Consider the following 288,358-nt stretch of genomic DNA (forward strand, 5'->3'; position numbering starts at 1 on the left):
ATACAATATTGAATAATAATGGTGATAGTGGGCAACCTTGTTTCACTCCTGATCTTACTGGGAAAGATTCCAGTTTTTCCCCATTGCATATGATGCTTACTGACAGTTTTAAATATATGCTCCTGACTATTTTAAGGAAAAGTCCGTTTATTCCTATCCTCTCAAGTGTTTTTATTGGGAATGGATGTTGGATTTTATCAAATGCTTTTCTGCATCTATTGAGATAATCATATGGTTTTTGTTAATTTGGTTATTAATATGGCCAATTATACTGGTAGTTTTCCTAATATTGAACCACCCCTGCTTTCCTAATATAAATCCTACTTGATCATGTTGTATTATCCTGAGGATGATTTTCTGTAGTCTTTTTGTATTAACATTATCTTATTTAAAATTTTAGCATCAATATTCATTAAGGAGATTGGTCTATAATTTTCTTTCTCTGTTTTCAACCTACCTGGTTTAGGTATCAATACCATGTCTGTGTCATAAAAGGAATTTGGTAGGACTCCTTCAATCCATATTTTCACAAATAGTTTATATAGCATTGGAGTTAATTGTTCTTTAAATGTTTGGTAGAATTCACATGTAAATCCATCTGGTCCTGGGGATTTTTTTCTTAGGGAGTTGATTAACAGCTTGTTCTATTTCTTTTTCTAAAATGGGACTGTTTAGTCTATTTACTTCTTCCTCTATTAATCTGGGCAAGCTATATTTTTGAAGGTATTCTTCCATTTCATTTAAGTTATCGAATTTATTGGCATAAAGTTGGGCAAAGTAACTCCTAATTATTGCTCTAATTCCCTCTTCATTAGTGGCGAGTTCTCCCTTTTCATTTTTGAGACTAAATTTGATTTTCCTCTTTTCTTTTTTTAATCAGATTTACTAAGGGTTTGTCTATTTTGTTGGTTTTTTTTCATAGAACCAACTCTTAGTTTTATTAATTAATTCAATTTTTTTAAACTTTCAATTTTATTGATCTCTCCTTTTATTTTTAGAACTTCAAGTTTAGTGTTTGACTTGGGGGGGAGGGTTTAATTGGTTCCTTTTCTAGCATTTTTAGTTGCAAGTCCAATTTATTGACCTTCTCTTTCTCTATTTTATGCAAGTAGGCCTCTAGAGATATGAAATTTCCCCTTATTACTGCTTTGGCTGCATCCCACACATTTTGGTATGACATCTCATTATTGTCATTTTCTTGGTTGAAGTTATTATGTCTATGATTTGCTGTTTCACCCAATCATTCTTTAGTATGAGATTATTTAGTTTCCAATTATTTTTTGGTCTATTTTCCCCTGGCTTTTTATTGAATGTAATTTTCATTGCATCATGGTCTGAAAAGGATGCATTTACTATTTTTGCTTTACTGCATTTGAGTTTGAGGTTTTTATGTCCTAATATATGGTCAATTTTTGTAATGGTTTCATGAACTGCTGAGAAGAAAGTGTATTCCTTTCTGTCTCCATTCAGTTTTCTCCAAAAATCTATCATATTTAACTTTTCTAATAGTCTATTTACCTCTTTGACTTCTTTCTTATTTATTTTGTGGTTTGATTTATCTAATTTTGAGAGTGCAAGGTTGAGATTTCCCACTATTATAGTTTTGCTATTTCTTCTTGCAACTCTCTTAATTTCTCTTTTAAGAATTTAGACGCTACATCACTTGGTGCAAATATGTTTAATATTGACATTGCTTCATTATCTGTGGTACCCTTTAGCAAGATATAGTTTTCTTCCATATCTCTTTTAATTAGATCACTTTTTGCTTTTGCTTGATCTGAGATCAGGATGGCGACCCCTGCTTTTTTGATTTCACTTGAAGCACTTAAAGATTCTGCTCCAACCTTTTACCTTTACTCTGTATGTATCTCCTTGCTTCAGGTGTGTTTCCTGTATGCAACATAGTGTAGGATTCTGGCTTTTAATCCATTCTGCTAACCACTTCCTCTTTTGGGGGGAGTTTACCCCATTCACATTTATGGTTAAAATTACCAATTCTGTATTACTTGCCATCTTGTTAACCCTTGTTTATGCTTTTCTCCCTTCCTTCCCCCTTATCCCCGCTCCCCAGTATTAAACTTGTGAGTACCTCTTACTTCTCACAGCCCTCCCTTTTCAGTATCCCTCCCCCGCACTTTAGAGTTCCTCCCCCATCTTACTCCTTTTCCTCACAATTTCTGTATTACCTTCTGATTTGCTTATTCCTTCCACTGTGAAAAAAATGAAAACACTTTTCCCCTCCCACTTTTCAATGAGGTGGGAGAAGTTTCACCATAAATCAAATATGTCTAATATTTTTTCTCTTTAAGCCAATTCTGATGGCAGTAAGATACACCTGCTGGTCATTTCTTATAGAGCAATAATATTCCATAATATTCATATATTACAGTTTATTCAGCCATTCTCTAATTGATGGGCATCCACTAAGTTTCCAGTTTCTGGCCAATACAAAGAGGGCTGCCACAAACATTCTTGCACATGCAGGTCCCTTTCCCTTCTTTTAAATCTCTTTGGGATATAAGACCAGTAGTAACACTGCTGGATCAAAGGGTATGCACGGTTTGATAACTTTTTGAGTATAGTTCCAAATCGCTCTCCAGAATGGTTGAATGTATTCACAACTCCACCAACAATGTATCAGTGTCCCAGTTTTCCCACATCCCCGCCATCATTCTGCATTATCTTTCCTATCGTTCTAGCCAATCTGACAGGTGTGTAGTGGTATCTCAGAGTTGTCTTAATTTGGATTTCTCTGATTAATAATGACTTGGAGCATTTTTTCATATGGCTAGAAATAGTTTCAATTTCTTCATCTGAGAACTGTCTCCTCATATCCTTTGACCATTTATCAATTGGAGAATGGCTTGATTTCTCATAAATTAGAGCCAATTCTCTATATATTTTGGAAATAAGGCCTTTATCAGAACCTTTGATTGTGAAAATGTTTTCCCAGTTTATTGCATCCCTACTAAACTTGTCTGCATTAGTTTGTACAAAAAACTTTTCAATTTGATATAATCAAAATTTTCTATTTTGTGATCAATAATGATCTCTAGTTCTTCTTTAGTTATAAATTCCTTCCTCTTCCACAGATCTGAGAGGTTAACTATCTTATGTTCTTCTAATTTATTTATAATCTCATTCTTTATGGCTAGGTTATGAACCCATTTTGACCTTATCTTGGTGTACAGTGTTAAGTCTGGGTCAATGCCTAGTTTCTGCCATACTAATTTCCAATTTTCCCAGCAATTTTTGTCAAACAGTGAGTTCTTATCCCAAATCTGGGGTCTTTGGATTTGTCAAACACTAGATTATTAAAGTTATTGACTGTTTTGTCCTTTGAACCTAACCTATTCCATTGATCAACTAGTCTCTTTCTTAAACAATACCAAATGGTTTTGGTAACCACTGCTTTATAATATAATTTTAGATCTGCTATAGCTAGACCACTTTCATTTGATTTTTTTCATTAATTCCCAGGGTTTTTTTTAAGATTCATGTCTAATTCATTGATCTGCTCTCTCTCTTTTATTGGTGTACACATTTAGAGAGAAATATAAAATTTCCCCTAAGTAGTGTTTTGACTGCATATAATAAATTTTGATATATTGTCTGATTTTGTTATGATTGTTCTTTGACTCTTTTTTCTTTAGTATTACATTATTAAATTCCCAACTAATTTTTAATTTAGGTTTTGAAAGACATTTATTAAAAGTAATTTTTTCATTGTAAGTCAGCAAGAGAAAAAGGAAAACAAGGTTAGAATCAAACTGGGATTGATTGTATAATTTAAGATCTCAGACAGGGATAAATAATAGCCCCAGTACAAATAGTAAAAGAAGATTCTAAAAGCTATGAACAAATATTAGTCAACAACTGATGAAAAGGAAGCCCCAGAAGAAAGTAATTTCACAATTAGAAGCAAAATCCAGGTGGGATGAAGGTAGAGGAGATACAAGGCTACAAGAGTACCAGATAGAATTGAAGCAGGAGATAAAAATAACTGAATAAGTAAGAGTCCTGAAAATTTTTTTTGGGGGGGTAATGAATAAAGAATGAATAGTTTAGAACAGAAAGTGAAAAACTATACCATTTCACAGACTCCTGAAAAATCAGAATGGGTCAATTTGAACTCAATTACTCTAAAAGACAAGAAATATTAAAGCAAAATCAAAAGATTGAAAATATAGGAAAAAAAGCTGACTTGACAAATAGATTGAGGAGAAATCATTTAAGAATCATCTAACTCCCTGAAAACTATGATTTTAAAAACTTAAGTAGGTACTATATTTCAAGAAATCAGAAATAAAAAACTGACCCGATTTTTAGAACCAGAGGGCAAAGTAAAAATAGAATAAATCTACCTTATAAAAGAAATCCCACTGTGAAAACTTCTAGAAATGCTTTAGCCAAAATACATAGCTTTTAGGTAAAAGAGAGAAAAAGAATTATAAGTAAACAGAATGTAATAGTTTAAGTTCCAAGGAAACATGATCAGGATCATACAGGATCTGGCAGAAATTAAAACATCCTTTTTAGGACTACTATCTCTCCTTGTACACACATCTGATATTGGGTTCCTAGAGAGTAAGTGATACTGGAATACCAGAGGTAATATATAGGGGCTCTATTTCTAATACTATTGTTCACAAGTCCCCACCAGTGGACCTTCTATTGACAATTATCAAATAGACTTAATTAGCTTCTAGCAAAAGCATTTAGTAACATAACAAGAATATTTGGTACAAAACATTCCACTTCAAAGCCTAGAAAAGTCTCACAATTTCAGTTAGATCCACGGAAAGAATTGGTTAAGAATTAGTGAATCACATGTGTAGCAAATTATAACTCACAAGTTCTGGTAAATTAAAGCCTGGAAATCATCTCTTGCCTTTTTCTTTCTTTCTTTCTTTTTAAAATCTGAAATCAACAAATACTAAATTTAATAAAAGCACTTCTGTATATATAGAACAGAAAAAGAAGATCAGTGAAACTAGATCTCTATTATGTACAGATTGATTTTATTTTAAAATATAGTTACAAATCTATTACTTATATTATCTGTATTATGTGTCATGTTATGTTTACAACTATAGAACATTCACCATATAACTTTCAAAGATGTTTTGCTTGTCCATGACTTACTCTGGCTTTCTTTCTTTTACACATTTTTAAAAGAGATACTTCAGTGTCTTAGTTTTCTTTCTTTGGCTTTCTCTATTTTGTCTTTTGCTATTCTATCCTTGCTACATTTCATCCCACCCCTACATTTAAAAAAGGTGGGGGGGGACTGTAAGAAATCTGGAAGTTTTTTATTGAGTCTAAATCCATTCTTCACTGATGCAAAAACTTCAATTCTCCTCAAAATCTGGATTTTTCCTCAGGTAACCAACAAGTTTATCTATTCTCAGGATTTTTCTCTACTCCCAGCAGAATGAGTTTTTTCCTTATTCATTCTTTCTGATACTATGGTTATTGAGGGAAAAGGGGGGAAACAAATGAAGGAGAAAAAGCCTAAAAATTCTCTCCTCTTCAACAACAGCATATCTCTAAGAGGTTTTTTCTCCCTTTTTGGTTGATTCTGTGACTTTCTCAATTCTGGCCTTCCATGATAACATTGATTTGGGGGGGGGGGGGAGAATGGAACATCCCTTACCCTCTCATATTATAAAAGACATAATATCATATGATATGATATTACAAAAGGAAAAATTAAAGTCTTACAACCAAGAATAATTCCCCCTGCAAGACTGAATATACTCCTACAAAGAAAAAAAAGACTTCTAATGAAAGAGTATTGTCAAGAATTTCTGTGTAAATACTAGAACTGAGTATACACTTTGAAATATAAATATAGGAGTCCAGAGAAACCTAGAAAAATAAACACATTTGAGCAACCGGAAGGCGTTAAATAGTGATGAAGTGCTTATAAGAGATTTTGTTCTGTTTTGATGGTCTTAAGAAAAAAAGAAAATACTGAAGGAATGTTTTGGGCCTTGAAACCCATACTGTACTTGAAACAAAGATTCTATCATTGTTCTGTAAGAAATGACCAGCAGGATGAACATAGAGAGGCTTGGAGAGACTTACATGAACTGATGCTAAGTGAAATGAGCAGAACCAGGAGATCATTATATACTTCAACAACGATACTGTATGAGGATGTATTCTGATGGAAGTGGATTTCTTTGACAAAGAGACCTAACTCAGTTTCAATTGATCAATGATGGACAGAAGCAGCTACACCCAAAGAAAGAACACTGGGAAATGAATGTAAACTATTTGCATTTTTGTAATGGTTCATGAACTGCTGAGAAGAAAGTGTATTCCTTTCTGTCTCCATTCAGTTTTCTCCAAAAATCTATCATATTTAACTTTTCTAATAGTCTATTTACCTCTTTGACTTCTTTCTTATTTATTTTGTGGTTTGATTTATCTAATTTTGAGAGTGCAAGGTTGAGATTTCCCACTATTATAGTTTTGCTATTTCTTCTTGCAACTCTCTTAATTTCTCTTTTAAGAATTTAGACGCTACATCACTTGGTGCAAATATGTTTAATATTGACATTGCTTCATTATCTGTGGTACCCTTTAGCAAGATATAGTTTTCTTCCATATCTCTTTTAATTAGATCACTTTTTGCTTTTGCTTGATCTGAGATCAGGATGGCGACCCCTGCTTTTTTGATTTCACTTGAAGCACTTAAAGATTCTGCTCCAACCTTTTACCTTTACTCTGTATGTATCTCCTTGCTTCAGGTGTGTTTCCTGTATGCAACATAGTGTAGGATTCTGGCTTTTAATCCATTCTGCTAACCACTTCCTCTTTTGGGGGGAGTTTACCCCATTCACATTTATGGTTAAAATTACCAATTCTGTATTACTTGCCATCTTGTTAACCCTTGTTTATGCTTTTCTCCCTTCCTTCCCCCTTATCCCCGCTCCCCAGTATTAAACTTGTGAGCACCTCTTGCTTCTCACAGCCCTCCCTTTTCAGTATCCCTCCCCCGCACTTTAGAGTTCCTCCCCCATCTTACTCCTTTTCCTCACAATTTCTGTATTACCTTCTGATTTGCTTATTCCTTCCACTGTGAAAAAAATGAAAACACTTTTCCCCTCCCACTTTTCAATGAGGTGGGAGAAGTTTCACCATAAATCAAATATGTCTAATATTTTTTCTCTTTAAGCCAATTCTGATGGCAGTAAGATACACCTGCTGGTCATTTCTTATAGAGCAATAATATTCCATAATATTCATATATTACAGTTTATTCAGCCATTCTCTAATTGATGGGCATCCACTAAGTTTCCAGTTTCTGGCCAATACAAAGAGGGCTGCCACAAACATTCTTTCACATGCAGGTCCCTTTCCCTTCTTTTAAATCTCTTTGGGATATAAGACCAGTAGTAACACTGCTGGATCAAAGGGTATGCACGGTTTGATAACTTTTTGAGTATAGTTCCAAATCGCTCTCCAGAATGGTTGAATGTATTCACAACTCCACCAACAATGTATCAGTGTCCCAGTTTTCCCACATCCCCGCCATCATTCTGCATTATCTTTCCCTATCGTTCTAGCCAATCTGACAGGTGTGTAGTGGTATCTCAGAGTTGTCTTAATTTGGATTTCTCTGATTAATAATGACTTGGAGCATTTTTTCATATGGCTAGAAATAGTTTCAATTTCTTCATCTGAGAACTGTCTCCTCATATCCTTTGACCATTTATCAATTGGAGAATGGCTTGATTTCTCATAAATTAGAGCCAATTCTCTATATATTTTGGAAATAAGGCCTTTATCAGAACCTTTGATTGTGAAAATGTTTTCCCAGTTTATTGCATCCCTACTAAACTTGTCTGCATTAGTTTGTACAAAAAACTTTTCAATTTGATATAATCAAAATTTTCTATTTTGTGATCAATAATGATCTCTAGTTCTTCTTTAGTTATAAATTCCTTCCTCTTCCACAGATCTGAGAGGTTAACTATCTTATGTTCTTCTAATTTATTTATAATCTCATTCTTTATGGCTAGGTTATGAACCCATTTTGACCTTATCTTGGTGTACAGTGTTAAGTCTGGGTCAATGCCTAGTTTCTGCCATACTAATTTCCAATTTTCCCAGCAATTTTTGTCAAACAGTGAGTTCTTATCCCAAATCTGGGGTCTTTGGATTTGTCAAACACTAGATTATTAAAGTTATTGACTGTTTTGTCCTTTGAACCTAACCTATTCCATTGATCAACTAGTCTCTTTCTTAAACAATACCAAATGGTTTTGGTAACCACTGCTTTATAATATAATTTTAGATCTGCTATAGCTAGACCACTTTCATTTGATTTTTTTCATTAATTCCCAGGGTTTTTTTTAAGATTCATGTCTAATTCATTGATCTGCTCTCTCTCTTTTATTGGTGTACACATTTAGAGAGAAATATAAAATTTCCCCTAAGTAGTGTTTTGACTGCATATAATAAATTTTGATATATTGTCTGATTTTGTTATGATTGTTCTTTGACTCTTTTTTCTTTAGTATTACATTATTAAATTCCCAACTAATTTTTAATTTAGGTTTTGAAGGACATTTATTAAAAGTAATTTTTTCATTGTAAGTCAGCAAGAGAAAAAGGAAAACAAGGTTAGAATCAAACTGGGATTGATTGTATAATTTAAGATCTCAGGCAGGGATAAATAATAGCCCCAGTACAAATAGTAAAAGAAGATTCTAAAAGCTATGAACAAATATTAGTCAACAACTGATGAAAAGGAAGCCCCAGAAGAAAGTAATTTCACAATTAGAAGCAAAATCCAGGTGGGATGAAGGTAGAGGAGATACAAGGCTACAAGAGTACCAGATAGAATTGAAGCAGGAGATAAAAATAACTGAATAAGTAAGAGTCCTAAAAATTTTTTTGGGGGGGGTAATGAATAAAGAATGAATAGTTTAGAACAGAAAGTGAAAAACTATACCATTTCACAGACTCCTGAAAAATCAGAATGGGTCAATTTGAACTCAATTACTCTAAAAGACAAGAAATATTAAAGCAAAATCAAAAGATTGAAAATATAGGAAAAAAAGCTGACTTGACAAATAGATTGAGGAGAAATCATTTAAGAATCATCTAACTCCCTGAAAACTATGATTTTAAAAACTTAAGTAGGTACTATATTTCAAGAAATCAGAAATAAAAAACTGACCCGATTTTTAGAACCAGAGGGCAAAGTAAAAATAGAATAAATCTACCTTATAAAAGAAATCCCACTGTGAAAACTTCTAGAAATGCTTTAGCCAAAATACATAGCTTTTAGGTAAAAGAGAGAAAAAGAATTATAAGTAAACAGAATGTAATAGTTTAAGTTCCAAGGAAACATGATCAGGATCATACAGGATCTGGCAGAAATTAAAACATCCTTTTTAGGACTACTATCTCTCCTTGTACACACATCTGATATTGGGTTCCTAGAGAGTAAGTGATACTGGAATACCAGAGGTAATATATAGGGGCTCTATTTCTAATACTATTGTTCACAAGTCCCCACCAGTGTACCTTCTATTGACAATTATCAAATAGACTTAATTAGCTTCTAGCAAAAGCATTTAGTAACATAACAAGAATATTTGGTACAAAACATTCCACTTCAAAGCCTAGAAAAGTCTCACAATTTCAGTTAGATCCACGGAAAGAATTGGTTAAGAATTAGTGAATCACATGTGTAGCAAATTATAACTCACAAGTTCTGGTAAATTAAAGCCTGGAAATCATCTCTTGCCTTTTTCTTTCTTTCTTTCTTTTTAAAATCTGAAATCAACAAATACTAAATTTAATAAAAGCACTTCTGTATATATAGAACAGAAAAAGAAGATCAGTGAAACTAGATCTCTATTATGTACAGATTGATTTTATTTTAAAATATAGTTACAAATCTATTACTTATATTATCTGTATTATGTGTCATGTTATGTTTACAACTATAGAACATTCACCATATAACTTTCAAAGATGTTTTGCTTGTCCATGACTTACTCTGGCTTTCTTTCTTTTACACATTTTTAAAAGAGATACTTCAGTGACTTAGTTTTCTTTCTTTGGCTTTCTCTATTTTGTCTTTTGCTATTCTATCCTTGCTACATTTCATCCCACCCCTACATTTAAAAAAGGTGGGGGGGGACTGTAAGAAATCTGGAAGTTTTTTATTGAGTCTAAATCCATTCTTCACTGATGCAAAAACTTCAATTCTCCTCAAAATCTGGATTTTTCCTCAGGTAACCAACAAGTTTATCTATTCTCAGGATTTTTCTCTACTCCCAGCAGAATGAGTTTTTTCCTTATTCATTCTTTCTGATACTATGGTTATTGAGGGAAAAGGGGGGAAACAAATGAAGGAGAAAAAGCCTAAAAATTCTCTCCTCCTCAACAACAGCATATCTCTAAGAGGTTTTTTCTCCCTTTTTGGTTGATTCTGTGACTTTCTCAATTCTGGCCTTCCATGATAACGTTGATTTGGGGGGGGGGGGGAGAATGGAACATCCCTTACCCTCTCATATTATAAAAGACATAATATCATATGATATGATATTACAAAAGGAAAAATTAAAGTCTTACAACCAAGAATAATTCCCCCTGCAAGACTGAATATACTCCTACAAAGAAAAAAAAGACTTCTAATGAAAGAGTATTGTCAAGAATTTCTGTGTAAATACTAGAACTGAGTATACACTTTGAAATATAAATATAGGAGTCCAGAGAAACCTAGAAAAATAAACACATTTGAGCAACCGGAAGGCGTTAAATAGTGATGAAGTGCTTATAAGAGATTTTGTTCTGTTTTGATGGTCTTAAGAAAAAAAAGAAAATACTGAAGGAATGTTTTGGGCCTTGAAACCCATACTGTACTTGAAACAAAGATTCTATCATTGTTCTGTAAGAAATGACCAGCAGGATGAACATAGAGAGGCTTGGAGAGACTTACATGAACTGATGCTAAGTGAAATGAGCAGAACCAGGAGATCATTATATACTTCAACAACGATACTGTATGAGGATGTATTCTGATGGAAGTGGATTTCTTTGACAAAGAGACCTAACTCAGTTTCAATTGATCAATGATGGACAGAAGCAGCTACACCCAAAGAAAGAACACTGGGAAATGAATGTAAACTATTTGCATTTTTGTTTTTCTTCCCGGGTTATTTTTACCTTCTGAATCCAATTCTCCCTGTGCAACAAGAGAACTGTTTGGTTCTGCATACATATATTGTATCTAGAATATACTGCAACCTATTTAACATGTATAGGACTTCTTGCCATCTAGGGGAGGGTATGGAGGAAGGGAGGGGGAAAATTGGAACAGAAGTTCTGTCAATAAAAAGTTATTATTAAAAAAACAAACAAACAAAAAAAAAAAAACAAGGATTCGTACAAGGTATTAAGTCAGTGGAATTGATAAGACAATGATTATCAAGTTTAGCATAGTGATTAATAGTTCTTTAGTTCAGTATGATTGATTTACTCTTACAACAAATAATAGTATCCTAGTGATATATTGATTGCTTTATACTCAGTATACTGCATATAAGCTGGGACAAACTCAGCCAGACAGATTCATTTCATCTCCCACCTTTGTGGTGGCTGGAGGCTGGAAAACAAGCTCTCAGACTGAGACAGACTTCAAGACAGAGACCTTCATGGTAGTCCTCCTGTCTCGCCCATAAGACACATTCCAGAGGACCTCAAGAAAGCTAGCCTGGGCCCCAGGTAAGGAAACTAGACTTTGATGGAGATAATAAAGAATTTGGACTTTAACACCTGGCTTTTCTCATAATGATTACTCTGCTGAAATGAAGGCTGATCAGAGACCTCTAGAAAACCAACCAGAACACTATAAAGGAATTCACTTGTTAAAAACAAGAAAGGAAAGGACTTTCCCAATTAGAGCATGGAAGAAGAAGAATATTAAAAATATTTAAATATTTAAATTATTAAAATTATTTAAAAATATTAAAATATTTTTTTAAAACCTGAATAATGAGATTACTAGAATAGGCATTATAAGAACCTCTACACACACATAGAGTTTGGTGTAGTAATACATTAAACTCTACAATGAAACAGGCAAATACTCAAGGGAACTATGTGGTAGGGTTTCAGAGAGAGGGTAAAATTAAAGAGGAAATAAACACAAGTGAAATAAATCTCAGATTTTGATAGTATATTATAGAAGATTAAAAAGAAAGAAAAAAAAAAAAGAAAAGAAAACCAGTGACCTAAGTCTAGGCAAGGAAAGAGGTTAGGGATAATACAGTAAAACCAAATAACTTGGATAACTCATGAGTATTGATAATATTTCTTCTCTTCCATTAACTTCTTCTCTGTAAAAGGGGAAAGGGCAATAACAGTATATGATAGAGGAAATACATAATAAACAATCATAAAAATTATCAGGATTTTTTAGAATACTTGTGATTTCTCAGAACTCCCCAAATAAAAATGATGCAAAAGAGATAAAGTAATTGCAAATAAAGTAATTGCCCTCAGGTTAAGACATCAACAATCCTAACAAACTGTAACAAGGGAACAAAAAAATCTGATGAATTAACCGTAGAGAAGTCTTATGCATAATACCTAATGTACTAATGTACCTCTTCTACCAGTCTTCACATTCTAGTAGGGCAACAAAATAGGATTCATGAGCTTCTACTCTAGGATCTTTAGTAATTTCCTTGCTACTGCTGCAGTTTTAACCACCACATTCTGCTTCGGCTTTTACTCCACTATTCTGCGGTAATAAACAATAGAACTCAATTCTCTTCCTCTGACCCCAAATACTCTTAGTGGAGGGGGTAGAGGTATAAGAAATCAGATATGTGCTTTTGCTTATTATAGCAGGATTCAAGAAAGTAAAGAACAAAAGGAGATAAGGAAGTGTATCATGGAATAGAGAAAGAGAAGAGAGACTAAAGGAAAAGGCACTGTCAGCCATATCCCTAGAAGTCAAATGGAGCAAGGACTGAGACTGGTGAAAAGTGAATTACCCAGTAGGAAAAGAGACTGAGATTGTTTTCAAGTCTAATCATTTGGGGGAAGCTCCTTTCATTACTTTATAAGCCCCTTGAAAACAAAGACTGTCTTTTACCTCTTTTTGAGTTGCTATTGCTTAGCACATTTCCTGGCACTGTGCTAAATAAATGTATATTATTTGTTTGATCTTCCATCAAAGGAGAAGGAGCAATAAAATGATCAATAGGGAAAGATGAGGGAGAAAAGATGGAAATTACTAAATTTTTCAGGAGGAAGAAAGCTCAGTTAAAAACTTTGAACACAAACACATAAACAAATAACTTATTAATAAAAGAAAGCAATATAGCCTCCATGATATCTAAATGAAACTAAGCGTCTCTAAATCAATATTATAAGACATTTCATTTAAAATAGAAAAAAGAACAACATAAAAGAAATTTTATTCTATGAAATCATAACCAAGTTTTATCTCAACAAAGCAATATGAAAAGGTACCTAAAAGATACATTCTTTGCAGAAATAAGGAGGTATGTATGTAGAATACTGCACTTAATATTGGAATTGGTTTTAATGGTATGTTTTAATAATTTGCTTTTTTTTCCTTCTCTTTCTAAAAATAAGGAGTAGTGATTTGGGAAGAAAAGGCAGTATATTAGGAAATGCAGATTATATTGAAATAATATAGCTTAATAAAAAAATGTTTAAATTTTCTTTAGATAAACAAGATTAAGCCAAGTATAAGTTTACCAGATCTTATTAATTCTGCTGTAATCCTAGGCTAGGAGCTTCTCATTTCAGTCCTTTAAGTCATTGTACATAAACTCAAACACTATTCTTAGACACTGTCTTTACCAGTTATTCAATTTCTAAATCTTCCTTTTTCTTCTTTCATTCTATACCAGTGGTTAAAACACTACCTGAGCCATTATGCTCTTTAGTTTGTTGTTCAAACCTTCAAAAATCTTAGCAATACTTTCCAGATTCCTTCTGACAGTATCATTTTTCCCATATGAAAGCCTGCTAGTGAGTAGCAGTAATCTGATTTGACAAGATTTAGTTGTTTCTCTGTCTTATATCTCATCTATCTATCTTGAGAAGATAGCAGACTACTCAAGACAGAATCAGCAAGTACCACTATTTGCCTCTTCTGCCTATGCCTTTTGCCAGATGATCTCTAGCTTGAGATAATGATTCTCAAATCTTGCCTAGATCTGAGTCAAAAATAAAAATAAAATGTGTGGTATGTGGGAAGTTAGGATATTCAGCTGCTTTTCCAGGCTAATAGCAGCTCCTCTGTGTATTCCCAAAGCTGTAGAGTGTGCCCTTATCTGACTCAGCACAATTCAGTATTTAATAATGCTCACTGCCTGAAATGAAATAACTAGGCTGTGAGAGCTGAGTTCTGTAGGCAATCTTTGAATGATCACGAGAAAGGAAGAGGTGTTGCAGAATTAGATAAGTAAAAAGTTCCAGTCTTCTAAAGCAGAGAATGGGATCTGCAAACTATAAGTCAATGCAACTGATTATCATTCTTGGCAAAAATTAAGTATTCCAAAAGAGTTAACCTGTGAACATCTAGAAAAAGAGGTGATCATAAAGAGCTAGCATATTATCACTGCAAGTCATAGTTGATTTATCTCATGTCGTTTTGAGATATGTTTTTGGACAATTTTACTCTCCTGAAAACTCAGAGAAATCTGTTAAAAATACTTTCTTTGTATTTTATCTATGTATTTGGTTTAAAAAAACTAATGTTATTCATGTAGAAAAGATAGAGATATATGACTAGAAGAAAATGCAATTAGGAAGATATGAAAACTGGCTAACTGGGTGGAGCAAAAAAAAAAAATTAGCAACTTGGCAGGAGTTCTCCATGAAGGTGATACATCATCTTGCATTTGGCCCTATGTTGTCTAAATTTTTTAAAGAAAAAAATAATAATCTGGCTAACAATTTTAGCCACTTTTGAGACAGCAGAGGCTAGAATGCTGCTTCCTTTCTTTCCTCACCATGGGATCCCTTTTCATTGGATCTACTTATGTAGAGTTTTCTGCAGGAGCAGGAACACCTAGAAGTGGATTCTGAATTAATTTTTTTCATGCTCTTAGTTTATTATATTTGACACTGATATTTTTGTGGAAGATTTACTTATAACCTAGATTTAACTCATATCCAGGATCTCCCCAACAAGGGAAATCAGATGATACTTAATGTGCAACACCAACAAGGTATAGCACAGACATTAGCTTCCAAAATACAAAAGAAATGCTAACATAAACATTGATATGAATGTTTAAGAAATTAATGACTTTTAACTGATAAGTACTGTTAAGCTTTGCCAGAAGACTGAAGGTCAAAATATTTTGTGAAACTGATAAGCTTCATTTTATAGTTTTTCTAAGTTCTTCACTCTCTAAATAATACTCTCCAAGGCAGTTGTGAAAAGATGTATAGAGTGCTGTTCTTGGAGTCAGAAAGACTTGAGTTGAAATACAACCTCAGACATTAATTTATGACTCTAAGTCATTTAACTGCTGCCTCAGTTCCCCTAACAGCAAAATGGGGATAATAACAGCATCTATTTTTCAGGGTTGTTGTCAGAATCAAATGAGATAATAATCACCAAATTTTTCACACAGCACTTGGCACTTAGTAACCTCTAAATAAATGCTTACTCCTTTCTTCTCCTCCATCTTTTCCCTCCCGCCATGTCCAAGTCCATGTCTCTTAGTGAGCTAAGCCAGGTCCTGAGACCTCCTTCTGCTGGTCATATTCTCTATAATAAGAAATTTCTCTTGCTGCCAGTCAACTGTGATGAAAGGACTGAAGATCTTCACTGTATAAAACTCACAAAGGTTTCTCCAGAACTTTATGCCTCCATTATAGGATTGTGGTTTAGTCATCTGTAGTCAAGAAAAGACACAAATCAGAAAAAATAGTGAAAGTTCCAGGCTCAATAAGTTAAACAATGTTATAGTTGCTACATGGGAACATCAGTTAGACTTCTCTTGCCCTTCATTAGAAGATAATTCAAATAGTACTGACATCATCTAAAGCCAGGAATAAAAGATAGTGGTATAGGATAGGTTTTTCTCTCTTAAAGGTAAACTGAGTCATTGATGCTTCTCTGCTCAGTGTCTAGTAAAGAAATTACCTCATCATCACTGAAGAATCTGAATCCATCACATTTCTATCTGAAAGCATGAGTTTCATTATTTCTAAAGTGCTTAAACTAGTATATAAGACAGCTTGGAGAAAGTAAGGCAGGTCTAGGTAGCATATTGGATAGAACAACAAACCTGGAGTTGGGAAGATCCGAGTTCAAATACAACCTCAGACACTTAATAGCTGTGTGATTCTAGACCATTAATTTAATCTCTATTTGCTTCAGTTTCTCATCTGTAAAATGGGAATCATAACAGTCCCTACCTTTCTGAGTTGTTGTGAAGACCAAATAATGTAATAAATTGTAAAGCACTTAGCATAATATTGGGCACAAAAAAGCACTATATAAATATTATTAATTAATTATTATTAGTAGTATGCTCTGTTAGTAGTATGCAAGGTATATGTGACATGCTTCTCAATTTTTCAAATAACAAAGCTGGCTGCTGTATGACACATTGAAAATACAAAAAAGATCTTGATGGGCTACAGTGCTGGAGTGAATTTAATAATTTGAAATTTAATAAGGAAGAGTGTAAATGCTTACAATGTAGAACAAAAAATAGATTTCACACATAGAAGTGGAGGCATGAAGAAAGACATTCATCAGGAAATAAACAATCTGAAGTGTGTAGTACCATTAAACTAATACAAGTTGATAGTGGGGTATTAATCAAAAAAGTCTAGTATAATCTCAGGTCTTGATCAGTTCTAGGTATCACTTTTGGGGAATGACAGTACTTAACTGTAGAGGATATAAAAAGGAAAGCAGGAAGGTGAAAAGACTCAAGATTGTGCCATACAAGAATTGATTAAAGAGAGTAGAGATATATTGCTTGATGGAGAGAAAATTTGGAGGGTCAAGTATTTTAGCTATTTCCAAGAATACCAGAGGCTGTCAAATGGAAGGATTAAATTTGTTCTTTGCCCAAAGCATAAACTGGGAGTAATGGGTACGAGTTAAAGAGTGGGGATTTAGATTTCTTGTAAAGGAAAACTTCTGCCCTATTAAAGCTATGGAATGTGGAATTTCATTACAGCTAATGAATGTGGAATGTGCTGCTTTGATGGTAGTGGGTTAGACCCTGATTGGAGGCCCCTAGCAAAGACTAGAGGAACACATGCAGCATCTGATAGACAAGAGTTCTGTTCAAGGATGGGTTCTACTGGATGTTTCTGATCAATCTAATGATGAGATTCTATGATTTCTTTTTCAGAAAATATTTAGGAAAGCAATAGATAGCTAATTTTTTGAGATGAGATGAGGATAGTTATACACTTTTGTGTTGTTTGGTATATCTCTGTGAGCTAATTAATTGAGTGGGACAAGACTGCCATTGGCATGGAGATGTCTTATGCAATTCCTCTTTTTAACCAAGTTCCCAACATTTTTTGAATCAATAAAACAATGAAAACAACCTGTGAGCGGCATGTGTCCTTTCAAAGCATTACTGTGCAACTCTAAATGACCATTAGAAATTGTATCTATATTATAGTAATGCAAATTTCTGAACACATCCTTTAAAGTTGAGGTGAAATAATGATGACTATATGAAAAGATGCTCTAAATCACTACTGACCAGAGAAATGCAAATTATGACAACTCTTAGATACTGGATGTCCAGTAGACTCACCAATCTTGGAAGCATTTTGAACACCTTGTTGGGCTTACAAGGATTTATTCTAATTATTCTTTTTAAAATACACGCCTGAGAAATGAAAAATTTTGTGGATTGAAGTGGAATGATCATTTTCTGTCTTCTGGGTCTCAGATTGATCAAGATGACAGAAAAAGATAATGACCAATGTTGAAGGGGATGTGGGAAAACTGAGACACTGATATATTGTTGGTGGAATTGTGAACAGATCCAACCATTCTGGAGAGCAATTTGGAACTATGCCCAAAGGACTGTTAAGTTGTGTATACCCTTTGATCCAGCAATGTTTCTACTGGGCTTATATCCCAAAGAGATGTTAGAGGAGGGAAAGAGGCCCGCATGTGCAAAAATATTTGTGGGCAATCATTTTTGTGGTGACAAGAAACTGGAAACTGAGTGGATACTCATCAGTTGGAAAATGGCCTAATAAGTTATGGGGTATGAATGTTATTGAATATTATTATTCTATAAGAAACGATGAGTAGGATGATTTCAGAAAGACCTAGATAGACTTACATGAACTGATGCTAAGTGAAGTGAGTAGAAGCAGGAAAATAATATATACAGCAATAGCAAGACTATATGATGATCAATTCTGATGGACGTGGCTCTTCTCAAAAATGAGATGATCAGGCCAGTTCCAATGATCTTATAATGAAGAAAGCCATCTACATCCAGAGAGAGGACTGTGGGAATTGAGCGTGAATCACAAAATAGTGTTTTTACTCTTTTTGTTGTTGTTTGCTTGCTCTTTTTTCTTTCTCATTTTTTTTTCCTTTTTGATCTGATTTTTCTTGTGCAGCATAATAATTATAGAAATATGTATAGAAAATGTACATGTTTGTATATTGGATTACTTGCCATCTAGGGGAATGGTGAAGGAAAGATGGGGAGGGATTTGGAACACAAGGTTTTGTGAGGTTCAATACTGAAAAATTATTCATGCATATGTTTTGAAAAGAAAAAGCTTTAATAAAGAAAGAAATGATGATGAGTAACATTTCACAGTACATCAACTTTCTATGCGTTAAAACATATTCGTTTCCTGACTTTGTACCACCTTTATCATGAAAAAGAAAATCATGGGGTAGCTTATAATTACACTTGGCAAATAAAGATTTATTAGTGGCAAAAATCACGTAGAATTATAGAACACTGGAATTTTTACAAACAACTTTAGAATCTAGAAGTAGTTAATTGATGCATTATGAACAGCATTGTACTGAGAGTCAGGAAAACCTGAATTCAAATCCAGTCTCAGATGCTTGCTAGCTGTATGATTTTTGTCAAGTAACCTAACCACTATCTACTTCTATTTCTTCATCTATAAAATGGGGATAATAATAGTACCTCCCTCCTAAGACTATTGTAAGAATCAAATGAAATAACTTATATGAGACATTTTGAAAAGTACTTTACAAATCTTAAAGCACTCTATAAATGATAGCTGTTGATTTTTAAAAACCATTATTTTTCTTTTTAATATCTTTTCAATTATTTGCAAAAAAATTAACATTTAGTTTTTAAATTTTTGAGTTCTGAATTCTTTCCTTCCCCCCATCCTTGAAGAAGGAAAGCAATCTGATATGAGTTATATATATTCAATCATGCAAACATATTTCCACGTGAGCCATGTTGCAAAAGAAAATGCAGACCAAAACTAGAAAAATAAAGTATTTGTTTTAAAAGCATACTTTAATCTCAGTCAGACTCCACCAGTTCTTTCTCTAGAAGTAGATAGCATTTTTATTATATGTATGTAAGTATATACTGCTGAATTACTCTATTATGTGAAAATCAGTGAGAAATTCTCAATGGAAACTGAAAGAAAGATATTACAATATTTGGTCAACTGAGTAAGTAATCTTTGTTAGTGAAAATATAGATTAAAATATTATTGCAATTTGGTCTTTTCTATGATGTGATGTATGAGAGATAAGTACTGATTTTGTTTGTCTTCTTTTGCCTACATTAGAAAAAGAGCCGCTTTTTAAAGAAACAAAACAAAACAAAAAATTTTAGTGTCCTTTTGTTTTTAAAACAGTTCATTTCTCAAAAAAAATTCAAATTCCCTTCTCCTCATGAAGGACATTCCTCAAAATTAGTTCAGCAAAACATAACCAATAGCATAATGATATTTGATAGCATATCACTTTCCACTTCTGAACTTTATTGATTATTAACAGAACGTTTCTTTTAACTACAATAATAATATGGTGTCATTGTTATTGAGCCATTTTAATTGTGTTTTGACACAATCCAGGAAGACCAGACACAGATCTAATCTTTTCATCACAAATGCTTGAAAATTCTCTATTCTAGTAAAGATTCATTCTTCTCCATCTGTAGGATTATAAGGTTTTCAGGATAATATCCTTAATTGTAAGGCTATTTTTTTGTCTTTGGGAATATTGCATTCTAAGATCTTCTTTTATTTGAGGTCATTACCAGGAAGTCTACAATGATTCTGATTATGGTTTCTTGGTCTGTGAACCTTTTCTTTCTGGATGCTTACAGTGTTTTTTCTTTGACCTGGAAATTCTAAATTTGGACTTTGACAATTCCTAATGAATTCTTTCTATTTTTACTTTTTCCTCTTATTGTATTGAATTTGAATAGTTTTCATTTAGGATTTCTTTTGATACAGAATTCAGACTTTTCTTTACTCATAATTTTTGGGTACTTTGAAGATTCTTGGATTATCTCTCGTTTACATGTTTTTCAGGTCAGTTCTTTTTTCACAATATTCCTTTTATTTTTTTAATCTTTTAATTTTGTTCTGATATTTTTTTTGTTTCCTAAAGTCATTAATTGCCATTTTGTCCATTCTAATTTTTAGGAAGTTCATTTCTTGGGTATGATTTATCACCTTCTCTTCTAAGCTATTGATTTCCATATTTCTGTTAATTAAACTATTAGTTCCATATTTCCATAACTCTCATTTAATTTATAAATCTTGTTTTATTGCTTCCAAATTCTCTTGTAGTAGTTCTTGTGGTCAAACTATTACCTGCTCTGAGATTTTATTTGTAATTATTGTGGTATTATTTTTTCTAGGTTTTCATTTAGGTTGACTCTTGACTAATTATATTTCTTTATAATGTTTAATGTTTTCTGTTACTTATACCTCAAGCCTCAGTTTTTGATTTGGGATTTAGAACCAGAACTAGGGTCTTCCCTCTCTCATTTTCTTTAATGGAATAGTCTGCCATAATATGGTCAGTCCTTTGGGTGATTTTTGCTTTAGCTAATGAATCTTTATTCAGAGGTCCATTGTTTCTGGTTAGAGTTTTGCTGAACTACTAATGAAGGTGGGGGAATCAAAGTAAAATCTTTTCTCCAACCCCTAGGAACACCACACTCTTCTTCCCAAGTTGTTGCCATATTCAATTGCTTCTCTGGAGGTTTTCCTAATCAAAGCACTGCTGTGACCTACTCATTTCCACTGCCCCTCTCCTAGTTTCCATCTAGAAATTTCCCAGTCAAGGTGCTTGCTTCTCTTCTGCTTTCTGGAACTGTCTTTAGCATAGTCTTGCCTCTCTGCCATAGTCTTGCATCTCTGGGTTTTACCTACAAGGAAACTGCTACTTTTGACCTACTATGATTTTCCTTGTTAGGGCTTCTTACCTGTTGTTTTACCTGACATTTATGTCAGATTGTTTGACATGACTTCCCTTTCAATGTCTATAGCTTCTAGTTACCTGTTTTGCATAAAATAACTCATGGAAGTTCCTCTGTTTTTTTGAGGCCATTGTTTGATCTGGTGCTTTTAAAAGATTACTGGAAAAGTAGTCTACCAGATGGCTACCTTTCATTCTTTAAGATGATACTCCTATAGATTTTGGATATCAGACTTTTATCAGAGAGTGAATGCAAAATTTTTCCCAGCCCCCATTTTTCTTCTGATTCTTTTGTACACAAAGCTTGCAAATTTTATAAATTGTGGATATTTTGTCTTTTAAATTTTTTCTATCTCACATCTGATTACATTTTCTTTTCTGTAATTTCCCTTTATTTTTAAAAAAATGGTGTTACTATATTTAGACCATCTGTCCACTTGAAAATTATGTGAACTATGCTGCAAGATGCTAGTCTACACCTAAGTTTTGCCTGAAAAGTTTCTAGATTGTTGCTTTTTTGTTGTTATGTATGTATGTTTTACTTTCTTGTTAAAGAATCTCTTCTCTAATAGTAAATGTTCCTGATTATGTGAACATGAGACTGCTGGGTGCATTTATATCTGAGTATTGCTTATTTTGCCTAAAGAGGTTAAACCTAGGGTTCCTCTCTGTTTGTATTTGGAAAATTTTATTGACTTCTACTTTGACACTTCTAATACTAATGGATAATTTTCTTTTATGATTTTCTGAAATATCATGTTCAGTCTTCACTTTTCATTATGTATTTTTCCAGAAAGCAGATAATCATTAGGCTGTCTCATTCAATTTTGCCTTAAAGAATAGTTGCCTTACAAGGAACTAGAAATTGAATGAATGCCCGTCAGTCAGAAAGTAACTGAATAAGTTATGGTATATAAATATTATGGAATATTATTTTTCTAAAGAAACAATCAGCAGGATGATTTCAGAGAAGGCTGGAGAGACTTACATTAACTAATGCTGAGTGAAGTGAGTAGAACCAGGAAAACATTGTAAACAGCAATAGCAAGATTATATAATGATCAATTCTGATGGACATAGCTCTTCTCAAAAATGAGATGATCAGGCCAGTTTCAATGATCTTATAATGAAGAGAGCCAGAAAGAGGACTGTGGGAACTGAGTATGGACTACAGCATAGTATTTTCACTCTTATATTGTACTTTGCTTGCATTTTGTTTTTTTTCTCATTTTTTTCTTTTTGATCTGATTTTTCTTGTGCAGCATGATAATTGTGGAAATGTTTAGAAGAATTGCACATGTTTAACATATATCAGATTACTTGCCATCTAGGGAAAGGGGTAGGAAGGGAGAAAAATTGGGGGACATAAGGTTTTGCAAGAGTAAATGATGAAAATTATAAATGCATATATTTTGAAAATAAAAAGCTTTAATAAAAAATGCAAAAAAAAAAAAAAGAATAGTTTCCTTGGCTTGCAGAAACTTCACATGATTTTTCAAGTATATTCTCTTTGATAAAATGTTTTGAGTTATATTCTCCATTCTCTTTTTCATCATGTTCACTTCTTTAACAACAACAAAAAAATGTTCTGGTCACTTTTCCAAACCATCAAGCCTCTTTTTGAATTTTTCTTGAAGAACTTTAATTTTGTTCTTTACCATCTTCTTCAATTTTTTATTATTTTAACCACCAGTTCTCTCTATGGTAGTCCATTACCTTATGATGATCAGTTAGGTACAGTTCATTTCTACCTCTTCTCAAGAAAGGAAAGGAGTTGAAATCTTTCCAGACCATTGGGCTGGCTAAAGTGAGACTTTCCCTTCTAGGAGCTATCCACTTTTTCTTTCTCTCCCTGTACTTTTATCTCAGTTCAAGCAGACTAGGAGCCTTAAGGCCCAAGATTAGCAATCCACACTTGGAAATCATATCCCAACAGAAGAAGATAGATTCTATGAATTTAAAGAGAAGTGAATGGCCATAGACTTCCATTTATAGATTCTTTGCTTATAAGGAGACATCATATTATTAGTAAAATGAAATAACACCTTTGGCTTAATTTTTTTCCCTTTTTTGCTTTCTGAGACACCAAACTGAAATGAAAGAATTCTAATTTATGCACTCTGGAAATATAAAACAGAGTCATGCCCTTTGCACACTGATATTCTAGATAAAAACTTTTTTTCTAAAGACAATGTCAGACAATCTCTTTCATTTAAAAAGCTCTAATGTTTTTCCTTACCATTTATTCATTCAATCATTCATTTACTTATTCATTTTGGACTAGGTGAAAGAGAGGAGATTCTTTTCCTCAATTGCTACTCAGCCTTAATCATTGAATGGGTGCAGCCTTAGTCAAATTGAAACCTTTTGAAGACCTTAGCTTTAAAAAGCCAAGGTCTCCTATTCCATCCAGGGGCATCTCCAGTCGTCTTGATTTATTATCTTACCATTGGATCCAGATGGCTCTGGAGGGGAAAGTGAGGCAGGTGATTTTGCACAGGCCTCCTTCACTCAAATCACTTGCATTTCATAGCATCACCTCACTTCTTCACAATCCTTTTCGAGAATGGTCCTTTTTGGGAATAAGAATAGCTTAAAAAAAAAAAAGTACAGGATGTGGTAAACTCTTTGGTTAAATCTTCATTTGTAACAATGGAATGGTAAGAGAAAGTACAAAAGCTTTGTTGTTTGTCAGCTTCTGAGACACAATTCTTTTCATCTAACAGAGAGTTTTTAAATGTTATCTTTGGAGAGTGGGAGTGCTACTGTCTTCCCTTTGTCTCTTTTTTTCTGCTATTTCTGCCTAACCACCTATATTGTCCCTCATTGGCTTCCTTCTCTAGTTGTTAAAAAGTGTTGCTGCTGCTTTTTTTTTTAAATCATGCTATTAGTTAAAGTCAAAAAAAAACTCAAGATACTTGACTATCATTCAAATTATTTACCCTTTGAGATCCTCAGTACTAGTTCTGGAAGGGAGGTAGGAAAGAAGAAGAGAGAGGAAAATATACCTGATTTTCATTTAATTTGTGATTTTTTTTTGTATTGTTCCATTCTCTTTTCTGAAGTTCTATTGTACTTAATACAAAATTAATCTCTTCTACCAAGATTTCTCTTTATATCCTTTTACCCTCTAAGGATTTTTTCCCCTCATGTTAGACAGTTGGCAATGAATATTTTTGGCTTATTAATTTCTTTGGCTTCCTTCTCCTTAGAAGATTCTCTCCCCACACACTTTATTTGATGCATATTTTGAAGTGTAGGAAAACTGGATTTAGATATAACTTTCCAATGAGCCATCTTATTGTCCCTGCATTTGCTTTTTTTTTTTTTTTTACAAATTGTAGACACTCTCAAATAGTTTGAAAACCAAGTTATAATTTCCCTATTAAAATGTTATCTGGAAAAGTATTCTTTAGCTTTCTGTTAAGTTAAATTGAACCTTAATGAAAATTTCAGAGAAGATTAATAAGAAAGAAAGAAAATGGTGGCCAGCAGAATATTGAATGATTATTTTACAGTTTAATGTAAATAATTTAGAGAATCATAGATTTTGTCCTAGTATGGATTGTGGCGGTCAACAAGTTTAACTCCCTCATTTTAAGATGAGGAAATTGAGGTAGAGTGATTTGTGCAAAGTAAAAAAAAAATAATAATAATAATAATGAAAGAAGTAGTATTTGAATCTAAATCCTCCTGAGTCCAAATTTACCTTTCTTGCCATTGTCCCATGCTCCTTCTAAGTTATCTCAAGAATCATATTTAATAGCAAAGAAAGCATTCTTCTGAGAAATCAACAGTTGTTCCTTCTCTGTTATAATTATTTTACTTATTGTTTTGAGAAATTGTTTAATTGAGTAGGCACCTTCCTAGCTCTGGCCGCGCAACTAATTCAAAAACGCAACTAATTAGACAATATTTTAAAGTCTATCAAGTCTACATAAAAGTAAGTCAAAAGTTAATTTGTACTAACTATAATAATGAATATATATATATATCTTGAGAGACAAGATGGGGAATCTGTTATTAAATATCCTTTCTTATTTTAATTTCATCTATGTTTAAATACAATCAAAATCTAAAAATTCAATTCACTTGGGGACATTTACTTAGAATAAAAATAATATTTTAAATGATAATTTTATTACATGACTTGTACATAGTTGATATTCAATATATGATCAAGGAATGAAAATAAGCAATATGAACAAAACACTGCATTTGAGCATTATTTTTGTACCTGACTATAGTCAAAAGAAGAAAAAAGTAAGCATATCTATGAAAGCAAAACTTACTTAGCCTTTGACCAATAGTTGAAGAGAGACACTGAGCATTGTTTCCTTAATTATTAATACTGAACACCATTTTCTAGTGAATGTTTACTTTTAAATTTCCTTATTAAGAATCAGTTTGTATTTTCTTTTGCCTGAAAAATATTTGTGCACATTTCATAAATTATTTCCATTAGAATTTAATGAATTATTCAGAATTTAATTAATATTTGTTAAGTACTTATGTGCAAAACAGTGGAGTTACTAAGAGAAGGATTTAATTTGATGAAGTTTTTTTTTTTTTAAAGCCTTAGTTTGCAAGTGTCAAGTTAAACATGTATCAGTGGTAACACTAAGTAAAGAAGTTGTTAAACACTAGTTATTCTAAAAATTTCCATTTTGAGAATGGGCTACCATTAATTTTTGTACTTCATTTTACAATAGGAATGACTTTTTAGATGGGGCTTTAAATCTTATTTTAAAAAATTATAAACATAAATTTTAAAAATTACAAAATCTTATTTTTTTAAAAAATTACAAAAATAGTTAAGTAGAAAAATAATGAAGAAAATATTAAACAAATGGATAGAAATATAAATTTTTCCAGGGTGTTAAAAAACACCACTTCTATGTCAAATCTAAAAATCAAATATGATCCTAAAGGGGGGGAGGGGCATGAGTAGAGCTAATTTTTTTTTCAAAATGGCCACATCAGTTAATGATTTCAACTAAAATGAAATGTTAAAACTATGGCAAGTATGGCAAGTAGCACGCATGAAGGCTTTAGAATTTCAAACACTGAGTTCCAAAGTCAATATTCTTTTTAAAATCATTAAAATACATTTAACCCTTAAAACCCTAATTAAAATAATTATAATGCATTTAAGTAACATATCTGTAAGATTTGTTTCTGCAAAACACAGCTATTCCGTTATTTATATTTTGTTTGTTAAAAACATTAAATCATGGTTATATAAATGTATATTTTAAAGAAAACTTTTTTTAAAAACCGCAATCTCCCATAGGGGTTGATTTTAAAATCTCCGAAACATTCAGTTGCAACATTAAAAAAACAAACAAACAAAAAAAAAACATACAAATGCACCTCAAAATTGCTCCTGGCGCATTTAAAAATGCAACAGATCATTAATTTATCAATGTAACAGAAGAAAGGCACAGGCAGAAACTTGTACAGGAACAGTTTACAAGGTAATTTCTTCATCATCATCACCATCACCACCAACAGTAGCATAACCTCCCCCCTCCTCTTTTCTTCTCCGCTAAGTAACACACTCTTTCCACCTCAATCAAAAGGACGCAGGGCCAACCTTCAATTTGTGACTACGGAAGACTCCGATTTGAGAGAGGAAGAGGGCAATAGGGAGAAAGAGAGCTGAGAGCCAAAGCTGGGTGGGGTGCCTCCGCCCTTCTCCTGGGTGCACAGCTGAGTGGGCGGGCGGGCGGGCTCACGGGCTGGCTGCGGAGTGGTTGGTGGGCTCTGAATATTCTCCTACAAAGAAGAAGGGAGGGGAAGCGGTGGGTGGAGCAGGGCGGAAGCCCTGACAGGTGGGCCAGACAGCGTGTGCACACTGTGCATATTGCCAGTGGGGGATGCTGCTGCGAGAGGAAAAGGGGGTGGGGAGTGGCGCGGCCAGAGCTAGGAAGGTGCCACCGGAGAGGCAGAGCCACGGAGCGCGGAGCTATCAGGTTATGTTGCAAGAAACCGGGGTACGTTCGCTGTGTATGCATCCTCTCTACCAGTCTGGCAGAAGTGCTGCACGCTTGAGCGCGCTGGAAGCTACGTTCTGTACCTTGGCTCCTCCGCCAGGAAGAGAGGGTAGGTGCCAAGCGAGGAAAGGGTGGGAAGGGGCTCGCGCTAGAGCTAGGATTACTGTGGGCTGGACCCGCCCGCTAGGTAGCTCACTTGGGCGGAGGAGTAGGGGAAGGAGGAGGAGAAGGAGTAGGCAGAGAGAGGCTGCAGAAGCGCTCCCTGGGTTGCACAACGTGCAACTCCGGGCGCGGCGGAGGCTGTAGTGTGGGGAGAGGGGCGCTTGCCCGGGAATCCTTTGGCGGTGGTTGCTGGGGCCCTGAAGCGAAGCTGCTTTCTCTGCTTTAGAGTGGAGAGGCGGCGGAAGATACCCCGAAGAAGGGGCATGCTGCCCGGGGCTGCGGCAGAAGGAAGCGGGCAGCCGGGTATTGAGGAGCCAGCCGGAGTGCTCAGGTGGGCTGCGCTCCAGCGCATTGACAGCGGCTCCTTCTTGGACTGAGGCACACACTCTTTAGCTTAGCTCCTTCCTTCCTTTCCTCCATCTATCGTTCCTTCCTTCCTTCTTTACCTTTCTTCCTTCCTTTCCTTCTTTACCTTTCTTCCTTCTTTTCCTTCTTTCCTTCCTTCCTTCTCTTCCTTCTTTCCCTTCATTTTCCTCCTTCCTTCCTTCCCTTCCTTCTTTCCTTCCTTCTTCCTTCTCTTCTTCCCTTCCTTCCCTTCCTTTCCTTTCTTCTCTTCCTTCCTTCCCTTCCTCCTTTCCTTCCTTTTTTCCTTCCTTCCTTCCTTCTTTCCTTCCCTTCCTTCTTTCCTTCCTCCCCTTCCTTCCTTCTCTTTCTTTCCTTTCTCCGTTCCTTCCTTTCTCTCTTCCTCTGTGTGTTCAGGCAGGTGTTACAGCAGAGGTGGGAGGTGTGTGTAGGTAGGAGGTGTTGAGAAGGGTTCCTCCCACTCTTTTTAAGGCAAATGGGGTAACCCACCCTTAGTTGCCTTTTACCATCTCTCTGGCCGTTCTCAGATTTTAAAGTGCCTCGGGGGGCAGCAATTTCAAAATGTTAAGTTTGGGGTGGTGCCCCCTCCCATCTGCCTGCACCTCTGCTGTAATTCTAGTTCCACATGGTATGATCAGGCTAAGAAGTGCTCAGATCTTGGGGAGAGTGCCACGGCCACTTTGTAGCTTTTTCGGACTAGAGCTTCCTGCACTCACTTTTCCTGGCAGGCTTTTTTTTTTTTTTTTTTTTTTTTTTGGAAGGTGATGCCTTTTGTACTTTTGGGCAGTATTGAACAATTGGGAACTAATTCTGAGTTTGGAAAGGAGAGTGTGAGACGGAGAGAATTTAATGTAAAAAATTTCTCTGTTGTGTCTTGAAATCTGACATTTCAAAAGAGTAAGTTGTTGCTAAAAGGGGGACATCTTCAGTAGTTATGATGAAAAAGCCATTTTCTAACTTGAGATATTTAGTTTTTATGTATTAAGTGCAGTTTACATTTGTACCTGTGTTACCTGCAACTTCTTATGTGATTTCTTATGAAGTAGCAGTTGCGGACCTACCTCACAGAGTTTGGATACAGTTGCATCTCGGTGGCCTTCCTGCATAATTTCTTGATAGGAGCAATTTAGACATGTGCTCTAAGACTTGCCATAAACAGACTAAAATAATGTGGAACATTTCTTTGCTTACCTATCAATTGCTTCTGATTATTATAAAATTTGTCTATTCCCATTTCTCAAATAGAGTGGAACATATCTGTGCTAAAATAGAATAAAGCCATAGAAATTTTTCATTTACAGGATTTAGTGAATTTTTTGAGAGTTTGGGAAAATTTCATGATATTGATTGAAACTAATTTACTAACAGCCATTTTAAAATATGACAATAATGGATGAATGTTTTAATTTTTGTGAGAAAACATTTTAAACCCTAAATTAGATGATGTGATAGAATTATTTTAATTTTGAGTTGTGAAATTTTCCTTAAAATGTAAGTGCAGCCATATTCTGTAAACACAATTCTGTTACATTGTTATTTTAAAGTATCCAATTACTAATATATGGCATATTAGATTATATCTTTTTCAGTTATGTCAAATTGAGCATTTTAATAAACCAGGTTTCCTTTTGTGGATATAACATCATTTAATCTCTGTCTGCCTCAGCTGCCCCAACTGTAAACTGGGGATCATAAATAGCACTTACTTTACAATATTTGTTATTAGGGTCAAATGAGTTATTTATAAAGAAGTAAGATGATACAATGCAGAGTGGTGGACCTGGACTCCAGAATACTTATCTTAGATTCAAATCTGGCCTCGGACACATGCTATCTGTGTGACCCTACACAAGTCACTTAACTCTGCTTCAGTTACTTATCTATGAAATGAACTAAATATACTTATCTATAAAATGGCAAAGTACTCCAAGTAGCTTTGCCAAGTAAACCCCAAATACAGTCACAAAGAAACAGAAGTGATTGAATCATAATCAAACAAAAACAAGTTCAGTGGTTGGCACATAAGAGGCACTTAATAAATTCTCATTCCCATGCCTCCTTACTCTAAAGTTCATATATATAGGAGGTTTCATATCAGATTAGTTATTTTGCTATTTGTTCTGTAATTATCCAAAAGGATAATAATTTTTTCTTCTCCTATATGACTACAGGTGGCACTGTTGAAACCAAGAGTTAAGAGTTGTCAGAAGTTAATAGAAAATAAATGATAACAGTGAAGAAAAGTGATTAAGCACAGAAACCTGAAAACCCATAGGTATGTAAAATAATTAAATTAACCATCTATAAATTTATAATTGTATTTCTACTATTACAAATATGTCTGCAGTTTTATCAAAATTTTAAAATCTCACTGTCTGACATTATGATTTAAAGGCATATTATTCATATGCCTAATTTGAGGTATTTTCAGATGATTGAAAAAAGCTCTTTGCCATCATAGACTAGGGATTATTTAAACTAAACAATGACAACAACACACATACACACAAAAAAACACAATAGCATTAAATTTCTTGCATAATTGTATAACTGCAACATGTTATTTCTTTGGTATAACTGGATATTCTCTCTAATTGTTATTATTTTTGTTTAATGGAAAGAAGTTTCCAGTTATAATGGCTATATTAAATGTTAGAAATCATTCATTTTTAGTAAACATTTATTGTTATTGTTTGTCAATTACTATACTAAGTATTAGGGATACAAAGAAGCAAAAAACAAAACAAAACAAAACAAAACAAAACAAAACAAAACAATCCCTGTCTTTAAGGAGCTTACTATCTACTTACAATCTAATGGGGCAACAATATGCAAACAAATATATACAAAGCAGTTACATGCTAAGTAGAAGATAATTAATAGAGGGAGGGTACTGAAATTAAAAGGATTTGGAGATGGCTTACTGTAGTACCTAGGACTTATAATTGGGATATGTAAGATTGAGTAGTACTTGGAAAACAATTGGAAATTGTGTGGTGTGTTAGAAATTTTCTCACTGTGCAAATCTGTCATCATAAATATTTGAAAATATTATTTAAAATTTTTGAATAATTGTCAATATAACAATGGAAGAAAATGGATAAAGCTGTACTCTTCATGCAGTACTAATATCTATTTTTAATAAAAATGCAAACTCCATTTTTGTTTGTATAACAACTGATTTAAACAAACAGAAACTCTATAAAGACAATTTCCCTTAAGCAAGTTTTTATCTTCTCTGTTATATTGCATGTTTTTCCTCACCATATATCTTCCCTACAAGTTTAAAAACAGATATTCATTCATCTCCATTCTATTTTCATCTTCCTAATTAGGCAAGAAGAGATTAAGGAAATCAGAAGTAAACATATAGTACCTATATAAATTTATGTGGCTCGTATGTAACATGTTCTAGACACTGTGCTGAAGGATAAAAATAAAAATATAATTCATCATTTTCTAAAACTTGAATAAAATTCAAATTTGAGATTTTTTGGTAGATGTGACATAAAAGTACAATTTTCATATGTAACTATTTTATCACAGTTCAAGTGAATGGCATTGGTCGTAATCGAAATTCATATATTCCTATTATAACATCTTCTATAGCCACAGTGGGAAGAATCCTGGGATAAGATTCAGAAAAGCTGGCTTCTATTTTTGACTTTTGCTAATTTTCCAAGTGACTTTTTGGTGGAGTCAATTCATTTCTATGAACTGTAAGTCTCCTCTCTTAAAATGAGATAGCTGGATATGTACAGGAAGTAGTTTCCAAAATATGAATTAGATTCATAATGAAAACCTACACTGGGTATTCTCAGAGGAGGAAAAGAAAAGTTCTTCCATCCTGTCCTAATGCTAATAAGAGATAATTTATTTTTCTAGGAAGAAAAACAGAAATAGTCTATCTTTTAAATCAAAAAGGGAAATAGAGCAGATTGAGAATTTATCTGAATACTGAATTATATATAGTAAATTCATGATGGGAAACAGGTGCTTTAGGATATATTTTAAAGAAATCTATTGTTTCTTTCTGTTTTTTATAAAAATATAAGCTATTTGGAAGTACCAAAATATGTGAAAGTCTATTTCAAATAAATTACTTGAATCCCAGATTTGTTTTTTTTTTTCCTCAGTAGTATTTTATTTTTCCAAATACATGTAAAGATAGTTTTGTTATTCATTTTTGTAAGACTTTGTGTTCCAAATTTTTCTCCCTTCTTCTCTTACCCCCTACTCAAGACAATAAGCAATCTGATATAGATTAAATATGTGTGATCCTTTTAAACATATTTCCATATTTTGTCATATTGTGCAAGAAAAATCAGACCAAAAGGGAAATAAAACAACATGAGAAATAAAAAACAAAGTATCAAAAAAAAAAAAAAGTGATAAAACTATACTTCAATCCACATTCAGTCTCCATAGTTCTCTCTCTGGATACAGATGGCATTTTATATCCCAAGTCTGTTGGAATTGTCTTGAATCACTGCATTGCTGAGAAGAGCCAAGTCCGACACAATTGATCATCACATAATCTTGCTGTTACTGTGTATAATGTTCTGCGACCCCCAGATTTGTAACATTACTTATCAGTGAGATTGGAGTTTAGGTGAGGGTAGATTGTACAAGGAAGACCTCCCAGAACTTGAGTCGAATTTCAGCTGTTTTCATTAAATTACATAGTAGCTATTTTCCAAATACCCACTGTGCCTGTCTTCCCAAATCACAAAATGCTTGACTGGGCCCCACCCCCCCTAGAGATGAAAGAAACTCAGAGAAGAGCCAGAAATGTAATCATGGTACAAGTGAAAATTGATTGGGATTAATAACCAGACATCTAATCATTTTCCTGTTATAATAGATATGGAACCCGGGATCTTTGAGTGACTTACTTTTCCTTGAGATTTTCCATTTTAGCCCTGCCCCTGTAGTATGATTTTGGAAAAGATTAGGCCCAAGTTTTGTTAATAATCTAGAGAAAACCATTATAGTCCAACTTAGTTAAAAGGATTCCAAGGGGACAATTGAATCCTTGATTCAGAGATATTTTTATATATTCTGGATCAGATAACAAAACGTCTTTAGAGATCTCAGAATGAATATGATATCTATTTTTCTGTCATCACCCAAGCAAATTAGGGCCCTGAAGATAGGAATTGGAATTAGGACCCCTCCAAGCTCCAACAATATCATTCCCTTAAGTTAGATTCATTATTGGAACAAAAATGAAGGACTCATGAGTCATTGAACATTTAACAAAAGGAAGTTTAACACATCAAGGGTATGTACAAGGGAACAGTGGCCCTTAGCTTTTCTGGGGAGGTCTCTTGTCTCCACAAGGACATGTCTTGTTTTAGGGGAGATTATGGTGAAGGACATAGTAACTTATGCAGTTTTCAGAAATCCACTGAGTCCAAGTTCCTCAACTCTATATGGCTAGCACTTTTTAATGACCTTAGATGACCAGGAAGCAAAATCAGAGAAGCTAGGGTCAATCAGTCCCAGGGCAACTTTTTTTTTCTAAAGTAAAACTTATGGAGGGGAAATTGGCTATTTCCCTTGGACTAGAGAGTAGAGAAATGATCCCTTGATTAAGGTGTGCCAAGAATGTCAGGGAGAGAATAGAGAAAGGAATATGATCAGTACCTGGTATCCCCCCCCCTCTTTTTTTTCCTCCCCAAAACTGCCACTTGGAAATCCCTGTGGTTACTCATTAGCAGGGACTTTCCTACTGTGGGAAATCCCAAATCTGTTCTTCAGGGCAAGAAGGAAACTTCTGATATGAATTCTTTTAACAAATATTTATTGAGCATTTACCATGGGTACTGTTTTAGGGAAAGATGGGGGAAATTGGGAAATGTGGAAGAAAATAGATAAAAGCTTTAAATCAGACGGCTACTAACTAAACTCACAACTTAGAGGTTAGCATTTACTTCTCACTATCTCTTGCCTTTCGTTTCCAATGTTTTCAAGGCCCGCTGAATTTGTCTTTGTCATCTCTCCAATGTACCCTCTCTGTTCTTCCATACTGTCACCACTGTGCTACAAGCTTTTATCACCTAACACATGGACTGTTGGGATAGCCTGCTGATGGTTCTACCTGCATCAAGTCTCTCCCCTCCCCAGTTTATTCTCTATTCAGACATCAAAGTAATTTTCCTAAAGTGCAAATCTGACAATGTCACCCTGTTTGCTCAGCACTGTCTCCGCTCCCCCTTCAATTAATACCAGTGTCTCTCTGTTGCCTCCAGGATCACATAAGAATCTTTTTGTTTAGCATTCAAAGTCCTTTATAAAACTAGCGCTCTCCTTGTTTTCTTATAACTAACTCTCCAACACATAATCTTAGATCTAGTGACACTGACCTCCTGGTTTCTCTACAAACAAGCCAGTATACCTCTTATCTACAGACTTTGGCTGTTCTCCAAGTCTGGGATGTTTTTACTCCTCTGTTCTGACTGCTAACTTCCATGGCTTCCTTTAAGTCCCAACAAAAATCCCATCTTCTAAAGTAAAACTTTCCTAATTCTTGTTAATTCCAGTGTCTTTTTTCTCTTACTTATTTCCTTTTTATCCTGTATATTTATCCTGCTTAATGTTTTCCCTAATAGATTATAAATTTCTGGAGGACAGGGATTAAATTTCGCCTCTTTTTATATCCTCAGTGCACAATGCCTTGCACATTGTAGGCCTTTGATGTTTATTGACTGAATGACTATTCCTCTTAGAACTATCTTAAGCGTATTGTGAAAGGTTTTGACTTTCCCCAGCACCATTAAGATTCAAACCCAAGAATCAAAACTTGAACTTAAGTCTTTCTGGCTAAGTCTGGGTTGTAGAGGACCCGCAGATATTGGGAAACTTTGAGAAAAGTATACTTGAAGGAAAGATACTTACAGCAGGGTGTTAACTCAGTGTAATTGATGAGATAATGGTTCTCCAGTTTACATATACTTAGTACTTAGTATGGTGATGTAATGGTTCTCTAGTTCACATATACATAGTGTGCTGTAATGATGTAATTGTTACATATACTAAGGCATATAAGGACAGAGAGGAGTGGAAATGAGACATTCCATCTTTGACCATCCTCCTGGTGGCTCTCCTGCCTCCTGCACTCCTCCACTAAGATCAAGATTGGGTCAGACTGTGACAGACACAGACTATGAAGGAGACAGACTGTGAAGGAGACAATAGAGGTTTTAGACTCTATTCCTGTCCATCCTCATGGAGACTATCCTGCTGAGACCAAGCCTTTCCAGAGGACATCCAGATAGCTAGCTCAAACATTACACTGGGTTTCTATAACTACATTACTCTGGCTCTCATTTTTAAAGAACTCATTTTAAAATGCATATTTTTATAATATATAACGTGCATGTTGTTTCTTCTTTGAGGAAACGAAAGTTCTCTGGTTCTGATAAAATAGGACACATCAATTATCAGTTCTTAATAGAATTAATAGTTGAATAAAATAAAATATTGCTCACTTTAAGGAGAGAAGGGGGAAGAAGAGAGAGAGAAAGTAACATATGGAAGAGAGAGATGAGGGAAGAAAAGAAAAAGAAGAGAGTGAAAGAGGGAGAAGAAAGGAAGAGAAAAAGGAAAAAAGAGAGAGATGAAGTCAAAAAGGAAGAAAGAGGGGGGAAGAGAAAAGAGGAAGACAAATGGAGGGAGAGAAAAAGGAAGAGAGGAAAGAGAAGAAAGAACAAAAGAGAGGAGAGAAAAAAGAAAGGAAGAGAGAAAAGAAAGAGGGGGAGAGGAAGAAAAGAAAAAAGAGAGAAAAGAGGAAGGAAGACAATGAGAGGAAGAAAGAAAGGAAGAGAGAAATAAAGGGAGAAAAGAGGAAGAGAAAAATGAAAAGGAGATGAAGACAGAAAAGGGAAAGAAAGAGGAAAAGAGATGAAGAAAAATTGAGGAAGAGAAAAAGGAAGAAAGAACAAGAGAGGAAAAGAGAATTGAGAGAGGGGGAGCAAGAGAGAAAAAAAGAATGAGGGGGAGAGAGGAAGAGAAAGAATTAAGAGAGCAAAAGAAAGGGAAAGAGAGAAAATGAGAGGGGAGAGAGGAAAAAAGAAAAAAAAGGGGAGAGAGAGAGAGAGAGAGAGAAAGAAAGAGAGAGAGAGACACTCAGAAACTTGTGTAACCTGCCTTTTCTTGGTAGCTGGCCCACACACTTAACAGGAACGTCCTTGAAATTGTTGCTTTGATAAAAATGGAGATGCAGTGTGGCATAGAAAGATTACAGTCTGTGCCAATACCTACTAGTTATGTGACTAAGTCACTACTCCTTTGAACATACTTCTTCATTTATAAGGTTGGCATAATATTTGCAGATTTGCTTGGGGGAATATTCTTTGTAAACCATAAAGCATAGTATAAATGTAAGCTGTTATTAATAATAAAATGAAAGCTGGGGGTTTCCTTAAGCAAGAAAGGAGATGAAAGAAGGGACTGCAAACTTGTGAACAAGTTGTAAAGTTGTTACTTTGGCACTGTGTCACAACAGATCTAAATAGGACACCAAAGATATAAGTATATTGTTCTTCAGAAAAGTAGTAAAAGATCACATGAAGGCATTTTTCTTGTTTTAGAAAGTTAAAATTGTATAAGGACCAAGAGCACATATGCTAAATGAAGAAATTCAAAATGAAAATCAAGAGGAGGCTAACTTGTGATCCTTTACTTTCAAAGTTGGTTCTGTATGATGATTTTTCTTTCAGTTCCCATTCTGTCAGCAGGACGTAATCTTTAAATTCATCATTATGGTGCGTTCATTCCATCATGGACATGCTTATCAATGTGATATGGTTCAAAGGGCTTAAAGTATAGTTTTTGACACAGATTTTTTTCTCTGCACCTTGAAGAAACACTAAAAAACTACTTTGTGATAGGATGTTGTGGAATACCATGTCTGCTATGATGAGACATGGATCTTTTGGTGGATTTGGTCATAATTTAATAAGAACAATAATAACAGCTAGCATTTATGTAGGTTTGCAAAGCAATTTACAGATGTCTCATTTGATCTTTATAGCAGCCTTGGTTAGGTGCTATTCTGAATGACAGGTTGGGTGACTTTTCCTCAGAGTCACATAGCTAATAAGTATCTAAGTCATGATTTGAACAGTTCTTCCGGATTCCAGGTCTAGCCACCTAAGTACCTCTAAAAGACAGTCTTTGAGTAATCATCAGATGATTTAGAAGTTTGTCAAATAACAAGGACTAGCCAATAATTTTGATTCTTGTGACCTGAGATTACAAAGGCAGAGCCCTAACTCATCAGGGGTTTTGAAAGATTTTGCATCAGGGTATCGATATCAGAGTTGGAGGAAGGTCCTGAGCCAACCTTCTCCCTGCTCCTTACCATTTTGACCTTTATAATTTAAGGCAGTATGGTGTAGTAGGAAAAGCACTGGAAAAGGAAAGAAGCATTTATGAAACACCCACTATATTTCAGGTATTGTGTGAACCACTTTACAAATATCTTTGTAAATCCTTGACAATAACTCTGGGAGATAGATGCTATTATTATCCCCATTTCATAGTTGAGGAAACTGAGATAGACAAGATTAAGTGACTTGTCTAGGATCATAAAACTAACCATTTGTCAGAGACTGGATTTGAACTCAGGACTTTTTGGACTTCAGGCCCAATGCTCTATCCATTGTGTCATCAGTTATCTCTTATAATACTATGGGAACCAAAGCTATTCTTTATTCTTCTTTTTGAAACCTAGATCCACATATATTGTAAATAGGTTGGAAGAAGGACAGTCCTTGAAAGTTAATGAGATGTTTTAAGAGGGTAACATAGTTGGAAACAACAAAAATAATTGCAATGTAGAGAAGGACATTCCATTTTCTTTTCTCCTATGAGATACCTTGATAGCTTTTAAATCTGAAAATATAAATTAATATTAAAATAACAACTTTAACAGTATGTCAGTTTTCCATTTTTAAAGTGTTATTTTAAAATTTTTTTTCTATGAAATTCCCTGATTCTTTTTAAATACATACCCCATAAGAATTGAAATAGAGCAGGGATTGAGGGAAGATAGAATAAGAGGAAAGTAGAGAATCTTAATATCCTAGGATAAAACCCTAGGCAAAAATAGGAAGATGGGCATACTGAGGGCATTTATCTGAATATTGTTTAAAATGAGTTCTCTCCTAGATAAAGTGCCATGTGAGATCATACAGAGAATTCAACTCCAAAGAACATGTATTTTTTGAGATCTCAGCCTATGGGTAATTCATTAAACAACAGTCACTTAAGAACTTCCGTGGGATTACTTTATAAGCAAAAGAAAGCTGGTGGTTGGATTTTTAAAATCAGAATTTGGAAGAAACACTAACACATATGAACAAAGAATCACATAAAGAAAGTCTTTTTATATGTTTTGATTTTATCATTTCCATTGACTGATAACCATATTTAAATTAAAGAATAAATGGAGCATTAAAGTAATAGACCACTTGGAATTGTTGTTCTATTTATATTATTAAATCTTTGATATTTGCAATGTAAACAACTTTTTTTTTTGTTTGCCAAATTAAAGGTTAGAACTTTCTCTGGAAGGCGTATTATTGCTTTTTTTAGACTTTTTTTTCCTACACTGATGCTATTCAAGGAATTCTCAATGGTGGACAATTATATAATAATTATAGGGATAAACTAGGTCTTTAATTTCATTGGTACGAGGCGCACCCTCTTGAAGAAACCTCTATCACCAGTGAAGGTCAGTGCCTTTTCTACAACTTTTAATTGCTTGGGGGACACTGAAAGGTTAAGAGACATCCCCAGTTTACAAAACTAATAAATGATTGAAGTGAGAGAACTCTTTTAGTAGACTACATTGCCTTTTTATGTCATGAACTACATGATAGAGAATATATTTCCATTCAAGATGAAATAAAGAACTTTGTTCAGTTTCACCAAATGAATGTCATCTATTTTAAGGTATCCTATTGTGCATTTTTATATTTACTTCTGCACACAAAAAAAATTTGCTCTTTATTATTAATGTATAACATAAAGTTGGCCTTCTCTCTAGGAAAGCAGATTCCTGCAAAGTAATTTTTTTTTTTTGTTTTCCTGTTTTATGTTCACTATAAATTCAATTTTTTACTGGCAAAGAAACAGAAGACCCAATATATAGAGATAGGAATTTCTCCATAAGTTTAATATTAATTCATTTAGTCAGGAAACATTTATTAAGTACTTCCTATATGCCAAGCACTGTGCTAAAAAGGGAATTAAAAAAAAAGTCAAAAGATAGTTCCTACTCTCAAAGAAGGTCACAATCTGTCAGGGGACACAACAAGCAAACAAATATATACAATCTATATACAGGAGAAAAAAGAAATAAGAAAAAAAAAAAAGGGAAGGTACTGGAATTAAAAGGGTTTGGGAGCCTTCCTGTAAAAGGTGGAATTTTAATTGATTCTTAAAGGAAGCCAGAACACTCTGGAGGCAGAGCATTACAGGCATAGAGAATAGCCAGAGAAAATGCCTAAAGCTGAGAGATGGAATGTGGTGGTTGTATAGGAAAACTTACCAAGTGCGGTATATAGTTAATTTTTTTGAGTTTTAACAAAGATGTTTCATAACTTTTTTTAGCAAAAGATATAAAAACTGATTTTACTTTAGCAGCATGAAATATTTTTCATTGCATAATCTGCTATTCTTGGGATTCTTCTCTTTAAGCATTAACATTATTCAACTTCATGAAAAAGTAAATTTTCATAGCATGCTCTTGCTGATTCATTGTGATATGTCCAATAGGGGGAGAATGAGAACAACCTGATAATATGATCTTCTTTATAACACTATTCTTTACTCCTCTCTGTGCTCAATATGATAGCTTATTTCCCACAGTTTTCAATTGAATAGTTATTCTGTATGTAGACCTTGGTAACACATTGACCTTTAAGTTCATTTTCTATTTCTTCTATAATATAACAAGCTATGGTTCATTTCTAAATATTTTCTTCCTATTTAGTGTGAATAATTTGCTCAAGAGAATCCAAGTCATACAGCAGATGTTTCCTATGCCAATTATATATTTAGGAAGGAGAGAATGAAAAGCTTAATATTTTAAAATGTGGAACACTTGTAAGCAGTTATTCTTTTTATTTGAATTTCTAGTTAAAATTCTATTAAAAAAATTCATAGATTTGAAAAATAAGCACCAACAATATTAAAACATTATATTAGTTGTAAGAACTCTGAGCCTCCGTCCCTCAAATGTAAAATGAAGAGACTGGAATGAGATCACATGATCACAAATTCAGAGTTAGAAGGGATCTGAGAGATCATGTAGTCTACACCCTCATTCTGCAGATGAGGAAATTGAGGCACAGTATCCCAAGTCAGATGAGGAGTGATTAAGGTGGGATTTGAATCCAAATCCTTTGATTCCAAACCCAAAGTTCTTTTTACTAAACCACATTGATTAAAGTTCCTTCCAGAGCTAAGATTTTGCTTCTTCTCATCTTTAAAAGATTCATAATTAGAAATGTATGCTAATAGATGAAACAAATGATATTGTCATTAACTAAAATAATAAAATTCATTTTTAATTTGCATTAAGCTTTATTTGGATAGTAATACTAAGTGCAAAATATATCATTGACTTAAGAAACGAGACAGCCACTATGTAGTATTTTTTCCCACCAACTATAATCATCTATTTAAACTGAGATCTCCCTAGTTTAATAAAGTCATTCCTGAGAAATCAATCAAGAAGCATATATTAAACATCTACTCTTTGCTGGGCACTGTTCTGAATGCTGGGGAACACAGATGGAGTGTGAAACAATACTTGTTCTCAAGGAGCTTATATTCTAACAAAGAAGGCCAGTACATATACATGTAGTTCTTGCTTTACATAAATGCACAAATTAACTTTTCATAAATCTAAGTGTGGATTCTGAAGTGTGGATCTGATTGAGCTGCTAGCTGCAAAAATTGCAGAAGATGAAAGGGAAACTTCAGAAACCAAAGTTCACATTAAAATAGATGACAGAAACAGCTCATCATTTGGATGAATTTTTTCTCTTGTATTGAAAAAAATAGATCCAAATAATTCAGAACTTTTAAAAGTTTAAAGACTAGTTGGGCATGATATTTCTTGCTATCTTACGAGAAAGAAGGAAAAAAGAGAGCTTTTGTCCAACATCTGTCAATAGTTTCATTTAAAAAGTTGCATAGCCAACTAGCAGTTATAAAGGCTAAATTTTGTAGGTGGGGAAAGAGGAACATATTATATACCTATATTTAACTTTACTGTACAGTAATGTGCAAACTTTATCATTAACTTTACCTTTCATTTAATAATTCTCTTATCATGGCACAATGTATTTTTTATTATAGCTTTTTATTTACAAGATATATGCATGGTGATTTTTCAGCATTGACAGTTGCAAAATCCTTTTTTCCAATTTTTCCCTTCCTTTTCTCCACCCCCCTCCCCAAGATGGCAGGTTGACCAATACATGTTAAACATATTAAAGCATAAGTTAAATATAATATATGCATACATGTCCATACAGTCATTTTGCTGTACAAAAATATTCGGACTTTGAAATAGTATACAATTAATCTGTAAAGGAAATAAAAAATGCAGGCGGACAAAAATAGAGGGATTGGGAATTCTATGTAATGGTTCATAGTCATCTCCCAGAGTTCTTTTGCTGGGTATAGCTGGTTCAATTCATTACTGTTCTATTGGAACTGATTTGGTTCATTTCATTGTTGAAGAGAGCCATGTCCAATCAGAATTGATCATCATATAGTTTTGCTGTTAAAATATACAATGATCTTTTGGTCCTGTTCATTTCACTCAGCATCAGTTCATGTAAGTCCCTCCAGGCCTTTTTGAAATCACCCTGCTGGTCATTTCTTACAGAACAATAATATTCCATAATATTCATATACCACAATTTACTCAGCCATTCTCCAATTGATGGATATCCACTGTTTCCAGTTTCTGGCCACTACAAAGAGGGCTGCCAGAAATATTCTTGCACATACAAGTCCCTTTCCCTTCTTTAAAATCTCTTTGGGATATAAGCCCAATAGTAACACTGCTGGATCAAAGGGTATGAACAGTTTGATAACTTTTTGAGCATAGCTCCAAATTACTCTCCAGAATGGCTGGATGTGTTCACAATTCCACCACAATGTATTAGTATCCCTATTTTCTCCCATCCCCTCCAACATTCCGCATTATCTTTCCCTATCATTCTAGCCAATCTGTCAGATGTGTAGTGGTATCTCAGAGTTCTCTCTGAGATTTTGCATTTCTCTGATTAATTTAAAAAAAAAAAAGGATTTAAAAAAAAAGATTTTTAAGGAAGGAGATCCTATTCCTTCCTGAGATAGTCATATAGTTCTTTTTTTTCAATGTCAAAGTATAACTTAAATACAATAGATGTATACATGTCCAAACAGTTATTTTGCTGTACAAAGAGAATCAGACTTTGAAGTAGTGTACAATTAGCCTGTGAAGGAAATCAAAAACGTAGGTGGACAAAAATAGAAGGATTGGGAATTCTATGTAGTGGTTCATAGTAATCTCCCAGAGTTCTTTCGCTGGGTGTAGTTGGTTCAGTTCATTACTGCTCTATTGGAAATGATTTGGTTCATCTCATTGCTGAAGATGGCCAGGTCCATCAAAATTGATCATCATATAGTATTGTTGTTGAAGTATATAATTATCTTCTGGTCCTGCTCATGTCACAGTTCATGTGAAGTCTCACCAGGCCTTTCTGAAATCATTCTACTGGTCATTTCTTACAGAACAATAATATTCCATAATATTCATATGCCACAATTTATTCAGCCGTTCTCCAATTGAAGGGCATCCACTTGGTTTCCAGTTTCTAGCCATTACAAAGAGGGCTGCATGGCACAATATTTAATATATCTTTAATTTAATATTTTTTATGACTTGTTTAAAAGCATTATTTTGTGTAGATAGTTAGATGGCATAGTGGCTAAAGCACTGGCCCTGGAGTAGGGAAGACTTCTTTCTGAGTCCAAATCTAGCCTCAGGCACTTACTAGCTGTATGACCTTGAGCAAGTCATTTAATACTGTGTGCCTCAGTTTTCTCGTCTGTAAATGAGTTGGAAAAGGAAATGGCAAAATACTCCAGCATCTTTGCTAAGAAAAAGGTCATGAAGAGTTGTATACTACTGGAAAAGGACTGAACAATAACAAGATTATTTTGTGCATTCCTTTGTTGCATAGGCTATTTGAAGTGTGTGAATAGGGCAAATTCGTATCACATAAAAATCACTTTACATCCAACCATCCTGGAGAGCAATTTGGAACTGTGCCCAAGAACAATAAAACTGCATACCCTTTGATCCAGCAGTACAACTACTGGGTCTGTATCTCAAGAAAATCATAAAGGACAGAAAAGGACCCACATGTACAAAAATGTTTGTTGCAGCTCTTTTTTTGTAGTGACAAAGAATTGGAAAATTAATTAAGGAATGGCTGAATAAGTTGGTATATGAAAGTAATGGAATATTATTGTTCTACAAAAAATGATGAACAAGCTGATTTTAGAAAGGCTTGGAAAGATTTACATGAACTGATGCTTAGCAAAACAAGTAGAACCAAGAATATGTGGTATACAGTAACAACAGAATTATGCGATGATCAGCCATGAAAGCCTTGGTTCTTCTCAACAGTTCTCAACAGCTCAAGGCAATTCAAATAAACTTTGGATAAAAAATCCCATCTGCAATCAGAGAGAGAGCTATGGAGATTGAATGTAAATCAACACATGCTATTTTTACTTTTTCTTCTGTCTTTTTTCTCCCATGGTTTTTCCCTTTTGCTGTGATTTTTCTCTCCTAACATGATTCATAAAGAATTAAAGTATTAAAAAATTAACTTGCATGTGTAACAAGAGAAAAAGAAAACAATAAAATATCTAGAGGTCTGTGGAGTGGTTCATTTATATAAAGTGAGAATTGTCTATAAATATTTACAAAAATCAGTGAATAGAACAAAATACCAATAGATACAAGGTAATTAAATGCAAGATATTTAAGATTAGCAATCGGAAGATCTGGAAAAGTTTTATGTAAAATGTGGTGCTGGATCTATGACCTTAAAGAAATGAAGTTGGGTGAAGGGATAATGCCACTTTGTTTGGAATCTCAGAATGTAGGAAGAGAGTAACCTCTATCACCCCCTCTCTCTAAGAGAGCCACTAACCCAATATAGATTAAATATGTACAATCTTTCTAAACATATTTCCATATTTATCATGTTGTGCAGGAAAAATCAGACCAAAAGGGTAAATTAGTATGCTTCCTCCTGTATTCAGACTCTTCTTTTTTTCTCTGGATATGGCTAGCATTTTCATCATAGTCTTTTGGAACCGTCTCAGATTATTGCGTTGCTGAGAAGAGCCAAATCCATCATAGTTAATCATCACACAATCTCTGTGTCACTGTGCACAATGAGGAGTAACATATAGCAAAGTAAGGTTGGGCCTAGATTGTTAAAAGGCTTCAAAAGTTAAAGAGAGTAGTTATTATTTTATCCTAAATGCAGTTGAGATCCAATAGAGTTGATTGACCTGGTGACGCTTTGCTTAAGGAAAATGATGTTGACAACAGTGTGGAGGATGTGGTGAGAGATTTGAGGTAAAGAAACAGTTTAAGAGGCTACTGCAAAAATCTAGGCAGAATTTGATGAACCTGAATTAAATTGTGAGTTCAGGGGAAGGATTGTTGGATACTAGAGAAGAATAGAAAGGAAGAAGGGAAGGAAAGAAGCGAAATGAAGGAAAGAGGAAAGGAAGAAAGGAAAGAAAGGAGGGAGGAAGAGAGAAAAAGAAGGGAAGAAAGAAGGAAAATGGATTTGGAGTCAAAGATCTAAAATCAGTATTTTTAAGGTACTAAGGGGCCTTTTAAAGCTAATTATTCATTATCTTTCCTAGTTACTTTTTTTTAAGAAAGTGCAAGTTTTAATCTCCACAAAATGTCATTATATATGCCTTTGTGGTAGTGGGCAGAAATGTCAGAAGAGATTTGGAATTTTATTTGTTTTCTCCTACCCCTCAAAAGAATGGTAACATCTCTCAAATGCCCAGTTGATAGAACATTGGACCAACAGTCAGAAAGATTAATGAAATAAGGATCAAATCCCAGCCTCAGCCACTCACCAGTTTTCTGACCCTGAGCAAGTCATAATTTTCATTTACCTCAATATCCTCCTTAGTAAAACGAGAATAATAATAGCACCTACCTCACAGGGTTCTTATGATGATAACATTAGATAATATTTATAAAGTTCACAAACCTTAAAACACTATATAAATTTTAGCTTGTATTTTTGTATCAATTTAGAAACTAATGTTAAGCTCTGGGAATGGTCTTGGTAACATAATAGTGTTTTCAAAACATTTTCAGATTTTAAGATGTGACAACTAGGTGGAGCTTGAAATCAGAAAGATCTGAGTTCAGATCCTGATTCATAAAGTTTACTGTGTGACCTCAAGCAAATCACTTAAGTTCTTTGCTTCAGTTTTTTCAGTTATACAAAGCAGATAATAATAGTACCTACCTCCCAAGATTCTTGTGAGGGATCAAATGAGATAGGATTTGAAAATATTTCAGCATAGTGTCTGACAAGTAATAGATGCTATGCAAATGGTAGCTATCATCTTCATCATTATCATCATTATTCTACAATTCTGGTCTTGCATCCTAAGCATTGTAAAATCATAGTTGAAAACCTGGCTGTGGTTTCAAAACTCAGGGTAGTAGAATTTCTTAGATTTTAAACTTTGAGATTTTAGGAGGAATGAGAAACTTAACAGATTTAAGATGATTGTCTTAAAGTTATAATATTATTTTATCCTACAGTGTCCTTTATTATTTTACTTCAAAGTACCACTTAACCCTATAATCCTCATATGTTATGTGAGCAGTCCATACTGTTGTGAAATGCTTGTTTAAGAAATGAAATCATTGCTTTAGAAATCATGCTATTTAGATAAGTAGTCAATTAAAACATATTGTATTATATTTCTCCTTTCAGTGACATTCCTGATCACTGATTGCTCATATTTACAACATTATAAACTTAGAAATTGGAAAGGAACTGTTACATTAGTCTTTATCCTTTTCCAAAAGCTGTCCCTGAAAGCTGATTATTTAGTCCTAGGTGGAAGATCTCTGGTTACAGGAAAATCACTGTCTTGAGCTATAGTTTATTTTAATTTTGGATAGCTCTAGAATTTTTTAGAGAAACAGCCTTGATGTCATTTAGACTTGTATTCATACTCTGCCTAGTTGTGTGACCACAATCAAGTCACTTAAATTCTTTGTATTTTAAAGAAGGCAATAGAAGGTACCATCATGCATTTGTAAAGGGAGCTTGCTTATCAGGAAATCACAACTCCTCAGGGCTGCTAGGTGGTACAGCAGATAGAGTGCTGGACCTAGAATCAGAAATAATTTGAGTTCAAGTTCAGCTTCAGACACTTGTTATTGACTTTGAGTAAATCACTTAATCTCTGCCTCAGTTTCTCCATCTATAAAATGCGGAAAATAATAGTCCCCTTGCTGCACAGGGTTGTTGGGTGATAACATAATATTTGTAAAGAATTTTATAACCTATAAAGTACTATATAAAGTACTATATAAGCTCTTTTTATCCCTATCTAGAATTGTAGTAGGAATTCACTTCAAGCTCTCTGCCCTGTAATTTGAACTTCTCTCTTCCTTCTTTGAAAAATTGGAACTATTTTTTACTGTACCCATTGACTGTTCCCCTCTTCCCCCTTTTTTTTGCTACCAGCTTCTACTTTATTTTAAAGATATTTTAAAATTATTTATTAAATTCCTCTTTATCATTTTTTTAGTCCTATGTTGTATGAAAGCTCAAGAGAAAGATGATTCTGGGACAAATTGCTATTACTAATGTATTTTTATGGTTAATGTTCTTACAATAGCTCAGATGGAAAAAATGATTGTGTTTTGTGGTTAGATAAAAAAATTGGAATGTACTTTTCTGCAGACTTAATAAAAGCATTTTCAAGGCAACCTCAGTAGCCAGTAGCAACACCATCTGAATTTCTTGTAGGAATCTCAAATTCAGTTTTCAAAAATGGATTATATTCTTTCATATTCTTCCATAATTTCAAATTCTTTCATAATTTTGTGTTTCTACTAGAAGTACTGATATACTTCTGGTCATCTAGATACATAATTGGTAATATACCCAGGTAAATAATAAGGTTTCTGTTTCTTCTACTGTTTTAATTTTTTTAATTTAATAGATTTTTATTGATTTATTTCATTTTTATATTGCTTTGATTTCCTCTTCCTACTTCACCAGGTATATTTTGAGAACTTTCTATTTTGTGTTTTGAAAGTTACAAATCCATAACACGGTGACATCTGCCAAATGCAACATTAGTTTTATGTCATTGCCGTTTTGTAATAGTTTTGTTTGTGATAATGCTTTAGTTTCAGTACAATTTAATTTTTGAAATTTCAAGAATATTTTTGGAGTTTGCATTTGTAGCATGGAGATTTCTCATCTGTTAGTTTATAAAAGATAGCAAAGTTCTATATAGTTTTGATTGCATAACCATATTTTGTAGTAGATGATAATTTTTTGTAGTTCTGTAGCAATATGTTGACTGTTTCCATAATATTCTTGCATAATTTTCATTAATGAGTAATTTAAGTCCCCTTATCTTTCTCTAATTTCCTGTAACAATCACTTGGTCTTATTTGGTGGTTACATGAATCTGTCCATTCCTATAGACAAATCTCAACAACTCCTCAGTCATTTGTTCACCTTTCTGTTGACATATTATTGATTGATATCATGTGGATATGAAGGACCTTTTAGTACTTAGATCTTGATTGTTTTATAGGCTGTGTCTAGAGGCAAACCAGTATTGATTATAGTCAGTAAATCTAATGACATATACCTATCGTTCTGTGAACTTGTGTATGTGTTCCAGTCAGTCAGTTTTTAACTTAATTGTCATATAACTTGAGCACATCAACTAATGTCCCATATCTTTTTGACATGGAAGTGGTGATTTTTCTTTCAGCTGCCTTTGGGATAGTGGGTATTGTGTTTTATTAATCTTCCAACAGAATCTTTTGTGGATACTTTCTAAATTCATTGCCATCCTTTTTACTTTCCCAAAAGTATGGCTTAAGGCTGGTAATGCAAAATGTATAAATTGCTGTAAATGTATTCTTCCTATTCAGCATTATTTTTAGGATACCAGTAAGTTACTTGATCTGCACAGCCAGTTTCCTCCTTGACAATTTTATGCCTGATATGTGTTGCCCAGAAAAGAACGACCTGTATCCACTAACTCTATCTGAGCTCTGAATCTGAGCTTACATACTTCGGTGTGTAAAGAGTTTTACAATAATTGAGTCCAAATTTCATTTTCATATCATTAAAGAAAATTTGTGTAGAATGAAGATTTTGATGTGGATTTTTTTTGGTGGAACTATATCACTTAATTATCCATGTACAAGAAATGATTAATATATGATTCACTTCTCTCTTTGACTTAGAATCCTTAATCAGTTCCCATTGAGAGAGATAATGATAGGCTTAATGCCAGGCAGAACCCTACTGGGCTTTAAAGGTATCATATTGCATAATAATTGTTCTTGATGTTTCCATGTAAACATCCAATGCTATAATGTATTCATTATATTTAGTTCTTTTTATATATTTAAAATATGTGAATAAGCCTAAGTGTAGAATAAGTCAAATGCTTCCTGATAATAAAAGTGGTATAAAAGATATGGCCCTTTTAGACTGCATGTTCAATAATTACTGAATCAATAATGAGTTCTTTAAACCATAGAGACTTTTTTGGTTCTTTTTGCTTTTTGCTTGAGGTACCATTTTCTTGTAAATATTCTAGAATATTTTGGTAACGTGTTAATGCTTTGTATACAGCATATATATATATCACGTTATTGGTCTCTATTTGAAGGTATCATTGGTCATTCTCTTATCTTTTGGTATGAGGTATAGAATCAGAGGAGGTATAATGCCCACTATTAAGAAAGATGAAATCAGGCTTATATCTGAAAAGAAGATGGTAAAGTTCTTTGCTAGTAATTCATTGGTCTTAGTGAAGAGTTTGAGCCAATAATTATAAATCTTCTCTGGATCTGCTGTTTTTGTAAAAGAAAAAAATTATATTTTAGTCATCTTTCTTGATATGCTGTCATTTGTTATATTGACAGAGCTCAAGCTTCAGGCCTTACCCTTCATTGAAGATCCATTTTTTGTTGGGTGGTACTTCTTGTGAATTGCTATATATGACCAGAAATTTTCCATATCCTCCTTTGAAAGTTTTCACTCTCCTCTGATTTCTTTGCTTTTCAAAACTCCTTAGTGAAGTTTTTGATTGAGGTTGAATTGTTTATTTTGTTCTTTGAATAGTTTTGTATTACCTTAATCTTTAGATTTTTGTTTTTAATTGTTGATTGAGAATGTCTAGAATTTCTGTTTGTATTTTTATTTTTTGTTCCACATGTATCTTTTGTTTTGTTTTGTTTTGTTTTCTTACCACCTGGATTCCATGAGGCCTCTGGTTGACAGGACTATTTCTAATGGTGTTACCTTTTCACCCAGCCCTAATTGGTCAGCAAAAGTTATATGGCTACTAATAGCATTTTAATGAATTGGAAGACACAAGATATAATCCTTTTGGTTAAGAGGCAGAAAAACCCATCAGATTTTATCATGGCACCCTACAGTTTGCCCTGTGGCTCTATTCTTCAGAGCCTGAGCACTGGGCTCTGGTCTACTTATGCAGCCTAAGAATCCAGGGAATTTTTTTAATGATATATTTTTAGGAATTTCAAGCCTTTCCTTCTTCCTAATAAACAAACTTTTCTATGTATTGCTTCCCCAAATAGAATGTTAGTGCCTTGAGGACAATAACAGTGCCACTTTTTCAGTCTGTATCTCCACACCTTAATATCACAGTATTGGGCACATAGTAAGAACTTGATAATTATTTTTCATACATGCCATTGCTTTAAAAATGAATTAGCCAATTAGCTTCTAGTTCAACCTCATAAATCTCTTTGGACCCTTCTTCCATCTCCATCCCAATCCTTACTCCTTTTCTTCTCTTTGCAATTGTGACCTTTGTCATTAGAATTTTATTCTTGAGGCTTCTTATCCTACTTGAGCTAATTTCCTTTTTAGAATCTTGCTGGATCCTAGTTTTTAATTATTTTTACTTGATATTTAGGGGACATAGCAGACTATACCTGTTTTTGCCCTTAAAAAAAAAAAAAAACTCTTAAGGCAGAGTCTATAACTTCTAAGACTCCTGTAGTGTTTTATTTGCCAACTAATCCTTCCTTATTACTTAAAATAAGATCCAAATGGACTCTATCTTCCAGCCTTCTTATACATTGTTATTCTATAGTCAAGCCATAGTAGCCAATCATATATACCAAAGAACTTAAAAGTACCATATATGAAAGCATTGTTCTTGACATTGTGTGGTATAATTCAAATAGAATATAGTTTTCCATGTAAATATCAAATGTATTCACTATATTTGTCTCTTTTTTTATATAATAAAAATATGTGACTGAGCCATAAGTACAGAACTAAGTCAAAAGTTTCATGATGATAAAGGTGTGATGTAAATTTTACAGCACTTTGGGGTGACTTGTTCCATAATTACTCAATCATAATGAGTTGTTTTTTAAAGCCTCAGAGACTTTTGGGTGATATTTGATTATATCCCATTTCTGTGCTTTTATACTGGCTTTCTCTTTCTTCTCACCTCTGCTTCATAGAATCCCTGGATTGCTTCATATTTCAGCTTCAAAATTAGTTCTTCCTAGGGGCTTTTTCCTTTCTTTCAAAATTACCTTCCATCTATTCTATATGTATCTTGTATGTACCCATTTATGTATGTTATCTACTTTATTAGAATGTAAGATCCTTGAGGGAAGAGATTGTTTTTACTTTTTTCAATGTGCCCCAAGCACTCAGTGCAATCCCTGGTACATAAAATTTAAAAAAAAATTAATAAATGCTCATTAATTGATTCTTAAAAATGAAATTATTAGTGAGTCAAATTAAGGATTTATCAACTATTCTAGCTTTAATAGAGAAAAATCTTTTAACAAATTCTGAATATTGAAATCTCTCAACACAATCACATCCTGCCTCTATATTAGCTTTCTGATTTTCATCTGAAATTTCTTTTCTAGTTCCACAGTGATATTCATGATTTCTCATTGCTTTCACCACTCTTTCAATTTCTTTGGTTTTATCCAAATATTGATGACCATTTCCCCCTTCTTTAAGTTTATAGATTTCCACACATCAGTATACCATGGTATTCCATTTCCATTTCCATATTGGGTATCATCAGGGTACCATTTGGAGACCAAGATCTAAGGAGGCATTACAGTCTAGATAACTTCATGAAAAAATTTCTTAAGGTGTTTTTTTTCCTCTAAAGGAAAGTAAATACAATTAAGCAAACATATCAATAGAGGAAAATAATAATGTCTTGGAAAACTTCTTAGACTGGACATCAGTACCTAGGAGTATCAAGAATCAAATTGTTTTTGACTTGTTATAAATGATTAATCAATCCTCTCTTTTCTTTGAAATTTTTCTACATGTGATTAATATCACAAAATTATATGCTGTATTTTATAATATTTTCTGATTATTTAATGTGTTAATATTAGTTCTGACTCACTTAAAGATTAAAAGCTTCAATAAGGAAAGGAGAATAATATTTCCCTTTTTTTGTAGAGTCTAATATCAACTGGTCATATAATATATGCTCACTATATGCTTCTTCTTGTATTTAATTATGTAAACCTGGAAAATTTAATCATGTTTGACACTTTTTTGCCATTTATTATAAATCTCTAGTTATCCAAAGATAAAATTTCTTAAGAAAAGATATTGAATCTATCAATCAGTCAACAATCTACCAATATATAAACAAAAGTAATAAAATTTGAAGATTGTGAATGCTACCTGTTCCTTCGTGAATATGTAATTTTGCTCAGTTTTTTAAAATTGCCTTTCAGAAAGCATTTATTTTATAAAGTGAAATATATCTTAAAAGACTTTTTTAGGGGGGAAAAAAGGTTTCTTCAGACATGTCAAAATCATTTGTATTCCTTAAAGGATGTAACTATAGTGACCCAGATAGACTATAGGTTAATAGACCTAGAGCTGGAAGAGACCTTTGAAGTCATCTAGTTCAGTTCTCTTGTTTTACATATGAAAAAAACTGAAACAAAGACAGGTTAAATAAATTGCACATGGTTGCACAGATTATAGATGATGGAATTCAGATTTGAATCTCAAATTTCTTACCCAGAATCCGCAATCATGCCAGTTGGCTCTATTTCCTGAATAATAGAGTGATCCTGCCACTTTACTCTGTTTCCTGAATAGAGTGATCCTCTGATAATTAACATCAAATTAGGTGTCCCAATGAATGATAGAATATAGAGCCTGGAGTAAAGAATATCTGAGATCAAATCCAGTCATAGATACTTACTATGTGTCATTGGGCAACTAAACCTCTATTTGCTCCTGTTTCTTCACATTTTAAAAGGAGAAAAACAACATCTACTTTATAAGGTTGTTGCTAGGATCAAATGAGACAATATTTGTAAAGGGATTAGCATAAAGATACTATGTAAATGCTTTTTTTCCTTTCTCAGAAGGTGTTGTCCATCATTTTTTGGCACTTTTATGGAGGCGATCTAGCACAAAGTCCAGATTGAAGAAGGATTACCTATAGATGGTGAGGAACTCCAGACCCTCTTGTCTGTGAATGACATCATATGAATGCAATTAAACTTTGGGGTATTGCAGAGCATCCTAAGTAAAGCTATACTCAGTTAGATTACCCTAACTATCCATACAAGAAAAATTTAAGTGGATGAAAAATTTCTGTAAACTTGACTATGACACATAACTGGATTAATGACCTATAAAGATGGTCTATAAAGTAACTTCAGGTATGGACAATTTTTCTCTAGTTTGTCACTGTAGACTTGTCTGAGGCAATTCTCCATGGTTATGCAGCTGGTATATCTCAGAGAGAGTACCTGATTCTAAGACTGGCATTCTCTCTGCTGTGCCATAATACTTCTCTTTGTTTTCATAATGTTCTATTCAAATCATTTATTATTACTTTCTCAGTAATATTTTGAGTTGTTAAGTAATTGTGGTATCACAAGTAATTTGAGTTTGTTGTGAGCAAATGTGAATTTTAAGGAATTTCTAAAATAAGTTAAACCAATTAAAATATATAATAGCATAAGGGCATTTAATCTTTGGCATGACTTAGTAAACAATAATATCTAAGTCATTCAGTTCTTGAATACATAAAAAACCCATAATTATGTATATCATGAAACCTAAGTCATCAGCTCTGTTAAGAAGTATCATTTCTATCAAAAGAAATTTTTGATTTTTGTAATTTTGATTTTGAACTATTTAAATAGCTCAAAAAGCAACCACCATTTAATTACTAGTATTGGGTTCATATATAGATGTTACGAAAAAAGTAATGAGAGAAAAAGTATACTTCTTTGTATTTAAAAACAAGGTATATCTGTGGCACCTGCAAAAAGGTTACAATGGCACATGGCTTCTATAGCTGATTGTTTCACTCTCACCTCTCCTCAGAGAGAAATATCTCTACGTCAGCATGACAGGATGTGGTGACTTTCATGGTCTTCAGACATCCATCAAATTGGAGGGGCCCCAACTCTCTGTGGCTGGGACTTGTTCTGCCCTTAAGTGAATGGAAAGAGATATCAAGGGAAGCAAGGGTCAACCAAGTCCCTGGGACAGTTTTATGGTCTTTTAAGCAAAACTATTCCCTGTTGGAGGGATTGGTAGATATTGGTCCTAATACATTATCCCTCTACACTTCCTATTTTTCTTTAGGCTACAGCCCTCCTTCTGATCAAACACTTAGCATTTTTACTTTTATTTGACTATTTTTCCCTTCTTTTACCACTTCCCCTATTCCATAGCTAGTCAACTGCCAGATCTGTTGATGTTGCCCTTTATAGCATCTCTTGCATCACTCTCCCATTTCTCTCTCGTCACAGGGGGATCAATGTAGTTCACACTCTCAGTATTTCTCACCAGGACTACTTCAGTAGATCTTTAATTGGTCTTCCTGCTTTCAGTCTCCAATATTTCTGATATATAGAACTTATCGTGTGACTTTCAAAGATAAATTCCTGTGTTTTGCATTTAAGTCTCAAAAACTGGCCTCAACCTTCCTTTTTAGACTCATGCTTTTGTGTGGTTCTAGACAAATGGCTCTGATTATTCCTGAAAGTGACATTCCCTCTGTCTGTGTACCTTTAAATAAGCTGGCTCTATATTTATAATGTTCTTGTTCACCATCTTTCCCCTCTTAGAATCCCTAGTGTGTCCACACCTGACCTTTGTAGATTTTTCTTGCTCTTCCCTGCCCTATTATATTTCCTAATCCCTATAACTATTAGTATTCCATCTTTGTACTACTTGAAATTGTTTTGTCGTTATTTACATTATTACATTTACATGTATGTGTATTTGTTTATTCACATACATATAGATGTCTATATAGATATGTACACATATGTGAATTTACATGTATATTTGTTGTTGGTCATTTGTTTTTCTAGCCATGAATGATTCTTCGTGACCCTGTTTGGGGTTTCTTGGCAGAGATACCAGACGGGTTTGCCATTTCATTCTCTAGCTTATTTTGTAGATGAAGAAACCAAGGCAAACAGTGATAAGTTACTTAGAGCTAATAAGTGCTTGAAGCTACATTTGAACTTAGGAAGATGAGTCTTTTGGACTCCAGACCTGGTGCTCTATCCATGTTTTATTTATTTTCCCCTATACTTTCTCAGATTATAAGCATCTTGAGTGCAGACTTTTATTTAATTCCCATCTCCTGGAATTATGCCCTGCACTTATTGAATATTTGTTGACTTGAATATCAACCATATTATCTCAACTACCTGCTTAAAGATAAGAATAGGAACAGCAAAAGTTAACATTTATATAGAACCTATTATGTGCCAGACATTGTACAAAGGGCTTTATAATTATTTTTTATCCTCAAAACAATCCTGTGAGGTAGGTAATATTTTATTCCCATTTAATAGTTGAACAAACTGGGGCTGACAGAGGTTAAATGACTGATTCATTGTAAATGCAGGAGGCTTGGATTTGAAATCAGATCTTCTGATTCTGATCATGTACCACTTCAGTGCATGAGGAGAGAAAGCCATCCAAAATGATAGTGTATCATGTAAGCAGGAAAGGTTGCCAAAGTGATTTTCATGAAGTATAAGTCTGATAGTTTTATTCCCCTTCTTAATAAACTTCAGTGGCTATCTGTTAACTTCAAGGATCAACTACAAATTCTCTGTTGGGCATTTAAAGCCATTTACAATTACACTAAGACTTTCTAGACTTACACTTCTTTCATTATACTTTAATCCAGCTACACTGGTCTTCTTGCAATTCTTTATTCACCATTTCCCACCTCCATGCTTTTATATAGACTGCTTTATTGCCTCCATCTTACATTATTTTGTCTATTACACACACACAAAAAGTAACATATGATGTCGGTGTTAGGGAGCTGGCTTATAGCCAAGAATGCGGGGTTTATTAGATCTTAGATTTAGAGCCATGAGGCTGTCAAATCTAAACTCTTTCTCTGCCATTTATGAGATGATCAAAATGAGATACAAAAAAGTCAAATGACTTGTTCAGGTTTTTTAAAAAGTAAGGACATAAGGCAGAATTTGAACTCGGGTCCTCATAATTCCAAGTCCAATGCTTCATCCTCCTAACCCTGGGTAAGTCCTTTAACTTCTCTGAAGAAAATTTTAAGACTATGTACTATCAAAAAGGATGCTGTCCTTCATAGTTGAGGCTTCCTAAATTAATGAATCTCAAGCTTGGTCCTTATCAAAAATTACAGGACTTTGTTTCATTTTTGCCTCTGTATATATAGTACCTAGCACAGTACCTCCCATAAAATAGACTCTTATTCATTGATTTAAAAAATATGATAGAATTTCTGGTCTTACATTTCCTACTTTGTAAGCCAGTCTCTGCTTTTATCTGCTAAAACCCATGGCCAATGCATAAACATTACTTTAAACCTTCCCCTCAAAAGAACAGTTTGCACTTTGAATCTAAGTATAAAACAGGTAATTCTTGAATTTAGTGAAACTCATTTTTTGCTTTGGTCTTTTATTGGAAGTTATTTAGACTTTAAATAAACATGTGAGAGAATGTTCTCTAGGCTATCAGGTTATGTACTGTGCCTTGGAATTCTTAAAGTGCTACGTGAATGTGAGCTCTTAGGTTATTATTTAACTGGAATGGCCATCTGATGACAGATCCTGCTTTTGGTGTCTCTAAATAGAAAAAGTGAAGGCAATATAAAAATGAATAGTTTTTTTTCCCCTTTTGATAAAAGGTATTTGGTTTGATTTGTTTAAATTCTGCCACCTGCGGATAAAATCATTTGGCTACTGCCTGTTCTTAAAACAAACAAATTGCTGAGGTTTTTTATTGTTGTTGTGGTTGTACTTGCTTTTGACGATTGAGTTGTATACATCTTTGAGAATTGGACAGGTAGGTGGTGCAGTGGATAGGGCCTAAAGAACTAAGTTCAAATCTGGACTCAGGCATTTGCCAGTTCTTGGGCTCACTTAACCTTGTTTGTCTCAGTTTCCTCATCTATAAAATCAGCTAGAGATGGAATTAACAAACCACTCTAGTCTCTTTGAAATTTGAATTTAACACCAGTTAATCTATGAATGCTATATATTTAATTTCAATTTCTCTTTTTTTTTTGAGATCATATTTAAGTGAAAAATTGTGGTTAACTGGTAAATTATTTCCTATCCTTATAGCTTTACATAGCAAGGAAAGTGAACTGCTAAGTACATTTCTGCCCTAAGGGTTGACTCATTTTAATTCCATCTCAGAGTTCGAAAACTCATCTGTATATTATAAATGATGATTCATTAGATTAGGAAAAATAGCTAATCTGTACTACTTTTACAAAGAATTCCCTTATCTTATCAATTAATTCCCTGTCCTTTTCAAAGGAGCACTAAATTAACTAATAGTGAAAAAATAAGCATTTTACTTTGGGGTGGGGTGGAATGATAGTAGTTAAATGTAGTTTTAAAATCTAGTGAATAATAAGTGATATTTAAACATTATTTTTATCTCACATACTTTGTAGTATCATAAATTTAGGTCAGGAAGGAACCTCAGAGGATCTGGTCCAACTCCCCCATTTTATTATTGTGGAAGCAAAAAAAAAAAAAAAAAAAAGTAAAGGTGCTTGCTCACAGATACTTTTAAGAGTTTCATAACTAGGGTTTGAACTTGCATTCCCTTATACCTTTTTTCATATTCTGTTCTGCTTCCCTCTCTTTCCCCCCTACCTTTTGCATCCTATAATAATAATGTAATTCAAAATTAGAGCAACAATAGAGATTAATGTATAGCTATATTGTTGGTGCCATTGTTCGCATTAAGACTTCAATACAAAAGTACTATGAGTGAGTCAAAAATCAAATTTCAGTGCAGTTACAAGAACATTACTGCAGAAGAACTGTCATGCGTTAGTTGAATTCCCTTAAATGAGTCCAGTTCCCTTAAATGGCCTTATTTTCCACTTGAGTTACTGCTAGACAAAAATGTAATAAGCAAGACAGTCTACAAATATTCCATAGACTCAGAGACATACCGACAGCCAAATTCAAATACAGAGACTATTATCAAATCTTTTTGGACTATAAGTTTTACCCAGAATCTAAATAAAAATACTATTGTTAATTTGTAGCTAACAATTGTCAAGAATGAAAAGTACACATGGATTATGATGCTAAGCTGTTCAGTTGCCTATGCAGGCAATTGTGTGTTTAATAGCCACAACAGAGGCTCAGGGAACAATTTAAAACAATCTTTCTGTAGTACAGCTTTCACTAGTCAAGAAGTGCTATTCATAGGAATAGACAGATTGGGGATAGATTCAGCCTAGATGACACTTTTGGAATGTTTTAAAGTATGATTTTCAGCTGAATGCTCCTGTAATTTACAGATATATTCATTTCTAAATGTCGCCAAAGAGCCTGGTAATCCTGACAGTTTGCAAAAGGGAGTTGTGTGGTTGCTATGTGCAAAACCCTAGACCAAGCTAGTGGGAAATAATATCAGGGTGGGAAAGTATTGCTATGGTAACAAAGTATTTTCTTTAAGAGAGAGAGTTGGATAACTAAGTAAGAATCTTTGGAACTTGGGTAGGAATGTATTTTGCATAAAATAAGAAGACAGAAAGCAGCAGTCATGCTTCTACAAAATTTCTTTTTCTTACTGAAGTACCCTTTTCATTTATGAATTATTTTCTTAGAATTAAAAAAAAAGCAACAATCTAACTCACTAAGTGTTCTTATTGCCTAGGTAAGAATGTTTTTAAAAATTAGGATTAACTGGGGTACTCACAGAATTAGTTCTCCAGAGAAACTGATTAAGTAAAAAAAATAAAAATTAAAAAAAAAAATAAAAAAAAATTGTTGTTTAACTCTTCAAAACAAATTGATCTTCCTAAAGCATAAGTTCGATCATGTCACCCCCTAATATTTAATAAAATCCCAAGTCTCCTTATCATTTCTAAAATAGAATATGAAATCTTCTGGCATTCAGAGTCCCATGCAACTTAGTCTCCATTGTCACACACAACTTTTCAATTTTTATATCCCACTCCCTACAATAGATCCAGCTATGATGGTGGCAAGATGGTGGCAGTAGTTTAAACTGGCTGCTGTATGCAGCCTCCTATGTCCCTCAGGTACATAGTGCCTCCATTAAATAACTTGAAGTATAATAGAAGGTGCTAAATTGAATTGAAAGATAGCATCATATCATTAGAGACAAAGTGAAACCATCAAGACAAAGGAGAATTTAAAGGGAAATCACAATTTGTTCTGGCATGAAATTCCAGAGATATTTTTGAAGGTTTGTGATGGGGTAGAGAGATTAAATATTCTGATTGGCCCTAGAAGGAAGAACCAGGGAGAATTAACAGGGTAGCATTTTGGCTCCAGATAAAGAAAGACTTCTTGATAATGATGTCAACAAATAAAATGATTTATTTCTTGAGTTTAAAAGTGCCAAGTTACTAGAGGCATTCAGATAGGGACTATAATACTATTTGAAGGGAATGTTATGGAAAGATTTTTGTGCTACAGTAAGGTATTAGACTAGATGACCTTTTAGGTCCTTTGTAACTATGAGATACTATGATTCAAGGAAATCTTCCTTTGTTCAAACTGAATCAATCTTTTGTAATTTAACCATTTTTTCCTGGTTTTGTCTTTTTTTTTTTTTAATATAACAAGCCCATGTATTCTTGACAATTGTCTAAGTTGTTGCTTAGTCTTTTTTAGGAAGCTGGAAATATATACCATGTGCACTGTCTGATATTTATGTTTTAATACATGAAAATAAGGAGCCCAAAAGATTTCTAATCAATTCTTAGGTAAAGTTTGATGTTTTGATGTTAATTATTTCAGTTATTAACCTCAAAGCTGTTTTTGAATTTTCCAGTCAGTTTTTCAGTTAATTGCTTAATTATGAATATATGATTAGAAAATTATACCACAAAGACGTTATGACACATTCTTGATATCTAAGGTTCTCTCAGTATAAAGCAGCACATGAAAATATATCTGATTTAAAGATCTACATTAAAAGAAGTAATGTTTAAAGTAAAATGATCATAGGAAGGTACTTTATGGTATATTCATAAATATTTATGGAAAACTACTAAGGTCAGGCTGCTACTGGAAATTTATTGGCTCTGAACAATTGATGATTCTTAAGTATCACATTTTAATACTTGTGTTATATGGGATCTTTCAATTTCATTGGTTTTAGGATATTTTAAGATTATTGATATTTCTCATTTTCACATCATTTTCAAGTCCCTATTACCATTTGTATTTGCATTTCTAATAAGTATGGTTTTTTTATATCTCAGTTAAACTTAATTTCAAAACAATGCTAGAAGATTTTTTTTCTTCTTGTTTCACAGACCTTGAGAATGAAGAGGTAATAAAATGTATTCAATGCATGAGGTCCTTATTACAGAAGTCTGAGTGTTACTTCAGACTCGCCTAAGCAAGTCTAAACCCAAAAAGCCTAAAGTAATCCACAGCCAAATCCTTGTTTCCAAACTTCCCACTCTACCAATTTCCCCCGTTTCCATTTTTTTTTTTTTTGGTATGGAGTTTATTAGAAAAATGTGGACACAGAATTAAAGCCCAAGATGGAAGGAAACAAAAACTCCATTCAGAAGTTATAATTTATTAGTACCATGATTATTTTTCATGGTTTGCTCATTCTTTCTTACTTTGAGTTTAGATTTTTAATCAGTAAACATTTATTAAGCACCTACTATATCTAGACATTATACTGTGTTACAGATACAAAAAAAAAAATGCTCAAATACAGTCTCTTCCCTCGAAAAATTTACAATCTTAATCTGATTTTCTGTTTCTTCTTTCCTTTTCTGCCTTGACAACTCATTCAGGCTATTTTGTCATATATATCTTTTTACCAGTAAAAGATTAAAGAGAAATCCTAAGCTCTATAACTGACTAGGTACATAACCCTTGTTAGCAACTTGATTAATCAAACAAAAAAGTTCATTATTCTAAAAAGATTATGCCATAGTGGTAGATAAACTTTCTCACTAGGGAAAGAACAAATGACACATTTTAATACTATAAGAACATAAAAAGATCTGAGTTGTGTGTTCATTGAATTTAGCTAATATCTTATCTGGCAGCCAGGTAGTTCAATGGATAGAGTGCCAGACCTAGAATGTAGAGGACCAAAGTTCAAATCCAGCCTTGGGTACTAGCTGTAGGACCCTTGGCAAGGCACTTAATCCCATTTCCCTTAGTCTCCTCATCTGTAAAAGGGGCTGGAAAAGTAGAGAAACCAACCACTCTAATATGTTTGCAAAGAAAACCCCAAATGAGGTCACTGAGAGTCAGACAGGACTGAAACAACTCAACATCTTATTAAATACAATGTAAAATATGATATAAAAGCAAATGAGGGATGCAAAAATAACAAATATTAAAATCATGGCTCAGGCAGTGTGCTAAGAAATATTATCTCATTTTATCTTCACGGCATCCCTGGAAGATAAAGGGTTATTAATTATTTTCATTTCACAATTGAGGAAACTGAAGCAGGAAGAGCTTGAATAACTTACCTAGAGTCATATGGTTAGTAAGTGTCTGAGAATGGATTTGAATTTAGGTCTTCCCAATTCCTGGCTCACTTAAGCTGCCTCATCACTCTAAACTCTGGGGCTTATAAAGTTTGAATTAGTCTTATGAGTGTGATTCTCTCAACTTATTCTTGGCTTCCTTCTAGTACATATCATATTTTAGTCTCCGTTGATAATTTGTCCAAAAATCCTCACTCCCGTGTAACAATCTAAGATAAAAATGTATATCGAATAAAGGGTAGCTCCTGCCCCCATTTTTTTCCACTCCAAAGAAAATGCTGAAAATAAAGGAAGGAAATAAGCTAGAGCTTTGCAAATGTTACCTCACATGATAGACTCAAAGTGGCCTATAATTGATATAATTCTCCTTTTTCTCTAGTCAGTTCCACATACCCCAGAATCTAGGGGCTTTGATGCACATGATCCTAAGTCCCAATTCTATCTCAGTGATTCATACTGGAATCCAGTCTTATCTTAAACTTCCCTAGATAAACAGTGAACTTGGAATTATCAAAGAGGTGAACCTCTAGTATCTGAATAACTCTCACTAGAAACCCAAGAATCAGAACTTGGGATCTAAGGACTCTCCTGTTGGGCTGCATGGTGATAACAAAGTAGATTTTTATGTACCTTTTTCTCAAGATATCTATTAGTAGTTGGGGGGAGGAGGAGGGCGGCATACTTTATGTAGGCATAAACTTCTTATGATCCCATCAGTAAAAATGAGGGATAGAGTTTAGAATAAGAGAGATAATTTTGATAGTTGAATCTGAGATGTTGTTGGGACAAATATAAACATTTACATTTACATAGTACTATAACATTTGCAATGCATTTTACATATATTCATTCCTTTGGTATGTTAGATTATTTAAAATGAGGGGCTAGAACTTGGGAAGAGATTTAGGAGTTCTTTGCCATAGAAGGTGCTTCTTGAGCATCTTAGACTCTCCAAGAAGAAGACTGAGATCACATCTTTCTATTCTGTTTTACAAAGTTGTGTTTCTGTATCCCAAAGAAATGATTTTAAAAAAGGGAAAAGAACTCACATGTGTAAAAATGTTTGTGGCAGCCCTTTTTGTAATGTCAAGGAACTGGAAACCAAATGGATGCCCATCAGTTGGAGAATGGTTTAGGATTATAGTATATAAATGTAATGGAATATCATCATTCTATAAGAGACAATCAGCAGGATGACTTCAGAGAAGCCTGGAGAAACATGCATGAACTGATGCTAAGTGAAGTGAGTAGAATCAGGAAAATACTGTACAGTGCAAAAAGAAGATTAGGTAATAATCAATTCTAGTGGACATAGCTCTTTTAAACAGTGAGATGATTCAGGCCAGTTTCAGTGGACTTGTGATAGAGAGAGCCATCTGCACCCAGAGAGGGGACTAAATATGGATCACAACATAGTATTTTCATCTTTTTTGTTTGCTTGCTTTTTGTTTTCTTTCTTGTTTTTTTTTCTTTTTTGATTTGATTTTTCTTATGTAGCATAATTGTGGATATATATATATATATACACACATATATCTTATATATGATATATATTATCTACATATAAGAACTGCACATGTTTAAGAAAAAACTGCAATGGATAGAGTTGCAGTGTGGAAGGGATAATTGCATTTATATTGTTTTCTTTCATTTTAATGGGCAATTACATATAGAATGGGTAGTTATAGATAACCAGGATAAGAGAGTATTGTCAAGAAGACATTGGTCTAGGTTCAAATAAGTATTTGGTGGTAACCACTAAAAAAAAAAAAAAACAAAGTTAAGTGTTTGGGATATCTAAATTAAAAAATACTAAATTGTTCTGTTGCTGAAAGTTATGGTGACTCCTTTTCCCATTTTCCCCACCCTTTCTTATCAAACACTGTTGGGAGAGACACCAAGTCTGCAGCTTTCTGTATGACCTGCTCTTTGTCACAGTACCCCTATCTGTAAACCATCATGGTCTTGCTACCTTGGGGAAGAACTGAGATTCAAGGGCCTTTTCCTCAAGGACCTATCTCTGAATTGTCTTAAAGTTACCTATAAAACTCTCCCTACACAGAAACCTTTACTGATGTTCTGTGATCAGCCCATCAACATGTTGCTACTTTGACATTCTTATAATAAAATCCTTTTGATTCTCTTTGGCCTGAATTCTGTCTCATTAATCAGGATGAAAACCCAATATAAAATTTTCCTTTCAACACTGTCCTTAAGCCACATTTCCTATGAAAGTACCTAAAGGCACCAATTGTGATTGGTTAGCTACTTCTGATGTTATGTTCAGGTACTGTCAATTAATGGAGCTGCATGGAAAATTCAGTTATCAAAAAGTTGGGACTTTGGGGAGGAGGGAGTAGGTTTTCTATAAGAATAATGAGGAACAGAAAATCAGAGAGGATTTTCTGAGGAATCTGCATTGTATAGTGGAGAGAACACTGGAACCTGAATTTGAATCCCAGATTCCCAACTTATTATCAGTATGACCAAGTCACTTGAGGCCTTTTTTTCATCTGTGAAAGAAGGGAGCTAGATTAGATGGCTTCTAAATTTGTGACCCAATGAATAAAATTCTCTGGCTCTGCAAACCCGTTTCCTTTAAAGAAATCCACCATAGAATAACACATTTCATAAGAGGCCTAAGTTCTAAATTCTTTAGGTGAAGGAGAAAATTGTTTATAGTCAAAATTGCCTTTAAAATCCCCTTGAATCATCTATAAAGTACAGTTGTAGTTAGGACCTAAAGATTTTTTTTTAATGGGAGCTTTTGAATTGGAATCTGAGAGTTGATTTTTAAAATATTTCAATATCAATACTTTTCTTTGCAATCTGATGTATTTTATGCATTTAAAACTATTATTCTAAGGAGTCCATAGGCAACTGCAACTGCCAAAGGGGTCTGTGACACAAAAAAAGTTTGTTTAAAAAAACCCTTTTCTTTAAAAGTAGGCAATCCTATCCAATCCTGTAATAAAGAACAGATGGATCTGAGATGGTTGCTATGGAAACAATTGAATGTAAATTTTATTTTCACTACCTTCAAGTTTTTCAGGAGAGGCAGAAGCAGAACTTGTCCTCAAATAGAATAAAATAAAAATAGGTAAAAACAATTTAGGTGGCAGGAAAACTGATGATTAAGGGGGGAAAATCATTCTTCAATAGGCTTCACAGATAAAATATGATGATTTAAAAGGGTGATCAGTAATCACCATATCTTTCTTTCTAACTCACCTAGTGGATGGCATAATGGATAAAGCACTGAGACTGGAGTTAGGAAGACCTGAATTCAAATTTGATCTTCTTACTAGCTGTGTGACCCTGAGCAAGTCCCCATTGTCTCATTTTCCTTAATTTTAAAGAGGAGACGGTAAGAAGGCTTACCTCAAGAGCTATTGTGAGAATTAAATGAGATTATATTTATAAAGTGCTTCACTTAATTCCTGGAACACACTAGGCACTATATAAATGTTTAGTCCCTTCCCCCCATTAGATAAGAGAAGGGGCCAAGTCATGGTATATTCACCAGGATCCTTCTAGACAACCAGAAATATTATGAAGGCTAGTTGGAAGGTTCAAATGAGATTATAAATGCTTAGCAAAATGCCTAGCACATAGTAGGTGCTATATAAATGTTTATTCCTTTATCTTCTCCCTTAAGGTAAGAGAAGTGATAATTCAAAATTGCTTGGCAGGGTGCTTTTAGCTAATCAGAAATCTTAGTAAAGGAGATTAGCAAAGGCTTTCTCCTTCATTAGTTTCACCAGCCTATGCGGCAGATTTGACAAATTGTGGGTTTGACATATTGTAGGTTCAAACTAACCTGGATGCATTATGAGAAGCATGTGAAAATTGAGACATAGGACTCAGCATTTGCTAAACAGAATGCAGGGGAGAACCAACTTGTTAGCATAATGGATAGAGAGTCAATTTAGAATCTAGGAGACCTGAATTTGATTCCTGGATCAGTCCACTCAGGCCACTTTCCAACTGTATAACTTAGGGCAAATCACTTAACCTTGCTCCTCTCAGTTTCCTCATCTGTAAAATGAAGGGGGTTGGGTGTGATAGCCTCCAAAAGCACCTTTCACTTGTAGCTGTGATTCTGTGATCTGATTTAAAATTTTTCCCTCTCAAATAAACAAATGTAAAGAGCTAGACACTGGGATGCACAGACAAAATTAAAGCAATTCCTGCCTTCAAAGAGCTTTATAACCTAACTGGTAGAGACAACATATAAAATAAACACAAAGTGTGTGGTTTTTGTTTTTGCTTTTTTAGTGTGGTTGAGGGGTAGGGAGATCAGAAAAAGCTTCTCTGGATTAGAGCACTGGGCATGGAATCAGGAACTTATTTTCTTGAGTTCAGATTAAACCTCATACACCTACTAGCTGTGGGACCCTGGAAAAAAAATCATTTAACCCAGTTTGCTCATCTATACAAGTGAGCTAGACAAGGAAATGGCAAATCAGTTGTGTATCTTTGCCAAAAAAAACTCCAAATGGGATCACCAAGAGTTGGACAAGACTGAAAAACGACCAAGCAACAACAGAAATTGGCATTTTTGAGCTGAATGTTGAAAAGAAATTAGAGATTGTGAGTGTGAGGTGTGTGAGGGAGTATATGACCAATAGCCAAAGCAAAGCATGGTAAGAGAAAATGGAATCATTTAAGAGGAAGAATAGGAAGGCCAGTGTAGTTTTCTCACAGTTTATTGGGAAAAAATATGTAGGTAAGGGCCTGGTTGTGAAGGGCTTTAAGTATCCAACGGAAGAGTTTAAATTTGATCCTTGGAGTAGAATTTAGTCTAGTGGGAAAAATATCACTGGCTTACTTGCCATCCCTCAAAAAGGATACTCCAACTCTACCTACTAGATTTCTTTAAGACTTAGCTCAAATTAAGTTTCACCGAGTTGTTAGGAAGTACATATAGTCCTCTCTTTTTATTCAGATTCAATTTTCAGTAAAGGATTTCTCATTCCAAAAAAAAAAAAAAATCTATGTTAACTTTACTGTGTAGTACTGTAGTCACTCTCTATTCCTGAAATAGGACTAGTGCCAATTGATGGCACTCCTCAGCCTCCTCCCTTCCCCTCCCCCCCCAAAAAAAATACTTCAAGTGAAAATAAAGGAATAGCACTGCTGCTGACCTGGGAGCTTAGCTTAAAATCTCCAGATTTTAACTGACAGAAAAGATTTTTGCCCTACTCTGTCTACCAGCTTATGTATCTGGCTCCTATCTGTCTCTCTTCAGTCTGTGTGCCCTCTGTATTCAATGTCTATCCCTGGCCCCAAATATCCCCATCTTTTTTCATTTAAGTCTTCCCCTCCTTCTAACTCTTGACTCCTGACAGGCCCCCACTTGGCCAATTCTCGCCTGTTCTGTTCTTTTTCCTAGTCCCACTTCTCCATCCCTGGCCCATGTGTCTTTGAACCATGTTCCAGCACCTTCCCTTCCCAGATGTGAGGCTGCCATCTTGCTTTCCTCCCTCCTACATTTCTTTCTTTCCTTCCCCAGGTCCACTTATGGAAATAAAGAATTGTTTGTACATGGAGAAAAGAAAATAAAGTGAGAGAGAATTGAAAAGATAGAAAGAGAATGTGCCCCAGGGAAAAGAATAATCATTTTTCAATGTTTGTAGAGTTCAAAACAGATGAGGAAGGAACACAGTCCATTAGATTAGATGATCTTTAAGGTCCAACTAGACCAGTTATAATTCTTTATGATTTAAGAGTGTTGGGTTTCATCAACTGGAGAATAGCTGAATAAGTTATAGTACATAAATGCTATGGAATATTATTGTTCTATAAGAAATGATCAGCAGGATGATTCCAGGGAGTCCTGGAGAGACTTACATGGATTGATGCTGAGTGAAATGAACAGAACCAGGACATCATTGTATATGGCAACAACAAGACTATATGATGATCAATTCTGATGGACATGGCTCTTCTCAACAATGAGGTGATTCAGGCTAGTTCCAATGATCTTGTGATGAATAGAGTCATTTGTACCTAGAGAGAAGACTGTGGGAACTGAGTGTAAACCACAACATAGTATTTTCACCCTTTTTGTTACAGTTTGCTTGCATTTTGTTTTCTTTCTCATATTTGTTCTTTTTGATCTTATTTTTCTTGTACAGCATGATAATTATGGAAATATGTATAGAATAATTGCACATGTTTGACATATACTGGATTACTTGCCATCAAGAGGAGGGTTTTGCAAGGGTGAATACTGAAAATTTCCAAGCATTTATTTTGAAAATAAAAAGCTTTAGTTAAAAAAAAAAAAAAAGAGTATTGGATTTATGCAAAATGATGGGGGATATTATTTCTGGGAAGTACTTTGAGATTTTTAGGAGATATATCATGACAAATAAGGAAGCTCCAGCCTTATTAGTTAGACCCAACTAGTCTCATTGAATTTGTAGTGGAGGATTATAGTGAAAAGGGATCAAAATGAATCAGGAAGGGACTGAAAGAAAGGTTAAAGAGATGGAAAGACAGTCCTATTCAGAGACCCTCAGGTTCTTTAGAGCAATCCAGAATATATAATTTTTGTACTTTTTGCCCAAGAAATTTTTATTTGATTTCGATATATAAACATGTAAAATAGGTGTACAGATCAAACATTTACTGATAATAAATCAAAATTTTGGACGGCCCCATTCAATGATGGAGTTGCAACCCACAGTTTAAGAAGCTTTGATATACTATTGATCAGAGAAATGCAAATTGAGACAACTCTGAGATACCACTACACACCTGTCAGAATGGCTAAGATGACAGGAAAAAATAATGATGAATGTTGGAGGGGATGCGGGAAAACTGGGACACTGATGCATTGTTGGTGGAGTTGTGAACGAATCCAACCATTCTGGAGAACAATCTGGAATTATGCCCAAAAAGTTATCAAACTGTGCATACCCTTTGATCCAGCAGTGTTACTTCTGGGCTTATACCCCAAAGAAATACTAAAGAAGGGAAAGAGACCTGCATGTGCAAGAATGTTTGTGGCAGCCCTTTTTGTAGTGGCTAGAAACTGGAAAATGAATGGATGCCCATCAATTGGAGAATGGCTGGGTAAATTGTGATATATGAATGTTACGGAATATTATTGTTCTGTAAGAAATGACCAGCAGGATGAATACAGAGAGGCTTGGAGAGACTTACTTGAACTGATGCTAAGTGAAATGAGCAGAACCAGGAGATCATTATGTACTTCAACAACAATACTGTATGAGAATGTATTCTGATGGAAGTGGATATGTTTGACAAAGAGAAGATCTAACTCAGTTCCAATTGATCAATAATGGACAGAAGCAGCTACACCTAGAGAAGGAACATTGGGAAATGAGTGTGAACTATTTACATTTTTGTTTTTCTTCCCAGGTTATTTTTACCTTCTGAATCCAGTTCTCCCTGTGCAACAAGAGAACTGTTAGGTTCTGCACACATATATTGTATCTAGGATATACTATAATAAATTTAACATGTATAAGACTGCCTGCCATCTAAGGGAGGGGATGGTGGAAGGGAAGGGAAAAGTCAGACCAGAAGTGAGTGTAAGGGATAATGTTGTAAAAAATTACCTAGGCATATGTTCTGTCAATAAAAAGTTATAATAAAAAGTAAATTAATTAATTTTTTTAAAGAAGCTTTGATATAAAAGAAACATGGCATAAGAGAAAAAACTTGTCTTGGAACCAAAAATGTTAGTTTTTAAATTATTCTTCTAACTCCTAATTGCTGAGATACCCTGGGAAAGTAGCCTTTTAATAATCCAAACAATTTTCTAATCCTGTAAATTGGAGCGAAAGTCCTGATCTGCATTGCTGAGGGGGAATTCCTCATTGGGAGCTCCCTACAGAAATGAATTATTTTTTGGCCCAATAACATCATTTTTGTCTTAAGTGTTTAGTACTTTCATTTGTGTTCTTTTACGAAAGTAAATATATTTTGTTGATGATTAATTTCTGTGATTTGACATAGTTGTATGACTTGTATTATTTATGTAACTCATTAGTTTGTTTTTCTAATATTGAAGCATCCTTGCATTCTTGGCATGAATTTATAATCACAATAAATATTTGAGAGGAAAAATTAAATGGTCTCTGATGTGATTTTTTTCATCAATATTCCTTAGTGATATTGGCATATATTATCAGTTTGTTTTATTGAAGGCATTTTTAATGGTACTTTCTCTGTTTTAAAGAAGAATTGATATAATAAGATTTCTTGTTTTATCAAGTGTTTTATGTGGGATAGTGAGGAAATGACAAGCCAAAATGGCAATCTACTCTAGTATCTTTGCCCAGAAAACTCAAAATGGAGTTATGAAGAGTTTGGACATAATAGAAATGACTGGATAACAACAAAACAATTATTTTTGAATAAATACATAAGTTTTGTCTATATGTGATCTCTTTGGGGTATATTCCTAATAGTCCACCAGTGGATCAAAAAGTATATGTGTAGTTTATTGTCTATATAATTCCAAATTATTTTCATGATTATGGGACCAATTCACATTTCTGCCAACAGTTGTAATTTTCATCTTTTGTTATTTTTGCCAATCTAGTTCACCAGTAGGAGGTGATACCTTAGTTATTTTAATTTGTATTTTTCTTAAGATTATTGAATTAAAGCATTTTATATGGTGGTTGACAGATTAAATTTCTCCCCTTGAAAACTGACTATTCATATTCTTTGATCATTTACTGTTGGTACTGGTTCTTAAATATTTGAACCAATTATTCATATATCATGGTTGTCAGATCTTTATCAAAGAAATTGCTGTACTTTTTTTTTCCAAGTTAAGTCTTTTCTTTTTAATTCCAATTGAATTGCTTTTGTTTTTGCTAAACTTTTAAGTTTTATGTCATGAAAATTATTCATTCTATCTTGTGTGATCTCCTCTATTCCTTATTTAATCAAGAATTTTTCCCTTATTCATAGCTGTGAAAGATATCACCTTCCATTCTCTAAATGATTGATGATAAAACCATTTATTTCTACATTATGTATCTATTCGTAACATATTCATCTATATCTAATTTCTCTCAGCTTGCCTTACTTCCCAGCTTTTTTTTGCAAATATTGAGTCCTTAGCCTAGGAATTTGCATATATTCTTGGTTGATCAGTTTTTTCACTAAGGCCCCTTAACTCTACATTAAAATTTTTAGTTCCTTGAGATTTTTGACCTCTTGTTTCACTATGTGAACTTTATTTTTATTTTCCTTAGTTCTGTAAAATAATTATTGGGTAATTTACATCTCACTGAATCAGCAAACTAATTTAAATCATGTTGTCATTTTTATTATATTAGCATGGCCCAACTGTGAATAATTCCTTGCTATTTGTCACATTTCTTTAATACAGCGTTTTATAGTTATATTCATGTTGTTCCTTTGTGTGCCTTAGGAAATTGACTCTCAGATAGTTTTTAGAAATTTTGAGTAGAATGTCTTTGTCTATTTTTTCTGTTGAAAATAGTATGTAATGTTCAGAAAGTCTGATGGCTTTTTGGTGGTTTTATTTTATGTCTTGCTATTTTACTAATGTTTGAATTTCTGTTAATGTTAGATGAATCTCTATCACTGTAAATAAACCATCATATCTATAAAGTAATAATTGTGTTCCCTTTTTGCTGTGTTTATTCCCATAGTTGATTTTTTTCTTGTAATTTTTCTATAGGTACTATTTCTGTATTTAAAACAAATAATAGTGGTTAACAGTGGACACGGTTGCATTACCCCTGATTTTATTGCTAAGATCCTAACATTTATTTTTTATGGATGATGCAAGCTTTTGGTTTTAGATAAGTATTCTTCAGTACATTAGGGGAAGTTCTGTTTATATCTCTTGACCAAATAAGTGCCTTTTTATAAGGCTCTTAGCACAATGTCTGAAACATAATAAACACAATATAAATATTAACAATTATTATTGTATAATCATGTGATTTTTATTAGTTTTAATATTAATTATTATATAATTTTATAGTTTTCCTATATTGAATCAATCCTGTTTCTGGTATCAATTCATTTGGTCACAATATCTAATCTTTACAATTTGGCAGCTACCCCCTTTTAGATACTTTTTATTCAATATCTCTGCAGTATTTATCAGATTATTGATCTGTAAATGTTTTTTACTCTTTGACCTCTCTCTCCCCATTTTGGGTATCAAAACCAGATTTTTTATAAATAAATGAAAGAGGAAGTGCAGTTAAAAGATAGAGAGTTTTTTTTTTCTAGAAATCTATGGAAGGGGAAAGAAATAGGGAATGAACACTTGATTCTATCATTCCTTCAAATGGGGTTTATAAGGATCATAAAGACTAAGAACCCAGTAATAGAAAAAGATTGAAGAATGAAGCAGAGCATGATTGACAAATAATCTTTCAGTGGGGATTATAATCAGGGGTATAAGAAGAGGTATTGGATTTGGTGAAGAACCATTTCTCTCATTATTGATTAAGGATCTACTTCTCTTAAACTAGAATGTTTTGATAGCTAAACTGCCTCTTCCAGGTATAGCATTTACAATTTTTGTTTTTATTGTTGAAATTAAAGAGTTTCGACTTGTTGACTCTGTTCCTAGGTGAATTAAGCTTGACAGTGTCCAGTGGATTATTTTGACCTATACTATGCTCTATTTTCCCAATATTTCTGGAAGATTTTCTTGAATGACTACTTGAAGCAGAGTATTCAAGATCTTAAATTGTAATTGGGGGGAGGGGAGGGCAGGGAGAGAAAGGACTAGAAAACCATTCCTAGATTTTCTTACTGAGACTTATTCAGGGCTCATTGGATTTTATGTTTGTTTTGTTTTGATTTTATTTGACCCATTGTTTTACTTTGTAAAGATAACAGATATTTTGCTTTTTTTTGTTTTTATTTTTGATGGGTTTTAGGGTGGTGAGTAGGGAAGAACTATATCTCTGTATTCAATTTCTGTTTTCTTTTTTTCAGAGTATTACTTCCTCACTTATATTTTCCTATCATCTGTTGTGAATGATTAGTTCTCTGGTTTGTGTTTTCAGATTAGAAATATCCTATTTTTTCTATATCTTCCTTTAATTCTCTTACTTGCTGTAAAGGATGTTGTGAGTTTAATCCTTTCTTTTGGAGATTCCTGCCCACTTTTATTCTGTGCTATTTATTCATTGCATTAGAACTTCTTTTTTTGTTGTTGTTTATATTTTGTTTTTCTGTGAGGTTTTCCATGTGAAGAAATAATTGTTCTCTCTCTCGTACTTTCTCTCTTTCTCTTTTTATTTAATGTACATTTTTTATTATTTTGAGGTAAACCAATTTGCTTAAGATTGTATAAATTACAATATGTTTGGAGCCCAAAGTCCTCAGATTAGAATTTTGTTCTTTTCTCTATATATTTTTTTTCATTTTGATCTATAGGCTGCTTTCCTTGTATCTCCAAGAGGTTGATATTCTTTGCTTTCCTAATTTACTTCTATTTCTTGAGTGGCTGTTTCCCATACCAGGCTACCAGACTTCTTTGTCTTCATTGATCCCTGAGTCCTATCAAACAAATTCATGCTTTTTCTCTGTCATTAGCCCAGAAGTTTGACTTCCCTTTTTATTTACAAGTTGACTGTCATCCAGAGCCACATTATTTCTTGTAGAGTAGTTCCTAAAAGACCCTTTGTTTATCTCATAACAGTTGCTCTAGCCCATATGTATATATTTTGTGAGCATATGTATATATGTGAGTATATGTGGATATATTTTATAATAAATTTTGACCAACAATTTTTTTAAATTTTACAAGACATTTTATATACATTATGTTCATTTAATCTCCCAGAAACTGTGTGAGGCAAGCTCTGATACTCTTTACATATGAGGAAACTGAGCCTGAGAGAGGTTAAGCAAAAAATAGACTAATATTGTCTAAGGCCAGAAGCAATTCATTCCAAGTTGTAGATTCAGCACTAGGAGATACAAATTTATATTTCCAAATCATTGCTTTTGCAAGAATATGTTAGATAAAATGAAGTACTTGAGGCAGTTCCATGGATACAGCGTTATTAAAGGGCAGTAGGAGGAATGATTTTACTGCAGAGAATTATAGCTTTATAGTTGAATTTTATAGGTATAAGATGTTAATGGTGTTGTTGCAAAAGTAACATTGATAGAGGCAACTTTATGTTGGCCATTCTCTTATAAAAGAGATTCTTAGGGGCAGCTAAGTGGTGCAGTGGATAGAGCACCAGCCCTGAAGTCAGAAGGACCTGAATTCAAATGTGACCTCAGATACTTAATAGTTCCTAGCTGTGTGACCCTGGGCAAGTCACTTAACCCCAATGGCCTCAGAGGGGAAAAGAACAAAAACAAAAACAAAGGTAACAACTATTATTCTCAGACAAAGCAAAAGAGATCCTTAGTCTAAAGTCCACAGTAGGGATCCATGGGTAGATTTCAGGGTGCCTAGGAACTAGGGTGGGAAAAAAAATCTATTTTCACTAACTTCTAAGTGAAACAGCATTTCCTTCAGTTGTTTAAAAATATTCTCTGAAGAAATCTATGGCACCCCAAAAGTTTAATACTTAAGTTATATAGGAAATTTATCAAAACATTCTTTTATCAGTAAGATTTCAAGTAAGAAAGGATATTTGCGTCTTTTCCTAGGACAAGAAAATTTCAATTTGTTTTCATTGATATTGAAAAGAATTGTCAAAACATCTGATGTGGCCACAATTAAATATGTACAAAAATAAAACATAAAAATTCAAAGCCGTTTTAAAATTATTTGCACTTCTCTCCATTGTTGAACATAATCCATAATTGATAGATAAGACTTTACAATTCTTAAGCAAATATGGGAGATTGTGATTATTTTAGTATAAACTATTTGTGCTCTGTCCTCTCCCAAATTAAGATTATAGGATCATGGGTCTTTAGCTGAGAGAAACCAAAATGGCCATCTGTTCCTTTCTATTCATTTCATAGATGAGGAAACTGAGACCCAAAGAGGTTGTCACATAGTAACCGGTCACATAGTAAACATTGGAGGTGGATATTTGCTTTTGTCTTTTTTTTATATTTGCTTGTCTGTATAAATTAGTTGTTTCTTGGAGTTATTAACTTTTAAGTTGATTAGAACAATTTGTTTTAAATGAAACCATATTAATATTTTCAGCTAAATAATAAAGTTACAATGGAGGGAAAAGATGGTTATTTAAGTGATTTGTTCTTGTAAATAAATACAAAAAAAATTAAAGACTGTGAGACTTAAAAAAACTAGTCATTACTTCCTCAAGGAAGGAGACTGGCAGTGAAACAAATTATATCAGTCCTCTTTTCTATTTTAGGATAAAATAGTTTCCTTGGGCAAATAGGCATTATGTGACTTATTGCCTTCTCTTCATTGCAAGTAGTAAATTATATGAAGTATTTGGCACAAAAAACCTTTATTCTGAGAATATTTAAAACATTTTTTATTTAATCAGAGAATATTAAATTAGCAGTACAGGCAATAACTTTAAAATACAAGGGATGTAAATGATATTTACCATGTAAATTTGTGGCATTTGAGGGGTAAATTATATTATCAGTACTAGAACATGGCTGGTGAATTTTGTTTAATTAGTAGTTTATTTATGTTGCTTAGTTTGTTCCAGTGAGCTACAAAAAGACTACAAGTACTTTAAGTACCATCTCCTTTATGAGCTCTTTTCTGATTCTTTTCACTTAGTAATGACCTTTTTCTATCTCAGATGTCAAATAAGCACTGTTTGTATCTCTTTTGTGCATCAATAAGGTATTTTTACTATAATGTTTTGTGCACATAGTGTTATATCTTCTCTACTAGATTATAATAATAGCAGCACATTTAGGGCTTTAAAGTTTACAAAGTAGTTTCTTCACAACAAAACTAATCTGTAAACTATTTGATATAAAATGATTATTTCCTACTTTATAGATGCTGAAACTGAGACTTGAATTTACTGACTTTCCCTGGATAGACAGCAAGCTGGATTGGAGTCTTATGACTCCAACTGGGACCCATGAGGTATGAGGATTTTTGTTGCTCTCTTTCTCTCTTCTAGTTCTTAGAGCTTGGGATAGTATTCTCTATAGTACCTCCCTAAACATTCATTTTATTTCAGTTATTCAGAATTTACTGCCTTTTTGTTATGTTAGTGTCTCACAGCTTCACTCCAGAATATGCATTCTTGACCACACTATGACATTGTTATCCTTTGACATTTTTCATTTTCTTCCCATTTTACAGATGAAGAAACTGAGGCAGATAGAGACTTGCCCATAATCACACAGCTAGTAAGTGTCTCTGAAGCTAGATTTGAACTCAGGTCTGCCTGATTCCAGGTATAGCTTCCTCTTCATGGGGATGACCTAATGCTTGAACTGGTTCATGAAAAATTAATTGGATGAGTTTTGATTGAGCAAAGGGGGTACATTCCATTTGGAAGTAACATCATGGGCAGAAATGGGAAAGTACAAAGCATATTCAAGAAATATCAGATATGAGGCAGCTAGATGGCACAGTGGATAGAGCACCAGCCCTGAAATTAGGAGGACCTGAGTTCAAATCCAGCCTAAGACACTAGGGGACTTTCTACTTGTGAGACCCTAGGCAAATTACTTAAATCCAATTGTCTCAGCAAAAAAAAAAAAGAAAGAAAGAAAGAAAGAAAAGAAAAGAAAAAGAAAAATCATAGTTCAGTTATCTGTAATATAGAGAGAAGGCTGAAAAGATAGGGTAGGGACATATCTTTTTGGATAGAGGCAATTGATAAATGTAAAGAATTCTGAATGTGAGGATGAATCTTCTGGACTTTATTTAGTAGATAGATAATGGGAAATCATGAATGATTTTTTTGAGCAAATGAGCAGCACAGAGTAATACTCAAGAAAATTTACTACAGTGATTCTAGTAGATTTGGGATGGAAAGTGCCATCCGCATCCAGAGAGAAAACTATGGAGACTGAATATGGATCAAAGCTTAGTATTTTCACCTTTTTGTTGTTTTGTTTGTTTGTTTTTCCTTTCTCATTTTTTTCCTTTTGATCTGATTTTTCTTGAGCAGCATGACAAATATGGAAATATCTTTAGAAGAATTACACATGTTTAACCTATATCGAATTGCTTGATGTCTAGGAGAGAGGGGAGAGGAGGAAAAGGGAGAAAAACCTGGAACAAGGTTTTAGAGATGAATATTGAAAACTATCTTTGTATGTATTTGGAAAAAGAGAATACTATTAAATAAAAAAGGGAAGAAATTTTACTATGGCAACAGTATGTTAATTGTGTCCAAGGGATACTGGAATCAGAGTAACCTTTAGGAGGGATATGGTGATGCTCTAATAATGAAAACTGGAAGTGGGGTGTAGGTAGGAATCAAGAGAAAGAGATGGATATGTTTCTGGTGGCAGAAATGGTAGGGAAATCAAAGGGAGGAGAAACAGTTTCTTATTTTGGGAGACAAGGGGTCTTTGGATGTATAGAAGTTGAAGTACCAATGTATATATATAGAGAGAGGAGACAGTAGAAAATATGAATCTGGAATTTGGAAGCATAAAGGCTAGCAACATATTTGGGAGTCAGTGTAAAGATGATAGTTGATTTCACTTCCTACTTTACTGAGAAAATTGAGGCCATTTGTCTCAAATTCCTTTCCTCTTCTGTATTCTAAACAATAATACTGCTTTTCATTATCTCCTTTTCTCTTTTCCTTTACTCATGTCTCTGATGAAGAGTTGTTGTTCTTATTTCTTTGCCAAGGTTCATTCTTCCACACAATCTTAATCCCATGTTTTCTGGGATATGTCAGGGGCAGTTAAACTGTGTTGGATGCAATGCCTTCCTTAATTGCTAATTTATAGTTGCTGTATGCTTTTATAATGTGTATAAGAATACGATGTTTCTTAACATTTGTTGTATTAAAATTTCTGTTCCTTTTGGATAAATTGATTATTACTTGCTAGGAACTGTATCAAGAGATATTTGCAACTGCTAAGCAGAAGCGCCAGTGGTTATGATACTTGAGAAATAAAAAGAACTCCAGTTCTTATTAAAGATATGTCTTTGGGTTTATCTTTACAGATTTTACTATTTTGTCTTATACTTCTTACTGCTAAGTAACTTGTTTTCTGTTTCTGGCAATTATAATTTCTTAGCTAATGTTCTTCTTAATTCAAAAGGACTATTTTTTTGTAGATTTTAGTTTGATAAAAGATTTATAAAGATAAAAGATTTATACCTCTTGACCAAAGAATGATGTGTGTTCTCTCCTTATTCTTGGCATCCCATCTATCTAATCACTTGCCCTTGAGTTTCTGGGAAGAGGAAAACTGAACCATCACTAGCACCGTTTTTTCTATGTAGGAAAGGAAAGCTGGTGAGCCCCTCCTTGATGCCGTACCTCCTATGAGCTATCTAGGAGTTGTTTTCTTGTTTATAATTTCCTCATTGTCTGATATGAAACCAAAAGTTCCTGTGTAGCTTAGATAGCTGGTGGAGATGATTCTCAAAATTCAGACCCAAGAAACAATAGCTATTACTTCTTTGCTGACTACAAAGAGTATCTTTGCATCAGCTTCATTAAGATGTAATGCATTGTGTCAATTTTTTTCCTCGCATGTCACAGCATTACTCATTTATTTAGAGAACAATTGCTGTTAAATACATAAAATAATATGGATCAAGTCCTCTTTGCAATTATTCCAGCAGACCCACACAGTTAAGACACTACCTCAGTTATTTTTCCTCTTTCCTTTACAATAAATCTTATTCACAAACTTCTTCCCCTTAACCATATGCCCAGTCTCATATCTTTAAAAACGTTATTTGATTCTGCTGTACTTTCAAAGTATGATCTTTTATTCCTTCTTTGTTTCAAATCCAGTCTTCTACAAAGGTTCAGCTATATTAATTATCTCCATTTCTTAATCTTCTACTCATTTGTCAATTCCTTGGATTCTGACTTCTGACTTTATTATTTGATAGGAATTGCTTCATACAAAGTTATCAGTGAACCTTTTTTCAGAGCCCATTCCACTTGATTTCTCTACAGTTTTGGACACCACTAACCAACCCTTCCTCCCAGCTACTCTTCTGTTTTGCTTGTTTGTTGTTTGCCCATTGCTTCTTGGTCTAAATGATTCCTAAATCTTTATATCCAAACATAATCTCTCCCCTGATCTCCAGTACTTTATGACCAACTTTTTATTGGATATCTGGATGTCCTGCCAACTCTGCATGTATTGAATATGTGTACAGTGTTCAACTCAGGAAAAACAAAAGGTCAAGAAAATTAAAGAAATCAATGGGAAAAAAATATGAAGTAAAGAGGTATAGTAGTACCAAACAAAACAATCTGGTACTGGATAAGAAACAAGGTGGTTTATCATTGGGATAGAATAAGTACAAAATATACAGAGCACAATAACCTAGTGTCTGTTATAGCTAAAAATCTCAGCTATTAGGGCAAGAATTCACTATTCAAGAAAAACTTTCAGGATAGCTGGAAAGCTCTCTGGCTGAAACTAAACATAGGCCAACATCTCACACTATATACTAAGAGAAGCTCACAAAGGGTATGTGATTTGCTCATATAGGATAATATAATTGGCAAATCAGGGGAGTATAGAATAAATTACAGTCAGATCTGTGGATAGGGGAAGAGTTTATTATCAAATAAGAGAAAAGAGGATCACAAGAGGCAAAATGAAAATTTTGATTACATAAAATTTTTGTAACAAACAAAGCTAATGTGCTCACCACCATAAGAAAAACAAGAAATTAAGAAAAATTCCAGCAAATTTCTCTGCTAAAGGTCTCATTTCCCAAATTTATGGGGGACCAAACCAAATTTATAAAAATGAAGAACTATCCAATTAATAAATGGTCAAAGGAAGAAGTTTTCAGAAGAAAAAATGAATGGTCATATGAAAAAATGGTCTATATCACCAATAATTGAAGAAATGCAAAATAAAACAGTTCAGAGGCACCACCTTACATCAAATTGACTAACATAAGAGAAAAGGAAAATGACAAATGCTGAAGGGAATATGGAAAAATAGGTGTACTAATGAATTCTTGATGGAGTAAAGAACAGGTATAACCACCGTGTAGAAGCAATACCACTATCCAAAGAGATTAAAGGAAGACCAATATGTACAAAAATATTTATAGTAGCTCTTTTTTGAGGAGGCAAGGAATTAGAAATTGAGGGGATGCCCATGTATTGCGGAATGGCCAAGCAAATTGTGGTATGTAGTTGTGGTGGTAATATGTGTTGTCAAAAATAAAAAGCAGGATGATGTCAGAAAAATTTGGAAAAACTTATGCTAACAGAACCAAGATTGCATTGTAAATGGTACATAGTAAGAGCAATATTGTAATAATGATCAAGTATGAAAGATTTAGCTACTCTGAGTGATGCAATGATCCAAGACAATTCCAAAGAATTCCTGATGAAAATTGCTATCCATCTTCAGAGGGACAATTGATGAATTCTGAGTACAGATTGAAATATATATATATATATATATATATATATATATATATATAATTTGCTTCTTTTTGCACACATAGCTAATAGAAAAATATGTTTTTATGTGATTTCACATGTATAATTAATATGTTATCTTTTCATTGGGTGGGTGAGGGACTGGAAGAAGAGAGAAAATTTGTAGCTCAAAAATTTTTTTTAAATAAAAATAAAATTTTGAAGGATTTTTCTATATCTTTGATATGATCATATAATGTTTGCTGATTGTAGTTTTCTTAATATTGAATCAGCTTTCACTCCTGGTATGAATCTAGTCTTTTCATAATGTATAATTTTTTGTGAAATACTGCTTTAATCTTAATATTTTTGCACTAATATTCATTAGAAAAATTGGTCTATAGTTTTCTTTCTCTGCTTTTGCTCTAATTGGTTTAGGGATCAAAACTATATTGGTATCAAAAAAAAAGAATTTGGTAGACTGTTATGGGCCAGAACTCTGTACTTGAAACAAGGATTCTTACAAGGTGCTAACTCAGTGGAATTGATAAGACAATAGTTATCTAGTTTAGCATAGTGATTAATAGTTTTCTAGTTCAGTATATGCACTTAGTACTTAATATAGCTCTATAAGATTGAAACCTATGATGATGTAATTATAATAGAGTATATAAGCTGGGACAAACAGCCAGATTCATTCATTTCATCTCATATTACCATGATGGCAGGCCTGTCTTCCTTCATTTCTCCACTGAGACCAAGGCCTGTTTGAGCCAGAGACAGACTCAGAGGGCTCAGAGACAGACTCAGAGAAAATAGAGGACTGGAGGCTGGAGCACAAGCCCTTGGACTGAGACAGACTTCAAAACAGAGACCTTGGTGGTAGTCCTCCTGCCTCCCCCACAGAAACCAAGACACATTCCAGAAGACCTCAAGAAAGCTAGCCTGGGTCCCAGGCAAGGAAACTAGACTGTGAAGGAGATAATAAAGAATTTGGACTTTATCCCTGTCTATTCTGGAGGTAATTATCCCACTGAAACGAAGGCTGATCCAGAAAACTCCAGAAAACCAACCAGAACACTACAGTAAAACTGCTTAATTTTTCTCAAACAGTTTATGTAATATTGGAACAAATTGTTCTTTAAATGTTTGGTAGAATTCTCTTGTAAAGCCATCTGGTCCTGGAATTTATTCCACTTATAACTTGTTCAATTTCTTTCTTTTTTTTCTTAGGGGCTTTTGCTAATCTGGGCAATTTGTCTTGGGGTAAATATTTATTCACTTTGTTACATTGTCAGTTTTTTGGCAGATAGCTGAGCAAAATAATACCTAATAATTGCTTTAATTTCATCTTCCTTAGTTGAATATTAACCCTTTCTATTTTTGATACTGATAATTGGGTTTCTTTCTTTCATTTTAAAAATCAAATTAGTCATTTTATTCTTTCATAAAAACAGCAGCTAGTTTTATTAGTTCATTTTTTTTGCTTTCAGTTTTATTAATCTTCTTTGACATTCAGAATATGTCTCTATCACAAGTCTATTTGAATTGCCCTGAATCACCTTGTTGTTGAAAAGAGCTAAGCCCATCACGATTGATCATTACATAATCTTTTTGTTATTCTGTACAATGTTCTCTTGGTTCTGCTCACTTCATCTAGCATCAGTTCATGTAAATCTTGTCAGGCTTTTCTGAAATCAGCCTTCTCATCATTTCTTATAGAACAGTAATATTCTATTACATTCATATACCATAACTTATTCAACCAATCCCCAACTTATGAGCATTCACCCACATAATTATCGTCCTTGCCTTTGTTATTATAGCTGATAAATAAAGGATTCTGTTCTAACATCTTAATTTAATTCTGTATGTGTCTTTTTGTTCGAATTACATCTCTCATAAGTGACATTTTGTGGGATTCTGATTTTTTAATCCATTCTTTTTTTTCTGTTCTATGGTTGAATTCATAATGTTCAAATCAAATTATAATTGCTAACTGTATTTCCTTCCCTTCTGTTTTCTTCTATTTGTTGTTCTCTTTTTTCACAGTGCCTTCCTTTTGCTTCTGACCACTGCGTCTCTTAATCTACCCTTCCTCTTATCCTTTTTTTTTTCTTTTTGCCTCTTCTCCTACTTCCCTGTTGAGTCAATGAATTTCTATTCCCTCTTGTGTGTACGTATTTTTCCTTCCTTGAACTAGTTTAAGTGAAAGTGAGGTTCATATATTGCTTGCTTCCCTCCACTCCATTTTCCCCTTATTTGTAAATAATTTTCTTCACTGTTCCTCTTTTTTCCTCTTCTCTTAGTGCATCCTTCTTTCTTATTTTTCCATTCTTTTTTAAAGATCATCCCAGCATAATCCATTGCATTCATTCATGCATGCATGTCCTCTGTCTGTGTAGACTCATTCTAACTGCTCTAATAATGATAAAATTTTTAGAAGTGCTTTGTATCATCTTTAGATCTTGGTATTTAAACAGTTTCTGTTTATGAAGTCCCCTGTTGTTTTTCTTTTGTGTTTATTTTTTTGCTTTGCTTGAGTCTTGTGTTTGTGTCGTATTTTCTAATCAGTTCTGTTCTTTTCAACAGGAATGTTTGGAAATCCGCTATTTCATTAAGTTAAGTTTCTATTTCTTCCCCCCACACATACACTAGTTATGCTGATTTGCTGCATAGATTATTCTTGGCTCTAATCCTAGTTCCTTTGCCTTCTGGAATATCATATTTTGTTTTGAATTTCTTTCAGAAGCTGAGTGGTGGGTTTTTTGAGTTTCTAAGATATCTAGACAATTTTCCCTTCTGTTTTTTTTGAAATATGATATCTAGGGTCTTTTTATTGTGATTTTCATGATTCAATAAATTTCTTATTTATTTGTTTTTAAAATTCACTTAAATTTTTTCTAGTTCCAAGTTCTCTACTTCCCTCCAGTTTTTTCCTTACCTATTGAAAAGACAAGTAATTTTAATCAGTTGTCTCATGTAGTCATTAATTTCCACTTGATCAATTCTCATTTATAATAAATTATTTATTATTTTCTTCAATGAGGTTTTGTGCCTCATTTGCCAAACTTTCAATTCCTTTTCATAATTTTCTTTTGTAGGTCTCATTTTTCCCCTAATTTTCTTCACTACAAAAATCAATTTTTTGCTCTTTTAAAAATATTCGTAATTTTTCTATAATTCTTGTTGAATTTGGCCCAATCTGCATTTTTACTTTGAGACTTTGATTATATTTTTTGTCTTTTGAGTTGGTCTTGAGATTCCTTTGCATCATAGCAATTCTTTAGGATCAGGTTCTTTTTTATTGTTGTTTACTCATTTTCCAGCTTACTTTTTGATTTTAGATTTTATTTTTAGAGTTGGGCTCTTCTTACATCTGGAAAAAGATGGTGGTGAGTGGCTTGAGCTTCTTTTATGCCCTTCTCCTGATTTTAGATCTTGATCTGGGACCTGTAAGGTTTTGGTGGTTCCAATGTGGTATGATCCAGTGAATGATCTGATCATTGCCCTTCTGCTCTGGGCTCAGGTCCTTATACAAGTAAGACCCCTGCTCCCCTGTTGTGACTATTTCTCTCCACCCTTGAACTATGTATGACCCAGAACTAAGTAATAGGCAACAGAGCTGCCCTGATCTTCCTCCCAGTTCTAGTGCAGGAGTTCCTTGGAATTTCTTTCTGACCCAAATGTTTATTCCCTTTATTTTCCCACAGCCCACAGTTAGTGCTCCTTCTGTTATGCTATGCTCCTGACTAGCCCTAACCTCTTGTCTGTAAATTTTTCTGCCTTCCTAAGCTTTCTTATTCTGAAAATGACTCACTGACTTTTTCTTGGCATTCTTGCTTATAACTTTTTGTTGTAAAAGAGATTTTTGAAGGAGATTTGGAAGTTGTGACTTTTCACTTTATCATTGTGATCTGCCTCTTCCACTGATCATCATTTTCAATGTCTTTCAAATAAAAATAATTGAGACAAGTTACAACCTTGGTATTCTTTAAGTTTAATATTCTATGAACAAAAACTTCTATGCTTTTTATTTTTATCTTTTGTAGCCTCACCAAAAGCATCTTCAGTTTTGGGGGCAGATGGGAAAAAAAAAGTAATGAAAGGTACCTTATTGTGTTCCCAAGTAAATTTGAGCTCCTTCACCTGATCTCCTGTATTTGGAAAACCTTTAAATCCTTGTAGCTCAGTGATTGTAAGGTCTGGTGCCAACTTTTAAAAATATTATCCAATTTTTATGGAACAATATTATATCTAAGTGACTGTAGGCAACAGTTCAGTCTGTAATAATGATCTGAATTCTAATACCATTTAATGGTTAATCTTTTTAGGAGATATTGAGGTCTGTATTGGAAATATGGGAATTTGTTGTCAATCATTATTTAAAAGCAGAAACTTTTGATGTAAAACTATCTCTATCAAGTCATATTTTTCTAGATATTTAGTAAGGTTTTTTTGATTTTTGATTTGTAGTCTATAGTCACATGTTTGACGATTTCTGTTATTTCCTTGTATGATATATATTGATCACTAAGTCTGGGCTCCTTAAAAAGAATCCTTCTTTAGTTTCACTAGGCAGTTAAATGGCTCTGAATTACTGTCATAAGACCCTCTTATCCATAGAATTCAGGTGTTCAGTGCTTCTTAATTGACAGCTTGTTGTTTTCATTCACATATCAAGCATGAAGGGACTTTTGATTCCACCCTTGGAGGTCTTAGTTGTTAAATAAGTTTGATGTGGATACTGTCTATTTAGATTGTTACACTGGACAGAGCCAATGGTATGTAACTATTATCAGCCTTTACTGTTATTCTAATGTCAGAACTAAGATCCTAAGTATTTAATGGGTTTCTGACTTGTTTGTCATATACTTTAAGAATAGCTAGGTATACAGAGAAATATTTATCTCTTACAAACTGCCTTCAAACTCAGTGTATGAATATTCTATGAACTTTTGTGTAAAATATGTCCATGTTAATTATAGTATGTTAAAGGTATAAAAGTGTATCTTAAGACTAATTTTGCAAAAGGATTGATTGCCTTAAAAGGGTTCTTCCTGTTCAGGTTTAATTTTATAATGCCTAAAATCCTCTTAAATGTATTCAGCCATAGACTTCTACCTGATTTCCAAACTGTCCAAATGAAAAAAAAAAAAAAAATACACACACACACACACACACACACACACACACACACACACACACATATATATCCTCACCAGGATTTATATTTGTGAGTCCAAATGCAATTTTATATCATTCAAGAAAAATTTCACAAAATGATGGAAGGTGAAGGATGAAGATGTATTCTTAGGTGGATCCATATAGCTTGATGTCATCCATATACATCATGGAATTAATAAGATATTTTAGGTTTTTCCTTTAATTTGGAAGCCAAGATCAATTCTGCTTAGGAAAAAAGAATAATTAATTTAAGAGTAGACAGAGCAAAATGAACTTAGATTCTCCTGGAAAAATGCTATATTTTATATAAATTGTCCTATTATTGTGTTGATGGCGTGTTTTAAATATAGATCAGTTTTCCACAATTTCACTATACTTGGGTCAGTTGTCTATATTTGCTGGTATAATTAAGAAATGAGTACAGAATTGAGGTTTTGTGACAACCAGCAATGGAAGTATATGTTTAAATTGTTCAATGATTACCAATAAAGTACATAAACCTGTAATTGGCCTCTGTTTGAAAGCATCATTCTTGTTCTTCTCCTTTGTTAATAAACAGATATGCTAGATTTCCATTAGAATCAGCATTAAAGGGCTTTGATAGTTATTCCTATACTAATGTGAAGTGTTTGAGCCAGTCATACCAGATCTTCTGCTTTCAATCATGTTAGTATTGCAATCATGTTAGACTTTCTATCCCTTTTCTTGGTTGTTCATTATTATTATGAATAACAATATAATAATATTAATTGTGCACAGGCTTTCAGCTTCTTGTTTAATTTAATTTGCAGTTTCAGGACTTCTTGGGATCATATAATTGATCGGGAAGCTTCCACCTCTTTCTTTGGGAGTTTTGTCTTATCCTTGATTTGCTTATCAATCTTCTATGGTAAAATTTTTTAACCAATATTGAATTGGGTTTTTTGTTTGTTCTATGCTGCTTTGACTCTTTAGGTTACTTGAAATTTTTACTTTTCCCTTCAATTTCTGATTTAAGAGGTCTAGAATTTCTGATACACTTTTTTTACATTTTAAACACAAATTTTTTTGGTTGTTGTTATCTTTAATTGGGCAATATGACGTTCAAATTTAGTACTGTGTGTATCAGCTAAAAATTGTTGAAATCTTTCAGTGTCTTACCATAATCTTTAATAACTCTCTCAAATCATTTTTTTCTGTAGTGTTGTTTAATGCCTGTCTTTAGAGCTATTTTTGATAGCATCACCTTTTCTCCTGTAACAGTGACAATTATATATATCATTATATGCAGATTATTATTATTATCTGAAAAAACACAATTTTAAAAGGAATTCTCTTTTCCTTCAATCACTTCTCTCTTTCTTACATCTCTATTCCTGTTGAACCTATCATTCTTTCTATCCAACTAATTCCTCAGCTTATGGAGTTGACCATATTCCCCATATCCAATTGATTATCAGATTTTAATTTTTTTCCCAAACATCTTTAGATCCATCCTCTGTTCATTTATACAATTTCTACCCTAATTGAATGCCCCCTATCACCTGTCATCTGGACTGTTGCAATAGACCCTTAAGTGCTTTCCTGTATTCATCCTGTTTCCTTTGTAATTCATCTATGTAACCCCCTAACACAAAATACCCAAAAATCTTTGGCCCCTACTACCTTTGTAGAGAAAATAGAAATTACTTAGTTTGGGAAATGGAATTTAATAAGATCTCAAAGAATCAAGCAAATTGACATGTCTGATCCTTCTAGTTCTCCATAGGATGGTTCTTCTTTACCTTGTCAAGTTTTGTTTAATGTTTTTTCCTTAACAAACCATTTTAATTAAGTTAGTCTAACTCTTTCCCATACGTGGCCATTCTTTATCTTTGTAGGTGTCCCTCAATGTTTTGTCACAGACCTTCTCCCTCTATACTATGTCACATGGCTATCTCATTAGTTCTCATGAATTTATTCTCTGTCTCTGTGCTGATCATTTTCAAATCTGCCTATCCTGCCCCAACCTTTCTGCTGACCTCCAATATTGCATCTCCAAATGCCTTTCAGGCATCTTGAACTGGATGTGTTCAGTAGATATCTTAAACTAAATATGTACAAAATGGAATTCATTTTCTCCCCTACACTCTCCCTTTCTTCTATATCCCTTTCTGTGGATGGTAACACCATTCTCCCAGTCCCCATCAGGGTTACAACCTATAGGAAACTTCTTGTATTTCTGTCTCTAACCCCCTAAATCCAAGCTGTTTGCAAGGCTTGTTGATTTCATTTTTGCAACTTTCTCAAATATATTCTTTTCCCTTCTCTGACCACTCCAGGACCTGAATTTTCTCCCTCTTCATCTCTGACTACTTTTAAGTTACTTCTCTAGCTTCTTTTAGTTCCCAACTAAAATCTTGCCTCATGTAGGAAATCTTTTGATTTCAGTGCATTCCTGCTATTTTTTATTTCCTATTTATCCTGTCTATTTTGTTTTGTATATATTTATTTGCATGTTGTCTTCCCCATTAGTTTGCAAACTTCTCGAGATCAGGAACTGTCTTTTGCCTCCTTTTATCCTCATTGTATCACAGTGATTAGAACATAGAAAGTTTTTAATAAATGTTTATTGGTATTGATATTTAGAATGTAATGCATCCCCATTCGCTTCTCAGGATTGTTGGTCATTGACCTGTTCTTAGAGAAGAAAACAGTAAAGCAGAAGAAATTTTTTAGCGATTCCTGTTCACTTACAGAATCAGTGAATCAACAAGCCTTATTTAGCATGTATTAAATTCTAGGCACTGTGTTAAATGCTGGGCATAAAAAGAGAGACGTGAAATAGTCCTTGCCTTCAAGGAACTTTCTAGCTTTTAATAGCAGAGGCAATCTCCACATAACTTAAGACTATATATATATATCATTACAAAAGATAAAAAGATAATTTTGATTATAGAAATTGAATTGAAATTTTGCATGAATTGAATATAACTGGAATGGAAGAGAAGTGACAATGTTTGCATCAGTTAACTCTTACAAGGATCTAATATCAAAGATAAATAATAACTAACAAAAATATCTATGACCAAAAGCTATTCCCCAATAGATATGTAGTCAAAGGATATGAACAAGCACTTTTGAAAAGAAAAGTTGCAAACTGCTCCCAACCATATGAAAGAATGCTCCAAATCATTAATAACAATTGTTTGGTTTTAAAAGAAAGAATAAGCAATGTTGGAAAGGTTGTAGAAAATTCATAGGATGTTTCTCCTCTACCTTGTCAGCTTCATTTAATATTTCTTCCCTTAACTAATGCACTGTTTGTGAATCTTTGAACTGATACAATCATTTTGGAAAGTAGCTTGGAATTATATGAAAAGAATGAATCAATCATTTATTTTCTTTGACGCAGAAATTCTACTCCAGGCATGTGTACCCCAACAAGGCCAATGAAAGTAAGAGAGAGGCTCTACCAAACTACTTACCACTGCTCCATTCGTAGTAATAGAAAACTGGAAACAAGTAAATTACCATCTATTGAGGAAGGTCTAAACACGGCATGGCTTATGAATGAAATGGAATATTAGTGAACTTTAAGAAATCATGAATATAATAAATACAGAGAATTATAGGGTGGACGTTTATGGATTGATTTTAAAGGAGTAGGAAAAGCATATACACAATGACTACAACAACTTAAATGGAAAGAAGAAATTTAACAACAAAACAATTGAAAAACTAATGCTGTAAAATTATAATGATGAAGGTTGACTCCCAAATAAGAGGTATAAGGACACATATTCTTTTCCCCATAGGATTGAAGGATTTACCTTCATTTTCCTGATGCAGCTTCTTTCCCCCCAATTCCAAACATGGGTTGATCTAGTCTCCTCCTTCTCATACTAATTGATTTTCTTTAAGTCTGGGATATATAGTTTTTCTTTGACTAGATGCAGAAACTCTTAGACTTGATTGATTAGAGATTATTCAATTCACCCCATCCTTTGCTGTATCCTGTCCTAATGAACCAACATGTTTCTATAGAGAGATAAGGGGAATCATGCCTACAGAAACTAAGGATCACTGTATCCTTGTTGAATATCCTTGTGGGGTCAAGGCAAAGTAAACTTCCTTTAGTTAACTATTGAAGGAATCACAAGTGCCTTGTTTCACCCCAACATAGCCTGAACTAAAAGAGTGCTAGCATTAAAGCTTTTGCCAAAATCCCATCCCAGCTTCCTTGCAAAGGTGGGAACTTATAGAACAAGGCACATGATGTCAGACTTTTTCAAAAAGTTGAATAATTTTATTGAATTTCTTTTCTTTTTGTTACTTTTATATGGAGGTGGAGAAGGGGGAAGTATGATGTAAAAAACTATCCATACAAGGGAATTCCCCCTTTAAATATGGACAGTTTTATTCATGGAAAGAAGCAGAAACCAGAACAGTTGTGAGGGGAAAAAAAATTCACAGAGCAGTCCCACCTAGAGAAGGCTAAAGAATAAGAAAATAAAGATGGCGCAAATGTGTCCTGTTTCTCAGCATCTAATTTGCATATGAATGATATAAGGACTTAGAAATTAATAACTGAGAAACTCTGGTTCCTAAGACTGGTGACTTTGGGATAAATACATATTGTCTAATTATAGAGAGAATTTGGGATATTGGTTTTATCACTATGAAATAGAAATGGGGAATCTCACTAAAGAGATCCTTGTTTGAACCAGGAGCATACTTGAGCTGAGAATTCAGGAATTCCTGGAAGGGTAGAGCTCAGAGCAAAGCTGATTTCAGGAGACATTTCCATTCAGATTTAGGAAAAATCCTCAGAGCTTCCATATAACATGCTGCTTGGAGTTCTAACTCATTATCTAGCTAAAGAAGCCACTTATAGATGTCAGGTTCAGGACTTCTGTTTTTGCTGAAACAGCAGCCCAGAAAAGGAATGGCTATCAGGGAAGTAGCTTTCCCTTGCAGGAGAGAAGAGGGGCCCAGAAGTAGAGCCAGCAAAAAAATGACCCTTCTCATTAATGAGTTGTTGTATGGGCTACTGCTGAAGGAGGCAAAAGCCACAGTCCAATATTATGAGTTATCCCAAGCAAGCGTTCTTTCTATGTTAGCCTCCTCTATTTCTGGAAGTTTATGTTCTTTCTTCCACATGGACATGTATTCAATTTATGAGTTTGAATATTATATTGAAATTATTTTACTTTTCCTTCTGTTTAGTTGATGTTTCTAATTAAGAGTTAATAGGCTTTAACGGTACCATTTGTTAAATATGAAGCACACTAGTGGGGGCTTAGGAGAGTCAAGAGTACAATAGCAGAAGAGTAACCACCCAATAGACTTACTTTTAGAACCTGGGCAGTTATTTGTAGCCTTCTAGCAGTGGATGCTACCTCTGAGAACCTCCAAGTTGTTAAATTTTGAGTGAAAATTGGATGAGACAGAAGTCCAGTGACATATCCGTGCTACAAGCAATACATTTTTTTAAAAATTTAAAAAGTAAAGTATCCAAATTTATTATAGAAAAAAAAAAGAATTTTTCTTTAAGAATTTAATTCTAATCCCAGATTCATTTCCAGAGCAGGTGTTCTCTTAAAAGGATTTGAGTAGCCCATCAATTGGAGAATGGCTGGGTAAATTGTGGTATATGAATGTTATGGAATATTATTGTTCTGGAAGAAATGACCAGCAGGATGAATACAGAGAGGACTGGCGAGACTTACATGAACTGATGCTAAGTGAAATGAGCAGAACCAGGAGATCATTATACACTTCGACAACGATATTGTATGAGGACCTATTTTGATGGAAGTGGATTTCTTTGACAAAGAGACCTGAGTTTCAATTGATAAATGATGGACAAAAGCAGCTACACCCAAAGAAAGAACACTGGGAAACGAATGTGAACTATCTGCATTTTTGTTTTTCTTCCCGGGTTATTTATACCATCTGAATCCAATTCTCCCTATGCAACAAGAGAACTGTTCGGTTCTGCAAACATATATTGTATCTAGGATATACTGCAACATATCCAACATATAAAGGACTGCTTGCCATCTAGGGGAGGGGGTGGAGGGAGGGAGGGAAAAAAAATCGGAACAGAAACGAGTGTCAATATAAAGTAATTATTAAATAAAAATAAAAAAAAAAGACAAAAAAAAAAAAAAAAAGGATTTGAGTATCTGAGGTCAGTTGGAAGTCATCCCCTTATTCTCAGATGTAAACCCAAACTAACCTGGGTAAAATTGAGCATGGTTCCACTCAGCACATAAATCCATAAATTTCTTCAGTGAATTCCTATATAATAATAATGATAATTATTAGTACTAATAGTATTAGCATCACAATTTATGTTCTCATTTTATCCTCATAACAAACCTAGGAATTAAATGTTCCCATTTTGCAAATGGGAAGAATGAAGTAGAAAGAGGTTAAGGGAGACTTGCCCAGTGTCATACAGTTGTCAAGTTTCATGGCTACTTTTGAACTCCGATATTCCTTTCTCTAGGACAGCTAGATGGCACAGTGGATAGAGTGCCAGGTCTGGTCAGGAGAATCTGAGATCAAATCTGGGCTCCCATATTTATACTTCGTGTCCCTGGTTTGCCTCATTTTTTTCATCTTTAAAATAGAGAAGGAAATGGCAAACCACTCCAAATTGCTTTGCCCAGGAAATCTCAAATGGGGTCATTAAGAATTGGACATGACTAAAACAACTGAACAACAAAGTAATTCTGAAAGATGTAAGAGTCCCAACAGGGATTGAGCACTTACAATTAATTGAACTTTACAAGCCCACAAAATGTGACCCAGGTTGATTCCCACTGGGAAGATCTGTATAGAGAGTTCTAATACTTTTCCCTAAACCTCTGTGCATTATATACATTATGACACATTCCTGTCATTCCTTTTGACTGTATCCCTTATATATTACATATATATATTCTTACATGTTTTGTCATGCTTCACAAGGTAAACGCCAAAGTTATATAGAACTTGGGTGACCAGAGAGGTAGGGAGATGAGACTGAATTGAGAAAGAGAGTAGGAGTAAGAAAAATCAAGGAATGTCATTTTGGGGGGGTTTCAGTGACAAACTTTTTTAGCCTGACAGTTGCTTTTGAACAGACGGTAGTCTGTGTAGGAGTATGCAAGTTACATGGAAACACTATGCAAATATACTTGTCATTGGGCTAGCAGTTTCATACACCTGAATGCATTTAGGAAAATCATACTGGGAACCACAGCTCATCTGCATAATCTAAATTATCAAATGCCAAGAAACCATGTGATACTTTTGAAACTCAGTTTCATAAGTTTTAGCTTTAGGGCCAAAATATTTCAAATAGAAATTTCATTATGTCTGTATTTTCAGAGCAAGTAGATTTGGGCATCGTAGTCCCACTCTCTTCTATAATAATTCATAATTTTTGAGGTGGATTATTAAGTATAACTTGTACTTTTTTTAGAAATTAAAAATATATTACCTAAAAGTTTGCCCTGCATTAGAAGGAATTCCAACTGAATAGAAAAGTTTTTTTGTGTTCTCTTGTTCTACCTTGCTTTGAGTAATTGATTTTCTTACATGATTTATGTCTCACCTTTACTAATTTTGCACAATGTAATTTCAGAGAAATGAAGAATAGTTCTGTATTTAGAAGGAGGAAAGAATAAGGGAAAGGAGGGAGGACTGGTGCAAGGACCATTCATGAAATAGGTCTTGTAATGCTACTACACTCCCTCAGCACATGAATTATTCATTTTGCTGCTTTTGTTATAATGGGGACTGTGTTCAATCTCTGACTGTCTTGTGATATAGCCTCCCTTTGCTAAAGGACTACATGTTAGCGGCCATCATTTGTTTGGAGGACCAATTTAGCATAATAGTCATAAGGGTTACTAAGTATGCCATGCTTGAGAGGGAGAATCTAGTTCTAAATAACATTTTTAAATGTCTTTTGCTGTTCTTGGATCAGTTTTGAAACACAACCTTTTAGTTTTAGGATTTTTATTTTCAGTGTGTAAAATTGTACCTTTAAACAGTGCCAACCCAAGCGTTCTGAAATTTTATTTATAGAAAATGTTGAAAGACAGACCTAGTAAGCAAGGATAGAAAAAAAAAAAAAAAAGGTGCTTTTTTTTAAAAAAAGTTTTTTTTTTTTAAGATAAAACACAACCAAACCACAAAGAACATAGAAAAAGTCAAATCTGAGTCATGTACCCTCAGCAATAAAGAAACCTTTGTGATATCTAATATCAGACTTTCATACTCAAAGCATGGACTTTCCTCAACTGAAATTCCAGTGTAAATGGTTTAGGTTTGCACAGCCCTCTTCCCTTTCACTTCACCCCCACTCCCTTACCCTTGCTCACCGAGTTACAGTCAGTAAGACTAGATGGGTTAGAGATTGTGGGGAATTCAGAAGTATGTACTGGTGGGAGCACTGTGTGGTTCTGTTGTGAATGGACCACAGCATGTGCTCAAGTATTCTCTGAAGAGCCTGATAAAAAGTGGCATTTCCTCCTGAACTGGTATGTGCTGCTAAAATAAATGCTTTGAAGTTATAGATAAGGGGGAAAGGGGTAGGGAAAGAGGGAATTGGAACTGTGAACAGATGGATGAATGATTAGCTCATCTGGATAAGGAGTGAGGTTTCACATCAAAATCTTTGGGGTTTTCTTGTTCCCTTCAAAAATCTGATGGATTTCAACTTGAAGGCAGAATTGATTGATGCTGCTTAAACTTAAACAGGAAAAACAACCAGAAGGAAGTTCCTTGGTCTGGATTTAGTTGTCGAGAGACAGGAAGTTGCCAAAGAACCAGAAGAACGAAGAATTGAATTGAAAGAATATGTGGTTTAGGAGAATTTGAATCACGTGGCATGACTTTCACTTTTTTTTTTCTTTTTGGGCTTCAGTTTACTATGAATACACCATAAGGGATATAGTTCTATTTAGCTGTGGAAAGGCAGTCTCCAAGACTACTTTACTGTTAGAGGTGTGCTTGGATATTGATGGTTTAAGCACTCATTAAGTGCGTGCGTAACCTTTTTAATGTATGCCTTCTGTGGATAAATCTATTATTTTTTTTGTTTGTTTTGTTTTTATTTTAGGGAAAAGTGACAAGTTAGACCCATGATAGAAGCACCCCTCACCCCCGACCCCACCCGATTTTTCTATTCGCTTCTCAGCTTAGGTTGGACTGTGTTTTCTGGAGTCTTGGGTAGTGGTACAAAGTGTGTGGTCTCTCAACTCTGACTAATGCATTTTGTGCTCTGTGACTGAAAATGCCTCATAGCCTGCCAGGGCTGACTGAGAATTGTGGAAGGCTCTTTCCCCCCTCCTGTTTTTCCTTTGATTTCTTAAGGAAAGGAGAAATGGGGAAGGGGGTGGGTGGGTGGGTGGGTGGATGTGGGGAGGAGGGAAGGGGTGCTATTGTTAAGAAGGGGGCACAGAGGGGAGGAGAGCAGCTTGAAAGGACTACCCAGGCTGCTAGTTGAGAAACCAGATGCAAGGAGATGAAAATGCTTGCACATTGTGGAATGTGGCTCCTCCTGGGAGACCCCAGCCCTACAGTTCAGTGAGAGAGTCAAAGAATGGAGAGGGGAAGGGAGAAAGGGGGTGGGAACCAAGGGGCCCGTTTCCCTCTTTCTGAAGCAATGACAGCTGGTTCTGTACTGGCTCACATGACAAAGTGCTATGGAGACGAGCAGTAAAGCTGAAGCCAACAAGCTAGGGCGGTCAGCTGATGCTCCCCCCTCCCCATCCACTCCCCCCCAGGCGCCAGTCAGGTGATCAGCTGATGACTAATCATTCAACCCACTGGGAAGGTAACTCCGGAGCCCAGGTAGGAGCAAAGCTGAACTACTTCGTTGGTGCAAATTTTGTCCCAAGAAGAAATGTTTTTGGAGTGCAAAGTTTAACCCACCTCATCCTCTTGGCCATTATAACTTTTTATAAACAGTCATGAACCATAATTTGAGTGCCACTCTTTCAGCTGTCTTAAATTTTCTTTCTCAGAACCAAACTAAAAGCAAACAAATTAAAAAAAAAAAAAATTACACATCCCTGGATTCTAATTGTCCTAATTGCTGCAAAAGTTTTCTTATTTATTATTAAGTTCACTTTGTTGCATTACCTAAAAATATTGGCAGATCATGTAAGAATAAGACAGAATTAATAATTTTAATTATGTCCCATCATCAGCTCAACAAGAGATTTATGATTTTTTGAGATCCAAATTTCACTTTCCAGAGCTAGTCTGGTTTTAATATCTCTGTGTGTGTCTGTATGGATGTACATGTAGGATATATACATATGTGTACATTTGTACATATGCATTTGTGTACATCTACTTTATATATGTGTGTATATGCATATATCAGTGTGGATGTGTTTGTGAATGCACATATACATAAAAACCAGATTAGTTTTGGAAAGTCATTCAACTTAGGTCTCAAAAAGTCGTAAATCTCTCTTTTTGAACATCTAATGATGGAAGGCATATTTAAATTTTTATTTTAAAATTTAAATATTTAAAATGATTAATTAAAAAATAAAAAATCATTAAGAATGTTTTATTTACATATGACCTACCAAAAATCTTAAATAGTGCAATGAGCTGAATTTCACAACATATAAAACTTTTGTAACAATTAGATTGCAGACTTTGTTTTATATATGACTATATATATGTTATGTATACTCTGTCTGTACTCAAAGACTTTCTAATCTAATTTGGAACCTTAGATGGAAAAATTTTAAAAATTCAAATAACAGTACAAGTAGTCAGAAGGCAAGATATGAATAGGTTGGGTCTTCTCAAGTGCCACCTTCTCTGTAAAGCTTTTCCTAATTCCCTCTACCTGTGAGGATCAGTTGAAGTAATGATTGTAAAGTGCTTAGCACATAGTAAGTATTATATATTAGTATTAGCTATTATCAGTGCTTTTTCCCCAAAATGATCTTGCATCTATATGTCTATACTTGTTCCTCAAGAACACATTCAAAGAAATGAAAAAATTGCCATGGTTAGGATGATAAGGAAAAGAGTAAATGATATTTCATGTGTGTATAGGACAGACTCTACGTGAGTAAAGAAAAAGGAAGAGAGAATTTAGATCACATAGAATGATTCATAGAGTGGGACAGTAAGTATCCACTTTGACTAGAATGGACAAGTGTGGCAAGTAATATTGGAAAAGCTGTTTGGACACTGAGATAAACCATTAAATTGGAAAAGATAATTAAAAGTGATCAAATTCACTGTCGGTGGGACGTTAGAGAAACTATTATTGCATTATGCTGCAGATACTTATGTGAATTGGCACAATCTTTCAGGAAACCATGTGACAATATACAATTGGAGGTATAAATTATTCCTGCCCTATAGGACATTGTTAGAATTATACACTAATAATCTTAATGAGAGGGAGACTATCTGTGAAAAAAAAAATGTATGCCAAAATATACCAAAAACAAAACCCCAAATTATATTCTTCTGTGTGTGTGTCCATTGATTGTAGAATGGCTGGAAAATTGTGGCATGTGAATAAAATGAAATGTTATTGTGTGATGAATTGCAACAATGAGAATGACATATGATATAGGAATGCTAATGAAATTAGGCCAAGTAAAAATATCGGGATTATAATAATGTATTACTAACTATAACTGAGTAAAAGAAAATTGTAAGTGTGGTTTATGGGTTTTGTTTGTGGTTTTTAAATTTGTAATTTTATACTACAAAGATTGTATTAAAATTCAGTTTATATTAGTGTATGGTGTGTTTGTATATACATATACTCACACATATATGTATACATAGTATATCTACATGTATGTCATATATGCATAGATAACTACATATATTTTATGTTTAACATATATACACACAAATACACATGTTTATGAATATCACAACAAAATGCAGGGTTGCTTGAAATCAAATTATGGGACCTCTAACTTAGTAGGTGATACTTTGAGTTCCCCTTCATACTTGGGTGTTTGAGTCTTAATCAATGCCTGTATTTGAGGAACAAAAAATATAGGCTATATCAGCACATTTCCAAAGTATGAAACTCAGGAGAATATCTTTTAGTACAATTTGTTCTTGAATAAAGAAGTAATTGGTTTTGAAGATGTATTGTTATGCAAATTATATACCAATAGTTAATTAAAATGTATTTGATTGGATTTGACTCAATAGAGAAGTATACCAATCTCTTTCTGTTGTCACTATTTTAGTGGAAGAGGAATATAACTATGAAGAATTGCACTGAATATACTAATTAGGCATGTGGTCATTATTTAAACAAATGTTCAAGCAAAAAAATTCCTCAGTGCAATTACTCATCTATTTAAATATTACAAAATACCCAAGGAGAAGAAAAACAAAAAAAAGGGAGCTGGGTGGAGAGGAGGGTATAGTATGATAAATTTTGTGACTAAGGGTAAATGAGCTGACTAATAGCAGTGAACTCACTTATGAGTAACAATGGTGAATTTAGAAGGATATAAGTACAATGAGAGCTATTTAAAGGTTAGCTTTTTTACTAGCTCAATTGTTCTTTAGAGAGCTGAAAATTCCTTAAGGGATATTTGGAAATAAATCAGTGTATTTTCCTGATATGGAACTATCTGAAAACTGGTAAAGTTGTTTTATGTTTCTTTTTTACTTCAATCCTGAGGGAAATTCTTAACAAATGATCTTGCTTATCAACTTTAATAGTGAAGAAATTGTGTCAGAGGACAGAAGTAAACATGATTTATGAATTCATTTTTTAAAAATTTAGATGGCATTTTGTATAAGAACTGAAAATTTTTAGGTTTGTGTAAAGTATATTGTGTGTGTGTGTGTGTGTGTGTGTGTGTGTGTGTGTATTAGACATTTAACCAATGAAATGCAAAGAATTTTAACCAACAATGTCTGTCCAAAAGTCCAGATAGTCTCATTTTAAGTTAGTTATAGTGTGGTATGCTCACAAGACTTAATTTATCCAGAACACTTAAGGAAAAGATGTTCTGTTGATAAAATCTTATGTTAATCAGAAAATTCCTGTTATAGGAAATCTAAAATGATTAATAAATACACTTTTCAAGTCTTAGTAAGAATAGTTTACAGAGGAGAATTTTTACTTGTTCATCACCTTGTAGTACTTTGGGGTATTTTCTATGAACATCTGAATTTGATTTTGAAGATGTAAGTGATTGGACTGATGCTAGAGCATTCCTTAGAATTTCATTTGTTGTTAAATTCTCCAATATGAACTTTTTAAAAAATGGTTTGACTTTTCCAAAATTATATGCTCATTTCTTCCCCATTTCCCCTAATAGTTAGGAGGTCTAGTAAGTTGGGTTCCAGTTAATTATGGTTTATTAAAGTTAGAATATTGGCTTACAAGATACTTTGCTTCAAACCTATATTTATTCTAATTCATTATATAAAAGCTTGGTTAAGTAATTTTTACTGTTAAGACTATTTGAAAAGTAAGCCAAGTAGGTGGGAAAGCCATTTACTAAATTTGGATTTTAAGTTTCCTAGAGAAAGTTTTTATCAATTGTGAGGACAATATATTTTTAACTAAATTTTAAAATATTCATATGCATTACATGATGATTAAAAGAACGTTTTTTCCTTATCACAGTGTCATGTACACAGTAGGTGATTAATAAATGTTTGTTAACTGAATTCTTACCTTCAAAATAATACTTAAAATGGTGTCATGGTCTTAATCATGAAAGTTTCAAGATATTTATTAACACTGAGAAGGTACTTGAATAGTATAGAATTTTAATTAAATTCATATGTACCGTGGAAATGAATTTTATCTAAATTGGAAATTTAGGTAATATTTAAAAACTTATAAAATCTTTAGGAAAAGCAGTAATTTTGAGATCATGTTCACATTTAATTTCAACATAGAAAATATACAACTAATTTTAAAATTTTAAGAGAAAAGGATTTGACTTGTCTGTGGCTTGATTTAGTTTGATATGCTGTGAGAAAAATGGAATTAGTTGATACCATTGTCCAATAAATGTTTAGAAATTCAGATAATATAATGTTAGAAAATCAATTTTAAGTTAGTTAATTACCCATGTACTTTATAGGGCAAATTTGCTTTATTTCTCTTCCTTGGAAACACTGAACATTTTTGAAAGGAAAATATTTTAAAATCCAGTGTTTTGGTTAGTTTTTTTATGTTACTTTTTGTAGGGCATGAGAAAAAACTTTCTGGAAAGTATGCTCAGTATGTATATACATATCTAATATTGCACTTTAATCCAGATTCCATTTTTTCTGGTTCTTTCATACATTTTTGATCAGAGACAAAAGTATAAGCATTTTAAAGAAAATCATCACTTCAATTCTGAAGTTCTATGAAAATCAATAACCCTAAAATTTGGAGCCTCATTTATGCTTTAGATTATCATTAGAACTTTGAACTCATTTCATTAAGAAATGAATGGTTCATTTTAAAGTAGTAAATCGTATAAATTCTAACTTGTTTTGGTTAACTATTCTATGTAGCAGCACATACATCTATGCTATATCGATTTCAATACTAATTTTAGTGAAACTTTAAAAACTTTTATGCATACATGCACATACAGATATAAACACTTACGTAGATGTCTCTGTGTGTATATGTATCTATGTATGTTCAAAAGAATTTCCTATGTCCCATTTCTTGAGATTTTCATAGTAGAATTTTAACTCAGTTTTAGGGCAACTCTTCTTTGGAGTAAGATGCCAAGATAAGAACATTAAATGACAAAAGTATCTCTGTACTTTGTATGAATGGTAAAAAAAAAAAAAAAAAAAAAAAAATGGCATCTATGTTTAAATGTGATATAGTAACACAACTAGACAGAGAAAATGAACACAAATGATGAAGCTGGGCTGTTTGCTTTTACTAAGAATGTAGTTGTATTCATTCAAAATTCTATTGAAGTTATAAATTGAACAGAATCCTGAAAGTAAACAGGGGAAAGTGCTTAAAAAAAAAAAAAAAAGTAGTTATCACTTCTTGTACAAATGATCTCTACCTGTAATAATGTATTTGATTCTGGCCCATGTATTACTTAAAAGAATTAGTGGTGGGGGAGAAGGGAGGGCAGATAACACTTAGGGAAGGGGGAAGTCCAGATAAGGGTAGCTAATGATCTTGCGAAGAAAGGTTTTTTTTTGTTTGTTTATTTGTTTTTAATGAGACTCTTCATCTTGGAGACATGAAGGCAAAAGGAGAATATGATAAAAAATATATAAAATCATCGAAGGGTATGATTAGAATGAGTAAAGCTTTATTATCCAAATCTTGTACAAATAGACAGTGGGAAGTAAACTCACAAAATTCATTACCTGAAGAAGTTAATGGAATAAAAATAGAAAGAACTGTTTATTTAAACTGATAGGATGCCATCTAGTGGAATTATTTCATTATTGCAAACTAAATTAATGAGTTTTATTTCAATATATTATTAATGAAATTTTTAATTGAGTTTAAAAGCTATAATAATTAGCTATCAGAGTTTACAAGATTACTATCTTACCTTTAGAGATGGTTTTTATTTTTATATTACATTCTTTTCTAAATACCTCCCTGCCCAGAGAACATATAACATTGTAACAAAGATTTAATGGGGGTGGGGAGTGAGAGCCAGTTCAGTTAACAACAATCAACACATTGACCACGTCTGATAATAAATGCCATATTATACACCCTGAAGCTCCTGCCTCTTCCCTGTAAGGAGAGAGTAACATTTTTTAACTTTTTTCTAGTTTCTAAAAAAACTCCGGGCTTTTATAATTACATAGATTTTTGTATTGTTTTGTTGTTAGTTCTTTGCATTTTTGTTGTTCATTATTGTTTATTGTATCTGACTCTTTGTGACCCCATTTGGCATTTTCTTGGCAAAAATACTGAATGGTTAGCCATTTCCTTCTCCTGTTCATTTTACAAAGGAGAAAACTGAGGCAAACAGGTTAAGTGACGGCGCCCATGGTCCCCCAACTAGTGTCTGAGGCTGGATTTGAACTGAGGTTTTCCCAACTCCAAGCCTCTAGCCACTGTACTACTTAATCTCACATATACATAATTTTAACTGTTTAATATTGATTTTTCCCTGATTTTCCTTACTTCCTCCTTTATCAGTTGATATAAACTTTCGCAGGCATTTCTGAATTCTTCATACTTCTTACAGCTAAGAGATATTTCACTAAAATTTAAATTTTTTTAAGTTGCTTTTTTTAAAATGGATTTTAGAGTCTGATATTTTTACATAACAGCTAAAGATGATATTTATTCTTTGGAAAAGTTCATAAAATCGGGAATCAGAATAGAATCCCATTTGAGTCACTCTTGTTATTTTCTAAAAACTTGTAATGGAATTTGATATTTGCAAAGTGCTTTATGCATTTTATTTGTCTCTTTGACAAAGCACAAGAACTATGAAACAATTTTTCTTTATTTTACATATAATGAAATTGAGCCACAGAGAAGTTTTATGAACTCATTTAAAATCATTTAGGAGCCATCTATAAATTTCTAGGTGAAGCAAATTGTAGCTTTTTTCAAAAGAGTTTGGGAATGTGGGTATCTAAAATGCAAGTATATTTTTGGAAAGGAAACCTTCTGAAATATTTGAATCATTTAAAAAATATACATTTTCTTGTTAGGATCCTAATTTCATTGGTGTAGTGACTCCCTTTACCAATGCATATTTCAGCTCTTATGAAACTTACTTTTCCATCACTGCGTCACTCCCTATTTAAAGCAAAGCCTTTTCGGTTTCCTTAAGCCTTCTAGAGATGGAGTTGTACTGTCACAACCATTAAAAACTCAAGGCCATCGCCATGCCTCAGAGCTCTAAAGCAACTCCATTGTAATGTCTTAGCTCAAAACAAATGCTTCTATTTTCAGAGTGTTTAGGTGAAATGAATGCCCAAGTTTTAGGTCATAAATATTTATCCACCAGTAAGATGATGATTTGTGAAACCAACTTTTGCTTTAGAAAATACTTGCAAACATACCTATGTGAATTATACATCCCTGTATTAGAAATTCTGATTCTGAATCACCAATTTCTTATTTATTTCCCAGGTTCTTACCTTTTGTATTCCATACTTTACCTTGAATATAATTTGAATAAGTTATAAAGCTGTATCATTTGTCATCTCATATTAGAGCATGGCAAATGCTGACAGCAGTGAACTGAATTTGGTAGCTCAGGAACAGTATATGTTACTTTATTTTAATGCTCATGAAGAAAAAGCATTCCCAAGTAAAATCCCATGATATATGATATATGCAGGTGTGGCATATAAATCTATTCCTGAAACTAAAAATAATCAAAGGAGTTACATGTAGTTATACAATTAGTGAAAATAGTCTTATTTAGAGCATTTAAAGTCTAGTTTAATTTTGATAGAATAGTCTTTGTGCTCTTGTTCCAAGAAATGATCATTTTGACAGTGTGATTAATTTCTAGCTGGAGTAACAGAATATTGAAACTAAATTGACAAGCCAGTAAAGAGACACCATTTTAACAGAATGCCCTCTTTGGCTGGGATAACAACAGCAACAATAACATTTATATAGTTCCTTAAGGTTTGCCAAGTCCTGCACACATGTTATCTCATTTGGCCCCCACAATCTATGAGTTTGATGCTGCTACTGTCTTTATTGAACAAATGAAACTGAAAGAAATTAAGTGACATGCCCAGCAGCACATAGCTAGTGAGTCTCCAAGGCAGAATAGTAACTCAGGTTTTCCTGACTCCCAAGTCCAGTGCTCTATCTACTACACCATTTTGATACTTCAAGATTAATTTGCTTTTCCAGAAATGGTATGTATAGTTAAATTGTTCCTTTGAACTTTTTTTTCCTTTCTTTTGAAGAAGGCTGAGTATATGCTATATCATTAGTGTATAATATCTTCACCCACATGAATACACAAATTTTTGAGATCACAAGATTTTGAGCTAGAAAGAATCCTAGATATTCTCTGGCTCAACTCTTTTCTTTTATAGATGAGAAAATTAAAACCCCAATCAAGACTCCATTTTTTTTTAAATTAGTTAAGTCAGATTCAAGTCCTCTAAAGTGGTAATCCATTGTACTTTGTACTATATAACTTGGGTGAAATAAAGTCGTCATCATCATCATCATCGTCATCATCATAACTAGAATTTATTTAACACTGTGTTTTACAAATATTATCTCATTTGATCCTTACAACAACCCTGGGTGGTAGATGGTATTATTATCTCCATTTTTCAGCAGCATGAAATGCCTTGTCCAAGGTCACACAGTGAGATTTGAACACTCTATCCACTGTGCCTCCCCTCTTCTGTTTTATGTCACCCTCCCTCACTCTAAGTATACAGTGACAATCACCCTTTAATGGGAACTCTCAGTTGTTCAGTTGTCTATTTTAAATAATAGAACCAATCCTTCTTGTTCTGCTCCATTAACCAACTTCCCTTTTCTTTCTTAACTTCTATCCTCCTACTTGATATTTTACATTTTCTCTTTCCTCTTTGTACAACCCCACCCACCTATGCTTTTCTAGGAAATTGATAAAGGATTTTATCTTAGAACTATTTTATTAATGTGTCTCTTCTTCCTTAGATAAGACACTAAAATTTAAGGAGCAAGATTTCCATAGATAACAACTTAAGGCAAAGGAGAAAACCCAGTAGAGCAGGAAATTTTGGCTTGAGAATTATTTGGGGGACAGATGCAATGTCTTTCAGTGTCTTATTGCTGTTGCCTGCTCTGAGTGCTTAGCATCAATAATTCTGTCCTTATAACTTGACAATTCAACACAATAAGAAACAAAATGACTTTTATTAAAATAATAATAATTCTAATTTTAGTATATTCTTTACAGTGAGATCAAGCATTTTTATACTTTAAATTGAAATCTTTTAGAAGAAATCCATTTATGCTCATTACTATATCATATTACAGCCTGTGAGCTCATTTAAGACTAATGCAGAAATATATCAAAGGAATGCTTCTAACCTACTGAAGAATTTGAAAACTTGGTATCTGAGTTTTAAGCTCCTATGAATCTATAGGCCTAAAGCATGTATTGTATCACACAGCAGGCTAACTGTAAACAATCTGAAGTTAATGTTTAGCTGGTTTGGAACTATTTTTGGTCAACTCCCAAATTTTTATTTACACTTTTACTACTTAAGTTTATCATTATTATGCATTTCCTGTGATCTTTTTTGTTTCCCTCTTGGAACTTTCTTGTGTGTTTAAGCAAGCAAAAGAGAAGTGAATTTTTTAAAAAATTCTTGTAGCAATTGTTCAAAGGGGAAAATCAGATTTTATTAACTTAATATTTTATTTGTATGAAAGTAGAAAGAGACCATTGTGTTTGTGTAGTTTTATGAAGCAGCCATGTATTGTAAAGGGGAAAGATCACTGAACTTGGAATTAGGAGAAATATCACTGCCAATCACTTACTAGCTATGTTACTATGGGCAAGCTATTCTCTTTTGCTATCACTTTATCATCATTTGTGAAATAGACATAAACATACCTGTTTTATCTATATTACTTAGTTATTAAGAGAAAAAATCAGTTTGTAAACCTTTAAGTGATGTACAAAAGTTAGTATCTGTTATATGAGGGAATAGGTCATAAGAATTTTGAAATTAGAAATATCCCAAAAGTAAAAATAATATTTTCTCTTTCCAGTTTTTTTTTTTTTTTGGTATAATAGCTTTCCTTTCCCTACATAATTTTTCTTTGTATTCAACATCAGGTACTTCAAAATCCATTTGCATAAGCAATATCTCTATCAGTTTATTTAAGTTATTAAAATAATGTAAAGTGAAAGCCCTTCCAGTGGCTATAATACAAGGTTTTAAAATAATGGGCTAGTTAGCTTTTTCCTAAATTCTTTATTATCATATATTTTTAAAATCTTTAAATTTTATGAAAAGAGGTATAATTAAAAGCATCTCTATTTTTCCTTGTTTTCAATACTTAATAAATGTCAGCTATACTGTAATAATTATTTAAACTTCATTCTTAGAATATATATATGTAGCATTATGTAATGCATGACCTATTAGTATAACATTTTTTAATATTTAATGATTATGGCCTCAAGTGATTTTTTTTCTTATACTAGAATTTTTCTAAATAAGTATTTTTTTCCATCTAGCTTAAACATGCCGTCTTAAGGAGATTATTCTCAGTAGTTGGTTTTTACCTCTTGTTATATTGCTATTAAATTTGATATGTACTTGGATATTATTTTTTTTTGTTTTATTCATAAGTTTAAAAAAAGATAGTAAATTGATAAAAGCACTATTCACTGCTTTGGACTTTAAAATGGAGATGGAAATTTTTATATATCTGAGGTGAGTGGGCAACCTGCCATTACAATACTTTTTAAGTCCATAATTGTAATGGCAGATTGCCCACTCACCTTAGATACATAAAAATTACCATCTCCATTGTAAATATCTGGGTGAGCAATAGCATGTGCATGTTAAGACTCCTATGGCATATGGTATGCATGATGGTGTAGATTATTTACTAGGCAGTCTTAAGGTTCCAGAGACTGAACTCATTGAATACAGTTGTGAGAACCACATAGGTAATATCCTCCTCTGGGTCATATCATCAAAATGGAACTGATGTGTATGTGTATGTGTGTGTGTGTGTGTGTGTCTCTGTGTGTGTGTGTGTATGTATATATGTGTGTGTATGTGTGTGTATTTACACATATACATTTTACACACATATATTTTATGTATGGTATGAAGAAAGGAGTACATTGTTACATTTATTAGAAGGAGTTTAGAAAAATTGATTAGAGGAGGAAAAAATGAAGGGGAAAGAATGATTGTTTTTCTTATGGGCTAAATGACTAGTTTGGAAAATTTTGTTATCCAAGCTCTGTTTAGGAACCTTCACCTCTAGAATGCAAACAATTTGCTCATATTCATGTAAAGGCTGGCCAATTGTGAAAAACATGAATTTCTACTTTTAGAAAAGTTTGCAGTTTAGTCCAATCTAAGAAAGGAGACAGAAGTGAAGAAACGATACCAAGATAGATTAGCACACTCTTAACAACAACAAAAATTGACTATCAGATTTAGTGACTAATGTTCATATTCTTTTTTTAAAAGTGGTTACACAGAATCTTACCCTCTGCCATTCTTATTGGTTCCCTATCATCCATCCTCCATAGTATATTCACTTCAAGAAGTTGATGACTTGAGGGTATCTCTAGAGATGTGGTTCTGTTCCTTGATTTTAGACAAAGATCACACACTAAGAGTAAAACACTTGATTTAATGTTTAAAAATGTTCTGTGCATTTTGTCATTCTTAATACACTGATAAGATAGTGGTTAGAGCAGGTAGGTGGCACAGGAGAATAGAGTGCATAACCTGGAATCAGGAAGAATGCTTCTGAGTTCAAATCTGGCCTCAGGCACCTAATATCTGTGTGATCTCGGGAAAGTTATAGAATCCTCAGTTTCCTCATCTGTAAAATGAGCTGGAGAAAGAAATGGCTATCTTTCCTAAGAAAAACACAAAGTCATGAAAAAAAGGAAACAATTGAACAATAATAAAAATGATGACTGCATTTAAATATATCATTAAGACAAAACTAGTATAAATTTAAATTGGGGAAATACTAATAGAGAAATTTTCAATAGCACTTAGTGTCTATTTTCCAATCACTTGGAAATATGTTTGGCATGATTTCACATGAATAATTGAAATCATATTTCTTGCCTTCTCAAGGGATGGGGGAGAGACTCAAGAAAAAAGGGAATTTGAAACTCAAAAATTTTTAAGAAATGTTAAAAATAAAAGATATATTTATTTTTAAAAGAGAAAAAACAATCATTCAGGCCAAAATTAATTTTATAGTAAAATCAGAACAGAGAGACAGCTTGGGTTTTTTCTAAGTTAGGATGATCTAACACTTTTCCAGTCTCCTTTCTGACACATACTGATTCTAATTGCTTAACCTCTTGGGCACTTCTCCATTGCCTATCTGTATTTGTAGAGGGAATTTCCATGCTTTGAAACCATAGGTTTATAATAAAATAAAGAAGAGAAAGAGAATTTTCTAATCTTATTTTGGAGTTTATAGTGACATAAACTGATAACCAAAGTTCCAATTAGAATACATTTTGTAGTAATTGACTGAATAAATTATATCTATGAAGTCAATCAACAAAATATTTATAAAGTTTTTACTGCTAGATGCAAAATATGCTAGATACACTGTGCTAGATACAAAAATGGAATAATCTCAACCTCAGGAAGTTTATATTCTACTGGGAACAAGTATGCATAAATACAAAATATAGAGAAAATCAATACAGTGTTATTGGGGATGGAGATGGAAGGGAAAGGCGTGGCAGCTGAAGGAATCAGGAAGGGATTTTTGGTTTTGTGGTCTTTGAGCTGAGCTTTGACTTAACTTGGGAAGCAATTCTGAGACAGTGGTGAGGAGGGAGGGCCTTCCAGGTCAGAAGGACATTGGCCTGTGCAAAGACACAAGGCTAGAGATAAAATGACATACAGGACAGCCAGGTGGTGTCATAATGTACAGAGCCCTACACCTGAAGTCAGGAAACCTAAGTCTAAATTCAGCCTGAGACTTACTAGTTGTGTATGGGCAAGTTATTTGACTGCCTGCCTCAGTTTCCTTCTTTGTAAAATCAAGGTGATCATAACACCTACATCACAAGAGTGTGCTGAGGATCAAATGAGATAATAATTATAAGGCACTTTATACAGTGCCTGGAACATCGTAAAAATGATATAAATGTTTAGCTGTTATATAAGAGAAGCAAAAGTAGGTCAGTATGTTTTGAGACACCAGAATGAGTGATGAGAGATGATGTGTAATACGTCTAGAAAGGTACACTGGAGTCAGATTATAGAGTGCTTTAAATGGCAAAAAGAGGAATTTTAATATTCTCCTTGAGCCATACATAATAGGAAATTGCTAGAGTTTTTTTGAGGAGCAATTGTGATCAAACTATTGCTTTAGGAAAATCAGTTTAGCAGAGACCTAAAGCACAGTAACTAATTAGGAAGTTATAGGTAATTGGAAAAGAAACTTGTAGTATCTCTCTTTTCTTCTCCACTTCCTCTTCTTCTTCATTCCTATACCCTATCCTCCCTTCTTTTTCTTCCCCTACCTTCCCCCACAAATATTTATATTCTTTCTGCCTCCCCCCCACCTTTAGCAGTTAGCAGTTACACAATAAATGTTTATTGGTTGGACTTTGGAATTAGAGATGATCAAGTGTTTCAGTGCACTAAAGTAAATGTCAACCCTTCTCCTCTCTCCCATGCAGTAAACTCCAGAGACTTCTTGTTATCTTCAGGACCAATCCTGTGTCTGATCTTCAAAGCTTTTTGTAACCCAGCTTTTTCCTATCTTTCAAGTATTTTACACTTTACTCACCTCCATTAACTCTGGGATCTAGTGATATTGACTTTCTTGGCATTCCTCTCACAAGATATGTCATCTTCTGACTCTGGGCATTTTTACTGACTGTCCACCATACTGATACTCTTTCCTCCTCACTGGCATTCCAGGCTTTCTTAAAGTCTCAGCTAAAGTCCTATCTTTTGCTAAAGTAAAGTCTCCTTTACTTTAGTACTATTCCCCTGAAATTCTTCTGATTTATCAAATTATCTCACTTGTGCATGATTTCCCTCTATTAGATTGTGGGCTCTGTGAGAGCAGGGACCAACGTTTTGTGTTTCTTCATGTCCTTGGTGCTTCCCACAATGCCTGGCACATAGTAGATACTTAATGAATACTGCTTGTCTGAATGATTGGGTTTAAAATTGGAAAGACCTGTTTAGATCCCACCCAGGAAACTTAATGGCTCTAGGCTTCTTGGCAATTCAACTCCCTGTATGTCAAGCTCTAAATCTGTGATTCTCTGGAAGTATGAGTAATCCAGGTGAAATTTCATGCTGTTTTTTTCCCCTTTTTTCACACACTATATATATTGGACATTCCCTGACTCCTGTTTCTGTACCTTAGTATAGACTGTCTCTCATGCATGGAATGTACTCGCTGCCTCCTCACTTCCACTTCTCAGAATCAGAAGGGATCTCTGGTTCCCAGTCAGAGATCAGCTAAAGTGTCACCTCCTACAGAAGGCCTTTCCTGTTCTCTGGCTATCCTTCTCTGCCTATTACTAGCACCACTTCTTTAAATTAATTGTGTATATACTTATATACCTATATAACTATGACACATACATATATACATATATATATATGCATACATGTGTATATGTATATTTGTGTATTTACAGATACATATTATATTGTTATATATTATATGTGTGCATGTATGTGTGAATATAAAAGTTCCCTGAGAAGCACCCTGAGGCTGTTTCATTTATCTTTGTTTCCCTGATATCTAATATAGTACATAGCACACAGAAAGTACTGACATTCTGGTAGAGAAGTTACAAAGACCTGAAACTGTGGGGGTAACCCTGGGAGGAGAGAGATGAGGATGGAAGCAGAGAGAATATATAGTGTAGAGATAAAACCAGTAAGTGTTAACTATTGATTGGACATGGATAGTGAGGAGAGTAAAGATATAAGGATGACACCCCTCTCTCCATGTTAACTCAGTAACTAGAAGGAGATGATGCTTTTTGTTAGAAAAAAAAAAGTTAGGAAGAAGAGTGAATTTGTGGACAAAAACAATGAGTTCTCTATCAAACAGATAGATGTTTCCTAACAAGTGTTATTCTGATTTTTGTTTTACCCTCAATGGAATGAAATCTAGGAAAATGCTTAAGTGAAAATCATCCCTTATAAATCTGGAACTTAAGTTCTATATTTTAGGTCAAAATTCATATCCAAGTTCCTTATCAAGTTAGTTTTTTTCCTCTCCCTTTTCTCCTCTCTTCTCCCCTCCATTTCTCCCTTCCTCTCTTTATTTTTCTTTCTTTCTTCCTCCTTTTCTTTCTTTTTCATGATAAGAAACATTGTTTTTTGAGGTTAGTAATATGTGTTATACTTTGCCATAGTCTTACAAGGAATACTATATTATGATTTGGATGTAACACATATATTACTTTAAAGAGAATCATTTATATATTAGTGTAATAAAAATAACCATAACTAGCCCTATGTTGAAATGACAAACAAATCATTAGATATGCCTACCTTCATTACTATTTTAAAACTTGAGTCTTTGCTTAAGGCCATTCTTCAGATACTTCAGATCTTGCAGCCTAAGGCCATTATTTTGCTGTTAAATTTCATGATTATATTAACTTGAATTAAGAAACTAAGTCCTTCTGGGGTTAATTAATCCAACCCCAAGGTGTCCAGAGAAGACTCATTTAAGCCATTCTTTTAATTAATAATCTCCAATAAAGGAAATTATATTGCTTTAGAATCTAACAGCTCCTAATAATGATGCTGTAACAGGTTTTGGGTTACGAAAATTTTTAATCCTTGAGTTACACACACATAAAATACCCAGTAATTGTGAAATTATTAAGAATGAAAGCCCATATAGGTGGCCTAATAACTACTATGGGATTTCCCACATCTCTCACTTAGCATCTTTTGTATCAGTACTCACATAGGTTCAGTAATAGAGAACTTCACTCAGAAACCCATCAATTCCTGTTTTTTTTTTTTTTAAATACAGGCTAGAATTTATTCAAGTACCTAACCTTTTCTTAACTATCATGTCTAGTTTTTATTTACTGTTCTGGAGAAAAACCATATATATTTAAAACAGCAATAATATTACTAATTTTTTAAATCAGTGATCAAAGAAAAAAGAGCATGTCTTTTTGTTGAACCCCCTTTCATTAATTGAAAAGCTTATTACTTTCTATTGGTTTTCATTCTAGAAGATTTTAAGAATAGAATGCCTTTAAATGCTTGACTATTGCTGACTATTCTGTTGTTACTATGTAGTCCTTGATTTAGCACCTCTTTCATGTTCAATTAAAAAAAAAAGTTTTAAGTATATGGTCTCTATCCACAAGTAGTGACCAAAAGAAAGGTCTTCTATATGCCAATAAAGAATAGCTCTTTCCCTTCTTCCCCTACTCTTTTTGGAAGCAAAAACCTAGAAGCAAAATAAATGTTCTTCAATTAGAAAAGACTAAACAGGGTGTGGCCCAGTGTAAATGCAAGTTCTTTTCTCAAATTTTATGCTTCTTGATTTTTCATGGCATTTAATATTGGCTAACTCCTCCTTCTATCTGAATTTTCATGACATTCTTCTCTCCAACATCTCTTTCCTCTCAGGCCTTTCCTGTTTTCTTTCCTATACTACCAATCATGGCAGGTTACCTAAAAATGACTATATTCTCAAAGTTCTATCCTGAGTCCTCTTTTCTTTAAATACACTCTTTTCTTGACACCTCATTTTCTAAGGGTTCACTTAGTTATTTCTAGATGGTTAACTCCCAGATCTATTCTTACTGCCTGTGCTGTATTCCAGTCCCATATCAATAACTAACTGTTGCCTATTGGACATTTGATATGAATGTTCCATAACCATTTCTAGATTAAAACTGTCCAAAAATAAAACACACTACCTTTCTCTTCCCCTGCTCAATTTAACCTTCTTCCAAACTTTTTTATGTCCTCTATTTTTGTAGTCACCCAGATTCATAATCTTGGGGTCATCCTCAATTCTTTATCTACCCTAGTTCAGATCCTCATATTTCTCACCTGGATACTTATAATCACTTCTTAATTGTTCTCTGCCTAGTTCTTCCCCTCACTAATCCCAATTTCCACATAGTTGCCAGTGATTTCTCTAAAGCACTACAAATAAATTAGCTTCAGTGGTTTCCTATTTTCTGTAGGCTCTTTAAGGGCAGAAACTTTTTATTTTTTATCTTTGTACTTCCAGTTCCTGTCACTTAGTAGCCACTTACTAAATGCTAGTTGATGATATTGATAGTAGTAGTTAGTAATTATTTTTCTGTAAGAAATGTCTAATAAAAAGAATACAAAGAAGCATGGGAAGACTTATATGAACTGATCCAGTTAAATAGGCAGAAACAAAAAAAACAGATAAACAATGATTGCAACAGTATAAATGGAAAGAACAGTAGCATAAAACAGTTGAAACTGAATGCTGCAACATAGCACATCAAGCATAGGAGGGAGTGGGTAAAAAAGAACTCTGTAAATGCTTAACGGAACTTTCATTTTGATCCTGGAAATAATAGGGAATCACTGGAATCTATTAAGAGAGAGTATGAGAGAGAGAGAGAGAGAGAGAGAGAGAGAGAGAGTGTGTGTGTGTGTGTGTGTGTGTGTATCTGACTGGGGAGAGGGTGGGCAGAAGTGACAATCCCACCTGTGCATTAGGAAAGTCACTTTGGTAGCTGAGTAAACGAACACCTAAGAGACTTGAAGGCAGGAAGGTCAATTAGAAAGAAAATTCAGAAAACCCATGTGAAAGGGGAAGGCCTGAAGTAGGAGAGGAAGTGATTGTATGAACAAAAAGGAGAATGGTGTGAGAGATATAGAAAAAAAGATTTGGCGGTTAACTGGATATATGGGATTAGAAAGAAGGAAAAGTCAAGGATAATACTGAAATTACAAAGTAATTATTGGGGAAAATGGTGAAAAAAAAATTAATTGGGGGAAGATAATGAATTCAGTTTTGGACATGTTAAGTTTGAAATGTCTATAGGACATCCAATTTAGAGTTGAATATAGAATTGGCATGTTAGGGTATTTCAGGGAGCATCCACACGAACATTCAAGTGTCTAAATATAAGGGTAGGAAGTAGAAACAAGAAGACAGTGAACTAGGATTCTTAACCTTTATTTTTTTAATGCCATGAATCCTTTTGTCAATTTACTGAATGAAGTCTTTAGACTCCTTAGAATAATAATTTTTTCAATGCATAAAAAGAAAACACATGATATTATAAAAGTAAACAATTATAGTGAAAAAAATTTTTTCCACACACTTTAGGTTAAAAAATCTCTGCTCCCTAGAGAATCAACTAAAAAACTACTAAAAACAATCGACAACTTTAGCAGAGTTGCAGGATACAAAAGAAATCCACATAAATCATCAGCATTTTTATATATTAATCAGCAAAGTCCAGGAACAACAGATACAAAAAGAAATTCCTTTCAAAATAACTGTCGATAGTATAAAATATTTGAGAATCTTATCTGCTAAGGGAAAGTCAGGAACTCTATGAACATATATGTGTATATACATGTATATGTGTAAAACACATTCCACAGAAATAAAGTCAGACCTAATCAATTGGAAAAATATCAAGTGCTCATGGATAGGCCGAGCGAATATAATAAAAATGACAATACTACCTAAATTAATCTACTTATTTAGTGCCATACCAATCAAACTCCCAAGAAATTATTTTACAGATCTAAAAAAATAGTAACAAAGTTCATCTGGAAGAACAAAAGGTCAAGAATTTCAAGGGAATTAATGAAAAAAAAAATCTCTGCAGCAGGATATACATGATCTGGCTCTAGTCTTCCTTTTGAAACTTATATTGTCTCCCTTACTTTTGTCTCCAGTCAGACTGGCCTACCTATCTCCCCCCAGAATTTGTTCCCTCCTCATCTTTGCGTTTGAATCCTAATTTTTCTTTAAGTCTCCGCTTCCATGCTACCATTTCTGGGAAGGCTTTCCTAAGCTCCTGCATTTGTTAATGTTCTTTGCCTTCTCAAATTACCTTAACTTTGCTTATTATCAGATGGCTCACTCCTAAGTAGACTGAGTTTTTTTTTTTTTTGTTTTTTTTTTTTTTTTTTTTTCCAGACAGGGACTGTTTAATCTTTGTCTTTGCATATGTTGGCACTTAACTTAATCAAATCTTCCTTCTCAATTTGTTTGCCAAAGTTCTTTCATTTATTGAACAGTAGTAGTAAGGAAGAAAAAAAAGTCACTTGACAGAACAGAATGCTCTGTTAAATAGGTATGATGCCAGCCTCTTGCTGAGCTCACAACACCTGCTTTCTTTTGCTAAAATGATACATTTGGCCTTTGAATGTGAGAGGCTTGTGTCTATGACATTAGTCCCTGTGATTGGGAGCTATATCAAAAAAGACTGGCAACTGAAGTAGGAAGTACATGCCATTCTATAAGCCCCAAGAAACAAGGGGAGACAGATTCTTTCCTCTTTGGAAGCTGCCTCTTTGTTGGGACACATCGTTGTCATCTATCTCTTGGATTCCATAAGCCTGCCTAGGTGAGCCTAAAACTGGACCTCATGCCACCAACTTGCTCTCCTTTTCTATGTGTCCTTCTATGAGCCCAGATTAACAATAGCAGTTCTTGGAAGTCAGTGTTTTGTAGCCCATGGGGTAACATTGTTGAATCTGAGAAAGGCCAGAAATTCCTGTGTCAGTACTGGTTGCCCAGCTGGAGATAGTTCCTGAAATGGTATTACTTCTATGAAGAAAGTACTACTATCAGGAGATGCGGCAAATTAAGAAATTAAGAAGGACTGCCTATCCAGGAGTTCAAAACATATGACTATAGGCAGAAAAGGTGAAAATGAACTATCTGTTGAGGATTCCAACAGAGTTGTCCTTATCTCCCTGTAGAGTTAAGCAGTAGGTTGTTGTCTTATAGGTATCTGTAACTGTGTACTTACAAGTCTTGTATGTATTGATCATTTTTGTATGCATGTGATTAAGAAATAAGTAGCTGTCCTCTCTCTGATAATTTGGTTTACATATTGAGTAACTTTTCTAGAAGAGATCTTATTAATCCCTTTTAGGGGATATATTAAGAATGAATCATCTCAATGCTTTACTGAAGAGATTTTCTCCCGAACTAGAGAATGAGGCATGATAGAATTTGAATTTTAAAGCCTGATACTTTCTTTTTTAAGGGTCAGGCTTTCCCAGAATTGAACCTGGTCTAGCTGAGCCCAGAGCTAGAGTTTCCTGAATTATGATTGACATAAACATGTGTTTCTGAGCATATATTATATATTTATATGTGATTACTCAAAGGAAATAATCAGCAGATCTTCTTTAAGCAAGAAAAAAAATTTAACTTTTTTTGTGTTCTTATATCACATTTCCAGTTTATTTTTGTCTCAATGTTACTGAATGAGGTATATAAAATTACACATTATATGGATTGATTTCCACCTTATTTGTTTCTTACATAAGCTTACTTACAGAACTCATTTGATTTAAAATATTTTTCCCCTTTTCAAATCAATACAATGCCAGAATCCTAGTTAAAGAATATTAACCAACAGCATCAATAAAGGTAACTTGGTATAACTTTAAAATTTTGCACAATGCCTGTTAATCAATAAGTGTTTGTTGAATTGATTTCCATTGCATTTTGAATCTGAGAATTTGGGTTCAAATTCCAGCCCTCATATTTACTGTGATCTCTCTGAGTTCTGAGACACTTAGATGATATAGAGATAGAATTGCCGGGCCTAAAAGACTAGACTCATCTTCCTGAGTTCAAATTTGATCTCAGACTTTTGAGAGTGGTGTGATCCTGGGAAAGTCACTTAACCCTCTTTGTCTCCTTTCCTCATCTGTAAAATGAGTTACAGAAGGAAATGGCAAGCCTCTCCAGGATCTCTGCCAACAAAATTCCAAATGCGATCATGAACAGTGGAACACAACTGGATAATAACTCTAAATTCTAGTTCCATCTCTTGTCAAGCTGATCTGAGATCCCTATCAGCTATACAAACTATGAACCTTTTCTATTGTTGATAAAATAAAATGAACCATTCTCTTCAATTTTTTTCTAAGCTAAAATTTTGGGTGTTCCTTCTTTGTTTTATTCATTAAGACAGAGAGAGGAAAGTTGGTGTCAAGAATGAATGTCAAACAATCTAACATTCTTTAAGACAAATGGTTTTTAAAGGTTAATTTTTAAGGCTTAAAAAAAAATAGTGGTCAAAGGTTTCTGAAAACTTTTACCCTTATAAATAAAAACAGGTTAATCATGTAATGCTTTGGTTTGACTAAATAGAAATTCTCTTTAACCAAAGAAGTAATTCCTTAATAATAAAGGCAGATTTATCATTGTACAAATGTCTCTGAAATGGAGTTTAAACTTTAAATGCTGTTTGCTTTCATAGAGACTCCTAACAGTGAATGTTGATGTGTGGCTTATCTAAAAATCTTTCCAAAAATCAGGGAACAATCTCCTTAGGAGATCTAAAGTGTAATTTTAAGCACTTTACTGAATAGCTAAATGGTTAAAGGTGTTGCTGGGATGGAAGATTAGGTTAAAAGACCTGTTGTTTAGGAGGGGAGGGGAGCAGGAAACCCTGTCAGAGTTAGAGGAGAATGGAATGTTTTAAAAGAGCGGGGTTTGTAATTTCCAGGATAAGGGCGGCTGCTGCAGTCTGGTGGAGCTGTGGGAAGTACTGACTCCACCAGCTAACCCACTCACAGGATATCAAGGGGAAGTATGACCAAGTAGGTAGAGGTCACCAAAATGCTGCGTGGTATGGCTAGAGCCTTCTCAGGGGCCACTGTGGTTATATATCCTGAGTTTCCATGGCCTAATGCAGTGGGTTTGTAAAGAAGGGTGGATTTGCAGGATGGGTGTGTGGAGTGCGTAGGCCTCAGTTCTTAAATGACAGTGGGTGGAGATTATGGCACTTCATCTGCTTTTCCTCTGACACCTTTTAAAGATACAGCCCACGTTCAGGGGTTTGTGCCAAATTACTGCTAAAAGGATCTTGCAGCACATCCTAAACGCTATAGTTTTTCTCCATGTACAAGGAGAATTTCTGTGTATGAATAGAATTTATGGTTTTTTTAGAAATATGAAATTGGCTTTTTAACTGTTTTAACAAATATTATTTTTAACTAGTGTTTAATATGATTTTTAGTTGGAAGTCAAATTTGTATAAATATTTTGTTAGGACTTGGCATTTCACATCAGAACAATAATTTATCCTAACCTTTCTCTCAATGTAATACTTTCTCAAGATGCAGGGATTCAGTTTTATGGAGACATTTTCTCTGCTAAAGCAAATTGAATTTGAATTTTAAGAAATTTTAATGTGTTTTTAATCATTGGATTACATTGTATGTGAAGAGATGTTTAAACCCCATTTAATCTATAATGTTTTGCCTTGTATTTTTTTCCTGTTCAATGTTGTTAAATACGGTTAGAGTTTTGAAAATTTTGGTTTCTCAGGGTGAGAGTCTCTCAGAAAATATTTTGCTGAAGGATCACTCCAGAAGTATTTTAAAAGTTCTTATAGAAGTTTGTTTCCTTCCTCCCTCCCTCCCTCTTGGCCCTTCTCCCTCCCCTTCCCTCAATATAGCTTCCATATTTGGAAAACTATAGAATGTTAACCCTTTCCTTTCTCATTATAAGCATAAATGAAGAGTGAAAGGATTTTTCTTCAGTTCATAAGTAAGTGATGTTAGCTTTTCATACTAGAAGCATGGGACAGTGCAATAAAGATAACTCATGGCTGTATAAAAGTGATTTGCAAATGATCCAAGTTTTGTGAGGCTTTCTTTCATTCTTTCCTTTTTTTTTGTCTTCTGAAATTTTTATATCCTCGTACAATGAAAATCCCAGTGTATAAAGCATTTCTCTTATTCTCTTCATTATCTTAGTCCTAGTACTCATAAAAGCTAAGAATAGTATTTTCATTTGTAGTAACGATAAATGACAATGTTAAATTCAGTTAAGTTTGATAACTCTACTTATAAAGTTCACAGTTACATGATAGGGAGGAAAATAGGCTAGATTTCCTTTGGGAAATTGCACAGCGCCATTACTTAATTGTAAATTCAACAAAAAGGTAAAGAACCATCTTTCAAAATACCAATATTCATCATAGAAAGAAATCGCTCTGTATTCTAACAAGACCTGAAATACATTTGTCTCTGAAGAATTAAGAGATAGTAATGGCCTGGCATGGATAGATTCCCTCATTGGAGAGAACTTCTGAATTATAGTGGTATAATCAACCTGGAAGGATGTTCGAGTCAAATTGTTAAAGGCTGTAAATGTCAAACAGAGGAATTGGTATTTTATCTTCAAAGCAATGTGGAAGCAATAAAAACTTCTTGGGCATCAGAGTGAAATGGCCAGACTAGTACTATAGAGATATCAATTTGGCAAATCTGTGTGGAGGGTGAGTTTTAGAGAATGGAGAGCAGTGACATGGCTGTTGCAGTTGTATAGTGTGACTAGAAAGAGGGGGAGAATATGAGAAATGTGGAGATAAAGTCAAGATTTTGTTACTATGAGGAAGGGGAATATGATGCGTTAGAATGAAGAGTGGAGAATAATTCCTAGATATTGTGTTTTCATATGTGTGTGTGTGTGTGTGTGTGTATAGATAGACATATATATGTGTATGTGTAAAAGAAGAATGTAGTGGTTCCTTCATCAGAAGTAGAAAAATTAGGAGAGAAGGATTGGATTTGGGGAGAAATAATAATTTTTTATTTGGAGATATCCAAAGCTGAAGATGAAGAACTTGAGCTCAAGAAAGAAATGAAACCCAGATTTGTTTATTTGAAATGGGGTGGGGGAAGAAGGAAAAAGAGATAATACATATCTTGGATCATTCTTAGGGAAAGGATATGGATTATGTGCTGATTCTTATCCTACTTGTTGGATCAAGTCTGAGAAGACTGTTTCAATAGGTGGGAAGAGAAACATGACAGAGAATTGTCACAAAAAGGGGAAGAATTAATTAATTCCAATATATGCTATTTCTAAAAAGTAGGGAGAACACTGAAAAAGTGGAAGGAGGAAGATAAAAGTACTACATTTCCAAAAAGACTAGGAATCCTTGGTCTAAAGAATAGATATCTGAGTTTATAATATGGGATACTGTACAAGTTTCTTCCAAAATAATTACTCTTCATATTTAAACCTTTTCATTTCTCACTGGCTATACAATTTGGCCTAGACTTCACCAGAATAGAACCTGAGTGGAACATAGAATACATTATGGGTTAAATAATAGCTTATAAACTTCATTTTCCATTTATAAAATGTGGTCTGAGTTTCAGAAATAGAACACACTGTTTTAGTGTAACTAAGAACTCACCTGTAAAAGTGATCTTTCTTAACTAAAAGAATATATAATCTAGTTAGAGATGCTATTGTTTGGTCAATTAATCAGTGTATAATTATTAAACACTTTCTGTGTGTTCAGAGTACAAATAAGAAAAAAGACAGCCCCTGTCCTCAAGAAGCTTATAATCTAAAGAAAGACAACACACAAAAGAATGTGAAAAGAGGGATGAGGAAGTCTAGTTCAAGAAGTATAGACAATGAGAAATAAAGATTTGTAAGCCTTCTTTATATGGAGGCTTTGGGAGAAGTTCCTTGCCCTGCTCTCTTGCTTCTCCCTTAGATCAGGAGGTGAAGAATACTGAAGAAGTGTTAGTATCAAAGCTGATTTCTTCTCACAGAATGATGGGTTTCCAGGGAACTCAATGAAAGAAGGAAAGAATATTCACAAAAGAAGTTGTGGGAGATAGGGTTAGTAGTATCAAATACTACAGAGAAGTTCCTCAATTAATCAGCAGGCATTTGAGGACTGGGGAAAGGCCATGGAATTTATTTTTTTTTTTTAAGTAATCATTGGTAACTTTGGAGGGAGCAATTGAGTTATAAGCATTGAAGACAGATTATATAGCTAAAGGTAATAAAATGAAGGAAAGAATGTAGAAATATTTTCTTGGAATTTGTCAGTGAAAGAGGGAAAGGTACAGGATGATAGCTTGAAGTACCTGTAGGATCAAATGAGGGTTTTTAAGGATGGGGAAACCTAAGTGCATTTGAAGGATAAGGAGTGGAGATTAGAAGGGACAAGGTACTGGAGAAGGGGAGGGAATGCAATCAGGGGCAGAAAGAGAGGAGTGTCACAGCAAGGTCTTTCTCCAGTGATGCTGAATGATGTACATCTTTCTTCTGTGATGTTTGGTGACTTTATAGAAGTAGAAATAAAGGGGAGCTCTGGACATCTGGCCTCAGTTTTCCTGATTCAATGTCATCTGCTTAAAGAGAAGGGTGGCAGCATGGCTTACATGACTTGACCCTAGAATAAATATTATGGGGAGCATGATGGAGTCAGTAATTCAAAGGAATTATAACCTAAGTCACGAAGCACCAGTTTCTCTTTTGGATTCTGCCCCTGACATGCCCTTGGTCCATACTGGCAGACTTGAAAGTAACAACACTCAACCAATTTTAATATCAAAAGAGATCAGTCTCTTTGTGGGCGGACTGACTTCAGAAGACAGAGTAGCCTTGGATTTGAGGAGGAAGGTACCTTCAGATTTGATCTAACTTTGTACCATGTGTAGCATTGTAATCAGCTTAAGGCTGTTGGCTAAATGTGATAGGTTCCTTTTGATTTCAATATATAAGCCACTATACAGCTCCATTTTATTCCCCATATGCACACTATTATTACTTCTCTTCCCTCCCTCCTCCTCTCTTCCTGCAGAGAGAGAGAAAGGGGAGCCTCTGTGCTACCATGAATATTTTTGAACATATAAGTTCTTTTCCTTTCTTTTATCTCTTTAGGGTATAGATCTACTAGTAATATTACCCGTCAAATGGTATGTAATTTTTTACACATAATTCTAAATTGCTTTTCAAAATGGCTAGACCAATTCATAGATTCTACTAACAGTGTGTCAATATACCTGTTTTCCTGTAGTTCCTCCAAAATGCCATTTTCCTTTTTTGTCAGTTTTTTCCAGTCTAGTAGGTATAAGGAAGAACTTCAGAACTGCTTTAGTTTGCATTATTCCAATTATAAGTAATTTGGAGTGTTTTTTTAATATAGTAATTGAAATCTTTGATTTAATCTTCTTAAAACTACTTGTTCATAACACTTGATCATTTATAAATTGGAGAATGGCCCTTGGTTTTTATTTGAATCAGTTTCTTATAAATATTAGTAATGAGATTTTTATTAGCAAAATCTGCTACAGAGAACTTTACTCTCCCACTCCCAGCTCCCTTCCTTTCTAATTTTAATTGCACTGGTTTTGTTTATGCAAAAATAATTTTATATTATCAATATTGTCCATTTTACCTTCTGTGATTCTCTCTATCCCTTGGTTGTTCATGAATTCTTCCCTTAGCTATAAATATTAAAAGTAATTTTCCTTGTTCCTCTAATTTGTTTATGATGTTACCCTTTTTATCTAAGTTATTTTATATATACATGTATATATACACACACACACCTACATATATGTGTGTATATGTGTATACACATGACAGTTATAAAAATATGCATGCAACTAGGCTGCACAGCATGGGGTGGTGCTGGCTCTGCAATTAGGAAGATGTGAGTTCAAATATAGTTTTATATACTTATTAGCTATATGACACCGAGCAAATTACTTAACTCTTTTTGCTTCAATTTCTTCATCTGTAAAATGAGCTGGAGAAGGATTTGACCAACCACTCCAGTATCTTGGCCAAGAAAAACCCAAATAAGTTCACAAAGTCATTCATTACTAATCAACTAAATAAATTGTATGTATGTATATATGTATATACATCTATCTATCTATCTATCTACATAGATAGATAGCTATAGATATAGATATAGATATAGATATAGATAATAGTATTTGTATGACCAAGGCCTAGCACCATTCTATGAACATAGTAGGTACTTAATAAATGATGGTTAATTGATTAGAGAACTTTGATCTATTTCTCATTTTACGGAGATAGTAGCTGTATTTCAAATTGTCACCCAGTAGATTCTTGAAAAAGATTGGTTATGAAGAGTGAAGTTCTGAATATTACCTAGAGAGACTTCTAGGGTTGAGTAAGAAGGAAAGAAGTTGAATTGACACTGATACATACATAAATGTTTTGTTGTTACTTAAACCTTTGATTTCAGCTATGTAAAGAACTCCTAGAAACTTCTTATACAGGTAGAGATTGCCAATTTGCCTGTAAATTATGTTCTTAGGAGAGTTGTATGGAGGCATATTGCTAGTGTCAGGGCAAGTCTTGAATTCTGATTCTGGCTGCCCTCTCTATCTACTGAAGCACAGATAATATATATATATAATTTACAGCATCTGATAAAATGTTAATTTTTAGAAATCTAATTCTGCACTTGTCAGTGGGTTCCTTTCCTAGACTTCTATTCTCTTCCCTGTAATTGTCATAATTATCTCCACCACAATCATTTTTTTTTAAACTACAGGAAGGATTTGTGAGGAGGATCTGTTGATTTGTTTTCTTTCACCTATTATCTCAGTAAAGTCCTTCTTCCTGCCACTTCCTCCTGTAAGGTTATGCTGTTCAACAATGGATTTTAATGGAAACAATCCAGACTGCTAGATTTGGCACTTTCATATGAGCTACTTTTGTGACCTTTGCTAAACTGCTTCACTTCCCTGGCTTCAGTTTCCTTTTCTGTAAAAATGGAATTGAACTAGATGGTCCTTCTAGATTTAGGAATTTTCTACGTTCAACTCCTCTAATAACCTCTCCACCAACACTGCTTTTCACCATCCTTCCCATTTTTTTTTAATTAGTAAGCTGCTTCTAATGAATATCTATGTGACATATTGAGTTTCAATAGATATTTTATTTAAGTACTATCTTTAACAGGTTTTATTGGTTAATTGCAGTGGCATATTTAAATTTTAGTGTCCCAGGTAAAAATACCTAAAAGTTCCCTCTTTTTCCTCCCTTGAAATCATGAAAATATGATTATTTTTATTAGATATGTAAGATCTTCAAGAACTCCACTGATTCACTGATGAATGCAGGAAATATTTTATTTTACATTCTTGCAAGAATGGCTATACCCTAGTTTCATAGAATGGGAACACACCTACAAAGGCCAGATCAAGTGTTTTTATGTAGTTTTAGCTAGTTCTACTTCCTCCTTCAGGATCCTGATTGGTCAGGATCCTGTCTAGGTTACCATTCTCCCTTATAAGGTATGTAATATACTCAATTTTAAGCAAAATGTGACCAGAGCAGTTCTTTTGGTTTTTTGAGCTCATGTTTTCTCTTTCCCAATCTTTCTCTGTCCAAGAGGCAAACTCCCCCTCCCTTATCACTTATTCATTCTGCCCCCAAGGAGCTTACATTCTTACATTCTTTTGAGAGAAGATAACCCTAGGAAGGGAAGGACAAAATCCAGAGGGCTGCTATTCAAAACTAAAACTTCCATCTTGATTATTCTTTGATGTCCTTGTGGATTTCAATATTCGAATTTAAGTTTCATTTCTCCAATTTAATTTTTATAACTGTGGAAACCAAATAGCCATCACAGATACAATTTCTTACATATATAATTATTCTGAAATAATTTGACAGCCTGATAATCTTTGCTTGCTCTTTCTCTCTTCTGTGCAGAAACCTTAATTAGTGCTCTATCTACTGAATCATCTAAAAACAAGATAAACTTTTTTGGGGAAGAGAAGAAAGGCAATAAAAACAGGAAAGTTTCATGTTAGAAAGGGGTATTTGACCATCATTTTGAAGACAAAGCATCATGAGATGTAGAGGAAAAGAGGAGCACATTCCGGGTATAGGGAATAGGGAAAAGACATGAAGGCAGGCTGGGTCTCAATTGTAGAGGAAGAACAGGATTGTATAATAAGGTTTGAAAGGAAGACAGGGCTTTAAAAGTCAACCAGCAAAGTTTGTATTTGATCCTGTTGTATACATACCTCTGTTCTGCTCTTGGAATTTTTCCTGGAAAGTTGTCTGAGTAGTAAATACTATATCGACTGTTCCTTGCCCCTTCTGAAGCCACACTGGCTCTCAAGTAGATGATTTTTTTTCTAGGTATAGAATTAAGTTTATTAAGGAGGACTCTGGCAAGAATTTTACCTGCAATGACTGAGAGACTCCCCTGTGATTGTCACTGGACAATTTATTCCCTTTACCTTTGTAAAGATGGACAATGGAGCTATCCTTGAACTCCTGGGCATAACTTCGTGTCATATAATCTGGGAAATGGACCCCTACCTTATAAATCTTACCTGGAATAGAATCAGCACCTGATGCTTTATCACATGAAAGTAGCCTAATAGCAATTAAAACCTCTTCTTCAATTGGAACTTCAGTTAGGAAGTGATTGATTTCAATTTATGGTAAACAATCAATAGCTTCAGCATTGATTGATGATGTTCTGTTGAGAAACACTATATAAGTGTTCAGCCCATCTCTCCAGGACCATGTTCTTATCACTATTCAGTGTGGCACCATCAGCACTGAGTAGTTGAGATGCACTATAGGTTACTTATGGGCCATTTCATCCTAGAGGCATCTGGGAACCTTTGGAGTTTACTGAGCAGGGCAGTGACATGATAAGACATATGCTTTATCATTCTGATGGCTGTATGGAGGACTGCTGGAGGAAAGGAGAGAGATACTTGAAGCAGGAAAACTGTCTAGGAGGTTATTGCAATAATCTAAGCAAGATAACTTAAGGGTATTGACTGTGTACAGATGTGAGAGATGCTATGGAAGTAGAAACAGACAGTATTTAGCAAATAACTTAATATTTGGGATGAATGAGAGTGACGAAAGGAAGATAACATTTTTGAACCTGAAGGACTTCAAAAACATTGTTGCCTATTTCAATAAAAATAAGGAAATATGGAAGAAAGTGGGTTTGAGGAAAAGATAATAATGGCTGCAGAGAAGTGTAGCAAGGTGAAGATTGAGAAAAGACCATCTGATTTGGCAATTAAAAGACCATTGGTTTCTTTGAAAAGAGCAGTTTGAAATTGAGCTATATCAGAAGTCAGATGAATTGCAAAGGGGTGAGGAATGAAGGAAACGAGAGGAAGAGGAGTCACCTGTCTCTAGGAAGTTGGATGTTAAAGGGAACAGAGGAACACTTCACCTCTAAATTCATTCCTCTTTAATGTGTGAGATATCTCAGGCAACTTTGCTGCCCATTTCTATTGATCCTGCTTTTCAAAATATCTCAATTGTTTCTTCTTTTTATCACTCCTGCAAACAGGTTCTCATCATCTTCCCTCAGCCACTGTTGATACTTCCTGAATGGAATAAACTGAGTGAAGACTTCTCATGGAAATGTCACCTTAAACTATACCCTAATTGTGACTTGAGACTTTGCAATAATAAGTTGAGCTATAACTAAAAAGTTGCAGGTGTTCAAATATCTTGGACGAACAATTTCCATCTTGTTTCCCCACATACACACATACGTTTTAATTAGCATCTAAGTACTTATTTTAAGGACGATGATGGTTTTGGTAATTCAGATAACAGAATTCTCTTATCCAAGAATATCTGCCTGTGTAGCAGTTCTTTATGGAAAATTGAATTAAGAGTTTGTTATTTACTAGTATTCTTTTATTTGTAGGATAGATTTCTGCATTTAGAGTGTAAGCCTGGACTCCCCCAGACAATGGGAGAAAAGGTCAAGGGTGAGTGGAGTCTTCTGCATTTAGGGTCTATTTAATCTTGTGTTTTGCAGTTTGTGCTTTGTACTCCTGTACTGACACCTTGTGTGTTGGGAGTTGCTCTTTGTAGTGAGATCATAATAAATCTTTTTTTTTTTTTTTTTTGCTTTTTTACCTTGAGAGTCTCTGAATTTAATTTGGGGCAAGAGTCACTGTCCCACACATTTCCCAAAGCCACAGTCGGACAGAAACGTAACCCCTTTCACCATGCATCCTTGTGAAAGGAGAAATTTGCTCCCTTCCACCATGAAATGAATCAGCAGATATAAAGAAACTCATGATATAGTGACAGTATTTCAGTTGTGTTATTTAATTAAATTAAATTTAAAATTAAATTAAAAACTGAATTAAATAACAGTTAACATCAAGTACTTATTACATATAAAACATACATTGTGCAAAGTACAATTTTTTTTTTCTTTTTTGTGGAGGCAATTAGGGTTAAGTGACTTGCCCAAAGTCACACAGCTAAGAAATATTACGTATCTGAGGACAGATTTGAGCTCAAGTCCTCCTGATTTCAGGGCTAGTATTCTATCCACTACACCAATTAGCTTCCACTAATATTAAGAATTTTAAAATGATAATTCCTGCTCTCAAGGAATAAACTGCTTATATTGCTTTGGTAGTAACCATCAATCTTCCATTCCTCTCTTCCCCAATCCCTTATAGATTTAAATCCTTCAATATACACTTTAGGTAGTTTAATGAGTTCCTTTGGCCACAGATTCATTATTTTTTGCATTATCTTGGAACTGATTCCTAAGCCATCCTCAGATGAGTCTGTTGCTAGGATCCTATTTGAGACTCCTCCAGATTGGTATAGATATCAATACCATTCCGCCATGAGATACCAGAATAGAACCTGAGTGGAATAAAGGATGCATTGTGGGCTAAATAATAGCTTATAAAATTCATTTTTTATTTATAAAATGTGGTCTGAGTTTCAAAAATAAAACATAGCTTTTCAGTAAGTACTTTAGTAAGAACTCACCTATAGAAGAAGTGATCTTTCTTAACTAAAGGAATCTAGTTAGAGAAACTACTGTTTAGTCAATTAATCTGTGTGTGTGTGTGTGTGTGTGTGTGTGTGTGTGTGTGTGTGTGTATACCTCTTCCCTCAAGGAACTTATAATCTAATGAAAGACAACACACAAAAGAATGTGGATAGAGGGATGATGGAGTCCAGTCCAAGGAATGTAGATAATGAGAAATAAAAGAATTGTAAATCCTTTTTAGATGGAGGCTTTGGGAGTAGTTCTTTGCCCTACTCTCTTGCCTCTCCCCTAGATCAGGGGGTGGAGAGTACTGAAAAAGTGTTAGTATCAAAGCTGATTCATTCTCACAAACAATGGGTTTCTAAGGAGTTTGATGAAGTGAATGAAATTCAGGCCAAGTTGTGTAGCAAGTGAGAAATGAAAAGGTTTAAATATGAGAAATAATTATTTTGGAGAAAACTTGTACAATATCCCACACTATGTAAACTCAGATGTCTATTCTTTAGACCAAGGATTCCTTGTCTTTTTGGAAATGTAGTACTTTTTCCTTCCTCCATCCACTTTTTCCAGTATTCTCCCTACCTTTTAGAAATAGCTTATATTAGAATTTATTAAAATTTGTTTTGAGAAGTTAAAAAAAGACACTTTGCAGAATTTCAAAACTCTCCTTATGTGCAAAATTCAAGTTAGAAATCATATAGCAAAGTTGACCTCTAGGAAAACCAGAACTTTTCTAGTAGTATCACTGAAATAGGATCTCTCAAGAGATCTGCACACTCTGTTGCTGAATTATAATCCTGAGTAGTAGTTCAACAGTTTCTATTCATTAGCACTTAAGATCAGATTCAAGCAGAAATTGAATCTTGCTTGCAACTTGGCTTATTTTATGGTAGTCTGGAAATAATTTATTTGAAGATCTACTACTACATTTTATCTAATCTGTACATAGTGATATCTCACTAGAATGCATAAAGCTTCCACTTGTGTGACTTAAAACCTTGACATCCCTTTTTCTGATCACTATCTCCTGGCATTTCCTCTTCCCCTTTAACTTATTCTTCCTTAATTTAGGCATTTCATTCACCATGACCTATAATCTCTTCATTTCTATACATTGGGTAGGCTGCTTCTTTACCTGGTTTTACTCTTCGTCCTTCCTAGTCTCAGTCATTTAGTGAACTAGTTCAAGTCAATATTATTCTCTGCTCTTGAATCTTTGTCCCCCTTTCCTGTTTGCTTCATACCTTGTCAAACCCCCAAATGCTTATGACTTCCCTCCATCCACTTACTCTGTTCCTACTCACATGATGCTTAATAGAATGAGAGAGCCATTAACCTGTGCTGACTGGACACATTTATGTAATCTAACACAAATTGGGCCTTCTCCTCCCTAATATTTTCATTCTTCTAAGCTCCTCATGCCTCCTATAATATTTCTTCCCCCCTTCAACTGAAGTTTTACTTCATCAATTATTGAAAAAATCAAGCATGTTTCCACAAAGCTTCTACTTTTTTCCTTCCCATCTAACAATTCCTTGATACATTCCTGCACTATTTCCTTCAGACTCTGATGAAGTATTATTTCTCCTGAAGAATGCCAACTCCTCTAAATGCACCCTTTATCCAATCCCCCCTTCCATATTCTCCAGTAGATTGCCCCTACTATTATTCTTCCTCTGCCTCTTTCTCATGTTGCATTTTTCTGTCTTTTGGTTCCTTCCTTATTACTGTTTATAAACATACCCCTATTTTCACCTTTAAAAAAAAAAGTAAAAAATAAAATTTCACTGGTATCATTTCTCCCTTTCTTATTCAAATTCTGAGAAAAACCTATCCACACTTTTTTTCTTTCAACTTCTTCAGTCTGTCTTTTTCACTAATCGCTCTCTTCAAAGATACTAAAGATCTCTTAAATTGTCAATCTCATACATTTTTTCTCAGACTTCATCTTTCTTGTCCTTTTTGGCAGTACTGACCACCTTTTTCCTTTTGGATGCTCTCTCACTTCTGAGTTTTTATTTTATGGTTTGCTCCTAGTCCTCCTCTATGTCATCACAAATTCAGGTATCTTCCAGTGCTTTGTCCTGGGGCCTAACTTTTCTTTAGATGCAATCTTACTCAATAATCACATCAGTTCCCATGGGTTTAGTTATGTCTTTGCAGGTAATTCCTAGATCTGTATAGCTAACATTAGCACTCTCTTGAGCTCTGAGTTTTTATCATCAGCTGCCTATTAGATCTTATAAACTGGATTTTACAATCAAAATATCAGAACAGAACTTATTGACCTCACTCCTCCTCCAAGCCCCCCCAAAAAAACACCCTGTAAAACCTTCCTCTCTTCCAGACTTACCTATTACCCTTAAAGGCTGTAACTAATCTGTTTTCTAAAGAGACTTATTAGCCTACCAAAGTTAGAAGAGATTTATCAATATAAAGTAGGCTGGTAGATGATGAATTTGAGGGCCACATCAATTTGTGAAGCTGCCTACAAAACATGTGTTGGCATTGATGTTTTTGTTGGACAAGTTATAGTATACAGATGTGATAGAATATTACTGTGTGATGAAAGGGATGATTTCAGAAAAACCTGAGAGGAGTTGTATGAACTGTTGCGAAATAAAATGAACAAAATAAAATTAACGCAACCAGGGGGATTATTTATACAATAACAAGAACATTGTAAAGACACACAAGTTTGAAAGACTTAGGACTGCTGATAAATACACAATGCCCAACAACAATTTCAAAGGACTCATGATGAAACATGCTACCCTCCTTTTGATTGGTGAACTTGAAGTGTAGATTGAGTCATTTTGTTTTTGTTTGTTTTTTATATAGCCTAGGCAAGAATTTCTTTTGCCTGACTGTGTGTTTTTTAATAAGAGTTTAACTTTTCTAATTTTCTTATGGGGAAGGGGTGTGAGGGTGGAGTGGGATGAGAAGAAGAAAATGCAGATCTAAAAGTAAAATAAAATAGAAATTTAAAAATAAAAGAAATTTATGTTGAGGTTCCAAAGGGTAACATAAGCAATGCCCACACAAATATTTTGAAATATTTGAGTAAGTGAATAAATAATTACTCTCATTCATACAACACTTGACAGTTCACAAAATACTTTTTTTCCACCAACAACCCTGAAAGACAAGTTCACAGAATTTAGTAACAGTGTGAGCATCAAAAATGTTTCTAGCATTAGATATTACAAAATGCTGTGATTCTTTTTCAGAATGCCTTGATTTAGAACACAAGAAAAATAATAGTGCTTTCTCATACTTAAAAGATGTCCTATATACCTAAAAATAAAAACCTTTCTTTCATATTTCATGTAAAAAGAATCAATAGAAAAATGAAAAGAGCATTCAAGACCTCTAGAGGTAGATCTGTATTCAAATGTCACCCCCAGTGCTTTCTACCTGTATGACCATGAGCACACATTTTATCTCTTCAATACCTCAGTTTCCTCATCATACAAAAATGAAGTGATTGGGCTAGATAACTCTGAAGGCCTTTCTAGTTCTAAATCAATGTTCTTGCAAACCTGCTTTTGTACAGCTCACACACTAACAATGGTTTTTACATTTTTAAAAGAAAATAAAACTTGTTTTTAGCTCAAAGGTCATAAGAGATGACACAGAATGACTGGCTCTCCAGATTGTAATTTAGTGACCCCTGCTATAATCCACTGGCTAATAGTCATTTGTTTTCTTGGACATGAAGCATTTTAAACATTTTGAAAAGCCTTTCAGATTTTCATTTCAATACAAAGTTTTTATAATTATAATCCATCACTTTTCATGTGTGTACACGAATGTTGAGTATTTGTATTGGAATGTTCTTGAGGCAAAATCCATAATTCTTGTCATTTTTTTTCTTTCTTTTTCTTTTTTTTTTTTTTTTTTGGCAACACTTCCCCTTGCTTTGATCATTGCTGGTGGCAAAATGAATTGTAACCTAGTGCATTCCCATCATTACTCATGATATTTTTGTTCCTTATCAAGTCATATTGCATGCTGTAGTTATTTATACTTGTGTCTTATTTCATTCTCTAAATAGAATGTAGGTTCTCTGAAGGCTGGATTGTACCTTACATAAACTGCAATTTTGCCCCAGTATTGTACCCAACAAAAGTGATTTGTTATATGATCTTAATAGGATATAAACCATGTATCTTTATAGAAATGTCTCAGTAAGTTCCTGTTTCTGGTGTATTAACATAGAGGGGAAAAGCTTAAGGAGGGGTGGTATTTGAAAAGTTTGGCTTTTAGAATGTTTTATAAAAATGATATCAATTAACAAAAGGTCCCCTGAATCTTCTGGCAGAAATTTGAGAGAAGGTAGTGATTGTAATTAATTTTTAGTTTGTGCCACATATTTGATAATTGCTCTGATTCATGCTATTATAGTCTCCCTTCACCACAGGAAAACAAACTTAATTTGATTCATACCCTTAGCAAGAAAAAAAAAAAAAAACACCCTGATATTACTCACATGGCTATGATTCAGCTCTTGGTTCCCAACCATCTTCTCCATCCTCCTTTTCTCCTACCCAGCCCACCCCCTTAACCACCCCCACCCACTGTATATTCATCTGTCTTTGAAGCCTAAAACTGAGGCAATATGTTCTTTAAAATGGGTGGGGGAAGAAGGCAAGTAAGAATTCTTTTTTCTCAGTAAACTTTACTACTAGATCCTAAATCATAAAAGTAGTAAGAATGTAATCAATATTTTTTCTCATATCCTGTAGTTTACTCTCTATAAAATATGTGTGTGTAAATACATTTTATATTTTTATGAGAAACTAGAATATTTAAGTGAAGAATTAAATCACATTTGTAAAACCAAGTGTTTAAATCACTGAGATTTTTTTTATAATAAAATAACATTGTCGTGAAGGGGGAAAAAAGGATACAAATGATAAAACATATGGAATTGGGTTTTCCACATTTATGAATGACTCAAGCATGAGGAGTTGGCTAGTGCAGTGGGTGGAGCACTGGACTTATAGTCAGGAAGTCCTGAATTAAATGCAGCCTCTATTCTTACTAGCTGGGTCACCCTACAAGTCACTTAATCTCTCTTTGACTATTTCCTTACCTGTAAAAAATGGGGATAATAATAGCATCTTCTTCCATGAGAGATTAGTATGAATAGTACTTGTGAACAACTTTGAAAATCATAAAGCTCAATATTATCATCAGTATTATCATCATCATTAACAGTAATCCCTAAATGAGAATATATAGGTCATACACAAAAATATGAAATGTGTTGTGATGCATTTTGAGAGTTGTAATGGGCTGAGGCTTGAGTTGATGTGCTGAGGTCCCAAGCACGTGAGGCTAAATAGTAATTGGACCATATTCTATTAATATATATGCTTGGAGAAAGAATGGCCCCTGCCCACTGTTTGTGCAAGTCCTGATGTGTTGTATAGGAAATGACATTTTTGGTGGGTGGAGGCAAGGGAGTGGAAAGGGAAGTGGAAAGAGAGACTGCTGGCTGGCGTCTTGTCACAGTTGCTCGCATTGCTATCGGGACCACCCTTCACCTCTGATCCCCCTCTGCTAGCTGGCTTCCTGTCGCAGCTGCCCATATTGCTATCGCAATCCTCCTTCACCTCTGCTGAGAATAAAGAATGGAGATTTTTCCCCTCCGGCGGATTTTAAATACGCGGTCATCACAGATAGTTTTTAAATTAATATTTTATACTAATTTTAATAGAAATATGCATAATTATAAAATCATAATCTCTGTGCTTGTTAATGTAGTTTTCTGTAGGTCAGTAATAAGTTACAAAACAAAATGAATAGCTAGGTGTATCAATCTATCTTGAAGTACTTAGTTTATTTTCTAAATATAACCATAAAAAATATATACAAATGTGAAACCCTCATATATTAACTCTTTATGTCTTAGTAAACATGTTCTTGAAAGGTATTATATAATTAAATTTTTGTAATCAAATTAAATTCTTAGGTTATTTGAAATTTAATTGAAGTCTGATGGATATGGATCAGTGGAAGAGATAATCATGTGTATAGTAAATAAAGAGAGAAGGAAAAAAAATAAACCAATCACTTATTAAGTACCTTCTATATGTCAGGCACTATGCTAAGTGCTTTAGAAATATTGTCTCATTTGATCTTAGATCTTGCCTAGTACTCATTGCCCTCTGCCACCTTAAATGTTTCTAAACAATTCCTGATTTAGCTAATTTGTATCATGTTTGTATGGTGATTTCTTATTCTCTTAACTTTTTCTCCTTTATTTGAGGAGGAAATAGGGAATTATTTTTTCTCTGGATAGTAGTTGGTTGTTAGCAAACCTATTCTCTTGGATCTTTCTGCCATCTTTGACACTGCTGATCTATACAAAATTTACCAGAATTAAAAGCTACTTATAGACTTTTCTCTCTGAGAGGTTATAGGGATACCATTTCTGGCTCTCCTATCTAACTACTTCTCAGTTTGCTTTTCTTCAGCCTCATGTCTTCAAGTGTCCTACAGGGTTCTTCTCTTCTGGTTGTCTTTTCTTCTCTCTCAATATCATTTTACTTGGTGATCACATCAGCTCTCATGATTTCATTACCATGGTATGCTGGTATTTTCAAATCTTCCTATCCTGTCTTCACCTCTCTGTTGATTTACCAGTGTCACATCTTCAATCACCTTTCAAATCCTTCAAACTGGATGTGCAGTAGACTCTTAACTCAGTATGTCTAAAAAAGAGAATTAATTATCTTTCCTTCCCAAACAGGCCTCACCTGCTAACTTCCTTATTTCTCTAGAGATCACTACCCTCCTCCTGGTATCCCTCAGACTCATGGTCTAGGAATCATGCTTGATTCCTCATTGTATTTCGTTCTCCATATCCAGTCTGTTATTGAGATCTGCTTTTTCAACATCTCTCAAATACATCCAATTTTCTCCTCTGACAGAGTTACCACTCCTGGTGAACGCCCTCATCACTTTATACTTGTATCATTACAATAGTCTGCTGGTGGTTACCTGCTTCAGAGCTCCTGTCCATTCTATATTCAGCCATCAAAGTGATTTTCCTAAAGTGCAGGTAAAATCTAATGGCTCTCAGTTGCCTTTAGAATCAAATACAAAACCCTCCGTCATTTAAAGTCCTTCAGAACCTAGTCCTCTTCTATCTTCCCAGTTTTCTTATACTTTCTTTCCTCTCTGGTGCATACTCTTCAATCCAGTGATACTAATTTGCTTCTTCTATAAATAAGACACTCCACTTCTCGGCTCCAAGCATTTTCTCTGGATGTGTCCTCCATGTATGGAATAATCTCCTTCCTCACTTCTACATCCTATCTTCTTTTAAGTCCCTATTAAAATCCCATTTTCTACAGGAAGTCTTTCCCAACTCCTCTTAATTTTTTTTTCCCTACCTCTATCACTATCCTGTATATAGTTTGTACATATCTGTGTGCTTCTAAATTAGATTTTTGTTATGGGCCAGAACTCTGAACTTGAAACAAAGGATTCTTACAAGGTACTAAGTCAGTGGAATTGATAGAGACAACAGTTATCTAATTTAGCATGGTGCTTAACAGTTCTCTAGTTCATTCCTGCTCTCAAAGAGTGCAAAATCTATAATGTCCTCTGTAAAGTATAATGTTCTTTGTTGAGGTTTCTTAGGGTCTCTGGGAGCAACCTTCATTTCAGTTCAGTAATCACTACATGAGTAGCCAGGGGTTAAAATACAAATCCTTTATTGTCTCCTTCAAAGTCTTGTCTCCTTCACCTGGGGCTCGGCTAGTTTTTCTGGAAGCCTTCGGGATCTTGGTTTTAGTGGAGAATCGAAGGAGGAGAGCCTGCCACCATTTGTCTGTCTTCCCTAGTTCTGATTCTGGCTGAGTTTGTCCAAGCTTATATGCTCTTATCAAAGGTGTAATCTTGTAGAATTATAATAAGTACTAAGTACATGTAAGGAGGGGAGGAATAGACACATGGAAAATTGGAAGTAAATACAATCAATAAGAATTGTCAAAGATCAAGCTGTACTTAATTATAAATTTAAGTTGTATGAATTGTAAGCTTGTTGAGGTTAGAATATCATTGCTTGCATTATTTAATGTTTTCATGAGTATATGAAGTTATATCTTTTTTTATAAGAGCTATTCTGAATACAAAAGTGAAATGTATAGTATGACTTCCATTATCTTTACTGCTTCCTAAGAGGGAGGGAGGGAAGCAAACCCTCTGGGAACTAAAAATTTAAATTAGATTTAACAAAGGATACAGAATTAACCAGAATTATAAGCTACTTATAGACTTGTCTCTTAGAAACAATTGAAATTCATAATTAACTCTTGAGCCACCACTACTGCTTTAATGCAGACAAGTAATAATTCTTTAAGTAATACCTTTGGTCTGAAAGATCTTAATACAGGATTTTGCCAGTGGCATATTCCAAAAGGAATTGCTTATACATTCAAAAAATTTGACTTATCCAGGTTATAGGAGAGCACTGACATTACATTATTCAGGTGCTTTCAATATTATTAAGGTTATTTTAGCTTTTTAAAAAATAGTCATGAAAAATCCATTAAATTAATTGTATCTTTTGCATAGAACTGATAAAAACCAAGAAAATGTAGCATAGGGAGTTATTTATTATTATCCTCAGCATTTTGTCTAGTAAATCAATTCTAGAATTGTGGAGGGCTCATGAAGTCAAGGCTGGGAGGAGTCTAGATTAATACTCTTATATTGCTGACAGGAAACTGAGCCCCAGATAAATTATTTGTCCTCTGTCATTTAATAAGCATTAGAGACAGAATTTGAACCTATGATATCTGAACCACTTTTTTCCCCATAGTTAACATAATACCTCCTTAGGGAAAAGTAATTACATGTTTCTATAATGTAACTAGTACCTATTGTAAAGAAATTAAATAACTCAAGGGAAGTTTAGTTTTTAATTCTATTTTTAAAGTGCAACAAAGTATGATATGAAAAGGTTAGGATTGTAATTTTTAAACTAATAGAAAATGAAATGGAAAAAGATTTCCAAAGGATTCAATCCTTGAATCATTTAACTGGTGATCAGAAATGCTACATAAATGTTGTCATATAAATTTAATATGTACAATTTACTTAATGATTATATATGAACTGGGAATTTTAGCTGTCTCCTCACTTGTAAAATTGGTAGCTTAGCTATTTTATGATCAGAAAAAGAAAAAATAACTTTTTAAAATCACTTCTAAAACTTTCTTCTGCATATTTTCCAATTGTAGGAAATTAATAAGAATACATTTCAAATGAAATGTCTGTGTTTACTGCCTAACTTTCACAACATTTTGGAGATTAATCTGGTCACTGTAATAGTATGACTGATTCATAGCTGCATGGGCCCTTTAACCCCATTTCTTAAAAAATACCCTTGTTCTGAAGAGCAAAGGGTTGAGTTTATGGAGCCAGAAATGAGCAAAACTAAAATTCATTAAGAAGTACTATTTTGGGGAGACACAAATAGTTTGTTTCTCTTACTTTTCTTTTAAGCTACAACATTTAAAATATTAGATAAATTGGAGAGAGTTATATATTTTATAAAAAATGTTATTTTTACTTATTTAAAAGGAGAAATTATTGAAATGAATTTTTTCACTTCAGACTTGAAAAAAGTTCAGAATTGTTTTTTGTGACAGATGTTTCCCTAGTGACTCTGCTAATTGGTCCCAGTAATTCATTACTTTTACCTGATTTATCATAGCAATTTGAAATAAATGCATCTACCTGAAAAATATACATTTGACATAATGTCCCTTCAAAAACCAAAAAATGGGGAGAAGGGAAAGGTGAGCATTATAGTACAGTTAATGTTATGGGGGAATCAATCCTTTTTCTTTTAATAATTTTAGAAATTTAAAATTTAAAAACATTGTAAAGAGGGAGGCAGAATGAGAACAAGTGGACTGCATTTATTGCTGTAGTAGATTTATAAACCCAGTCCTTTGCCCAGGGATTAATTTACCATGTGCCAGACATCCCTCTTAGGGCTAGTTGTGAATGTATCTATGTCTGTGTGAGGCTAGGGTGTTTCCTGCTTTATAGGACTAGCTGCCTCAGCCTGGGCGTTTTCTATTTGAGTTTACTCCTTCCCCGCCCCTCCCCATTGAGTGTCCTTTGTGTAACCCCAGTAATTCAGAAATTTTGCAGTAATGGGGACTTGCCCTATCATGTGACTGAGGTACTAGTTGCAGGCTGTGATTGGTCATCAGCTAATTGGCGGTTCTCTATAAGAGCTCCCAGAGCTGGAGCTTAACTGAAGCTAACTCTGTTCCAGTCTTCGGTTACACTTATGTTGTAACATTGAGAATAGAGTGATTCAGCAACATGTGATACAAAGTTATCAGTGCTGCTGATTGACCAGGCCAGTAGTATGCAATGAAGCCAGTTGTTGCTGATTGGATTATCCTTTGACTTTTATGAACTGGTAACTGTCACTTTAAGATTGTTTACTGATTAAACTTAGAAGAATGCAGTTTAAAATCCTTGCCAGGAACTTGTGTGGACTTATTCCTTTTTTTTTTCTCCTTTGTTTTGTCACAGGAATGAAATGCTGATAGCTTCTTACTTTGGAGGACTTTTGTAGAAGGGGGGTGGAGAGGAAAGTTCCAAAGAATCTGAAACAAAGCTTTTTATCTACTTGCGAAGATTTATTTAGTTGTGAAGAGGGAGTTTTTAGCTAACGGAAGCTGCCGCATTGTCCCCAGGAAATAATGCTTTATCCAGAATGGGTAAGTGAAAAAAATGGCATTGCCTACTAATGGATATCATCTGGTGCATGTTCGAATTGTAAAATTGTTTGCAGATTCCTAATAACTCTGTAGAAGCCAAGAACACAAAAGCACAGTGGAGGAAATTTTTTTTTTGAGGGTAGTATAAGAATATTTTTAAAAATCTGGGAAGAAAATCAGGCAATTAAGAAAAATTCAACTGTGTTACTTGTTTCAGTTTGAGTATATTTAATGCAAAGAGATAATTTTAGAGGGTGGAAAAAATAATAGATAAGCACATGAATTTTTTTATAGAATGGTGGCAAAAACATCCTCTATGTACATATTTCCATTACCTGACTAGTAATATATACCAGTAGGAGTGTTTTTCTATAGGAATAGTTAGTACCTTCTTCACAAGAAAATATCTAATGAAATCTTAACCAAATACTAGATCAAATAAAGTAATTGAATAAATTTATTTTAGTTGTGATTAATTAATCGTGATGTGGGGATAATCTTTTATAATCATATATACCATGAATTTCAAGATTGTTCTAATTTGTGGGTACATGGCTTCAGTTAGACCCAAGGGTGTTTTTCCCCCTGTATAAGTTATCTTATTTTAAAATGTTATATTTAATATTCTTTCTGTGTGTGTGTGTCTGTGTGTCTTTCTCACTTTCTCTTTCTCCTTTAATATAAAACTTCCAAGTTGAACTTGAACCAAAGTTGCCCCATTTTTAATTTTTCTAGAGAAAAATAAACTTTATCTTGATGTGTTTATATAACTAATAGTTTCTTTTTCCATTGCTTTAAGAAAATATTTATTGTTTTTATTTTGCGTCAAAATTTAATTACTTTGTTTTTTTATGAATGGTTATGCCAAAATGGTTGATTATAAGAGGAAAACAATAAGAATGATGGGTATAATTTCTTATTGGTCAGTAGGTCTAATCACGTGATCCATATTTACATAGTAAGACTAGGATAGTAAATGCAAAAATTATTTGGTGCCTGTTCTTTTTGGATTTAAGTTTTTTAAATTGTGTGTGCTTAGCCCATAAAAGTTATAACAAGAAATGAGAAACTGACTTGTGTGGCAGGTATATATGTTTGTGTACTTTTATTTTCTTATAGTATCTAAAATTGAAAAGTTTAATGTGAGATAAAGGCTCTTCGACTAGAGAAACATGCTTTTTGAGAATTTCTCTGCTGTTTCTACAAAGCTATTATACTATAATTATAAATGTCATTAATCTGTTTTATAGACTAATGACATTTACAATATACCACGTATATATTATATCATTTCTATAATATAACGAGGGTTAATCAAGCTGCTTTAGGAAATAGAAAAGGTGATAGAGTTAAGAAAGAGAATCAATATTAGTGTCTCACTCTTTCCCTCTTTCCCATCCTCCAACTGCCCCTCTCCTTCCCCATGGAAAACGTTTTGAACAATGCATTTTATAAACATAGAACTCAAGACTTGTGTGACTAAATTTGGGGGAGTGGTGGAAATGTTTAATAAAAAAGTAATAAAAGAAACACTTTTAAGATAAGCATTCCTATTAAGGGCATGGTTCTCTAGTAAATCAGAAAGAATGTGATACAAACCTATTGTATATCACAATTGATTTTATTTAAGGTGTGGCTGACTGAACACCTGGAAAAATTCTGCTTGCTTGTCCAAAGTACATGAATGTTTAGGTCCTTAAGTCTTTTGATGATGAGGGAAAGTGAGAAGTTTATAGTTAGATTATTCATCAAACTACGGATTGGTGATAATACCTCATGAATGATTCATTGCTGTGTATTTCATTTCATCATGTCTGAAATACCATGTTTTAATAGATCTGTTTCTCCCACCAATGATCAAGTCTGTCCCTTTAGGTCTTTCTCATCTATTTGGAAATACTTGTTTAAATTACTTTAAAGTGTGTCATACTGGGTCCCAGTAAATTTGTTTGCATCCTATCTATTAAGTCTAACTATCTCTTTTCACTTAGTCATTTATTAATAAAATACATATATAAATGAATGGCACTATAAGAAATACTTAATGTTTAATTCTGTCTTTGGGTACATTTCAGTTTCTAGTGGTCATTATCATTCACGGGAAGGGGGGAGGGGGTTTTGTGCTAGCATATGTGTAAGAAGACACATCTTTCATTTACCTTCTCTGTTATGAATGACTTGACTCTCTCAACAGCATTTACTAATTAGCAATATGAACATTTATCCCTATCTGGTTATCCCTGTAATTGATTATAAAGTAGTGAGTGGAATCTATGCCTGATTAAATGTTGCATTTTAGTGTATATATATTTGAGGAAGCCTTCAATCACAAATGAAACAAACGATCAGTTTAGTGCAAAATAATAAGCTTCATAATATTGTTCCTATGGCAACAGGGTAGTTAGGTATTTTAAAATATAGAAATAAGCATCCATTGTAGAAATGTCATTCAGACCTCCTACTACAGCCTCATTGGGTGGGAAATTGATGGGAAGGGGTAAAACCAGGCTAGGGAACCAGCATATAACCCATGTATATGCCTGTGTCTTTCTACAAACTGTCCCAAAAATAAAATTAGAAAGGTGTAGTTTGAACAACATGGAGTACTTCAAGAACTAAATGAAGGACATGGGAAGAGGGGGTCAGGAAAATGGAGGAAAGTGGAGGAGAGAAATTTAAGGAGCAAGAAAGGTAGTAGAAAAATGTACTCAGTAGCTGAAAAATCTTTTCTCCCCTGTTAGCTGTCAGTGAGAACATCTTGAACTGGTTATAGAATAACTTCAACATCTGAAAAAATTTCCTTAAAATGTGGTATGGGGGGAATTCCTTTGGTAGCAGTATGGTTTACCACTTTATATAACATTTATGCATCTCTCCTCTGTTATTCTGAGGTGCAGTCTTTTTTTCAAGAGGTCCTGAAAGAATGCTTGTTCATTGGTTATTTGGCTTCCTTTATGTGCTTTCTAAAGACAAATATGGGTTTTTAACATTAAATATGATAACACTTAATATGCTAAATAGATCATGATGACTTTAGATTCTCATTCTCAAGGATAGCTTTTTTTTTAAGCTGTTGAAAAATGGTGAAAATGATTTGCCCTGGAATCTTAAGTCTGAGTGATTAAACACATTTTATAAAAGTGAAGGTTTTTTTTTTAAATTTTGGTTTTTGGGGAACTGGAGTTTAGCATTGTAATCAATTTTAAATTATTCAGGAAGTGATGCAGTATTGTGCACTAGAAAGACTGCTGGACTTTGACTCTAGGAGCCGGGTTCAAATATAACTCTGCTGCTTAATACCTTTGTGACCTTGGGCTCTGTCCCTAAAATAAGGAGGAAGGGGATTGGATTCTATGACCTCTAAAGTCTGTTGTGCTCTAAATTTTTTATCTTATATAATTGCAATGCCCCATTCTCCTACCACTTTCCACCCCTAAAGTGTTTTTTTTGTCTGCCCCTCCCCTCCCATTTAATGACACTTTCACATCTCCAGACAGTGAAAAGTCAAAGGAAAAAGGACATGGAGGTCAAATTATTAGAGTTCTGATCAAGCATTTGGAGAGGAAGGTGTTGGAATGCTTTATTGAAATACGCACAGGATTTCAATTGTTCACTAATTCCTGGTGCCTCTCCCCCTTTTATAACCAAGAGCAGCCTATTGCTGCATGTTTTGAAAATGCTTCTTCTTAGTTTATTGGCCTTTATATGATCTCTTCAAACTCTTTTCAATGTAATAATCTTTTTTTTTAAATCAGTATATTTTCTTGGACAAGGAAAAATATTTTTTTCTCCTTTGGTGGTGGGAGATGCTTTTTTTTAAAGCTAATTTTGCATTTCTACAGAATTTACTCTAGGCTCTTTCCAAAATGGAGATAGAAGATCCAGAGTCTGTCATTAATTTGGGGGAAAGAGGAGACTGTGTAAGAATAATTGTTTTGTTGGTTATGGAGAAATATGGGATTTCCCCTACCCCCAATAAAATGAAAGATTTAAGAACCACATTTTGTTTTCTGTAGCCATGTAGCTCTTCTTGGTTTCAGTTTAGTAATTCATGGCAGATGATTATAAAATGTAGCCATGACTCAACTCTGAGGGGAAATCTAGGTATTAATTTATATACCTTCTGAAAGACACTTTTGACATAGATCTTGAGTATAGTTTTTATCAAAATCATATAAAAGTATTGTCACTCAACTCTTTCCCCTATTTACTATTTGTAATAATAAGGATATTCAAATTATATGGCATGACTGCCATTTTAAGTTGCTAAGAAAGTTTTTATTGGACTGACAAATTACTTTTTTATTTGGAAAATTAAAGTTAGACAAGCTGTTTTCAAGGGACCATTAGGTTCTATGTATTGAGTGCTCTAAATTTTTAAAAGTTATATGATAGTTATGCTGATGATTCTGAGATTAGAGATTTAGATCTGAAAGAACTTTAAAAATTATCTATCTAGTCTAACTCACTTTACAGTTGAGGAAACTGAGACCAGAGAGATTATGAATTAGCCAAACTCACACAGATAGGATAGTAATTAATTTATGTCATCAGATTTTAAAGTTAACAGAGTCCTCTATATACGTTATTTAATTTGAATGTCACAGTAACCATATAAATTTTACCAGTGCTTTGGAGGGATACATGTTTTCACACTTCAAAAAAACCTTCATCATTTAGAGGTGCTATGCCTCCCGTTGTTGCTAGGAGATAAAGGTAATACTGAGCAAAAAGGAAAATTAGGTCTTTAAAACTTACAACTTTTTTTTCTCAGAAAAATAGTACTGAAGGAGCTCTTTAGCCTCAAATGAACTTAAAAAAGAATTTTTAGTTTTATGCCTCCTGCACACCCCAACTGATACCCAGTTTTCTTCCCACTGTCACAAATCACAGACTGTTATAAGTAATTGAAACTGGTTTTTGTCTGCTAGATTTTTCTTGCTCTTAGATCACATTTAATGTTAACCTCAATGAAAGTTATTTTTCTTTCTCAAAAAGTGACTGTATAATTCTGGGTATTAAAACTGCAAACTTCAAACCTAGTAGACATAATAATTTTAAATAAAGAGGAAACAAAGTCAAATTTGAATAAAAATCATTCAAATTCTAAGTCATAAGTAAAGTATATAGAATAAAAACATTTTGGGATTTTGTAGGCTGTCTTTGGTTAAGGTAAAATTTTTGAAGCATTTTTAACATCCCTTAGAAGCAAAATACAATCCTTTTCCATTCACCCACTCTCTATTCTTTCCCCCCTTAAAAAAAATCTTGGGAAATTAACGCAAAAATTGTTCTAAATGCTATATTAAGGAATGTAAGTAATCTAAGCCTTGGCATTTCCTGACTCAAGTTTCTAAGTTCTCAACCTTAACCCATTATATTAAGATCTTAAATTTATCCTAGTTTGTAGTAAAAATCATCTTGGTATTAAAACATTTAAAATATGTTACTAAGATATATTGCCATTTATAAACAATGCCATAATGTGTGTATTTACACACACACACACACACACACACACACACACACACACACACACTATATATATATACTTTTAAGATTCCAAAAAGTCATTTTTAGTTGTGAGCATTCATTTCTTTAATATTTTGAATGACAAAAATGAGATTTATGTAATTTGGAGACATACAGAAGTTCAAATATTTTAGAAATATTTGAGTGCTTTTATGTAATGTCTGTAATGGGCTATTTTATTTTTCTTTAACAGAAAAAAATCACTAGAAATAGAAAACTTTCCTTATAGCAAAGGCATTGACAAGAATATTTTTTTTTAAGTTATACTTTTGAAAATAGCAGCTTTTTATTTATTTGTAACATGGATATCCTAACCATTGCTGAAAAAATAACTAAACATTGTTATTAGCCAACTAAGTATTGGAATGGATATCACCCTGAGCTGAGTTCAAATCATGCCTTTGACACTCACTGGCTGGGTGGCTCTGAGCAAATCTCTTCACTTCTCATCTTCACTTCCTCATTTGTAATAAACTGGATCATAATAGCACCTGTTTCATAGGATTGTGAGAATCCAATGAGATGATATATGTGAAGTTCCTTGCAAACAATTAAAGAGTTGTAGAAATGTTAGGTACTGTTATTTTTATAATGATGGTAGTAGTAGTGGGTCCTATCTTTTATCAAAGAATTGCTCAATGGAACTAAAAGATTATATTGGAGAGTCTAAAGTCATTAGGTTGAAGATTATGGGATAGGAAATAAGAATGGTACTTCTCTTCTGTTTGACTGGGTGACATGACAATTATGTGGGTGGTATGCAAGAAGACAGCTTTCCTACCTTAAATCTGAATTGAGTTGAATAATTTTATAAATAAAACCTGGTTGTAATAAACAAAGGAGACCAGATAGGTCATGTTAAAATAATGTTTGATTAGATTCACACAGGATTTTAGCAGACATTTTTACAGATTGCTTCCAGAGATGACCCCAGCTGAAATTTTTTAGCCTTTCCCACATTTCTCAGCATCAGAAGGATATTTTGTTGAATGCCAAAGGACAGTAGAAACTTGAGGAAGCATCATGCCAGTGCTGTGGGTCATGTTTCGGTTTTTTTTTTTTTTTTAACATTGACTTCTTTCATGGCTGGTTTAATTATTTTAATATCTGAAACTTATAACTCTCTACTAATTTGTGTTACTGCTTTCATGATGAATATATAACACATTGAAAAAACTGATTAGAGGGAAACACCATGGTCTGTCCAAGTGAGTGAAGTCGAAAGTCTGCTTTTTTTTTATTTGCACTAAAAAGTATACTTGATTTTGAAATACAAAGATGACATTTTCTGCTTATCTCACAGTTTTAATGGATCTATTTTAGTCATTCATTATCTAGATATATCTATTAGACAGTATATTATAGGGGAATTCCTGGTTTTCAGTTTAAGAACTCACATACTACCAGTTTTACTAGTATAATTTCCCCTATTTCTCCCCTAATATTTTTACCCTAAAATGGGGTTGTGGATGAAAGAAGTAGAAGAAAAGATGAAAAGAAGCCTTTTTGGTCTTACGTCTCCTACTTTACCAGCTGTTTGATCTTTGTCACAGTCATTTTAATTTTTATCTACCTCATTTTCTTTATGTATAAAATGAAAGTGTTAGATCAATTGATTTATGTAAGACATCTTTCAACACTGCCATTTGGGACTTGGAGCATTCCTTCTACAATTTTCTTTCCCTTTTGAAACTTTTAAATCTAATAAAGAAGTCTCTTTAATAGCATATTAACCCTAAAGTAATCTTAGTAGTAATCAGCTAATTAATACCTGGAATTCCTGACTTGACTTTGTAGTGTCTTTTTTATATTCTGTTAATTCTTCTTTAAAAATGGAAAGTTTCACCAAGGAATAACAATGGGAATTGCCCCTATTTGAAAACCAGATGTCAAAGAAAAAAGGTAGATGGGTGGACTGAAAGTTGATATGTTTTCATTAGGAATTGTCTTTATAATCCAATAAATTTTTTACTCTTTGAATATTTTTGGTCTAGGGTAGTGGTTTCAAATATTTTGGATTGTGCACACCATCCAAATGTAAGCAGGTACAATAATATATTGTGTATATTGCTTAATTTGTGTATGAATATTCATGTAAGGAAAACTGATAGAAACAATTTGTGAAGGAACATGGTGTCTCAGATTTAAAAAATGTTGCTGAGGGATTGTTCTCATGACAAGATAGAGATCACTGGGAGATAAAGATAACCTCAGGACATTGTAGTCCATCTTTCCTTTTGTGTGTGGCTTGCCAGAGTTTTGAAGGCTATAATTGAAAAAATTGTAAATCATACAATAGTCAACAATAAGGTTGAAATGTTGAGTTTCACATCATGTTAGAAGTGTTACAGCTTATGAGGAGGCACCGGTTTAAGGTATGAGACCCTAGCAGTGGTTCTCAAACTCTTTTTCTCAGTATCTCGGTATTAACAACTATTGAGAATATGTCCAAAGAGTTTTTGTTTATATGGGTTACATAATAAATATTTATCATAAATAGAAAAAAAACTAATTTTGAATTTGTAGACCCTCTGAAAGGATTTCAGAGACCCTCCAGGATTCACTGCACCACACTTTGAGAACCACTGCAAGAGAGATGAAATTACAGGAACATAGAGGAATCTAGAGCAGGAGCTAGACAGAGCAAAGAGAGTAAATTGAATGTAGGAAGAAGCTTTAGGAGCCAGGAAAGAAGACTAAGAAACAAGGAAAACTGGTTCCAACTGAGATAGGTAATTTTTCAGCTGCTTTTTGCTGGGGGAGGAGGGTCAGCTTAGAGAATTCTTTAATGAGCTATCAGTGATGAGATCACCTTTACTACTGTAAGCCACTGGCTTATGGCCTTCTGCTGCCATCTATATCCTGGGGGAATAATTTTGGGAATTCTGGTTGCCCTTTATTTCTTCTATGGTCTGGTGCGGAGAAACAGAAAAGAATTTCCATCTCTTTTGCCATTGGCTGTATTTATTGGAGAGCTTTGCTTCCCTAGAAATTGATTGGGGAAAGCAGAAATCTGCTGAATGAAGAGCTGACTGGATTTTTCTGCTGACCAGAGAGCCCTCCTGAGTTGCTTTGCAATTGGATGGCTTAAGGGAACTGCTTTTACTTGCTGATTTTGTGTGTGTGTGTGTGTGTGTGTGTTTCTTTTTCTTTTCTTTTCTTTTTTTTTTTTTTTTTTTTTTGCTAAAAGCATTCCTTTGTCTCATTAATCAGAGGGGTAGTTTTTGCCCAGCCATCTTCTGAGAACCAGAAGGGAAACAATGAAAAGAGAAGTAATTTCTTAAAATGTAGGCTGTTCTTGATAGCACCAAGGCCATCAAAGCCTACATTTCAGAGTTGTGAGTTTGCATGGACCTGAGTTTTCCTATTCAGGTGTTTACTAGGTTTCTGTGTGTGTCCCTTTTTAACCATGAATACATTACACACATTAGTAGGAGAGTATAATCCAAGCTTATGGGATAATTGTGTTTTTATGATTTTTCCTACTTTTTCCTTCTATCAAATAACTAATGTTTGATGTTCCCATTTTTGCCTTATGCTTTAGTGCTTTCTATTTAAGAATTAATAGTGTTACTCTGATTTGTTTTATTTAGAATCATTAGTAGGAGTGACAGGGGCAAATGTTAAATAATCTTCCAAATCAGGGTTATCTCTATTACTTTGAGAAAGAGATAAAGTAACAGCCTCATGTGAGATCTGTTCACCTCTGGAAACCCCAGCTCTACCAACATGAGTGCAGGTCAAGTGAGATAACTAGGCCACAGGCTCTATGTATATTAATTTAAATGCATCTATTGTTGTACTAATAATCATGTACCTTAAAAAACAAACACATATAGAAATTATAAAGGGTGAAATTATATATGATAGCACTATCAGTAGAGACACTGAAGCTTAGGAATAAGGAGATGCCTATTAGACCTCTTCTTTAGGAACATCATTGTGTTATCTGTGGAGGATGGATTGGAGTAAGGAAGGAATAGGGAGAATTAGGAGACTATTGAAGTAGTCCAGGTGAGAGGTGTTTGAGGGCACGAACTGAAGTGTTGGTTTTAGTAATAGGAAGGACACATGAGAGAGATGTAGTGATAGAGGAGTAAAAAGTCAGTTAGCACTGAAGTCACACAAAAGGTGATAGGTTAGGTGACAACAGGGCTACCCAGAAGGAAGGAAAGAAGGAAATAGAATTTTGGAAGCTATAGCTTTGAGAGGAAAGATTATAAAATAAAAAAGATGAGGGCTACAACCCATCTGTGCTTATTCATCACTCTTTCCCACTCAAATTGAAAAGGGAGGAGGCCCTGATATGGACCTGCTCTCTAAAAGGTGCCTACAGCATATACACACGAAATGATCTGAGAAACTGATGGCTGGATTTTCCCAGTGGCTTCTGTGGGCTCCTAAGTTAACTAGTACATAAGAGTCATAGTTGGAAATTTTTGCATAATGGAATACAGGTAGAGAGCGGCCAGCTTTGTCACTGACTTTCATATCCTCCTCCTGTTTTGAAATTGGGCAATCTTCCATTACTTTGGAGACAGTGAATTCTCAAACTCAGATTTTGTTTGTATCAAGTCTGTACCACTTACACTGTATCTCAGAAGTTAGGAACTGCTTGTAGCCTGTTGGAAGTCTCAGGTTACAGGTTTGAGATAACTGACTTGTAGTAAAAAGGGATTAGGCAGCTTGTAGCAGCCCATACTCACTACTGGGATTTCTTGAGACAGGTGAGAAGGCCTTGGAATCTCAAATAGATGTTTGCGCCTGCTTAATAGCAGTTATCTAACTCATTGTTGCATTCTTCAGTCCCAATCTTGGAGACTTTGGGGAAAGATAGATAACGACAGGGATGGGGGCGGGGGGGAAGGAGGGAGGAAGGGGTAGATATCTGGGAAAGGCAGTACATGAACTCTTAGTATTCTCTTCTTCTCTTACCCAGCCAGTGAGGGCTCCTTTAATTTGATCCTTCACCCTGGCAGGGACAAAGCACATTCCACTGACTGATATTCTTAAAGCCCCCAAGCAGCCTCTGCTGACTGCTGCCATGGTTGCCGTTTCAAAGCAAAGGGGCGGAGAAGGGGGTGGTGGGGGTGGGGAACAAGCTGGAATGATATGGAGAAAATGTTTTTCTTTGTTTTCTTTGTATTTTTTTTAATTGTGGTTTGGAAATAATGTGAGTAGCAGTGAATTTTAAAAGTTTTTGGAACTGTCTCTTTTACTCTTAAAACATCAATATACAGAATTGATGGAAAGACATTAAAGACTTGTAGAAATTTGTTTTAGAAAGTAAATTGTATTTTTTTAAAGGTATAAACCAAAGTGAAATATCCTTCCTCAGCCCTTGAGTCAAATTTATTATGGCCTTTTTAGATCACTATTTGGTATATCTAGGAAAAGCCACCTCTGTTTGGGAAAGAGGGATTTCAGCTAAGAACTTTTGTGAAAGTACTAAACCGTATTATCACCATAGAGACATTTTTGTAAATTGTACATGTCTCATTAATACAGGAAAATAATTAACAGCTCTAATTTTAAAATATGGTACAGAATGTCTTTATTGTTTGAAAAATGCCTTACTGCCCATTCCCAATGGCAACATTTTATTCATTTCTGTTTATCTTTAATAACCCAGGTGTTAGATTGAAAAAGCATATTAAAAAAAATTCTAACTGCAAAATCCAGTACTAGAACCCAGGTCTACCAACTCTTCAGTTCTTTTTTCTTTCCACTGAAATAGTCTGTCTCCTTTGTCACACTATAATGCAGTATACATTATAGAGAAACATTTCATAGATAATGAAGGGGAAAGTCTCATTTCTTATATAAAGCTTAATTGTTACCATCCTCTGGAAAGACCCCTGAACATTAATATGGGGATTGCAGAAAAATAAGGGACCTCAACCTACTTTGTCATGTTAGCTTCTATTGATTATTGAAGTATCTACCACTTGTGTCCATCTGTTCTTGTTCTTTTAATGTGGATTGGTTGAATTAATTAATAAGTCTTGATGTAGAGTATAGGACTTGATATAGTTTGCACCCTGTTATTTGCAAATAAGAGCATCTGAATGGCATTACTGCTATGTCCCTCTTAGATGTCAACCCTGAGTGACCTTTTATACGGATCCTACAGGGGTAGCTTCCTTTTATAGATTATTTGATCTCCATTTTATAATTCATTTGATATTGACCAAGAGTCATTGAACAACCTTTGTATGTGGTTACATCTATCAAGAAAACTTGTATGATCAAAGTGTTTGTAGGGGAGATACCTTTTGGAGAAGAATCCTTAAGGTTGTGTTACTCTGTTAAATAAAATGCTTTCTAAAAATCACAAAATAAAAACAAAGTGGGATCTTATATTCGCTATATCTTTTGATCACTTGTGCAATTGAAGATGCATTGCACCACAGAATATTATTTCAAAAAAACAAAATTCTGTTTCCTTCTCATGTTTTCATCACAGATATTCTTGTTACAAGTTGGTTTTGGTCACATACAGAGAAGAGAGAAGAAAATAAGCTTTCTCATGGGTCAGCTGTTACTGAATTCTTCTCCAATGCCTTTTGGGGGAGGAACAATATGCCATTCATGATTTCTTAACCCAATTATTTGCTATCTTCTAATTTTTTTCCAGATATCTTGACATTTGATTTTTCAGTGTTTTCAAAATTTTCATTTCTGGCACAAATGTCTTTTTTGTATATTTGATCAATCCAACGACTTAATTTTCTTGAGTGCCTTCTTCACTTCATCATCAAATTCTGGGATGTCAAGAGTATGAATATTGCCACAGATGTGGAAGTAAAGTATTTTAGAAGTACTGGCAGATGTTTCATTTTTCATCTCTTTACTTATTTTACATACTGTTACATGAGTAACCATTATATTTATCTTGGGCAGAAACTGTGGGAAAAAACTGTGAGGTGGACCTAGAATTGAACAAGGGGACAAGAAGTTTTTTAAGTGCTTTCAACAATTTGAAACATCTCCTTGAGACACAAACTTGCCTTTTAATCTCAGTGTTTTTCTAGTGGTTCACCATGGTTTTGAGCCATGAAATATCACAATTCCAGAAGAATCAACAAGCTTAATGGAGTCACTTGGTGGATAGATGGCAGCATGTTATCAGTGATGTGGTACCATGGAAAAAGCCTTGAATCTTTTGTCTGGAGTCCTGGATTCAAATCCTCTCTACCCATGTGACCTGGGATAAACTGTCTCTCCAGCCTCAATTCCTCATCTATAAAATGAGGGACAGATCCAAGTTAACCTTTCAGGACCCTTCTAAGAAAGATCTGTGATCCTATGAGAAGTTATTTAAAAGATTTAACATCCAAGAACTATTAGGAAAAGAAGGTAGAATGACAATGCAGTAAAAATGAAGGAAAATAGATAGCCCGAATTCTTTAATTGTATGTATTTTATTCTTCTGTACCCACAGAATGTTAAAATACCAACCCAGACATTTCTTCTAAAGAGAAGTAAATGGGGTAGATAAATTCCCTGTGGGATACTGTTAAAAACATCTGTGTGGACGATATCATTGATCTACTGAAACATGTAATATCCAGGCTTTTATACTTGTCATGGAACTCTTCTTTTTTTTTAATAATACATTTTTATTTTCAAAATAATGCAAAGGTAGTTTAAAACATTGCAAAACACCTTGTCTTCCAAATTTTTCTCCCTCCCTTTCCCCTACTCCCTCTCCTAGACAGCAAGTAATCCAATATATATTAAACATGTACTGTTCTTCTATACATGTTTTATCATGAAACTCTTGAGGGATCTAGAACTATTTACTTATTTAATTATGTGTAATGCCTTTCTTCTCTAAGCCAGAGGATTAACAAGCCCACCTTAACAATAACTTCAATTTAATACCTTCTCTGTTCATTTGTTTAAAAAACAAACAACAACAACAAAAAAAAATCTTATGACGTGGTGAAAGTTGTCCAGTTCAAAATCAAGCTAAGGAGTTCCTTTCTTTTTTTTTTTCCTGCTTTTGAACTTACTTGACCCTGTTTAGTAAGTGACCTGTTCTGTTCAATACCTTCATCCAGCTATGGATGTCTAAAAAGCTGGACATGACCATCTTTCAATATGTTAAAATAAGGTCATACATTGTCTATAAAATTAGGAGTCAATTATATACGTAATAGGACAAATGAAGCAATATGAATTACATTTAGATCAAGATGCATTCTATTTTTTGAAGAATTTATAAACAAACATAACAAAAGGTTGTCTGTTTCAACATGTCATCAGCAATTTGCACTTTTAAGTCAACATTCTGTCATCCATACCAGTGAAGGGCAGTGTTGATATAGATCATAAAATGGTGGAGAATGGTCTCAGGGATCTTCTTACTGTCTTAGTATCTGAGACACAGAGATCAAATAGAAAGAAATGTCAAAAATCCAAGACATAAAAATAATCAATTCAGATACATACTTCATTTGTCCTCTGGATAAACTTTTTTCAATTCTTTATTTTTTGCTTATTGATAGTAATAAAATTTTTGCACAGTACAAACATAGTCTTTTTGATTGATACCCCCAAAATATTGGGTTGTTGGTTTTTTCTTCAATTGAAGAATAGGGAATTGGCCTTCTTATCACAATACATCCAAGTTGTGAATTTCTTTAAAAATAAAATTAAGGATTTGTAAAAATAGTCATACCCTGGATCTTACTCAACCCTGGATTTCTTCTCTTCTCCCCTACCTGACAATCCCCTGCCTTTTTCTCTACCGATTTGCTGCTAAACAGGTGAAAGAAGTTAAATCAAGCAACTTAGTTGATTCTGTACACTACAAATATAAGTTATTTAGTCAAGGTAATTAACATCCTTGATTAAAATCTCTGGAATTCCTTTCTGACCATAATTTACTATGAGTCAATCCATCTCTATTGCTCCTTCCTCCTAAGCTTATTCTTCACCTTCATTATGATCTCTAATGCCTCTACCTCTCAGTATTTTCTCAGGCCATTTTTTATCCCTCTTACATTTTTTTTCCAGTTAATTGTCTTCTCTTCTTCTCCCCCCCCCCAATTGAAAATGAAAGAAAAGCAGTACCCCTGTTACAGATATGTGTGTGTGTGTGTGTGTGTGTGTGTGTGTGTGTGTGTGTGGCCAAGCAAAGCAAATTCCCCCATTGACCATTTTTATGTGTGTATATGTTTTTTGCTTGGCTTGTGTATAACTTTTTAAAATGCATTTATGTGAATGGGTAGTTATCAGTCTGCTCTGAATCAATCCCTTCTTAGGAAGTAGATGGATCAAGTTTTTCTTTGTGAGCCCTCTGGAATCATGTTTGGTCATTGTGTTGATATTTTCTCTAAAATCTTTCAGAGTTCTACGTCTCTCATCTTTCAAGGCTTAGACCTTTTTCACTGACTTTTCTTTCTATCTTTTCCAATCTTAACCCAAAAGTTAATCTGGTCAATTCTCATACTGTTCTCCAATCTTGAATCCTTCTTTCCCCCATCATAATCCTTCTCTTGCCAAACCCCAGTCCTGAATTACTTCTACTAATTTCTTTCTTGACTCCTATTCAACTGCTACTGAAAAGGCCTGGGGAAAGCTAAGCAAATGAGTTTGACTAGGAACCCTGCAAATGAGTTATCTAACATCTACTGGACATCTTCATTTCAGCAAGGCAGTTTTCAGCCTAATTGATTTCCCATATTACATTGCTGTTCCAAACCTCTTATTCCTTCAAACGTACCACATTCTTCCCTTCCAACCTTCACCCCTACCGCCCATACCCTATCTGAGGATAATCATCTTTTTACTGAGAAAATTTAGGCCTTCTCTATATAAAAATCCTTTGATTTCTTCCTTCGATCTTTCCTCTTCAATGTCTGATAAAACCCTTCTTTTGATCAAGGCCAATTCTCCAGTGTTTGTCCACAGTACCATTTCCTTTCTTCTCCAACCATCTCAAACATCCCATCTCCTATTCTATTATGTAATTTTCCATGGGCACTTTTCCCTGCTCCCTATAGACATGTACAAATTTTCCCTAACTTGAAAACAGCTTTACTAGAGGCTATCATTTATTCAACTTTTCTTCTATATCTCCTCTCCTTTTCTCAGACAGACTTATTGAAGAAGCTGGTTTTACTAGCCCTTTGCAATCCTGACTTCTGATTTCATCATTCAACTGAAACTGCTGTCTCCAAAGTAATCAACCATCATTAATTGGCAAATCTGATGATCTTTTCTCAGTCCCTAACACTTCCTAGAGGCATTTAATGACATTCACCCCTCTTTACTCTTATATTTTCTCCTCTTTCTGTTTTGTTTTTCCTTTGTGGCAGTAGTACTCTTACCTCTCTGATTGCTCCTTCAAAAGTCTCTTATCATCTCTCCTACATTCCTTAACTGTAGGTAAGCCATGTCTTGGGCTTTTGTCTCCCCTTTTCATAGATCTCTTGGGGATCTCATCAGCTTTCTTTGGTTTAATATCTCTATACAGGTAACTCCCACCTACATATATCCAACTCTCTACCTTGATCCCAAATAACTATTGCTTGTCAGACATTTCAAGCTAGATTTATTGCCTATACTAAAAACATCTCAAGCTTAACATGTTCAAAATAGAGCTCATTATATTTTCCTTCAAGTTCTCCCTTCTACTCCCTTCTAGTCATCCATTTTTCTATGATTCCTAAGTCTAAGCTTTCTCTTGTAAAATTTTGGTTCATATCTGTAGTTTTGGATTGTTAGAGCTAGAAGGGACATTAGAAATTTTGTATTTCAATCATCATCTCATTTGATTTGAAACAAGGCAGAGAGACTACTGGTAATTTGAGATTACAATAGGGTACTTTTGTGTTTAATGTTAAGACCTATCACTTGATGTGATTTATAGAGTTTTAGAATTAGAAAGGACTAGCCCCTATCTCTCATGTGAATATCAGCTACAGTACATCCATTCCATCATTCAGTCTCTGCTTTGGAACATGCTACCCTGCTTGGTTGGTTTTGCCTATGTTTATTTTTTAGGGACAATATAAAGGTATTTCCTAAGGGTCTTTGTGTGGTTGGTTATAACTCTTCCCCTTTAAATGGAGGGGAGGAGGAGGAGAGAGAGAGAAAGAATATGAATCTTTCCGTCTTAGTCTTTCCAGTATGCATGAGTAACAGACCTCCTAAAGGCACTTTCAAAATGAGGCATAGTCTGTTTTGCTAATCTATATATTTTGGGATTTTCCCCTTTTCCTCCTCCATATAAATAGACAATTAATCAGCATCAATAAATGGCAAGGTCCTTGATATTCTGGGCTTTGTCTAAGGCACATTCTAAAAGAGTTATACAGTGGCCCGGCACTGTTAAATGAGTCAGTTCCTACAGTTTGGTTAGAAGTTCTCAAAAAGTATTTCAGAATGTGGATGTGGTCAGCAGAGTCATTTTCCAGGCATCTAAAAGGAAACCCACATCAACTGTAAAAATTGAACTTTGAACTGGTTGTCCTCCAATAACAAAACTTTATAGCAGTGCTTCCCCCTGAAGGGAGATCTAATAACTCTTACTGTCTTTTAGACTTTCAGATGGAGTTTGGTTTTATCTGTTCTTGCATAGTACCTTCCTTTATATACTTTTTCCCCCCTTTTCATTTCATACCTATACAAAATTTGAATATATGCATTTGTGCAAATCCATATGTTTGTGAAGAAAAGAAAAAACAGGACACTTTCCCAAAAAAGTGTATAATACAGTTTAGAACAGGATGACATTTTCAATAAATTCAACAGAAGAAACTCTAAAGAGAACACTAGTAGTATGAAATATGAATATTTGATTTATTTGCTAATTAGATTTTAAGCATTAAATTGATAATCTTTATCAGTATTCAGGAAATATTGATATAATGTTTAAATCTTGAAGCTTTTGAAAAAATGAAAAGTTTTATTATAAATTTGACAGCTCTCAACAAGCAAAAGTTCAAAAACATCAAAAAAAGACAAAAGCAAAAAACAATATACTTAAATTGTTGGCTTAAGTACAAACATGTAAATTAACCCTAAAGAGTTTAAAATCCATCCTGTTTATTCACGGCTCTCCATCCTTTTCTATTTTTTTTTGATCTTACTCCTTTTGTTTCTGTTTATATTTAATGTCTTCATCATACATCATTCCATGTCTTTCCATATTTCTTTAGGTTCTTCACAGATCATTTTTAAATAGCAGCAACATTCTGTTATTATTAAGCAACATGATTTAGGGTTATATAGGCTTATTCCACTTATTGCTATTATAAATAAAGTTTCTAAAATAGTTTTGTACATTTTTAAAGGATCTAATTTATTGAATTACTTAATACTGTAATTCAATTAAAATTTTAGAAAATGACTGTTTCCTTTGTTATTCATAAATTACAATGAAATTATTGATTTAGTATTTAGCTATCAGTGTTTTTTAACCATCTTGAAAGTAATTTTAGATTATTTATATAGAAGACAAAATTATATATAGATTTGATACAACTTTTGATTCAGAAACTAAAGTTAAACTGTGTAAGTAATTTTAATGTTTATATTAGGAAGCAGTATCAATGTTATTTTATATTTGGAGGGTAGTAGACTGTCCAGTTACAGATTCAAATTTAGTTTATTTTTACACAAACATATCTAATATGGCAATAGGATGGTGCAAATTGATACTAAAGTCAAATCAAATTTAGCAGTCATGCATCTCAACAACCATAAGAACTGATAGTCCCTCTTTCTGGCCTATATCCTTATATGGGCCAAACCAACAGTTAGTGTCCATCTTTTCCTTTCAGTCAAATCCAATCCAATAAACACTTATTAAGTGCTAGCATTGTGCTAAGCATTAAGGATACAATTAATAAAATCGAAAGACAGTCTCCTGACCTAAAGGAGTTTACAATCTAATGGGAGGAGACAACCCACAAAAGGAAAAAAGAATTGAAGAGACTAGCTGCTGTCTGGTTCTGTGGAGTTGAAATCAGACAGGTCAATTGAGACAGAGTGCTCCAGTTTCTGCCTTCCACTAAGGAAGACAGTGTGAGGAATCTAACACTCCAGTCAGGGAAAAGGAGACTGAAGAAGGTGGTATCAATCAAGGCTTTAGTTAGCAGTAGTAAGGAGATTAGAATAAGGGGAAAGGAGCAAAGGGAATTCAAAGGAGAAGGAACTCACTTCCTTGGGCTACTTTTGATTCAAGCTGATCCTAAGTCCAGATTCATTGTACCTTTTTTCTGATAGTGGGAAGTTTTAAAATAAGAATCAGTAATGTATTATTATATCTACTTACAGACCCCATATTTTGCCAAGGAATGCTCCCCAGTTTTAATTACATTTAGCAATCTCACCTTTAAAGGACCCCCTCTCAGCTATATTTGATCCCAAAGATCACACACATAGAAACCAGCAATACAATAAGCTAACATATTAGTTCAGATAGACTAGAGTAGATGGCAGAACAGAAAGTACAACAAGCTAGATTATGCCTGTCCCTGGAAAAAAGAGGCAGAAGTCAGGGGTAGAGAGAAGGGGCAAAGATTCATCAAAGTTCTGTATTGGCGTTGCAGTCTCCTTTGATGGGAATCCATGATAGTTTTCTCAGAACTTTAGTGCTTTGTTTTCTCATAGTGCAGAAGATTTGAAATCTTCCCTCTTGGAATCTGCTTTCTTCTCGTCTCTCTAGAGATTTATATTATCTCCCCTCCCCTTGGAATTGAAGAGTATCCATCAACTAACAGTCACAACCCCTTTGCTCTTTGTGTCAGAACACTGAGGATCTCTGTCCTGTCCCAAAAAATCTGGTTTCCAATTCCACTCAAGTCTTTGGCCAAAAGGTGCTACATAAAAATGAGTTATTAAGATAATAACTTCTCTACAAATTTTACCATTGGCAGCTCTGATATTGTGGAAGCCATTGCCTTTTCAAGGAGTAGATATTTGTGCTCATGTCTGTTTATATATAAATAAAAGAAATTCCTTTCTTTTCTTTGTGTTTTCCTTCATGGACATTTGCAGAGTAGTTACTGGCAGAAAAGAACTTTATAAACTATTATATAGAGCCAGTAAGGGATGAAATCTATAATTTCATGTCACATTTTACAGCTCTGTGGCATCTTAATTCCATTAAATGAAGCCTGGCTTTAAATGAATTCTTATTCCAAATAATCCACTTTACCTCACCTTGGATTAGCAAATTGTGAATAAAATTTGATGTACTTGATTCACTTCTCTCTCTCTCTCTCTCTCTCTCTCTCTCTCTCTCTCTCTCTCTCTCTCTCTCTCTCTCTCTCTCTCTCCCCCTCCCCTCCCCACCCTGCTCCCTCCCTCCCTCTTTCCTTCTCTCTCCCCAGTTGTGACTTAGTGACCATATCTTTTTCGTCTGTTGCTTATTGCTTTTTTTTTTTTGTAAGAAAAGACAATGTATTAAATTTTGATAGAACTTTCGGGTTACTAAATACTTTTTCATTTGATTTTCCATTTTAATTTCTTTATATTTTTGTCAAAGATCTGTAAGATTAAGTGGGACAATCATTGTTACTTCTATTGTTACTCTGATGTACATTCCAGCTCTAAATCCTAGACCTAGGTTCACATAAGGTAGAGCCAGGTTCATAACCAATCCATCTGCCAATGCAGGGATGGAAAAATCACTGACTGTGGACCTGGGTTCAAACCCCATCTCTGAACTATTGTGTGACCTTGGACAGCTCATTTAAACCTTTCTAAACCTAAACAAGTGAGTCAGTGGGATTAGATTGCCTCTTAGGTCTCTTTCAACTCCAAATCTATTTATCATGTTGTACCAAAGCTTGGGTGTTCACCTCAGCTCCACCACTCTCACTGGCAGGTCAAAATATCACAGTGTGGCTACTCCTATTAACTTCAGAGTCTGGGTTGGTTTTCTAATAATGTCACCCAGTGATAGTGCTCCTCCACTGTGATATCAGTTAATATGAGTTACCCATCCTGACTTAATTAGTTCTTTAAAATGGATATTTGCAACAACAGTGCAGGAAGAGCAGTGAGTAAAAATAAATTACCTATACTTTCCAATAAGTACATATAGAATAAAGGGGAAAGTAGCCTCAAACTCAAACTATATGTGCCCCAAGGGTAATTCACTGCTAGGAATCCATTTTACCACTTTCATGGGATTTTCATGAAATTTTTCTTAGGTGTGACTTAACTTCCTGCTGGGTTCCTAGTAAAGTTTGTCTTCATTGTGCCTTTCAGCTGTCAGCCACTGATGTTCCAGAAATACTCTCATAGTCATAAATAGGAAGTCCCAAAGCTCCCAACCTTTTTAAGTTCAGTCTTCCTTAGTGAGGAAGAGAATGAAAGAAAGGGATGGAGACTCTCTTTTCTTCTTCAAGAAATTGACTTCTCATAAGTTTACTTGGCTACAGCTGTACCACCATTAAGATGACCGGCCATTGGAATACCTGATTTTAATCTATATTTTTGCTTTTATTCAAGCCCCACAGGACTAACAGATCCCCTTAATAAGCTCTAATGCATTTCTGTGTTTAATCAATTCTTGTCACTTAATGGCTTACATACATTTTGCTCCTTCAAAATTAAGGACTTTTCACATTAGTATAAAGTCTTTGAATGATTTAATAGAAATCTTCTCATCTGATAAAGGCATCAGGGCAGTATAGCATCTTGTTAGTTATACTAATTGGCAGGAGTGATTAGCTTAATCAAACCCTATCTTTGCACTATGAAATTCAGCACTTCTGCCCCCATACAAGTGGATAAACAGTCTCAACATCTGTTTACTCTTAGCAAAAGACAAGTCATTTGTGAAAAATTACACCACATATCTTAATGCCCACTAGAGCCTTCTAGCCTTCTATGTTGTTATGAATTGATCATAAAATAAACATCTGTAGCCATAGTGAATTTTCTTACAAGAATGTATAGTATTATGTAGTGAGGTCGTGTAGTGTTTATTGCATACCAATATATTGTATGCAGCAGTGAATTTTTGACTCATGAGCCTTGGGTTCGTATTCCGACTCTGATATCAGTTATGGTATCAAATCCCTTTTTTGCATCTTAGTTTTCTTTTTAAAATGAAAATAGTGAAGATACCCCACTCCCAGGGCTGCTGTGAGAAAACATACTTGCTAAACCTCAAGTGCTATAAAAATATAAGTTTTAAGTATCTATCTGACTAACTTATTTCTCCCAGGTTCTGACTATATTTACCTTTCATTTTTCTGAGCTTTATCAACACAGCCATTTATCTTTTCAAGTGAAAATACTCTCTACTTCTTTGATACTGAAAAGAATTCTTCTTACTTCTATTCCTTCAATAGCCTAGATTTCATACTTTCTTACCCTCCATGAATCGTTCAGAGAGATGGTAATAGGGCAAAATGCCTAGCTTGACCTCTTTCCTTAATATAGAAAGAGGAACTAAGTTTCTCCTTTGTTCCTACTGTCAATACAAATCGTGGTTTTGCTTCTGCTGTTTCCTCTTTCAGCTCTGCCATAAAATATGTCACTGTCTTTCCTTCAGAAAGAAATGCTTTCTTCTCTGATCTCTTGACTCTGGTCAGTCCTGTGATTAACCTTCTCTTTCTCAGCTGACTCCTTAAAGAAAGTTATTTCTCTGTAGTTTCTTCCTAAATCTACTCTAGTTCATAGAATCATAGATTTAAAACTGGATGGAGATCTTAGAAGTAAGCTAGTCCAACTCCCTCATTCATTTGTAAAGTACTTTGTAGACCTTAAAACACAATATAAATGCTAGCTCATCTTATTCATCATTATCATCATTGCTATTAGCACTTTTATACTTTATACTTTTTTATACTTTACAACTTAGATATGTAATTCTTCATCATGAAACCACATTTTTAATCAGTTTAGACGTTAACTGTACCTTTGAGAAAAAGGCCTTTCCCTTCCCAAGTCTAGTACAGATTATAAACCACAGGCTTTCAATTAGGTTTAAATCAGGATAACTTCCAGGCCATTGCCCAGTTATTATTGGTTCACTCAACTTTCTAGTAATGATTTTGGTTATAGCCTTGAATGCAAGAATGAGTTTCCACAGTAAAAAATTACCTTTTAACAATTTTCATTATTCCAGTATTTGTATTGTTTTATTCATCTTCCTGTTATTTTTCTAACTTTTGACTTGGTCTAGTGAAGAGCTTCTTAAACTTTTTTCTACTTGTAACCCATTTTTGCCTGTGAATTTTTGTGTGTGACCTGTGGTATATGGGTATATAAAGTAGGTAAACAAAACATTTACTGAAAATAAATCACAATTTTGCAACTCCCACATTGTTATATGACCCTTCTATGAGGTCATGACTCACAGTTTAAGAAGCTTTGGTCTAGAGAACTCAATTCCCTCTTGTAATATACCTCTGAATGTGATTACATATTTGTGGGAAATTAGTTAGGCATCATTGCAGCAACAATTTGTCACTTCTTGGTATTGTTTTTCAATTTCATCTGCACTTGCATTTGCACTTCAATGTGATTGACTCTATTACATTATAGTCTTAATGATTCTTAAAACCCTGGACTCCTCACACCAACAGTAGCTACATCATCTTCAACTGTTGCTTAAGTGTGCTTTTTAAGAGGAATAGATTTTATACTTTTCTTGGAGTAAAATCCATTCTTTAAACTACTGAATTAAAAACAATCAAAGAGAGCAATGAAATGTGTATAGTATAAAATCTACCATTCCTCAGATAGAGAACTTAACTAAAAATGAGAAAACCAGTGAAATTTTATTTCATTTGATTAGTGACAAATGTTCTGAGTCAGCTTAGTGTCAAGTGAGGTTGACACATATGACTGTTGCTGTCATAAAATGAAACCAAAATAATCGCTTGTCCCAAGTAATGTACACATGCATATATGTTTGTCAAGAATATAAACTCAAAACATCTCTGTGCCAGACCACCTAGAAGCAGTTAGGTGCTGAACATAATAGAGCATGAGGCCCAGAATTAAGAAGACTTGAGTTCAAATTCAGATCTGACACTTATTAGCTGTGTGACTTTGGGCAAATCATAACCACCCTGTCTGTCTCAATTTCCTCATTTACAGAATGGAGATAATAATAGCATCTACCTCAAAGGCTTATTCTGAGGATAAGAATGAGATAATGCTTGTAAAAGCACTTAGCACAATGCCTGGTACATAGGAGACACTTAATAAATGCTTGTTTCCTCCCTTTCTTTATCCAGCTGGAATTTGGACAGATTTTGCCTTAAGTATCCCTTTCTAAATGGGTCTTACAAAAACTTCCTCAAGGAGAGTCTCTTCTGAAGCCTATGCAATTTTCCTCTGGGTCCCTATTCCCAAAGAGTATCAAAATTTCTCTACTATGCATTCCTGCCATTACAAGGACATTCCTGCTAGAATTCTAAATAGACAATTATGCTTAGTCAAAGAGCAAAGAAAACTAGAATACTAGTCTCTAAACAAAAGTGAGTATCCCAAGAAAAGAGATTAAGCCTTTAAAAGCTTATTTGGGGTTTCCAGGCCAGGAGTAAACTCTGGACCTGCATTCCCCCCCAAAAAAGATCTCTGACAAGCCATCTGGATTCAAGTAACAAATAATTAAGTAGCCTAAGACATTTAAAAAGTACATATTAAAATATAATTGTTTATGAAAAATAATACTGTTCTGTAGGCACTACCATTTTAAAGATTTTATTTTAGGATTATATAAAAGCCCTACATTTTATATTGTTTTCAATAATCGTACTAGCTTACAATAAAGCAGCATATATTGGTACATAAGCTTTCAAACAAGCAGAGGCAGTTTCAAAAGAATTGATTTGACTTTTAAAGAAATAAAATCAAAAAACTACTTCTTATAATACCCAATTAAAATGAGGGAGAGAAATTCCCATTTTTTCCCTAGTGGATAGAGTATTCAATAATTAAAATATTGGGTGAAAAATTTCTCCAGTGTTTCCCTATATGTAGTCTAAAGCTCTTGATTCATTGATTGACATATGTTCTTACCCAGGGAAGATATCAAAGCTAAAATGGAGTTGGTTGATTTCAACACCATCCGTGCACCGACATTAATATTTTTCTTGTGGACAGGACAAAAAATTTTAATTTTTGTTTGTTTTAAGTGAGTTAAACTAAGTACATTCATGTAGTTTCTTGGGTCTATCCAAGCAAAGTGAAGTGGTATGTTGTATTATCCTGTGATTAATATACCCATTCCAAATAATCCAAGACCACAATAACCTATTTTCCTCAGATATATATTTTTCTTTTTGATTCTGATTCCATATAATTTTACCTATAATACACAATTAAGGGGATTTGATAATGTAGCATGTTTACACATATAGCATGAAGTAGGAGAATGCAATAGTCAAATCAGTTAGCATTTATTAGGCTCCTACTATGTGCCAAGAATAGAAAAAAAAAAGTTATTGCCTTCAAGGAGCTTAACAGTCTGATGGGGAAGAGACAACAAGACAAATATGTACAAATAAGCTACATCCAGGATAAATTGAAAGGATTCAACAGAGCAAGGGCATTGGAAAATCATGGGGAGAACATTTAGTATTTTAATTTAAGAAAATTTAAGATTCTCACATTTGGCACTTGCCCCAATTTCACCATTAACTATCTGTATGCCTTGGCCAATTTACTTACGTATTATGAATTTCAGTTTCCTCCTGTATAAAAAGAGCGGGGTTGAAATATGTGATTTCTGAGATCTCTTAATTTTTTGTGATTCTATACCAAAGTTCAAATTTATTAGCAACATAAAGTTTTATTAAAAATCTGTTAAATTTTGTTGAACTTTAAATATTTGTTTATATATAGTAGTTGATCACTTCTTAAAACTTCTTAGACTATGTGAAAGATCCAAAATGGTAAAACCAGAAATTTCTAAAGATAAATAGAAAAGTCTTTATTTCTTGAGCTAGAATTTTTCCACCTTCTTAGTTTAGTCTTAAACCATTTTTGAGATCTCTATCTTTATAATTATGTGACATAGTAATTATTAAACATAACTCCTCCTTCCTTTTCCTTTCTTCTATTCCACATCAGCTATATGAGGCTAAATAAGTAAAGGAAGGCTCAAAATGAGCCATATACACAAGATAGTATATTTCAACCCAAAAAGTACTTCTGCATGCCCATATGATTGTTACTGTAGTGATGACTACTGTCAATATAGTGTGATATAACATACAGCTTCTCCATCTTTAAAAATGATTCTCCACTGTATTCTCTCCAGTGAAGAATCTCCAATATGAGAATCACACCTCTTCATCTGTCTGTCATCCCTCTAAAAAACTGAGGATAATCTCTCTTGAAATCTCCTAAAAATTTTATGGTTTTTATTGACAGTTCCATAGCCTACCTTTCATTATATTACTTACACATTTCATGGAGTTCAGTGCCTTATGGGGACAATAGGACCTTGGGTCATTTTTGTGCCCTGCAAAATCCATGCCTTGCTTATAATTAAGTACTTCCTGAATGTCTATTAAGTTCATATTTGTTTTTAACACACACATACACACACACACACACGCAGCTTTTTAAAGATGTGAGCTGAGCATCAGAGGAGCAAGAACTTCATGATTACATGGAAGTAGTCAATCTGTTCCTCATGAGAGATGGTAATTTATAATCTTTCAAGTAATGAACTCTTTTTAAGAGACTAATCTTTTTCCCTTTTACATATCTTTTCTCTTTCTGTCACTTTATATCTATTAAAAAAACATTCAGCTCACTTAAGGATTCTAAATTACTTTGGTCATTGGTGGACCATAATGTTACCTGAGCTTATCTTAACAATGTCCTTTCATTTCTTAATTCTTAAAATATGCCAAGAATTTCCCTTACTATCAACTCATCACACTTTAGAGCCATTTTCCTTAAAGTACATTAACATGCTGATTCTTTTCACTCCATGAATGTTCCTGCATTAAAAAAGTACTCACACAAGCACTTACGGGCACACACATGCACACATTATTCTCCTATACTCTTGTCATTAATTCCTGAAGTTGGCTATTCTTGGGTTAAAATTTTTTCTTCTTCTGGGTGTATTTCCACCCCCTCATTTCCCTATTGCCACAGAGCAAAATGCTCATGTCTTCAACAAATGATTGTGAAGAAGTTTGATTCTAATTGAGAAAAAAGTCAAAGATAATTACCAATAAATATTTTTAACTAGTTTGAGTCTGTCTTTATGGTATACAACAGGTTTTGCCTTGAGTAACTTACTTTAAGTTCTCATGCCAACCCCAGACCTGCTCAGACTAGTATTGTCTGGCAAAGCTCTTTAAGGGGGGAAAAAATCTTTAGCAAGAATTTCCATCAAAATGTTCAGGCCAGTGTTAATGTTGATTTAGAGGGCAATTTACTAAATAGTGTGATGTGAGAGTCAAGTGACCATCAGATGGTGTAAATGTTTTTAATCAATATAGTCACAGGGTCTCAGGTATGCAAGAGCTGGATTCACTACAAACATTTGCCAGTTATGGTGATACTGCTGGCTCTAATGTAATTATGTAACACAGCAGGAATTCAAGTTCACAAGAACATACTTTAATTAGACACCTGTATTTCAGCTGTTGGTTTCATTTCTGGCATAATTTCACCTTGTTGCATAAGGAGAAAGAGAGAGGGAGTGTGTGTGTGTGTGTGTGTGTGTGTGTGTGTGTGAATGTGCACATGTTTGTGACTTCCTTTAATGACATAGTATACTAAAATTTTCAGGGAAAACTTTTTCAATTATGTGTTCATTTACAATGTAGGCTCATATTTTATCACAACAGTAATAAAATGTTGTTTCAAATCCATGAGTATTCTTAAGACAACAGGATTGAGAATTTAGTAGGGGAAGAATGTTCACACTTGTGATAAATTAGGAAAGTAATTAAATTGAAGATAAGAATGTGGTGTGCAAATTACCTTGTAGTAGAGAGCATTTTGAGATATCATATGATATGTAGGGCCAGAAGGGATCTTAGAAACTACTTAATCCAAGATTATAAACATGGCTAAAAATTCTCAAAATTTTTACTAAGAAAAATTAGAATTTTTGCTATTCTCATTAGAATAGCAAAAATTCTAATTTTTCTTAGTAAATTTTTTGAGAATTCTTAATGAGAATCCTAATGTAATCTAATTATATTAGATAATTAATATCTAATAATTATTAATTATCTAATTAATGGCATTAATTAGAATGCTATTCTAATTAAGAATCATACCAAATGAATAGGGGTGTTCATTTGTTAACTCATTGAGAGTTAGCAGCCTTCATCCACTTATACTATTTGGTCTTTTTATAACAATGGGCAAATTATTTGCTTTTCTGAGTCTTAGATTTTTATTCCCCTCTTTGTCCAGTGAAATTCATACAGCTATTACTCAATATTAAATTTTCTGTTTAGAAAATTACAGAAGGGGATACAAATGTGTAGATACATAGGTGTACATATAAAATATAACATATATTAATACATAGATATAGGATAATGAATAAGCTTACCTATAAAATAGGAATTATAGGGAATAATTAAATGACTATTCTAATCTTAAATGGTCAAAATGGTTCTCTTAGATACCTATTCCCATAATAAGTAGTCCATAAAGCAACAACTGCAGCTACCAGTACCAGTAGCATTGTTCTTTTTGGTTCCAGAGCAATGCTATTTTAATAAGCATGGGTAAATGATCACTCTCTTATCTTTCCATACATATGAATATATTTATGAAACTAAAGTTGGTACAAAAATATAGATGGGTGTTGAACCACTACAGCAGGAGTTCTTAACCTGGAGATCTATGGGGTTTTTTAAAATATATTTTAATAATTTTTGATATAATTGTATTCCTTTGTAATCTTATGTACTTTGCTTTATCCAAGAATTCTCCAAACTTTCAAAGGACTCCATGATACAACAAAAATTAAGAACTATAGAGTCTCTCTAAATTAAAAAAAAAAAAAAAGCTTTCTGTAACTGTTGTGATTTTCAGTGGCCTGAAAATTGCTCCAAAGCTACATAAGAACTTTTTTAAAGCATATTTTCGATTGAATAACAACTTACAGCTTATTTTATGAGGACTTTTCCATCCCGAGGTACTAGAGATTCATGCCCCTCCACCAAAAAATAGGTAATTAAAAAAAAATATTGGTCAATTTCAGGAACTAAATGTTTTCCCCTTCTTTCCACAGAATATCTCCATGAAAAGATATGGTGCCTTCTGCCTGTTTTGTCCCTCATTCGCTCAGTAGTCAGTGTAGATCCTGTCCCTTTCAATCAGCAGCTACATCTGGCTACTGGGTCTCTGATGGCATCTTAGAGCTTCTCTCCCAATCTTCTAGTGAAGACTGATTGACACTTCTTGGACAATGAGGATTTTGTCTTATCTTCAACATATATAGAAAATTCCTGGTTCTCCAGTGTGATTTCAAGTGTGGTCATCATCAGTGTCTTATTTAAATAATCAGAAATGATTAAAAAAAAAAAAAACTGTCTCAATGTTGAGCTTCTGTTGATGTTTTTATTTCCATGGAATGTATCAGTCACTAACATACCTTTCCAGAAATACAAATTTATGTTTTTATGGGCTTTAAGAATATAATTTCTGAATGCTGCAATAGTCAAACTGTAGTGTTATCTGTCTGATGTTCCCTAATCTAACTTTTTGCCTAAGGAAATCCAACTTGCTTTTTTTAACTTCTGGTCTTTTTATTGACTCTATATTAAAGATGAATAGCATAAATTCATTTTGAAACATTTAGAGCTGAATTATGTTATCCAGATCAAAAGAATTGTTTTTGTAGGAAGAACATCCAGGTTTGGGGCATGAACCTGGCATACAATGTAGAATTCTGTGTTTATTAAGTAACAGCTACATTGTCTGCTGGGTTTCAGGCTACCTGGGAATATACATCTAACTACTGTCTGTAGTCCAGGCTTCATATTTGATGTTGTGACTACTTGTTTAACAGAAATAAAAGAAAATTCATGGAATTTGCCTTTGGGAAGATTTAAAGGAAATTTCTTTTTTAAAGGTGATTTTTATTGTGATTTCATATTTAAATGACCATTCATAATAGTAACAGTTTACAGAGAAGTGTATTGTTAAACAAAGCCACCTACTCTTAAAGTTTTTAAGTGTTTTATATTTTAATTTAAAAGTATATTGAATTCTTCTCAAATCTTTCTTCTTTTCCCCCAAAAATTTCCCTCCCCAACTCAGAAACATTTATTACATTTATTTATTTGGTCACTCACTACTTATCTATTTGTATATATAATTCCTGTAACTCTATGTACTAAGGCTGTGAATGAAATAAAACTGCTGCCTTCCCATACATGTGCTTAGATCTCTCTATTTCTGCACATGTTGGTCTCACTTTTTATAGTGTTTCTTTTCCATTCATTTTAGTCTTTCCCTTCAGTCCCAGCACTCCACACATAGTTGTGGCAGCCAAATTCCCAGTCTTATTGCCTTGCCATATCTGTACTGCCTCATTGTTTCAGAAACTAAGAATTCTTTCTTCAGTTTCAGAAAAAAAAAATTCTTTCTTGCAGCTCCCTTCTTCCTGATAGATTAGAAGTCCAAGCACATTGGCTATTTCCATTTAGTTTACTCTTTACTCCTCAACATTGAAGCCAGGAATTAAATTAAACTAAATTTTTACTGCAATTAGGAATCACTTATGATGCCAAGATAAGGAAGGTTTTGATGTAGAATTATAAGTTAAAGTGAGAAATGGAGGCATACTAACACATTATTATTGTTAAAAAAAAATTTTCTTGTTGGAAAGGACAATAATTAAATGAAGCATATTTGCAGTGAATACTATTGTTAGTTTCATTTCATACAACTAGTGGGTTTTGCCTTCAAAATTTCATTAATAAAAACTAATTTTTAATTATCATTAGAACACATTTGGCAGGAAATTACAAATAACTGATGAGGTTTACTAGGCTTTTAAACTAGGAAATATGTATTTAAAATTAATAGATTCCTACATTTAAGATAGAAAATGGGCAAAATCTAAAGCATATATGCTTTATATATATGCATATATGACCATGGATTTCAATGATGTAATGTATTTTTTTACAACAGTATTGTAATTTTAGAAAAATAAAATTAATAATTTTGCGATTTTAAAATAATGTCTGCCTGTTTTAAAATGAGATTTGAAGGTTTCTTGCCTACTTACCTTTCATTCTATACATCTCTTGAACTGCTTTTTAAAAATATATACATTTGGAGCACACATTGCTTTTTTAAAATACATTTACACTTTTAAAAACTGCATACATTATTTGAGTCTTATATAGCCATGAAAGAATTCAGAGCTGGAGAAAGATAGTAAAATGAATCCCCAGTTCTCAGGCTGAATTTTTCCCTCACAAACCAAATATATTAGCATTGTTTATGATTATGGCAAGATATGGAGGAGTTAGGTTTTATTCCTTATTGTATCTTTTTATTTTTCAATTAACAGACATTTATTTTCTCTATTTCTCATTCTTCCCATCACATTTAGAACAAGCAAACAAACAAACAAACAAACAAAAAAAAAAAACAACAAAAAAAAAAAAAACCCTGTAACACATGCATAGTTAAGTAAAACAGATTCTGAAATTGGCTGTGTGCCCAACTTGCATATCTCTTCCTGTCTCTTAAATCTATTATTTTTCCAAAGATTAGGAAGTGGACAGTATCATCATCAGTCCTCAGAAATGGTAGTTGGTCATTTCATTAATTAAATTTGTGTTTAAAATATGTTCTATAAAAAAAAGAATATTGCCTGACCTTTAAAATGCAGGGATCGTCTCCATTCTTTTATGTTTGACAATCTGTGTTTACATACTTATTGGTGAATTATCTCTTTTCCAAATTCTTAAAAAATCACTTAGAATATATGAAATTTAAAAAAAATTAAATTACCTTAAAATAGTTCTTTCTCAGAAAAAAATTTTCATTTAATGTAGATGAAGATATATTCCACAATTGATTCAGAATCTTCTATATGTTTCTACATTTTGTTTTCTTGCATTTAACTTTATTTTGCAAGATTTTGATTTATTAAAACTGCAAATATTTGGCTTCCTATTCTATGATTATTCAGAATAGATTTAATTACCTTACTTAAGGATTATTTGGATATTTTATTTCTCTTTTGTCCTTTTAGTACCTAGCCCATAGGTAATTTAGAAAAATCATATTCCTAGAGTTTAACCAGAACCATAAGTGTAATCTAGTCTAATTTTCATGCTTTATAGATGAAGAAATTGAATCCCAAAAATATGAATGTACTCATACAATGTTCTTTGAACTATACATCCAACTTGGACTTCAGTTTAAGAATGTCTTTATAGAAAAGATGAATACCTAAAAGACTTAAAATTATAAGATAAAGACCATTGCATAGATCTGAATTGTCAAAACATTTGCCTACTCTTACCACTCAGTCAAGAAGCCCTTAAAAAAAGACAAAAAGAAATAAATAACCTAAATAAACCATAACAGTAATTGTCCTTTTGACTCTGTGTCAGATTGATGTGAGGTGAAAGTCAGATTGTAGGGAGTTGAGGAGTAAGTGTATGGAAACAAAACAGATTCCTTTTTTTTTTTTTTCTTTTTTGATAAATTGTTTGGAGGTAAACAGTATGATCTCAGTGTAAGGGGCTGTATTTTGAAAGGAAAAGGCAGTGAAAAGAGAGAGAGACTGAAAATACAAAAACCAAGGGAAATTTATAAATTTTTCACTTAAACAGACCTTCCCTTTCAAAAATTAGTGAGGTTCCCTATATAAGAATAATGGCATCCTTAAATCATCATTGGTCAAAATTTTGTTTTTATCAAGTGTTGAGTACTCCATTCATTTGGCTTAGAACCAATAACATGATAAGATTTCTTGGTTAGATTTATAACTACATGTTCATTCTCAAGCAACTCTTGGTTAAATTAATTTTATTCTCACCTTCTCAAATCATTTTATATGCTTCCTTATCCTTAAGGTTATTTATGTAAATCTTATATTACTTTTCTTAAGTTCAGTGGAAATACAATTTTGATAGGATTTTAAAATATATATACATATATATATATAATATGTAATATATATATATATTTCATGTTTAAAATAGTTACACCTAACTTTAAGCCAAAATCAGATTGCTTGCTTTTTAGGGGAGGGAGGGAGAAAAACTTAGGACCCTAGAATGAATGGTCAAAACTATCTTTACACACATATATACATATACTCACACACACACACATATATTTCAAAGAAATATGATTTCTTAAATCAAATTCTTTGATTATATCACCAAGAAGTTTCTGTTGCTTATGTTCCATAAATTAGTTAGGTTTTATAAACATAGTTTCTATTTTCTAAGATTTGTTCCCTGAGAAATTCACATTTATCATTTCTCTTTTATAATTTCACTTTCTATCTTTCATCTTTTTGTTGTTCCCTGAGAAATTCACGTTTATCATTTCTCTTTTATAATTTCACTTTCTGTCTTTCATCTTTTTCCTTCCTGTCCCTCCATATCCTCATGTATATAGATATATGTATTTACATATAGAATTATACTTTACAGGAGCTGCTTTACAATAAAGATTTAGCAAATATTTTTCCTAGTATCCTGAGAAATGTTTGGGGTATGGATTGAACTAAGTAGTCTCTAAGGATCCTTCCAATTTTAAAATATGTGTGTGTGTTTGCATATATGGAATAAGAGACAAAATTCCAAATTTGTAATTAAACAATTTAAAAAATTTCTTTGCTTTAATATCACTCATATACCTCTGGCCTCTAACATAAAAAGTGAGTCTTTTTGCCAAAGCAAAATCCTCTGCCTGTACAAATGGTACCATTCCATCCCATCTCCAATAAATTGCTGCTTTATCATTCCCACTTATATTATATTCAGTCTTTTCCACTGGCTGCTTCTCTTCTGCCTATAAATATATCCAGATTTTTTCCTATCCTTCCAAAACTATCATTTGATCATCTGTCCAATGAGCTAGCTGTGATCCCATGTCTCTTCTTCCTTTTGTCACTACACAACTTGAGAAGGCATTGTACAATAGGCATCCCCACCTCTGTTCCTCTCACATTTTTTCAAATTGCAATCTGGTTGCCCCTTATCATTCAACTGAAGATGTTCTCTCTAATGTTACTAATGAATTCTTAATTGTTATCTAAAGCTACTTAGCCCTTCTCAGTCTTCATTCCTCACTGTTCTGCAATTTTTGACACTGTTAATCACTCTGTTTTGATATCTTCTCTCTGGGTTTTTTTCCTTCTACATATCTAACCAGTTCTCAGTCCCCTTTGCTGACTCTTTATCCATGTCATAAACACCATACAGGGTTGTCCTACAAACTACTCTCTGGACTTTCTCTTCTTCTCCCCTATTTTCTTTGGTGACCTTATCAGCTTTCATGGATGGATTCAGTTATCTCTTTGCTGATAATTCTCAAATCTAGTTGTACAACATTAACATCTGCTAACCTCCAATCATCTCCAACTGCCTATTAAACATGTTCCATAAACATTTTAAGCTCAACAAACTCATTATTTTTCCTTCAAAATCTTCGTCCATTCTAAAGTTCCTTATTACTATCAGGGGATTTACCCATCCACCCCAGGGGTCATCCTCAACTCCTCACAATCTCTCCCCTCCCCATATCCAGTTGTCATGGTCTGTTACCTTTGTAGAATCTCTTAAATATGCTCCCTTCTCTCCTCTGATATTTTCACCATTCTTGTGGCCATCTCTTCCTACTTGAATTGTAGGACGCCACTGGTCAGTCTATCTGTGACAAGTTTTTCTCTACTCCAGTACATCTTCCATTCAGCAAAGTGATTCTCCTTAAAGACAGATTTTAACCCCGCTACTCAATAAACCCAGGTGGCTCCTTATCACCTCCAAGATCAAATATTAATTCAAAGTCCATAATAACCTATCTGTCTACTCTTTTTACCCTTTTTTTTTTACTGACTCTCTATCATGCACACAGTGACCTTCCCCATCTCTACCGAGTTCCCTGGCCTCCTTCAAATCCCAGATAAAATCTTACCTTCCATAGGAAATCTTCCCCAATCATTCTGTAATTCTAGTACCTTCTCTCTAGTGTGAGCATCTCATGGACAGGGACTATCTATATTGCCTTTCTTTGCTAATAGTGTGTAGCACATAGTAGGTGCTTAATGAATGCTTATTGATTGACTTTTCACAAAGACTAATTGTCAGGACAGTGACAGAGTGGAGCCTTCAGCAGAGTGAAGAATTCAGCAGATTGAAGGAGGTAAGTGTCCTTTCACTGATTGCTTTTATATATTCATTGGAATGTCAGGAACACAGCAGTGTACGCTTCTTTATGCATGAAAGAAAGAATCCTTTATGTTCTAGCTGCCTGTGTAACGGGGTTGTTGGTCAGCAACATCCCCTAATTCCCATGTGGCTTGGAATCCTATCTGCTCCACATCCTAGAGACTTCATCCTTGAAATTTTATAAGTATTACAGGGCCTGCTCAAACCCAGAAAATATGTACAAGCCTGGCTATAACCTACCACAAACAGTAACCCCAAAGTAGAAGAGCCAACCCTTTCTGGAGTTAGAGTCCATGGATTAATAACTGTGACTTTAAGTGCTTTTAAATTCTGTGTTATTCATCATATTCTGCTTTTTAGAAAAACAAATCTGAACATTGTTGCTTGCTTTAAATGACATAACAGCACTCTCTCACCACCTCTAAATGGTTATTCACTTTATCCTAGGCAAGCTTAATGTTCCTATTAGTGGAAGTTCCTCTGCTAAAGCCTCTTCTCTTTGTTCATTTTGCCATGTTATTCTTATTCCCTCTATCAATTTTAAAGCAAAGCGATTATGTTCATCAAGCATTTCTCTCAAGAGCTTCCTACCTCAATTACATTTCTCCTATTGCTAATCCTACCCTTCAGTTTTCTTAAATCTCTTCCAGATGCTGCACATTCCAGAGAACCTACTGGGACATGGGGGAAGTAGGGGGAAGGGAGAAGGGAAGGGAAGAGTACAAAGGGTTTTTTAATTAAAAATAATTAAAATGGGGAAAATTACATAAAAACAAAACATAAATTTCTTGACATTTCCTGAAAACCTTCCATTCTTGTTTAGTAATGGGAAAAGGTGATATCTTGGAATAGCATTGCTGAAGAACAACATCCTCCACCGTTGGTGCTTTATTTATCGCATTTTATTTAATACCTTAGTGTTGAAATTCACTTTTAATGAGTGTTACTCCTTTTTTTTTCCCTGTAATTTCATTAATGCAAAAGATGGCTAAAAATGTCTTTCAAACTACAGTTTGGAGAATCTTTTACCAATTTTCCTTAAAAGGAAAAGATGTTTCTTTAATCATTTTATTCATTGCTGACACCTTACATCTGCCTAGTTAAGACTGAACTTAAATTATCTAGTGAGGTTAACTTAATAGAAACAGATTTAGAACTGGAAGAGGCTTCAGAAATCATGTAATTCAACCCCTTCATTGTACAGATTAGAAAACTGAGTGCCATAGAAGTTATGACCTAAGGTCACATGGGTAATAAGAGAGAGCCCAGACATTTAACCCTGTCCTTTGACTCCAAATGTAACTTTGGAATCATTTCCCAAAGAAGGTCATATTTGCACAGAGAAAACATCTCAGCCAGACTGATTACTTAAATCTGCCCAGCTTTCTCAACTTTTTTATTTCTTTTTTTTTTTTGAAAGAGGGATTGTATCACTATCTTAGTATTTCACTATTTAAAACAGAAACCAAGATATACATTGTACTGATAATAAATCAGTAGTGTCAAATTTGTATGGCACCTAATTTTTTTTTAAAATAGCATCTCATGTTTTGTCATGATATTTTCTTGGTCAGGCAGTTTATATTTAATCAATTTCTTTAATAACATTAACTCCAGGTACTTACCTGTAAAATGATGCAGTTATGTCATAAGAACAAACCATGGGTAGCCATAATGGCATAACAGTCCCCCAGTGCATTGAACGAATTCCCTGAAGCATTTATGGAAAAGTGTGACAAGAAGAAGATGAAGAGGCATGAAAGACTTGGGATCTGCATTAATAGAGGAGACTTGGTTTAAAAGACCCACCAACTTAACAATGTTAAAGCTATTATTAGGCAGTAAGCTCTATGAACGTAGTTTCATTTATTCTTCAACATTATCTTTCCACAAGCAGTAAAACATAAACATCAAAAGAGAGGAAAGAGGAGATTCTGAAATGCTATCATTCTTCTAAAAACATCCAAAAATCTAATCCTAACTCATTCCTGAATAGGAATCTCTTCTACAATCTTTCCAACAAGTGACCATCCAGATTTCAAATTAAGGTTTCCAAGAAGAGAGAGCTTACAGCTTTCTGAGGCATTACACGTTTGAACAGATTCAATTATTAAGAAGTTTTCCTTACCTTAAGTGAAAACTACTTAACAACTTCTGCTCATTACTCCCAGTTTTACCCATCAAAACCAAGTAGAATAAATGCAGCTCTTTTTATATATGTCAACCCTTCAAATACAGAATTAATGTGTATCTTCTCTCCAGCCTAGACATACCCCATTTTTTCAATCCTTCCTAATATGGCCTGGTTTCTAGAACTTTCACAGTTCTTGGATGACTTTCTCTGAATATGCTCTCATTTACCAATGTCCTTCCCAAAATGAGGCACCAGCCCTGAACACCATACTCCATATGTGCTCTGAGCAATCTGAACATTCTCTTTCTATTAATGCATTTAAATATGGCATGAAATTTTTTTGACTGGATTAGTTATATCTCTGACTTATATTGAACTTGCTCTTCACTAAAATCCCCAGATCTTTTTCACATGCACTATTGTAAAGGCAGGACATTCCTACCCTATACTTAATGCAGTTGATTTTTTTAAATGAAGTTTGGGAATTTATCTTTAATTTTATTAAATTTTAAATTTGTTATTATCATTAGTTCTTTTTTAAAATTTGAGTTCCAAATGTTGGAGGGGATGTGGGAAAACAGGGACACTGATACATTGTTGGTGGAATTGTGAACACATCCAGCCATTCTGGAGAGCAATTTGGAATTATGCTCAAAAAGTTATCAAACTGTGCATACCCTTTGATCCAGCAGTGTTTCTATTGGGCTTATACCCAAAAGAGATACTAAAGAAGGGAAAGGGAACTGTATGTGCCAAAATGTTTGTGGCAGCCCTGTTTGTAGTGGCTAGTAGCTGGAAGATGAATGGATACCCATCAATTGGAGAATGGTTGAGTAAATTGTGGTATATGAATGTTATGGAATATTATTGTTCTGTAAGGAATGACCAGCAGGATGAATACAGAGAGGACTGGCGAGACTTACATGAACTAATGCTAAGTGAAATGAGCAGAACCAGGAGGTCATTATATACCTCAACAATGATACTGTTTGAGGATGTATTCTGATGGAAGTGGATCTCTTCGATAAAGAGAGCTAATTCAGTTTCAATTGATCAGAGATGGGCAGAAGCAGCTGCACCCAAAGAAAGAACACTGGGAGATGAATTTAAACTGCTTGCATTTTTGTTTTTCTTCCCGAATTATTTATACCTTCTGAATTCAATTCTCCCTTTGCAACAAGAAAACTGTTCGGTTCTGCACACGTTTATTGTATCCAGGATATGCTGTAATCTATTCAACATGTAAAGGATTGCTTGCCATCTGGGGGAGGGGATTGAGGGAGGGAGGGGAAAAAATCGGAACAGAAGTGAATGCAAGGGATAATGTTGTAAAAAAAAATTACCCTGGCATGAGTTCTATCAATAAAAAGTTATTAAAAAAAATTTGAGTTCCAAATTCTCTCCCTTTCTCTATCACTCCCCCATCCATTGAGAAGGCAAGCAATATATCAGTTTTACATGTGAATGATGTAAAATATATTTCCATATTGACCATCTTGTAGAAAAAAGCAAGAAAAAAGAAAGTGAACAAGTTAAATTTTAATTTTCATTCAGAGTTCATTAATTCTTTCTTTGAAGGTAGATAGTATTTTTCATGTTAAGCCCTTTGGAGTTGTCCTGGATAATTGAATTTATCAGAGAATTCACATTGATCATAATTATAATGTTGCTGTTACTGAGAACTATGTTCTACTGGTTCTGTTTAATTCACTATGAATGAAATTTTTTGTGTTCCTGGGTTTTTCTGAAAGCATCCTGATCATTATTTGTTATAGTGTAGAACAATAGTGTTCCATCACAATTATATACCACAACTTCTTCAGTCATTGCCCAATTGATGATCAACTCATTAATTTCCAATTCTTTGTCACCACAAAAAACTATAAGTGTGTGTGTGTGTGTGTGTGTGTGTTGTGTGTGTGTGTGTGTGTTATCTCTTTGGAATTCAGTTCTGGTAGTAATATTGCTGGGTCAAGGGGTTTAGTTTTATAACCCTTTGGGTATAGTTCCAAATTGTTTTCCAGAATAGTTGGATCAGTTCAATTCCAACCATAATGCATTAATATACCAATTTTCTCCTCTCCTCTCCAGCATTTTTCATTTTCATTTTCTGTCATGTTATCCAGTCTCATAGGTATGAGATCAGAGTTGTTTTACTTTACATTTCTCCAGTAGTGATTTAGTGCATTTTTTCATATGATTGTAGATAGTTTTAATTTTTTCTTTTGAAAACTGCCTGTTCATATTTTTAGACCATTTACCAATTGGGGGATTGGTTCTTCTTTTTATAAATTTGACTCAGTTCCCTATATGTTTTAAGAAATGAGGCATTTATCAAAGAAACTTGGTTCAAAAATTATTCCTCAGTTTTCTGCATTCCTTATGACTTTGGGTGCATTGGTTTGGTTTGTGCCTTTAAGAATTTGGATACTTTTTATCATTTGGTAAGCATATGTTTGCTATTATTATTAATTTATTGTCTGTGATAGTTTTGGCAACATGTCATTTTTCTTCTTGTCTCTTTTAGTAAAGTCTATTTTTGCTTTTGTTTTATCTGAGATCATGATTATTACTCCTGCCTTTTTTTTTTAACCTCAACTGAAGCACAATAGATTCTACTATTGCTCCTTATTTTAACTCTGTATGTGTCTTTCTGTTTCAAATGGGTTTCTAGTAAATATATATTGTTGAATTCTGATTTCTAAACCATTCTGCTAAATATTTCCATTTATGGGTGAGTTCATCCCATTCATATAACATTCATAGTTAAGATTACTAACTAATTCCTTTTATTCTATTTTCTCCTGTTTATCTCTTTTTTTTAACCATATCTCTCCTCAAAAGTCTTTTTTTTTTCTTTTTTGCTTCTAGCCAGGGTCTCCTGTAATTAGCTTTCCCTTTTGTCACACATAAACCTTTATGTTATCTTCTTTCCTTCTTCTCTTCCTGTTAGATAAGATAGATTTCTGTAGCTAACTGAATATTTCTATAATTTCCTCTTTGATTCAATTCTGATGAGAATGAAATGCAACTATTTCCCATTCCCATTGTAAAAGTTCTTCCTTGTTAATTTTCCCCATTTCTTTCTCTCCCTCCCCCTTTTCTCAATACATCTCTTTCTCCCTCCTTAATTTTTAAAAAATCATTCCAAAATAATCAACTCATATCCATATCCTCTGTTCATACACATTCTTTCTAACTGCCATAATTATGATAAAGCTTTTAGGAGTCATATATATTATCTTCCCATATAGGACTTTACCATACTAAATCCTTTATGATTTTCATCTTTACTTATCTTTCTTTTGAGTCCTTTGTTTGAATATTACATTTTTTGGTCAATTCTGGTCTTTTCATCAGAAATATTTCTGAGAGTTTTCATTTGGAGATTTTTTTAGGAGGTGACTAATGGATTTTTTCAATTTCTTTCTTACTTTCCGATTCTAAGATATCAAGGCTATTTTTCTTTATACTTTCTTGAATTATGATGTGTAGGTTCTTTTTATTCCATCATGGTTTTCAGGTAATCCAGTGATTTGCATGTTATTTCTCTTCAATCTGTTTTCCACAAGATTTTATGTTCTTTTTTTATGCTTTTCATTTTTTTAAATTGTTTCTCGATGTCTTGTGGAGTCATTAGCTTCTGATTGCCCAATTCTGATATTTAAGGATTTTCTTCAATGAGCTTTTGTATCTCTTTTAACCATTTGGCTAATGCTAATTTTTTTTTAACCAAGTTCTTTTCTTCAGTAAATTTCTGTCCTTTGATGTAGTCAATTCTGTTTTTTAAAATGTTAATTTCTTCAGTATTTTTTGTGTCTCTCTAACCAAACTGCTACTTTTTTTTCACAATTTTCATAATTTCTTTTTTCATTTCTCATTCCCCACCCCCCACCCCCATGTTTTCTCTTCTACTTTTTATCACTTTCTGTAGCCATTCAAAAAATCCTTGTTAGGCTTGTGTCCAGTTAGAATTTTTTTTGGTGTTTTATTGTAATTGTTTTCATGTTCTCTTCTTCTGAGCTTGGATTTTGATACAGAGGCTCCATTATTGAACTTATACCCCAAGGAAGCTAATGATTAAAAAAAAGCTTCCATATTTTCCAAAATATTTATAGCAGAATTTTTTTTTTGATAGCTAAGATCTGAAAACAAAGTAATTGCCCATCAATTGGGGAATGGCTAAAAAAATTATGGTGTATAAATATAATGGAATTTTAATTTGTTATAAGAAATGTATGTGATGAATACATGAATTGATACAGAATGAAACTATGTATACAATAACTACTATAATGTAAATGGAAAGAATGACAAAAAAAATCAAAAGTAAATGTAACAAAATTTAAAAGATTAAATGGAAATCAAATTAAAAGGTATGAGAATATACTCCTAACATCACATCGTGTTGATAAGTTCATGGGTGCTAGATATTGCACTTGTTTTTGAATTTTTAAAATGTGTTGATTAGTTATGCTGACTTGTTTTTTTTTTCTCTCCAAAAAATACTATTGTCATAAGGAATGACTTTCTGAGGAAAAGAAGGGATATATGCTATGGTGATATAAGAAATAGAAAATGGCAGTAACACCTTATTTTAAAATGAATTTTAAAAGAAAAAAATTAACCAAAGGACCATATTTATAACAAAATTGTTTTGATGCCTTCTACAGTCAACCTAGATCAGTTTCTCCTGTTGGTTTCAGATGGGAATTAGGCAGGCTTGCATCTCTTTGAGTGGCTGTCATGCTCACCTTGTTTTAATTGGAAAGTCTTTCATTCAGGAAGTCTTTCATTATGTAAAAAAGAGCTGGGGCTTATTGATTGGCTCTCTAGTATTAATCTCTTGAACAAGGCCTTTCCCTATTCCTTTTCCCTGAATACTCTACTACAGAGACCTCTTAGAAGGTCTGGAAGCAGTAACTTGCTTTGGGCTTAGCTATTTGTTACTTTTTAAGATTGGGCATATATGCTTTAGAATTTTGAACATGGATGGGACTTCTTTCATGTTAAGCACATTTGAATCCTACTGCCCTCTCAAGTAGCCTGCTCTAAGTAACCTGGTTGAGAAAGCCTTGTCTAGACAGGCCTTATGGATTTGGTTATAAAATGTGGGGTTGATAAGATTAACAACCATTCTCCTTTGAGGTTTAGGAAATTTCAGTGAGAAGAAAAAAGGGGCAGCAGTGCTCTCAGTTCCATTGTTGTCTATTCTTCAACTCTTCATTCTTGGACCTCATGGAATTTAAATATTGTCAATGTTGGGACAAGGCTCCCCAAATTCATTCAAGTCTCATTTTGGATCAAAAGGGTAATCATTTATTGAGTGGAAGTTGGGCTTTAGAAATTTAGAGATCTTCAGGACATAGAGCAGGGGTCCTCAAACTTTTTAAATAGGGGGCTAGTTCACTGTCCCTCAGTCTGTTGGAGGGCTGGACTATAGTAAAAATAAAAACTATGAACAAATCCCTATGCACACTGCATATATCTTATTTTGAAGTGAAGAAACAAAATGGGGACCAATAAAATATTTTAAATGAAGTAAAGTTAAATCAACAAACTTACCAGTATTTCAATGGGAACTATGGGCCTGCTTTTGGCTAATGAGATGGTCAATGTCTGGTTCCATATTTGTCACTGCTAGTCGTAGCAAGTGATGCAAGTGTGCATCCATTAGTCTTGATCTGGTTGGAGATTTCAAATGTTTCATTCTAGAAAAAGTCTGTTCACAGACATAAGTGCTGCCAAAGATGGTTGCCCTTTTGAGTGCATAGTTCCTGAGATGAGATATGTCTCCGAGGGGAGAGATACGTAGAAATTATGAAGGCTGCTTGACTTGAATGCATCTTTTAGAGAGTCATAATTCTGCAGTTCAGTCAGTTCCATTTGGTAAATTGTATCCACATTTTCAATGTCAATAGAAAATGGGTTTCGGAAAAGGTCTATGTCCTGTTCATGGAGATGAAGCTCTTTAAATCTAAATTGGAACTCCTTTTGCAATTTTTCCAGTGAATTCACACATGTTTGTTTGGGAATGCAATCAGCGGTTTTTCCACTAACAGATTTTGAGTTGTGGGGAGATGGCAGAAGTTTTCCTCCTTCACTTGTTTGATGAGGAGGCCTAATTTTACTTCAAATACTTTGACATGTGATTGCATATCACAGATGAGCTTCCCCTTTCCTTGAAGTTGCATATTGAAATTGTTGAGTAGCTCTGTTACATCTGTCAGAAAGGCAAGGTGCCATTTCCATTCTGCATCATTGAGCTCTGGTACTTCTTTGTTTTTTGAAAGCAGAAAAGTTAATCTTTGGAAGTAAGTCATAGAAATGTTTCAAAATTCTCCCTCGACTCAGCCAATGGACTTCTTTGGGATATAGAACATCTTCATACTCAACATTTAGCTTAGACAGAAATTCCTGGGTCTGTGATTTAGTGCATTAGCTCTAATGAAGTTAATACAAGATAGCACAATTTTCATAACAGAGTCCCACTTCAGTGATTTACTACACAGCGCTTATTGGTGGATGAGGCAGTGTATGGCTATTGGATGAGCATGGTTATGTTTGTTCATCTCTTGGTTAATGCAAGCAATTACTCCTTTCTTTGACCTCCACCATGCTAGGAGCACCATCAGTTGTCATGCTGGCTAGTTTAGCCCAGTCCAGCTCCAAAGCATTCATAGGTTGGCAAACATTTTCATAGATATCCTCCCCTGTAATTGTTCCTTTGATGCTTTGAAGTGCAGCAAGCTCTTCTATGATTTCAAAATCATCATCTGTCCCATGAATAAAAATTAGAAGTTGTGCAGAATCACGAACATCATTGCTTTCGTCGAGTGCCAAGGAAAAATATGAAATTTTTTTTATGGAGTTTTGCAAATGCTGATGCAGATTGTCTCCCATTTCTTCAATCCTCCGTGTAATTGTAGGTCCTGAAAGACTTACTGTACTAAATAAATCGGCCTTCTCTGGACACATCTCTTTGGCAACAGAAAGAAGGCATTTTTTAACAAATTCTCCCTCCATGAATGGTCTGCCAGTGCATGCTATTAGCTTGGCAACTTGAAAACTTGCTTGCAGTGGTGGAATATTTAGTTGCTTCTGCTTCACAAAAGTATTTTGCTGAGTTGTCAATGTATTTTTCAGTTTTAATATTTTATCTTTTCTCACTTCTTCAACCAAATAATCATATTTATCTTTATATTGAGTTTCATAGTGTTGATGCAAATTATATTCTTTGAACAGAGACACTATATTCTGGCATATCAGACATACAGCTCTTTCCTTTTTTAATTTAAAATTAAAACAGCTTTTTTAAATTAAAAAAAAAATTCTTGTACTGCATGAAAAAGTAATCATAAGTCCACTGTTCTTTGAATATCCTACACTCCAAGTCAATTTTTCTTTTTCTTGACATCATTATTTCCTAGGGATTCCAAATTGCTGTTAGTAAAATACCAATATATATATATACAGTGCTACAAAAACAACATACTGGCAATAACTCTGCCCACATAGAGACATACAGACTGCAATGCCCAACTTCCTCCAAGCTGCCTCTGCGCTGTGATGCCTCCATTTCCTGCACTCTCTTTCCCACTCTTCATGCTCCCGCTTCCAACCTTCACTGCTGCAGTGAATTCTCCCTGTATCGGCTATGACATGCGTAGCATGCATTGTACATCCCCCGCGCCTATCTGTTGTGGTGGCTGCCATTACTGTACAAGGCCACGGGCCATCAGTGCTCCGTCTTCTGCATCTCTCTCCCTTCCCCACACCACACACCCCGGCCTGGGAACTCACCTCACCTTGGTATTGCATCACACTCTGTCTCCACTGCCTCAGTCCAGTGCCAGAAGGATACGTTCCTAATGCCAGTTTAGATCCAACATCACTTCTGGTCTGATTTTGCCAAAACCCCGCAGGCCGCATAAATGTCCTCAGCAGGCATCTGGCCTGTGGGCCATAGTTTGAGGATCCCTGAGATAGAGAGTCATCCCTGCAACTCTACTCAAGTTAGACATAGAAAATCTTATTAAATGTGAGAGGTTAGGTTTTTTGATTTGGTATTTGGGGGGTTGTTTGTTTGTTTTGGAGAGGGTGGCACTATAAGGCAAACAAAAATCACTGTACTTACAAACATGGGAGGATAGTCAATGGTTTGTGATCCTATAAAGAGTTATAAATTATGCAAAATATGTAATAGGGTTGGATGTATTAGGTTTGAAGATGTTGGTCCTAGTTCAAGCTGGTATTTCACTAGTTTAGTTCACTATGGTAGGGATTATTCATTGGAAGAACAATCATTTACACAATCCATCTTGTCCTATTAAAATCCAGCAGTACTCTCCATCCCTGGGTCATTGCTGAGATCTTTCATAGCAGACAAACTTCAACAAGTTGGGTAGGAGCTAGGAATGTACTAAGTGTGAACCTGTTGATGCCAGCAATTTCCATGAGAAGTTCACTCACCTCCCTGAGGATAGCCTTTTCAGAGCCCTTTCATCTGTCATTGTCAGTCTAACCACAAAATACTTCCTTGGGAGTATTAGGACTTTTTAAACTTGCTTCAGTTTGTGGATAGCCCTGCCAGCGTTGAGCTTGGCTTCCAGTGTTGGTCCTCCTCAAAGCTCTGTCTTACTGATTTTCTGAGGGAAAGGTTCTATGGACATAGAATCTTCCCAGTGAGATATTGATTTGGGTCTCATTGAATTGGTCAGAATCCTGGAGGCTCGACTGCTGACCTGTTGGGGTTATACGGGCAGAACTTTAATGCAGACAACTGTTTGCATATTGGAAATATTGCCTTGACTAATCAGAATAATACTGTAGACAGACTTTCTCCTTTTGGCCCTTATCTGTAATTTTCCTTGATTAAGGGATCTATTTAATTTCTGACACTGTTCATAATTGTGCTAAATCTTTTATAATCTGGTGTTTTCATTTGACCCAGGCATGTGGCTTCATTAAGCAATAGGAATAGATTTCTTAAATACTAGCTTTGATTTTTAGCCTCTATCTTTGCTAAGTTAGTTGACTTACTTTAGAAAACAATGAGTGTCATTGGTTGGTTCCCTTACTCCCATGTTTGTTTGATTTTTTTTTTTATTGTGCTAGACTATAGAAATACCTGTTTTGTTTTATTTTATTTCCTTTACTTCATATTTCATATCTATTATTCTCTTTCTCAGAGATCCTACTTTTGTGAAAAGATTACTATTTTTTTTTTCTTTTGGTAACCTTTACATTTTGCATTGAGGTATCTGTTTCCAGATTTAATTTTATTTTTAATTTCTTTTAAAGTTTTTGTTGTTCTTTTAAACTATTATGAAGTTATTTTTGTCATTTTTAAAATAGATTATCTTATTAGTTTTTGTATATTGCTGTTTGGTTGGTTCACAATTTTTAAAGAGTCCTAAGATGCTCTTTTTAAAATTTTGATTCATTTTTCTTCCTATTATTATTATGCTTCATTTCTATTTCTTTCCATCTTTATGACCTTCTCTGTTGCTTTTATTTCCTTGTAAAATAGTTTTTTTTTGCTTGGATGTCCTCTTGAACTTTTGATCTTTCAGCCTTTCTCTTATATTCAGTCTTTCCTTTCTGATTTCCCTCTTCACTCTTTATCCTTTTCTCCTTTCTACTATTTAAACTAGGCTGACACTTTATGAGAACAAGGAGAATGGCAAAACAAAAAGTTGTTATGAAAGCAAAGAACAGATAGGGACATAAAAGAGATCTGGAAGTGGTAGTAATGAATAAAGAATATGCACTTTTCACCTCCAGGTCTGAAAGACAAGCTATCTGGGACAGAGGAAAAATGGCCATCATTAGATGAGATAGCTACCAATCTGGAGTCTGCAAAGCAAAATTAGGTTGCAGCTAATGATATCAGAAGTGTAAAAAAAAAAAAATCAGTTGAAAAGATCAAGCATGATGAGGAATTTAACAATAAACCAGTGTACCTGGAAAGATAAAGAATAAGGTGAAGAGGCATCTGGGTGAATATAGAGCTTTAGCTAGAGGCAAGATCCTTGTTCAAATCTAGCTTTAGACATTTAACTAACTCTGTGACTCTTTAGTCACTTAATCTTTATTTGCCTCTGTTTTGTCATATGTAAAATGGGATTAATAATAGCACCCATCTCCAGGGTTATTGTGATGATCAAATAAAGTATTTGTAAAGTGCTTTGCAAATCTTAATATGTCATATAATTGCTAATGATTATTTTAAAGTGGACTGGAGTGAGAAGTATGAGAGCATGGAAAGAAGTAGTAACCTAAAGGATATTGTGCAGGGAAGAAAAGGATGAGGTGAGTCCAGACTTGAAAAGTGGTTTGAAGAAATACTGCCATAGAGGAATTGGAATGAGAAGAATCAAAGCAGGTTAGTGGAAAATTTTTACAATTCAGACTGGCTCAGGTTTCCTTTAGAATGTTGGTGGGAAGATATAATTGATCACTTCTTGTGAGGTGATAGAACATTTATGGTCATTTAATGAGAACCCTAATGATGACATTAATTAGAATATAAGTTCCTTGAGGATAGGGACTTACACTCTTTTATATGTATTTTCAGAATTAACCACATAGTAAATAATTACACAGGTCATTCATTCATTCTTTATTCTAGTCGATTTGCCTCCTGTGAGTAATTAAACATCCAGTAAAAAGAAAAATTAACTGTGTTTAAAGAATCTAATGATGAAATTACAATAAAATAAATCTCACCAGAAGTTCTTTTATATGCTAATCGACATCTAAAGATTTTACTGTGTCAATAAAGAGAACAAAATAATGCTTGGGTTACTAATTTTATTATTAAATAATTTTTATAAAGGACTGTTTATACATAATCTTGTTTGAGTCTCACATTAATCCTATGAGGTAGGTGCTACAGATAATTGTTCGGTTGCTCAGTTGTATCTGACTTTTCATGACCAGATTTGGGGTTTTCTTGGCAAAAGTACTGCAATGGTTTGCTATTTTCTTCTCCTGTTCATTTTATAACTAAGTAAACACAGTAAATGTCTCTGGCTGGGTTTGGAAGAATCTTCTTTACTCCAGGTCCAGCACTCTAACTACTGGGTCACCTATGTGTAGATATTATTATACCCATTTTATAGATGTTGAAACTAAGAAAGACCCCATGATCCCAAAATTATTAAGGATTCAAATCCTAATGCACATAAGGCCAAGTCCAGTACTGTATCCACTGCAAAAATGCCATTTTTTTCTTTTCTGCCCCCAAATTATTATTTTTTGAGGCCATTCATTATACAGTAGGTAAAGAGGAGATGATGTTCAAGTTATGCTCTGATCAACTTAATCATTAATAAGTACCTATGAAAGAAGCAGATCAAAAGATTCTCTATGCTGACACTGAGAAACCTGAACTCAAATTCTCCTAACTGTAATCATCCCTTTCTTCTTTGCCCTGAAATTCCCTTTAGTGTGTTTGTGTCTTCATATCATTGGTAGATGAGTTCTTAAATTTAGCTGCTGTTTTTAATTAAGATATAAATATTCCATCTTTCCATATTTGACCTCTCTCATTTAAACTAAAGTTAAAGCAAAAATTTAAGTCTCACTTTTTGTTCAAAGGCCTGAAATTGATGCTCAGACAATATTAAAGAATGATAAAGATGATTCCTTTTTTTCCCACTTTGTCGTACTGAAAACCTATCCATTACTAAGTCATATAATATTAGAATTCAAAGGAAACTCAAAAGCCCAATCCACACCTAAACAAGTTTCTTTTCTACAGTATCTCAGACAAATGATCATTCACTCTTTGCATGAAGGCCTGGAGAAAAGGGAAACTCTTGGGACAGCTGATTCCACTTTTAGATAACTGTAATTGTTAGGAAGTGTTTCCTTATGTTGAACCTAAATTTGCCTCTGTGACTTCCACCTAATTCTCTCCTCTGAGGCCAAGAAAAAAAAGACACTTTTCCCCCTTCTACAAGACAATCTTCCACATGCTTGAAGTTAGCAGCTGCATTTTTCTTCCATGCCCCTGCCCCCTAAATTCTTTTCCAGATTATATATCCCAGTTCCTTCCATCAGTTTTCATACAACAAGGTCTGGCAACCCCTAGCATCTTGATTATCCTCCCTTGCAGTTTGTCAGTATCCTTCCTAAAAGGTAATCTGAGTATAATACTTTAGATCTTATGTTTCTTAGGTAATAATGAGACCTAGGATTAATTTTTGTTCTATTCTGTTGAACTTTTGATAAATATTGAACTTGTCATCCACTAAACCACTGAGATATCTTTCACACCAATTTTTCTGATCCTAAACCATGCATTTTGTTGCATTACCCCATTTTGGAATTGTGAAGTTTTTCATTTGGGGAGAATGGTTGGGATAAGTCTCATTATCATCTCATTTTACAAACAAAGAAACTTAATATCAGAAAGGATGTTTGGATAGCCAAGGTTCACACAACTGGTAAGTGGGAAAGCTGGAATAAAACCCAGATTTTGTGACCTCAATGCCTACATTCTTTCCACTGAACCAGGCTGCTTTGCTTTATTCTCTGGCCTTTGCTCTGGGCCCCAGAGAATGGTAAGGAATGTATCTGGGAAGAGTATGAGCATTCTAAGAGTAGAGCAGTTGTATCAAACTCAGATAGAAACAAAGACTAGTCTGTGTATAAGGATTCTTAGCGGCTGCATACTGACTTAGTTTTAAAATGTAACATGAGTGTGTATAACATTAGTGTTTTATTATATTTTTATTTTGTTAATTATTTTCCCAATTATGTTTTAATTTGGTTCAGGAAGAACTCAGATAACACATCTTCCCTTGAGTATTGGGAAAGGAAGACCCAAGCATGAAGTGGGTGGACAGTTAGCAAAAGAAGGGAGTCTTTTTTTATCTGGGCACTGAGGGCAGATATAGGCTACAAGCCATTAATTCTAGCCCAGATGTCATTTCACAGACAGTGACCATCTCATTGTCAAAGACCTGGTTGGAATGAAATTGGAGTTTGCTGAACTGTTCTCTCACTCCAAAGTCTTCCTATCAGACATAGCAACAACAAATATATAAATAAGTGATCTATTCCTTTAACATTAATGTCCAGCTTAGAATTTTTCATGAGGTATTCTGCATATAAATTAAATAATTCCTTTAACAGCTTCATTCTACTATCCTCATCCAGGTACTGAAATTGCCCCCAATTTTAGTATCTTCCTTTATAAACATCATCTTCTACATAAAGCTTTTCCTGATCCCTCAATTGCTATTTCCCTTCCTCCCTAATTGCATTTTATTTAATTATATTATGTCTATTTTTAATTTCTTCTGTTTTAGCCTGAATTGTATCCCCTGGAGTATTATGTGAGTAGGTCTGCTCAAATCAGCCCAGGAGGCCTTCTCAGAGTTCCCCTGGCAATTTCCAGGGACACATGTGGCTCAGCACAAAAGAATCCAGGTGGAGAGGTTAGCATGTTGGTACTCTTACCCTCCCCCGCACTGTCTTTATTGCTCTCTTGCTCTCACTCTTTCTCTCTCTCTTTCCCTCCCTTTTGCTCCCTCTCCCCTTCTTTCCTTTTCTCTCTCTCCCCCTTCCTACCCACCTAGAGAATTGCAGTTGTCCTTGCTCATCACCTAAAAAACAGCCAGGCATTAAAAAAATAATAATTAAGAGGAAAAATTATGGTCAATTAGAATCTTTTGAGTGTACACCTAAGACTTTAGTAAAGAAAAAGAAAAAGCAAGAAACATTTATTTAAAATCATGATGCCCTCTGCTGGAAAATTTTTTAGCAATATCTTTTCCTTTTCCTTAGGATTATATTCAAGATTTAGTTTTATTTTGTATGCTGTGCTATTGACAATCTTGAGGTGTGGCTAAAGTGTGTTGGGGCCTATTACTTTAATATTTAGAAACTTTGAGGCAAAAAAAAATCACATTTTTAAGCTGCAAATAAACTACAGAATTTTGAAGAATAAAACATATTCTCCTTTTTAATCTTTTTATCTGACTATAATTAACAAATTGTTGATAAGATCACATTTAATGAATATGATACTATTTAGAAAAGCAATATATATATAAAGAGGACTTATTTCTAACAAACTCTTCTCTTCTGTACCTTCTTATTCTATGTATCCTTTTTAAAGTGTTTGATATATAATATATACATAAAAGGGATTCAATAAATATTTGTTACACTTAGGCTATCTTTATGTGAGCATTAGTAGAATTTGTCAGAGTTGAATTAGTGAATTTTTAAAAAATATAGTAATTTTGAGAAAATCTCCTTGATGTTATATTTCTTCTAGTTATATTTTTTAAAAGCAAGTTATTTTCTACAGAAAGGTTTAAAAAGTTCCCATATAGAGAAATGTTTTTATTAATCCATTATAGTTTATTGAAATTGGTGATCTTTTCATTTAATAAATAATCATATCTTTTTTGTTCATTTTCTGTCAACAGTGATGGATTATCCCAGAGAATATCTGTTTATTTAATAGCCTGCTAATTTCCTTGAGCTCAGAATGTGGGAAGGAATGTTAGTGGAGACTTTTGTCAAGACTTGCATCTCATCCTTTTCTTTTTGTCTCTATCCTTTGCAGAAGCTGACTTGTATTGTTGTAACGTTCAGTGAAGTAGAAACTTACTTAAATAAATTTAACTCAATATTTATTATTTGCTAGATACCATTCTAGAGATTGATCATAGCCTTCTGATTATTGAATTTTAGAATTAGAAGGAACATTAGAGAACAAATAAAGTTCATCACCAACAGGAGTATAGCCTTAGACACCAAGATTGTTCAAGACTGGAAGACCTGATTTATTTTGTTGAATCATTTAGTCATGTCCAACTCTTAGTGACTTCATGGACCATAGCAAGCTAGGTCTTTCTAGTCTCTACTGTCTCCAGAAGTCTGTATAAGCTCATGTTCATTGTTTTCATGACATTATCCATCATCCTCTGCCATCCCCTTTTCCTTTTGCCTTCAATCTTACCCAGTCTCGGGCTTTTCCAATTAGTCTTGTCTTCTCAAATGCAGCAAAAATATGCAAACTTCAGTTTCAGTATTTGTCCTTCCAATGAGCAGTCTGAATTAATTTATTTAAATATTGACTGCTTTGATCTCCTTGAGAGTCCAAAAATCTTTTCTAGCACTGCATCCCCAAAGCATCATTCTGTGGGTCTCGGCTTTCCTTAGAATTCAGTTCTCACTGCTGTACATTGTTAATAGAAAAAAACAAAGCTTTAAATATACAAATCTTTGTTGGCAAGGTTATGTCTCTGTTTTTTGGTATGCTGTCCAGATTTGACATAGCTTTGCTTTTAAGGAGTAAACTTTTTTTAATTTTATGATTGTAGTTGCTGTGTGAAGTGATCTTTGAGCCCAAGGAATGTAAAATCTGACACTAAATTAATTTCTTTTTTTATGTTTGCCAAAAAGTGATAGGACCAGTTGGCATGAACTTAGTTTTTTTTTTTTTTAATGGTAAGCTACAAGTCAGCTCTTATACTTGCTTTTTTTACCTTCATTAAAAGGTTTCTTCATTCTTTACTTTCGAGCAGTCAAAATAGTATTGTCTGCTTATCTGAAATACTTGATATTTCTCCTGGCAACCTTAATTCTAGTTTTTGATTGTCCAGCCTGGAATTTCTCATGAGGTACTTTGCATAGAAATTAAATAGATAAGATGACAGCATATATCCTTGTCATACTTCTTTCCCAATCTCAAATCAATCAATTGTTCCATGTTCAGCTCTAACTTAATTCTTGGCCCACATTTAGATTCCTCAGGAGACAAATAAGATGATCTGGTGTTCCCATCTCTTTAAGAACTTGACGCATGTTGTTGTGATCAGTCAAAGGATGTAGTGTCGTCAAGGAAGCAGAAGTAGATTTTTTAAAATTACCTTGCTTTCTCCACAATCTAGCAAGCTGAATAATTCTATCTACAATTCTTTGCCTCTTTCCATATAAGCCTGCTCTTCTGGTAATTCTGAAATCACACATTGCTGAAGCCATAATTTTGCTGATGTGGGAAATTAATGCAATTATATGGTAATTTGAACATTGCCCTTCTTTAGGATTGAGACATAAAGTGATCTTTTCCCATCCAGTAGACACTATTGCTTTTCAAATTTGCTGCCATATAAAGTGCAGCACTTTAATGGTATCATTTTTGAGAATTTTAAATAGTTCAACTGTAATTCCATCCAGGGGTCCTCAAACTATGACCCGTGGGCCAGATGCAGCAGCTGAGGACATTTTTCCCCCTCACCCAGGGCTATGAAATTTCTTTATTTAAAGGCCCACAAAACAAAGTTTTTGTTTTTACTATAGTCCGGCCCTCCAACGGTCTGAGGGACAGTGAACTGGCCCCCTATTTAAAAAGTTTGAGGACTAGCTATACTTCTAACAATCCACTTAATTTCATTCTTCAAAATGTCTGCCTCTTGATTAATAAGCCATATCATCCTGGTTATCAATGAGATTAAATCTTAATCTTATAGGTCTTCTGCATATTCTTGCCACTTCTTCTTAATCTCTTCTACTTTTAAATCCCCATCATATTTGCCTTTTATCATGTTCATTTTTGCATGAAACATTATTCCCTTGATAACTCTTAATTTTCTTGAAGAGATCTCTGTCTTCCCCATTCTGTTGTTTTCTTCTATTTCTTTGTACTGCTCATTTAAGAAAACTTTATCCTTCCTTTCTCTAGAATTATGTAGTCATTTGGGTATATCTTTCCTTTTCTCCATTCCCTCTTCCTATCCTTCTTTCTCTACATGATTTATCCATAGGATATTTTCTAGGTTTTGTCAGTTTTCTAGACTTATAATAATGCCACAAAATTATCATTGCCTTGATGTTCTGTTTGGCCCTCAAGTTACTTACTGACCCCAACTCCCTGCCACCTCCACATATAGACCCCACATTTGCCAAGTGAAAAATCTATACCAGCACTGAAATAGGCCTTATTTTTAGTGTTCTAAATATGCTCAAGATCAAATATGATCAAGAATCAATTTTCTTCTATACTTTCCAACTTTCTCAAGATCATATTGAATAGTTTTATATCCTTATTTTTTATTACTTATTTATTTATCTTTAAAATAGACATTTAACAAAAGAAGAAAACTATTCTCCAAATTGAAAATTTTTGTTATAGCATGTTTATGATGATACACACAAAACAAGATTTTCAAAACAGTCAACAATTTCCTTCCTCATTTGATTACATAAGAATTTTTTGTAAAAACAAAAAATTATAAAATATGCTTTATTTTGTTTAATGTAAATATTAAAAACTACAATGATTACAATCTTTAAGAGTTTAATCTGTATGCAGTATGTCAACTGATAAAATTTAGACTTTGCATAAGATTTTTAAAAATTCTTTTTGAGAAGTAGGGAGATTAAAAAATTGGAAAAATCCAAAAAAGAATTTTAGAAATCTAATTCTTCTTAGTTACTTGGTCTATAGGATAGAGATTATCTACTATGATCTGTATCAGCTGGAAAAGTTGATCTTTTGGGTAATCATATTCATAACTGTCATATAATAATAATTATCATAATAAGAATCACTATAATTACCATCACCTGTCTATGGGTCATGTCTATGGGTAATAGACATGCAATTATGGATACCTGTTAGGGTGAGGGAATAATCTCTTAGTGGTGTAATAATTCACATGTTTACTTCTGCAATCCAGTTCCATTCCATTTCCTTTTTTGTATCTTCCTCTGGATTATTATCTCTCAAAACAAATAAGAAAAAATCTGAGGAAGCTAGGTGATACAGTGGATAGAGCACCAGCCCTGAAGTCAGGATGACCTGAGTTCAAATCTGGCCTCAGACACTTACTGCTTCTTAGCTGTGTGACTCTGGGCAAGTCACTTAACCCTAATTGCCTCAGCAAAAAAGAAAAGAAAAGAAAAAATCTACTCCGTCATTCAGTTAGCTGAATATTGATTGTAAACTATATTGGCACAACTTAAAATTCCATAATGAGAAAGTATTTTCTGAAATTTTATCTCTATTGTATTTAAATTAAGATAAAGCATTTCAAATTATGTTTTAGGATCTGTCCTGCGTGTCTTTTTTTATTAAGCCATTGGTGAATGATTGTAGTGAAAACACTCTTATGTACATAATATATTTTGTGATTGTCTACTATGTGAATGAGTATCAGAACTGGACTGAGTACAATGTCTATGAGAATACCTTCTTGACCTTGACCTGGATTTTGATCTTGATAGAGAGTGAAATTCAGACTATTTAGAAATCCTTGATGGACTACTTGATCCTGAAATGCTTTCAGATTTTATAATCTATAAAACTGAAGTTTATAATAAAGTTTATAAAACTTAAGAAAAACTCCTTTTTTGAAGATTTTAAATGAGAGCAAACTCTCTGCCCTAGTTTCTTCAACATCAGTCATTTTGGCTTTTACTACTATGACTAACTCAGGGATATAGCCAGTTGAATTGGTGAGAAGTGGACAAGATGAAGCAGTAACATTTTATTTAGCTCCCAAGCTCAGGCAGAATGGTTTATCAGCATAGTAACAGGAAATGTTTTCTTGACATGATTTCCTTCAGCCCCAGTTTTCTTGACTCAATTTCTTCTCTGAGTTATTTCCTGGTTCTGATTTTTGGTTCAGCAAAATAAAAAATGTTCTAGCTGTGTATAGTCTGAGCCCCTCAGACTTGCTAGGTATTTGAAACCAAAGACATTAGCATCCCTTGATGACTTACTGACAGCCACATTTCCAGAATGAAAGGAGGGGTATTAAACACCACTATATCTTTGCATATTCTTGTGTAGGGAAAAGTTATTTAGTCATGTCAGTCATGTCCAATTCTTCACGATGTCCTTGGGGTTTTCTTTGCAAAAATACTGATAGTTGGTCATTTTCTTCTCCAGTTCATTTTATAAAGGAGAAAACTGAGGCAAACAGAATTGTGACAAGCCAATTGTCTGAGGTTGAATTTGAACTCGGGAAGATGAATCTTTCAGACTTTAGGCTTGGTACTCTTAAACTTTTTAGAGTCTTTGTTAGAATAATATCTAATGGATACCAGTGTGAAATGTTGAATAAAATATCAAAGAGACTACAATGATATTAAAATATTATTTAAATAAGAGCAAACAAAATAAGTAAACCCTTGTTTAATATGATTTTTTAAAAGAGAGAAAACCAAATCACTAGTATCAAAAATGAAAAGGGTGAATGAAGATGAAATTAAAACATTTATTAAGAGTTGGTTTTACCTAATTACATGCCAAAACATTTAACAATCTAAGTGAAATTGAAGAATACTTAGAAAAATATATCCTGCCCAGATTAATAGAAAAGAGAATATCTTAATAAACTTATTTTGAAAAAAGAAATTGTACAGGTCATCATAAACTTTCTAAGAAAAAAAGGATTGGGATCAAAAGAATTTACAAGTGAATTTTCTCAAACAATTAAAAATCAACTAGTTCCAATATTAACAAAACTCATTTTATGAAACAAATATGGTGATGATAAGCAACTGAGGAAGAGAAAAAATAAAGAAAATTATAGACAAATTTTACAAATGAATATAGATGTAAAAATACTAACTAGAAGACTACAACAATATATTACAAAACTGATACATAGTGACTGAATGAGTTCAAATAAGGAAAATTATTAACACAATTAACTATTAACATGATTGATTAGATCAGTAACAAAAGCAGTAAAAATCATGACTATATCAATAGATACAAAAAAGCTTTTGACAATACAATACTCATTTACATTTAAAAAATGCTTGAAAGCATAGGTATAAATGTTTTTTTTCTTAAAATGATTAAGAATTACTTACCTAAAACTACCAGCAAACATAATCTATAATGAGGATAATTTATAATTATATATTATATATAAGTATAATATACTTATTATAGCTAATATAATAAGTAAGATCAGAAATGAAAACAAGGATGCTAATTATTACTAATGTTCAATATTGTATTAGATTTGCTAGCAATTGAATAGACAGAATAGATAATGAGAAAATAAAGCTATACCTTTTTGCAGACTATTTGATGGTATACTTGATAAATCTTAAAAGTTTCAACTAAAAATTAACTTAAACAATAATTTTAGAAAAGGAGCAGTATATAAAATAAACTGACACAAATCATCATCATTTCTATTTATCAACAAAAGAGTCCCAACAAAAAAAAAATAGTAAGAGATAGTTCTTTTAAAATAACGGTAGACAACATAAAATATTTGGGAGTGTTCCTGTCAAGGCAATTCTAGGAACTATGAATATGAACATAATTATAAAAACACTTTTTGTACAAATTAAAACAGATTTAAATATTTGCAAAGATAATAATCAATCAAAGCCGATATAGTAAAAATAACAATTTTACCTAAACCAATATACTTATTCAATGTCATCCCAATTAAACAATCAAAAATCATTTTATTAAGATAGGAAAAAAAATAAAATTCATTTGGAAAATCAGAACATCAGGAATGTCAAAGAAATTAATGACAAAAAATATAAAAACAATAGATCAGCAGTACCAGATCTTAAACTATATTAAAAGGTGGTAAATATCAAGATACTATCTAAGAAGCAGAATGATGGATCAGAAGAATAGATTAGGTATACAATACCCTGTAGCAAATGATTATAGTAAACTTTGTGTCTGATGAACATAAAGATTTAAGATTTGCAAATAAAAACTCAATATTTGGTAAAGATTTAGAGGAAAGTCAGAAAGCAATCTGGCAGAAACTAGATATAGACCATTATCTTACACCTACTATGAAACACATGGCTTATACATAAAGAGAAATTAAAAAGGTATGGAACATATTACCTATTGGATTTATAATTAGGAGAAGAATTTGTGAATAAGCAAGAGAGAGAGAGCATTATAAATTATAAAATTAATGATATTAATTACACTAAATTAAAAAGGGGTTTTAGAAATAAAATCAAAGTAGTCAAGATTAGAAGGAAAACAAAAAATAGGAGGGGAGGCAGTTTCTCAGATAAAGGCTTTATATTTTAACTATATAGAGAACTGAACATATTTTAAAAATGTGAGTCTCTAAATCATTATTCAATAGAAAATTAAAATTAAAACAACTTTGAGGTACCATTTCATACTTATTAGATCGCTCAGATGACAGGAAAGGAAAATGAAAAATGTTGGAAGGGATGTAGGAAAATTGGAACGCTAATACACTCTTGGTGGAATTATGAAATAATTCAACCACTTTGTAGAACAATCTGGAATTTTGCCCAAAGAATTATTAAAACTATATGATTTCCTTTAACCCAGGAAAAACACTATGAAGTCTGTTTCCCAAGATGATAACAGAAAAAAAGGAAAGAATATATATATTCTAAAATATGTATAAAAGCTTTCTTTATGATGTAAAGAAATGGAAATCAAGGAAATGACCATCAATTGGAGAATGACTGAAAATTTGTGCTATGTGTTTATGGGATGCTACTGTGCTGTAAGAAATGGTAAATAAATTAATTTTAGAAAAACATGGAAAGACTTGCATGAAATAATAGTGAAATGAGCAGAACCAAAAGAACATAGTGTATGTATAGTAACAGTTATAATCAAAGAATAACTGTGAATGAATAAGCTATTCTGAGTAATACAAATATTGAAGTCAATCATGAAGGGCTGATTAAGAAAGATACTATTCCCCCACAGAGAGAGAATTGATATATAGAAGTATGGTCTGTATGGTTCCACACATTTCTTTGTGCTTTCTCTAGCATGGGGTTTGGGAGGGAAAGAGGGAAAAAGCTCAGAACTCAAAATATAATCTATTTAAATAATATTAAAAGAAAGAAAAAGAAAAATGTTATACAGTCTTAGGGATCTGTTGGAGTCAGATTGAATGAGAACCAAGTGTTAATTTTTAGTGCGAACATTGACATTTGAGAAAAGGGCAAAAGATAAAAATTGGAGCTTAATTTTGTTGTTGACGGTCTAGACTTAAGAAAGTGATGGAGCCCCCTTTGATACAGCAGTGCTTCTACTGAACTTATATCCAAAGAGATCTTAATGGAGGGAAAGGGACCTACATAAGCAAAAATGTTTGTGGCAACCCTTTTTGTAGTAGCAAGAAACTGGAAACTTAATGGATGCCCATTAGTTAGAGAAAAGATTATGGTATATGAATGTCATGGAATATTGTTGTTCAATCAGCAGAATGATTTCAGAGAGACTTACATGAACTGATGCTAAGTGAAATTAGCAGAACCAGGAGATCATTGTACATCATAACAACAAGATTATATAATGATCAATTCTGATGGGCGCGGCTCTTTTCAACAATGAGGTAATCCAGGCCAGTTCCAATGTTCTTGTGATGAAGAGAGACATTTACACCCAGAGAGAGAACTGTGGGAAATGAATGTGGATCACAACATGGCACTTTCACTCTTTTTGCTCTTTGCTTGCATTTTATTTTCTTTATCATTTTTTTCCTTTTTGATTTGACTTTTCTTGTGCAGCAAGATATTGGATTTAACATATATTTTTACCATATTTAACATATATTGGATTGTGTGCTTTCTAGAGGAGAAGTTGGGAGAAGGCAGAGAAAAATTGGTACACAAGGTTTTACAAATGTTAATGTTGAAAAATTATCCATTTATATGTTTTGAAAATTAAAAAGCTTTAATAAAATATATATAAATTTAACAAAAAATAAATAATGCACAAGTTTAAAAAAGTGATAAAGAAAATGTTAATAACATAGATTAAATTTAAAAGTGTGTCATTTTCATTTTTTTGGAAATTGAATTGTCAAATATTTACAAGCATATTGCTTACTATAACCATATCTATTTATACTAGGACTACATTGTTGGTTCAACATTAGAAAACTATTAACATAATAGATCATATCAATAACAATAATAAAAATTACACAATTGTGTCCACAGATACAGAAAAGGTTTTTTGTTTGGTTTTTTTTTTTTTGGGGGGGGAACAGAATCTACAATTGTATTAAAAACTCTAAAAAGCATAGATATAAATAGCTTTTTCTTTGATATGCATGATAAATAGTATATATCTTTTAAAAAGATGACTGTTGTGAACAGTTGCAAAGGGCAGAACTGGTGCTAGAACTTTGGGAAGGAAAGATTTTTTTCCTTCTTCCTTTGAGAAGGGACAGCAATTCTATGAGATAGGTACTACTATTTGAGGTTGATGTTGTTTTATCTTTTCAGCCATGTCCTACTCTGGTTAATTAGGAAACAGGGTTAAGTGACTTGTCCAGAGTCACACAACTAGTGTCTGAGGTTGCATCTGAACTCGGGTCTTCCTGACTCCAAGCCTGGTGCTCCTATCTACTGGACCGTGCAGCTACCAATTGCCTAATACAACCAAATGTTTTAATTGACAATACTTATTGGTTAAATTCAAGCTTTCTATTCAGGGGGAAAGAAGAGAAGAGAGAGTTGATGAGTAATGAAAGTTGTGTGAAATATAAGAAAAGAAAATCAGGAAACATTTTTTACACTCACAAAGCAGAAGGAAGTTCATGAGGGGACATATTCAGGCAAAGCAGTTTGGGTTTTTTTTTAAACCATTGTGTTAATTGTAATAGATGCTTGAAAGAAACCAAACCATATGTAAGAGTTTCACCCACAGTCTTCCTTTGTTCTTTATTTATTCAAATGTTCATATTTGTTAAGTTTCCAATTTTAAAAAAAATTCATTGAAAAGGTAGTGACTATAAATGTGGAATACTGTACATGCTATCAGACTAAGTTGGTGTATTGTTTAATTCCATGCTTTTTTTTCCCCTTTGTTTTTGAATATTCATTACAGGGATTGTTCGCTGGGTATTGGAGTGAGGAAGGATATTTTCAGAAATAAATGGTTAAAAAAAGATATCAGTAATCCCCAGTTTAATCTGTATGCCATAATTCCCAAGAACAGGACTTTTATGGAGTCTGAATTTAATGAAATTGCATACGTATGTGGGCACACACACACACACATACACACACATATATATGCACTTATATATGTATATATGTGATTTTATACACATATATATGCACTTATATATATATATATATGTGATTTTATATACATATACATTTGTATATATACATATAACTAGTCAGATTATATAGTTCCTAACTCCAATTCCATCATACATCAGCCAATTTCTTTTCACAGTTGTACCCTTTATTACAATATTTAATTTCCAGAAAAGCCATATAGGTACGGGAATGGGGCCTTGATTCTTTCTCCCCAATGATCTCATCTGAAGGAGAACCGCCCCCACATCCACATACCCCAAATATATAGATATACACAATGGAGACAAAACATCAGGTCCCTGGAAATAGTATCAGCCAATTTTTTTTAAGTAAACATAATAGCTAATTGTATCAGAATTATATTCCTTCAGAAGTATTATTGGGTTTTTTTTCAACCATATTTCTCTTAGGCTAACATTTTTATTAATAAACTGAAGAAAGAAAGAAATGAAAAACAATTATTTATTAAATGTTTACTATGCTCCAGGCACTGTCCCAAGTCTTTTATAAACATTTCATTTGATCTTTACAGCACCATTGGGAGATAGGTGCTATTATTAGTATCCCCATTTTACCATGGAAAAAACTGAATTAGTCAGAGGTTAAATAATAGAGCCAAAAAGTGCTGAAGTCAAATTTGAATACAGGTCTTCTTGACTCCATGCCCAGTACTCTGTATTCTATCCCTATACCATCTAGCTTCATAAAAAAATGACTTTTTTTATTTCATTAATTTAGAAAACAGATTGAATATCTATGTCAATTTCAATTCTTCTGTTTTCAGATCTAGTTTTATAACTTATTATTTGGTATGTTAACGTCTATTATTGTAAACTTATTTAACAATGAGGAAATAATTTTCCAAATTATCTCTGCTTCTTCCTACCTCTATGATTTTAAACAAGTTGTGATCCCTCTGGGCCTGTTTTCTTATCTATAAAATGAGGGGATTGATTTAGATAGTTTCCTTCATTTCAGCATACTATGATTTCTCTCCTCAAAAATGTTCTTCCTACAACATCCTGCTCTTGTGCCAGTTTATGACCCTTGTTCTATCATTTTTCAGTCATGTCTGACTCTCCATGATCCTATTTGGAATTTTCTTGGCAAAAATACTGGAAGGATTTCCATTTCTTTAATGGGGTTGAGTTACCTGATCAGGATCACACAGCTAGTAAATGTCTGAATCTGAATTTGAACTCAGGAAGATGAGTCTTCCTGATTCTAGGCCTGGTCACCTATCTACCCTCCACAAGTTATTTTTACCCCTGGCATAGCAATGAACTTCTTTTTAAAGATAGCAGCAGAACTTTCAGATATTAGAAAGCTAGTTAGTTAGTAGATGATCTTTAGCTAAGAAATAATCATAGAATATCTCAAATGCTTGTGTTCTCTTGATTTCATTTGACTATAAATCAGGTAACATCACAATCTCAGGAAAAAGTACAACTGAAGATGACTCAAATAGCAATGGAGAGATCTAAAGAACATGATGAGTATAGGTATGCTCCAGAATATTGCCAACAATAATTTCCATTTGGTAAGTAGCACAAAGTGTCTCATTTAAAAATAATGAGGAAAAAGTAGTTGATGATATGGTCTGTGTACTACTTTTGTATTTTTGGATATTAAAAGGAGCAGAGGAAGGCCTCTAGCTCATTGATTGAATTCTCTGTTAAGGATTAATGGAAGGATCTTGATGAGAATTGTTCAGGACAGGAAAAATTTGGAGGGACTTTAATCTTCCTTGCTGGAAGAAGTATCCATCTCAATGAAAGCACAAATCTATCCAAGTTTCAATATATATCTGAATTGTGCTAAAAATATATGCCTTCTTCTAAACTTGATGATTCTAAGTCTATCACACAGAAAAGGACTAATAATTTCTGTATCTGAAGAGTATAAAAATAATTAGCAGATCTTCCATTATTTCTGTTGGCTTCTAGAAAGAACCTACAATAGGTAGAAAGCAGAAAATAATAGAATCTAGGCATGGCAGTTATATCTCTATGTAGTATTGAAAAACAAATGCTAAAACAAAACTTTTTTTAAGACCAATTGTGCTGTAAGACTTTGTGCTAGGTAAAATAAGCAATGACACCTTGTAACAGTGAATTTTATCCTTCTAACTTGCTTGAACATGGCCTGTGTCACTATATATTTGTGAGCATGAAATATATTTAAAAGGGGTGTATTTTTATTATTTTTCTTAAATGCATTGTATCCAAAATGGAATAAGAGGAAGAGAGCTAACTGGATTGGCTTTGAGAAAGTGTTCTTTGCATTTAAATAAGCGCAAATTTCTATCTCTAACAAACTTCCATTTTTAGTCAACATTCTTCTAGTGATGTTTTATGTCTATGACCCACAAATGATCAATCAAAATGATTAATGTTGATTAAATGTCAATTTCCCAAGAATTAAACTTACAATTCACCCAAAAGGAACTAGGAAGGTACATAGTGAGTCAGTTGTAGCCTATTAACCCTGAAAAATCACACAGAAGTGGTATAAGGAATAAATAAATAACAGAAAATTGGTTGGACCAATGAGGTGGACCAAGTATAGTTAGTGCCTATGCACTCAACTAGCTTCCAGGATGCCAAACAGATGTTGGCAGATCTCCTTTGAGGATTTATGGGTGGACATGAATGAGAGATGCACAAAATGAGGAAGTGTGGATGGATTGTCATTTTCACCATTTTTAAAAAAATTTTTATTTAATAATTACTTTATATTGACAGAATCCATGCCAGGGTAATTTTTTTTACAACATTATCCCTTGCACTCGTTTCTGTTCCGATTTTTTTCCCCTCCCTCCCTCCACCCCCTCCCCTAGATGGCAAGCAGTCCTTTATATGTTGGATATGTTGCAGTATATGCTAGATACAATATATGTTTGCAGAACCGAACAGTTCTCTTGTTGCATAGGGAGAATTGGATTCAGAAGGTATAAATAACCCGGGAAGAAAAACAAAAATGCAGATCGTTCACATTCATTTCCCAGTGTTCTTTCTTTGGGTGTAGCTGCTTTTGTCCGTCATTTATCAATTGAAACTCAGTTAGGTCTCTTTGTTAAAGAAATCCACTTCCATCAAAATATGTCCTCATACAATATCGTTGTCGAAGTGTATAATTATCTCCTGGTTCTGCTCATTTCACTTAGCATCAGTTCATGTAAGTCTCGCCAGTCCTCTCTGTATTCATCCTGCTGGTCATTTCTTACAGAACAATAATATTCCATAACATTCATATACCACAATTTACCCAGCCATTCTCCAATTGATGGGCATCCATTCATTTTCCAGTTTCTAGCCAGTACAAATAGGGCTGCTACAAACATTTTGGCACATACAGGTCCCTTTCCCTTCTTTAGTATTTCTTTGGGATATAAGCCCAATAGAAACACTGCTGGATCAAAGGGTATGCACAATTTGATAATTTTGGGGGCATAATTCCAGATTGCTCTCCAGAATGGTTGGATTCGTTCACAACTCCACCAACAATGCATTAGTGTCCCAGTTTTCCCGCATCCCTTCCAACATTCATCATTATTTTTTCCTGTCATCTTAGCCAATCTGACAGGTGTGTAGTGGTATCTCAGAGTTGTCTTAATTTGCATTTCTCTGATCAATAATGATTTGGAACACTCTTTCATATGAGTGGTAATAGTTTCAATTTCATCCTCTGAAAATTGTCTGTTCATATCCTTTGACCATTTATCAATTGGAGAATGGCTTGATTTCTTATAAATTTGAGTCAGTTCTCTATGTATTTTGGAAATGAGGCCTTTATCAGAACCTTTAACTGTGAAGATGTTTTCCCAGTTTGTTGCTTCCTTTCTAATCTTGTTTGCATTAGTTTTGTTTGTACAAAGGCTTTTTAATTTGATGTAATCAAAATTTTCTATTTTGTGATCAGTAATGGTCTCTAGTTCATCTTTGGTCACAAATTTCTTTCTCCTCCACAAGTCTGAGAGATAAACTATTTTATGTTCCTCTAATTTATTTATAATCTCGTTCTTTATGCCTAGATCATGGACCCATTTTGATCTTATCTTGGCATATGGTGTTAAGTGTGGGTCCATGCCTAATTTCTACCATACTAATTTCCAATTATCCCAGCAGTTTTTATCAAATAATGAATTCTTTTCCCAGAAGTTAGGGGCTTTGGGTTTGTCAAACACTAGATTGCTATAGTTGACTATTCTGTCTTGTGAACCTAACCTTTTCCACTGATCCACTAATCTATTTCTTAGCCAGTACCAAATGGTTTTGGTGACTGCTACTTTATAATATAATTTTAGATCAAGTACAGCTAGGCCACCTTCATTTGATTTTTTTTTCATTAATTCCCTTGAGATTCTCAACTTTTTATTGTTCCATATAAATTTTGTTGTTATTTTTTCTAGATCATTAAAATATTTTCTTGGAAGTCTGATTGGTATAGCACTAAATAAATAGATTAGTTTAGGGAGTATTGTCTTCTTTATTATGTTCGCTCGGCCGATCCAAGAGCACTTAATATTTTTCCAATTATTTAAGTCTGACTTTATTTGTGTGGAGACTTTTTTATAATTTTGCTCATATAATTCCTGACTTTCCTTTGGTAGATAGATTCCCAAATATTTTATAGTATCAACAGTTATTCTGAATGGAATTTCTCTTTGCATCTCTTGCTGTTGGGTTTTGTTGGTAATGTATAAAAATGCTGAGGATTTATGGGGATTTATTTTGTAGCCAGCTACTTTGCTAAAATTATAAATTATTTCTAATAGCTTTTTAGTAGAATCTCTGGGGTTCTCTAGGTATACCATCATATCATCTGCAAAGAGTGATAGTTTGGTTTCTTCATTGCCTACTCTAATTCCTTTAATATCTTTCTCGACTCTTATTGCCGAGGCTAGTGTTTCTAATACGATATTAAATAATAATGGTGATAGAGGGCAACCTTGCTGCACTCCAGATCTTACTGGGAAAGGTTCCAGTTTTTCCCCATTGCATATGATGCTTACTGATGGTTTTAAATATATGCTCCTGACTATTTTAAGGAAAAGTCCATTTATTCCTATGCTCTCAAGTGTTTTTATTAGGAATGGATGTTGGATTTTATCAAATGCTTTTTCTGCATCTATTGAGATGATCATATGGTTTTTGTTTGTTTGGTTATTGATATAGTCAATTATGCTAATAGTTTTCCTAATATTGAACCAGCCCTGCATTCCTGGTATAAATCCTACTTGGTCATAGTGTATTATCCTGGTGACGATTTTCTGTAATCTTTTTGCTAATATTTTATTTAAGATTTTAGCATCAATATTCATTAGGGAGATTGGTCTATAATTTTCTTTCTCTGTTTTCAGCCTACCTGGTTTAGGTATCAGTACCATGTCTGTGTCATAAAAGGAGTTTGGTAGGACTCTTTCAATCCCTATTTTTTCAAATAGTTTATATAACATTGGAATTAATTGTTCTTTAAATGTTTGGTAGAATTCACATGTAAATCCATCTGGTCCTGGGGATTTTTTCTTAGGGAGTTGATTGATAGTTTGTTCTATTTCTTTTTCTGAGATGGGACTGTTTAGGATATTTACTTCTTCCTCTGTTAGTTTGGGTAAGCTACATTTTTGGAGGTATTTTTCTATTTCATTTAAGTTGTTGAATTTATTGGCATAAAGTTGGGCAAAGTAACTCCTAATTATTGCTCTAATTTCCTCTTCGTTAGTGGTGAGTTCTCCCTTTTCATTTTTAAGACTAACAATTTGATTTTCCTCTCTCCTTTTTTTAATCAGATTTACTAAGGGTTTGTCTATTTTTTTGGTTTTTTCATAGAACCACCTCTTAGTTTTATTAATCAATTCAATAGTTTTTTTACTTTCAATTTTATTGATCTCTCCTTTTATTTTTAGAATTTCAAGTTTAGTGTTTGACTGGGGGTTTTTAATTTGTTCCTTTTTTAGCATTTTTAGTTGCAAACCCAATTCATTGACCTCCTCTTTCTCTGTTTTATACAAATAGGCCTCTAGAGAGATGAAATTTCCCCTTATTACCGCTTTGGCTGCATCCCATACATTTTGGTATGATGTCTCATTATTATCGTTTTCTTGGGTGAAGTTATTAATTATGTCTATGATTTTCTGTTTCACCCAATCATTCTTTAGTATGAGATTATTTAGTTTCCAATTATTTTTTGGTCTACTTCCCCCTGGTTTTTTGTTGAATGTAATTTTCATTGCATCGTGGTCTGAAAAGGATGCATTTACTATTTCTGCCTTACTGCATTTGAGTTTGAGGTTTTTATGTCCTAATATATGGTCAATTTTTGTATAGGTTCCATGAACTGCTGAAAAGAAAGTGTATTCCTTTCTGTCTCCATTACATTTTCTCCAGAGATCTATCATATCTAACTTTTCTAGTATTCTATTTATCTCTTTGACTTCTTTCTTATTTATTTTGTGGTTTGATTTATCTAATTCTGAGAGTGCAAGGTTAAGATCTCCCACTATTATAATTTTACTGTCTATTTCTTCTTGCAGCTCTCTTAATTTCTCTTTTAAGAATTTAGATGCTACCCCACTTGGTGCATATATGTTTAATATAGATAGTGCTTCATTATCCATGCTACCCTTTAGCAAGATATAGTGCCCTTCCTTATCTCTTTTAATTAGATCAATTTTTGCTTTAGCTTGATCTGAGATCAGGATGGCTACCCCTGCTTTTTTGACTTCACCTGAAGCATAGTAGATTTTGCTTCAACCTTTTACCTTTAACCTGCATGTATCTCCCCGCTTCAGGTGTGTTTCCTGTAAACAACATATTGTAGGATTCTCGCTTTTAATCCATTCTGCTAACCACTTCCTCTTTATGGGGGAGTTTACCCCGTCCACATTTATGGTTAGAATGACCAATTCTGTATTACTTGCCATCTTGTTAACCCCGTTTTTCTCCCTTCTTTCCCCTTTCCCCCCTTTCCAGTATTAAGCTTGTGAGCACCACTTGCTTCTCACAGCCCTCCCTTTTTAGTATCCCTCCCCCCGCCTTAGAGTTCCTCCTCCTATCTTACCCCTTTCCCTCCCAGTTTCCGTATTCCCTTCCTCTTAGCTTATTCCTTCCCTTTTCACTTTTCCCTTCTCACTTTTCAATGAGGTGGGAGAAGTTTCACCATAGATTGAATGTGTCTTAAGATTTTTCACTTAAAGCCAATTCTGAAGGCAGTAAGATACCCACTATATTCCTCCCCCTCCATTCTTTCTCTCAGATATAATAGGTTTCCTATGCCTCTTCATGAGATGTACTACCCCCACTTTACCCTTTTTCTGGTACAATGTCCTTTCCACATCAATTTCTAGAACAAGGTATACATGTATTCTTTATACATCTATATAGTCGAAATATAGTTCCCAAGATTAATCTTTACCTTTTTAGATTTCTCTTGAGTTCTATATTTGTAGATCAAACTTTTTGTTAAGTTCTGGCTTTTTCATCAGAAATAGATGAAATTCGCTTATTTCATTGAATGTCCATCTTCTTCCCTGGAAAAAGATGCTCATTCTTGCTGGGTAAGTTATTTTTGGTTGCATCCCAAGTTCCTTAGTGTTTCGGAATATCATATTCCAGGCCCTTCGATCTTTTAATGTGGATGCTGCCAGATCCTGGGTGATCCTTATTGTGGCTCCTTGATACTTGAAATGGGTTTTTCTAGCCGCTTGCAATATTTTTTCCTTCGTCTGAGGGTTCTGGCATTTGGCCCCTATATTCCTTGGTGTTTTGATTTTAGGATCCCTTTCAGTGGGTGATCAATGAATCCTTTCAATGCTTATTTTTTCCTCCGTTCCTATGACTTCTGGGCAGTTCTCTTTGATAATTTCCTGGAAAATAGTGTCCAGGCTCTTTTTTTCATCATTCTTTTCTGGGAGTCCAATGATTCTCAGATTGTCTCTCCTGGATCTGTTTTCCAGGTCTGTTGTCTTCCCCAGAAGGTATTTCACATTCTTTTCCATTGTTTGATTTTTTTGGATTTGCTTGACTGATTCTTCTTGTCTCCTCAAGTCATTCAATTCCAATTGTTCAATTCTGATTTTCAGTGAAGTATTTTCTTCACTCACTTTTTTAAAATCTTTTTCTAATTGTCCCATTGAGTTCATTCTGCCAATTTTGTTTTTTAGAGAGCTATTTTCTGTTTCCAGTTCACCAATCCTATTTTTCAAGGATTTTACTTCTTTATCCACTCTCTCTTTAACTGACTTCTCCAGACTCTTTTGCCAAGCCTCCCTCTCCTTTTCCCAAGCTTCCCTCTCCTTTTGCCAAGCCTCACTCTGCTTTTCCCATTTTTCTTCTAGCTCCCTTGTGAGAGCCTTTTTAATTACTTCTATGAGGTTCATCTGTGCTGAGGAACAGATGATCTCCTCCTTTGGGGATTCACCTGGAGACAGTCTGTTTTTAGTCTCCTCAGGATTTAGAGTTTGCTCTCTATCTGTATAGAAGCTGTCAAGGGTTAAAGTCCTCTTCAGTTTCTTGCTCATTCTGTCTAATAATCAAGGACAAACTAGCAAAGAAAAACAGAAAAAACTGGAGTCTTTCTTTGGGGGAGGGGCTGGGTGGTGTTACCGGACTTCCTCTACAGACTGCAGGGTCAGCAGTGAGGCAGTAGCCCTACTGTGCTGCGCCTGCACTCTGAGATCCCAGAGCGTGCTGAGTCACTGTGTGTGTGTGTGTGTGGGGGGGAGCAGCCAGGTCCCGAGAGACTCCAGCTGTTTGGGGTTGTATTCTTCACCCCCGGTGTTTTTAGCTTATCTGCTGGGCTGCTGACTTGCTGCCGGAGCAAAGTATCCAGTCCTGTAGCGAAGCTCTCCCTGCAGAGACGGCTGTGATCACTCCCCACCCCCTCTCCAGTCTGCTCCTGTGCTCTCACTGCTGCTGCCCGCCGCCTGTGCCCGATCTAAAACCGTCCTAGCCCTCCAGTAAAGATAGACCTTTCTTGGCGAATCTCAAGGATGGCTTCTCTTGGTAACTATTTGTGGGGTTTTTTTTTAGTCAAGCATTAATTCAGAGGCTTGTAATGAAATGGATAGTGAGAGAAAGCGTGGAGCTACACAGCTGTGTGCCTCCTCTCCACCATCTTAACCGGAAATCCGATCCATGCCTTCTTATAAAAGCCTATTTCCTTGAGTGCATTCTCTCTCTGCATAGCCACATAATCTGCTCCATCTTCACCATTGAAGAAAGTATAATTTTGGATGAGGCACATTCTATTTGTGTATTCTTTGACACAAGATCAATGGAAAAAGAAACATTTACCCTTTCTGGAAGACTTCCTCTATAGAATCTCTGGTCTAGCTGACAGTGCTACTAAAAGACAATGCTAGGTATTTGTATGACACACCTAATTCCACATTGAAAAGAAATTCAACAATCACTTATTAAATACCTGTTTTCTACAAGGCATTGAGGAAGGAACAAAATCAGCACAACTAAGAATGAATGAATATATATATGTACTTGTACCTAAAAATAGCATTTGAACCAATAAACACTCAATATTCTACCTGATGAGATTACTGCATCACTTCATCCTTTTGCAATGAATGTCTCCTTACTCCAAACTATTCAACATATTATCTCCAGACAGTATTTCTAACATACATTCATGGGAAAATTCAACTTGTCATTCACAAGAGGTCTAGATAACTTCAGAAAAAGGCAGCCATGATTATAAAGAATAGCATAGTCTCATTATGACCAGAACATTCTAGACAAACTTTATTTCTTTTTTTTTTCCCTAGATTACTAAACAAGTAAATTAGGTGAGCATTATAGAGTATATATAGATTTTGCAAAGCATTTGATAAAATACTCATGCCTTTTTTAGGTGGAAAATCTAGGGAAATGTAGACTGAATAATATTACTACTGAATGACTAGATTCAAAAATATTTAATAATGGGATATATGTTAGGGTAATGGATAGAGAAATAAATTATAGGCATATTGCTAGAGTTATTGGTAAGAAATTTTTTCATAGGAGGTGTATTAATTGGTCATAGCGAAAACGTGGGTATGAGGTTTGAACTCATAGAAAAGACATGGTACGAAGTGTTTTTAGTATAAAGTAGATGGTGTTGATGTGGTTTTTATGCCGGCTGAACAGGAAGAGGTCTGCAAGAGAGTGTCCAAGAATCTATACTTATCCCTCTGTTATTTATCATGTATTATTATTTATTATATATGATATATGTATATATAATATATGGCATGTTTATCAAATTTATATATGACACAAAACTTGGAGTTATAACTAACACATAGTGACACAGGTTCAAAAAATTTTTTACAAGCTTAAGCATTGAGCTAAATATAATGAGATTAAATTCAATAGGAAAAAATGTAAAGTCTTGTACTTGGACTCAAAAAATTAACTTCACAAGTGAAGGTGGAAAAAACTTGGTTATGTAGTAATTTATCTGACAGGTCTGTACATTTTAGTGAGTTTCTAGCTTAATTTGAGTCAATGGTTTATTGTAGCAAAAAAAAAAACTAACTAATATGATCTTGGACTGCATTGAGAGTTTTTAGGAGCAAAGAAGTCATAATTATATTGATTTCTATAATTCTCAGGCTTTATCTAATATATTGTAGTTGCTCGGACATCATAGTTTAAAGAGGCCATTGAGAGTATCCAGAAATGGGCAACCAGGATAAATAAAGGTCTTGAATCCTTGGAGATGCTTACAGAAATGAGGACTTGGCAGGAACATCATAATTGTGATCAAATATTTGGAGGATTCACATGTGGCTCCAGAGGGCAGAGCAAGGAGCAATGAATAGAAGGCAAATATAGGTTTTGCTAACAATTAAATCTCTCCAAAAGTGGAATAGTTTACCATGGAAGGTGGATAGTTTTCCTTTTATAGGAGGTCTTTAAGGATCAAACCATTTTGATTGGTCAATCAAACCATCCATCGTTTTGATCAGTTCTTAGGTATGTCATAATAGGATTTCCTTTTTAGGTTGGATTAGAGAACCCTTGAAGTCACTTCCTTTCTAAAAGTCTATATTTTCTGTGATTCTCCCAAGTGTGACCTTGTCATTTCCCTATTCAAGAACATGTGATGGTTATTACCAATAAGATTCAATCCAAACTGCTGAACATGACATTCAATGCCTTCCTAATATGATCTTAACCTAATTTTCCATTTTGTCTCTCATTTCTCCCTTAAGAGAATTCTCTTCTTCAGATCTTGGCTTCTTATACCATGACCCCCAAATGCATCACATTTTTCTACATTGACATTTTTGTTCATACTGATCCTCTACTGTGGGATATTCTCTTCATTTTTCTGCTTTTATTTTCTTTTTTTCCCCCATTAAAGTCTTTTATTTTGAAAATATATGCAAAGATAGTTTTCAATATTTACCCTTGAAAAACCTTGTGTTCCACATTTTTTTCTCCCTCCTTTCTCCCTCACCTTTGCCTTAGATAGCAAGTAATCCAATATATGTGCAATTCTTCTATCCATACTTTCACATTTATCATGCTGCACAAGAAAAATCAAATCAAAAAGAGGGAAAAATGAGAAAGAAAAAACAAAGCAAGCAAACAACCATAAAAAAGTGAAAATACTATGTTGTGATCCACACTCAGTCCCCATAGTCTTCTCTCTGGGTCTGCCTTTATTTTCAAGGATGAATTATATCTAATCTCTTCTGTGAAAGTTTTTTTAGACAGTTGTTATAGTTGTTGGTGATGTTTTTCAGTCATGTCCAGCTCTTTCTGACCTCAATTGAGGTTAGCTTGTTAAAGATGCTGTAGTAATTTGCCAATTTCTTCTGCCGCTCATTTTACATTTCATTTTAAGAAATTGAAGCAAACAGATTTAAGTAACTTGCCAGGGTCATAGTGTCTAAGGCTGGATTTGAACCTACAAATCTTTCTGATTTCAGGCCCAGCACTCTATCCACTGAGCCTCTAGCTACCTTAGAATTCTTGTAGCACATCTTGTCTATGCCATTCCTTCAGTGATTATTTTTTTCATTCCTTTTAAGTATCTCTTATTCAGAATTGTCTTGAATTGTTATCTAAAATCTTGAATTATACTGTTGTTTATGTATATATAATGTATACATGTGTATACAATACATTAAGAACCTATAATTTTATAGATATGAAAACCACTTCCACTGAAGGAAATCATAATATGTTCATAATTTTAAAAATAAATCTTAGAAAACCATCTGCAATTCATAGGGATTAGGTGTTTTGTTTGTAACCATAATAGCTAGTTAATGTCAGAAGTGGTATTTGAACCCATCTTCCTGAGTTCAAATCTAGCATATTGTCCATTAAATCATGATGAATCTCATTGTTAAAAAAGGATTTATTTATTTTTTAAGTAACTTTTTATTGATAGAACCCATGCCGGGGTAATTTTTTTTACAGCATTATCCCTTGCATTCACTTCTGTTCCAATTTTTCCCCTCCCTCCCTCCACCCCCTTCCCTAGATGGCAAGCAGTCCTTTACATGTTGAATAGGTTACAGTATATCCTAGATACAATATATGTGTGCAGAACTGAACAGTTTTCTTGTTGCACAGGGAGAATTGGATTCAGAAGGTAGAAATAATCCGGGAAGAAAAACAAAAATGCAAGCAGTTTATATTCATTTCCCAGTGTTCTGCTTCTGTCCATCTTTGATCTGAATTAACTCTCTTTATTGAAGAGATCCACTTCCATCAGAATATAACCTCAAACAGTATCGTTGTTGAGATATATAATGATCTCCTGGTTCTGCTCGTTTCACTTAGCATCAGTTCATGTAAGTCTCGCCAGTCCTCTCTGTATTCATCCTGCTGGTCATTCCTTACAGAACAATAATATTCCATAACATTCATATACCACAATTTACTCAACCATTCTCCGATTGATGGGCATCCTTTCATTTTCCAGCTTCTAGCCACTTCAAACAGGGCTGCCACAAACATTTTGGCACATACAGGTTCCTTTCCTTTCTTTAGTATCTCTTTGGGGTATAAGCCCAATAGAAACACTGCTGGATCAAAGGGTATGCACAGTTTGATAACTTTTTGAGCATAGTTCCAAATTGCTTTCCAGAATGGCTGGATGTGTTCACAATTCCACCAACAATGTATCAGTGTCCCTGTTTTCCCATATCCCCTCCAACATTCCACATTATCTTTCCCTGTCATTCTAGCCAATCTGACAGGTGTGTAGTGATATCTCAGAGTTGTCTTGATTTGCAGTTCTCTGATTAATAATGATTTGGAGCATATTTTCATATGTCTATAAATAGTTTCAATTTCTTCGTCTGAGAATTGTCTGTTCATATCCTTTGACCATTTATCAATTGGAGAATGGTTTGATTTCTTATAAATTAGAGTCAATTCTCTATATATTTTGGAAATGAGCCTTTACCAGAACCTTTGATTGTAAAAATGTTTTCCCAGTTTATTGTTTCCCTTCTAATCTTGTCTGCATTTGTTTTGTTTGTACAAAAACTTTTCAATTTGATACAATCAAAATTTTCTATGTTGTGGTCAATAGTGATCTCTAGTTCTTCTTTGGTCATAAATTCCTCCCTCTTCCACAGGTCTGCGAGGTAAACTATCCTATGCTCTTCCAATTTATTTATAATCTCATTCTTTATGCCTAGGTCATGAACCCATTTTGATCTTATCTTGGTGTACGGTGTTAAGTGTGGGTCAATGTCTAATTTCTGCCATACTAATTTCCAATTTTCCCAGCAATTTTTGTCAAATAATGCATTCTTATCCCAGAAACTGGTGTCTTTGGGTTTGTCAAACACTATATTATTAAAGTTATTGGCTGTTTTGTCCTTTGAACCTAACCTATTCCATTGATCAACTAGTCTATTTCTTAGCCAATACCAGATGGTTTTAGTAACTGCTGCTTTATAATATAATTTTAGATCTGGTACAGCTAGGCCACCTTCATTTGATTTTTTTTTCATTAATTCCCTTGAAATTCTTGACCTTTTGTTTTTCCATATGAACTTTGTTGTTATTTTTTCTAGTTCATCAAAGTAGTTTTTGGGGAGTCTGATTGGTATAGCGCTAAATAAATAGATTAATTTAGGTAGTATTGTCATCTTTATTATATTTGCTTGCCCAATCCAAGAGCATTTAATATTTTTCCAGTTGGTTAGATCAGACTTAATTTGTATGGAAAGTGTTTTGTAGTTTTGCTCATAAAGTTTCTGATTTTCCCTTGGCAGATAGATTACTAAATATTTAATACAATCAGTAGTTACTTTAAATGGAATTTCTTTTTGTAACTCTAATTGTTGGGTTTTGTTAGTGATATATAAGAATGCTGATGACTTATGTGGGTTTATTTTATATCCTGCAACTTTGCTGAAGGTGTGGATTGTTTCTAATAACTTTTTGGTAGAGTCTCTGGGGTTCTCTAAGTATACCATCATATCATCAGCAAAGAGTGATAATTTGGTTTCCTCATTGCCTATTCTTATTCCTTTAATCTCTTTCTCAACTCTTATTGCCAAAGCTAGCATGTTAAAAAAGGATTTAAATAATGCATGTTTTATCCCATATCTATGTCTTTTCAAAACTATTTGAAGGGATAAGGTTTGCATTTTTTTGGTTCTTTATATTTCCCAAAGCATTTACCATATGACTTTATACATAGTTGGCACTTTATTATAGAAATAATAGAAAATGTAGAAATTTGCTATAGATATGGAAGAAATATTAAAGACCATCTTAACCAAACCTCATTTAAAAATGAGGGAGGAAACTGAAATTCAGAAAGATTTTTCTAATGTTGCATAACTTGACATTTCTGAGTTAATAAAAAATAGTAATGATTATCTTGGAGAGTATTATTTAAAGTGAAAGAGTTCATGAAGCATGAAAAAAAATTGAACTGTAGTTTATCTAAAATTTGTGTCATGATTAAGTTGTCTTTTCAAACGTATACTCTTATTTCCTTACATTAATGACAACTATAGAAAGCTCTGTAGATAAAATATACACCTCTCTCACTAAATATTTTCAGTAGTGCCTTAAAAAATAGGAAACCAGTAAATTTCAACTTCACTTTCTATTCTAACCTAGTTCCATTATGATGCAAGTGCAAAGGGAAATATATCCAAAATATGGCTGCCAAAAAGCTATAGGAAAAGAAGTAAAGAACCTGGATGATCTAAAAGTGTCTATTCAGTCCTTAAATCATTGTTATTGAAACTCTTAAATTTGAAATTTCGGAATTTTAGATTTGAAAAGGGTTTTAGATTTAGTATCCTAAAATTTTCTAAGATCTATTCCAGCTAATTTCTTAAGGAATTTCCATCCTAAAAACAGCAAGCCTATTTAGTATAAATAATTAATCCTTTAAAATGGTCACATTATTTAAATTCATACTTTATATTTCCATTGGTTTGGAACCAATTAGTACAGTTTTTTTTATAGTTATAACTTTGAAAAGTTCAATTCAAATATATACAACTACTTAAAAGGATTCATTATTCATACTTATTGAAATCTAATTGAAATTCTTACCTTTGTTTCTCCACCCCTCTAAAAGTTCCAGATGTACATTGCTTACATTTCTAGTATTTTATTAAAATACACAGATTTATTTCATAGGGTCAGAATTCATTGCAATTTTGACTAAAGGAATTGTTTACTTTGATCTTTCAAATTCCATAGCCCTTTCCTAACCACAGACATGTAGTTATATTGACTCTCTGTTCTTTTTTAAATCTTATGACTAAAACTGCACTGAAAATCATCACTGCATGCCAAAATTACAGATATTTTCTCCCAATCTATTTTCTGAGCGTATATCCTAAACCAAATGATGAGTAAGTAGTGAGTCACCAAAACAAAAAACTGGTCATCTGGAGTTTGCCTCTAGCTTCCTAGAGACAGCTCCCAAAGTACTTGCTCTAGGACAATCAGACTATGGAAGCAAATAAGAAACTCCTCAAAAATTGTATACTAAAACCAAAACTTAAACCTAATGAACAGACATGGGGCACATCGATTTGGAATGTAAGGAACATCATAGTAAAACATTATCATTGCCATAATAGTACTTCAGGAATCAAAATCTAAAGAGCTTGAGATGGAGATAGTTTGATGGATTCTTGATATGTTTCAAAAACTCTGACATTACCCCAGTACCTCCTTACCTGCTAACTATTGCTTGGATTTTTTCAGTCTGAGTTTTCAACCTTTCTGTCAAAGGATTTGATATCTGATAAGACAGAAAATAATCTAAGGGATAATTGTGAATAATAATTGAAATTTCATTAGTAATTTATACTTTAGTGTGAAAAAAGCCTCCGAAAATAATTCAACAAAAATTGTTGCTGTGCAAGTCATTATATCAGTTATTGCATATAAATGGATAAAAATTGAATAATACCTGTCCTACAGATAGGGAGAAAGTAAAATCAGGAGAAACTACTATGTGGTATTGTGCAAAGAGTACTAGTTAATTAAGTTTCCAAACTTAGAGTAGAATACCAGTTTTGCTATTAATTCATTTTGAAACCTCCAGTAGAGCATATCTCTCTGGACCTCAGTTTCTTCATCTAGGAAAAGAAAACTTGATGATTTTTAGATCCTTTCACAATTTCACTTTTATGAGAATTGGGTACAAGAGTAAGAAAGAATTCTGCTGAAAAAAGAAAAAATATGGGGGCACAGTGGTTGGAGCACCAGCTCTATCCTGATGGATAGAAGTCAGGAAGACCTGAGTTCAAATCTGGCCTCAAACACTTAACACTTCGTAGCTGTGTGACCCTGGACAAGTCACTTAACCCCAATTGCCTCAGGGAAAAAAATAAAGAAAAGAAAGAAGACACAAAGATCTGGATTGACCTTTCATAGATGAATTTTGTCATTTATAATTTTGATGAGGGTTGGGCCTTATTTAATATTGTACAGACTATTTAACAAAATAGACCCTATTTTTAAAAGTATGTCTTGATAATCAGAGAAATGCAAATTAAGACAACTCTGAGATATCACTACACACCTGTCAGATTGGCTAAGATGACAGGAAAAATAATGATGAATGTTGGAGGGGATGCGGGAAAACGGGGACACTGATGCATTGTTGGTGGAGTTGTGAATGAACCCAACCATTCTGGAGAGCAATCTGGAATTATGCCCCAAAAGTTATCAAACTGTGCATACCCTTTGATCCAGCAGTGTTTCTATTGGGCTTATACCCCAAAGAAATACTAAAAAAGGGAACGGGACCTGTATGTGCCAAAATGTTTGTGGCAGTCCTGTTTGTAGTGGCTAGAAACTGGAAAATGAATGGATGCCCATCAATTGGAGAATGGCTGGGTAGATTGTGGTGTATGAATGTTATGGAATATTATTGCTCTGTAAGGAATGACCAGCAGGATGAATACAGAGAGGCTTGGAGAGACCTACATGGACTGATGCTAAGTGAGATGAGCAGAACCAGGAGATAATTATACACTTCGACAATGATACTGTATGAGGATGTATTCTGATGGAAGATGATTTCTATGACAAAGAGACCTAACTGAGTTTCAATGGATAAATGATGGACAAAAACAGCTACACCCAAAGAAGGAACACTGGGAAACGAATGTGAACTATTTGCATTTTTGATTTTCTTCCCGAGTTATTTTTTACCTTCTGAATCCAATTCTCCCTGTGCAACAGGAGAACTGTTAGGTTCTGCAAATATGTATTGTATCTAGGATATACTGCAACATATTTAACATTTATAAGACTGCTTGCCATCTTGGGGGGAGGGGGTGGAAGGAGGGAGGGGAAAAAAATTGAAACATAAGCAAGTGCAAGGGATAATGTTGTAAAAAATTACCCTGGCATGGATTCTGTCAATATAAAGTTATTATTAAATAAAAAATAAAAAAAATAAAAGTATTTCTTGAGCACCAAGAGTATTTAGCAGGTTTAAAGTTCTTAGACATACTGGAAATTTTAGATTCTCTTGAACAAAAATATCTCCCTACCTTCCACCTCAAGATTCAAGAAATCAAAGTATCCAGGTAGATCCAAAGTATAGAGCATCACTTCCCTATGTGCAGTATTCTAGAACAGCCTACCCAATGTTCCTAATTCTGTCTTAAATTTCCCAGAAAACCAGGAGGAAGTTAGACTTTATCACTAGAAATTCATGACCCAACACACTCATCCTATAGATTCATGTAATTCAGAGTTTGAAGGGACCTTAAAAACTATCTAGTCCAAATACATCACCTTCTGAAATAGAAGAGAGTAGTCATTTTCTTTTTTCATCCCTTCTTCCAACCTTGTCCTATGACACACATGAATCTTTCAGAATGGTTAGTTGCATAGCTTGGTATTTGGTCGATAAAACCCATTAAGAAGAAAAAGAAAGAGAAAATCCATTCAAAGTAATTATATGGAGTATAAAATGGTTGGGATTCTACCTATCAAAATATACATAGGAACTAAATATTCTTTACAGAAATAAAGATGCACTTACATAATTAGAAAAATAATAATTGCTCATAAAATATAGAATAGAAATTGATCAGAGAACATAGTCATGGGACCATATGTAATAGATTCTGCCTGAACCTAACCTATGGGGGACAGAGAGAGGATTGACAAGCCTACTTCCAGAAGTCTAATGATGTATGAGGCAAGAATCGTCCCTGATTGCTAAATGGTTAAAAAAAAAAAAAGTCTTTTCAATGGCTTCTGAGCCAAAACTGAGTATATATACAAAATAGGTCAAATCTGAGTTTTCCTGGCCATGATTGAGAAAAAAGAATACTGTAAGCTGTTGGTTGGGAGGAGGTTGTGGATTCTTAACTCCATACTCAAGCTCCTATGATCTTAAACATCAACCCAGTTGGTTTTCTTTTTTTTTTTTCATTCTGACTTTCTGAGCTTCAAAAGTAGAAAGAGCCAACAGATCTAGGAAATGGAGTTTGTGTGAGAGTTGACATCAATTGACTCCAATGAGGACCACAGTCTAAGGAATGAGCTTTGGAATTCAACCCAGAAACAAGTTAATCCAGAAACACCAGTTCCTGCAGCAAGGGTATTATTTATTCAACAGATATGTTGTCCTTGGAAGGTAACTGGGATGGAGTGTTTGTGGTGACTACTTTTAAGTTTGAGCCCATTCTCACTAGTGATTGAGTTCTTAGGGGGAAATATCCCTTCTAAGAATTAATTAACGGGATTTGTAGAAGGATGGCAATATACTAGGACACAAAAGATCTCCCAGATTCTTCATTAGGGCTTAAAAATGTACAACTTTGTAAAGAAATAAAAAGAATCACTTTTAGAGTCCCAACCCCAGAATCCAGAGAGAACCATGAAGTCTTTCATAAATGTTGGAGATAGATAAGCAGGGTAGGTGGAAGATAAAACTGAGATAGTAGTCTAGACAGCCCCTGGAAGCTTTAAAGAAAGTATTCCCTCCCTGCCTGGGCCCACCAGTGCATAAATCTTACCTTAACCAAGGCCCATGGATACAGGATTCTCACTAGAAAGATATGGCTCAGGGTGTTTCAGGTAACTTTGGGAGAGAAACATTAGATAAAATCTAATCCAAATAGTCTTTTAAGACTGGGAGAGAAACCCAGGACAGCAGTAATACATGAGAGCTCATGGAGGTTTGGAGATGTGAAGTACTCCAGAAAGAGGTCCAAGGGTGGGCTTGGGGACAATCCAAGTATAGCCTTATGGTATATCCAAGTTACTTTGCCTTTCAGTTATAGAGTTTAACCCAACTGCAGGTTCTTCAACTTAGATACTGAGGCTGATGAAATGATCAAATCAAGAAAAACTCTGAATAATATGAGGAAATACCTTTGTATGAAAGATCTAAATTGTGGTATATGAATGTTATGGAATATTATTGTTCTGTAACAAATGACCAGCAGGATGAATACAGAAAGACTTGGAAAAAACTGCTGCTGAGTGAAATGAGCAGAACCAGAAGATCATTATATACTTCAACAACAATACTGTATGAGGATGTATTCTGATCGAAGTGGATATCTTCAACAAAGAGAAGATGTAATCCAGTTCCAATTGATCAATGATGGACACAATCAGCTACACCCAGAGAAGGAACACTGGGAAATGAGTGTGAACTTTTTGCATTTTTGTTTTTCTTCTCAGGTTATTTTTACTTTCTGAATCTAATTCTTCCTGAGCAACAAGAGAACTGTTAGGTTCTTACTGCACACATATTGTATTTAGGATATACTATAACATATTTAACATGTATAAGACTGCCTGCCATCTAGGGGAGGGGGTGGAGGAAGGGAAGGGAAAAGTGGAAACAGAAGTGAGTGCAAGGGATAAAGTTGTAAAAAAAATTACCTATGTATATGTACTGTCAATAAAAAGTTATTAAAAATAATAAAATAAAAAAAGAAAGATTCCCAAAGGCCAGACACCATGGAGGATAGTGACACAACAAAATCACCCTTACTGAGAAAAAAATAGATTCTTTCCACAAGCATTCTAGGAGTACCTAAAGGAAGTGAAATTAAACTTTGAATGCAAAAACTAGAACAAGTCACAGAAAATATCATCCAAAAATGAGATACTCTGACAATTAGAATGATCCGGACACATAATGACTCAATAAGACAACATAAAAAATTAAAACAAAACAAAAAGTTTGGGGGAAGGAGAGAGAAAATATATAATATAAAAACCCAATTGAACTGAAAAAGAAATCAAGGACAGTTCATCTAAGAATTATAGGAGTATTTAAAAACCATAACAAAAAAAATCACACCATATTTCAGGAAAATTTTTAAGGAAATTGCCCAAACCTCAAACCAGAGAGCAGAGTGAATCACTGGAAAGTCACCTTTAAAAAGAAATTCCCAGAATGAAAACTTGCAGGAGAATAATAGCTAAAATCTAGGGCTTTCAGACCAATTAAAAGATGATAACACAAGCAACCAAAAAGAAAGAGTTCAAGTACCAAGAAGCCACAGTAAAGATCACAAAAGACTAGCAGTTACCACAATAAAAAAGAAAGCTTGTCATATGATACTCTGAAAAAATAAAGGAAGACATTATGAAATGGAAATGTAGATAACAAGGGAAATATAGAAAGATACAGATATTTCTATATTTAAAGGCTTAATTCTTGATCAGTTCAGTAACTGATGATGATTCCAGAAGACTGATGATGGAACATGTGACTAATATCCTAACAAAGGGGTGATGGACTCAGGGTATTTAGGCACACATTTCCATTTAAGTCCAATGTGAGAATTTCTTTTTCTGTATTTAATAAGGATTAATTTTTTCCAGTGGCAATGGAGAGATGAGAGAAAAGGGGAGACTAGGGCTCTCAAAGGAAGGAAAGAAACAACAGAAGGAAGGAAGGAAGGAAGGAAGGAAAGAAAGAAGGAAAGAAGGGAGAAAATCACTAATGCATTTTTGAATGAACAAAAGTGAAGTAAAAAGAAACTCAGGAAAGCAAGATTTTGAAAGTTATATATTGAACTTTTGGAAGGTGAAAAAAGATCTATTAATATCAAATCTCAATAGAATTAGAAGACAATGATCATCAAAACAACTTGGCACTGGCTAAAATTCAGAGGTCAAAGGCAAAAAGGAAAAACCAACTGTAAATAATAGAGATTTGCTGTTTCATGTTACCATCCTCTTTCTATTCCACTTTTTAAAGGGAAATACTCATTTTATTTAATATTTGTCAAATTCAAAATAAAACCAGTACAAAGGGAAACAATTTAGAAAAGCTAAAGAACTCTAAAAAATGTAGTAACAAATGATGACTTGGTGAGATTGATGCTTCCCATTACTTTTCAGAGAATGATGAGCCGGAATTTTAGAATGAGACACATATTTAGTTATAGGAAATGTGAATAGTTGCTTTGCTTTGTTATATTTATATTTTAAAAGGAGGATTTTTTATTTGGAAAGGAATGCATTAGATGAAGACAGTGGGTACTGATAATAATACATAAAAAAGGAAAAAAGCACATAAAGCACTCATTAAAAGTATACAGTGAGAACAGAAGGAAATTCAGAAAGGGACACAGGAACAAACAGTAGGGTTTTTTTTATTTTTTTATTTTATTTTTTAGTATTTGGTTATGGTAGCCACCTGAAGATTCCTTCTGACATTGTACTTAATTAAATTGCTTTCCTGAATAATCAAGCTGGTGACCACTGTCTGTGTAGATAAAGTGAGATAGTATTGAAGCAAAAGTATAATACATAAATATAATACATATGTACATTATATATTACATACCTATGTGCATATGTGACACATACACATGTGATATTCATATATAAATATATATCTATATATGAGGACAATTTTATATATGTATGAATATATGTGTATGACATATTTAGAAACATACATAGGATACAGAAACTTTTTCTAGACTTCTGCCAATGAAGATCAGCAACTTATTTGTAAATTATGGTCAAAGAGAGTTGTCTGAATTCACTGAATGGCTTAGTGAATTGCCCAAAGTTCCAAAGCTAATATATGTCAGTTAGGATTCAAACCCAGGTTTCTAACCAAAAACAAAACAAAACAAAATAAAACAAAACTGTCCCTTGATCTTCTGTAGCATGTGGCCTCTTCTTTTACTATTGCTTATTTACATGCACATTGTCCTTCCTGATAAGATGTAAGCTCCATCTAGAAAGGGACTGAAGAATTTCTTAATTTCTGACCTCAGTGCCTAAAGAAGTAACTGGCATGTAGTAGTCACCAAATAAACACATTTTGATCAATTGACTGATAAATTGATCTGTACTGGTAGAAGAAGTCCCTAATCAAGAATTCCTTGAACTAGTAAAAAAAAAAAAAAAAAAAAACAAGTCCCGACCAAAAAGAAAAAAAGCATTCCCTCCTCTCTTCCTTTCTCCTCTCCCTCCCTTCTATCCTCTTCCTCTTTTTCTTCTTCTCTTTCTCCTCCTCCTTCTTTTTCTTTTTTTCCTCTTCCTCCTCCTTCTTTTTGTCTCTCTTTTCTCTCTCCCCAATGTGTGTGTGTGTGTGTGTGTATAAGTAAATACGTGTGTGTGTGTGTGTGTGTTGTGTGTATCATCCACAATAAGAACAATGGTATAGATAGATAGATCTTGGTCCTATAACTATCTTCTGATCTTAGACAAGAAGCATTTCATTTGTTGACATACACTTGCAAATGTGTGCACATAGGCAATATACCCAAACAGACATTCATATAAAGTTTTCTAGAACACTCACCTAAAATAAAGCTGCCAAGTAAACAAGTAGGAAACTTCATTTAGTATTCTAATCCTTTGAATAACTGAATATTTAGTCACGTTTATGCTAAATTAAGACATACATGAAGTAATATAGCATCTCATTGATAGAGCATTAGATTTGGAGTCAAGAAGAATTGAGTTCAAATCCTACTGACACTTATCAGCTATGTGACCCTAGGCAAATCACTTTATCTCTCTGGACTGCCTAGCTCTAAATGTATGATCCTATGATTCTGTGAGGTTCTAGGTTATTTCTCCCCATAAATCATGAGTATATTTTTAGGGAACATTTTATTGCACATGTAATGCAAATATGATCACAGTTATTGTTATAACTGCTGTCAGACTGTCTAGAGACCAGATATGAGTACGACAACATCATTTTGACAACTATGTCTTTTTTTGTCTCCATCTCCCAGGAAGCTATCTTCCTGGGAAATTCTTTGAAGAACAAGCATGAGTTAGATTATGAGCTACCTATAAAACTCAAGCATTTAATATCTTCTTATAAAATAATAATCTCAGTGACAGAATTTTTGCCACTCGTCTCTTTCCTTAGAAAATGAACTATTTTAGAACAGCTTTGGTATGGAAATATTCAGAGATAAAAATATTCAGAGATAATATACAACATATAATACACACTCTTTGTGTGCGTGTGTGTATGTAAGTATGTTTTTTTGTTTTGTCTTGTTTTTGAGAGAGGAGTGTAGTGGATAGAGAAAGAGGGTATTTACAATTGATTTCTGTGCCTGGTATTAATTTTCAATGGGTCTTCCTTTGACTTTGAATAGCTTTTTCCCCTTGGGGGGAAAAATGCCTTTCCTTGTTGACCATAGCTAAAATGGAACATCTGACATAATCCTTTCCTGATACCAGAGAAGTCATGAAGTGGGAGGTGTAGTTCAGTAGGTCTCGGAAGTTTGGTCATTTCCAGAAGGAAGTGTGAATCACAGTATGAGGCATTTTTGGGGGCTGAATCAGAAATGTCGAGGAAGTCAGTTCTTGAACAGCTTAACTAGAGCTATAATGTGATTAGTTTAACTCCATCTATTTCAACAGCATGGATTCCTCCGTTCCCTGTATGTGAAAGATGAATAAATTCCATGAAGGAAAGTCAAAATACAGGTAAAACAGATTCAACGTTAACTCCAAAGGGAGATATGACTAGAAATTACAAAGGTGTTTTCAAATAACTTACAATAATAAGGGATTTTTTTTAAAGTGAAAGCATTATGGACTGGTTGACATTTCAATAAACATTCTTTCCTCATTGAAAATACCTGAGAAATATACAAAAATAGAAAATACATGAGAAAAATATTTCTACCCATTTATAATGTGAATTGGATTGAAGAACATTCCATGGACTACATTTGGATACAGACCTACAGGGTCCCATAGAGCATGTGTAAAGTTCCCCTGATAACTTCCTGGCATAGTGATTTGGGACGATAATGCTAACCGTGGGGGTGCAAGAAGTTTAATATAGGCAGAAATGGAGGGAAAAAATGAAGAAAAACTAAAACAAATAATCTCTCTCCTGTTTCTGTCAATACATAATATATTGTTCCCAAGAAGAAGTAAAATAATATGTAGGAAAATGTAGACCAAAATCTTGTGCTTTAGCTTCCATCTTTGGAAGCAAAAACTCCTAGATTTTGGTAACCTGGTCATTACAATGGAAAATGCCAAATATTTGCAGCTCACCATGGATATTTATATTTTAAGTGGTAATAATAAGTAACAATATTGGAAGATCAAGACTACTTCTGATAAAATTGCCAGTCTTTAACACGGGTTAAAGTCTTTTGTAATAAAGTAACTAAGAAGTTTTCTTTCTATGATTTGTTTTTTGATCTGAATATTCCTTAAGATTATATTATTTATATGTCTGTGTAAATTTGATATGTTTTGCTTCAAAATGTTCTTTATTGATTTTTATTTTCATTGTGTTATGTTCAGTAAAGAATATGTTTCTTTTTTTACATTTGTCTATGAATTTTATACCCTAGAATATGGTCAATATTTTTTTTAGTCAAAGTATTCCTTTGGTAGTTTTATCAGAATAGAATTACATTTATAAATTAATTTAGATTTTTTATTAAAGTTTTTTTAATTTTCAAAACATATGTATGGATAATTTTTCAACATTATGGTCAATAATTTTTAAAGGTACCATGCAAAGCTGACAACAGTTATTTATTACTTATTATGTGTCAGTTACTATGCTAAGGGCTAGGATATAAAGAAAGGGAAAAAACCCCAAAATTCACAGTTTCTAATATCTCAGAGATCACATTATAATGGAGAAGGCAAAACAAAATTTATGTACATAAAGGTTATATACAGTGTAAAATGAAGGTCAGCTCAAAGGGAAGGCACAAAGAGTAGGGTAAAGGGGAACTGGAAAAGGCTTCTTGTAGAAACAAGATTTGAGCTGAATAGTGTCACTACTGAATCTGTATCCCAAAGAGAATATAAAGAGGGAAAAGATGCACATGTACAAAAATGTTTGCAGTAGCTTTTTTGTGGTAGCAAGGAACTGGAAATTGAATGGATGTCTATCAATTGGGAAATGGCTGAATAAATCATGGTATATGAATGTAATGGAATATTATTGTTTTATAAGAAATGATAGGCAGCCTGATTTCAGAAAAGCCTTGGAAAGACTTATATGCTGAAGCAGACTGAAGGGAGCAGAACCAGAAAACATTATACATAATAACAGCAAGATTATGGGATAATCAACTGTGGTGAACTCAACTCTTCTCAGCAATGTGGTGATCCTATACAATTCCAATAGACTTGGGATAGAAAATGCTGTCCATATCCATGGACCATGGACATGGATCAAAGAATACTTTTTTTGCTCATATTTTTCTCTTTCTGGTCTGATTTTTTTTTGTACAACATGACAAATACAGAAATATGTTTAAAAGATTTGTAGATATAAAACCTATATCAGATTGTTTGATATCTTGGGGTGAGGTTGGTAAGGAAAGGAACAAGAAAAGAAAATTTGGAACTCAAAATCTTACAAAAATGAATGTTGATAATTATCTTTACATGTATTTAGAAAAATAAAATACTATTCAGGGGGAAAAATGGAGGTGATTGAACAACATTTTTTAAAAATTGAGCTGAATCTTGAAGGAAGCCAGGAAACAGTGGCAGGAAGGGAAATAATGTAGGCATAGAGGGCTGCTAGTGAAAATTCCCTAAGCTGAGAAATGGAGTATCATGAGTGGGGAATAGAAGAATGCCAGTGTTACTGAATTGTAGACTATATGGAGGCAAGAATGGAATAAGAAAAATGGAAACCTAGAAAAGGGCTAGTTTATGAAAGGATTTAAAATTTAAATGGAGTATATTATATTTAATTCTATAAGTAATAGGGAGCTACTAGAATTAATTAAATAAGAGAGTGACATAGTTAAGATTGAGCTCTAGGAAGATGATTTTGGCAGCTGGTTGGAGGAGATGCTGAAGTAAGGAGAGACATGAGGTGGGGAAATCAACCCAAAGGCTAATAAGAGAGATGTGGGATAATAGCTAGCAAAAAAGAGTGGATTAAGTGATAGGGTTTTTTTTTGTTGTTGTTAGTTTTAAGAATAAAGAATGGTAATAGCTGGTATTTACATAGTAGTTACTATGTTCTAGGCACTATGCTTTACAATTATTATTTTATTTGATCTTCACAATAGCCCTCGAGTAAGTACTATCATTTTATCCCCATTTTATGAAAACTGAGGCAAACAGGGTTGAGTGACTTGCCTAGAGTCACATAACTAGTAAGTATCTGAGGTTGGATTTGAACTGAGGAATTACTGATTTCAGGACTGGTGCTTTATCCACTATGCCACCTAGTTGAAAATATGGAAAGCAATCAATAGAAACAGAACTTGGTGACTATCCCCACTCTTTCACTAGGCCAAATGAGTTGGGGGAAATAAATGAAAACACACTGGGACAAGAAAGAGTGATCAAACCTGTTGTATCATCAGAAGAAAGCCAAGTCTTAGTGAGTGCCAGAAGATGAAAAGATGAATAAAGAAAAAGACTTAAGATGAAAACAAATGTATTAATTTGAATTTCTACTGAAAGCAGTAGAAGGGGTGGGTAGATCTGAAAGGGGAATATTGGGGGAGGCATAGCATTGAGAATATGGGAGTAAAGGAGTAGGCAGTAGAGTATGGAAATGGGCTTAGTACAAAAACAGCCAAAGTTTCAAAATCACTGGAATGAAAAAAGAATAATGTAATGTTTTCTTCTCTAAATTATAATGTTCTCTCTGAGCAGGTTTCTTAGGGAGCTTCTGGAGGCAGCCTTAGTTTTAGTTCAAAATAATAATCACCTCAAATGCAGCCAGCTGTTAAAGTTCAAATTCTTTATTTTCTTTTTCTTTCACTTGGGGCTTGGCTAGCTTTTCAGGAGGCCTTCCAGATCTTGTCTCTAGTCCTTTTCCTCTGCCAACTTCAGTCTCTAGCTCCCTCTGAATCCAAAGCCTCCAGCCAGCACAAAGGTGGAAGTTGGAATGAATCTTGTCCCTGCCGAGAGTGGGAGATTGTAAGCTTCTAACCTGTGAATCTCCCGAAGTCTCTAGCAGGCTTGTCCTTTAGTGGGCTTCTCCTTATATATGCTCTCTAAAGATGTAAACTCTGATGTTGAACTAATGGAATCAGTATTAGTAATCTATAAGTTAAATAGTTTGATATTTACCTTTGTTCCTCATTTCTTCACATAATCCATATTTCTTTCTCTTCTTTATAGTTGCCCCTTTCTGATCTACTCTATATAACTGAAGTTTTTTTTTCTTGTTGACTTCTCCCCTTCCAACTATACTCTCACTCTCAAATCCTTCTTCTCTTCTCTTCCTGTCTCTTATGTCTGTTTAATTTAATATATTTCTATATCAAACCTTGCTTGTATTTATTCCTCCTTTGCCTGGTTCAGATTAAAATAAGGTTCATCAGATGCCTCCTTCTCCTTTTTAATGGACTTCTGGCACATTTCAATTATTAAAAATGCTGGGGTTTTTTCTTTTAAATTTCTTCCTTTTCCCCTACCTTTTATTACCTTTTTAAAGACAAATATAAAACAATTCCATATAAGGTCTTTCTTTTGTCTTTCTTGCTTTTCTCTCATCCTTAAAAATAAAAAGATTCTTAAAGAAACACGTCTTCTCCCCCATTAAAATGTTAATACTTGATCATCATTTAGTTCTTTCTAATTGCTAAATTGTATTTATCTTTAAAAATTCCTCTTGTATTCTGTATTCTCAGTTCTATGAAAATGTCATTCCTTCCCTATATCAACCTCCCTGTAAAATTATATTCTGATTTGTAACCTGTTATTTTTGGTATAACCAATGTAAGTTTTTTTTTTTTTTTTGCCTAGATATGCCATATTAAGATTTCTCTTTTATAATAGTTACAGAAGTTTTATTTGATACTCATTGTTTCAGTGTTACTCAAACTTTTTCTTCCTGGCTGATTGAAATATTTTTCATTGTTCTGAAAACTTTATATTTTGGCTGTGACATTCCCATGTGTTTTCATTTCAGTTTATTTTCCCCACAAAGTTATGTGATTTTGTTTTTCTATTTTCACTTTCTGGTTCCTGATACCTGAGGATTTTTCTTGGAAATTTTAAAAAATATTGTAACCATGTTTTTGTGTGTGTGCTTAGGGTTTTTAGGGAGATAAATGATTCTTAAGTGATCCCACCTTGACTTGTTTTCCAAATCACCTGTTTTTGAAAGTAGACGCTTCACAAAGTCTTATGTTTTTCAATCTTTTACTTTTATTTCTAATATTTCATGCTCTTTTGTTGAATCATTTAATTCTATTTCCTCCATTCTGTTTTACAGGAAGTCTTTCCCTTAAGTCATATATCATCCTTCTCTCTTTTTTTTTTAAATTTTTATTTAATAATTACTTTATATTGACAGAATCCATGCCAGGGTAATTTTTTTTTTTACAACATTATCCTTTGCACTCGTTTCTGTTCCAATTTTTTTCCCCTCCCTCCCTCCCTCCACCTCCTCCCCTAGATGGCAAGCAGTCCTTTATATGTTGGGTATGTTGCAGTATATCCTAGATACAATATATGTTTGCAGAACCGAACAGTTCTCTTGTTGCATAGGGAGAATTGGATTCAGAAGATATAAATAATCCAGGAAGAAAAACAAAAATGCAGATAGTTCACATTCGTTTCCCAGTGTTCTTTCTTTGGGTGTAGCTGCTTTTGTCCGTCATTTATCAATTGAAAATCAGTTAGGTCTCTTTGTCAAAGAAATCCACTTCCATCAAAATATGTCCTCATACAATATCATTGTCGAAGTGTATAATGATCTCCTGGTTCTGCTCATTTCACTTAGCATCAGTTCATGTAAGTCTCGCCAGTCCTCTCTGTATTCATCCTGCTGGTCATTTCTTACAGAACAATAATATTCCATAACATTCATATACCACAATTTACCCAGCCATTCTCCAATTGATGGGCATCCATTCATTTTCCAGTTTCTAGCCAGTACAAATAGGGCTGCTACAAACATTTTGGCACATACAGGTCCCTTTCCCTTCTTTAGTATTTCTTTGGGATATAAGCCCAGTAGAAACACTGCTGGATCAAAGGGTATGCACAATTTGATAATTTTTTGGGCATAATTCCAGATTGCTCTCCAGAATGGTTGGATTCATTCACAACTCCACCAACAATGCATTAGTGTCCCAGTTTTCCTGCATCCTCTCCAACATTCATCATTATTTTTTCCTGTCATCTTAGCCAATCTGACAGGTGTGTAGTGGTATCTCAGAGTTGTCTTAATTTGCATTTCTCTGATCAATAATGATTTGGAACACTCTTTCATATGAGTGGTAATAGTTTCAATTTCATCCTCTGAAAATTGTCTGTTCATATCCTTTGACCATTTATCAATTGGAGAATGGCTTGATTTCTTATAAATTTGAGTCAGTTCTCTATGTATTTTGGAAATGAGGCCTTTATCAGAACCTTTAACTGTGAAGGTGTTTTCCCAGTTTGTTGCTTCCTTTCTAATCTTGTTTGCATTAGTTTTGTTTGTACAAAGGCTTTTTAATTTGATGTAATCAAAATTTTCTATTTTGTGATCAGTAATGGTCTCTAGTTCATCTTTGGTCACAAATTTCTTTCTCCTCCACAAGTCTGAGAGATAAACTATTCTATGTTCCTCTAATTTATTTATAATCTCGTTCTTTATGCCTAGGTCATGGACCCATTTTGATCTTATCTTGGCATATGGTGTTAAGTGTGGGTCCATGCCTAATTTCTACCATACTAATTTCCAATTATCCCAGCAGTTTTTATCAAATAATGAATTCTTTTCCCAGAAGTTAGGGGCTTTGGGTTTGTCAAACACTAGATTGCTATAGTTGACTATTCTGTCTTGTGAACCTAACCTTTTCCACTGATCCACTAATCTATTTCTTAGCCAGTACCAAATGGTTTTGGTGACTGCTGCTTTATAATATAATTTTAGATCAAGTACAGCTAGGCCACCTTCATTTGATTTTTTTTTTCATTAATTCCCTTGAGATTCTCAACTTTTTATTGTTCCATATAAATTTTGTTGTTATTTTTTCTAGATCATTAAAATATTTTCTTGGAAGTCTGATTGGTATAGCACTAAATAAATAGATTAGTTTAGGGAGTATTGTCTTCTTTATTATGTTCGCTCGGCCGATCCAAGAGCACTTAATATTTTTCCAATTATTTAAGTCTGACTTTATTTGTGTGGAGACTTTTTTATAATTTTGCTCATATAATTCCTGACTTTCCTTTGGTAGATAGATTCCCAAATATTTTATAGTATCAACAGTTATTCTGAATGGAATTTCTCTTTGCATCTCTTGCTGTTGGGTTTTGTTGGTGATGTATAAAAATGCTGAGGATTTATGGGGATTTATTTTGTAGCCAGCTACTTTGCTAAAATTATGAATTATTTGCAATAGCTTTTTAGTAGAATCTCTAGGGTTCTCTAGGTATACCATCATATCATCTGCAAAGAGTGATAGTTTGGTTTCTTCATTGCCTACTCTAATTCCTTTAATATCTTTCTCGACTCTTATTGCCGAGGCTAGTGTTTCTAATATGATATTAAATAATAATGGTGATAGTGGGCAACCTTGCTTCACTCCAGATCTTACTGGGAAAGGTTCCAGTTTTTCCCCATTGCATATGATGCTTACTGATGGTTTTAAATATATGCTCCTGACTATTTTAAGGAAAAGTCCATTTATTCCTATGCTCTCAAGTGTTTTTATTAGGAATGGATGTTGGATTTTATCAAATGCTTTTTCTGCATCTATTGAGATGATCATATGGTTTTTGTTTGTTTGGTTATTGATATAGTCAATTATGCTAATAGTTTTCCTAATATTGAACCAGCCCTGCATTCCTGGTATAAATCCTACTTGGTCATAGTGTATTATCCTGGTGACGATTTTCTGTAATCTTTTGGCTAATATTTTATTTAAGATTTTAGCATCAATATTCATTAGGGAGATTGGTCTATAATTTTCTTTCTCTGTTTTCAGCCTACCTGGTTTAGGTATCAGTACCATGTCTGTGTCATAAAAGGAGTTTGGTAGGACTCCTTCAATCCCTATTTTTTCAAATAGTTTATTTAGCATTGGAGTTAATTGTTCTTTAAATGTTTGGTAGAATTCACATGTAAATCCATCTGGTCCTGGGGATTTTTTCTTAGGGAGTTGATTGATAGTTTGTTCTATTTCTTTTTCTGAGATGGGACTGTTTAGGATATTTACTTCTTCCTCTGTTAGTTTGGGCAAGCTATATTTTTGGAGGTATTTTTCTATTTCATTTAAGTTGTCGAATTTATTGGCATAAAGTTGGGCAAAGTAACTCCTAATTATTGCTCTAATTTCCTCTTCGTTAGTGGCGAGTTCTCCCTTTTCATTTTTAAGACTAACAATTTGATTTTCCTCTTTCCTTTTTTTAATCAGATTTACTAAGAGTTTGTCTATTTTGTTGGTTTTTTCATAGAACCAACTCTTAGTTTTATTAATCAATTCAATAGTTTTTTTTACTTTCAATTTTATTGATCTCTCCTTTTATTTTTTGAATTTCAAGTTTAGTGTTTGACTGGGGGTTTTTAATTTGTTCCTTTTCTAGCATTTTTAGTTGCAAACCCAATTCATTGACCTCCTCTTTCTCTATTTTATACAAATAGGCCTCTAGAGAGATGAAATTTCCCCTTATTACCGCTTTGGCTGCATCCCATACATTTTGGTATGATGTCTCATTATTATCGTTTTCTTGGGTGAAGTTATTAATTATGTCTATGATTTGCTGTTTCACCCAATCATTCTTTAGTATGAGATTATTTAGTTTCCAATTATTTTTTGGTCTACTTCCCCCTGGTTTTTTGTTGAATGTAATTTTCATTGCATCGTGGTCTGAAAAGGATGCATTTACTATTTCTGCCTTACTGCATTTGAGTTTGAGGTTTTTATGTCCTAATATATGGTCAATTTTTGTATAGGTTCCATGAACTGCTGAAAAGAAAGTGTATTCCTTTCTGTCTCCATTACATTTTCTCCAGAGATCTATCATATCTAACTTTTCTAGTATTCTATTTACCTCTTTGACTTCTTTCTTATTTATTTTGTGGTTTGATTTATCTAATTCTGAGAGTGCAAGGTTAAGATCTCCCACTATTATAGTTTTACTGTCTATTTCTTCTTGCAGCTCTCTTAATTTCTCTTTTAAGAATTTAGATGCTACTCCACTTGGTGCATATATGTTTAATATAGATAGTGCTTCATTATCCATGCTACCCTTTAGCAAGATATAGTGCCCTTCCTTATCTCTTTTAATTAGATCAATTTTTGCTTTAGCTTGATCTGAGATCAGGATGGCTACCCCTGCTTTTTTGACTTCACCTGAAGCATAGTAGATTTTGCTCCAACCTTTTACCTTTAACCTGCATGTATCTACCCGCTTCAGGTGTGTTTCCTGTAAACAACATATTGTAGGATTCTGGCTTTTAATCCATTCTGCTAACCGCTTCCTCTTTATGGGGGAGTTTACCCGTTCACATTTATGGTTAGAATGACCAATTCTGTATTACTTGCCATCTTGTTAACCCCAATTTATGCTTTTCTCCCTTCTATCCCCTTTCCCCACTTCCCAGTATTAAGCTTGTGAGCACCACTTGCTTCTCTCAGCTCTCCCTTTTTAGTATCCCTCCCCCCGCCTTAGAGTTCCTCCCCCTATCTTACCCCTTTCCCTCCCAGTTTCTGTATTCCCTTCCACTTAGCTTATTCTTTCCCTTTTCACTTTTCCCTTCTCACTTTTCAATGAGGTGGGAGAAGTTTCACCATAGATTGAATATGTCTTAAGATTTTTCACTTAAAGCCAATTCTGAAGGCAGTAAGATAATCCACTATATTCATCCCCCTCCATTCTTTCTCTCAGATATAATAAGTTTCCTATGCCTCTTCATGAGATGTACTACCCCCACTTTACCCTTTTTCTGGTACAATGTCCTTTCCACATCAATTTCTAGAACAAGGTATACATGTATTCTTTATACATCTATATAGTCGAAATATAGTTCCCAAGATTAATCTTTACCTTTTTAGATTTCTCTTGAGTTCTATATTTGTAGATCAAACTTTTTGTTAAGTTCTGGCTTTTTCATCAGAAATAGATGAAATTCGCTTACTTCATTGAATGTCCATCTTCTTCCCTGGAAAAAGATGCTCATTCTCGCTGGGTAAGTTATTTTTGGTTGCATCCCAAGTTCCTTAGCCTTTCGGAATATCATATTCCAGGCCCTTCGATCTTTTAATGTGGATGCTGCCAGATCCTGGGTGATCCTTCTTGTGGCTCCTTGATACTTGAATTGGGTTTTTCTAGCCGCTTGCAATATTTTTTCCTTTGTCTGAGGGTTCTGGCATTTGGCCACTATATTCCTTGGTGTTTTGATTTTAGGATCCCTTTCAGTGGGTGATCAATGAATCCTTTCAATGTTTATTTTTTCCTCTGTTCCTATGACTTCTGGGCAGTTCTCTTTGATAATTTCCTGGAAAATAGTGTCCAGGCTCTTTTTTACATCATGTTTTTCTGGAAGTCCAATGATTCTCAGATTGTCTCTCCTGGATCTGTTTTCCAGGTCTGTTGTCTTCCCCAGAAGGTATTTCACATTCTTTTCCATTGTTTGATTTTTTTGGATTTGCTTGACTGATTCTTCTTGTCTCCTCGAGTCATTCAATTCCAATTGTTCAATTCTGATTTTCAGTGAAGTATTTTCTTCACTCACTTTTAAAAAATCTTTTTCTAATTGTCCCATTGAGTTCTTTTGTTCTGTGGAATTTTTTTCCATTTCGCCAATTTTTCAAGGATTTTACTTCTTTATCCACTCTCTCTTTAACTGACTTCTCCAGGCTCTTTTGCCAAGCCTCCCTCTCCTTTTCCCATTTTTCTTCTAGCTCCCTTGTGAGATCCTTTTTAATTACTTCTATGAGGTTCATCTGTGCTGAGGAACAGATGATCTCCTCCTTTGGGGATTCACCTGGGGACTGTCTGTTTTTAGTCTCCTCAGGATTTAGAGTCTGCTCTCTATCTGTATAGAAGCTGTCAAGGGTTAAAGTCCTCTTCAGTTTCTTGCTCATTCTGTCTAATAATCAAAGACAAACTAGCAAAGAAAAACGGAAAAAACTGGAGTCTTTCTTTGGGGGAGGGGCTGGGTGGTGTTACCGAGCTTCCTCTCCAGACTGCGGGGGAGGGGGTGGGGGGGGGAGAGGGGAGGGGATAGCAGTGAGGCACTAGCCCGACTGTGCTGCGCCTGCGCTCTGAGATCCCAGAACATGCTGAGTCACTGTGGGGGGGAAAGGGGGGAGCAGCCAGGTCCCGAGAGACTCCAGCTGTTTGGGGTTGTATTCTTCAGCCCCGGTGTTTTTAGCTTATCTACTGGGCTGCTGACTTGCTGCTGGAGCAAAGTATCTAATCCTGTAGCGAAGCTCTCCCCGCAGAGACGGCTGTGATCACTCCCCACCCCCTCTCTAGTCTGCTCCTGTGCTCTCACTGCCGCTGCCCGCCGCCTGCGCCCGATCTAAAACCATCCCAGCCCTCCAGTAAAGACAGACCTTTCTTGGCGAATCTCAAGGATGGCTTCTCTTGGTAACTATTTGTGGGGTTTTTTTCAGTCAAGCATTAATTCAGAGGCTTGTAATGAAATGGATAGTGAGAGAAAGCGTGGAACTACACAGCTATGTACCTCCTCTCCGCCATCTTAACCAGAAGTCCCATCCTTCTCTTTTAAGTGATATGTTCCTCAAGAATTTTAATTTAGTTTTTAATAGATGATTCATGACTTCTTTAGCACCAAGCAGTTCTTTTTCTGAGGCTCCATATATGTGAATTCTGGGTTATTTCTTGTTCTTCTCTTTTCCCATAGCATTTCTTCATTGAATTTGGAATTTTCTCCTATTTACTCTTATTTGCTGCTTTATTTCCTGGTTCATTACTTTATGCCAGGACCATTTATTCCAGACTCCATTCATCCTTTCCCTCTTGAATGGTCATGATAGACATTTCCTGATCTTGTCTCCACTACAATATGAGTGCTACTATGGTTGTCTTGCTGAAGTTCTGCATGAGGTGACTAATTCAAAGTCCTAGTTGCTTTCCTCATTGGCAGCCTTAACCTGGAATAAAGAGTGGATGGAGCTGAAACAAAACCCTACCTTCTATAACAATTCTTGATTTCTGCTTCTGTCCTGGTGACCAGACATGAGTTCTGGCCCTAATCCTATGGCCCTTTCCTTTTCATTGAATAGTCGCTAACTTGCAGTTGGCTTTGTCACTTAGGCTCAAGCCCACATTGAGTATTTTTCATAATGCTGGCTTTGGGCCTCTTTGAGGATTCTGATTGTCTGTGCTTCTTCTCTGTCTTCTACATCCTCTGATATGGCCACTGAATGACTAGTTTTAAGCCTTAGCTACTGATTGCTGTGCTTCTCCTTTCCCCAAGAAGCTTCCTATAGTCAGCTAGTTTTATCCCTTGTCATGGTAGCATTGACTTCAGGCTTCCTTGAAGGCCCCAAGATATATACAAACATGACCTGGGTTCCCTTTATACAGTTAAGTATTGGGAGCTGGCTTTATTTCTTGTTATGATTCCAAGAGCCTTAGGATAACATCCCATTGGCTTCAGGCTCTCCCCTAGTATTTTCCTGACTAGACTATCCACAAGCTTCTGAAAGTCTTCTTGTGTGGTCCTAGCCTGGATAGTTCATTGCTGTTTCCCTTTTGTTTTAGTGATTCACTTTATATGATTGTTTCACCTGGCACCTTTTAAAATATCTCCAGGATAATTTCTAGGGGAGTTATAATCTTTCCAGGAGCCATCTTTACTCAATGTCTCTTGGCTGGTTTCTTAAAGGGACCAAGTTCCATCTCTTTTTGTCAGTTTAGAATTGTCAAACAAAATGAAACACAGAGGTTAATAGAAGTTAAGTAGATTCTTAAGTGATCCTTTTGGATTTCTTCAATTTAGAACTTAAAGTACAAGAGCATCCCCTTGGGACTGTAAACCTCATTAATCCAAGCCAGGCAGCCATACAGTGATGAGATTTCTCCAGACAGAATTTCCTGAAAAAATAGTTTAGATGTGAATCAAAATTGCTACAAGCCAGCAGGGGTAATTGCCTCCTTTCTGCTCATCCTAGAGTAGGATAGGTATTCTTGGCTATACCTTCTTCATCTGCTGCAGCACAAAAGCCAACCACTGTGCCCCAATGGCTACAGGGAAGAGAGAATGTACTGAAGCTAGAAGAGTGGATTTTGGCAACTAGGAAATTCCAGGAGCTAAGATTTAGAATGTGACTTTTCAACAGGAGAGTCTGGATCCCTTGTTAACTTCTTGGTGGATTGCCCATCATGAACAAAAGACTAACCACAGAATACACAAATGTGTTTGAAAGGAGGTAATGCCTCCGTTTTACTGTGGGATCTAGCCAGATAGTTGTTTTCCCCCTAAAAAGAGTAGCATGGATCTACAGTATATGTGCCGTGTTTGTGTGTGTGTTTGTGTGTTTGTGTGTGTATGTGTGTGTGTGTGTGTGTGTGTGTGTGAGAGAGAGAGAGAGAGAGAGAGAGAGAGAGAGCTAGACAAAGACACAGAAAAAAAGTATCTATATGAATTTTAGAAATTCCAGTATTCCAATGGGAAATCTTTTTGTGGGAATTCCTCTTTGGTCTCTTCTCTTGTCAGTTCCATGAGCAGAGCTCATTCCACTGATCCCTCTTGGTGGAAGAGTTAGGCAAAAGTTTGTCTGGTATATCAGATTCTGGCAATTTATTTCTGGTTGATTATACATGATTTCTAGTTCTGTGGCATCAATGTTACTGACATGAGGATATTTTTCAAAATTAATCCACTAATGGGTAATTCCATGATTTATTTTTCTTCCTTCTATTGACCACTAATTGAGTTAAGTTTTGTCTCTTTTGGCCCTTCCACAATTCTTCTCTCTAAATATTGGTTTTAAAAATTCTAATTGAAATGCTCAATTTAACATTTCTCTTGAATGTCAAATTACTTGGCAAAAAATGACAATAAATCATTTTTGTACTTCTACCACTCCATAGAAGAGGTATGGAGAACAGAAGTATCAAGTGAAATATTTTCATTAGTGACAGTTTTAAAGAGGGAAAAGCACTGGATTTGAAGTCAAAGGACCAACTAGATTTCAGGTCTCACTCCATATAGATGTATGATCTCATGCAAGTCCCCTATTAATTCCAACTCACTTTTCTCTTTTGAAAAATAAACTTTGATCTGCTTTGCAACATTTTTTTTGTGAGGACCAAATAACTTTTTTTTTAAATTTTTTATTTAATAATTACATTATATTGACACTCGTTTCTGTTCCGATTTTTTTCCCCCTCCCTCCCTCCACCCCCTCCCCTAGATGGCAAGCAGTCCTTTATATGTTGGATATGTTGCAGTATATCCTAGATACAATATATGTTTGCAGAACCGAACAGTTCTCTTGTTGCGTAGGGAGAATTGGATTCAGAAGGTATAAATAATCCGGGAAGAAAAACAAAAATGCAGATAGTTTACATTCGTTTCCCAGTGTTCTTTCTTTGGGTGTAGCTGCTTTTGTCCGTCATTTATCAATTGAAACTCAGGTCTCTTTGTCAAAGAAATCCACTTCCATCAAAATATGTCCTCATACAATATCGTTGTCGAAGTGTATAATGATCTCCTGGTTCTGCTCATTTCACTTAGCATCAGTTCATGTAAGTCTCGCCAGTGCTCTCTGTATTCATCCTGCTGGTCATTTCTTACAGAACAATAATATTCCATAACATTCATATACCACAATTTACCCAGCCATTCTCCAATTGATGGGCATCCATTCATTTTCCAGTTTCTAGCCACTACAAACAGGGCTGCTACAAACATTTTGGCACATACAGGTCCCTTTCCCTTCTTTAGTATTTCTTTGGGATATAAGCCCAATAGAAACACTGCTGGATCAAAGGGTATGCACAATTTGATAATTTTTTGGGCATAATTCCAGATTGCTCTCCAGAATGGTTGGATTCGTTCACAACTCCACCAACAATGCATTAGTGTCCCAGTTTTCCCGCATCCCCTCCAACATTCATCATTATTTTTTCCTGTCATCTTAGCCAATCTGACAGGTGTGTAGTGGTATCTCAGAGTTGTCTTAATTTGCATTTCTCTGATCAATAATGATTTGGAACACTTTCATATGAGTGGTAATAGTTTCAATTTCATCCTCTGAAAATTGTCTGTTCATATCCTTTGACCATTTATCAATTGGAGAATGGCTTGATTTCTTATAAATTTGAGTCAGTTCTCTATATATTTTGGAAATGAGGCCTTTATCAGAACCTTTAACTGTGAAGATGTTTTCCCAGTTTGTTGCTTCCCTTCTAAACTTGTTTGCATTAGTTTTATTTGTACAAAGGCTTTTTAATTTGATGTAATCGAAATTTTCTATTCTGTGATCAGTAATGGTCTCTAGTTCATCTTTGTTCACAAATTTCTTTCTCCTCCACAAGTCTGAGAGATAAACTATTCTATGTTCCTCTAATTTATTTATAGGAGGACCCAATAACTTAACATACATAAATATGTACAAATATATATATGGAAATTCATCTTTTATATTTTTCCACATATACCATAGGAACAGAACCATAAATAGGGTAAGGATATTAGGGCTTTTCACCAGGGCCCTGGATTTAGAGAGCATTGATGACAATTGCAATCTTTCAGGCAGATAGCAAAAATAGTTTTATAATAAGTCACCAGGTAGGCTGGGATGAGCTCTGCATTTTCTGCTTAACAGGAGTCTTCTTATCAATGACTTACCACCAATCTATAATTCCTTTCCCTTACCCCCAATGTGGCATTCTACCTTACTACTAACTCTCCAATCCCTACCACCTTCCAACCTACGGCTCAGTTCCTACTACTTGCTCTGGGCATTGTTTTGGCACTTGCCTAGTCTAGCTAAATCAAGTCATTAACTTACCAGAGCCAGATCCTGTGTTTTTTTTTTTTTTTTTTTTTTTTTTTTTTTTTTTTTTTAAAATTTTTATTTTATTTAATAATAACTTTATATTGACAGAACCCATGCCAGGGTAATTTTTTACAACATTATCCCTTGCACTTGCTTCTGTTTTGATTTTTCCCCTCCCTCCCTCCACCTCCTCCCCTAGATGGCAAGCAGTCCTATATATATTAGATATGTTTTTTTTTATTTTTATTTTTTTTTTATTTTTTAAATTTTTTATTTAATAATTACATTATATTGACACTCATTTCTGTTCCGATTTTTTTCCCTTCCCTCCCTCCACCCCCTCCCCTAGATGGCAAGCAGTCCTTTATATGTTGGATATGTTGCAGTATATCCTAGATACAATATATGTTTGCAGAACCGAACAGTTCTCTTGTTGCGTAGGGAGAATTGGATTCAGAAGGTATAAATAATCCGGGAAGAAAAACAAAAATGCAGATAGTTCACATTCGTTTCCCAGTGTTCTTTCTTTGGGTGTAGCTGCTTTTGTCCGTCATTTATCAATTGAAACTCAGGTCTCTTTGTCAAAGAAATCCACTTCCATCAAAATATGTCCTCATACAATATCGTTGTCGAAGTGTATAATGATCTCCTGGTTCTGCTCATTTCACTTAGCATCAGTTCATGAAGGTCTCTCCAAGCCTCTCTGTATTCATCCTGCTGGTCATTTCTTACAGAACAATAATATTCCATAACATTCATATACCACAATTTACCCAGCCATTCTCCAATTGATGGGCATCCATTCATTTTCCAGTTTCTAGCCACTACAAACAGGGCTGCTACAAACATTTTGGCACATACAGGTCCCTTTCCCTTCTTTAGTATTTCTTTGGGATATAAGCCCAATAGAAACACTGCTGGATCAAAGGATATGCACATTTTGATAATTTTTTGGGCATAATTCCAGATTGCTCTCCAGAATGGTTGGATTCGTTCACAACTCCACCAACAATGCATTAGTGTCCCAGTTTTCCCGCATCCCCTCCAACATTCATCATTATTTTTTCCTGTCATCTTAGCCAATCTGACAGGTGTATAGTGGTATCTCAGAGTTGTCTTAATTTGCATTTCTCTGATCAATAATGATTTGGAACACTCTTTCATATGAGTGGTAATAGTTTCAATCTCATCCTCTGAAAATTGTCTGTTCATATCCTTTGACCATTTATCAATTGGAGAATGGCTTGATTTCTTATAAATTTGAGTCAGTTCTCTATATATTTTGGAAATGAGGCCTTTATCAGAACCTTTAACTGTGAAGATGTTTTCCCAGTTTGTTGCTTCCCTTCTAATCTTGTTTGCATTAGTTTTATTTGTACAAAGGCTTTTTAATTTGATGTAATCGAAATTTTCTATTCTGTGATCAGTAATGGTCTCTAGTTCATCTTTGTTCACAAATTTCTTTCTCCTCCACAAGTCTGAGAGATAAACTATTCTATGTTCCTCTAATTTATTTATAGGAGGACCAAATAACTTAACATACATAAATATGTACAAATATATATATGGAAATTCATCTTTTATATTTTTCCACATATACCATAGGAACAGAACCATAAATAGGGTAAGGATATTAGGGCTTTTCACCAGGGCCCTGGATTTAGAGAGCATTGATGACAATTGCAATCTTTCAGGCAGATAGCAAAAATAGTTTTATAATAAGTCACCAGGTAGGCTGGGATGAGCTCTGCATTTTCTGCTTAACAGGAGTCTTCTTATCAATGACTTACCACCAATCTATAATTCCTTTCCCTTACCCCCAATGTGGCATTCTACCTTACTACTAACTCTCCAATCCCTACCACCTTCCAACCTACGGCTCAGTTCCTACTACTTGCTCTGGGCATTGTTTTGGCACTTGCCTAGTCTAGCTAAATCAAGTCATTAACTTACCAGATGTCTGTGCCAGATCCTGTGTTAAACACTGACTATACAAAGAAAGGCAAAAATAAAGCTGCCATCCCCAAGAAGCTTTCATTTAATGGGGAAGATAGTATGCAGATAACTTGCTCAAAAAAAGATATGTGCAAAGTATTTGGAAGAGACAATAATTCTTAATTATAAATTTTCTTACAGTGATGTGATAAGACCATTTGATTAATGTCCCTCAACTCAATTGACTCAGATTTCTCTAGCACTTTTAAGTAGGTTTTATCATCTGCATATTGTAGATGAGGACACCAAAACTCAGAGGTGAATAATAATAATAGTTAATATTTCTATAGTTTTCACTATGTTCTAGGTACTCCACTAAAAACATTTACAAGTGAAATTACTTGCTGGGATTATACAGTTTGGATGTATGAACTTTGGATTCTAAATGAGGTCTTTCCCAATTCTCATTCAAATAATTTCACTATATCATGCCATGGTAAAGGAACCTCTTATGATACTATTAACAGAATTGCTAATTCAATCACATGTAATTATAGTTTTACTTCATACTGTGATATTCACTTGTGGCCAAGGCGGAAAAATGAATCATTGCTTGTCATATAATTAAAAGCCTAAATGTCATCTCTAACCAAAATTAAGCTACATTGCAAGTTTTAGAACAAAATTCATCATCAATATTTAATTCTACCTTGCTTATGCCCAGGAAAAGTCTTTAGGTTCACAAAATATGCTATAATCCTACAAAATTTTTGGAACTCCATACATTTTTTTCATTATTCTTCCAACCTCCTCTTAGTCTTATTCATATTTTTCATTAGCCTGGTTTCAATTTATTTCACAAACATTTTATTAAGTCTTTTCTATACACAGGACCCTATGGTAAGAGCTAATGTTATGAAGAAAGCCAGAAGATCCCTGCTTAGGAGTTTAGTTCTGCTGTATAAATATAATAAAAGATTAAGAATTATCTCCATTTTGTCTATTACTTAGCTTTCTGATTTCTAAAATAATAAGAGACCTCTTTTATCCTAAAAAAAAATTGTTGAGGACCCAGAAAGATGTATGTATAAGTTGAATATGACATGGACATGGTCATTTCCTCTTTGTTTGAACAGACTCCAAAATGCTCACAGTAGAAATCCTATGGTTCCAAATGATGTACTGTGTCCATATGATTCTAATTTAATATTTTCTCAGAATCCAAGAGAGTTATTGTTGTGGAGGGAATACATTCATTACTTACCACTTAGGTCATGAGTCCTCATTGATGTGTTTCCTATTTACACATAATCAGTCACTATGATACTACTAGCCCTTAAACATAAGATTTAGTAAGCAATACCATTTTTTTTAAAAAAAGGACTAATTATCATATAACAGTTACTCAGGACACAATAACCGATACAGTGAAGTTCACACATAACTCTCACCCATACAAAATGATGTCTGTTCTCACCCATACAAAATGATATCTGTTGGGCAAAATGAGCACACAAAAACCTAGCAGGGAGAAACATGAGTGAGGAAATACATGTGCTCAGAGCAACTCACCATCTTTGACTTGATGATTCCATGTCCTTGGTCAGTTCAAAAAACGATCTACTCCATCAGAGCTTTCTCTATACTAGTTCCTTTCTTGGACTTCACCTATTAGGTAAATCCCCAATCTTTTTACTCTTCAACTGTTGAAACAATAATAAACATTTTAAACTCACAATTACTCTTTAAAGAATTTATGTTATTATAATTACAAGCATATTCTCTTAATCCAGGAAACTACAAAACTCATCAGATTACCTCTCTGGTCAATATACAAATAAGTCTATCCAGTTTTTCACTCACCATTGACATTAATTGTCAAATCAACCATCAGCCTATGTTTATAGCAAATAGATGTATTTCCCTCTTAAATGAGGTTAAGGAGAGAAAGAGCAATTGAGACACCTATGGGATGTTTCCTCTTTCTCAAATATAGATTGTACTAATAGATAGTAACAGAACCACACTGGATTTCACATCTCTTCAAATTAGCAGATTCCAAGCCTTTTCTTTAGGCAACCTACAAAGCAATAATTCTGTTCCAAACAGCAGACTCCCAAGTTCAGCAGCTGAAAATACTGCTAACTATTTTTTTAAATAAGCAATTTTTTTAAATTATAGATTTTTATTTACAACATATATGCATGGGTAATTTTTCAGCATTGACAATTGCAAAACCTTTTGTTACAATTTTTCCCCTCCTTCCCCGCTTCTCCCTCCCTCACATGGCAGGTTGACCGATACATGTTATATATGTTAAAGTATATGTTAAATACAATATATGTATACATGTCCATAGAGTTATTTTGCTGTATAAAAAGAATCTGACTTTGAAATAGTGTACAATTATTTGTGAAGGAAATCAAAAATAGAGGGATTGGGAATTCTATGTAGTGGTTCATACTCATTTCCCAGAGTTCTCTTTGAAGAGGGCCACATCTATCAGAATTGATCATCATGTAGTATTGTTGTTGAAATATATAATGATCTCCTGCTCCTGCTTATTTCACTCAGCATCACTTCATGTAACTTTCTCCAAGACTTTCTGAAATCATCCTCTTAGTCATTTCTTACAGAACAATAATATTCCATAACATTCATATACCACAATTTATTCAGCCATTCTCCAATTGATGGGCATCCACTTAGTTTCCAGTTTCTGGCCACTATAAAGAGAGTTGCCACAAACATTCTTGCACATACAGGTCCCTTTCCCTTCTTTAAGATCTCTTTGGAGTATAAGCCCAGTAATCACACTGCAGGATCAAAGGGTATGCACAGTTTGATAACTTTTTGAACATAGTTCCAAATTGCTCTCCAGAATGGTTGGATGTGTTCACAATTCCACCAACAATGTAACAGTGTCCCAGTTTTCCCACATCCCCTCCAACATTCCACATCATCTTTCCCTGTCATTCTAGCCAATCTGACAGGTGTTTAGTGGTATCTCAGAATACTGCTAACTCTTGCTGGCTTCTTTTGAACTCTCCTCCTACTATGTTCCAAGCTTTTCTGATTTTTCTGTTTTTTGCTATATATAATGGCTCAAATAACTGGGGTAAGAACTTACTACTCAATAAAAAGTACTGGGAAAACTGGAAAGAAGCCTGATAGAAATTAAATAATAGACTGACATCTGATATCATGATACTGAGACAAACTTTAAATTGATACATTCCTCATACAGTAAGTAATAAACAGAGAGGGAAGAAATTACCTCTCACATCATGGAACTGAAGAATTCATAACCAAACAAAAGATAGAGAGGATCATAGAAGATAAAATGAATAATTATGATTATATAAAATTGAAAAGATTTTGCAAACTAAACAATGTAGATAAAATCAGAAGGGAAATTAGGAAACTGAATAGTCTTTGCAAGCAAATTTCACTGATAACAGTTTCATTTCCAAGACATATAAGGACTCAAATTTATGAAAATGTCATTTCCTAATTGATAAATGGTCATTATTGATAAACATGAAGTTTTCTAAGGAAGGAATCCAAAAATCAAAAGCAACAAATTAAAAAAGTAAATGCAAATTAATGCAATTCTGAGGTTCTATTCACATTCATCAAATGAACAAAGTTGATTTTTAAAAGGAAATTGATAAATCTTGAAAGAACATTAATATATTTTTCATGTAGCTTTGATTTGGTACTTTCCATTCTGAAAAGCCAGCTATTTTTCAAAAGTTATGCAACTGTACATATTTTTTGACCCAGCAATGCCTCTTCTAGGCCTATTATCTAAAACTTCAAAAAGGAAAAGAAAATGAAAGGTTTGCTTATGTATTCAAATATTTTAAAAGTTCTTTTTGGGGTAGCAACTCCCCCCAAAAGATAAAAAACAAAAAATACTGGAAACTAAGAAAGATGATAGACTGAAGAATAGCTGAATATATAATGTTATGTGAATGGAATAGAATACTATTATGCCATAAGAAATGAAGAAAAAGGATTTCAGTGAAGCAATGTAGCTATATTAAAATAGAGGACCAGATATCCAATGCATTGGTACCACTATTAAGGAGGCTATATAGGAAGCCTGAGATCACTATAATCTCTAACATTCTAATGTGGCCTACACAATGTCAGAAATGACTCCTAATTGGGGATTATATAAGGAGAAGAAGACAAAAATTAGCTGAGGCCAGAATCTTCAGTGGACCAAGGACTAAGACAAACAAAAAAAAGTAACTGAGACTGCAGATAGGACTTCATAAGCAACTGCCCCTTGCAAATCATCAATGAAAGCAGCATCCACCATATAGAAAGGACAGAAGTTAACAGTCCTACCCAACTCTTTCAAAAATGTCAAAGAGAATTGGCCAGATGAAAACATAAAACCCCATTTCAAGAACTGGAGCAGGAAATATGAGTAAACAAAAGAAAACACTGAATATAATGAACAAATACCATGGGTTGAGAAACTCAAGAATTAAGTCATAAAAAGAGTGTAACCACAACTGTAAGCATAGCCTTTGAGGAAAAAAAATAATTTGTCCACAAGTACTATAAAAATGGGTGGAGAAATTAAGCAAGAAATAACAATAGAATAATGAATGAAATTAGAATTTCAAGGAAGGAAAAAAAGAAAGAAAAATAAATAGCTCAGAACAGAAGGAAAATTTTACTCAAGTAGTAAAATACTTGAAAATAGAATGGGAAAAAACAGCTCAATAATTTCACAAGACAGCAAAATATTAAAAAAAAAAGTATGTGAAAAAAGACAAAGCAAAAGTATCTACTACAAAAACAAAACTGATGTGGAAAACAAGGAAAAGAGAGATAATTTAGGAGATTAGACAATTGATTGTTAGTTCAGTGTTAGAAATTCATAATCAGAAAAAATATTACAAAATTATTTTTAAAAACATCATATTTCAAAAAATCTGAAAAGGACTCTACTCAAATCTTTTAGAATTAGAAAGTCAAAGTCTTCTTGACTTTAAGTCCAGATTTCTATCCCTTACATCCTATTTTTTCTATAACAAAAAATTCTTACAAGGGAAAAATATATCTTTTATACAACTGAGAATTTCAAGCTTTCTAATAAAAAGACCAGAGCTGAATAAAAACTTTGAAATGTAGAAATAGTCATTAAGATAAATCTGGAAAGATCTAAACGAATACAAAAATGGCTAAAAATAGTGATAAAATGCTTATATGCCAATGAGAAGAGAAGAGACAAGTATCCCTTCATAATCCCAACTGTCTTCAAGAGCCACAGAAAAGTTAAATAATACAAAAACATAGATTGGATATAGGTTCCTTCTATTTTCTTTGTTTTAAGAGAGTAAAAAAAAAGAGTAAAGTAAGAGAGTTTAAAAAAAGAAAGAAAAGGAATATGCTAGGAAAGACAATGAAGAAGAGAAAGGAATTTACTATTTTGTATAAATGAGGTGTGCAAGAAAAAAAATGTGTAAACATGGAAGAACGATTTAATTTTTATCTGAATGAAGGAATTGAGATTTGAATGTAACCATACATTATTTGTTAAAGACAAACATTAAGCTTAACAAGAAAATAGAAAGAGCAGAAGACAACAGGGAAGCAAGTCAATTTTAAAAAATATTTATACATAGGATTGTGGAAGGAATGCTGTAGTTACTAATAAACTTCAGCTTCAGAGAATTGATCATAAATTTGAAGATTAAAACAGTATCTAGAATTGGTGAAGAGAAGAGGACAGAAGAGAAAGAGAAACTTCTTCATTATCAAGTGTTAATTATGTGAGGCAGGTAGGTGGCCCAATGGATAGAATACCATGATGGTTGTCATAAAGACTCATCTTCCTTAATTCAAATCTGACATCAGACATTTACCAACTGTCTAATGCTAGTCATCACTTTAGCCTATTTGCCTCAGTTCCTATCTATAAAATGAGTGAAGAAGAAAATTTTAAAAAATCATTCCAATGTCTTTACCAAGAAAACTCCAAATGGGGTCATAAAGAGTTGGGTACATTGTATTCAGTGTTTTCTTCTGTTTACTCATTTATTAAAGGGAGCACACAATAAATAAAAAGATAGAGAAGAACAAGGACCTGAAATAATTGAACAAAAATGTCAATTACATATCTTTTCTTTATTTAATTTTTCTTATTGGGAAAAAGACAAAAGGAAAAGAAAACATGCAAAAAAGTGGGAAAGAAGGAAAATACAAACTTAATCATTATCACAATGAAAATGAATGGAATGGATTCACCAGTGAAATGGAAGAGAATAGGATTTATCCAAGAGCAACTCCCATCAATGTGTTGTTCATAAGGAATACCTGGAACATAAAGATACACATGGAGTTAAATTCAAGTGCTAGAGCAGAATTTATTTGGTTTAGTTAATTATTAAAAGCAGAATAACAATCATGATTTCAAAACAGGAAAGAGTAATAATAGGTATGATTGAAAGAGATAAACAAGGAAACAACAATATTGGCATTTGATATTTAATATATATTCACTGAGTGGAATAATATCTAAGTACTTAAAGGAAAATCTAATTAAATTATAGGGACAAATATAGTGAAAAAGTGTAATGTTCTCTTGTCTAAAATATAATTGTTCTCTGTGAGCAGATTTCTTGGGGGGTTTCTGGAGGCAGCCTTAGGTTCAGTTCAAAGTAATAATCACCTCAAATGCAGCCAACTGGTAAAAGTTCATTCCTTTATTGTCTCTTCCAAAAAAAGCCCAATTAGCTTTCCTTGGTTCCAAGAGCTCTTACCACTAGTCCTTTTTCTCTTACAGCTTCAGCTTTAGCCTCCAGCTCCCTCTGAATCCTGGCTCTCAATCGCCCCAACTGACTCCTGGCTGAGGCTCCAAGAGCTTCTTATATATGATCTCTTAAAGGTGTGAAGTCAAAGGTTGACTCCTCCCTAGAGAGTGGGATTGTGAGTTCCTGACTTGTGAATCTCCCGACTGAATCCTGACTTGTGATTTTCAAACACTAATGTGTGAACTAATGTGTAAACTCTTAAGGGTGTGAACTTAAGTACATAAGCATTGTTTCTATCGATTCCAGTGAGTTAGCACCTTGTTTCAAGTTCTGTCCCATAACAAAAAAGTATAATTGTTGACTTCTAAATTTCCCTTTCAGGTCTAAGTTAATCTAATAAAAAGATAAGAGAAGAACAAGGATCTGAATAGAATTTTAGAAAAGTTAAACTCATTAAAAAACAAAAACTTGATTGAAGTTTATGTTACCATCCTACTCAAAGTAGCATAATTCCTAAAAAGATGTTATAATGGGAAATTTTGCAATAGGATTATATTTCTGAACAATTATTAAATAGGAATAAAAAAGAATATATATGTAATATATATATATATATATATATATATCTTCACTGTGCACAGAACTTTTCAGAGGTGGACTATATATATATATATATATATATATATATATATATATATATATATATATATATATTTGCAAATATATTAAGCATGTTTTCTTTTTACAATTTAAAACAAATTAAGAGTACATGAAGCATGTATTCAAACTTAAATGAAAGATAAACGCCTGTGTGATAGACAGAGAACAAAGTATAGAAACAATTTTAATTTCATTTAAAAAGTATTATGATGAGAAACATACCAGAATTTCTAGGAGAAAATGTTTATGTATTATCAATTTATCTTAGAAAGTATATGTTTATTAAAAATTTTAATAATAAGAGAGAGTAAAAAGAATCATTGAATCAGGCATTCAAATAAAGATATTAGAAAATTAGCAAATCACAGAAACAGAAATTCTGAAAGTCCCAAAGATAAATGAGATTAAATCAACTCTCACAAGCAATAAGATAAATAAAGAAAAAGGAAATTACGAAAGGCCATTTTGCCAACAAAACGTGTAAAAATACATAAATATTTCCAAACTACTCAGATCAATAGAATAATATGTAGAGATTTTCAAACACTTGATTTCAAAAAAAGAAGTTGCAGAATTTATGTAGGAGCTTCCATAGGAGAAAAATAAAACAGTACCAGAGAGATTTGCAATCAGAATTTGCAATGGAATTTAAATTCAAACATTCCAGAAATAATTAAGTCCATTATAATATAAATCTTTTGCAAAAATAGGGAAAGAAACTATATTACTAAATTCTCATGAGAGAAATGTGGTATTGGTATATAAACCAGGGATAGACATAGCAGAAAAAGAAAACTATAGGTTAAAACCTCCAATGACTACTGATGCAAAAAATGCTTAATAAATATAAACAAGGAGATTACAACAATTTATTTTTAAAATTATGTAATATATTAAAGATTATGGTACATAGAATGCACCAATAATGTAGTATATTTTTTTTTTAGTAAGTAGTATCTATCTAAAAGTCAACTATTTTATGTAATTGAAATAAACCAGCAACCTTTGCAATAAGATCAGAGATAAAGTAGTGATGTCCTTTATCACCACAATTTGCAGTTTCCAGATTCATAAAAATATTCCAAACCAGTAATATGTTAGAAAAAGATGAAAGAAACACAAGATAACAGTTTTAGGAGGAAGTATGGAAGAATAGTCATATTGGTTTACTATTGGTGGAGCTGTGAAGTGGTCCAACCAATTTGGAAAGAAATTTGGAACTATATCTACAAAATTATACCTTTCAATCCAATGAGACCATTACTTGACATATCCCAAAGAGAACGGAGAAAAAGATAAAGGACACAAAAATATTTTCAAACACTTGATTTCAGCATTTTTTCTTATAGCAAGGATGTGGAAAAAAATTGAGTGCTATGAACTATGGAATTATTAAAAAAAACTATAGTATATAACTAATTTAATATCATTGTGAGAAATTATGCAGAGAAACCTGGAAGGAGTGAATTAACCAACAACAGGAGAATTATTCATACAAAGACCATAATATTGTAAAAGAAAACAGTTATGAAATACTTAAAATCTATGATTAGCCTAATGACCAATCATGACTCCAGAATCATATTTCCCACTTCCTTTCAGAAAGGTGATAGACTAGAGGTACAAAATGAAATATGACTTTTCAAACACAGCTAATGTGTGGATTTGCTTTGAGCCATTGTACTTATTTGAGTCACTATAATTATTATTAGGCGTTTTTTATGAGGGGAGAGAGTTAACAAAGGATGAGGCCTAGTAGAATGATTCTAAAAAAATAAATAAATAAATAAAGAGAAGAGTGTTAATAAATCATTTAAAAATAAACAGAAGAGAGAAGGAAGTTTAGGAGGGACACAAACAGAGCAATGCTATCATGGTGAGTATGATTTTTTTTTAAACTGAGCCATATATACTTTACAGATTTACAGCTTTATATATAGCCTTCTTTTTTGTATTTCTTTGTAAAGGGAAATATTTATGTTTGCTTACATTTGAATAGTAAACAGGAAAACCTTTTAAAAATAAAAATATTTTCTCAAAAAGGAATGATAATAGATCTGATAAAGCTAAAAACTGATTATTTTAATAGCTCTATTTGTTTTAAGACAAATTCTGTTTGGAAAGGGAGGGATGAGATTCTGTTTTTACATTATAGCAACCAAATCCTTTTCTTTCTCCCTAGGAAGAAAATTCCATTAGAGTATAATTCAGTATATTCTTATTTTAGTTAAGGTGGCAACAAGATACAGACAGGTTGTTGAGTTTATTTATTTGTTTCTTTAATTTGGGAGTTAGAGGGTAGTTGTAAAACTGTATTAGAAATGGAATCCATTAGAAAGTCAGCTGCAAAATCTCATGGTATTTGGCAAGCTTCCTGAATTTTGAACTGAAACAATACAAAGGGTGCATTCAAAATAATAATTCTATCAAAATAGCTTCAAAAGGGGAAAGAAGGGAAATAAGCATTGGGGGAAGAGGAAAAGTAAAAAAGGAAGGAAGGAAGGAAGGAAGGAAGGAAGGAAGGAAGGAAGGAAGGAAGGAAGGAAGGAAAGAAGGAAGGAAGAAAAGGAAGGAAGGAAGGAAAGAAGGAAGGAAGGAAGGAAAGGGAGGAAGGAAAAGGAGGAAGGAAGGAAGGAAAGGGAAGGAGGGAGCAAAGAAGAAAAGGAAGAAGAGAGTGAGGAACAAAGGGAGGGAGGGAAGAAAAGAGAAAAGGAAGGAGGAAGGGAGAGATAGAAGGAAGGAGGAAGGAAGATAAGGGAAGGGAGGAAAGGAGGGAAGAAGGAAAGAGGGAAGGAAGAGGAGGAAGGGAGAGGGGGAGGAAGAGAAAGGGGAGAGAGGGAAAGAATAGGAGAGGGAAGAAGGAAGGGAGGAAAAGAGGGAGGGAGGGAGTGGGGGCGTGGTGAAGGAGGTAGCAAGGCAGGAGGGAGGGAGGAAGGTAATAGTTACTGATGACCCTGTCTATGTCACTGCAAAAAGGCCATGCCCAGCATATGAAACAATCAAGGCAAATAGAATTAGGTGCGCAGCTATTAGGATCCAAAATAAATATCCTTTTCTCTACCTTTTGGCCCAAGGATCATAGCTTGGTGAGACAGAATTTCTCAAGGGGCAAGTTTCAGATGGGATTCCAATGTAGATCATGGGATATATGAATAAAGAGAGATCCTTGTCTAGGAAAGGTCTTGGAAGAGAAATCTCATTGAGTAGCAATATTTGAAGCAAATTTCAATGTCAGGAACCATGATTGTTGATCACAGAGGTAAATTGGTCCAAGGTAATAGCTGAGCCCAAGAATTAAAACTAGGAACATAATCAATTGCATAGATGCCAGTGGGAAATAGAACCAAATGTTCAGAAATAAAAAATTGGATACAAGGTAAGAAACAAGATATTAAACTAGACCAATAAAGTTATAATTTGTTGTTCTTATTAGTCTTGGGACTCATATGAGTTTTTTTTTTAAGTTTTGACAGTGTCCATATCCAATTTCTCCCAAATTCACTATAGCTGATTGGTGATTATGGCTACTTAACCCCTTATTGGCTTCTTTATTAATGTGATATCACTGTAGTGTCATATACTTTGCTTGTGACTGTTCCTTGGATAGCATCTTAATTTATACACACATTTTCCTTGTCCTGGAACCCATTACACCAATCCTATTAATCTCATCTTGAACTTCTTATTTTGGACATATTTCTTCACTGGACCAAAAGTTGCCCAACACTTCTCTATCTCATGTCTCTTCATCTGTGCTTCCCAGTCCACCATCAGCTCTGTACTTATCTTTATTGTGTCTACTAATAAGAATAATTTGTGGAAAAAATGCTGCAAAAATCCTGCCTAATTCACCTGCCTTTTGCAGACTTCCCTTTATATGATCCTGGAGGTCCAAAGAAGTTCTTACCCAACTGTATATGTCAGGACCAAGGGATCTACATCTTCATCTGGATGTCAAGTGACACTCAAACACTGTTTGGTAGGAGACGTATCTATTATAGGATACCTTGTCATAGGCTAATATAGTTCTTCCTCAAAAAACATGAAAATGATTCTTGTGCTTTAATTAACTGAAGGGGCTAAAAGCTTGGGCCAGTACCATAACTTCCTGGTTACCTGAATACAAAAATAATTAAGAGGGTGAGGATGTGAGGTTTAGCTGTTCCCTTAAGCTTGACTATTTTCCCTCCATGGGCTACAGAGTTAGAGAAGCTGCATTCAACTAAATCAATTTTTGCTGAATATCTTTTCTCTGAATGTTCTATTCCTGCTATGACTCCTTTTGTGCACTGTCTGATGTTTTATGAATTTATTATTTTGTTCCAGTCTCAAACCTGATGCAACAATCTGGGTCAATCTGGCTTACTATAGCAGTGGACTGCAGACAGAAAAAGAGCCAGAAGTCCGGGGCAAAGAAGTTCAAGAATAATCACATTGCCAGTCTTCAGAATTATAGAAGCTGCAGAGTACAATCAGAACTCAGATTGAGTAGGAATTCAGGAATTCAGCAAGTACCTAGGAACAGCGTCAAGCAAAGATTTAGGGATTCAGAAAGTTATCAGAGAAGTCTGAGTCATCAAATATACAGCAAACTGAGTTTGAAGTATAGATTTATAGATTTCTTTTGTATTTTCTATTATGATGAGAACTGGTATCTTTGTATGGATAATGGTTAATCCTTAGTTTGGGATACAAATGGGGAAGGGAATGAAAACTTAGTAAAAAGCCATGCTTTCATGACCACCATTCTAGTCCTGAAGAAAGAATGAATATGATGAAGAAGATTCTAGACAGAATGAGACTGATCTTCATCTAGCCTGGTCTCTGACATCTGGACGTAGCAGCACTGCAAAGCAGATATAATATCATCATTTAAAATGGATGCAAATGGACATTGGGTGAGTTAAGATGAACTGGTCAACAAAGTGGATCAAGATTTAATCTCACAAATCTGGACCCTCCCTTTTAGGTATGGAAGAATAATTGCTTGTATAAATTCAACAAGGCAAGTTTTTGTTTCTAGCGTTTTGCTACAGGTATTTTTGCATATATGGATCCATTTTTTTCTGTCAGTTATTTCTTTTTGTATCCCTAGCAGCTGCATATCTTGATCAAAGACTATAAGCATTTTAGTGGGGATACAATTCATATGAGGGAGACAAATATGAAAATTACTAGGTACATAGAAGTTATATTTAGAGACAGAAAAAGGTAATTTAAGAGGAAGAGGCATTCACATGCTACAATAATGTTTGATTATATTCATAGAATCAAGATCTTGAGTCAAAGTTTAACAATGACCAATTAATGGGCATCTACTTTTTTCTGCCTTGAAAAATGATAGAAAGATAGAAAGGTAGATAGATAGACAGACAGACAGACATAGATGGCTAGATAGATAGATATTGTTGAGTCATTTCCATTTTGAATGACTTTTCATAATCCCATCTGGGGTATTTTTGGCAAAGATACTGGAGGGATTTGTCATTTCTTTCTCTAGTTTATTTTGCAGATGAAGGAACTAAGGCAAACAGGTAAGTGACTTGCCCATGATGTATACGCTCCCTACCTTTATTACTACTGTTATTTTTTGTACTCTAGCAGCTGTTTTTTATATTACTGATGGAGTGCAATTATACATTAAAAAATTTAATAGTCCACATTTCCTTTATAAATCTTAATATTTACAAAGTGATTTCCTCTTAATATTCATTGGGAAAAGCATAAGAATTTTCTGACATACTACCCAGAATCTTTCCCATAATACCTAAGGCCTGTGTAAACCCATTACAAAAAGAAAGAGGGAAGACAGAATATGATCATTTATTTTCTGTCTCTAGAAATAAGAATATGCTAATTTTCATGGTTGACTTCCCATGTTTTAGCAGAATGGGCCATATCCATAATATTAAATATTTTGGCAGAGGCAGAAAAATTTAGTCACATAGGACAAATATGGGTGCTTAACAACCATATCAAATTGGTCTTAATTGCCAACTCTTTAATCATTTTCATGGTTCTTCTGAGCTGCTCGAAATTCTCTGTGGCACTCTTAATTAAAGAATCCATAACTGAGAAAAGTAGTATGCTCTGTCTCAAACGCGACTTTGACAAGTACTAAGGGTAATGGCTAAATCTCCTTCAGTGTCCCACATTGCTCATAATCCAATATTGGAATTAATTCTATGGGATTTTGTTTCTATGACTTTAAAAAAAAAACAACTGAGATTCATTATTGACTCACACTAAATATATTGTCCATTATGGCTACTAGAACTATCACTTCCCCATTCTACTACAATCAGTCATTATCACTTTAAATCATTGTTATTATAGAAACTACCATAGCTTAAAACTGCCCTCCTGTTACCTTTGGGTCTCCTTGCTTAGCACTTCAGGCATTACAAATAGCAGCTAGATGGCACCATGGTACACAGAGCACTCAGGCCCTGATGTCAGAGTTCATACTTCAGATAATTACTAGCTGGGTGACCCTAAGGATATCACTTAATTTCTGTTTATTCAATTTCATCATCTGCAAAATTGGGGTGATAATAGCACTCACCTCCCAGGGTTGTTGTAAGGATTAAATAAGATGATAATTATGAAGCCCTTAGTGTACTGGGACATAATAAACTCTATATAAGTAATAGCTATTATTAATATTATTATTATTTTGCAGGTAATGTCAGAGTTTTATATTGGTTAAATGATTTAACTAAGTTCACACAACTTGGATATAATAGAATCAGGGCTCATAGACAGGTCTTCTAATTCCAAACCTAAAGGAAATGATTTCTTTACATATTGCCATGATGCTTTTTCCTTCCTATAAAATTCCCTTTCTTGAAATTATACTTTTTTTTCTTTTGTTCTATGACCATTTGTCCCACTCACCAGGAAAAATGTTTACGTAGAAATACCTTGGAGGAAAGGTCCACTAGTTTTTCTTCAAACTAATACAAAACATTTGAAAGTAATTCAACCCAAAAGGTAGAGGTAACTAAGAAATATAATCCTCTGGATTAAGCAAAGGGAATAGAAAAATATGTATTAATAAAAGTAGAGTTAAAGTGTGTGACAGAAGTTTGCTGGTAAATTTTTAACAACTGGTTCTTTAAAATGTTCATATAACATACTTTTAATTTTAATGTTCATTATTAACATTCTCTCTATCACTTACTTAAGTTTTGACAATCAGCAAAACCATAAATCAAGTCTTGATTTGTAACGTGCAGATTTCTGAGGTATAAATGCTCACACTGAAAATTTAATAATTCATTCTCTAGCCAGTTCCAATTAGATCCAGAACATCAATGGATCTAAACCTGTGTAGGAGATTTGGTAAATTGTATTTTGCGAATGAATGTGGAGAATGAGATTTGATTGCCTCAAACAAAACATGTTATCATTTTCCCCATTTTTTCATCTAACTCAGGTTGTTGGGTATGAAGTAGACCCTTCAAAGTTATTTCATTTTGTACTTCTGTACAATTAGTGACAGAGCACTTTTTTCAAATAATTATTGACAGAAAAACATGACATTCCTTTGAAAATTGCCTGTTCATGCTCTTTGACTATTTTATTTGTCAATTTTGAACATTTTATTTGTCAACTTGTCAACTGAGGCTTATAAATTTGAATCTATTTCTTATATATTCTAGATATGGAAATTTTATCAAAAAGGCCCACTGCTACTGAAAGTTACATTGGCTCAGTAACCCATTGTTCCAAGCCCTGCTTCTCAATAAATATTGGGGGAGGTTCTGTTGGAGAAGACAACATTGAGCCTGCAGTGTCTCTTACTGGAAATTATTACATACTTGCTATCTTAGGGAAGAACTGAGATTCAAGGACTTAATCCCTTTTTTGAAGCTGACCTATGTGAATTGTCTTAATTTCATTGGAAAAGTTACCAATAAAAACTGAAACAACTTTAAAGCTATTTCTCATCTCCAGTGCACAGCCTTGAAGTCTTCATAATAAACTCTTTTAATTCTTTTTGTCCTGAGTTCTACCTCATTAATTAGGGTAAAAAAAATCCAAGCAAAGAATTTTCCTTTCAACATTACAATTTTTAAAAAAATTTAGTTGTTTCCCTTCTAATTTAATCTATCTGTGCAAAAATTCTTGAGTTTTGTAGAATCAAAATCATCTATTTTATCTTGTATATTCCTCCTTATTATATGAACTCTTCCCTTCTCCATAAATCAGGAAGATAATTTCTGCCTTGGTAATCAAAGTTGTTTATGATGTTTTATATCATTCAGGAGATTTCCCAAATATTCAGTTCTATAAGTTAGGTGATAACTAGATAATGGTTATTGGTCAAATGATCATAAAACAGTTCTGGAGTTCAGGATCTCCGCTACCTTTAAAAAGTCTCATCATATATTTCTTTTATTTTTTTAATATATTTTATCTTCCTCCTAATTACATGTTAAACCATTTAAAATGTTGTTTACTGTTTTGAGTTCTGAATTCTATCTCTTCTTCCTTCTTTCCTCTGCCCATCCTTGCAATGATAAACTATCAGATATAGGTTATACATATGCAATCATGTAAAATATTTCCATATTAGTCATTTTGTACAAGAAGGCTTGAATAAAATAAAAAGAATGAAAAAAGAGAAAAATAGCATACTTCAGGCTATATTAAAACAATATCAGTTCTTTATTTGAAAGAGGGTAGTGTTCTTTATCGTTAGTCTTTTGGGATTGTCTTGGATCATTGTGTTACCAAAAATAGTTAAGTCATTCACTATTCTTTACAGAACAGTATTAATGTTGCTATGTACACTGGTTCTGCTCATTTCACTTTGTATGAGTTCATATCTTTTCAGATTTTTCCAAAATCATCCTGCTTATCATTTCTTATAACACAGTAATATTACATCACAATCATATACTACAATGTGTTTAGCCATTCCCCAATTGATGAGCAGCCCTTCAATTTCCGGTTCTCTTATGGGTCCATAAAAATAAATGGCTGAGGAAAAGTTACAGAGGAAATCTATATTCTGGAGGGAAAAGTCATTGTCTCTAGCCTTTTAATATGCAAATGAGTAATTCAATGTTTCACTTCCAAAACTCTGCTGTATACTTCTGGTAGACCTTATAAAGTAAATTACTCTTTAGGCAATGAGCCAATGGGAGAGATCAGAGAAGATTTGGGAATTAAATCAGAATTAGCTGTCACTATTAAAAACTGAATTTAAGAGAATAACAAGCCCAAGGAACCCAGATAAACAACATGACTAGCACATATCCTGCATCAGGGGATAGTAGCGGAGAATATAAGAATGAGAACAAAAGAATATAGTGTACAAACATAGACATGGTAGTCATAATAATAAAATATGCATCCTGAGTTTGGCTAATGACTAAAGATTGCATATCATAGAAGCATAAAGTCATAGATAATTAGAAAAAACTTTAGAAGCCATGTAATTCCCTTTATTTCTTAGATAAAGAAACTGAGTTAAGTGACTTCTAAGGTCACACAGATAGTAAGTGATGGAGCTAAAATTCAAACTAGTACTCTTTCTATTCCATCATTCTGTCTTACATCCCATCCAAATAGTAATAAGCCCATTCTTATTTAGGTTCTAAAATTAGACGGTATCAGATACACTAAAGGTGATATAAGTCCAGATATATAAATGTGATGAAATACTTTTGGCACTTTAAGAAATGACAAATATGAAGAATATAGTGAAAAATGGAGGGAATGGTGAAGAAAGAGTCAAAAGAACAGTGTGTATACAAAGATTTTTGTTGTTATTATTGTGAAAGTAAGTAAGGTTATTTTGAGTCAGTTAATTAGTATCATGTATGATCAAACCCAGAACACATCTTTCAGTCAATACAAACCATTGAATAAGAGACTTGGTCATATCCTGAGGAATTTATATTAAAGGCAACTTGTTCTGATATGTTTTCCTAAGTGTTATTTCTACTTTATGCAGCACATCAAAGACTATAATAGTAGAGTACAAATGCTGTAGTTCCACATTGTTCATGGGGAAAACATTTGTTATGGAAATATCAACAGACTGTTTCCATATTTTATCTGCTTATTATACTCCTTCTAATTTCATCTTTAAACAGACTTAAGATGATCTGGCCTAACTGGATTTTATACCAAGTATCCTCAAATGGTTCCCACACCTACTACTTTTTTCTCTTTTATTTAAAAAAAATAGTATTTTATTTTTTCCAGTAACATGTAAAAACAATTTTTGACATTCTTTTTAAAAAACTAAATTCCAATTTTTTTTCTCTCTCTCTCCTTTCCCTTCCTAAAACACTAAGTAATTTGATACAGGTTATATATGTACAAATCATGTAAAACATATTTCTGTTAGTTGTGTTGTGAAAGACAAAATAAACCAAAAGAAAAAAATGGAAAAATAAATTCTTTCATCTGCATTCAGACTCTATTAATTCTTTTTTTGAATATTGATATTTTCCACATGAGTTCTTTGGAACTGTCTTGAGTCTTGTTCTTTTATGAGATAATACTGATCATAATCTCTTGCATCATTCCTCTTTGTTTCTCTAGGTTACCACGTCTCTGTTTTTGGTTGGCTAATATATTGAGTGTTTTCTGATTGCAGATTCTCCTCCTATCACTGTCATTCATTGCTACCTCTCTTCCTTGAAATGGATGCAAATAAGGATGTGAACAGACACTTCTCAGACGAAGAAATTGAAACTATTTCTAGCCATGTGAAAAGATGCTCCAAGTCATTATTAATCAGAGAAATGCAAATTAAGACAACTCTGAGATACTACTACACACCTGTTAGACTGGCTAGAATGACAGGGAAAGATAATGCGGAATGTTGGAGGAGATGTGGGAAAACAGGGTCATTAATACATTGTTGATGGAATTATGAATACATCCAACCATTCTGGAGAGCAATTTGGAACTATGCTCAAAAAGTTATCAAACTGTGCATACCCTTTGATCCAGCAGTGTTACTACTGGGCTAATATCCCAAAGAGATCTTAAAGGAGGGAAAGGGACCCACATGTGCAAGAATGTTTTTGGCAGCCCTGTTTGTAGTGGCCAGAAACTGGAAACTGAGTGGATGCCCATCAATTGGAGAATGGCTGTGAATAAATTGTGATATATGAATATTATGGAATATTATTGTTTGGTAAGAAATGACCAGCAGGATGATTTCAGAAAGGCCTGGAGACACTTACACGAACTGATGCTGAGTGAAATGAGCAGGACCAGGAGACATTATATACTTCAACAACAATATTATGTGATGATCAAGTCTGATGGACCTGGCCATCTTCAGTAATGAGATGAACCAAATCAGTTCTAATGGAGCAGTAATGAACTGAACCAGCTACACCCAGTGAAAGAAGTCTGGGAGATGACTAAGAACCAATACATTGAATTCCCAAGCCCTGTATTTTTACCTGCCTGCTTTTTTAATTTCCTTCACAGGCTAATTGTACAATATTTCAGAATCCTATTCTTTTTGTACAGCAAAATAATGGTTTGGATGTGTATACTTATTTTGTATTTAATTTATACTTTAACATATTTAACATGTATTGGTCATCCTGCCATCTAGGGGAGGGGGTGGGAGGAAGGAGGGGAAAAATTGGAACAAAAGGTTTGGCCATTGTCAATGCTGTAAAATTACCCATGCATATAACTTGTAAATAAAACGTTATTTTAAAAAAAAATCAAGCACCAGTATAGAAAAATCATTAACATAGTAAAATTTATATGTCTAAAGTTAAAAGATGGCAACATTTACAATAGGAAAATAATAACATTTCTAATAAACACATGAGCAATATATATAAAAAAAAAGAAATGGACGCAAGTAAAATGAATACTGGCTTATGAATCAGACATTGTGAATTCAAATCCCTACCTCTGAAATTTACTTTGTGCCTGATCTTGAACAAAAAATTTGGAAGCTTTCTTACTTTCCTTATCAATAAAGTGAGGTGATTAGAAGAATTCTTCTAAGATTCCATTCAGCACTAAAGCTATCTTAATGTCAATTATATACCAGCCCCCAAATCATTTTACCTTCTTTCTCAGATAGTTTAACATTTAGTTCACAGTATTCCTCTCTGATTCAACCTTTGCCTTTACACTATGAGTCTTCAAATTATATGTTGACATTCCCTTGGATATAGCTTTGGTTCCCAATTCATAAACCTCCTCAGCTCCCATAATCTGTACCTTCATTCTACTTCAGATACACAGAGATATAGTTGTATCTTCTATTTCATCATCACTCACAAATGTTCCACTTCCACAATCCAGAATTATGAAATTCCTTTTTCTCTGATCATAACATACTTTCCTAGATCCTTCACAATCTATTCTTTGTCTTCATCCCAATCTCCAGTCACTTTCCCTCTTCGTGATTTACTAGACCATCTGTTCTGTTTTCATTTTTCTCCCTTAAAAATTTTATTTATTTCAACTTTACACTATCCTCTATCCTTGAATTTCTTGCTCTGCTGTCCTATCACGACATTCTCCCCATTAAAGAGGCAGTTTTTAGACATTTACCAGCAAACTCCTGGTTCAGTTACTAGTTAATAAATTAAGATTTTTCTATGTAAATGAATTTTGTCATAATGTTCTTTGAAGTATTTCCTCAAAGCAATATACATTTTCTTAAAAAGAAAAATAATAATAAAGGCAAAATCCTGTAATTTGACTCAAAATTGTAATTACCCAAGAAGAGGGGTGGAGTGTTGGTTTAGAACTTTATGTGGAGTTTTTTTTTAAGGTAAATAATTTGTTTAACTAAAATTTTAATGTATTATATGGCTACTAAAAAGTCTGTGTTTTTATGATCTTAGCTTGTATTAATAAAAGCAAAGATTTTAAATCAAGAGAGATAATAGTCTTATTGTGGTTTAAATTGGCCATATTATATCTTGGCATACTAAAATAGATATTGATAAACAAGCACATGTCTGGAGGAAGTTATACTCTGAAGCCAAGTACTATTTAATTTTTGTCCTTGAATGTTTCTGTCTATAATAGTAATCTGACACATCTACACAGGGCCTGAGATGTCATGTCTCCATGAGGGCACTTAGGAAACAGATAGTGTTTCCCTCTATGGAAGATGCTAGGAAGCTGCCTCTGGGAGAATGTAATGAAAAGTTTTTTAGCATGTATGGACATTTCATAACTCATTCTAGTTGTTTAACCACATGGTGAAGGAGATGTTCTCTGATTTGCTTTGAAGGCATCCAAAAAGATTTGATAGTTTAAATAACTCTTAACCAATTTTTGTCTTCAGCTGTGTTCTGATAGTGTGATGGAATCTAATGAGAGACTATGATATAAGGAAAAACTGTGATATAAAAGGAATAACCATGAAGACTTTTCTCTCTCTTCCCCATTAAAATTAAATTTAACTTATGGACAGAAGCAGCTACACCCAAAGAAAAAACACTGGGAAATGAATGAAACTGTTTTCATTTTTGTTTTTCTTCCTGGGTTATTTCTACCTTCTGTATCTAAGATATACTGTGACATATTTAACATGTATAGGATTGCTTGCCATCTGGGGGAGGGGGTGAAGGGAGGGAGGGGAAAAATTGGAACAGAAGTGAGTGCAAGGGATAATGTTGTAAAAAATTACCCTGGCATGGGGTTCTGTCAATAAAAAGTTATTAAATAAATAAATGAATAAATAAATAAATAAAAGATTTTTAAGAAATTAAATTTAACTTAAGGAATCTAGAAGTGAGAATCCAAGCTGGGTGTTGCAGTCAACCCAGCATTGATAACCCAAGGAATAAATGATTTCTTGTCTAGTGGAAAGACACATTTGGCAGCAATGCTACCTTTCTATGAATATGAACTTGATGAAATTAGCGATATTTAGGAATATAGAGATAAATTTTGAGCCTAATCTCATCACAGGAGCCCCAAGACCCCCAACACAAGAGACTAAGATGGTGTGGGAGAACTATGTCCCTGAGGTCTTGGGGGAAAATTCTGTGTGTTTGTTCTTACTATATCTTTGTAGTAAATGTTCCTTTTAAAAGCTAACTGATGGGAGGTCAGAGCCAAGATCTTAGAGTATGTATTGGCAGCAACCCAACTGAATTCTTTAAATATTCTCATCCAGACAACTTTAAAATAAATCTCTAAATAAAATTTTGGAGTGGCAGAGTCAATAGAAGGTCATACAACATTAGAAATTGGCAAGAGAGATTTGTGTCACTGCAATGGGGAATAGCCTGGGGCTACAGCAGTACCAGCAGTGGATCTTCAAAGCTATTGCCAAAGTGGCAGCAGTAGCTTCAAGAATCCTCACTTCAGAGATGGTAAGGGTGTCAGACAACCAGTCAGAAAGAGTTTAAAAGACTTTGATAGCACTGGCTGCAACTGACACTGACTAACCAATAGAGAGTTCTCAGTCACAGATAAAGGGTGGAAAGAAACATGTTTAATTGGTCACAAGCTAACTGAGGACTTTGTCATAATTCCAAGGCAGAGAGGAGCATATTAGCTGGAGGAGAGCAGTCCTGGGGGCAGGAGAACATTAGTGCTTGCAGCTGCTAAGGGAGCAAGAGCCCTTCTTGGGTAAAGAGTAGAATGCAAACTAGGAGAGCAGTGACCACATCTCTCCTCACATCACATCACCTTGGAAGTACTGAAACTTGTAGACACCTAGAATTAACTCCAAAAACAACATCACAAAAAGGCCTAAAGCTCAGAACAGTGCTTCCCAAACCCATGCAAGGGTTTCCTCCCCTCTTTTTAAAGATCTCTTTAAGATATAGTCCCAGTAGAGACCCTGCTGGATCAAAGGGTATATACAGTTTTATAGCCCTTTGCATAGTTCCAAATTGCTCTCCAGAAGGTTTGGATCAGTCCACAACTCTAAAGGTACTGTATTAGTGCCCCTGATGTCCCACATCCCCTCCAACATTTATCATTATCTTTTGCTATGAAAGCTGAAAGATATGAAGTGGTACCTCAGAGTTGTCTTAATTTGCATTTCTCTGATCAATAGTGATTTAGAGCACTTTTTCATGTGATTAGAAATGGCTTTGATTTCTTTGAAATTGTTTATATGCTTTGACAATTTATCAATTGGGGAATGACTTGTATTCTTATAATTTGAATCAATTATCTTTATATTTTAGAAATGAGGCTTTTATCAGAAACATTGAATGTAGATTCCCCCCTGCCCCCAGTTTTCTGCTTCCTTCCTAATCTTGACTGCTTTGGTCTTGTTTGTACAAAACCTTTTTAATTTAATATAATCAAAATTACCCACTTTGCATTTCATAATGTTCTCTAATTCTTCTTTGGCCATAAATTCCTTCCTTCTCCATAGATTTGAGAGGTAGACTATCCGTTGTTGAGGAGAGATTTTTTTTTAAGTATATACTAGCTAAAAGTCATGTTTAGAAAAATGAAAAAATAACCTAAATATTATATTGCTTTTTTACATGTACAATCATTTAAAACATATTTCCATATTAGTCATGTAAAAGTGAAATAACAACAAAAGGGAAAAATCACAAGAAAGAAAAAACAAACAAACAAAAAACAGATCTATTCAGTTTCCATTGTTCTCTCTCTGGATGCAGGTGATATTTTCCATCCCAAGTCTGATGGAAGTGTCTTGGATCATTCTATTGCTGAGAACTAAGCCTTTCATAGTTGATCATCACACAATGTTGCTGTTAGTGTATACAATGATCTTGTAGTTCTGTTCACTTCATTTAGCATCAGTTCATGTAAATCTTTCCAGACTTCTTTGAGACCAACCTAGTCATCATTTCTTATAGAACAATAACATACCATATATGGTATTCATGTAGCATAATGTATTCAACCATTACCCAACTAATGGGCATCCATTCAATTTCCAATTCCCTGCCAATACAAAAAAAGCCCCTACAAACATTTTTGTACATGTGGGGTTTTCTCCCTGTTGTATGATCTCTTTTGGATATAGACTCAATAGTTAGACTGCTGGATCAAAGGTTATATATAGTTTTACAACTTTTGGGCATAATTGCTCTCCAGAATAGCTGAATCAGTTCACAATTCTATCAGTAATGCATTAATGTCACTGTTTTCCCACATTCCCTTAAACATTTTTCATTATCTTTTCCTGTCACTTTAGTCAATGTGATAGGTATGGGGTAGTACCCCAGAGATGGTTTAATTTGTATTTCTGTAATCAATATTGACTTAAAGCATTTTTCATATGATTACAGATGGTTTTAATTTCTTCATCTGAAAATTTAGTCATCATCTTTTAAGGTGAAAAGTGCCCTAATTTCTTAGATACAGAAGATAAAGAAAAAATTGAAAGAATCCACGAATCACCTCCTAAAAGAGATCCCAAAATGAAAATTCCCAGGAACTTTATAACAAAATTCTAGAGCTTCCAGGTCAAGGAGAAAACATTGCAAGTAGCTAGATAGAAACATTTTGGGAAAATATTTGGAGCGACAATTAGGATCACACAAGATTTAGAATCTTTCATGTTAAAGGAGTGGAGGGCTTGGAATATGTTATTCTGGAAGGCAAAAGAGCTAGAATTACAACCAGCAACCAAGCCAAACTAAGTATATTCCTTCAAGGGAAAATATGAATAGTTAGTTTTGAAAAAGAGTACTTTAAATAATTCTGATGAAAAGATTAGAATGAATAGAAAAAAATCAACAGTACACACGAGAAACCTTTAAAAAAGGAATAATTATAAGGGATTCAATAAAGTTTAATTATTTATGTTCCTATATGGGAAGATGATACATGTAACTTCTAAGAATGTTCTTATTTTTAGGACAGTTACAGTTAGTTACATGCATATATAAGGATTCTACATAGACAGAGGGCATGATTATGAGTCTATTATGTTGGGATGATTTCCATAAAACAATGTAGGAGGACAGAGATAAACAATATGATGATTGGGTGATAAAAGTGATGATAGATTAAGGGAAGCAGTGGTTAGCAGCAAAATAGACTTTTGAGAAGGGACAAGATAAAAAGAGAGTAAGTAAGATAAACAGAAGAACATAAGATAGAGTGAAATACACAGTAATTATAACTATGAAAATTATAACTATAAATTCCATAAAATGGAAGTGGATAACAGAATGAATTTAAAACCAGAATCCAATAGCATATTGTTTGCCAACAGACACAATTGAAGGAGGAAGATACAAAGTTAAAACAAAGGACTGGGGCAGAATATATTATGCTTCAGCTAAAGTAAAAAAGAAAAAAGACAAGGATGGCATCATGGTTTCAGATAAAGCAAAAGTAAAAAAAAATGGATTTAACTAACACGATAACAGAAAAATATATTTTTGCTAAAAGATACTATTGACAGTGAAATAATATCAAAAAAGTTATGAAAGTTTCTCTGATAAAGCCCTCATTTCTCAACTATATAGAGAACTGAGTCAAATTTATTTAAAAAAAAAAAGGAATTCTCTAATTCATAAATGGTAAAAGAATATGAAAGGACGGTTTTCAGAAAAAGAAATCAAAGCTACCTATATCATGTTACTATTCTAATTCACTATTGATTAGAGAAAAGCAAATTAAAATAATTCTGAAATACCACCTCACACTTATCAAAATTGACAAATACTGGAGGAATGAAAGAAAATAGGTACACTAATGTATTGTTGGTGGAGTTGTTAAAAAAAAAACATTCTAGGGAAATGGTTTGAAAAAAAATCTATATATGCAAAAAATTGATAGCAGCTCTTTTTGTGGTGGCAAAAATTGGAAATTGATGGAGTGATCATCAATTGGGGAATATAAACAATTTGTGGCATATGATTTTGATGGAGTACTATGACATAATAAGAAATAATGGAGGGGCATTTTCAGGAAAAAAAGAAAACATGGTAAGACATATATGAACTGAGGAAAAGTGAAGAACTAGTAAGAACACAGTAACAGCACTGTTGTAACAATGATCAACTGTGAAAGATTTGACTGCTTTGATCAATATAGTGATGCAATACAATTCTAAAGAATTCATGATGAAAAAAATGTTATCCATCTCCAGAGAGAGAACTGATGAATACTCTCTCTCTCTCTCTCTCTCTCTCTCTCTCTCTCTCTCTTCCTCCTCTCTCTCTCTCTCTCTCTCTCTCTCTCTCTCTCCCTCCCTCCCTCTCTCTCTCTCCTCTCTCTCTCTCTCTCTCCTCTCTCTCTCCTCTCCTCTCTCTCTCTCCCTCCCTCTCTCTCTCTCTCTCTCTCTCTCTCTCTCTCTTGCTCTCTCTCTCTCTCTCTCCCCCCCCCCCCCCTCTCTCTCTCTCTCTCTCTCTGCAATATGGCTAATGTGTAAATATGTTTTGAATAATTTCACATGTATAATTAATATTATTTTGTTTGCCTTCTCTTTAGGTGGGAGAGAGCAGAGAATTTGAAACAAGATTTAAAAAGAAAAGAATGTTAATAACATGTATTTTTAAAAGCTAATTGATTTTAAATGGAATTGGGCTGTTAGCCCTCTTAAATAAAGACAATATAACCTGTGGAGGCTTTAGCTGATGTCAGACAAAAGAAATATCACATAGCCTTCATGAGTCCCAAGTGAGTCCCAGTGAGTCTCAAGAGTTAATTGTAGCCCAAGTGGCCTGAAGAGAATGGGACCAGTGTGTGTGTGTGTGTGTGTGTGTGTATGTGTGTGTGTGTGTGTGTGTGTGTGTGTGTGTGTGTTTATGTCTATAGATAAATATGAGAGAAGTAGACAGATAGATAGACAAGTAGATAGATAGATAGATAGATAGATAGATAGATAGATAGATAGAAGATAGATGTTTTGCATTGGTTTCGAAAAGTAATCATCATGGATGTGAAAACCATTTTATGTGAAGAAAAATGGAAGTTACCAGAAATATTTTCTCCATTTAAAACTTAAGGGGAACATTAAAAATTTAAAATTACACACACACAGAGATGAATAGTCATGTATTAAGGGTGAGGAATGGCAAATGACTCTCTTGAGTGTTCATCAGATACCCTTGAAATGTCAGGGCAAAGTAAGTAAAGGCTCCTCAAAAATATTGAACATTTATGTATTTATTGTAATGCATTTATGATAGGGCATAGAGTCATACAGTGGGCAGATTTGTTGTCATTTCAGTGGTTGAAGAAAATATCCAAGAGAACGAATTCACAAAACCATTTGAGTGTAAGAATATCTGAAGTTTAAAGAGTTTTCTTTACAACAAAGAGAGAGGTACATAACAAGTTCTAGTGATTAACTTGCTCATAATCAAGAATCAGAGGCAAGGATCAGACCTAACTCTTTGGACTCAAATGCAGGTCTTTTCACAATAAACTATGGTCAGATGATCATAGACTTGAAACTAAAAGGACTTTGGAGATCATTACATGCCTGTTTATATGAAAACATGGTAAATGTCTTCACGGATTGTCATGTCATAGTGAGATCAGACTTATTCTTTGTAACTGCAGGGAAGAAAACTAGGACCAATGGCTAGAAGTATCTATGCAAGTCATTTGACCCTCAGGACTCAATGTCCTTATTTTGAAATTGAGATGGTGTTTTTTGATATTCCTTCAAAATGACCAAATGAGACTTTTGGAAAGTACTTAGCATAATGGTACCTGACACATAGTGGCACTATATAAATGCTTATTTACTTCCTTCCTTCCCTCTTCCATCAATCCCAAGTGATAGGAGATAGACTTTGGCTCAAGAATTTTTCAGCAATTAGAATGTTCTAAAAATGGGTTATCTTCTGAAGCAATGAGTTCCATATAAGTATTCATGAAAAATCTGCAGGATGGTTCATCAGGGATATTCGTAGGATCAATTTACAGCTTGTGTTACTAAAGATTGTGTTACTAAAGTTTCTCATTTTAGATGATGATGACGGACCAAAGTTTCATGGGAAGAATTCAAATTCACGTGCTCTGATTTCAAATCCAATTTTTTTCCTATTGCCTTATTCTTTCCTATTCCTATAAAACACTGTTTCCTGGAGTAAGAAATTAGATTTCTGAATCCTTTCCAATTGTATAATATTATATTTTATGTCTTTGCATTTCTCTTTTGGATTTTCTGCAATTGCCATTTCATTCCTCATATATTACAGGGCATAATTACATTTTAAAAATTCCATCAATTCAATTTTCTAAAATATTGCTTTACCAATTAGAAGAACCTAGGATAGTTTATCTGTCAGATCTATGGAGAAGAAAGGAATTTGTGTCCAAAGAAGAATTGGAACTCATAATTGAACACTAGATAGATGATTTTGAATATATTAAGTCAAAAATGTTTTGTAGAAACAAAACTAATGCAGACCATTATACACCTCTCAGTGTAAGCTAAGATGATAGGAAAAAACAAGGACGAATGTTGGAGAGATGTGAGAAAACTGGGACACTAGTCCAGTGTTGGTGGAACTGTGAACAGATCCAGCTGTTCTGGAGAGCAATTTAGAATTCAAAAAGTTATCAAACTATGCCTACCCTTTGATCCAGCAGTGTTTCTATTAGGCCTATATCCCAAAGAGATTTTAAAGGAAGGAAAGGGATCTACATATGCAAAAATGTTTGTGGCAGCTCTTTTCGTAGTGGCAAGAGACCTGAAACTGAGTGGATGCCCATCAGTTGGAGAATAGCTGAATAAGTTATGGTATATGAATCTTATGGAATATTATTGTTCTATAAGAAACAATCAGGAGGATTTTAGAGGGGCCTGGAGAGACTTGCATGAACTGATGCTAAGTTAAATGAGCAGAATCAAGAGATCATTGTACATGGCAACATCAATATTATATGATGATCAATTGTGAGGAATGTGACTCTTTCCAACAAGGAGATGACTGATGCCAGTTCCAATAAATTATGATGAAGAGAGCCATTTACATCCAGAGAGAGAACTGTAGGAAATGTGGATCACAACATAACATTCTCAGTCTTTTTGTTGTTGTTCACTTGCATTTTGTTTTTTTACTCATTTACTTTCTTTTGTTGATCTAATTTTTCTTATACAACAAGAGAATTGTATAAATATGATTGTACATATTGGATTTAATATACATTTAATTGTATATTGGATTGCTTGCCATCTAGGGGAGGGGTGGGGAAAAGGAGGGGAAAATCACAAGGCTATGCAAGGGTCAGTGTTGTCAAATTATCTGTGTATATGTTTTGAAAATAAAAAGCTTGAAAAAGTAAAAAATAAATTAAAATATTTTTGTAGGAAGAACCTACTTTGGCTAAAAAAAAATTTGATTGATCATAAATTGTGACAAAAGTCACATTTTATTTTTGTAAACCTAGGCAACCAAGTAGTAAAGGAAAAAAATTAACTTAGTCATTTGAAAATACTGGGGTTTTGGATCAAGTGGAAGCCTTTTACTCTTCTGTTCTCAAAGGGAAGTAACTGCATCGTCATCAAATTACTTCACAGGAGAGAGGAAACCATGTGGAGGCTGAGCTATATAGTTCAATCACAGGACATCACCAATGAGTCTTAGTACAAAGGCAATATTGAAACAACAAGTCTAGACTAAGATGGAAAGTAGGAGGAAATGAGAACAGCTATTACCACGCCAGGAAAGAGAATAAAGATGAAAATAAAAGTTTTTATTTGATATAAAAAGAAACATAGGAGTTATGTAGGGAATTATCAGTAGCATCTTGCTTTTAACAAGGAAGGAAAGAATGATACAAGTATTTATTAAGTACCTACTATGTGTCAGACTTAATTATTACACATTTTTAAAATATCTTATTTAATCTTCAATACAATCTTATAAGGTAGGTGCTACTTTTAAGCCTATTTTATAATTGAAGAAACTGAGGCATACAGAGGATAGAAATTTGACCATGGTCACATAGCTAGTAAATGTTTGAAATAGTATTTGAATTCTGATTTTCTTTGCTGTAGGCCTTGACAGTGAAAACAGAAAAAAAAATTGTTTTAAGGTTTTAAATAGGCTGAAGTAATTGATAAAAGAGACAACCCTTCCAGAGAGTCAATAAGAAAAACTGAACATTTAGAAAGACTAAAGAAAAAAGAAAAATAGACCTAAGAATTGCTTTCTTCATGGGTACAAGGTGGTAGAAGGCAGACAAAGGGAAAATGAAGTTACCACATCTTTAAAAAATGAAGAAAACAAAAATTTAAAAATAATAAAGTATAAATCTCAAACTTTGTTATGTTCAAGGAACACAAGGAAAGGACAGAAATAACAAACAGTATAAAGTAAGATACATTGAAATATACATTGGAAATGTAGTAAGAACATGAGAAGAGCTAAAGAAGAAAAGAGATATAGTTGAAAAAGTTCTTCAAGGAATTATATAATGAAAAAGAAATTTCCTCAGAAATACTGAAGTGAAAAAATGAAGAAGTAAGAAAATAATCTGTGAAGAATTATAGGACAAGATCTCCATTTTTCAGAAAAAGAAAAAAAACTATTATTACTAGTAATTATCTTAACTATTGAAATAGGAATTGATTAAACTGATGAGTTTCTTCTCTCACTCCCCAACCCTATTAATTTGAAGACATAAGATGTGGAAATTTGCTGAAAGGTGGTTCTGTGCTTTAGTATTTTGCTGAGAGGACATGGGGAATATTCACATTACTGGATCTCATTGGAAGAGGGAAAGATTAATGTTGGAAAAGTAGGAATAGACTAAGTTATGAAAGTCTTTGAAAGCCAAATATACATATAATCCTAGAAGTGATAGTAGCCACTCGAGTTTATTAAATAGGGAGATGGAATGATTATGCCTATATTTTAGAAAGATCCATTTGTGAACTGAATAGAAGTTATAATGGAATGGAAGATGCTTGAGGCAGGGAGAGGTGATCTGGTCCTGCACCCAGATGTTGGATATGCAAGAGAAGAGAAGAATACAGGCTTGACTATTAATTGGCTAAGGGGGAAATGAAAGAGAATGAGATATAGAAAATAGCATCTAGGTTGTAAACTTGAGAATGATAATTATCTTAATAATAAGGAAGTTAGGAAGAGGGGAGAATTTAGGATGAAAAAAATAAATTAAGTTTTAGACATGAATTTAATATTACCACAATACATTCATATCAAGATGTATAAAAGACAGAGATGTAAGACTGGAGATCAGGTTCTAAAGTTCTAAAAATTTGCTTCTTTCCAGCTTTTCAAAAGGTCAAAAGTTTCTAAGTTTTAAAACTGGATACCAATCTTCTAGATGGAGTGGACAATAAGCATAATCTCTAGAGGAAGACAAGGACTACCAACAGAACTTCCCTGAAATAGAGAAGGTCATATTGCTAGACTTCTACAAATTAAGAGTCTACAAGTTAAGGAATTTAAGGTATCAGAGTGATACCAGGCAGAATTGACTGCCTTACTTTGGTTAGTCCAAAATCTAGCAATAGGTACCAAATCTCTGGCATAAAGTTCCAATTCAGGAACTAAAATTGAAAAGAAAGATTAATAAATTAAAGAAAACCTCGACCAGGAGAGAGAAAGTGTGTATGTATATACACATACATACAAACACATTTAAATGACTCTCTTACTCTATGGTGTTTGTGATTTCTATTTTCTCTTGTGTCCCTTGAACATAACTTCACACATACATTTGTATGTGTGTGTATGTATATCTAAAGGTTTCTCCAAAAAGAGAGAAAAACCATAAGGCCATAAGCAGAACTCAAAGGAAAAATGGATCGTCCACAAAGAATACATGGAATTTTAGGAGAAATAAAGTGAGAGTTTAAAAAGTAAATAAAAATTCCTAAGGGAGAATAGATAGCTTACATAAGAAAGTAGTAAATATTACTCAAGGAACAGAGTTCTTGAAGACTGGAATACATCAAACATTGTCCCCTCCCCAAAATGTGACAGTAAGATTTATTAGAACAAAATAAAAAGATTGAAATAACAGAAGAAAATGTAGCATATCTGATCCATCCATATATACATATACATATATATGTATATGTATATATATTACTGATGTGGAAAACAGAATAAGGAAAAATAAGTTAAGAATCTATGAATAAAGAGAATCCAGAAGATAAAATGAATAATTTTAACTATATTAAATTTAAAAGGTTTTATAAAAAGAATTCTAATGTAACTATAATTAGAAGATAAATAGTTAAATGTTACAATACAAGCAAAATGGGCTTTGAGGTTTGTATTTATACAAGTAATTGTAACATTTCATTATCAAAAGTTTCATATTCAAGAGATATAGACTACTGATTCAAATTTGTAAAACTAAGAGCCTTTATCCAATAGACAAATGGCCAAAGCATGTAATTAGGTAGTTTTCAAAGAAAGAAATACAAATAATCAGAAACATGTGAGAAATAAAGATCTAAATCAGTAATTTTTTTATTATAACTTTATTGACAGAACATATGCATGGGTAATTTTTTTTTTACAACATTATCCCTTGCACTCACCTCTGTTCTGACTTTTCCCTTCCCTCCCTTCACCCTCTCCCCTAGACGGCAGGCAGTTTTATACATGTTAAATATGTTATAGCATATCTTAGATACAATATATGTGTGCAGAACTATATAGTTCTCTTGTTGTACAAGAAGAATTGGATTCAGAAGGTAAAAATAACCTGGGAAAAAACCCAAAAATTTAAGTAATCCACATTCATTTCCTAGTGTTTCTTCTCTGAGTGTAGTTGATTCTGTCCATCATTGATCAATTGGTGCTGAATTAGATCTTCTCTTTGTCAAAGATATCCATCAGAATACATTCTCATACAGTATCGTTGTTGAAGTTTAAAAGGAAGTAAGAGATATAACTTGCTATTTCTCATGATTGGGTTTTGTGAGAAAAAGAGAATAATAACATAAAGGAAAATCTGAAATAGACAAAGAAAGATTGAACACACACACATACATGCACACACGTTCTGGGGTAATGCAATGTCCACCCATGTCTCCAGGGAATTTGTGATAAAGTATGTTACCCATCTCTGATAGTAAGTCAATGGAAATAAAAAGCAGAGACATATTTTTGAACATGATCACTTGTGTGGATTTGTTTGGCTTGACTGTATTTATTTGAAAGATCTTTTCTTGTTATTGTTTTTTCCCTCTATTTTAAGTTGGAGGCATGGAGTAAGAGGAGAAGTTCATAGTGATGCAAAAAAAAAAAAAAAAAAAAAAAAAAAGGTCATTGAACCTTTGTTAAGTGCACAGAAAAGAACAAAAAAGTTCAAAAAGAAGCATAGACAAGTAGGACAGTATTTAAAGTAACATTCAATTTTATCATATATATTTTTTCAAATAGCAAATAATGTTATATAGATGAAGTTTTTCCTATGTAATCTTTCTTTTATTCTGCTTTTTATATGGAAATGTCCTAATTTGATGTGTCTTGTAATTGTCTGCTGAGATAGAACTAAAGGAATGATCCTCACTTATTAGGCTTCTTCTGGCTGGCTGCTCTCTGAGTCCAGAAGTGCAGATGAGTAGAGTACTCTTCCCTGCATTAACCTGCAAGTTATAAAATCCCAGTTTTCTAGACAAGCCTCTGTCTGGAATGAACCTATCTCCTTTTTCTTTTCTTTTCTTTTCTTTTCTTTTTTTTTTTTTTGTTTCAGTATCATGTAAGTCTCAGGTAGGTAACTGACGTTTCCCCCTTTTTGCAGAGGACTTTTGGTCTAAATATTGGCAGAGTAATGAGTTATTTTCTATAGATTTCTAGAGAAATCTGCTCCAACTTTGCATTAGTCTCCATAGGCTACATAGCATCATCTAGTATATGTCCCATTATGCACTAACATTCATGGATATGATCCCTAGAACACAACTCTCTTGGAGCCTAGAAATATCAGTATATGGCTACTCCCAACACTATTTGAACAGAAACTCCCCATTCATATATTTCCCATGAACAACCTACTAGTAGACACAGTTAACTCTTAGCAAAATCCTTTAGTAGGATGACATAGTAAAAATAGTAACTATAAAAATATTCCTTCTTTCTCTTCCATAAACCTGTGGTAAATTATCTTATATACTTTATCCATGGGACAAGTGGGTTCATACTTATAGTGTACTAATAATCACACTTGTGTGGAACACATCTGGCCAAGGCAGCACACAATTTTAGGGCATGCATGTGCTTTTACCCTTTGTAAAGGATTCAAACAACTGCCTTTAGAGTTTTTCTTCATAGCCGGAATCTCTTTTCTCATGTGTCTCTGTAACCTGATACTTTCACTCTTAGTTGACTGTCTCTTTGTATCCATAGATGTATGAAGAGTATTTCTGCTGCCTTATGGATATAATGTTTCTTATTAGCATAATGAATACCCTTCAAAACTACATGGATGGGGGAGACAAAGAGAAAACAGAAAGAGAGAATAATTCTCTTCTCCACTCTCCTTCCTTTCACTGAGGTCTCTACTACAGATAGCAATCTCTTCTAGTTTCATCTCCTTAAAAACCCCGTGGCAAAACTAATTTTTTTCCCAGTCCATCCTCTTGATACTTTTTTGACTCAGAGAAGTTTTGCAGTTCATAAAAGGATCATAGAGTGTTAAATTTTTTTGGATTCATTAGAACTTCATATCTGACTCAATTCTATGACTATATCAGTGGGGGGGGAGGTGCGGGGGAGGGGGGGAGGGGGGGCAGATAATCCTAGTTCTCCTTATGACTATAAAACTAACTATATTTAATCATTTCCTATCTAATTTATAAATTCAAACTTCCAGTTTCCAGTGTTTCTCATGTTGTCCCACACCTCTTTCAATGTCTAGACTTCCATTTAAATCATACTGATCTATCTCATCACCAAAGTTTCATTGAGAGCTAACATGAGTTTATGAGCTGGTGAAGAAAATGATTCTTTTCATTGTTCCCATTTGATCTGGAAGCAGGCACCTGTTATTCTTTTCAAGGTTGAGAAGTAGAAGTCAGGAAATCTTATTTTTATAGTCCTAATGGAATTCAGAACTCCAAGAGATCATTTGGTCCATAATTTCTAACCCTCGATCAGAGTATATTTTAGTTCACTTCATTTTGTTGTTCTCTTATGTCTAATATTGATCCATCAATATTCCAACAAGCATTTATTAAGAAACAACTTTGTGCCAGGTATTGTGCGATTCATTGAGGCCAAAGAAACAAACTTAAAACAATTCCTCCTCCTGATGACTTTACTATCTAATTAGGGAAGAGAAAATGAATGTACATGAGTTTAATACAAAATACTTTGGGGAAGAAGGAATTGGTGCCTAGGAACAGCAAGACTCTCCTTACCTAGGATCACATTTGAACTGAGCCTGAATTAACATCCTGGAGGGAGGAGAAAGGAGAAGGAAGTACATCACAGGCATAGGGAACAATAAAGGTAAAGGGATGAGAATAGGGGACAGACTGCTAAGTGTAAGAAACAGTAAGAAAACCATTTTGTCTAGACTATGATGTTCATGAAAGAATGAAATAATGTTGGAATAATAAACTGGATTTTAAAAATCCAGGAAAAGTAGGATGAGGCCAGGTTGTAAAGACAAAAATTGTGAAAAGACAATAGAGGTTAAAGAGAGCCACTGACTGAAATTTACTAAGTAAAGGAGGTAATATAGTCAGATCTTTTCTCCATGAATATCACCTTGATAACTCTGTATTGATTGGAATATGGAAAGTGGGCAACAATGAGGAGACTAAAGCATTTGTCCAGGAAAGAGATTATTGAACATTTGAATTAGGATAATGTCTGTGTTAGTTGAAAAGAACATTCTGTGCCAGGCATTGAGCTAAATAAGCACTGGGATAAAAAGAAAGGGGAAAGATAATCCCTGTTCTCAAGTTACTCCCAGTCTGATGAGTGAGACTGCATGAAAGCAACTACCTACTAGTAAGATACATATATAATTAATTAGGAGTTAATCAGTAAAGAGAAGACACTAGAAAGTAGAGCTTCAAGAAAGGCTTCTTGTAAAAGTTGTAAGTGTAGAGAAAGAGAAGAATGAGAAAATGTTATGGAGGGAGGAATGATAAAATTTGACAACTGATTGGATTTACACATGTAGATTGCTTTTATTTATTTTAGGTGGCACAGTGGATAGAATGTCAGATCTAGAATCAGGAAGACTCATTTTCCTTAGTTCAAATTACTATTGATGTGATCCTAGGCAAGTCACTTAAACACCAATTTTCCTCAGTTTCTATCTATAAAATGAGTTGGAGAAAGAAATGGCAAATCACTCCAATAATTTTGCCACCAGACTCTCAAATGGGGCCACAAAGAATTGAACATGATTGAAAAACTGACCAAAAAAAGTCGCACGATATTTCAAAGCATTTTTTTCTGCTAAACTAGACATTTTAATGGTAACATTTTAAATTCTCAGTCATTTTGTCTTTGACATCCTCACCTTACCCTTAGTCTAGCCAAGAAATTGGCCAATTTTTTTTTTCAGATTAACCTGATTGTTATTTTCTTCATGCTACTCTATTTTATGTTTCTCCTGGCTTCTCTCCAGAATTCAGCACTCAGGGGGCTTTTCATGTGATCATATTCTCCTAATTACACTTGTATTTGGATAAGTCACATGACTCATTTGGGCAAATTATGATTATACCTTATGAAAATGCTGAATTAACCAAGGGAGGGAAATAAAACAGGACTAATCAGCTCCAGAATGGAAAAATTGGTACAGAATCTTTGGGTTTATTTAAATGCTAACTTGAAAATGCTAATTTTTATTCCTATTCTTAATGAGAATGTATTATCTCTCAACGAGAATGTAGTGACCATAAAAGTTTTTCCAAAAGAAAATGTTCTATGAGTAGAAAAGTAGAGATTTTACATGTAAAATTTGGTTCAATAATATGTGAATATTTGGTATACAAGTAAGAGAATGAATGTTGGGTGCCCTTTAAAATTAAGGCCACAGAATTCTTATTTTCTACCACTTTGAGATGAAACCCATTGTGGAGTACACTTGTTAAATACTTAAGGAAACTAACCTCAATTAAAAATATTTATGATATTAGATGATTTTGTGTATACTGTAAAAATTAAGCTATATCTATAGATCATTCTTTTCTGTATATTTTTTCTTGCATTCAATTTTTTGCTAAAGAATATGGGTCAACTTCATACCCCTAGATTGGCTAAGATAACAGGAAAAAATAATGATAAATATTGAAAGGGATGTAGGAAAACTTGGACACTAATACATTGTTGGTGGAGTTCAGAAATGATGCAGCCATTCTGAAGAGCAATTTGAAACTATGCCCAAAAGATTATAAATATCCTTTGATCCAGCAGTGCTTATTACTGGATCTGTATCCCAAAGAGATAATAAAAAAAGGAAAAGGACACATATGCACAATATTTGTAGCAGCTGTTTTTGTAGTGTCAAGGAACTAGAAATTGAGTGAATGCCAATCATTTAAAGAATGGCTGAATAAGTTATGGTATATGAATGAAATGGAATATTATAGTTTTGTAAGAAATTATAGGCTGGCTGATTTCAGAAAAACCTGGAAAGATTTACATGAGTATCATGATGTTGAGTGAAGTGAGCAGAACCAGGAAAATATTGTACACAATGTACACAAGATTATGTGATAATCAATTGTGATGAACTTGACTCTTTTCAACAATGGGATGATTCAAGGCAATTCTAATAGACTTGGGATGGAAAGAACCATTCACAGTTAGAGAGAGAACTACGGAAACTGACTAGATCAAAGCATTCAATTTTCATCTTTTGTTGTTGGTTTATTTGTTGCTTTCTTTCTCACGATTTTTTCCCTTTGGTCTGGTTTTTCTTGCACAATATGACAAATATGGAAATATGTTCAAAAGTATTGCATAATATAAGTATACATGTATATATATCTGTGTGTATGGAGATATATATACATATTCATGTGTATATGTGTATGGGATGTAAATGCATTCATATATATGTATATGTGTATGTAAATGTGGATTGATGGATGAATGGATGGATGAATAAATATATCATAAATATTAAAAAAAAAGTATTGCATAGATTTAACCTATTATCAGGGGGAGGAGGAGAGAGAAGGGAAGAAGAAAGAAAAAATTGGAAGACAAAGTATTGCAAAAATGAATATTGAATTATCTTCACATGTATTTGGGAAAATAAATTACCATTTTAAAAAAGCTATAGACTACATCATATATCTAAAATATAAACATAAAATACATATAGAAATAGAAATATAGACATAAAAATCTAAAATAAAAAAAGCTATATAGCGAAAAGATTGATCCACTTTATGAAAGATCTAAATTACCATTTAAAGAGGCACTATGTTAGCAACTTAGGAGGACAATTAATTAATTCAATTAGTATATCATTCTTAAGACACATTGAAATTCTTTCAGGAATCTAACTTCTGTAAATTTGTCGTTGTTAGATGAAAGTGCTGGACAGATTTTGATATGATATTCATAGGCAGTTTGTTAATAAATGCTATACTAATTAGACAATCTTCATTTTATCAATTCATTTATCCATAAATCTTAGTTTTGTATTTTTGAGAGGAAGTTGTATCAACAAACTTTCTGCTCTGTTCAAATAAAAGGATTATCTATTTCTTTTATTTGGCTCAAAAAGGGAGTATGCTTTAATAACTTATGTTTAGTTATTCCAGTGAGTCATGAGTGGGACCATCGATAGATTTCCTGATTAATCCAGGTTTAGGGCTCCGACTCATAACTCAGACTGATTTTTAGCATAGGAGCTGGGAAGTGAAAACTAAAACTAAAACAAAAAACATTCAGCATTCTATGTTTTGCACATTGACAGCAAAGAAGAGGAAATCAAAGATAACACATTTATATGGCTTTGGTTTCTCTATTTGTCAAATAATAATCCAGAGGTACATGCTATTATAAATACATGACACAACAGGGCTAGATTTCCTCTAAAAGGGAAATCTTAGAACTGTGAATGCCAAAGCAAAAACAAGAGCAGAATTGTTGGAGCAAATGAATATAGATACAAACACTAACACCATCGCTGAGCCAGACCAAGCTTCAGGTTATATGAATGACTTCATACAAGACCGGAAAGGGTGTATGTAACTCAGAGGCATGCTCTAAGCAGAGTTCTCAAGAATCAGAAATAACATCTTTTGCAGATTTAAACTTCAGTTTGGCAGAAAAGTCTTTTTTCTGGTGCTGATTCACCCAGGATGTGGCCAAGAAAAGCACCAATAAAAATGTCCGTGGAGTTTACAATAAACACAGTGGCATGGCAAAGACATAAGGCTTTGAATCTTTCCTGAGTTTTCCGCCCAAAGTCTGCTTAACTGTGGTGATAAAAATCTGCACTCATTCAGGCTAAAAAGGTCAAGATGAACTAGACACCACTTTTACAGGAAATGAGTAATGGCCAGACTAGTGGGTTTAGTTTATGTGGGTATTGGGGAACTTCTTAATCCAAAAAAAAAAAAAAGTGTTTCTTACATCGTGGGTGGGGATTTCCATCCCCAAAAGGCCTCCAGCTGTTTCAGAGGTATATGAGTACCTGAATGGGACAGAGCTTCCTCAGCAAAATCCACAATTGAAGACTTCTTGAAACTCTCTTCTCTCCTTGTCAACATATCATTTTTTTGGAGGGAGGCAGTCAGGGTTAAGTGATTTACCCATGGTTACACAACTACTAACTGTTTGAGGGTCATATTTGAACTCATGTCTTCCTTACTCCAGGACAAGTACTCTATCCACTGCACCACCTATCTGTCCTGATGTATCATTTTCTACCTATTTCTTCCACTTAAACTTGCTCCAAATCCTGAGAATTTCTGAATAGGTGGAATAAAGGGAGAAATATTAACATTTTCTCCCTTTCCTGAATGCATAGGAAGGAATTGTTATCAGTCTTCAAAGTCTAAGCTGTGAGACAGTATTAGGTAAGATTATGTTATAAGGAAGTACTTTGGGGCTTTTAGTAGTTAAGTCTGCTTGAATGTGGTTAAGATGGTTATAATAATTTGATGGAAATCATAAACGGATATGATCAATAGTCTTTTTATTTGGTTTTATAGGATATTGTATAATATGATACAATGACAATCATAGCTGATTCAGTACTTTGAGGTTTATAAAGAACTTTTAATGTATTATTGTATTTGATCCTTCCAACAAGCCTATGAGAATGATACTGTTGGTATGATTGCCCTTATCTTATTTATAATATAAATGAGGCTCAGAAATTAAATGCTTTTCTAGTGGTCACTCAGCACGAAATATAAAAAGATCTAAAAATTGATCTATAAAATTTTGGAATAGTTGATCTGTAAGTGTTTTGGACCAACAACAGGTGTTAGAGTGGGGAAAAGGAGGAGGTTATTGCGCACTCAAATCAGTCTGTGATGGATTGATCAGTAAACAGTAGTGAGAAAAGGGTTGTTAGTGGACACATAGAAATAGATAAGCAAGAAATATTTGCTAATTTTAATTTATGGTCTTTTGCTAAGAAATCATTCTGTTGTCATATAGGAAAGGATGCAGTTATCTACTATAAGTGGAGAGAAAAGACTTATCCAGAAATGTTCACCAGTTAGGTCTAGTTCAGGAGATTTGGGAATTCAATATGGATTGAAATGGGTTATGAGGAGAGTATAAATATCCAAATCACTTTCTGCTTACTCATCTTTCCCTATGAATTATCTAAATTTTAAGCCTCCCTTTTGTGTCAATGTCAATTAATTAATGATCATTAATCTGTTAATGCTGATAAAATGGTCCCTTCCAGTTTAATATTTCAAGATTCTTAATCCAGTTAACTTTCAAGAGTTTTCTTTTGAAGCTATTAATTCTTGAAAACAAAATGTTCACAGAAATTAACTCAAGTAAAGGTTTGATATATATATATATAGGGAATTGATATAAATATGTAAGAACAAAACACATTCTCCAGTAAATAAATGATTTAAAAGTTGTGAATGGGTAGTTTTTAAAAGAAGAAATGTAAGCTGTTAATAATCTTTTATAGAAGCTCCCCAAATCACCAATAACAAGAGAAATATAAATTTTAAAAGATTTGCCCTCATACTTTCCAGAATGTTGGAAGCTTTTAATTGATCTTCTTTAAAAAAATTAATTTGGGGGGCAGCCAATGGTACAGTGATAGAGTACCAGCCTTGAAGTCAGGAGGATCTGAGTTCAAATCTAGTCTCAAACACTTAACACTTCCTAGCTGTGTGACCCTAGACAAGCCACTTAACCCCAATTAACCTCAGCAAAAATAAAATTGGAATTATACTTGTACAAACCATATAAGTTGCGATGATTCGTATCCCATCTCCCACTCTGACTGACAAATTAAGTATCAGATGATACTGATAATGATATGTGGCAAAACTAAGCTAGTTACATCTCCCCTTCAAGATTCTCCAATGTCATAGTTGTCAGATATAGATGTAATGGGGATTCATTTTGCTTAAATATACTTCTCTATTATAAGGAAAAATCTTGTTGAGATGACTGGGATGAGGAAATTATTGGAAAGTGAGAGTAATATTTTTAAAAAGACAATCAAATGGAAACAATGAAATATTTTAAAGGGGGCATCTTTTTTTTTAAAAGAAAAGCTCTCTGCATTAGCTGAAATTAGGATAATTCAGTATTTCTTTTAGAAATTTGATGAACATCAAGACACAAATACTCAAAGAACAAAAACACAATTATACATGAATATATATAATATGTATATATAGATTCTTTATAATTCATAATTTTTATCATAAATTTACTTTTTCTAAGTAATAACAAAATGATCTAGTTTGTTCCCTTCTGAACCACTTTTTCCTTTCCTATGAATTTTCCCAGATTTTGTGCAAATAATATTATGTAATACATAGTAATAATGGCTATGTATAACCCTCTTTAAATCTCTCTTCATACTACACCATTTACATCTATCCCATTTCTCTTTATTCTGTCATTTTTTTATGACAATATTTTCTCCTTAATAATTTGTGGGGTTATAGGATTTAGAACTGAAAAGGAATTTTATTAGTCTATTCCATTCATTTACTTTAATTTGTTCATACATTCCCCCTTCATTAGATACATGGGTAGTTTTCATCTTTTGTTATTTCAAACAATGCTGCTAGGAATATTTTTGTAAATATATCATCTGAATAATTAGAATAAATATATTCATAGTATCTACTTCCTCGAATTGTTCTGAGGTCCCAAAAGATTTCAAATGCTTTGCAAACTTTAAAGTGTTATATGAATGGCAATTATTATCATCATCACTGTTGTGATACTTATCTTTTTCTGTTAGTTCCATCCTTCGAGTATAGGCTTGTTATTTTCCTTACATGACAGTCAGTGAGAAAAAGAAAAAGTATAGTAGCCATTCTAAAAATCTGGTCAGGGACAAAAGTACATCTGAGACTGTCCAGGTAGAGAACTAAATAAATGACTAATGATCATTGCCTCACTGAGGGAACCAAAGGGTACTCAAGGAGTCCAGGGCACAAGAGGAAGATAGAATTGCTAGTAGCTCACCATCTTGTTCCATGATATACTTTTTGGCCCCCATTTTGTTTGATCCATACCATTCACAGGTCCCTTCCTTTGGGCCTTTGGCTTCACAATGCCCCTTTTTGATTGGTTGGCAATAAATGGTCATAAACTCCCGTGTGGAGAGTCTTCGAAGCAATCTTGACCAGCAAGTCTATGAAATTTTTCTTGATTTACTCATGTCTCTCCCTTACTATACTTTTTTGAAGACTCTCACTGAAGTTCAATGTCAAGAGTAAAAATATTTATACTTACTTCCAGTGTCTCACATTCCCATAATAATATCACCAGGGTGCTGAGAAAGAATTATGGTTTTTTATCCACTTTTATTTTTACAGTGTGCATGACTAGGCAGATATCTTTTAAATTACAATGAATCTCATTGTAGAGACCCTGTAGTGTTCTGTGGCTTGATGTAATTATCCACAATGCCATTTACTAAAAGGAAATATGGTATCATATCAGGCATTTTCCTCTTTTATTTAGTCAATATAATTAATTCAACAAGCATTTACTAAGCACACAATATGTGAAAGGTTAGTTGAATATCATCTATGACACTGATGAAGATCTTTGTTAAGCATGTTACCATTAACACTAAATGTATCACTTAACAATATTATCTCTCCCTCTGTTTTAAATTCTTATGTGATTTTAACATGAATATCTGAGATATCTTGCTAGAGGAAATCTTTTAAGAATATGTTTTGCTCCAGAGAGTGAAATGCTTTCTTGTAATCAACAAATAATGGAGTATATGTTAAAATCTTTACATTAGTCAGTTATGTGACTAACACTGTAGTTTAATATAAAATTCACTTCAAATAAAAGCATTAATTAAACTGCAAGATGCTATCTTAGACATGGAACATAGAATGAAGAAATAAACAATAGTTTCTGCTCTCAACTAATTTGCATTCTACTGAGGGAAATTTAAGAGTAACGCTAGTAAGTGGAAAATTCTACATCCTTTCTGCATCTTCCCTTTTTTTGAATGGACAGAACTGAATACTGCTTTGGTCTGCCCATAACCTTTTTATTTTTCACTTCAGAAGCTGTTGAAATAACAAGATTTTGTTACAACCACTATTTTTTTAGTCTAAGGGCAAAGTAAAGATCATTAGATCCATGAGGGCTCTAGGATCTGTTTTTTGAAATTTATAGCAGAAAATTATTAGAGGAATCAAATAGTTCAGAGCTCCTGGTCACGGAAACTCCTTACATTCAGATAGAGATTTGAGATTTGACTCTCTGTTCTAATATACATTTTTGTGTCTTTCTAGTTAGCTTCTTTATGTTTGAGGCAAAATCAGGCTTTAAGAAATGTTTAGAAAGAAATCAGAGAATATATAACTAAAAAAAGAGAAGAGATTTGGAAGGATTTCCTTTAATCCTTAAAGTGAAGTAAGTATCATGTGCAAAAAATGAGGCAGCCATTTTTGTAGTGGTCAGGAACTAAAATTGAGTGGATGCCCATCAGTTGAGGAGTAGCTTAATAAGTTATGGAATATGAATACAATGGAATATTGTATTCCCTACAAGAAATGATGAGCAGGTTTATTTCAGAAGAATCTGGAAAGACTTACATGAATTGATGTTGAGTGAAATGGGCTAAACCAAGAAAACATTGCACATAGTAACAACAAAATTATGATGAACAACTGTCATGGATTTGGCTTTATCAACAAAGCAGTGATTCAAGACAACTCCAATAAATTTAGGATGGCAGTGCCATGCACATGTAGAGAGAGAACTAGGGAGACTGAATGTGGGTCAGCAAAGCAAAGTATTTTCACCTTTTTGTTATTTGTTTGCTTTTTTCCTTTCTTGTGTTTTTTTCTCTTTTGATCTGATTTTTCCTGTACAACATGACAAATATGGAAATATATTTAGAAGAACTGCACATGTTTAACCCATATTGCTTGCTGTCTTGAGGAGGGGGGGTAGTGGGAGAAAGAGGGAGAAAATTTTGGAATACAAGGTTTTGCAAAGGTACATTTTAAAAAATTTTAATAAAAGCTTTTTATTTTTCAAATACATGAAAAGATGGTTTTCAATAACAAAGGTGAATATTGAAAACTATCTTTGTATGTATTTGGAAAAATAAAATACTATTTTAAAAAAATGAAGTGAATATAAGGATAGCTTTAAGTCAGGTCCATTGTTCTGAGACACTTCCAGAGTCCCAGAGCCCACTCCTAACTCTTTTTCTGCCACAACTCAGTGTCACCCAACTTTAGTTTCACCTTTTTACCCCCATACTGATAATTATTTTTTATTTGGCTTCTTAAATTCTGTGCAAGGCAAAGGATGTTCATTGGTGCTACTTAGCTCTTGAAGTTTTATTCCTTCCTCTCAATCTGTTTCTCACACATTGTGTCTATACCTTTAAGAACCCAGGGCACTACTTAAGTCTGCCTTCTGATCCAGAGAAAGTGATAGTCCTAAATACTTGTTCTGAACTAGAAATCTCAGAATGCCAGTCAGTTTTCAAATCTCTATTACAGAAGACAATACAAGCAAGCAAAATTCCCTAAATTCTGGGTGAATCAGGAGATTCTTCCTGTATAAAGAGAAAACAAGGTAAGTTTTGAATGAAGCTAAGACTCTCAAAAGGCAAGGGTAAAGAAATTATATATTTTAAAACAATAGGCAAGCCTATGAAAAGGAATATTGAAAGTGGGATGCCAAATTTGGGAAACATCAAGTCATTTGGTTTGGCTGAAATAATATATGTAAAAGAAAATAATTAAAAATAAGTCTCTTATGCAATTTGGAACATTGTCCAAAGGGCTATCAAACTGTGCATACACTTTGATCCAATGTGTCTCTACTGGAATACAATGCATCCCAAAGAATGTCCATCAGTTGGGCAATAGAGGAATAACTTATTATATATGTATGTTATGGAATATTATTATTCTATAAGAAACTATCAGCAGGATGATTTCAGAAAGGAACTGATACTAAATGAAGTGAGTAGAGCCAAAAGAACATTGGCAAAAAGATTATGTGATGATCAACTCTTCTGTCTTTTCAACAATGAGATGATTCAGGTCAATTCCAATGGACTTGTGATGGAGAGAGCCATCATTATCCAAAGTAGTATTTGTACCTTTTTTGTTGTTTGCTTGTTTTTGCCCCTTTCTTTCTCTTTTTTTTTTCCCTTTTTGATCTGATTTTTTTTTTTTTTTGGTACAGCAAGATAAATGTGGAAATATGTCTAGAAGAATCACATGTATTTAACATATGTTGGATTTCTTGCTGTATAAGGGAAGGGTGTGGGGAAAAGGGATAAATGTATTTTGAAAATAAAAAGCTATTATTTTTTAAATAAATAAATTTTTTAAAAAGAAAGAAAAACTAAATCTCTAAAGGTAGACAAGAGGCAAACTATGAAAGGTTTTAAATCCAAAAGCATAGAATTTATATTTTGCCATAGATGTGAAAGCTTGTTGAATAAAGTAATGGTATAGTCAACATGTTTTTTTGAAGACTTAGAACATTATCTTGGCATCTGTCAGGAAGATGGATTGGATAAAGGAATGACTTGAAGTAAGGCACTAAGATAGTATTCAGAAGAGCTTAAGAGAGCTTGAATGAGAGTCTAGAATGAGAATGGTAACCAAGTGAATAGGGAGGGTAGGGAATTTGAGTTAAAAAGTTAGTGTAAAAATTAGCAAGACTAGACAAATGATTACTTGTGCAGTCTGAGCTTGTGAAGTCAGATGACTTCACTTACTTAAAGGTTGGTGATATCCTCAAAATAAATTGGGGTGATTGATGGAAAAAGTCAATTTAGGAGTTTCCACTTTGTATCTGCTGCTCTGCCTGACTTCAACTCTATGGAACAAGATGTTTCTCCTAAAATAAGTTCAATCCAAGTTTTGATTAATACTGTCTCTCTCAGCTTCCTCTCTTCTCTGATTGGACAGCTGGAGGGTGAAGTATAAAACTCCTCCCAATGCCTTTCATTACATAGGACAGAAACTGGACTCTTAGCTCATTCCACTTTGTATCTGCAACTCTGGTTTCAAATTCACAGAATAAGATGGTCCTAGTGATAGGTAAATAAGATGGTGATAGGTACCCTTTCCTTTTTTCTCCTCATTTGGTGTGATTACCTTCTCCTTTAAATGTAAGCCCTTGAGAACAGGGACTGTCTATCTTTTTGTTAATTATATCCCCAGAGCTTCGGGAAAATCCAAGTATATAGATTTAGAAGTCCTCTCTATAGAGAACAGAGCTAGCATAGAGATAGCACATCATAATTGATAAGGAGATGACCATAAAACCAGAAATACTCTATTCAAATCCCACATCTGCTGCATAGGTAAAATAACTAGAATTATTTTACCTGTATTGGCAACACTAAGACTATAAGTTGTAGAGAAGGAGCCAACTTATATTGGTAATGGGAATTTTCTCACTTGTTCTTAATGTCAATGAAATTCATAGGTCTAGTATCTTTTTCTGTGGCAGATTGGTATAGGAGCTAGACCCATAATTATTGATCCCATGGTAGCTGATGAGGTCAAGAAAGGGAATATAAAGAAAACAGAGGGAGAAGGTCTAGGATAGAGCCTTGTGAGACTTGTAAGATAAGATGACAGGATGTGCTGATGCAGCAAAGACTACTGAGAAGGCAAAGTAGAAGGGCCATGAGGAAGCCCCATCATCAAAACTCAAAGAGAAAAGAATATATAGAAGGAAGGACTGGTTAAGAGTGTCAACAACTGTGAAAAGGTCACAAAAAATAAGAACTAAGAAAAGGCCATTATATTTATAACTAAATAGTCATTTGGAACTTTGGAGGAAGTTGTTTCAATTAAATCATAGACCTTAGAGACTACATCATCATCACTACCACCACCACCATCCCCAATATTTATATGTGCTTACTGTATCCCAGGTACTATCCTAAGCACTTGGCAATTATTATCTCATTTGATCCTCACAAGAACTCTATGAGTTAGGTGCTATTATTATCCTGAGTTTAGTTACCTGCACAAAGTCACAGGGTTGGTAAATAACTGAGGCTAGATATGAACTCAGATCTCCCTGATTCAGATCCCTGCTCTTTATCCATTGAATCACCTTGCTATCCCAAGATCTTTCTATCTGAGCCTATAACCAGGAGTTCCTCTTTGGAGTAGAAACTCAACATGTTCAAAATAGAACCCATTATCTTCTTCCTAAAACCTGCTCCTTCTCCAAAATTCCTTATTTTGACCGAAGTTAGCACTACAACTCTTTCAAGCAGATTTCCAACTTTAGTTTTCAAGGACTGAAAGAAACTTCAGAAATCATGTAGCTCAGAGCAGGGCTGGATGTGTGTGTGTGTGTGTGTCTGTGTGTGTCTGTGTCTGTGTATGTATGTATGTATGTGTATGTGTATATCTACATATGTATACATAAATATATCCTTTCTTGGAAAGGGGGAAAAAATCAAATTTAAAAAGTGTGCAACAGAGAATAAAAGAACAACTTACAAGGAAGTAAAGAAAAGATGGACACATGAATATAATTCCATATATATATATATATATATATATATATATATATATATATAGCCAGGAACTGTTAAGTGACTAAGGCCAGATTTGAATTCAGATCTTCCTGACTTCAGGGCTGGTGCTCTATCTACTGCACCAACTAGCTGCCCCTAATTTTTTTTTTTAAAAAGAAACTATCTAGTTTAAATTCTTTGTTTTACAGATGGGGAAACTGAGGCCAAAGGAAGTAAAGTCATTTGTTCAGGATTACATTACTGGTAAGCATCAGAAACAAAATTTGAATCCAGTCTTTCAGTTACTCCTTTAGACCCAGACTCGGTGCTCTTTCCATAGCCTTGGAATCTTCTACTTCTACTCCCCTAATTCAATCTATTTCTAAATTTTTTCTATTGTACTTCCATAGGATATCTCATATCTATTCCATTTATTCATTATTATAATTTAGGTTCCTATTACTTGTTACCATTGAAATAGCCTCTGAATTGAAGTCTCTGCTTCCAATGTCTCCCATTTCCATTCCATTCTTCACATAGTTACCAAAATGACGTCTTCTGTTCAAAAACCTTTCATGGCTCCTTCTTGCTATATATATATCAGCTTCTTACATTTTCATTTAGAGCTCTTCCATACTCTGGCTTCAATTGATCTTATCAGAATTATTTCATATTACTCTTCACAAAGTCCATGTTTTAG

General features: G+C 33.9%; 2 long non-coding RNA genes across 3 annotated transcripts; one reads left to right on the forward strand and one right to left on the reverse strand.

Annotated features, from left to right (window-relative positions):
• Positions 1-22,350: 22,350 nt before the first annotated feature.
• LOC127553894 (uncharacterized) lies at positions 22,351-168,291 on the forward strand. Of its 2 annotated transcripts, XR_007951840.1 has the most exons (5): positions 22,351-27,565; positions 30,153-30,256; positions 75,320-75,409; positions 137,081-137,268; positions 166,010-168,291. It is a non-coding gene; the product is annotated as an uncharacterized LOC127553894 (long non-coding RNA). The 2 variants fall into 2 exon arrangements; XR_007951839.1 differs by lacking the exons at positions 137,081-137,268; positions 166,010-168,291 and having other exon boundaries at positions 22,359-27,565; positions 75,320-79,723.
• A 57,185-nt stretch (positions 168,292-225,476) lies between these two features.
• On the reverse strand, positions 225,477-247,017 carry LOC127553897 (uncharacterized). The gene is made up of 3 exons (XR_007951841.1): positions 246,437-247,017; positions 241,739-241,869; positions 225,477-226,207 (listed from the first exon to the last, which is right to left on the reverse strand). It is a non-coding gene; the product is annotated as an uncharacterized LOC127553897 (long non-coding RNA).
• Between the last annotated feature and the right edge of the window lie 41,341 nt (positions 247,018-288,358).

The sequence above is a fragment of the Antechinus flavipes genome, chromosome 3 (genome assembly GCF_016432865.1).
Source record: "Antechinus flavipes isolate AdamAnt ecotype Samford, QLD, Australia chromosome 3, AdamAnt_v2, whole genome shotgun sequence".
In the NCBI taxonomy this organism is placed as follows: Eukaryota; Metazoa; Chordata; class Mammalia; order Dasyuromorphia; family Dasyuridae; genus Antechinus; species Antechinus flavipes.